The 243,793-nt window shown below is 39.2% G+C and overlaps 2 protein-coding genes across 14 annotated transcripts; one reads left to right on the top strand and one right to left on the bottom strand.

The window, feature by feature from the left end:
- The first annotated feature begins 9,845 nt into the window (after positions 1 to 9,845).
- Positions 9,846 to 123,536, top strand: RASGRP3 (RAS guanyl releasing protein 3). 8 transcript variants are annotated; one of them, XM_037806547.1, is made up of 19 exons: positions 9,846 to 10,075; positions 43,082 to 43,153; positions 69,227 to 69,358; positions 72,118 to 72,312; positions 73,313 to 73,415; positions 75,270 to 75,332; positions 75,878 to 76,009; positions 77,236 to 77,383; positions 78,850 to 79,023; positions 79,477 to 79,593; positions 81,569 to 81,844; positions 92,907 to 92,984; positions 96,474 to 96,590; positions 100,781 to 100,896; positions 105,065 to 105,212; positions 110,397 to 110,433; positions 112,454 to 112,579; positions 112,915 to 113,279; positions 119,056 to 123,536. In XM_037806547.1, the coding sequence occupies exons 4-19, from the start codon at positions 72,243 to 72,245 to the stop codon at positions 119,062 to 119,064; spliced, it is 2,079 nt and encodes a 692-aa protein (XP_037662475.1). In that variant the 5' UTR covers positions 9,846 to 10,075; positions 43,082 to 43,153; positions 69,227 to 69,358; positions 72,118 to 72,242; the 3' UTR covers positions 119,065 to 123,536. The 8 variants fall into 8 exon arrangements, with proteins under 8 accessions (XP_037662475.1, XP_037662472.1, XP_037662477.1 ...); XM_037806546.1 differs by lacking the exon at positions 9,846 to 10,075 and adding an exon at positions 37,492 to 38,220; XM_037806544.1 differs by lacking the exon at positions 43,082 to 43,153.
- Positions 123,537 to 134,571: 11,035 nt separating this feature from the next.
- Positions 134,572 to 154,533, bottom strand: FAM98A (family with sequence similarity 98 member A). 6 transcript variants are annotated; one of them, XR_005212425.1, is made up of 10 exons: positions 154,371 to 154,533; positions 151,291 to 151,439; positions 149,201 to 149,335; positions 145,472 to 145,656; positions 144,425 to 144,505; positions 143,757 to 143,873; positions 140,047 to 140,214; positions 138,135 to 139,957; positions 136,216 to 136,305; positions 134,572 to 134,780 (listed from the first exon to the last, which is right to left on the bottom strand). XR_005212425.1 is itself a non-coding variant. In XM_037807493.1 (8 exons), the coding sequence occupies exons 1-8, from the start codon at positions 154,421 to 154,423 to the stop codon at positions 139,244 to 139,246; spliced, it is 1,602 nt and encodes a 533-aa protein (XP_037663421.1). In that variant the 5' UTR covers positions 154,424 to 154,533; the 3' UTR covers positions 138,104 to 139,243. The 6 variants fall into 6 exon arrangements, 2 of the variants coding, with proteins under 2 accessions (XP_037663421.1, XP_037663422.1); XR_005212426.1 differs by having other exon boundaries at positions 138,153 to 139,957; XR_005212427.1 differs by lacking the exon at positions 136,216 to 136,305.
- Positions 154,534 to 243,793: the final 89,260 nt, after the last annotated feature.

The raw sequence follows: 243,793 nt of genomic DNA, 5'->3' as shown, positions 1-243,793 counted from the left end.
CAAGCTTGTGTTGAGGTTTCATCACATCCTCCACCTCTCCAGTAGAAGAACCAATGCTCTTTACAAAGAAGAAGGATGACAAATCTTCTTGACTGCTGCCTCTAGAGAGCAAATCTCCAAGCCAGCGTCCATTTCCTAATTCCTGACTCCCAGATCTACCATTTGGCACCTGGATCTCTGTGAAATTGCACCTGGAGAAGGTAGGGAACACTGTCTGTATCTTGGAGACAATAAATGAACAGCCACATCTCAGGAATGTCTTCATGACTGGTAATGGTTGTGGCCTTGCATTGCATGAGCCGTTTTCTGAATATCAGAAAGTAGGATCCTGCAAGACTTCACTTGGAGGCCTGCCTGACACCTTGCTTCCAGACCAGTACTTTTTGGAGCTTTCAAACATTTTTTACACATGTGTGCATTAAAGAAAATAATGAAAAATAATAAGTGTTTAGTATATTGGGGTAGATAGAAGATTCTGCTCCAGTGGGAGACAAGTGACCCCAAACCCACCCTGCAGCCCAGAGAGCCGAGGGCATCTCTTTCCTGGAACCCTCTAAGGCATGCTTGGTGTACTTGTTAAGAAGCTCTGGAATAACGTATAACCTAAACATCCTTCCTGTGGTTTCCGAGTGTTGAACAATTCATTTGCAACTATAAAACTAAAACAAATTTTCCAATTGCATGCAACAAAACAGTGAAAAGAATACAAATAAAATTAATAGCTTCAATTTAATATGATAGATGATATTTTCTAAGAGTAAATTGTCCTTCACTCATGTAAGTTGTACTCTCAGCTGTGGTGCACATTCTTTTCAGATAATCCCAAATATTTGTATATATATTTTTTAAAGACTATCATTTTAAATAAAATCACAAAATTAAAGCATTTTTATAGACAATGTTGGCACTTGCCTGGATCCAAGTTTATGAATTACGGTCCTAATGTCCTATGAACTGCTGGTCTAGGTGGTCTCTATCCAATTTCCAGTAGCATCTTCTCCAGACTGACCCTGAGAAATACTACTTTATAAAACCAGGCATGGAGTTCCTGAGGTGTGGTCTTATAGACAGCTCATGATTCATATACCTGGAGTGGAAGCTCCCACCTTAGTGTCATGAGTGAACTCCTGTTTTTTTTCCCAGGTAGCGTTCAGAAATTCACTCTCAAGTTTTCCACTCTTCATGTCTTATTAACTAAAACAACCAACACAACAAGAAGGAGGTGATGAGCTATCTTAGCTAGGATACCAGACACCAGACTGGAATTCTCAGAAGTTGCAATACCTTTTCATCACCCCAAACAGGAACTCTGAACCAAGTAAGCAATAGCTCCCCATCTCCCCGAGTCCTATCACCCAGTAACTGATAATCTACTTTCTATCCCTATGAATTGGCTTATTCTAGGTATTTCATACAAGTGAAATAATACAATTTTTTTTCCTTCTGCGTCTGGCTTATTTCACTCAACATAATATCTTCAATGTTCATCCATGTTGTAGTATGCATCAGAACGCCCTTCCTTCCTTCCTTCCTTCCTTCCACTCGCAGTTGTAGGCTTACAGAAAAATCTTCCAGAAAATACAGAGTTCCCATATGCCACCCTTCACCCACCCAGTTTTCCCTATTATTAAGTGTGGTGCCTTTGTTCCAATTGATGAAGCAATATTATTATAATTTATTATAATATATTATTAACTTTAGTCCATAGTTTACATTAGGGCTCACTGTATTGAATAGTTCTGTTATTTTTTTTTAAATTTGTATTCCAGTAATATATAGACAACCTAAAATTTCCCAGTTTATCCACTTTCAGATATACAATTCAGTGGTGTTAATTACACTCACAATATTGTACCACTATTACCACCATCTTGTACCAAAAGTTTTCCATCACCCCAAACAGAAACTCCATAACCAATTAAGTATTAAATCCTCATTTGCCACCCCCGTCTTGCCCCAGTTAATATGTATTCTAGTTTATGACTCTATGAGTTTGCATATTCTATATCATATAAGTGAGATCATAAAATATCTGTCCTTTCGTGTCTGGCTTATTTCACTCAACATAATGTCTCTTCATCCATGTTTGAGTATGCTTCAGAACTTCATTCCCTTTTATGGCCAAATAATATTCCGTTGTGTGTATATGCCACATTTTGTTTATCCATTCATCTGTTGATGGACACTTGGGTTGCTCCCACCTTTTGGTATTGTGAATAATGCTGTAATGAACAAATGGTGTACAAGTATCTGTTCAAGTGCCTGCAATCAGTTTTTGGGGGTATATATCTAGAACTGGGATTGCTGGGTCATATGATAATTCTGTGTTTAACTTTTTGAGGAACTGCAAAACTGTTTTCAACAGCAACTGCACATTTTACATTCCCACCAACAATGTACAAGGATTACTGTTTCTCTGTACCCTCACCAATACTTGCCAGTTTCCATTTTTCTTTAAATGGCCATTCTAGTGGGTGCAAAGGGATATCTCATTGTAATTTGGATTTGCATTTCCCTAATGTCTAATGATGTTGAGTGTATTTCTGTGTACTTATTGGCCATTTATATATCTTCTTTGGAGAAATGTCTATTGAAGTTCTTTGCCAATTTTTAAATTGGGTGGTTCATCTTTTTGTTATTGAGTTATAGGTGTACTTTATATATTCTGGATACTAAACTCTTATCAGATATATGCTTTCCAAATATTTTCTTCCATTCTGGAGGTTGTCTCTTTACTTTCTTGATAATGTACTTGGATGCACAAGAGTTTTTAATTTTGATCAAGTCCAATTTATCTATTTTTTCTTTTGTTACGCATGCATTTGGTGTCATTTCTAAGAATCCATTGCCTAATCAAGGCCCTGAAGTTTTTCTCCTTATGTTTCCTTTAAGAGTTTTATAGTTTTAGCTCTTGTGTTTAGGTCATTGACCCATTTTGAGCTAATTTTTGTATATGGTGTGAGGTAGGGGTCCACTCTCATTCTTTTGCATGTATATACCCAGTTTTCCCAGCACCATTTGTTGAAGAAACTATTCTTTCCCCCTTGAGTGGACTTGGCACCCTTGTCAAAAATCAACTGGCTATAGATGTGTGGATTCATTTGTGAACTCTCAGTTCTATTCCAGTGGTCTTTTTGTGTGTCCTCATACCTGTAAACCCTCATTTTTGAGGCTTGATCTCAGCTTTCCTTGCTTTCTTTCTCAGACTAGAACCCTTGTCATTGGATTGAGTTTTTAAAGTTGTCCCTAGATTCAGTCCTGTTCTAATGGACTTGAACTGCATTTGTTACCATTTGCCTCAAATTAGAACTAACTTTAAAGGAAGTTTGCACCATAACTTGTTTTCCAATATGGAACCCTGATGTTGGCTAGAGCTATAGTCAGCATTCACATAGTACTTGCAAGACCTGCTCCCTTGGGTTATTCTCTTATAATATATTAATATTTATTTTGACCCCTAGATCATTAATTCTCAAACTTCAGTGTGCAATAGCAATCACAGACTTATTATAAATGCAAATGTCAAGGCCTACAGAATTAGAATTATCCAGAGCCAATACCCAGAATTTTGCATATTCAACCAAGTATGTTATTCTGATATAGCCTCTCATCAGACCATACTTTGTGAAATTCTGATTTATCAAGTATGCTGCTGTTAAGGCAGGGAAAAGATGTTTAATTTTATTTTTCTCTCCTATGGCTCAAGGTCAGACCTTTGTACTAAGTAGGAACTTATACATGGTTGAAAAAAATTCAGGGAAAACCAAAAGTATTTGCTAGGCCTCATTGTCCAAATAAAATACAATATGTAGCATTTTGGTTTCTTTCAGAGTTAATTTTGCATTAATATTTGGCATTTGAGCAAGCCATATAGTAAGGATCTATAACATGACACTGACTCCAAAACACATGGCTTTAGTTGTTTGAAATCCAGACTCTCAGAGGCTCTATTCACATATAGCTCTGAAAAGTAATTTTCTTCTTGAACTATTTATTTCTTTCACCCTCTAAATGGAAACGAAGCATTTCTAGTTTCAATGTGGCTTACAGCTTTTAATCTGTATTCTTAATGAAGGATTAGAGACCGTTTATGATGTTTCATTGTGTATTCTATCCCCACAAGAATAGCTGTGAATATATGTTTAAAATTTCATGTATTTAAGAATTTAATATTTTGCCTGAAGAAAAAGAGCTGTTCATTTTTCTAGTGAGCAAAGCAATTTTGGATTGCCGTATTTAGATTAAATTCATAATTTTATTTGTAATAGAGTCAATTACATTTATGATATTGCAAGGATGTGTAATGACGTCCAACAATTTTTACTTTGACATTAACAGGGTAATTTGCTCTTCATGTTCCAGAAGAGATTTGCCCATCATATGGGTAATTAGATAGATGACCACAAAAACCCTTTCTAACCCTGAGAGTCTGTGAGTTTACACTGCCACAAGTAATTTCTTGATGCACTCAATATTCTTTGATACAATGTGAAATGTAATTTGTTCCCCTCAAAGCACATAGTTTTCAGCCCCAAATATGCCTATCCAACATGAAGTTAATAATGGTTTTATCTCTGTGTATTTTTAGAATGACATCATGCTTTAGAAATATAAACAAACATTAAAGGGGCAATAAAAAATTGGACCCCAACAGACATGCCTTTTAATTTATCTAAAGGACTGATGTATGACACATTTTCTTTCTCCTGCCCTATTGTTCTATTAAGATGTCAACAGGAACACTATGGTCACCAAATGCTTTGTATGCATAACAACCAGAAAATACGATTTGTAAGCATTTCAAAATGTCTTGAGAAGCTTGGAAGGTCAGGTCCAAAGTAACAGAGGCTTAGAACTGAAAGCATCTCAGGGAGATAACATTTAGGCTAGTGAGTTGCTCAGAAGTGCATAATGATAGACTTGATTTGCTCTCAAGGCAGTGCACTTCCCAGTGCTTTAAAAGAGAAAAACTGAGGGTTTTTTCTTTGGGGAGGGGGCCAGAATTTAGGGGGGTCCCCACCATCCCTGTTTCCTGGTATTCATGCCCTCGATCCACTCCCACCTGAGTGTGGGTAAGACCTGTGACTTGCTTCTAACCAACGTGATTCCAGGTATATAATTACCTTACCTAAGTCTGTAAACTGTTTTGCTAAAACACATACTCTTTCTGCCTTGCTGACTTTGAAAAAGTAAGTTCCCATGTTGTGAGCTGCTATGGTGAGTAAGGAACTGAGGGTGGCCTTCCTCCAAAGGCTTTAAGAACCTGAGACCCTCAATCCAACAGCCTGTGAGGAGCTGAATGCTGCCAGCAACCATGAGAGCCTGGGAGCAGCTCCTACCCCGTTCGAGCCTCGGGTGAGACCACAGCCCTCACAATGACTTCATCACAGTCTTGTGGTGCTGAGAAGTGGACCCAAATAAGCCACGTCTGAGCTCCTGATCCCCAGAAACTGTGAGATAACAGATGCATGTTTTTTTAATAAGTTGCTAAGTTTGTGATAATATTGTTCCCCGGCAATAGATTAAAAAAACAGCCATATTGGCAATAGGGAAACCTAATACTCTTGCACAAGTGGACCTCTATAAATAATGACAGGTAATTCAGAATATGAAATCGCAACAAGATTTCCACATTACTCACTTGTACTCTTTACTTCTTTGGTCACTTCTGACACAACTGGAAGACTCAGTTATTTTAATTTGTTACATCTAATTGGGGTGAATTTGTATCAGATAACATATTGGAATTCTAAAGCTTGTGGTTGTGTTCACCTTGGCAACATCAATATAACATCAGTTTAAGCTCTTCTCATTAGCTGCATAATTATATGGTTCAAGGATTATGGAGTATATTGACCGTATTGTAAAATCAAACTAAGCTATTGTTATAGCAAGGAACCTGGGTAGACTATTAAATCAGCAAAGCCCACCACCTGGCCTGTTACTAGACTAGAGTGACCACCAAAATGATAAATTTTGGGCAAATCGATTTCACTGCCATGCTCTCTCCACCACTTCCTTCCCTCTTTCCTTCCAAATATTGCACAAAATAAGGTAACAATGAGGACCCAGTGCTTTTGGAGCCCATGATAGTCTCCCCCTCCTACATATGTGTGCCATGCACTGTTTCTACAATGAGTCTCTTTCCGTGGGTTGAGTTTTCCTTCTGTGTGTTTTCTTCCCAGTGATGGTTTCACTTGGTCCTGCCTCCAACAGTGATTACTTCACAAATCAGCCTTCTGGTTGTGTCCAAAAGCTTTTCCCAAAGGAACACACAACTGACAGAAACAGCAAGATGCAAGTGCCCATTTTTCAGAATTAATGTAGAAAACTCTACCATGACACCAGTTAGAATTTCCTTTAGTTATTATGACATCGGATTTCAGTTTTCACAAAACTGAACAAACTAGGCATTTGTTATCAGAGAGTCTCAAGATCCTTTTTTGTCTTCTTCTTTTTTTGATGTGAAAACTAGTGCTGTTTTATTTTAGGTGCATGGCAAAGTGGCAGATACCAATGGTGGGCAAAGCCAGACCCAGCAAAGTCCTTCTTGTTTAGATTTTCCCACTGGACGTCACCAAGGCTGACCTTCCCTTGGGAGACTGTGAACTCTTTTGTTTGTGCTAGGATTGTCATAATTTTGCAAGGCAACTTTAACATTACTGTTTATTGAGAGTTAGACTAAATGAAAATAAACTACTGATGAACATCATTAAATTTTGATTATCCTACTAAGTCTTCTAGTTCCCTGAAAGAGTTAACTTTTAAATTTTATTTATTTTATGATGTAGAACTCCTCTCTAACTTTCAGCTACATTTACAATATTCCTGCTAAAATTTTGAGACCCACCCTTTACCTGCATCCTTTTGACTAGATATTCTAGCAATTCTGATTTATCTTCATGAGTAGGATATAACAATTCAAGTAAAAGGAACTCAGCACCCCACAACTGGGTTATCACCTAAAGCTTCTGTACTTTGCTAACAGAGATAGGCTATTAAAAAATACCTGTGGGGCATATGGGCTCAGATACATACAGCGCATTCAGTTAATTTGAACAATAATATGCAGACTACTTTTTGCTTTTAATCCTATTACTGGGGTCCTTTATAAGGGAATGAAATTCAGACACAGAGAGAGAAAGCCACAAAGCAAGAAGCTGAAATCAGTGAAACCCAGAAGAAAAGGGAGAGACCAGCAGACGCCACCATGTGCCTTGCCACGTGGCAGAGGAGCCAGGGATCACTGGCAGCCAGTCTTCAGGAAGAAAGCATCGCCTTGATGATGCCTTGATTTGGTGGACATTTTCCTGGCCTCAAACTGTAAGGTAATAAATTCTTATTATTTAAGCCAACTCATTTCATAGTGTCTGCTTTGAGCAGCCTAGGAAACTAAAACAGTTTTTATAATTAAAAAAATGCATTTTCCTCAATTTACAAAACTAAAATAGTTGAAGAACGTCACAATTACCTTTGACATTTTCCCCTATTTCTTTGAGAGAGGCTATCACTGATTTTAGAGAATACAGAGCTTTTCTGTTTTCCATAAATGGTTTAATGCTTCATTTCTGGAGATGGGCTACAATGGGGAGCTTTGTGAAGTTGTTCTTTTTGGGAAGTAAAACATTTCCCCACCAAAAGAGAATGAACATTTCCAGAGAACAATGAAAGTGTGTAAACATGCTCAGAGTCTCCTTGAAGAGTTCATTCTTCTCACATAGAGGCATGGTTTGATCCCAGAAATGCATTACCCTATTGCCAGCCATTTTCTTGCCAATGTCAACTTGGGTACATTTTAGCCACCTCAACACACTGTAGCTGTTGTATCCTGGCCACCATGGACTTCCTTCTTCCTTTCTGCTATTACAAGGAGGTCATTCACTCCCTCTCTCTTTCTCTTTCTCTTTTTAAAAAAATCTTTTCCTCCCCATCTGAGCCTGGGATGTGGATACCCCTGCTTTTCCCTCACCAGCTCTGCCTGAGCTCATTGTTCAACTCATTGTTTTTATCACACAGGGCTTTGCAGTAAGGCTGAGAATGGACAAGAAATGGCTGGGTAGAAAACAATCAACGAAACACAAACAAAAATATGGAAGGAGACATTTTGTTTTCACTTAGAGACTTTTGATCTTATTTCCTCACTGTTTATACTTTGATTTTGTGCTATTTCAGGAAATTTGTAATTTTCACAAATGCATATTAGTTAAGTTTGCTTTGAATACATCCATATTTATCATGACTGCCTCCAATGTGAGAATTCTCTTTTCTCTCCCTTGAATACCACAGGTTGTTCTTTTGATGCCTTTGTCTTGATTCTGGTAGCTTCTTCAAGATAACTGGGAAATTAGGGTGCCTTGTTAACATTGTGTAAAAACTCTTTAATCCTTCTAAATAAGAGTCACCAGCATTAAAGGCATTTAAAATTTTCCCTGATTTTTACATTGATTAAAAAGTCAGCTGTCTCAAATTCTTTTTAGAATGAAAGGTATTAATAAACAAATAGAATAATTCTATGGCCCAGTGATTCATATGTGTGTGTGTGTGTGTATGTGTGTATATATATTACAGCCTGAGAATCACCTGGAATTAAAACAGATTGCTGGGCCCCACCCCAGAAATTTTGATTCAGATGCTACAGAGGCTACCAATTCTTGGACTACTTTTGGGTAGCCTCTCATATAAAGAGTTCTCTAGTCACCCTTGTATTGCTTCTCAAAGTGTTAACCCAACTTAAAAAGTAACTTGTTGACAGACAGTAAGTCAACATGATGGATGGATGGATGGATGGATGAATGGATAGATCAATAGATAAGATGATGGATGATGGATGATTGATAGAGAGATGATAGATATCTAATAGAATCATATGAAGAATCTTGAGTGATAACATTTTTTAAAATTCTAGGCCTAAACTCCCACTTCACAGAATCAACTCTATTGAATATCTTGTTAGGGAATGTGCACTTAACATCTTGAAAGAAGTTGAAAATTGTCCTCCAAGTAGTTTATGCCAGTTTACATTTCCATCAGCTATTATATGAATGCTTATTTCTCCACACTTCAACAGTATCAGATATTATAAAAATGTTTATATTTTCCCATCTGATATATGAAAAAATATCTAATTTTTATTTTAGCTTGTGTTGTCTATAATTATGAGAGTGGTCAAACTACTTTGAGTAGCAAGGCTGAGACCACCTTTAAGCTTAGTGTAGAGGGTTGATCAGTTTAGAAACTTGACTTCATGATTTCTTTTAAGCAAAAGTATCTGCTGATTTTATTCACCTTTTGATATCTTCCTTCTGTTGAACCTTTCCTCAAAAAGTACTTTGTCTTCTTTTGAGTGGAAAGAACCAAACAGAGTGATCACCCCCATCACCCTTATTTCCCTCAGGGAATTCAACTTATATGGCATTCCTGTGAGGAATAAGGTATTTGAGATAGTGGTATTTTATGTAGAAAACGATATCTCTCCAAGCCCAAATTTTGCTTATGGAAATGGCAACTTACAGCAAAACCAAGACTATAAGAAATAAATTTAAATTTGATTATGGTGCATATAGCAAAGCTGAATTATTTGAGGCCAAATTTTCTTTAGCTTGTTTATAGGTATTTATTGAAAAGAAATATATACACACACATAAACCTAAGACCTCCTTTTGAAATCAAGTACATTTCCTGCCTTCTTTTTTCCTCCGTACTGTTGTGACCAACCTATTTATAGCTCAGGAAAGGAAAAAGCTCCACTGGAGGCAGGAAAACTAAGTTCGGAAAGAATAGGAGGAAGTATGCCTGCCATTTAGCCAAACAACCTTTAATTCATTGAGCTCAAAGCTTAGCAGCTTCACTTGTTGTTAGGCGTAAACAGCTTGCAAATTTGAATTTTTTTCTCTCCCCACTTTTGAACTGGATTTGAGCAATGGAGGTGATGACAGCATTTCAGAGGAGAGAACGGGAATCTCTGTGTGTTTAAATACGTTGAAGAGAAACTAGTTGTTGATTAAGTGAAATGGAGAGAAAAAGCCTGATTCAATAGACGGATGGATTTTAAATTATTCCATGTCTGCCAGTTAAGGTAAGTGTAATTTTAAAGGCTGTCCATTGTTGTTTCTTAAAGTACTTTATGAACTACGAATATTAGACAAAGACAATATATGTAATTTGAGGGCAGATCCTCAGGCAACTTTTTACTGAGACTTGCATATATTTCTGAAGAAATGTAGATACCAGCCTCAGTTATAATATCTTCATTTTTAACCACAATCATAAATATTGAAAAAAATAGTTATTTCTTTAAGATAACTTTATGTCCAGTAAACTATCTTTAGTTACATTTTCACCAGGGGATTGCATTGCATAAATAATTTCATTGAAGATCATTTTCCAAAATGAGTTTTTGGTATTTGTCTGTTTTTCTATCCTTCTCAAAGTGTTGACTAATAATCCATCTACCATTTCTTTAATCAACACTTGTCTAGAGTACATTTAATAGATAGGTCCTTGAGCAAAAATGGACAATTATTGGAAAGTTATTTTAATTGCAGTTTAAATTTTGTATAAAATAAAGAAATTTTTATTTCTGGAAATAGAGATTATTTTGAATACAAACATTCATTTTCAAATGAAAGAGAACCTTCTAGAAGCACTTGAAAAACCAGCATTGAACAATTTCCAGTGATAGAGACTGTTAGATAATTATTTACATTTAAATTGTTCGTTCAAAACATTCATTCAGCATATATTTTCTGGGTGCCTGAGTGTCGTTGGATTTGGAAATGTAAAGGTCGAAAGGAAATGGATTAAATCCAAGAACAGTTGATGCTGCCCACAAAATCTTGGAAAGCTCCTAGGGACATTCCAAATTCTTTTAACATTCCTTGCCATTGAACAAGTTTAAATGATGCACCATATTTGCATCCACCGCTGATAATGCCACATTTGTATCTCAAGTAACTTGATTGATGTTGCCGCAATGACTATCAAAGGAATAAAGTTCTGGTGGGTTATTGAAAAGGAAAAGAAGGAAATGTGTTGTTACTGTGGCTTATCCCAGTTTGAGATTGGTATATTTAAAATCTGTTACAAGAAGATAGCAAAGCTGGAAACCAGCAAAGCTGGGCCAGCCAAACTACAACCCGCAGAACTTTGTGTGGTTCTGTCCCAGTTCTGTCCCAGTTCTGTCCCAGCCTGGAGCTCATTGGCTGCTCTCTTTCCTGGGAGAATTGAAGGGTTGTTTTTTCTGATTAGAAAATTGTATTTCATTCCATGGAAATTGTGGCAATGCACGATTTTTTTTTTTTGGTGTGTGTAGAAGGAGCAAGATTTCTCAGTTGAACTTAAGTTGTAAAGAAAGGAAAATGAAATAATCTAGATCGGTATGATGGGTCTGAAAAAGCAAAGCAAACCCTTAGTACTTATTTTCAGGACACACCAGTGTTGCAAAGTCAGTCTGAATCCACTTTATTATTCCCACAATGTGAACTCTAAGGTAACTTAATTAATTGCCACTCCACATGACTATAGTCATAGAAATGTGGCGGCTTGCAGCGATTCTGATTTCTTTTAATGTTGAACTTGTTCCCCTAGCAGTTTCGAAATAACTTTCTCATTCGACACATTCATATGTTTAGATTATGAGAATAAAAATGCTTTAGCACTATTGAAAGTTTAAAAAATGGATAATATTATGCATTATGTAATTTTATTCTAAGAATATATTTTTCACTTGTGAAAGTCTTTTTGTTGGCCATTGGTTTCTGGATGCCCATAGATGCTTATAACTGGACTCACGAAATGCCAATGATTTAAAATAGATTTCTTGATAATTGCCTAATAGTTTTACAGGCTTCTTAATAGTTTCATGGACTTTCATGTATTTTCAAGCCCCTGAGAGTTTTTTAAATTATTAGAGTTAGCTAATTTTGAAAAAATTTTGACAATTATTCTTTTTTTTTTCTGCTTCTCTATTTATTAAATAGAAGTTTATTGTGTGGGTTCCAGTATAGATCCTATAATCACTCTATGTTTACAAGTTACACAATATAGCCACCCCCGGCCTTCACATTTAAATATAAGTGAAATCTTTTTCCTGAAGAGATCATGTGAAGCCATGAGACATTTAGATGTCACCCAATGCACTCTGCAATTCGTGAGGTGTGTGGAAGGTGAGTGGAAGTGCCGGTGTCAGACAGCCACACCCATCCGGCCTGATGCTGTGAGCACTTGCGTGCTGATTTCTGTGTGTCCATGGACACCTTAAGTCTGTATTCGTGGCTTCTGGAGACCCCTTTTCCCTCCCCTCTCATAACGTCACACCCTGCCTTATTGGTCAGAAGCACCACATTGCAAAAGCATATTTATTACATTTTCCTACAAATAAAACAACCCCTATCCTCAGTAAATCAACAGTTAGTAGGAGAAAGGGAATTATATGAAACACAAGGCCTCCGATGTTTGAAACCAAGTCAATGATGTAGAAAATCGGTGCCAGATAAGGAAGGTCTGATCCATGCAGGCTTTACAGAGGAGTGAGGCTGAGCTGGGTCTTGAAGGGCAGAAGGAAAAAGATAGGTGAAGAGGGAGAGGAAGAGTGTGCAAGAGAAGAAGGGAGCTGTGAGCAGGCGCAGAGAGAGGATGTACTGGGAGTGCCCAGGGATTAGGGTTGCTGGTTAGATGCAGACTGCCCAGTTACATGCGAACTTCAGATAAACAACAAAGTATAAGTATGTCCTACTGCACAGGAATGCATGAGGTCTAGTGCATGGGACATACTTATACTAAAGAAGTATGCGTCGTTTATCTGACATTCACATTTAGCTTTTAGTTGGGTGCTATTTGCTAAATGTGTCAGCCCTACCAGGGAGCAATGAGTTAACTATCTTGGCGGGAGCAGAAGGAATGCGTGTTACAGGGCACAAGAAAAGTGGAGCAAGTTGGAGAGAGCCCTCAGAGAATTCTGCTTTTTTATGGTTAACTTATCTGAAGAAATGGGAAAAGCTTATACACAAATTCTTTCTTATTTATTTATTTAACCAAAACTGTTTGCCCCTCAGTGCCTCGTTTTCAATTTTCCCTCAATTGTCTGGTGAAATAAAGATTGATTATGCCGAAGAGAAAACCTGACCGAGAGGCATGTTAAATTCCTCTTCCTGTCCCCAGCTGCCCTCTAGCGGCATTATCAGGTAACAGTGCTTGGCCCAGGCACGGGACGGTAGGGGCAGCCGCTAGCAGCAAGCTCCTAGGAAGCTCTAATCAACCTCACCAACTCCCTGGCAGGTGAGAATTCACAGGATCACTGCAGAATCATCTGTAGGCTCTTAACTGGTCTGAGAGATTCTGGGAAAGGACTCATTTGAATTACACACACCCTCTAAGGCAGCTGGCCCACAGGACATTGTGAATAGTCTAGTGTTAGATTTATCTTCAATTTTCTAATCAGTAAACGTATTCCACTTGTTTGCCCTTTTAGGAGGGCACATGGATCACAGTTGATTATTAAAATTTTACTGTACAGATGTTCTTTATTGTTAAGAAAAATTCTTAGACTTTTAATTCTAAATATTTACTTCAAAATACACAATGTATTTCTTAATAAAAAGTGAAAAATCTACCTTTTGGGAATCTATCCTAAGGAAATAATCATGGCTTCAGAAAAAATATATGTTAAAAATGCTTATCTATTTTTAACAGACAAATTTTGGAACTGATGTAAATAGACAAAAATAAATGAATTGTTGAATGATATTCCATAATATGAAATTTTGTATGACCATTAAATTGCATTAAAGTATTTAACAGTATTGGAAATAGCTGACAGTAAATGTTAGGTGGAAAAGAGAAGGATACAAAGTTTATACATGGTGTGATCTCATTTGCTTAAAAAAGTATTTACATATATATAAAAAAGAATTAAAAATGCATACACCAAAATGTTAACCATAAGAATAATCTCTGAATGGTGGAGGTAATGGTGATTTTTATTTTCTACTTTGTCTCTTTATATAGTTTACATGTTTTTTCAGGGTAAGCATGTGTTATTTTTGTAATTAGGAATAATGATCAATATGGTTTTTAAAAGTGGAGAGCTAAGTCCAGTATTCTAATTTCTTGCTGTCATGGCTGACAATAATATGTTTTGCTAATTCAGCCCCTTAGGCCTCTTTGCCCAGTGAAGAGCTATATCCTGTTTGTGACAGAATAATTCATTGTAATGGAAATGATTATGATGCACTAGCATGGTCTGTGACTTCACTACATTCATCAGCAACAGGAAACAAAGGCACACACTTTTTTTTTCATAATTGTTTTAGTAATAATTGACAATTGGAGGAAATGAATGGCAGAAAACAACTATGGGCAGACAAGTTGGTCAGCAAATCAGACTGGGAAATGTAATGGAGCCGGTCAGTTTTATTCATGCAAAGATTTCACAACACTACAAAGATATTATTGTTTTGTTTTCAATCTACTCCTGAAATCACTATTGTTTTTACCAGCAGTTACACAATTCTTTGCTGGCAGTGGTGACTCCCAATATGTTTTTAATTCAGTAATCCGGTAATCCCACATCAGAGCTTTGGTGCTGAACTTTTAATGTTTATTAATATTCAAGGTCAGTGTGAAGTCCCCGTACGTCTTCCTGCCTACAATTAGACGCCTGCTGCCCACACATAGAATTTAGATGTTGTCTTCTTCAAAAAATCAAATTAATGCTTCAATTGTCTGTGAACCAATTCCTAGTCTTCATTGTAGCAGCAATGAGTGGGGCTGGTGGGGAGGTGGGGTGTGGGAGGAATCCAACAAAAACTCAAAGCAAGTGAATTCATGATTCACTATTCAAGTTCCATGCTGTAAAATGGGCATAATTAATAACCCCTGAGATGAAACGAGGGGCTTGTCAGAAATTGGGAAAGAGCTAAGTAAGGCAGGTATCACACTGCAGTAACTCTTAAGTCTCCTGGTGGCTGTGTCCATAGAGACCTAACTGGCCTGTTGGGTACGACTAGAAATCTTTGGGTGGGAGAACTGAACATGCCGGGGCTGCTGTATACATTACTCCCAGTTATATTTTCCTTCAGTCAGATTTGCAGTAAAGTTCTGCAGTAGTTCTGACTCCCAACCATAAAGAGCACTTACTGGTCATGCTGTTTACTGTGGGAGCCTCTAGACCAGCAGTGTCCAATAGCAATACAACACAAGCTACAAATGCCAGCTACACAGGTCACTTTGCATTTTCTAATGGCCACATTAAAAAAAAGCACACAAAAAGATAGAGATGAAATTAATTTTAATAATATAGTTTATTTAGCCCACTATTCTCAAAACTTTTATCATCACAACCTGCAAGCAACAGAAAAAAATATTAATGAGATATTTTACTTTCCTTTTTCTGTGTGTACCAAATCTTTGAAATCTTGTGAGTATTTTACACTTACTGCACTGCTGAGTTCAGACTAGCCTCGTTTCAAGTGCTCGGTAGCTTCAGGTACCCACTGGCCACAGTATTGGAAACCGTGCAACTCTGAACAGAAGAGCCGTAGTGCTGCCTCCAGTTCTCCAAAGAACTTTTGAAGTTTGGCCTGTGAGATATTTCTGTCCCTTTGGGACGCAGTCTTCTCCCTTCTGACACACTGAGCTGGCCTGTCTTTCCAGTATCAGCTAAAAACAAATCGGTGGAAAATAAGCAAGGCATCGGCAGTTTTTGAGATGTGGCTGTTAGAACAATCCAACTGTTCGTGTAGACCAGGACATCATGGATTCCTCAAGTAAGAATAAGGGTAATACAGTTTTCTAAAAGATCCAAAATTTTGAAATCTGGATTACACGGTTCTAGAGACTTTTTTTATGATGATGTTTTCAAGTGAATTTAGACATAGGAATACATTTTAGTGCATAGTCTAAAGCGAACTTCCAGAAAGTATTATATACATTGTGCTCTTAATAGTTCATAAAACTTAGTGCAAAGAAAGAAATCTTTAGCGATTAAAAAAATAAATAAGTAAAAATCCCCTCCTAACATTGTAACTGCTTGCTGATGTCTTTTCTGCATTCTGCATTGTCTTAATTGACCGGTAGGAAGTATGGTCCAGTCCTCTTGTATAATAACTGCTCTACCCTGGGGACTCTCATGCCAGTCAGCTGGGGCTCTAAAGATAGCACTGTGTGTTAAATGTGGAGATACGAAAATAGAACTAGTGGAAGTGGATAAAACTAGAAGATATTGTAGTCTTACGGCCCTCCATGAGAAGACCCGGAAACAAAGGCCTCTGACGTCCTGGCTGGGAGTTGGAGCCAACTTCAAACGATCATATTTGGGGTCTATTTCCTACTCCATGAGGGTTTGGTCCTGAAGCTAGATTTAAATCAGTCAGAAGCACTAAAATTGAAATAAAAGCCCAAGACATTTCAAATATGAATAATGACCATCCACTGAATCATTTACAAATTGGTAATGTGCCAAAAGTTTGTTTTTATGAATTTTCTTGGCCCTTTGAATTCAGTTTCCATTTTCCCATGGAAACAAAGTTATAAATAGTGCCTGGGTATGTATGCCTAAAATACAATAGCTTACAATGAAACATAATAGAAACAATGCATCTATAACATTCATAATTGACCAAAGCAGAAAAAGAATCTACTGCACTGACTCACAATTACTTTGTGACCAAAGCAACAAACAGAGCATCTACAAAGTGCCATGTGCTGTACTAGGGGCTAGGACAAGCATAAAAGATAAATCGCATTAATTGGATGTGATAGGAAAGCAAATTCACTAAAGAATGAGGAAAAAGATCTTTAAAAACTTTTACTTACTTGTTTATTTTTAGGGCACTGCCTTATCCAAGCCACTCTTGGGTGGAGAAGACCTGTTGGCTTTTATGTCTAATTTAACTGTCAATCCTCAGATTGCCCTTTCCTTAAGGATGAAGTACCTCTGGCCCTGCTTTTGGTGTGTTGCCAGAATTAGGACCTTTCTTGGTTCCCAAATAGGGTGAGATTTTCCAGAGGTAACATTTGGCTGAGAGGTAGAAGAGGAGTAGAGAGAGAACGATTAGAATTTAAGAGACTATGTGGCATATGAGATAGAGAATTGTGCAAAATTGCTCAGTTCTCCTGGGATGGAGGGTGGGGTTGGGGGACAGGACTTTGGATCATTTCTCTAAAATTTCCCCTGCAGCCTCCAGGAGGGGAAAAGGAGGGGAGGGAGTTGTGTGCAACTGGCTTTCACAAGGAGAGCGCTCTGCCCTGCTGTTCCTTGGAAGGACAGACACTCCCATTGTGTTTCCTAATCACTAGTCAAAGAGGAGGGGATGGCCAGGTCAGGACATCTGGGTTGAGTGCCGCCATTGGTTGATTTTACAAATCAACATTTAGAGACGTACAGGTAAACCAATATTATGTATGTACCCAAGGAACAGTAGTCTAGACCAGTGGAACAATACATCCCTGTGATTTATCTCTTCTAAGACAGCTTCCTGGACTCTCTTCTGGCTTGGAACCAAAGTTGTTTCTTTCACAAGGAGGACCACAGACAGGGGCAAGGGGGTGGTGGGGTGGCTGTTACTCAAAGAGGCGCCGGCTTTGGAGTGTTCACGTCTGTTTTCTGTCTCTGTAACCACCCCACTCCCTCCCCATAAACTAACTCATCCTTCTTAAGTACAGGCATACCTCATTTATTGTGTGTCAATTTACTGCAGTTCACAGCTATTGCATTTTTTACAAATTGAGGGTTTGTGGCAGCCCTGCATCAAGCAAGTCTTATTGGCGCCACTTTTTTCAACAGTATGTGCTCACTACATGTCTCTGTATCATATTTTAAATAAGGTATGTACATTGTTTTTTTAGACATAATGCTATTGCACACTTAGTGGACTACAGTATAATATAAATATAACTTTTATATGCACTGGGAAACCAAAAAATTCATGTGACTCTCTTTATTGCAATATTTGCTTTATCTCAGTGGTCTCGAACCAAACCCACAATATCTCTGAGGTATGCCTATATCCTCTCTCAATTTCTTTTGCTTCTAGGACTTTTTTTTAATTCAATTTTATTGAGATTTATTCACATACCATACAATCATCCATGGTGTACAGTCGACTGTTCATAGTACCATCATATAGTTGTACATTCATCATCCACATCTATTTTGAACATTTTCCTTACACCAGAAGGAATAAAAATAAGAATAAAAAATAAAAGTAAAAAAGAACACCCAAATCATCCCCCTCATTGCACTCTATTTTTCATTTGGTTTTTGTCCCCATTTTTCTAGTCGTCTATCCTTACACTGGATAAAAGGAGTGTGATCCACAAGGCTTTCACAATCACACTGTCACCCCTTGTAAACTACCTAGTTATACAATCGCCTTCAAGAGTCCAGGCTATTGGATTGGAGTTTGATAGTTTCAGGTATTTCCTTCTAGCTATTAGGACTTGTTTTTAAAGCACTTACATTTCTTCCTTGCCATGGAAAACTACAACCCAATACACCTAAATCTGCTGTCCCCTCTAGTTATCCATTTGGAGCTCTGATTTTACTGCCCAATCTTTCAGTGTGTTTTCTGTCACATACCACCTTTATTTCCTTCCTTCTCTTTCAGATTTTAACCTCATAAAATCTGATGCTCTGCCCTCAACCCTGCTGAAACTATAACGTCAGAGACTTCCTAAATGATGAGTGAACAATTCCTCTTGATCCCTGTACTATTCAATAACCTAAAAATGTCCTCTGTTGAATTCACAGATGGTGCATCATCACTGTTATCTTCCAACCTTTATGAACATTTTTTTTCTCTACCCTCCAATTAGAGCCATTATTTCCATTTCTTTCTAAATCCTTTTTTTCTAAGAGGACTTGTTCATGGCTTCGATATGTAAATAACTCTGAATCTGCTTATTTAGCTCTGAGAGAATTTTAGCCTAAGTTGGAGGACTAGCTGTTTAACTGTCTGCAGTGTTTCTACTTGATGTTCTGCCATTGCATCAAACTTCGCACATTCGAAATAAAATTTCTGCCCTCCTTCCCTCACCCACTCAGCCCACCTGTGTTGTTTCCTTTGATGGTGAAGTTATCCCCTCCAGGCTGGAAGGGATCTTTCCTCCACCTTGTCCTTCCCTTCCCAGTAACCAAGTTTATCATTTCTCCCTCTTAAGTGGATCTCTCCTCCATTCCTCCCTTTCTATCATCACTGCCTCCATTCTTGCTCCTTTTTGTCTTACTCCTGGACTATCACAGGGGCCCTCAAGCTCAGGGTTCCCCCCTCCCACACACCCAGCTCCACACACTGCCACAGGAGTCACCTTCAAACTGCCTAGGGTCTTAGCTCAGTTGCCTGGAATAAAAATACATTCAAAGTAGTTATATTGGTTGTAAGCAAAGGTATATCTCAACTTCACAGGGAGTGAAGTTGAGATTGGCAAGGGCCTTCCTTCAGAAACCGGATGGCCAGGACGGTGACTTTACTGGAACTTCCTGATCTCTCACCTTCACTCCCCTAGGGGCTCTGCTTCCCACTCTCTAGTGTACCAGGTTTCTCTGCCTCACCATGTTCAGGAGAAGGATGCCTATCAGCTCCCTCATTTGAATGTTCTTTTTGTTTGAGCACTGATAGAAATGGATAAAACTCTTGCTCTGAATTTCGAATTCTCGTGGGAAAGAATCTGAAAACCTTATGGAGACTGGAAGGATCTATTCTGACACTTTACTCATATGGCTGACAAGTTGATGCCAACTGTTGGCTGGGGGCCTCTGTTCCTCTCCTTTACGTCTTCTCCACGGGCTGCTTGAATGTTCTCATGACATGGCAGCTGACTCTTCCCAGAAGGAGAGCTACAAGAGACCAAGGGGAAAGTGGCAATGCTTTTTATGACCTTGTCTTGCAAGTTATAAGCAATTAGAGTTTATCTTATATTTCTTCTTTGAGCTTTTCTATATTTTTCAATTTTTAATGGTGAATATGTATTATTTTTAGAATGACACATGCATACATAAATCAACAATTAAAAAAACCCATAAATATTCCAGAGAGGAGTGAGCCAATCCCTGATACCTTGATATAAAGTCGGGTTATCTGTGCTTTTCTCTGTTTGATATAATCCTGTATCTAAGAAAGGGGAATTGGTGAAGAAGACATGTCCACAGTGGGGAGGTTTTGGGTAGGCATGGCTGTATATGGGTCTCAGGGACCAGACATGGAAACTAGGGTTAATGGTATACTAAAGAGAGAGAATTGTATTGTAAAGACTTTGAGCTCCTAACACACATTTACCTACCTCTGCTTTCTTCTGAAATCCCATTAAAATAAGATAAAATGGATTTTTTTGTAAAGTAACAAATAGACAATGACAGTAGTTTAGAGACTAGAAAGTAGATGCTTGACTACTAATTCAGCAATGGAAAGCAGGAAATTAATCAAATTTGCACTGGAGAGCCCTTCAGAGACTCAGGAATTAGTGGCAACAGATACCACTGAAACTGTGGTTGAAGAGAGGAGGCTAAAACAAGGAGAACTGGTTGAAAATCTTCCTGCAGAGTAGTTAACCCCCCAGAACCCTCTCCTGCTTTATACAAATGGGAGATCGTCCCTCTCCCACCGTAGCAGAAGACTGGAGGTTTATTCTCTTGAAAGGATAGAACATGGAGTCTCCAAACTGGGGGACCCTGGACTCTGGACCAGGCCCAGTTGAACACAGGCACTTTATACTCAAAACCAGGAAATTAATTTATAGGTTGAAAGTTGAGACTACAACCCACTTCTCCCACTCAGCTCCCAGAATGTTGTAGGCAAGGCAGAAAATGTGGCTGTTAATAGGTTCTAGTTTTATTTTTTATGACTTGGCTGAAAAAAAAAAAAAAAGACTGTCTGGTTCCATGTCTGAAAAACATAGGAAAGGACTCATTAGGTTAGCAAATCATTCACCTGAGTCAGGTGCTCACCCTTGGAATGTTCAAATGTTGCCAAAGCAAGACAGGTGCTTTGATTGGCCCAGTTTGGGTCACATGTCCATCTCTGGACCAATGAACTCCAGCCAAAAGACCATGGGGTTCCAAAGGTAGGAGGGAGGTGGAGGCGGGTTGGGGTTGAAGGTGGTGATGGTGGAGAGTAGGAATGCTTGGTAGACAATGCCACAGATGTCAACTAGGACTTCTTAGGGCGGCAAAGGCTTAAAACTGTCTTATGAATGCAAGAAATGAGTACAATTTACATTTCTACAACATGTTACAGTTATTCAATCTACATGATTTCATTTGCTTCTCAGAAAAACCCATGAGAAGATATTGCCATTCCCAACCTATTTATTTATTTAGGGTCTCACAATGGTTATATGGCAGATTCCCCACCATCCCTCAACTAGGTGAAGGCAGAGCTGGGAGGAGAAGTCAGGCCTTCTGATTCTTAGTCCTGCACAATTTCTGTTTTAGCATCCCGATGATCAGAACAGGACCACAGATTCCTGGATAATTGGGCTGGGAAGGATATTTGGAGAGATGCTGTTTAAGGCCCCACATGAGTGTTCATAGTTTCCTAGACTCTTGCCCACAATTCCCTGCACATCAGCCCCAACACGTGCAAAATCAATAGAGGCCTGGGAAACTGCTACCAAACACAGACAGTCTGAGGAGCCACACAGTCTCCTTTTGGACAAAAGAATTAATTTCTGGGAAGAATTTTCCATCTGTTTTCCAGATAAGATTGATTATAACCATTTATCCCATGTTGCAAATTCCATGAACTAATGGGTGAATTGTAGCATCTGGCCTGGTTTAGTTCAAATTTCCCAGAAGAGTTTTAGCTCTGCCATGTGGGGAAGGACCCTTTACTGTCAGACCTCCTAAGGAGAAGAGGAGCCAGTGTGGTCCCAGACAGTTTCCCCTGAGTGTCTCACTTTAAATAGGAAATGGCTGCATCGTTTTTGAGATTAGAGCTGGTTATCAGTTAGACAATTTCACATGTATTTCATTTACCATCTTGCTGGGGTTAAATTGCATGGAAACATTATTTCTCTTTGCCAGTTCTCTTTGGCACTCTTCCACCCTCCTCCTCCCCAAGTGGGTTTTCTTTGTTATTTTTGGTATAAAGAACTTTCCTTCAATTTCAAAGTTTAAGAAAAGCAGTGAAAAGAGGTTGAGTTGGGATGAACAGTATGGTGGACTGTGGTGTATGCATACAATAGAAAATTGAACAGCTGAAAGAAGCAATGAAGTTGTGGATCTTGAGGACAGCATTTTAAGTGAAATACACCAGAAATGAAAAGACAAACATTATCATGCCACACAAATATGAACTAACTATAATGTGTAAACTCTCAGAAATGAATCTTAGAGCACAGCTTATCAGGGAATCGCTTATTGTAACGGTTCCTAGATTGTAAGTTCTTAAAACAGTCACATCTATTCCTGAGTTGTAATGGTGATCTCTAAACTCTGAGATGCTGAGCTCTTTGTGTATAACCTGGTCAGTCTCTGGAACTTTGGTATCTGTGTGACACCTGAGACTCAGAGCTAGAGTTCGGCAGCTATGAATGTCAGTATTACCTCATACAGCAACTGTTTAAAAAAAAAAGCTGAAAAAGAGTTCTGCAAGGAGAATCTAAGCCTACTTATAATTGTGCCTAGGAGTCTCCCTCAGAGAACCCCTTTTGTTGCTCAGATGTGGCTTTCTCTCTCTTTAAGCCAACACAGCAGGTAAACTCACTGCCCTCCCCCTACGTGGGACAAGACTCCCAGGAGTGTAAGTCTCCCTGGCAACATGGGACATGACTCCCAGGGATGAGCCCAGACCAGGCATCATTGGACTGAGAAAATCTTCTTGACCAAAAGAGGGAGTTGAAATGAAACAAAATAAAGTTTCATGGCTGAGATATTTCAAATGGAGTTGAGAGGTCACTCTGGAGGGCATTCTATTGCACTATATAAATATCCCTTTTTAGATTTTAGTGTATTGGAATATGTTCTAGTTTGCTAATGCTGCGGAATGCAAAACACCAGAGATGGATTGGCTTTTATAAAAAGGGGGTTTATTTGGCTACACAGTTACAGTCTTAAGGCCATAAAGTGTCCAAGATAGCACATCAGTAATTGGGTACCTTCACCAGAGGATGGCCAATGGCGTCCAGAAAACCTCTGTTAGCTGGGAAGGCACGTGGCTGGCGTCTGCTCCAAAGTTCTGGTTTCAAAATGGCTTTCTCCCAGGACGCTCCTCTGTAGCAAGCTTGCTCCTCTTCAAAACGTCACTCACAGCTGCACTGAGTTCCTTCTCTTTGAGTAGCTCATTTATATGGCTCCACTGATCAAGGCCCACCCTGAATGGGTGGGGCCACTCCTCCATGGGAGTATCCCACCAGAGTCACCACCCACAGCTGGGTGGGGCACATTCCAAGCAAATCTAATCAGCACCAAAATGTCTGCCCCACGACTACATCAAAGATAATGGCATTTGGGGGACACAGTACATTCAGACTGGCACAGAATAGCTGGAAGGAAATACCTGAAACTGTTGAACTGCAAACCAGTAGCCTTGATCCTTGAAGACGATTGTATAACCATATAGCTTACAAGGTGTGACAGTGTGATTGTGAAAACCTTGTGGATCACACTCCCTTTATCCAGTGTATGGATGGATGAGTAGAAAAATGGGGACAAAAACTAAATGAAAAATAGGGTGGGATGGATAATTTGGGTGTTTTTTTTGTTTTATTTTTTATTCTTATTTTTATTCTTTTTGGTGTAAGGAAAATGTTCCAAAATTGATTCGGGTGATGAATGTACAACTAGATGATGGTACTGTGAATGGTTGATTGTACACCATGATGATTGTATGGTATATGAATATATCTCAATAAAACTGAATTTTTTAAAATGGACCCATCTCTTTACTTTTTATTTAATTTGATTGTCTTTGCATTTTAAGCTGAGTTTAGATAATTTGTGGTTATTGGGGTATGAATAATGTTATTTTACACTTTCTGTTTACCATCCTTTTTCTTCTTTTTCTCTCCTTTCTTCCCTTCTTTTGGATTTTTCAAGTCTTCTTGTTTGGAAAGTTATGTAATCCATGTCTTTTCCTTTAGTGATTACACTTGTATTTTTAAAATACATACTTGACTTAAAGTCTAAGGTAAATATTTTTAATATTCTGAAAAACAGAAGGACCCAAGAAACCTTTAGTTCTGATCTCATTCTCCAACCTACATGTTGTCACTGGTGAGAATGTTGTTTCCAAGTTTTGTCCTTTTTTTTTTTAAAGCAGCTTTGTTGGAGTATAATTGACCTCAACAAATTGCACAAATTTTAAAGTGTACAATTTGATATGTCTTGATAAATGAAACCATCACCAGAATCAAGATAAGAAGCATCCACTTCATTTTTAAAAAATGATTCATCTCACACATGAACAGGCCCTGGTTGTTACCAAGATCTGCTGGTTTTTTGTAAACTTACAACTTGAGGAGTTCTGTACCTTCTGGACAGAATTAGCAATAATCATCATTCATCAACGTCCACTAGGCACTGAGTTCAGTGCTTTACATACATTATTTATTGCTTTCTTTATTGTATTGCAATTTTAATTACAAAAACAATACAGGTTTGTTGTAAGTGAATATACTCAATTCCAAAGTGAATCATATAAAAAAGGAAAGACTTGCACCCCTCATTTTTCTCCCAAGTCGGTGAACGTTTGTTTGTTGTCACTTCAGGTATTTCCTACACATTTGAAAACATACATCGCTGTAACACAAATGAGGTTAAATGCATAGTGATTTTTTGCAGCTCGCTTTTCTCACTTCCTACAGCAAGGCTCTCTCTCTATTTCCCTCTTTTCCTGGCTGCCTGATGAGTAGAGCACTGAATGAATGCGTCATGATTAGTTTGCTCAATCTCCCCTTAATTTTAGGTTGCTTCTGCTTTGATCTCGTTTTTAAGATCCTGAAGTGCAATACATTATTCCCAACCCTTACAGCAGTTCTGTGAATCGAGTATTACCTTTTCTCTTTTACAAATGATGACTTTTATACTTAGTGGGGTAAGTGACATGCCCACAGCTACTCAGCACTTAACATCTGAGTGTGGAATGAAGACCTGGGTTCCCTGGTTCTCCAATGTACCAGCCCTCTCACCACTCACCACACTGCCTCTCCTACTAGTTGGAAAATGGTAAAAAAATAAATAAAAATAAATAAATAAAATAAATATATATACACATGCACGGGCACGCACGCATACATATATACACACACATATATAATCTATCTATATTTTATGGTAGGACTGTCAGGAGGCTTCCTGGAGATTTTCAGCTAGTAGTATCCTATGGAATTAGAATGCAGGAGGCATGTTTCAGGCAATTTATAAATTTCAGGCTCTTCAGCTGAGAAAGTCAATGTACCAGCTGAGAGACTATTTATAGCAGGTTACTTTCAAGCACCCCGGGGAGGTTGTGAAATTGCCTGTCTATCACAGGCAGCTGGGAATTGCTTGCCCCCTTTTTTGTTCCGAAGGAAAGGACACAGATCATCTGGACCAGTAAGTTGGGTCCACAATTGGACTTATGTTTATTTTACTTAATAAATGTGTTCTTGAGAAGTATGAGTTGAATTTGGGTTGGTCAAATGCCGTTTATAATGTGTCAAGGGTGCACACATTTCTTGTAATCCTGCAATGAGTCGCTTTCTCAAACAAAGAATGCTTTTGTAGTATGAATAAATTTCCCTTAATTTATGTTGAATATAGCTTTTTTTTTTTTTTTTCTTTTCCAAAGTGGGGAACTCTGTGCTCAGCTGTTTTTGTTTTAGAGTCCGTTGGCTGGCATAGCCTTATCAGTTAACGGTAACATAGAATATAAATGCTGCTAAAAATACAGACAAACGTATTCCAGCCTCTTAAGCCAAAATCCCAAACCAAGCTGTATGGTAAAGCCATATAATTCAGAAGAGGTGGTTCCAGATAAGCCCCTATGCCAGGAGGAGTGTAGCTGCAGAGACTGGGTGCTCCTTGTTCCTGTAGTTAGAAAATAGGCTCATCCCTGCCTCACTCAGATGGCAGGTGGAGGAGCTGGTTTTGCAGTTACTAATGCCACAGATCTGCAGAAAACAGAATCAAACGAGGGGCAATAGATGCTTGGTCTCCCAGCACCCTTGCATGCTTTGAGAGGAGAGTAAAATACTTATAATCCAATATGAGCATTTTTGTTCTTAGTAACGTTTCAATTCACATTTGTCCATGAACTTTTTTAATCAATCAGCAATTGATTCAATGGCTGGAATGGTCTTTAGAGTTAATGGAATTTTTGTTTTGTGCAGCTAATAAGGACTAGCTGGGGGAAAATAGACTCTGATCATTAACTTTGAAAAATTTTAGTCAAATGCGCTTTAATCAAAAGCCTTGTGTTTTTAACAAAAATATTGTTCTACTTAAAAAGCAATAGAACATCTTCAATGTAGAAGAGTTAGCTAATATGTTTGGTGAAATATAATTCTGAAATGAATTTTTAGTGGCTCTAATATTATAATCTTGATCTTTTAAGTTGATATTTCTGTATATATTTTTTAAAGCTCATGACCCTTGCATTACTTTTAGTTTAGTTTTGGAAAATAACCTGAGAGTGCCTAGTAAAATTCATAACTTTACAAACCTAATAATCCTAGTTTTGGAAATCTATACCATGGAAATAAATGCACCAGTAACTGAAGACATGTGCAAAGATGTTTATTGTAACACTGTTTATGGAGGCAAAAACCTGAGAGCAATTTTAATGTTCATCCATAGAGTGAATAAACTATGGCATAACTACACTGTGAAATAGCATGCAGCTATTAAAAAAGAATAAATTAAATGTATATTATTGACCTTAGAACCAATATACATGACCATGATACAGCATTAAGTGAAAAGAACAAATTATAGAATAATAAGTTTAAAAATTAGAAAAATAAAACCCCATATATATATGAGACACATTTTTAAACCATATCAAAGTAGACATGTATGTCCGTATGAACGTATGTATATTCTGATATGGGACAGAGAAAGATGAGTGTTATCTCAAAGACACGGAATGGAGATGAAAGAGGAGTTTTTACATTTTTCTCTATATAGCTCTGTATTGTTTGACTTGCTACCAAGAAAGCGTGTTGCCTTTTTAATTTAAATATCTTATAAAGTAAAACGTATACGAGTTCTGCTTTCCTTATTTTGTAAAAGGAAATGAGACTGTTCAATATGATAATGATAATGTAGTTGTTCTGACCATTAGAATATAAACCTAAGAAGAATTTATATGAAGTCAAATACAAATGAAACCCTCATCTGTTAAATTGTTGCTTTTCAGCTGTCTCAGCCCATGTCCCCTGCGTTGGTTTCTTCCCCGGCCCAGGAGCTGTGGTCAGCTGTTCATTTCCTAAGATCTATAGTAAGGAAACAACATACAACCCTCAGGTCTGCCCCCCAATTTGAGAATTTTACCACAGCATAAATTGATCTATGGCTTTGCATTAATCAAAGAAGCAATCACATAGATGAACCCCAAGATCACTCCTTATTTAATTAAAGCATAAGGAAAACTGGAAATTTCCCTACCACTTTTTCTAATGTGCTTCTAAAAGTGCTTTCTTAGTTTACCCCCAAATGATCTACAAATTAAAAAAAAAAAAAAATCCTTTTGCAATAATATTAGCTCCTCATTCCTCAGCAGGTTTTTAACTCTGCCAGTGGTTAAGTCATAATGAATATCTCATCCAAAGGCTTTCCTCACACAAAGGATGTAATACCGAGACTGCACCCAAAAGATTGAGCAAATAAAAGGCAAGCTTAATGAAGTGTAGGATAAAGGGAGTGATGACTTAGAAAAAGATTTAGAAATCAGGTTAAAGGCCCAGACCTCAAAGATTAGTAACCTAGAGGCTGTGATGGTTGGATTAGAACTTGAGCAAGTAGTTTGGCATGAAGGTTTGGAAAATATGACTTGGAGTTCGCTGGGTCTGGATAATCAGATAATTAAATTAAAAAGCAAAGCAACTGACTAGAAAGTCGACTTTGTTTACAATTATGCACATTTTTGAGCAGATGGATTTGGTATCAAAATAACCCATTTTATAATTAAAGCCATAGTGTAAAAACTCCATTCATTCATTCATTCATTCATACAGAAAGTATGGACTGAGCATCACCTTCCAGCCAAGGCCAGTGGGCAGTGATGTGAATCCAGGACAGCTGAGTAGACACAGAAGGAGTCCAGTGTCTGTGGGAGTGAGGCAGCAATGGATGCCTGGTGGGGAGTGGGGCAGAGGAAAGAAAATAAGGGGATTTGGAGTTCCTAACTGCACTTTTCTTATGATTCACAAATATCAAACTACACCTCACCTCATAGATTTAGCTATCACACATTAAAAAAAAAATGAATTCAAGTATTTACTTTGCCTCATTTATTCCTGAGTCAGCTTGTATTTTCTGCTTCGAAATAGCAACTATTCTGAAACTTGAATGGAAAGGAAATCATAAATCTGAAAATTGCCCTTAGATTATTCTTTCCACTCTGAAAGCCTCTCAGGAAAAATGTGAAGAGGCAGCCTCAGGGATTTTTTTTTTTTTAACATAAGCAACTCTGTTCAAGAACTAAAAGAATTCCAGAAACAGCAGAGGCATTTTAGAAGGTCTAGATTAAGGTTAATTTTACCACTAGCCTGAGGTTTATAGGGGTGAGGTGAGATCCTCAAAGATGAATGAAAGTTGCTGTCAAATTGAGGTTTTGAAATAAAACTATTAGGGGGAACAGTTGTTGTTATGCAAGTAATTATGCTAAGCAAGATGTTTTGTGCCATGAATGCTAAATTTTTCTTCTCAGCTGTTACGGAATCCAGATTTGGCTAGGAATCTAGCCTAGTTTAAGAAGCTGATGGAGAAGAAGAAGGAGGGGAAAAAATTAGGAGAAAAAACTGCCATAAAAGTAAACTTAATTAAATTAAGTAAGCACAACTATGGTAAGGGTAATATACTTTTGAAAAGTGAATGAAAATTTACTAAAAGAAAGAAAGAAAGAAAAGAGATAAAAGACAGGAAAAAGAAAGAACTGAAAGGGGAAGTCTAATTGCAATCTGGCACTGACTTGTCCGGAAATGTGGGAGTTTCTCCAGTGCTGCTGCAAGCCTGGCTGACCGCAGCTGGAGAGTGGAGGGGCCTTCTCCAGAAGCTCCTGTCGGAGGCTGTCTCCTCATTCGTTCTCTACCTTCTGTCCAGCCCAGCCCATCTCCAGCTTAAACGAACTGTGTTCCAAAGGCTCACTGGCAAATTGGTTGTTTGAAACAGAAGGTTTTTATCTACAGAACACATTTATCCTCAGAAACAACATTAAAAATGTGCCTTACAATGGTTTCTTAGACTTTACACCCAAAGCACAAAGAATGAAAGAAAAATATAGATAAATGGGACCGCCTCAAAATTAAAAACTTTCATGTTTCAAAGGACTTTGTCAAGAAAAGTGAAAAGGCAGCCCATTCAGTGGGATAAATATTTGGAACCACATAGCCCATAAGGGTTTAGTATCCAGAATATATAAAGAAATCCTACAACTCAACAATAAAGAGGCAAACAACCCAATTAAAAAACGGGCAAAAGACATGAATAGACATTTTTCCAAAGAGGAAACACAAATGGCTAAAAAGCACATGAAAAGATGCTCAATATCACTAGCTATTACAGAAATGCAAATCCAAACCACAATGAGATATCATTTCACACCCACTAGAATGGCCACTATCAAAACAACAGAAAACTACAAGTGCTGGAGAGGATGTGGAGAAATAGGAACACTCATTCGCTGCTCATGGGAATGTAAAATGATGCAGCCACTGTGGAAGATAGTTTGTTGGTTCCTCAGGAAGCTACGTATAGACTTGCCATATGATCCGGCAATCCCATACGAGGTGTGTATACCCAGAAGATTTAAAAGCAGGGATGTGAACAGGCATTTGCATGCTGATGTTCATAGTGGCATTATTCACAATTGCTCAAAGATGGAAGCAACCCAAGTGTCTATCAACCGATGAATGGATAAACAAAATGTGGTATATACGTACGGTGGGATATTATTCAGCTATAAGAAGGAATGAAATCCTGATGCATGCAACAAAATGGATGAACCTTGAGGACAATGTGTGAGTGAAACAAGCCAGACACAAAAGGACAGACATTGTATGATCTCACTGATAGGAACTAATTATAATAAGCAAACTCACAGAGTTATAATCTAGAATATAGGTTACCAGGAGATAGAATGGGGGTAGAGAATGGGGAGCTGATGCTTAATTTGTGCAGAATTTCTATTTAGAATGATTGTGAATGTTTGGAAATGGATAGCGGTGGTGATAGCACATTCTTGTGAGTGTAATTAGCAGAAATGAATTATGTTTGTGAATGTGACTGAAGGGGGATGTTTTGGGTCATGTATGTCACTAGAAGGAAAGTCAGAAGATAAAACATGGGCATGTATAACACAGTGAACCTGTTGTGGACTGTGGTTAATAGAATAAATGTAAGAATGCTCTTTTGTGAATTATAACAAACGTATGACATTACAAGGTGTTAATAATAGGGTGGTATATAGGAAAAATACACTTAATGTAAACTATGGACTATAATTAACAATAATACTTTAATATTCTTTCATCAGTTGTAACAAAGGTACAACACTGATGTAAAGTGTCAACAATAGGGGAGTATATGGGAAGGTTGTATTTTTTTTACTTGACTTTTCTGTAAACCTACAACTTCTCTAATTAAAAAAAAAAAACAATAATTTTAAAAAGCACATTATGCTAAGTGAAGGAAACCACACACAAGGTACTACAAATTGTATTATTCCATCTATATAAAATAAATATAAATAAATTTATAGAGACAGATTAGCAGTTATATAGGGCTGGGGCAGGATAGAGGGATTGAGACATGACTGCTAAGGGGTAGGGGGTTTTTCCTTTTGGAGTAAAGAAAATGTTTTAAAATTGATCGTGGTGATGAATGCACAACTCTGTGATTGTACTAAAAGCCGTCAATTATAGATTTTGGATAGGTTGTATGGTATGTGAATATGTCTCAATGAAACTGCTTTAAAAATGTCCCTCAGTCTCCCAGATGCCTTCACTGGTATTACTGGATGGAATATCACACGTTGCAATGGATGTAGGTAACCAATTACTCTTATAATACCAACAATTAGACTAAAAAAAAAATACAATTGATTTGCCTGCTTGTGATTGATGGCAAGCATGCTTAATTAGAAAAGGCTGTGCAAGTCTATGAAAACTTCTGTGATTACTAAATGATTTTTGGCAGGTAAATGCTGCAGGCTTTGGAGTTAGCAAAACCTGTCTCTTTGCAACTTATTGATTGTAGGCAGACTAGTTAACCTCATTAAAGATCTTCTGGGAGGTAACAATAGCCTTGGAGCATGGCGGTGAGAATTAAACGAGCATAATGCACAGAAATATTAGCTTACTATCATTATTAATTTATGGTTTTCCACATATTCCTCTTTTCTAGAGAGATTATAAGCTTTTTGCAAGCAGAAATATTTGTCATGTATTTTGACGAATCCCTAACGGCAATGCCCATTGAACAGGGATGCTAAAATTTTTCATTTAACTTGCTTTGTCTCAGAGCTTTAGAGGTTGAAAACTGTGCTCAATGATTCTTTCACAATTCTTTCTTTTTATTTGTTACAGGTATGTAGCTAGCACAATTGACTGTAAGTGGGTACTTATTTTGGCTCACAAATGGTTCAAAGGGAAGAAAAGAGGGAGGGAGGGAGGGAGGCAGGGAGGCAGAGAGAGAGAGAGAGAAAGAGAGAGAATTGATTTCCCCCAGGATACTTAGAAGAATGTTGGAAACAAAAAGAGGAGAAAAGGGATTAAAGATGTGTATGCATCTGAGAAAGAGATTGCGTGAGGTAGAACTGACTTGTCCTGAGGATTAGGAGGCGCTGCTGCATGCAGGTTTCTTTGCAAGGAAGGGAAGGTGGAGGTGAAGAGATGCGGCCTCAGTGCCTCAAATCGACCAGCAGGTGGTGTCACCACCTTGGAGCAGCTTCCTTGTAATCGGGCACGAGTGGATGGGGGGCTGCTTCTGTAGTGGGCAGCTGGCAGGGGAGGCTCATGCTGACAATGCGTGTAGGGGATGGGTACCATCTGGGAACTTTTACGGAAGGGACTGGTGCAGACACAAGACCCATCAGGTATTCTCTGAGAAGCCAAATCCAAGTTGCTCAGGTGAGGCCCCCTGCCCTCCTCTTCCTGCATCCTTCGAGCCTGGAGTTCCACTTCTGAGTGACTGGCTATCAAATATTCGGTCCAGGGCCAGCAAGTGAGAGAAGCGAGACATGGTTGGGAGAAAATGTTTTGCTTTGCTCATGGACAGTAAGGCATTTTTGCTCTTGGTCCTTTTCTCTTGATCTCTTTTCTTGTCAGAGACTTTCTCCTCTTTGAGCAGCTGGTCAAAGCACTTTTGGAGGCCTAGTATCTCTTTTCTTATTTTAAAAGGATCTTATTTAAATATAAACAGCTAATATTACATATTTATCACAGAAACAGTAGGAAAGTGCTGGTAAACATAAAGAAGGAAATTTTTAAAAATGTGATCCCAACTCCCAAAGATAACCACTATTAAAAATTTGATATATAATGTTTCAGACTTTTTCCATGTATTCATATATTTTTGTAGAAAACTGGGATCATACTGAGTAAATTGTTTTGCAATTTGTGTTTTTCACTTAGCATGTTCTGAATATTTTTCCATGTTGATATATTTCAAGAACATTATTTTACAATGATTGCATAATGTTACAAGTTAATGTATTATAATGTATTCAGCTACTTTTGGCACATAGATTTTTAAAATATTTCACCAGTATAAGAAATGCATTGAGAAACATCCTCATATGTATGCAAATCCAGGTCATTTTCTCAGGACACATTTCTAGAACAGGAACTGCTGAGTGTAAGGGTAAGATACTTTTAAAAGCTTCTGTTGTATATTACAAAATTATCTTCCTGACACATTATACCAATTTGTAATCTTGTGAACAGAGAGGGTACCATTTTCTCAAACCTTCTGACAACATTGGGAATTATCATTTTTTCATCTTTGACAATTTTATGGAGAATGAATGGTATTCTATCATTGTTTAATTCACACTCCTTTATTAGGGAAGCTGAATTTTTTTCATATATATATTGGTCATTTCTTTTTCTTTCCTATTCATATCTGTTGTCCATTTGTTAATTGCTATTTATATGCTAAGACTATTAATGCTGTACCAAAAGTGCTTCAGTTTTTTTTCTCATTTTGTTATTTGGGATATAAGTTTGGTTTTGGTGGAGTTATTTTTGAGATACACAAATTTTACATAAATGTTTTACATAAATATTTACATTTTTATTTACTTAAATATTTCAATTTTCCTTTAGAGCTTCTGCTTGTGTGATCATGATTAAAATAATTTTCATGATAAAATATCTTAGTTATAGTTAAAATAATTTTAAGATTCTAAAACCAATCACATAATTTTCTTCAAGTTTGTGGATGGTTTTATTTTCACACTTAACTCTTGAGTCCATCAGGCTTTTACTTTGTATAGGGTATGTAGCAATGATTTCATCTTTATATTTCCTAATAGTTAACTATTGAACCAGTTATTGAATAACCCATCCTTTTCCTACTGGGCTTAAACACCATATTCAATAAATAATAAACATTTTATATAGTACTTGCATCTATATTTCTGGTTTTCTATTCTGTTCTGTCTCTGCCTCTTTTGGCACCAGTGCCAAACTTATAATTCTTCAAATTTTTGGCATATTTAATACCTGGCCCTCCAATCATTGTTCTTTTGAAATTATCTTTACCATTCTCAGTTTTTTATTCTTTCAAATAAATTTCAGGATTTTTATTTATTTATTTATTTTTGGCCTGTTTAAAAAAACTCTTTGGGATTTTAACCCAAAGTTCATTTGGTTATAAGCCAATTTGGGGAGAATTTGCATCTTTACAGTGTTGAGTCTTCCAGTCAAGGAAAATTGTATAACTCCCCATTTAGTGAAATATTTTTTTATCTTCTCAATAAAGATTTCTGATTTTCTTTATGTAGGTTATGCACTTTTTTTGGCTAGTCCTAGAATTTTTTTCTATTATGTTTTCTAACTTGTTTTGATTATTGTAAGAAATGTAAGTAATCTATTAATTTTGTGTATTTATTTTGTAAATGATCACCTTACTGAAGTGTCTAATTATTTGCAAACTTTTTTTGTGTTGATTCCATTGAGTAAATGATTATAACACTGGCAAGTTGGATAATTAATCTCCTGCTTCTCATAATTATTCGTTTCTTTTTCTTGTCTTGTTGCAATGGCTCAAATGTCCAGAACAAAGTTAAATGATGGTTGTGAAAATGAGCATCCTTTTCTTGTTTCTGACTTTAATGTTAATACCGCTAGTATTTCCCCATTATGCATGATACCCATGTTTGGTTGGTTTGAGATAGATAATCTTTATGATGTTAAGAAGAATTCTTTTAACTCTATTTTATTAATCAAAAACAGAAATGAAAATTTATCCAATGATATTTAATGATTACCTATTGTGCCAATCCAAAAACTTTTCTCCATTGACTTATTTATGTCTTAATTATGCTGATACATTCCTTGGCATTAAGATATTTTCACATCTCTAGGAAAAAACTATTTTTATACATGAGGTTACTGTGTTATTTCCTTTATGATGCTATGTCAGGGTTTTTTTTTTAAGTCAGGGGTTATGTTCGCATTCTATCACTTTGTGTACTGGTACATTTTATATAGCATGGTAATTATGCTAAAACTTAGAGAGAACTTGATTTTGTAAGTAATCTTAACTTAAAATTTCTCTTGGAAACAATAATGTGATAACCTTTTAAACATTTCCATGATTATTGATCTGTGGTTTGTGAACTTGGATCAGCTTGCCTTTAATTACTGTTTTGGCTGTGCCCCACAATATTTGGTATATTTTATTTCATTTTTTGAACTTCTTAAGCATTGCGTGATTTGTTTTTTTGATTTCTTCTTAATCAATTCTTTTTAAAGAAGAGGTATAAAATTTTTCCAAGAGTTCAGACCTCTTCAGACTTATACTTTTGTAATTAATTTTACAGTGTGGTCATAGAATATGTCCAGCATAATTTCCTTGTTGGGAGAGGGAATTATTTAAAATCTTTTCTGTGTCCTAATATAAAATCAATTTTGTAAACTTTCCTTATATCTTTTCCTAAGGGAACTACACAGAAGATCCTTCTCTTTAATCATTCATTTCTTCATTCAGCATTGTTTCAGCAGTATGTCTCCTACTTATCAGGCATAGTATCAGGCACAACAGGATATAAAAATGAATAAGAATACATTTTCTCTGAGGTTGTCAAAGTTTGGATGGAACACAGACATATAAAGATCCAATTATAAAACAGGGTAAGAAATGCAATAGCAGCAGAATATGCAAAAGGTAGGGGCAACTAAGAGTGGGATCCAAGTCCCGTCCGAGGCTCTGGGAAGACAAAGCTGATTAGATATCACCATGCCCTGCAAGTCCAAAAGTGTAGTAATCCAGTAGTAAATTGGGGCAAGTGAGAGATGTGATAGAACAGGAAGAGCAGAGGGGATTTTCACACTCAAGGGGCAGGTGGAAGAAGAGAACTCTACAAAGGAGGCCAAGGGAGGAAGAAGTAAATTTTCCAGACGCCAAGGGAGGGGAACATTTCATGCAGGCCATGGTCAAGGAGCAAATGTAGCCAATAACTCCACTAAGATTAAAGGAAAAATGCATCCACTGGCCTTGGTCTTTGGTGACTAGGGGAAGGCAGTTTCAGTGAAGTAGGGGGAGGAAGCAGCATGAGACTTGAATGGGATGTGAGATGGTGGACAAGAAAACTTCCTGAAGCTTAGTTGTGAATGGAATGAGTTAGGACAGTAAGAAAAGGGACAAAGGATCAAAAAGATTGTTTTTAGGACAAACAACTCTAACATGTGAGCATGTTTAGAAATATGGAGGGTGAGCTGGGAGGGAGAGAAGCCATGACTGTTGGCCGGAGGAGGTGGGCAAGATTGAGCCACAAAGCCCAGAAGGAGGGGCACTTCTCAGATTGAAGGAAATGATGGGTATTTGTAGGTAGCTTGGGCAGAGAGATGGGATCTCCCCATTTCTTTGCAAGGCTGGAAGAAGTTAGCATTGTAGACTCTTCAGTCCCACTCCTGATCCTGACTGGAGGGTGCAGGGCCTTGGACTCTGCATTGGCTGTTTGCTTCCTAGTATGATTCAGGATCCATCCCCTCCATCCATGTAAAGGAATTACAGAAGAATCTCTCCACTTTTTTTACTGTTCCTGAGGCTGTTTTCTCTCGGTCATTGAAGGGTTTCTAGAAGTCTCTCTTCTTTAACTATGTGATATGCATTAGATCATCAGAATAACTATCACAGTCGATGGCAAATAGAATGGCAGATGCCACAAGATCACAAAAGTTGGTTACTGCAAATACAAAGGAAAAGAAAATTGAAATAATATTTCAAATCTTCAGTAGGCCTCCTTTTCTGTTTCTGATTGAAGATGGTCACATCAGCAAAAGTACCAATCAAGGTTATATATATTTTAGCATATTGAATTTTATAGCTGTAGTTTATTTCTATAACTAACTGAACCATTAGAAAGGACTACATTTTGATGCTTGCAAGATTTTTCCATTTACACTTTGGGCTTTCACAAGTTGGGAATAAATACTGTCCTCTGAAAGTATGGCAAGACTTAAGGTCTCTGTTTTTTATGTTATTCTAGAAAAACACTCTATCTTCTCTACAATGGGAAACTTCTAGTTTGATTATCACTGTAAGTAATTACAAGACAAACCCCAGATATGAAAGATTGCCTCCCAGGCTCTCTACTGAGCAAAAACTCCCTTGTTAAAACTCAAGTTTGACAGTGTAACAGGCTCAATATAGTTCCCAAATTCCCCAGGGGGTTTTAACCATCTTTCTTGGATGTTCATTTTGCCAAATGAGCTGACTCCCTGTTGTGTCTCCACTCCGAAGGGGCAAGCCTAGGAACTGATTTTGGGAAGTGTGATCCTTATTATTCTTAGAAGTTGGATACCCAATAAACGTTCCTTAGAGAGGGCGAAAGAAGAAGGGGAGGTGGGTGGGAAACCAGCCCAGATGAGAAGTGTGAATTCAACAAGGCATCGGAGATGGTTTTCCACCTTTGAGATGAGCCCAGGAAACAGCAGGTTGGCCCAACTTAGCAGCACACCAAAGCGGGCAGCAGTGCATCTGTAAAGTGCTGTGAAAGTTCACCGATGATTTCTGTTTCCATTTGAATTCACTAATAAACTCAATTGCTCTGCTGTAAAATGTTGATGTAATCCAACAGACAGCTATATGGAAAATCAGTTTTGAGTTACGTAAAATCGTTTCCATTAGCTTGTTAGATAAAGCTGCATCCTCCCAGATTTGCCTCCTCAGCATCACTTGACACAGCAGCCTTGGCCATTTCAAACCAACCATACCAGCGTGTGAAAATAAACCTAAGCATTCTTAGACCGTTATTTGGGGTCTGTCTTCCTCAGAACAGTCCACTCAGTCTTATGGTTATTCCAACAAACTGGAGCTTTGGATGGTACAGAAGAAACTAAACCAAGATGGAGAGTTTGATGGATGTGCTTTGGTGGCACCTGGATTATAGAGCAGCCTCTAGCCGTATGTGTTTCCTTTATCTTGCTGATCTTTTCTTGCTGTTCAAGACCACCAATGAAAGCCTGAGATGAGAGAGCACAGGGACTTCCCCACCCCACCCTATACCAACCCAGTTAACTTTGCACTTGCCGTGACCTTCCCTCCAGTATGACTTGTCAGCTGTTCCGGGTTTGTTGCTAGAAGAAAAAAAAATGTAGAATGTACTGCTTCTCTGCATACTAATGAAATGGCTGAGCCAACTCAGGGGTTATGAGAAGGTTTGCGAATTAGGAGAATAATGTTCTTCAGTTTCTGACCTCCTGGCATGGCAGCGGTGTTTATCAGGAGACGCATGTGACTGGTGAAGACACAGAGCCGCAGCTTGAAGGAAACAGCTGCTCGCAGCCGGCTCCGGCACTTGGCAGCTGGACAGGCAGGGTGCTGCTGTGAGGGACACCACGACAAAAGTCACCCCGTAAGTAAGTGGAGAACCTGTACTCTGTGTGTGTGTGTGTGTGTGTGTGTGTGTGTGTGTGTGCGCGCGTGCGTGCTTTGCAGGTCACTGCTGTTTTTTTTTTTTTAAATGTTGATTTTGGTTCCTTCTGTGGCACTATAGAGGAGGTGTTTTATAAACTTGTTGTCAATGCCTTTTGTGTTTTTACTGACTTTGTACAAGCTTGTTTCCTAACTTTGACGGATGAAAGGGACATAGTGCTTGATCCCTATACAAGAAAGTGTGAGTTTATTTCCCAGTGTCTAGGATTTTTAGGGTCCTTGGATTTTAGGGTCAAAACCAAGTTTTGGTTATGAACTTCTTAAGCGACTGGATGACTATATTTGATTTTAATCAGTTTTACCATTGAAACCAAAAAGCTTGAAAGTATAATTTAAAAAAATAACTTCTGAATTTACTGTTAGATCTGATTTGACCTTTCCTAGCCAATTTTTAAGAACATTGCATTTAAATATGTGTAACAATCTGCAAAATAGAAAACAGACAAAACATTTAGATGCACATTAGAAATCATATTTAGATTTCATGTATGCTTCCCAATTCATTGAAAGCTATGTTCAATATCTATATATTGCCTTCTTTAGCAAACTAATTCACCTTCATTACTTTAAAGCTAAAGCATTTAGTGTCTCCTGATCTTCCTTAATTTAGATAAGGGAAAGTTTGTGTTCTTATGATGCTCGGGGTCTTTCTTCCTTGTTTATGACCTGGATTATAAAAGTGATGCCTGCAGCTGATTATCAGCTCTGGAGGCCTGGTGTCCAATTAAACAATTAACCAAAGCAAGGACCTGCTGGTTCCCAGGCTCCTTCAGCAGTGAGGGAGGATGCTCTTGGGAGAGGCAGGAAAGCAGACCCACACGGGAACCAAGCTGTTGTTCAGAGACTTTTGTCTTTCCATGGTAGTTGCCAGACAGGATGCTTCAGATGAGAGGAAAAAGGGGACAGGGAGAGGGCAGGGCCCTGAGCAGAGATGATGTAAACCTCTGGAAGGGACGGCCCTCTGCATCAGTGCTGCAGGGAGACAATCCAGCAGGGCCGTTCCTGGTTTGCCTGGACATTGTGGAGGGGAATGAGAGTGGCTGCTTTTATTTGAGTTCTTGCCAAACAGTTGTTTTGCTTACACCAAGCCCAAGAAACCCAGAAGTGTGCTTGCATCCCCAAGTGACCAGTGGTTTGTCCAGGAGGCTCAAGTTGCACAATTTTCTTCCTTTGGACACCTGCCTGGCGAGGGAAGGCTGCTCCCTCTCCAACCTGGCCACCCCTTGTTGTATGCGGAGAATGGGTTAACAATGTCCCAGAACAGGCTGGTTCTGCCATGGACTTGGCCTCTACACACTAGTCTCAGGTCCCACACCAGCCAAAGATCTGTGGTGGAAGAAGTTTCGGGTGCACCATCTGAAAAAATGGCTAGCCTGGCATCGGAACATTCTCTTCCTTCTTTTCCTTATTAAAATATAAGAGCTCAGATGTGGCCCTCTCTCTCTCTCTAACTAAGCCACCTTGGCAGGTGATCTCGCTGCCTTCTCCCCAATGTGGGACCTGACTCCAGGGGTGTAAATCTCCCTGGCAACACAGGATATGACTCCCAGGGATGAATCTGGACCTGGCATCATGGGATTGAGAACATCTTCTTGACCAAAGGGGGATGCGAAATGAAACGAAATAAAGCTTCAGTGGCTGAGAGATTTCAAATGGAGTTGAGAGGTCACTCTGGTGGGCACTCTTACGCACTATATGGGTAACACTTTTTAGGTTTTAATATATTGGAATAGCTAGAAGTAAATACCTGAAACTACCAAACTCCAACCCAGTAGCCTTGACTCTTGAAGACGATTGTGTAACAGTGTAGATTACAAGGGGTGACAGTGCGATTGTGAAAACCTTGTGGACCACACATCCTTTATCCAGTGTATGGATGGATGAGTAGAAAAATGGGGACAAAACCTAAATGAAAAATAGGGTGGGATGGGGGTGTGTGTGTGATTTGGGTGTTCTTTCTTTATTTTTATTTTTTATTTTGATTCTGATTCTTTCTGGTGCAAGGAAAATGTTCAAAAATAGATTGGGGTGATGAATGCGAAACTATAAGATGATACTGTGATCAGTTGATTGTACACCATGGATGATAGTATGATATGTGAATATATCTCAATAAAACTGAATTGAAAAAAAATATATATAAGAGAATCCATTAACCCTAGGGTGTTCAATGAGGAAAGGTATTTCCAACTCCCCCATTCCTGTTTATGCCATTTGTGTGAGGTCGTTGGGTCAGAACATGGCCACGTGGCCCAGTGACTTCCATGTTCCACGGCAGGGAGCAGCTGCCCTGCCCGGCAATTCTTGATGGAGGCTGCGCCTGGAACTGTTTCACTTCTTCCACCGCCTGGTAGTGGAAAAGAACTCCCAGGTGAAACTGGTTCTCTAATAAGCCCAGAATGAAAGAGCCTCCCATAATAAAAGAGGGTGTCCCAGCGAGACTCAGAGCATCCTTTGCATTATGAAAGTACTGGATTTTCAAACATCCACAGGTTATTGTGAAAAATCCACCTTCAAAATACTAATAACAAAATAATAAAAATCATGATCTTACATGCAGAAGGTACACCCACCCATAAAGTCAAAGACTTTTAGATCTGCACAGGATGGACAGAATGTGGGATTTAAAGCCTTCATTCTGAAGATGAGGGAATGGGAGCATGTAGCAAATTTATCTGAGTCACAGCGCTAGTCAGCACAAGCCACAAACGAGAGCTCAGTGCTTCTGTTCCTGTGACTATTATGACGGTAATGCTGACAACAAGTTCAGATGGGGAAACTGAGGCTTAGGGGGCCTTAAAATGACTCGGCTTGTCACAGCACAGATCTGGCAGAGATCTTAGTCACTCCTGGATCTGGCTCCAGAACCCACCATCTTCTCCACCACACCCCTGGGCTGCTTCTCAGAAGACCAGTGTTAAATGGGTTCAAGCGCTGTCTCTTTACCAGGTGACTTCTGATTTTCAAATCTCACCAGCCACCAGTGCAGGGGAACCAGAGAAGGATGTGGGCAAGCCACTCAAACACAGGGGACCTTAGGCCGAGTTGGCGTGGGGGACACTGAACTCAATCTGCGAGCGTTGTAAGGGTGCTTATCATCCATCCAGAGTTTTTACCCCAAATAACCTCCCCAGAACTTGGAAAAGAGAGAAACTGAGCAGCAGCTGTTTTGCAGGTATATGAAAAGAGGGAGTGAGTGGAAACAGGGCAACTAGTCATTAAACAAAGGCTGGAGGATCCAGGGAGGCTCCTCTTCTCTAAAAGATGAGGATGACCACACCTGCCCAGGCCACGTATTTAGGGCTGATGTCTGCATAAGACCTGGCCCCTGGAATTCAGGCTGGAGCTCCTTAGTTACATGGCCCTGTGGACGTTAAAAAATAAAAGTAGTGGCACACATCTCCTAATCCCATACATTTAAACTTACAAGCTTATGAAATGCAAATGAGAATATTTCCAGCAAAATAAGATTAGACACAGTGTGTTAGCGCCCCTTCCAACTCTCCAGGGCAGGAAGGGCTGGGTTTCCTCCCCTGACAGCCTAAACCCAAACTGTGTGGAATCACAATTGGCAGCCTGTTTTTCTCTTTGAAAATACTTAAACGACAGCCCCCACATTGCTAAGAACAGCAACGAGAGCGAGCTTTATTCTTAACCTGGAACACACTGCTCTCAGTTTTTCCCATCACTCTTTTCCTTCTGAGGACAACCCCTCCCCTCCTGGCTTAGTAAAATGCTATCAGACCTGTTGGCTGTGGCTCCAGCTGCAAGGCTGGTTGTGGATGGGGCTTGTTTATGAGTAGAAACAATGCGATCTGTCACTACGGTTCTGTTGGCTCTGAGCTGTGAGGCACTTGTCTCTGTTGCTGAGATCGGCCCACACCCACTGTGGCCCTGACGTCACACTCTTTCCCTATCTGCCTCATTTAGAGACTGGAGGTCTCACTAGGGGCAAGGACCCCCCGGCTTTTCTGGGTCATCTAACAGAGACAGGGCCCTTATAGAAACCTACTCCTTGAACCCTTTAACTTTTTTTATTGGGCTCTTCTCATGGCTCCATGTGATTAAACATGAAAATTAGGGTTGGCAATAATGAGAAAGAACGCTGAATAAGATGTAACTAGTCAGGAAGGACTTTTGGTTCACCAGGAGGAGAATTCAGCAAGAAGACTATACATAGATGTCTTTGTAAATGTTACCTATTTTTTTTTTTCCCAAGGTGGTTATGACAAGATTACACATCTTGACGATCAAACTATTGCTAGCAAGAAAGGGAATTTCATCCTGCCTGATGTCTTAATATTAAGCCCAACTCAATAGCAGCCAACACTGCAGTCTGATAAACCAGAAATTAAACTGGAAATTAACCTCCAATCCTTGCAGGCGATTGCTTATTTCCAAAGAAATTGGCATTGTCCAGTGGGTGTGATATGGAGGCACAAGAGATGGGTTCAGAATCACCACAAACCCTACCAGTCATTCTCCAGGACTGGTTTGAAACAGAATACATTATTTTCTTAGAAACTTTTAGGAGAAGGAAACAAATTTTGTGATGAGCTGTTTATTTTGTTAGTTTGTTTGCTTCTGCCGAATGGTAAATAACCAATACTTTGTGTTTCAAAGGAAACTGTTCCCAAACAGATAACTCTCCTGGCCCTTCCTTTCCCTTTGTAAAGATGGCTTATTTACAGTGCTTGGACTTATTTAGCTGTTTGAGTGCCAGGTACCATTGCTTTATGGGATTTGAAGTCTTTGATTTTTTTTTTTTTTTTCTGTGGAATGCAGGGTCATTGTGCTTTGATTTTCCTTGAGCCGGTGTTTGTTATCGAGAAGACAAACCTCTGCAAGAATTTACAGGTATAAGGCATTTTCGTACATTTTGTCACATTCCCATGAAAGAAAGTGGACGTTATTGCCATTGTGTACAGTGAGGAGACTGAGGGTGAGAGAGCCAGTGATCAGCCGTGGTCGCCAAGCTAATAATTAGCAGAGCTCATCTAACTCCCTATCTGATTCCCACTGCTGCACTTTTCCTTAGTTTGTGCTGTCTTCCAGAGAAAGACCACTTCCAACTCTTCTGTAACCATGTACTTATACACCTGTAGAATTGTCCTTTGTGATGAAAAGTGATATATTATTATCTTCTGATGGGCAAAGGGCAAACAGATGACTGATATGCGACCTCACGCACCTTTATCAGTAAGTTAGCAAGGTCGTAAAAATGACAGTGCGTGGAGCCTGATAATTTTACTGTGCAGCTGCACATTGTAATGACCAAGGTTTGGAAGCAGGAAAACACAGGTCAACAGCTTTGGGACAATATGAGCTATTACAGAGTTTATTTCTAAAGTAGCTGTTTTGAGTGTGAATGTAAATGGTAGCCTTCTTTGAATTAAAAAAATATCCTGAAAACCATTTCATTCCTGAATTGACTTCAAGAGCATTTTTCCTTAGTGTCTGGTGTAATCATCAGAACTTTTTGTACCTTTCAAGGGGATTAAAGAAGAAAGTAGATTTTAAAAAGAGAGAGGAAAAAATGAAATGGTGGACTAAAGGTCTACCTTCCTGGATAGTCTACAGAATCTGAGGTAATATAAAACTTGATGGCCCTGTTATAAGCAGAGAATTCAACTCAATATATAATTGATTCACATAACTGCAGGTATCACAGTATCTTTTGTTTCCATTTGATCAAATTGGTACTCTTACTTTCTGAGGCTTTCTCTATTTGCCAAGTGCTGCCATATATATATATCTAACTTAGTGTCTGTTTGGTAGACCCCTCTCTGGTGACTTGGAGTTACGTACCCCAAGAAAACATGTTGTTAATCTTAATCCATTCCTGTGGGTGTGAACCCATTATAAATAGGACCTTTTGAGGAGGTTAATTCAGTTAAGGTGTGACCCAACTGAATCAGAATGGGTCTTAATCCTATAACTGGAGGCCTTAAAGAGAAGGCCCCAGAGAGAGAAGCCATTGGGAGCAGCCAGATGCTAGAAGTCAACGGATCCCAGAGCAGAAAGGAGAAGACACCACCATGTGCATTGCCAGGTGATGGAAAAGCCAAGGAACCCCAAAGATTGCCGGCCACCAGAAGATACCCACCCCAGGAGGAAGCAAGCCTTCTAGCCAATAGATTCCTGTTGTTAGGCCAACCCATTGTATGGTATTTGTTTTAGCAGCTAGGAAGCTAAAACACTTCACCATCTCACTAAATGTTCCAAAGCCCTTGCATAAATCATGCTATTGATTCGCTGCTATTTTATAAGCAGACTCTGAGTTTAAGCTTTGAACATGTCCCAGATACAATCTTTAACAGAAGAACTAGTAGTGGGAAAAATAACATGGAAAAAATGAAATTCCTATCTAATCCCAGAGCTTCATTTAGTCACCACTTTTCTGCTGCTTAGTTATTTCAAAAATCACAGACACTGCATTTGAATCTGTGATTTTACCACTTCTCCTTTTCCCCTCCGAGGCATTTATACTGGCTTAAAGGAAGGGCAGTGGGCTGGAGAAGAATGCAGGCAAGGAGTCATCAATCAATCTGCTACGTAATCAGATTCCAAATTCTTTTTTTTCTAAAGGCTGTTTTGTCACTCTTCTGTTTTGTTTTGAGAAAGTAATATTTTTTCCCTGCATTCAATAATTCAAAATGGGCTGAAACAAGTTTCCTTGGAGTCTTTAATACAAGTTAACTTTAGGAAGGGAACACTTAGGTATTCCTTCCCAGGAATGTACACACCAGGTCTGTTTTACAGAACTCTTTTAGAACTGGAATCAAGGTCTGGAATGTCCTTCTCCAGCCATACTCTATCAACCCTGTGATCATTGAAGATGAATGTCCACAAACCAATTCAATGTATTTTTCTGGAGTTCATTACTCTAGAATTTAAAACAGTTTTGAAATAGAAGAACTGAGTATACTGTCCATATTTGGGTATGGAACTCACACCATAAGCTCAGTTTGACTGAACTGTGGATTCTGCTCTGCTTTCAGTTCTGTTTTTTAAAAGTAGAAAGTATTTCATCTATGCATGGAATGCTTGCCATTCAGAATCATATGAGTTGACAGGATGTTTCAGAGATCATTATTATTTTTATGGCAAGGACGAATGCCCCACCTGAATGGTGATGCTGGAAATTTCTCGGTAGTCTCTTTTTCCCCCCAGTCACTCTGATTCCGAGATGGATCTGCCTCTTTTTATTTTCCTTCTGTAGCAGGCATGTTAACTGGGTCTGCTACTGGGAGAGGAAAAAAATCAACATTTATTTTCATTCAACATTCTTCCAGAAGAGAAAAACTAAATTTCAGACAGATTGAGTATCTTGCACAAGATTACAAGCCAGTGAGTAGTGAAGTGAAGGACTAGTCCTAGTCTGACAAAAAAGTACCTGCTTTTTCCATTCAGCCAGAGTCTCTCGCTATGTCTATGTTAAAAATTGATGCTCTGTATTGAAAAGGGAGCTAATCTGTGCCATCGGGATGCTGCTGTCCTTGTCATATAACTTATATTATATCCTAAGAAAGTCATGTCCAATACATAGTCATTTCCATTAGAAGGCTGCTATAGGACAGCAGATATGTGCTAGGACTGTGGATTCATAATTGTACCCTGAGGTCTCCCTGTGGCCTGGGATGGTGATGTTCATGTGTCAACTTTACTAGGTTATGGTGTCCAGTTGTTTGGTTAAGCAAGCGCTGGTCTGATTGTTTCTGTGAGGACATTTCGTGGACTTAAATCGTGGGTCAGTCTATAGCTGATTACACCTACAATCAACAAAGGGGATTGCTTTCAGCAATGAGAGAGAAGTTTTATCTAATCAGTTGAAGGCATTAAAGGGAGAACTGATGATTTCAGGAATCAGAAGGAAGGATTTCCATCTCTACTTCTACCAGCCAGCTTCTCCTGGGGAACTCATTGAAACCATAATCAGAGTTCCCATCTTGCATCTTGCCTTACAGAATCAGGCACCATGGTTGCATGAGCTAATTCCTATAATAAAGCTCATAACATTTAGATTACACACTGACAGACACACACACACACGTCCTTTCGGTTCTGTTTTCCTGGAGAATCCTGACTAATACATTGCCCTACCCAGAATAAATACATTCTGTTTCATTGTTGAGGGGTTCTCCCAACTGTGGGGCTTGGTACCTCAGGCAGGGCACTCCTGAAAAGCTAAGCCCCTGGCAGCACTATCTCAGATGATGACAGGTATAAAAAAGAGCATGACTGTTGGACCTGGCTGATTAACTACAGTGACAGTTTGCTTTAAATTATACTTAGTTTCTACAAGAAGTGACATAATTTTGGCACCAGGAGGGGCAACCATACGCACTCTACAAAATGTTTCTTGGGACCATGGTTAGAAGTAGACTAAAGGGCTGAGCAGACTGTAAAGCAGGACAAGTAAAATGTATTTCCTGCTATTTACTTCTCTGTTTTAGAAGAAATATTGCATTTTTCTTCTCACTTGAAGCTGTAGGAACTTGGGTTGTCTTACACCATGATAGTGATGTTATTGTCTAAGAACTGAGGGTTTACCTTTTTAAGCTACAGGGATGGTTGACAAAAGTGTCATGAGTAAAATTCTGCAACCATTTGAAATACTCTCTCACATCAAGCTTGTGTTAAAGAGGGTAGTATGTTTGGAAAACTGTTTTGAGCTTTAATTGTCAGATTGGGAAAATATCTTCAACCCAAAGCTGTTGATAGTTCAGTTTATGAGACCCCTTCTGTGGAAGCCAGAATGGACATTCAGTTCATAAGGAAAATAAACCAAAAATATATTTACATATAAGACGATTCATTTGGTAGATATTTTAAGTACACACTTTGTGCTGCATATTACGCAAATATGAATAATTACATAGACTGGATATTACAGCCTAGTATGGTAGATCAACATTAAAAAAGTTATTACAATACTTATCTCACAATACATAGATATATATTCTACCCAAAAGGTTTGTACAAAGTTCTATGGCTGCCTGGGGAAGGGAGATGACTAACAATATCAGGGTGAGGCAGGGAAGGTTCCCAAAGGTTAGTGACCTTTGAGCTAGGTATAGAAAGATAAGTAGTCACTCTTCAAAAAGAGAAAACAATTTTTTCAAAGAGCCCATTCCAGGAATAACATGTACCTTGGTGGAGCTGAATAATAGGGTACATGTTGAAGGAGTGACTGAAAAAAAGGCGTGAAACACAAGGTGGTTCCAGATGGTTATGAGTGGATTTGCCTTCTGAAGTATTTGGTCATTTTTGAGACCCAGTTAAAGGTTTTCCTAAAAAACGTTTTAGTATAGAAATTTTCAAACATATACAAAAGTAGACAAATAATATAATTAATCCCCATGTACTCATCATCTGACTTTAACACTTTCAATTCATGGTCAATCTTGTTTCATCTATACCACAACCCATGTTCTAACCTTTCCATATTATTTTTAAAGTAAATCCCAGATATTTAATCATTCCACCTGTAAACATTTTAGTATGTATTTCCAAAAGATAGGTTCTATTGTTAAAAATTCACATCATTACTACATTTAAAACAACAATAATTCTTAATTATTGTTGAAATTTGTCAAGTAGAGGAGCATTATGAGTATACTCTGAAGGCAATGAGAAGTACAGATTGGAGAGAAAAAAAAAAAAAACAAAACACCAAAATCCAATATAAGAGCCCAGATGTGAGTTTGAATAAAAAGGAGTGGCATTGCTGATGGTGAGGGTGGAGGAATTTTCAGAATATTTGAAAAGTAAAGTTTGATAGCCCTTTAGATCAATTGTATTTGGGGTGAGGAAGAGGAGGGGTTGAGGAGGATTTGGAGGTTTCAACTTAGATAACCAGCAAATAAAATGCCATTATCTGACACAGTGTTGGATTCCCTTGGAAATAATTAGGTCATTATTATCCAGAGAATAATGGAAACAAATCTGAAATAGGAAATATTTCCTATTACCCTCAAACAAAGCTTAGAGATTTGGAGCATTTGGAGAAATTTTAGTTGCTTCAGCTTAATAAAGCCATTAACAAAACTAGGCAAACCTGCAAAGAATAGCCATCTAAAATGTTCAAGGGGGAAAAGGAGCCACTTGGACAGAATGAAAATTGAGACCTCTTCTGTTTACATATGACCGATAGTTACAGAATCATAAAGGCTAATGAACATGTCTTACTCACCAAATCCCCAAACACTAGAGGTTTGAAAGGGGTGAATTTAAAATAAGGAAAGGAATTTATTTTGTATTCATTTGTTATGATGAAAATTTTCAAACAAAAAGATTGAAAGAAATATACAATGAATACTCATATACCACCAATTAGAGTCTACAACTAACAATTTACTATATTTGCTTTACCAATCTATCCATTTCTCCATTCCTCTATCCATCCATCAGTTTTCAAAGTAAGTTGCAGACATCAGTACACTTCTTTCCTAAACACCTCATCATGCATACCATTAACCAGAATTCAATATTTGTTTATGCAGAATTTATGGATTACACAAGAGAGATTAAACATATACACTTATTTTTCCCAAAAGGGAAGGCTGCGATTGAAGAAGGAGTAACATAATTCTTGGATGATCCTTTATGGGTTATTTATGAAAATGAGCTTTTTAAGAACATCCTGATCCTCAAAAGCAGTTGCCATAGGGAACAGCCACACCCTCCCACAAAACAGTCTTTGCATATGGGGTGAGGAAGAGGATGGGTTGAGGACGATTTGGGACACTGTCCAGTACTTACCTGGAGAAGCTATGTGTCTCTCAATAAACATTAATTGAATTTGAATGTGAGCAAACCAACATCTGGAAAATTAAGCTTTTTGCCAGTCACTGATAGAGCTGGTACTAGAAAAAAATCAGTGCTAAAATTTTCACATTGAGCATCACTTCTTGCCTCTGACAACTCTGTAGAATAATAATGTGGCATAGTAGATGATTTATAGATTGAAACTGTAATATAGACAGTGCATTCTATTCAAAGTCAGCATATGATTGTTCAACATGGACCAGAGTAGTTGGGCAATGGGAAAGGAGGTTAAACTTTCCCATAAAATAGAACTTCTAATTCACATATTGAAAAAAAATCCCTGTGTTCAGAAATATTTATCCTCTGACTTCCTCGAAAAAAAGGATTAAATCAGTTTACAATAAACAGCAAACGTAAAATTAAAAAAAACCTGAACATTATTGACACAGAAATAAAACAAGAGCCAAATATGAGAGTAGGTTGGGGAACAAGTTTAGACTTAGCTAAAAAACTTTCTAAATTATATCATGCTCTGATGTTAAATCTCGCCGTTTGGTTCAATAATTAAAATCAAGTGGATATGATGTTTTGAAGGTTTATTCATTCAAGTATTTGTTGTTTGATTAAGATATCTAGTATTCATTTGAAAACCAAAAAACTCAGTCATGTAGCTAGACATTTGCCTGTACAAAAACAAGACATTCTGATACTAGAAAAGATTTCAGGTATTTGATTAACTTTTTCAGTTTCCATTTTGATGTTATGCCATCAGTCTATATCATAGTTCTCAACTAGGGATGCGCTAGCCCTTTGGGGGGTGTTTGTCAATGTCTGGAGACATTTTTGTCCCTGAAAAACATCCTACAATGCACAGGAGAGCTCCCACAACAAAGAATTATCCTGCCCCAAATGTCAATAGTATCTTGGTTGAGAAACCAGGGTCTATATGAGTCAATTAAAGACCTCATTCTAACATGCCTTCAAAATACTTTAGGTGAGTAACACATGCCATTTCTTCTTGTAACCGCTATTGAGCAGGAAGTAGTGATGACTTAATACACTTAATGAAATACTGTGACATGAGCACCAGGGTGCAAATGAGATGTAAATTGATCAGAGTCCTTCTGAATAAGATCCATTTAAAGCCAAGCTGTGCATTTCTCAATACAGGTTGACAGGACCCTGGTGTCCACAAGTGTCAAATGTTGGCTGGAAAGGATACAGATATTTAGGTAGCAGAAAAGTAGTCGAAGGAATTAGGTTCACATTGCTTCCTGGAGAGCAGAAAAGGATCATTAGATCTTAAGTCATGGGAGGTTCAACCTGGGACTTTTTCTTCTGGAACTTGGGGAGCTCATTTCTCTACTTCCGTCTGTCCTCTTCAAGACCTCAATAAGGAGAACCAAAGACACTGGAAGCAGATGGATTAGATAAACAAATTCCTCCTGTCAACTTGGATGATTATCTGTCCTAATTTATGCCATTCTCCTCATTTTCCTCTATCTGTGTTTGCAATCATATTATTCCCCATCCTTCATTCTTGCCACAGTTAGTACCCATCCCTTCACCTTCAGTTATCACTCCTTTTTCTTCCTCTCCTCTAGAGCATTCTCATCAGCACACAGGAATGCTCCAGTACCTCTCATCTTATTAAAAAAAAATCACTTGATGGGGTGAAGAAGAAAAAAATACATATCCCTTGATCCCCACCATCTCCTGTCAATTTTCCTTCACTCCAATCATAACCCAACTTGTTAAACTTGTTAAACATTCTACAAATGCTGTCAGTGCTTTGCCTCCTCTTTACTCTTCAACTCACGCCAGCCTGGCTTCTGCCCACAGCTCCACCACATTTCCTCTTGTCTAGGTCACCAGTGACCTCCTTGTGGCAAAATTTTTTTAAAGAAGCAGACAGTTTTCCCATCTTTTTCTTATTCGACTTCTCAGTAACATTCAGCACAGTTGATGGTTTCAACTTCCATGAAGCAATTAATCTCTTGGCCTCATGGCACAACATGCTTCAAGTTTTCCTCCTGCCTCTTTGACAGCTCTTTCTCTAGATGCTTTACTGCTTCTCCTTCTCTGACCTGTAGATGTTGGAAAGCCAAGGCTTATGGGTGGCCCACCTGTCCTCTCTCTTTGTACTTTCTTCCTAAGTGATCTGAACCATTCCTGTAGCTCTTAAATGCTGTTCACTGGTGAATAACTCCCAGTTTCAAATTCTATCCCAGACCTTTCCTTGGCGCTCCAGATTTTTATAAATAACTGCAACTTGACACCTCGTACATGGGAGTTTCACAGGCAGCTCAACTTTAACACATCTTAAACGTGACTCTAGATTTCTCCCCTACGCAGCCCTGCCCCCCCACCAGTCTTTCTCAACTTGATAAATGGAGTAATTATCCAGCCAGTGTTTCAAGCCCTCCATTCCCCCACATCCTTCACTGAACCAATCTCCAGATTTTGGCTGTCAGCTTAAATGTCACCTCTTCAATGAGGTCTTTCCTGATCATTCAACTGAAATAATCCCTCTTGTCATTCTTTATCCTAGCACCCTGTGTGGGTTTTCTTTCATAGCTCTTATAGCAAGTTGTAATTATTTATCAATTTGTTTGTTTAGTGGTTTCCACCATTAAACTGAATACTCCATCATACAGGAACTTGGTCTGTTTTGTTCACCACCTCACCACTGGGTTCCCAGGCCCTGGCATGATGTCTTGAGGGTAAAGGCAAGTGCTTAATTGATATTTAACAAGTGAATAAAGGACTATTTGGATACTGAGCATTTGAAAACAGACACCTTTTCTGTTTTCCTGACAAGATAAGAATGAGGCCCTTTAGCTATAGAGTACTACTTTTAATGGATTAAAAGATGGCATTTAATAAACACTTGTTGATTGATTGATAGATTGATTAACCATTGAAAAATTCACCTAAGTTCCTTGTGTTTCAATTTATTTTTTTGTGACATAGAAATAATACTAATGATTCCTTTTTTCCAGAAGTATTTCATGGTGAGAAGTTAGATTGTTGCCCTTTAATCTCCTGGGAAGGAAGAGATCAAGTATATACAAAGCCCCACTCGAGATGGTGCAGAGATTAAAGTATTATCAATTAGTCTGAGTTTCAGTACACTATTGTCTGAACTCTTGTGGATTGCAAACCAACAAATCACCATCAGTCTTCATTGTTACAAGCCTTTATTTCAAAGGATGCCATTTGATGGTCTTTTATGTGAAGTGGCTAGAATTCTATAGCCTCGGAAGCCTCCTCTGGCTGCCATGTCATTTAGGAGGTGGCATCTGAGGCTGTTGGACCCACGGTGGCCCCTGGCTGGGACTGAGAGCAAAGCACAAATGACAATCTGAGTCTGGCCAAGGTACTGAAGGGTAAGGCAGGTAAATGAAGTGAAGGAAGCAACTTCATGGCGAGGAGTAAGGAGTAACATCTCTAGGATTTCAGTGTGAGGTCATTCATGGATTCTTTGGAGGGGGTTAAAATTTCAGTCTCTCTGAAATTATTTCTGGCTCTAGAATGCTGATGGTGAGAATCAGGGAGTGAGGTTGTTTTTCTTCTCCTTTTGCAATGAGCAACTCTATCTATTTTAAGGTATTAAAAAAATGACATCAGGGAATACTGATTTCCCTGTCTTTTTCCAAAATCCTTTGGGGCAATGAGACTTTAATCTGATTAGTGGTTCTTTGCCTTTTACTGACAATAGACCCTGTTGAAATCCTGATAAAGGCTACGGACTCTCTTTTTATGGGCATAAACACATAAAATTCCACAGATGATGTTAGGGGTTTTACAGATCTCTGATTCTCATTTAAGAGTTTCTGTCCTAGAAATTGTTCTGGCCCCCAAAGTAGCTGTGTTTATACTGAGTCATGAAGGATGGGGGTGAGGGGGACTCCCTGTCAGCAAATGTTCTGCAAGTGAAAAGCCGCCCTGGGGGTGGTGGTGGCAGAAGGGAGCCACAGACAAGGGGCAGGGCCAGCAGCCACCCCATACCTGGTTCTGCACTTTCTGCCCCAGGTTTCAAGAGTCCATACAGAGGCCACATCGAAGGGTTCTGTGCTCTTGTCCATCAGGAACCAAAGGCCTCCCTGGATTTCCTTTCAAGCATTTAAGAAGATTGTATCCTCCTGGGCACAATAATCCATTTTGAGAATTAAGTAGTCTCTCCCTACACTTAAGATTGGAGCAATCTGATCCCTAAACAAACCACTTGGAATGTGGAATGCATTTGCTTCTTAAAAATCCTTTCACCCCATCCTTACCCTTTTGGGGAAAAAATAGGTGCCACTGTCTCACGTGGGTGGCATCTGGAGACAAGGGCACTGGGAGATGTACTTTGCAGACTAGTCAGTCTACATCCTAAGAGAGCAGGGGCAGAGTCCCACAGCCTCGTGGGGCAGGAGGAGTGAGTGTGGACAAGAGAGAGAACATGTACAGGTTTTTCCTGGAAGAGTTAAGGAAGGCCAAGATTTGAGTGTCCAAAAGAAACCAACAAAATCTATGCTAGTGCACCGGGAGTAAATGACCAGACACGGTTCAGGACCCAGAAAGCCATCGGCTCGTGCTGAGATGCACTGTTACATTCCAAAGCTCCGCCCTCTCGGGGGCACCTTCACCTATGACAGGGTCCCCAGAACTGCTTCAGATGCCCAGCCTCTACCAACCAGGGGTTTTAGCATTTTACAACACCCTCACAATCATTTTAGACCCCTAAATACAAAAATTATTTTGATAAAGGGAGATGACCATGTTGGAACAACTTTGCCAAGTCCAACAGCAAAATCCCCTTGAAATCAGACCAATGAGCAGAAATTCCATGACTGACAGCATCTAGCTGCTTCATTTTTCCACATCTAAATGTCAAAAGAGTTGCTTCATGTCAGAAAACTCGCAACATTTCAAGTGGGTGCATTAGTTCAGAATCAGCCTTCTGCCACGTGCTTTCTTTATGTTCCCGTGACCACAGCATGAGTCTGGATTCCATGGAAGCTCACTGTGGTGGCACAAAGTCCCTTGCTGCTACTATCTCACTGTTTAAACTTGGGCAATCCCCTTATCTCCTGAATGAAATGATGTGGTTAACTTAGTAGTTTATGCAAGTTCCACTTGACAAGCGGAAGTGCTCCTTATCTTTCCTAGGGCTACAATCTCTTTCTCCATTAGAGCTATAGCCTATCCTCTGAGTAGTAGAAAAGCACTCCCAGAAGATCTGAATGAGCAAGATGGTGCAACCAGGTGTTTGAAGACCAGTGTTTGCAGGTGCACTGACCAGTACATAACCCTTCCTTGGTTTCTGGTCTCTCTTTTTAGTATAATAAACAACAACAAAGAAAGGATACCAGCTCAATTGTAGAGTCACTAATTATACAAGAGACTCATTCCATTGAACTGTTAGAAATTATCCTGGAAATTGTCCACAAGGAAATTATCCTGAAAATTCTTCACAGTGATAATAAGTACCTGTAATTTACTGAAGACTGACATAAAGAAGTCCTTGTTATTACTAGCGGTAGTCAACAAATCCAAAGCAACTTACACTGAGAGGAAGTGGGAGAGAGTGAAACTACATGCTCACTATAGTGCATGCAATCTGAAAGTGTATTTGCTCCTAAGCATGAATTTGAACATATTTTTTATAGGTAGCTCAACCTGCACTGTGTTTCCATTAAAATTTCTAGAATCTCAGAGTAAAGTGTTGAGAAAGTGTTAGTGCTGAGCCCCATGCTCTTTGAGAATCATTAATGAACAACTATTTTGTTGATTATGAGAACTTTTCTCTAAAAGAAAACTACAGAAATCTGATTGCAACACTTGAAGGCAATCTAGATATTTTAAATGGAAGTAAGTAATAACTTATTAGCCTAACCAGCCTCATCAAATGCTTAAGAAATCCCCCAAACTAGTTTCCTGCTCAGGGAAGAGGTGAAATTTATCTTGCAGTTTGAACCTACATTTGGGATGAAAACGTGCCAGAAGCCTGAAGCACAGTAGCTGTCTTGTGATTCTCCCTTTTCCAATCCACAAATGAAACACTCTGAGTATCTGTACACTGAAGGGCCTGCCTTAGCTTTTGCATCTGGAATGTTGGTAGACATCCGATTGAGCCCAGTGAGCCTGAGGTAAGGGCTCTGTTCTGGTTTGCTAATGCTACCATTTGCATAACACCAGAAATGGATTGGGTTTTATAAAGGGGGTTTATTTGGTTACAAAGTTACAGTCTTAAGGCTATAAAGTGCCCAAGGTAACACATCAGCAATCGGGTACCTTCACTGGAGGATGGCCAATGGCACCTGGAAAACTTCTGTTAGCTGGGAAGGCACATGGCTGGTGTCTGCTTGCTCATAGGTTGCCTTTCAAAATGGCGTTCTCCAAAATATTTATCTTGGCTGCAGCTTCTCTTCAAAATGTCACTCTCAGTTGCTCTGAGCTCCTTCTGTCTGTGAACTCTTTTTATAGGACTCCAGTGATTTAATAAAGAACAACCTTAATGGGTGGGGTAACACCTCCATGGAAATTATCCAGTCAGAGGTCTTGCCCACAGCTGATTGAGTCACATCTCCATGGAAACAACCCAATCCAAAGGTTCCAATCTAATCAACACTAATATGTCTGCCCCCACAAGACTGCATCAAAGATAATGGCCTTTTGGGGGACATAATACATCCAGACTGGCACAGGCTCACAAATGAAAATGTCTATAGGGCTAGGAGGATAACACAATAAGTGACATGGATTACAGATATAGGGCTAGGAGGATAACCTAATGCGTGAAATGGATTATGGAGAAGAAAAATTTTCTCTCCATTTGGGACAAGTGGTATTTCACTTTCCTCTTAAATCCACTAAAAGAGAAAAAGCACATAAGTTGGGTAATAATTGATAATGATACTTGGCTTCAGTTTGGGGAGAAAATGGGGGGTATTGTAGACTTGAGGGAACGGGGAGACAGTTGCTACCCAACTCCAGCCAAATGTCGCCTTATAGAATGCAGCCTTGGAATTGGTAGATCCTCAAGAAGTAGAAAACTGGATTTTTAAGTAAAAGTTCTTATTTGAAACTTTGGGGAACTAAATCAAAATTTTTGAAAGTTTGTGAGACACACTCCTGCACAGGCCTAACAAAAAACACACTTCTGTGAGCTACGTCTGTCCTAGAAGTCACCATTTTATAACCTCTCTATGCTAAGTGAGGAAGACTTGATCAGCTTGCACCATCTTCAATTTGAAGAAAAAAACTAAGATTTGTGGTTTATTATTTGTGTGTCTTTAAAAAGCTTTCTCAGATAAAGAGAAACATGTTTTAAAACACAGAAGGGTATTTGAGAAAAATATTTATGATATTTAAGTAGCCACTCTATTCTTATACTTAGTTGCTCTAGCATGACAGCCAGGGTTTTTGGGTCATTGCAGAGAGCAGGACTTTGCTCCAGGACCCACAAGCACATCTGTGGCATCACTGACATCATGCACTTGGCATCTACATAGTCATCTTGCTGTGAATATAGTTTTTGATTAAAAAAAAAAAACTCACTGGAATGATTCAAATTGGGCCCATATGAAAACAGTTTGGGGAGACAGACATGTCTCTTTGTATTCCCTTGAGTACTTATCTTCTCTTATGTACTTGATAAATATTTCTTTAAAAAAATAGACTGACGAATGATCAATAAAAAATTCAATGGGCTGGGTTGCATGTATGGTATAAATAATTTTCTACCTTTAAAAAACAGAAGTTTGGCAATTTGTAGACATCATATTATTGAAGTGAAGACTCCCTTATCCATAAGCAAAATTAGATCTTGAAGAAAGAAACTGTAATACCTGAAAAAAAAAAAAAAACATCTGACCTCCTTTAACATTGCTTTGAATGTATGAAGATGATAAATTCTAAGTCTTGAGAATTCTTTGATTTTTCAATGTAGATACAGCTTCAGATATTCCAGCATTTTTTCCTAGTCATTTATATTTTTATGAAAGTTTGCCTTTCTTCTATCAAATAGAGCATGTAATAAGTTAGTAAGAGGTTTAAACATTTTCATTTGTATTTTTCTGTTTTAAAAAGACAATAAATAATTTGTGTTGCATTTAGTAGAGAGGAAGTATCTTTTACCTAAATGCTTCATGACTGTTTTCAAGTTTTGTGCTATCCATAGTTAAATGGTGGTAAAATAATGAAATATTTCCTAGATTGGATATTAGAAAAAAGTATTTCAAAGAAGCCACTGGAGATGAGATACTTTGATGAGAAAAAGATTGGCCAGGGTCTCAAACTGTGTGAACACACAGATTTGTGAAATCCCCACAGATTACCACAGAAGTTGGTGAGGTTCTCATTCTAATTTTAGTGCCCAGTTCAGTTTCACTTACTATTTCAATTCTTTAACATCCTTATTTTGGCTAGTTTATCCATTAGCAAAACTTTTGGTGGAAATGTTTGTGTGCAATAACCACTCCCAGAAATTGTTTTAGGGATATTTATAACCTGAGCATTTATGACCAGGCCACAGAAGGATGAATTCAAGACTCAACGGTACACATGAGATATTACTTGATGTTTCTAATTATATCTACTCTAAACTCTTCGGGGACATAGATGTCTCTTTGTATCTCTGAGTACTTATCTTTTCTTATGTACTTGATAAATATTTCTTTAAAAAATTAGATTGACAAATGATCAATAAAAAATTCAATGGGCTGGGTTGCATGTATGTCTAGAGACAGCTATTTGTGTCTTCCCCAAATAATGAATTCTATAAGGTAAGAAACTGATCACAAAATTTTCATTTAAGAAATGTAGAACTAAGGCAGAATTAGTGGAAATAGGATATAAACTAGTTCTCATTTCATGACCAAATTGTTAGCCTATGCTACCTTTTTTAGACATTTTTTTTCCTTTTTATTTGTAAAAAGAGTCTATTTTGGTAAAATATATGTGGTTTATGAATTTCAGATAGATAAGCAGAAATAGGAATTGTTTTATTCCTTAGGTGGGGGGCATTTTTTCATCCCTTACCAGGAAAATAATAATAGCTAACACTTATTGAGACCATACTATATACTAATTAATAAGCACTTTACCTGTATTAACTCATTTAATCCTCATAGTAGCTCTCCCACATAGATACTATTGTTATCCTATTATATAGATAAAGACATGGAGATACAGTAAGATTAAATAACTTGATTATGGCCACATAGCTAGAAAGAACCCATTTTGATCCCAATGGTCCAGACTCATAAAATGTTCTCAGAAAAGAACTCATTAAAGAATGAGAAAAATGTGTAAAGCCAACCCAGACCCCACAAGAAAGGGTGGTACTGGGTTATGTCACACGGACTTTCTCAGAGTCTTTGGTTCGGATGCTTAGAACATGGTAGAGAGCTGTCCCCAACCCCCTGCCCGCCATGTTTGTTGAGTGAAAGAATGAACAATTATATACTTTAATCCTGGTTTTAAGACCTCTCCATACTGTGAGCTTTCCTGGTTTTTATGCTGCTCTGTCTTTTTCAATGTCATTTTCTCTGCATGCAATACTTGCCTTTCCTCTGCTCAGTGAAACCCCTCTCATGCTTAAAGGGCAGCTCAGTTCTGTGAGGCATAACTTGCGTTTACTTCTCTCATGACTCTTTCATAATGCCTTGTATAAAAATTTCTGTTCATGTGATCACAATCTGTGCCTGACATATACTTGTACCTCAAGCATGGTGTTAATCCCAGTGTCTGACACAGAAATAAATGTTCATTAAGTAGACAAGAAAATGACTAGGAAATGCAGCCCATGTATTTTCATCCTCTTGAATAATCCATAATATTAAAAATCTGGAAGTGTGTCTTGAAATTCCTTTACGGGCCTGCTGATATAAAAGGAATTCATTCATTCAATAATAAGATTACAGAAGAAAATTCGAGAAGAAACAAATTTAAAGTTTAAATACTACATTGAAAGAAAAAGACATCAGAGAAAGCTAATCATATAAGAGATCAGATACTTCTGGGCTCGGAGCTAGAAAGCAAAGACACAGTCTCTGTTCTTAAGAAACCACTGGAAAGACAGACAGAACAATTTGGTAACATAAATCACATGAAGGAGGCCCAAAGTGGCCTAGAAGAGTCAGGTGGGAGAGGAGAATTCATGTAGGCCCTGGAAAGTGAGTTCTTGATCACCAAGCAGAAATACTGGGGAGAGAGGGCATTCTAAAAAAAGGAAATAATGTGTGCAAAAGCACGAGGACTATGAGAAAAGTTTATTTTACGCAATATGACATGTGGTGTAGTCTTTTACGGAGGTGAGTAAAGAGGAGAGAGGGTATGGGTGGACAGGGAGTAAGGGCCTCATTTCTGAAAGGCCTTGTATGGCATGCAACAGATTTTAGATTTATGTAAGACAATAAGGAACTGTGGAGGAATTTTGACTCCAGGAGTTACGTTACCAATCTGATAATTTAGAAACATTGATTTGGCACCAATAGAGAGGAGAGATTAATGAGGAGTGAGTTCATCTGGAAACCTGGTAAGTCAGCCCTTGACCATACAAGTAAGAGATAATTACAGTTTGAACCCAAGAGGGGCAGTGGAAATGAAAAGGAGTGGAGTATGAGAAATAATTGGGAGGTAGATTATCAGACATGGATACTGGGGATGGTGAGAGGCAATCTAGATGAGTCCCGATATTGAAATATTGGGAGACAGGTTGAGCCATAACTCAAAGAAGGGAGCATAGACGGTAGAGCAGTTTAAGAAAGTGAAGAGGACATATTATTTAATTAAAAAATTTTATTGAGATATAATCAGATACTATAGAATTCATGCTTTATAAATGTGTAATTCAATGGTTTTAGTATATTCACAGAGTCATGCAACCATCATCACAATCAATTTTACAACCTTTTCAGCAACTCAAAAAGAAAACCTTTTTAGCAGCCACTCTGCAGTTTTTTCCCCAATCTGCCCTCTCCCCAAGCTCTCGGCTGTCATTAATCTACTCCCATGATTCTACAGGGTTGCCTATTCTGGATATTTCATATAAATGGAATCATACAATATGTGATTTTGTTCCTAGTTTCTTTCACTTAGCATAATGTTTCAAGGTTTATCCATGTTATATGGCTGAATACATATTCCATTTTATGGATGTGAACATTCTGTTTATCCATTAATCATTGGTGGACATTTGGGTTGGTTCTACTTTTTAGCTATTATGAATAATGCTACTAAAAACATTTGTATACAAATTTTTGTGTGGACATAAGTTCGGTTCTCTTGGGAAAAAAAATGTATATATATATATATATATATATGTTGAATTGCTGGGTCAAGTGGTAACTCTGTGTTTAACTTTTTGAGGAACTACCATTTTACATGAACACCAGTAGTATATGAGAGCTCTGATGTCTCCACATCCTAGCTAAAACTGTTATGGTCTGTCTTTTTGATTGTAGCCATCCTAACAAATATGAAGTGGTGTCTCATTGTGGGTTTGATTTGCATTTTCTTGATGATTAATGATGTGGAGCATCTTTTCATGCACTTATTGGGCATTTGCATACCTTCTTTGGAGAAATGTCTCCCCAAATCCTTTGCTTATTTATTTTTATTTATGAAGTTTAAGATACCTATAGGACATCCTGGTAGAGCTGTCTAGAATGCAGGTGGATATATGAGTCTATATATCTAGAAAAGAAGCCAGGGCCTGAAATACAGACTTAATTTTAATAGCCACCATTTGTTAAGCACCCACCATGTGTTTAGCATCTTCCATACGTCATCTCTAATCCTCAAACAATTCTACATAATAGTTATTACTATTGCTCCCATTTTACAAATATGAAAACTTACCCAAAAGTTGAGTAAAATTTGCCCAAAGTCACACCCTAGTAAGAAGCAAAGCTAGTGAGCAAATCCAAGTCTGCCTCTCTCCACTCGAGCACACAGTGCGGCTGAACTCGGTGTGATCTGGAATCATCAACATAGAGGCAGCAGTTGAAACCCTGGTTGTGGGTGAGTTTCGGGTGGAGCACTTGTGAGGCGAGAGGAAAAGGCCATGCATTGAGACTTGCGAACCTCAGGAATTAAGAGGCCGGCAGTAGGAGAGGAGCCTGCAGACTGAGGAGGTACGGCCAGAGGCGCAAGAGGAGAGCCAGGAAGGGGAGGCTGCCGGGAAACCATCCAAGGGGAGAGTTTCAGGGAGGGCATGCTCAGGAGGCAACACAGAGCTGCTAGCAGAGCCTCAGGGTGAGAAGAGGCCGAAGAGCACTTCTTGGATGCGGTGACTTCTGCCAGAGTAGTTGTGGTGAAGGGTGTGTGATGGTTGGGGGAAAGGAGGATTGGACAGAGTTTGATTTAGGTGGTGTGAAGAGGGGATGGAATAGAGACAGCAAGTTCTACTTGGCTGTGAGGATGGAAGAGAAAGGAGAGGTAGTTAATACAGGGGTGTTTTTTTTGGGGGGGAGGGGTGGAAAAGACACCCCATGTTTACTTACAAAGAGGCAAGACAAGGAGAGTTTAAAGCTAAAGGAAGGAGAGGGGATAAGTGATGGGACCCAGACCCTGAAGGTGGTGAAGGGCAGGCTGAGATGCCCTCTTCCGCTGAGAAAAGAAAAGCAGGGGTGCTGCTGCTGATGGGGGGAAACACCCACTCTGGGCTCCCCTTCATTTGCGTCAAACTGTTTGCAGTTTAGTAAATCCCAATTCATTCATTTCCCCTCTTCTGTATGGGACCAACACAATCTTTACTCCCAGTGCTTTGTCTCCTCTAACTTAAACAGTTACTTTACAAGAATCTATCTTCTCTCTCTCTCTTTCTCCTCCTCTGTCTCTTTAGAACCACTAATGAGTCACAAGTACCCATCTGACTCTCATCTTTAGGAGTCACACACATTTTGAAGGCCAATTTGACATGCTAATGAACCAGTACTATCAACCCCTAAAATCCTTGAGAATTCCAAAAGTTCTTTTAAGCATAGGATAGGTCTCTACCAACATGTTACGAAAGTGAGCCTTAGAGAAGTTCATTGGGCCCTGAGATACTACAGAAACTTTCTTGTCACTTATATTTTCTTTTTTGTAGGTGTGCACTGTGATTTCTTTTCAGGAGTAAGGGAAAATGAGTTAATGAGGACAAGTTACCACTGGACTCCTGAGGTTTAACTTCCTTTTGGAGAAAGGGAGAAATATTTACTGTAGGGGAAACATTTGCTAAAATAAAAGAGAATGAAAAAGTCATTAAGGAGAGCCTTCTAATTAAGTACTTCAAGTCGTGTAAATTTAATTGAGACTTTAGAAAGAATTTTTCAAACACTTTTTTTGATTCCTACTCTTTACTCTTATTTGGTTCCAATAAAAAGACTAGTTCCAAATTCCTGATTCAGAAGTAGTTTCAAACTGAGGCTTTAACATCCCATAAAAGAGTACTACAAACATAATGGTTTTTAAATAGGAGCAAAATGTTTTCACTTAGATGATGACATGGTAGAGTTTAACTTAGAAAAGAGAAATTAAATACTACATCTTCATAGGGTCTGTATCTATTCTACAAAGTTAGCATCAAAATGGTATAGGAAATTTAATTGCTAAAGCTTATCACTGTCAATAGTGAAATTTGAATAATAAAATGAGTGATGATTAAGAAGAAAAAGCAGTCTTGTGCAACCTCTCATGCTTTCATAGGGCTTTCACCTATTTGTGACTTATTTGAAAATCCAAATCAGTGCCTCCCTGCTTGACTCCAGTTACTTTACTGTGTCATCAGCTATAATTTGCTCTTGTTCTAAATATTGTTTTATAGGTGTTCTTATTCCTTTTTCATGTGGTGATATGTTTGATAGCAGGTTGGTCATAAAAATCTATCCGATGCCCAGTCTGGGTTCATGCTAAAATATGTCCACTGGCATGACTGAACGTAGTCTGTATGTTCTGTTTTGGTTTTGAGACTCTGAAAACTTAATATTCTCAGGTGTCTCCTCTTTCGGGAAGCCTTCCTGGATCTCTTTAGGTAGACTTCAGTCCCAATTCTGTGCTCCCATAATGTCCTGGGCATGTGTCTCTGTCGCTGAGTTTAACAGGCTCATTTTTTAATAATAATCAGTTTATAATCTGTATCCCCCCCAGTGGCTTGTTGGCCCCTGAGAACAGGGACTTTACATCTCCAGCCTACAATGTGGTGCTTATATTTAACAGACACTCAATAAACATTGGCTTTTTTTTGCTCAAGCATTCAAATGCCTCTCTCTGAGAACACAGAGATATTTTTAAAGGCAATCTTTCATTATTCCTATGTAGCAGCTGAGAACTCAGGTTTTCAAATCCGTTCTCGGTGTTTTTGGAGACAGGCAGCTTCTATCCCCTGATTGGAGTGATGGCTGGTTTTCTTCAGTGGGTCTGAGAGAGATTTTGAACTCCAGGATCTGCCTTCTGCTCACATCCTCTTGCTTCTTAGAGGGTTTCTGTGTGATGTCTCCATTCCCTTGGAACCTCTTTTGTGTAATTTCTATCCTCTGAAACTGTCATCTGGCCCAATGGGAGGATCCCTAAGAGTTTTACTCACTCATTCCAATTACTGAAGAAGGATTCTTGTTCATAGAGAGCACATGAGACGTGAGCATGGGGAGGGGCACGGCCACCCAGAGGTCGTTGGGTAAAGAGCTTAGCACAGTGACAGGCACAGAGAACATTCGCAAAGACTCTTTCTCATCTTCATCTTATTATTATTCCTGTTATTAAACTCATTCTGAAGCAAATAGAATGATCAAAGGGGCAAGGAAATGTGGCCTTATGTCAGGAGATTTAGGACTAGATCATTCCAGAGCATCAGAGCCATAGACAGGATTCTTATGAAAATAATATTGACATCTTCAGAAAACGAAAACATTGGTCTTTTTTTTTTTTTTAATATTTTCCCAAAGTTTAAAAATTTAGCTTTGGAGTTAAACATTTCCTGGTTCTGGGTCTTATTTTGGTATATTATAGTCTGAACACTAGCATTGCCGTAGTGAGCCATAACCTTTCAATGCAGTTGAATGTGTCCATCTGGAAATCATCTGATTGCAGATGTCTGGAATGTGCACGTATGGCTTCTCTTCCATGCCCTGCTCCAGCCAAATGCTAGGAAAATATCACATTGGTTGGACTTTGGAATTTCATGGTATTTATTACTAGAGCTTCTCTAAGACTCTCATTTCTCATTCAACTCATGTTAGGTAGCTGTATATGGGTTTAGTTGCCAATATTAAATAAGGACCAATATCTGAGAAAAAAAATAAGAAAAATGCAGCTAGACCTTGTTAGTTAATTGCTACCAAAAAAAAAAAAAATGCAATGAGGCATTGTGAGATGAACTCTGAGCTTGTTGTTGACTTCCATTCAGCCCTTGGTACCAGTGATTCCCAGACTTGCCAAGCTTCCTGTAATAATGATGGTTATTCATTTTTAGACAATAGGTCCAGTGATGGAATGTGAATGGATGCTTAGAAACTAAGCACAGGGAATAGTAAACATTTGTTCTAGACAGTGTCTAGAAATTGATCCAATAGGCAAGTCTTAAAAGAGCTTAAATTTGTGAGGGCTGTGGAAAAAATATAAATTTTTGAAGTCAGAGGGACCTGGTTTTGCAACTTAACTAGGAACAAGATGTTAGACATGTAACTGATGCCTCTGGGCATCAGTTTCCTCATCCAAGAAATGGGGGTAATACTTTGCTTTCAGGGTATTATAAGATTTAAACATAATGTAGGTAATTTTCCCAACATTATGTCTGTCACCTTACATGCCACAACAAGTGGTGTTTGTGGATGCCCTCATTATTACCCCATTTCCTAAAATCTGGGACATCTTTCATTATTAATGTCACATTAATTTAGTAAAAGCTTTCCATGGGGAAAAACAAATAACAACAAAAGCATTTTAAAACTCCAGGAAAACCCCATTATCAAATTGAATAAATCCATCCAAAACAATGGGGAAAAATAATTACGTTTAGAGTTGAAAAATACAGTATTATCCATGGCTACTTTCTACCATCATTGTTAAATAATTTGACCTTTAAGGAAATTGCTCCACTCTTCATAAACATGGGGTGTTTTATTCTCATTATTCTCAATGATGACCTGTTTTTAATGTTTTAACTTTGCTGTATGCATTGGGCACATTTCCTAAGTCCATACTATTCCAGTGGGTTTGTGATGAGAGTGACTTTGACAGTGATGGAAATGAGGCTTTGGTGAAGCATGCATGGATGAGCAACTGACTGAAGGAAAATAATGTAGAAAGAGAAATCAGTTCAAAGAACTGAGGGTTGAAGTTGAAAGAAATGAGAAGGAAAATTAAAATTAAGACCAAGACCAATGCATAAAATGCAAAGAATACCAAAACATAAAGAGTGAGCTGAGAAAAATTAGTCATAAGATCTTGTGATTTATGAACTTTTTAATGGCAGCAGAAAATGAGGGCATCGGAGGGTGCAAGTGATATGGTAAAGATATGGATTGCAGGGTTGGGAAGGTGGAGAGCATGGGGAAGGTGGCTGAAGTTATAGTTGCCAGAGTGGAATATCCTGGATCAATAGAAAAGGTGTGAATAAATGATTTCTTAATGAGTTCCTTTCTAATAGTGCCTTACTTCCCCTTCATAATATCAAACAAATTTGGATGAAATGGGAGCAGGGATCCATGCTTTAGTGATGGCACCATCTAGCACATGCCAGCCATGCTTTAGCTCTGGGGCTCACATCGATGGAAAAATTTAAGGAGCAGAAATTCAAAACTGCTCCTTCGATACAGAAGAAACTTGCCATATCAGTTGTTCCAGAAAAGTTACTTGAAATAATTTCAGAATTATAACACAAGTGGGTGGTGTAATAGCCTCAGGAAAAAGGAACACTCAGTTTGAACTTCCCCTCAAAATGAACTCCAGCAGGAAGAGGAAAATCAGCCTTCTACTCTTGAGGAAATAATCCCCACACTCCTGGTTTCTTTCTTCTGTTCTCCACAATGTTTCCTGCAAATTTTTTTCTCTTCATAAATCTCAAACCTGCTCCCATCATGCCTTTTAGCTGATGACCTTGCCTCCTTCTTCTTAGAGTAAATAGAAGTTACAACCCAGGAACTTCCTTGACCTCTTGCTACCAAAACTACAAACCTACCTATTGCTATGCCCTTGTTTTCTCTTTCCTGCTATTACAATGAAAGAGGTGGCCATTTGCTTTATCCAAGGTCAACCCCGTCACCTGTGCATGGGTCCATCACTCCTGTCCACCTAGGGATTTGTTATGAGAATTAACTTCTCTCTCTCCTATCTCTTCAAGTTCCTTTTCCACTGACCCTTTTCTATGAGCACTTAAACATGTTGCAGTCTCAGCTAAGAGCTCAGTAATGGATATCCAGAAGCCAATTCAATATTTCCCCTTGGATGTTTCAGATCTCTCTAACTCAACATGTCCAAAAATGAACTCATCCTTTAACCACCATGAATTGCTATTTCTTCCCCTGCTTTGATTTCTGAATCTCAGGAGAATAGCGCCATTATCCACCCAAATGTCCAGCTAAAATCTGAGAATATTACTTGATTCTTCCTTCCTGCTCATTCCCCAGGGATAACCCATCTGCAAATCTTGTTGGCTCTGTCTTCAAAATATATTAGGTAACCAACCACTTATGTCCCATAACCTCACTCTGGTTTAGATAACCATCATCTCTTGCCTGGATGGTTATAATTGACTTCTAGCTGGTGTGTGCATCCTCGGTTTGGGCCTTTTCTAATCTCTTCTCTTTACTGCAGCTGGAGGAATCTTTAAAAATACAGATACGATAATGCCATTCTTCTGCTTAAAACCTTTAAGACCACGGCTTCCCATTGCTCTTCAAATTAAGGCCGTACTCAATACAGCTTATATTATAGTGTATGCGCTACTCCTACTGACTTTTCAGTCTTATCTCTTGCCACATTCAATACTACAGTCATCAAAATGACTTTCAGTTTTTCTTAATCATCATCCTCTCCCTTATCTCTAAATCTTTGCACGTACTGTTCTCTCTGCCTGGAACACTCCACCCACTGTCTGCCTAGCTAATTCCAACCCATCCTTTAGGTCCAATTTAGGTAAAACTCCTCTGGCCCCTAGACTAAATTGTCCCTCCCCAACCACTATCTACTTCACAGGATACTTTCTTGTAAGTACTTGTTTATTTCTTTGCTCAGGTATAAGAGCAAGAATTGGGTCTGTTTGGCTCACCAATTTATCCTTCCCTCTCCGCTTAACTCCCAACCCTTATATACCAGTCACAAAGTTAGTGTCTCATGGCTAAAATATCTGTAGCAAATATTTGTCAAATAAATGAATTATCATTGAGGGTTTTATTATCATTTCTCTTACCAACCTCCATAATCTCGCTTATCCTCTGGAGTCTCAGGGCATAAAATCACAGCACTTTCTTATCTCCCATCTGTGGTGAGAAAGAGAGAATACACTTACATATTGCCAGAGCAGAGAATGCTATGACACCTTGATCATTAATCCTTAAGGCCTAATGGTTTGCACAGCTACCACTCATTTCACAAAGGTTTCAGACATTGAGATAAACCCCCTTGTTTCCATTTGAAGGCCATCTGATTATAAAGACATCTATCCGGTCATTTATATATAATGACCATATCTAGCATTAGGAGGGAAGAGTTTTTGAGGGGTTTTCTTTGTTTGCTTGCTTTGCTTTTTATTCCAATAGTGACAATGCTATAGGTAAGACCATATTTGGAAGTTCTAATATGCACAGCATCATTTCAAAACTGTTGGATACTTACTAGATATAACACTTCACTTTATAAATCCTATAGTCCTCAAGCCCAGAGCAACCTTCACTGTCATTTTGGCATACTTCCTAGGCACCGTCTGCAAATTTAGTTTATAACATTCCTGACAGCTATTACCTAACTTTGGCTCGAGAACTTTCAGGAATTGGAATTCATTACTGATGAGGCCACTTGGCCCACTCTTAGATGCTCTAGCTGTCACAATATTTTTCTTCTATTTCCTCTTCCTTTCTCTAAACTAATATCTCTCTTCCTGTCACTTCTACAAATTGATCCTCTACTTAAACTTAAATCCTCAACTTAAAAGCCTTTCAGTGCTTGAACCACCTTCCTGGAGTGTCCAGTGTTTCCCAGGCCCCATGATGGGTAGGCACCTCACCAGTTCCTTAAATAATTTGGTGAAGTAAATGGCATTCATGGTATTTTCCTCATGGGAACTAAAACTTTCCCCATTTGGTTACCTAATGTTGAAATCTAATAAAATGAAATCTGAAAGTTCTGCATCAGGAGCCTGGGGTGTTAATTTATATCTATTAATGGATAGTTGCATGGAATTGACTCCTTTTCACCATTTCTAAGATTAAGAGTACAGTTCTATTGTCCTAGGTAACCTCACAAAGACTTTTTTGAAGATAGAGTCTTCAACAGTTAAGTCAGTGACAGTTTTTTTGCTGTATGATCACATCATGCCCTTTGCAAATCACATCTAACAGAATCTTGTGCCCCCAGAAAAGTGAGAACTTCTCTCTTAGGAATAAATCAAGCCCTGGGGAAATTTTGACTTATTGTGTCTTTTTCAAATTTTTTAAAAAATATCTGTGCTGAAGAACAATAATTTTTATCACAGCCAGAGAGTACCTATCAACATGCAAGTTCTAACCCATTTGGAGACTGAACAACCTAGACAACTTAGCATTCATTTCGAGCCGGTCAGGAGTGATGTTGAGTCAGAGTTTGATGATTCTCACCCCAAACTGTTTTAGAGATTTACTAACATTCCAAAGTCAGTGTTGAGAAATTCTGAATGAGTAATTCACTGGTTTTTATATAAGTATATTTGGACTAAAATAGTATTTTACACTGCATGTACAAAATTTGGTTCTGCCGCATTTATGGGTTTTAATAGGCTGCAATTCTACAAATGTTAAAAAAATCTGTCATCAAGTAACTATTTTGAATTTGTTCCCTTTTTGATTGATTTTGTCGGTGAAGTTTAGACAAAAAACTCAAACACCAGCTGTACCTCAAGGTTTTTGGAGATGTCTTAACACAGTGTGGATTCTTTTGGGTTTCTATTATTTAACTCTGTTTGTGTTTGGGGGTTTCTTTATGTTCTTTCACCAGGTTCTCTGAAGTACTTATTATTCAAGTTGGGCAAACCATTTCTACAGACGGCTTCCTCTATGTCTTTCCCAAGGATGATAATTGCCCTTGAATTTCTTTCAGACCTGGAAATCTATCTGTGTGAAAAAATAGGTAAATATTTCTTTACACTATTATATATTATGTAAGAAACTCCCCTAAAAATAAATATATCTAGAAAAACTGAAAGAAACATGCAATATTAACACAAGTTGTCTTTGGATGATGAGATTATGGTTAAATTTTATTTCCTTCCCTTTTTTTCTTACTGTCCAATTTTTAATAATAACTATATGTTGCTTTTACAATAAAGAAACTTTATTTTCGAAAAAACAGTTGTAGACACAATAACGTCTACACATATGAAATGAGATCTGAGGCAAACCTGCAGGTGACACAATGCCAAGTAGGAACACAGACACAGCTACTGATTGTAGAAACATGTTGTAACCTGAGAGCCTGTCCCACCTGGCTCATCATGTACCACCTTCTTTTCAGATCACAAATAGAACTCCAGACTCAGTGACAGGGCTTTGGTACCACGTTATCTCCAAACCCTTGTCTCCCAAAAGCTCAACTCCTTCTCCCAAAAGCTCAACTGAATAATCTTGAGACTTGTTTGGATAATCTTTGGTTCTAAGGAATATATCTACTCTTCAGTGAGTAAACTAAGATTAAAAAGTCTTATGTAAGGAGACTTTTTATATGAAGATAATCAAATTTGTGAATTGTCCAGTCTTGACTTTTAAGGGGACTGACAGATCTTACATTAGAGAAATCAGAGAAATGCTGCCTCAAAATGTCCTGGAGGTGGTACCAAGTTTTCACTGTGAATCTAGGCAAATTGTATTGTCTGGAAACTAGGCAGAAATTTAGTGATGATTACTAAAAGCTGCTGTAAATTAGTACAACAAACTTTAAAATGTAAACTTTTAAAAGTTTATAGTACATATACACCCCAAAAATGAATACATACTCGAAGACGAACTTTTGATGATTTTTATATTATTAATTTCTTCATCCATCTATCCACTCATTCATTCTTTTAACAAATGTATTTTGAGTATCTTCTATGGAAGAGGCACAATCATAGGTAGTGCGATGTACATCAGAGAACAAACACAGAAACATTCCTGTGTTCATGGAGCTTACAATTAAGAGCTAGAGAGAATTAAAAACAAGTAAGTAAAATATATAGTATGTGGAAAAAGTGCTATGGAGAAAAATAAATCCAGGAAGGGAGGTGGAAGAGGTCAAATAGGAGGTGGGCATGGGGGGAGACAGAGTTGTCTTAAATTGGATGGTTAGGAAAGGCCTTACTGATAAGGTAACTTTGTTAAGACATGTAAGAGTTGGTCCCAGACAATAATATTCTGCTTTCCAAATCATTTGAGCAGTAGAGGTGGGAGAGTATTGGTCCAAGTGTTTCTGTTATGTTTGAAATAACCCTGGTCTTTATGTGTACTTTCAGCCCCAAAATATGGTTCCTACAAAGAAATAATAAAGACACTACACATTTCTCCTCCAAAGTTATCTGCCTAGTGAACAGACTCAACCAAATGTCACTCTTTATTTGTCCTGTTGAACTGATGCAAGCTTACGTATGGACATTAGAGTTTTCCTATTCATCCACGTGTTTTCCTTCTGGAATACACTGTGAGCCCACTGAAGACAGAGGCGGGGCAATGGCTTCTTCATCTTGGCAGCCACAATGCCTGGCAGATATCAGGGGCTCAGTGATTGCCACTGAGGGTAAAATGGACATTGACCAAACAGTTCATGAGATGAATCCCAATGGCCCTATTTACCTCCGAAATTGCTCAATGTGGATATGTCTTACATCATGACAACCTTTCCACTTACCCAAGCCCTGTATGGACCTGGCATCAAGGGCTCACTCTGTAAAATAAAATGGTGGTGTCTCTTTAGCAGGGATACTTTCAGTATAAGCAACTGTGAGAGGTTATTTCCAATCACATTTTCCCCAGGGCAGTGCTGTTAATGGAACAGCTGCCAAGCCCGCATTTTCCTTCCACCTCTTCTCTTTCTGAGAGGGTGTGGAAGGGTGAGATGCTTCACACTAGATTAGGGGGCAAAATTGTGACATTTTGTGATATCCATACTTGGTGGAGAAATAAAAAGGAAAAAAAGAAGCTCAGAATCTTTCTTTTACGAGGGAGTCCTAACTCTGGCCTTTAATAATTGTGTGATTTTGGACAAGTTGCTGATTCTCTGTGGATTCCGAATATGAACTCATCTGTATCCTGGGAATAATAATTATAACCTCACAGCATTGTTGTGAAGGTCAAATTAGGTAGTACAACTAAAGTACAGGGTATGATGCTTAGAACACAATGCAGTACATAATGTATAAATCATAGTTACTATTTTTACTGGTATTAATGTTACTATTAGAATACTTAGGGAAAGAGGATTTTTTACAGTTGTTGAACATTTGAATGATCATTGAGGATAATGCTCATATTTGTACTTTAAAATTTGTCTCCCAGGAGGTGTGATTCAAAGATATATATTAATAATAATATTAAACCAGGGAACATTTATAATATTCTTGAATGCTTTATCACTTAAGAAAATGAAAAAGCCTAAACATGTAAGTATCAAAAAAATTTTTTTCACTTTCAAAATGGAATAGTATTTAACAGGGGCCATCTCTCTGGTCTCAAAACACCCTAATGCTGAGGAGCAGGTTCCAGGCATTTTGCCATCATGGTTGTTGATGTAAATTCAGTCTTTTTGATACTTCCCCTGTATAAAGATGCAGTGAATGGAAGTCGTCATCTTTTCAAGTAGGAAAGTGAAATGGGGTCTGAAATCCAGTCTGCTAACTTTCCCTTCCCTTGTTTCTTTAGAGTTGGCTTGAAGTACAGCAAAGAACAGAGACTGCTGCCAGGCACTAAGATTGCCAACTTGATTATGGAGATGGTGTATCTGATGCTGAAAATGTCTCAAGTTTTTTGACAACGGCTAAACCACCATGGGGTCAAGTGGACTTGGGAAAGCAGCAACATTAGATGAATTGCTGAGCACTTGCATTGAGATGTTTGGTAGGAGCCTTTTCTCCTCTCATCCCTTTTGTACCTCTTGATACTCTTGCTTTCCTCTGCTCAGATGCAAGTGTTGCTTGTGGAACAGAATTCAGTCTCTGTACCTTGGTATGCAGGGCCTTTTTGATTGATTCCGCACTCTCTTCAGTATCACTGCCCTCTGTATTTCCTTCCCTTCACTTTCCACAGTGCATGCTCCATTCCCCAGCCAAACTGACCATTAATGTTTCTTAAACATTTCCTGCATGTCCTACCTACTTGCCTTGACCACACTCCTTCCATTGAAATCCAGCTGCAGGACTCATCTCTGATGTTGCTTTCTTCATAACACCATTCCTAATCTCCCTGTCAGGAATGAGGATCACATCCTCCAACTCCTACAGTCTGTAATTTGCTTATGGCACATGGTATAGGCTGTTGCCGTTGTTTCTTGGTCTTTTGACTTAGACAAGTGTGGGTAGCACAATCTTTTCTATTCTATTTTTGCGTACATCTTGTATCTCCTACTAGGTTAAAGACTCTATGATTATATTCTTTTTATACTGTTGTTTCTGTATCTTCATCACCATTTTGGGTTACTCCTTTGGAGAAACAGTCACACAGGAGTAGTTTGTTGAACTGATCGCTACAGGAATCAGTTAAAACAAAATAGGTTGCCAGGTATAATATAGGATAGTCAGTTAAACTTGAATTTCACATAAACAATGAATCAATTTTTTAGTTTAAGTTTGACCCAAATAAAGCATGAAACATACCTATACTAAACATTATTTGTTGCTTACCTGAAATTCAGATTTAACTGAGGACCTTGCATTTTTATTTGCAAATCTGACAACCTTAAGCCCGAGGATTATGAGACCCACCTTAATTTGTGAGAAGTGGCAGGTAAAAGATAATTGAGTCTATGAGAAATCTATGACACAATTGTTTCACTACTGGTATTAGAAAAAGAAAAGAGTAGCGTTATTTTCTCCTCACCCTTTATTTTCTTTTTCAACAGATGACAAGGGAGAGCTGAATAATAGTTACTTGCCAAGAATAGTTCTACTGATGCACCGATGGTATTTATCATCCACTGAATTGGCGGAAAAACTTCTATGCATATATCTTTTCAACTACTGTGTAATTTTTATAATCATAAATCAAGTTCTGTGTTTAGATGGAGTGTCTGCCCAAAGCCAGTAAATTAAGATGTATAAACAATCCAGTTGGATATCCAGCTGCTTTGTGAATATGTATATAGATGTCCATACAAAACATCTGGATGATGGACCAAATACTTGACTATCCCATCTGGGTGTTTTGGCTCTACTTGATATAACCACTAATAAATATATAAAATGAAACAGTAGCTGTAGGATGAATGATTCTAACCTGTCTTAAACATTTCTGCTGTTAGTACAATGAAAGAATATTTACAGCCCATTGAATACCTAATTATTTCTTCTAGGATGGCAAAATAGTGGGGATAGAAGATAAGCATAGACATGTGGAGACGCCAGCCAAAATGATAGGTTACAGCTCAGGCACAAACATCACCCAAGTTTTTCACATCCTCCCTTGCTGGCAAGATACAAAGAACATTCTAGTAGGTTTATTGTCATTTGTTGATAGATAATAATTTTAGATTTCTGCTGACAGAAAAAAATGGAAAAAAAACATACATAGAAACTCTTCTTTAATAAAGACTTCTTTGATTTCACCACTTTTGTATATAATGCTGTCCTGAGAGGTATTTGAAAGTCAAGTGACTAAAAATGGAAAATGCCTCACATTTGTAAGGAAGTTTTGTTTCCTGAGATCTAACCTGTGTTACACATTCTCCAATGTTGGTTCTTGTAGTCTCTACCTTTGTCAGGCCCAGGGGACCCTGTAGATGGGTGGGAAGCTTCTCCAGACAGGGGGATCCTGTCAGGCAGAGGGTCCACGGAATGCTGCCAGAGGCTGCCACTGCTGTCTGGGCCAGTGGGTTCCCACCTGCTAGCGTCTCCATCCCTCCACTTTCCATTTCTCCTTCATCCATGCACCACCCCCAGTGTCAGAGTCCAAGGGGATGTTAGAGAGCATAAGGGGAACTTCACCCTGAACAGAGGTCCCTGGAGTGAGCAAGATAGTTGTCCTCAAAGGCACGGGAGCTCCCTGGGTCCTGCCACTGAAAGCAGGGCAAAGGGAAGGATGGAGGGGCTTGACACAGTTGAACCCCACAACCTCAGGGGCAAACATTGCCCAAGAATATGTCCATAAGCAGCGTTCTTCCCCTTGGTATATCCATGGATGTATAAAACACAAAGAAAAAGGGATATTTAGGCATATTAAAATCTAATATGTGAAAGTACAGATTGCATGCAATTTGAAGACTACCTATGAATCGATATTTCTTTAAATTTTCTGCCCTTTAGATTCCTTTGTTTGCTGGATATCCACAGTGCCTGGCATATAGCAGGAACTCAATAAATATCTGTTAAAAATGTGACTGAATATACTTGAGAATAAATAACAAGAAGACTTGTGTATTAATATACTGCAAAATGATCTTTGGAGATACTAAAGAAATTAGTGTATTTACAAATGCATTAGTCCTAAATTCAAAATTTTTCCATTTTATAATCCTAAGTTTTTGGCTAAAATGGTGCTTCAGTTTTGATTGTCTATAGTTGGCAGTATATTTATAATTACAGGAGGCCCTTGTAAGTTGGTAAGTGCTCAGGAAGGTAAAACTAATTCTAAAAGTGTCCTCTCCTCCAACTAAAAAAGTACACCCCAGAGTAATAACAGATCAAGTTTGATTACCTAGTTTTGAAATCATCAGAACCCAATCATCTCCCCATTTGAGTACCCACATACCCCAAATGTCCCCAATATGTTCCTCTTATTAGGAATTTCTTTCATTGGTGAAGCAGCTGCAGGTGGGTCCAAAGTAACACGGTATGAGGATTTTTTTTCTTTAATAAATGTACGTATCGAAATGCCAGTGGAGAAAGCTGCAATGAATTTCGGTTAAAGATCTGCTATTTCATGAGGTAAGCATCCTTATAAATGTATTTATCTTCTGGTTCCAGGTTCTGGAATAGCTGACAATTCCCACTTCCCCAGCGGCAGACCTAGTTTGACAAGCAAATAGACTCAGCTCCACCTTTTAGTGACTTTGTTGAAATCGGTCCTCCCTGTTCTTGGAGGTAGAATTGATCTCTTGCGGACTGGAGCTAAAGTAGTGGTAAACTTGATTAGGGGATGAAATCAGCTCTTAGAAAGGATGAACGCATTTTCTTCTTCTCCCTCCCCACACACATTCCCCCTTTCTTGCCATGAATTGGGGTGTGGGCTTCCTCTCCCCTTTGGCTCCAGAGAGTCAGAAGGAGGCTCTGAGTGCAAATGGTAGACCCTGGTCCTTGACTGAAGGAGGGAAGAGGGGGTATTCACTGTGACAACCAGGGGACAGGAAGTTGCTAATCTGGGGTATGATCTTGGATTCAACATTAGAAGCAATCTGTAAAACAAAACAGTAGTTTCCATACAGGTCCAGCTTGAAATCTTTCAGCTGCTGAAAATATCTGATGCATTTCAGATACTGGATCCTGAAGTTTCCTGCCGAGTTTAATCTGGATCTTGGTTTGATTCGTATGACTGAGGAATTCCGTGAAGTAGCTTGTCAACTAGGATATGAAAAACACATCAGCCTCATCGACATATCCAGCATGTAAGAATGGTGTAAGCTTCTGACAAACATGAAGAGTTCACTGCTTTGGAGAGGGGGTACTGATGACCCTATTTGACCCCATTTCAGAATTTAGATTTGCTCCTTTGAGGAAAGCCTTGCTGCTAGGAGCAAAGACACACTGGGCACTGCCCATCTCTACAAGCTTCAGTTTTTTTCCTGTAGAATGAGGATAGTATCTTTCTTGCAAAGTTTGCTGTGAGTATCCAATAAATACATGAGCTAGCATGTGGAAGCATTTAGCACATAACAGATGTTCATTACTTAGTACTGAATCTGAATATAGTTAACATATCCTATGTCCTTGCTACTTTGTGTGGCCTTCAGAGCAATATCCTTGGCATCACTTGGGAACTTATTTGGTGTGTAATGTCTTAGGTCCACCCTAGACCTGATGAATTGAAATCTTCATTTTAATAAAATCCCCAGGCGATTCAGTTGCTCACCAAAATTTGAGAATCCCTGTGCCACTGTGTTTCTGAAGTTGACCTGAGGCCATGAAAATGCTGACCATCATTTTACCATCATCTGGTTAGCTCAGTTATTAGGAACCAGGTACTATTTAGGTTAGCATTTCAGATCAATTAGCTAGCTTTTCCCAGAGAAAAACTATTTTTATGATCCCTAAATCTGGTTATCCATTTTGCAAATGGATGTTCCTGTGTCCCAGGCATTCAGAGTCTATTCTGTTTTCCTAGAATTATTCTTTAAGAATGCTCAATGGTGAGTAATCCAGGAATAATTGGAGATGTTTGTTAAAAATACTGTTTACTCGGTTCACTCCGAGTAAATCGGAATCCTCATGGTGGGGTCCAGGATCTTGAATTCACATGACACTGAAGAGTAAGAATCATAGCTTCTGGTGATTTCCATGTGTGGTAAACCATCATCTACATGCTAATAAACTCCCAAATGTATATACCTATCTCTGACCTCTCCTTTAACATCCAGACCTTGCTAGATGCAAGGAAGATTAAGTAGGAGATTCTGGATGGATCAGTGCAGACGCACTCTGTCTGGAAAAACAACTCAAAGTTTATGTTCTATTGGCATTGGGTCAATGGTTTTCTCTTCAAATACGAAGGGCGGGGTGTGCCTTTGCACAGACCCCTGGAAGCTGGCCAAGAGTTACAGAGTCAGTAGGTTAATAACTTCCATGAGTGAAATCAGTTTTCAGCACTTTGACCAGACTCACTCTTCTTTTATAGTCCTTCCTATGACTGGATGAGAAGAGTCACACAGAGGAAAAAAGTATCCAAGAAGGGAAAAGCCTGTCTGCTGTTTGACCATCTGGAGCCCATTGAATTGGCTGAGCACCTCACTTTTCTGGAGCATAAATCTTTTAGAAGGATCTCAGTAAGTAACTTGACATTTATTCTTCCAAGGATAACAACCACCATGCCAACATTCCCAAGAGCCACATTTACATACTCTGAAGTGTTGGCAGCCTCTGTCACTGTGCTCCACTGGAAACGTGCCCTTAATTCACAGGAACAATCCTTTTAACCAAAGATAAATATTATCCTGTCTTTATTTTATGGCTCAGGAGCTATATTTCTGTCACTATTTTCAATGTCTCCTTTCATAGGATTAAGGCTTGATTTTCAAAATATTCCGTGGAGATTTAACCATTCAATGTCTGTTGACTTCAAAGGAGTTTATTGACTCCATTGACTTCTCCCAAGTGAACATGTTTTGCCATGCCCTTCATTTTGGGGAAGAAATATTTATTTAGGTTGGAATTTGGATAAATGCCTAATTATAGGTGTAAGTTGAGAAAAGAAGAATTGTAGGCTTCAAGGAGAATCTCAACACCAGGCTGTTTCTTTCCCAGGGAAAGAGATTCTGAGTCAAATTTTCCTTCCTCCTTTTAACAGGGCCTCCTTCCTCCTCTACATCCCTTTTCTTCCTCCTGACTGTGGTATCTTCTTAGCCACCTGCTCACTTTCCCCTTGTTATGATAGTATTTCCACAATGGTCTACAAGTGGCACACTGCTTTTCTTTGTCTCACAAAGCTCTCGGGCAGTCACTCGTCCTTTCTTTTCCAAAGTACCAGGGAATGAATTACATTACTGCATGCAAATAAGGACATCTGGTGAGAAGCATGGATTTCTGAAAGACTGATTCTTTACTAAGTAATCCCATTTGGAGAGGACCTTAAAGATTCACAGCAGACAGTCACGGAAAGGAATCCCCTGCACCATGTGTATGACAGAGAACTCATATGTACTTGGTGGCATCCATGCTGACTTTCCGAAAATGAACCTCTTGTGCTAAAGAGCTCCCTTACTTCAATTACTATTTATTACTATTTTTTCTTGAGAAAGCTTTCCAAAATGGTTCTAACTTGTAATCATTATATTTGTTAACTTCTTCATCTTTAATGTATGACACTGTTTCTCAAACTTGCCTGATCATTGGAATCACTGAGAGTAGGTTAAAAATGGAGATTCTTAGGTTCTTTCTCCAGAGATACTGATCATGAAATCTGCAGTGGCCCTAGGAATCGGTATTTTAGCAAATTCTCTGGGCAGACTTTATGATCTAGCAAATTTGGGGCTCCCTAGAATATGTTTTTGAGTCTTGTTCTTTCCTCCCTTCACCAGTACTGTCACATGAAATAGTATGTGTTTGGGGCGGGGGGAGGTAATAGGGATGGGCGGATAGTAGTGATGTGAAATGAAGCAAAAGATCGTGTTAAAGATACATGCATTATTTAAACTTGTAGGATGCCATTATAAATGTGAAATGGAAGAAATCATTTTGTTGTGAAAACAAGATCTCACCTTTTCCATGCAATTTCTGACTCTTCCTTTACTAGTTCACCGACTACCAAAGCTATGTCATCCATGGCTGCCTGGAGAATAACCCAACCTTGGAGAGATCTATTACTTTATTTAATGGAATCTCTAAGTGGGTCCAGTTGATGGTTCTTAGCAAACCAACCCCCCATCAAAGGGCAGAGGTCATCACAAAGTTTATCAATGTTGCAAAGGTATGTCTGGTCACCACAGCTGGGGTTCATGAAGGATTATAGGTGTTCATTCACTTTATTGAGAAAAGTGATTAAGGAAATTTGGGGTTCGCAATATCAGGGCATCAGGCAATTAGACACCAATAGATTGTCTCATGAACAAATCAGACTTCTCTCATGCAAGAAGACTGCTTTTTTTTTTTTTTTTTTAATTCAGTTTTATTGAAATACATTCACACACAAGAAGACTGCTTTTAAAACTCAGTACTTAGAAGCATTTACAGTTGCCCTTTTTTTCTGTGAAATAATTGCTGCACTTTTCTAATGGATTCCATTTGTGCTTCATTTTAAATTAATGTTATTTTTTCCTAGATCCTTGTTATTAAAATTATGCATGCAATCATGTGTAATTCAGAAAGGACAGAACAATGCCAAAATCCTTACAAAATACTGATGTTAACATTTCTATTGCAGAAGCTCCTTCAGCTCAAAAATTTTAACACTTTGATGGCAGTGGTGGGAGGCCTAAGTCATAGTTCCATTTCGCGCCTCAAAGAGACTCATTCTCATCTTTCTTCAGAAGTTACAAAGGTACAGTGGATTCCATCCTAATTCCAAGTAAAATTTTCATTTGTAAATTGTTTAGGTTTAGCATTCTCTTGACAAAGTCACTCTGAGTGGGAAAGTTTTCCTCTTAGACCAATGGTAGGTTACATATGGGAGGCAAAGTAGGAAGGGAAGAGTCAAATCAGTTCCTTCCCCTTGCAGAAGCTGGTCAGAGGTGGTGGTACGTGTCCCAACAAGAACGTCTTGACATACCATTAACGTATTGCAGCTGTAAATATTCAACAAATATTTATTTAGGGGTCACTATGTGTTTGGGACTCTGACTCACACAGGGGTTACTGGGCACAGTTCCTGCCCTACCCTCCTCAAATAAGGTCAGAGATGCCGATTCTATTCACAGCAGTTCGTTCAGTACAGAGAGAAATATCAAGGAAGGAGAAGACACAGGCCATGTACAGACATCCTGAGTTTATAGCTGAACTGTCAGGAGCAAAAGTATATTTTTCTTTAAAAAGATCATTTCCAAAACCTGCCTGTTCTATCATATTTATTTCCAAACCACAATTTTTTTTCCTTATTGAGGAAGAAGCATGTCATCCATATGAAAAGATTTCCTTGTAAGAGTGTACTTTGTTATATCCGCAAGGACACTCTCAGCTGCAAGTTAAAGAAAACCCAGCTCAAAATTGATTGAACAATAAGGAAATTTGGCATCTCATCTCGCTGGAAGCACAGAGGCTGGGAAGACTCCAGGCATGGGCTCATCAGAGCTCTAGCTCAGTTGCTTTGCCTTCGCCTTGGGTATCGTTTTTGTTTTGTTTTGTTTTTTTCAAAATTCAGACTGGCATCCCTCTGGGTTGAGTTGCCTGCTGCAACTGGAAAATTATGCTCCCTTGTTTTTGAAAGTTGGGGATGGGGAAAACTTCTCCTCCTACCCTGCTTCCCATGGAATTAAAGACGTTTTCAGACTGATTGGTTCACCTCAAGTCATGTCTACCCCTGGACCAATAACGCTTGCCAGATGAACAGAATGTACTTATTGGCTTAACCCTGTGTTCTTGAACCAATCACAAACCAGAGGGATGGAATTAAGATGATGGTAAATCAGAATGTGCTCTTAGACCTGGGGGTGGAAAGCGCTTCCTCTGAGCACATTGGCCACTTTCAGAAAGGGTAGACTGATCAAAATAGGGGTTTATTAGGAAGATCTGGTTGCTGTTGGACAATCAGCAATAACCTGTCCATCTAAACAAAAGGAAGGAAGCCGTGGAAGTCCAGCCTTCTGACCTGAGCCACCCCACTCGTTGCAAGTCTGATGGGGCTCATTATGTGTTTTGTTTTCTTTTAGCTTTACACTGAATTTCAAGTAGGCAGCAAAAACAAATTTTAAAAAGTTGTGAAGAATAAGGGTCCAATAGAGATACAGAAGCTTGGAACAGTTTGTGTGTCTTTAAAAATTATATGCATTCCCCATTTGTACAGAAAAGGATACTGAGCCCCACAAAACTGAAGTGACTTACTCAGGGTCACTCTCCTAGTTAGTGGCCCAGGCAAAAACCACAGCTATTTCACACCTCAGTGCAGCTTTCTCTACTCACACTGTCCCAGATTAACTGTCAAATAATATCTTAAATGCAACAACTAGGAAATTTTAATATGATATATCCTTGAAATTATGGCCTGTAATATTTCCATAAATCACAAAATATTTAAATATAGATGATGCCATTTGACGTCCAACATCCCAGAGGATAGGCAGAGGCTCCAGTTGTTTCCATTATATAGAGGAATGGAACCAGCTGTCCACTTCACCCAGGCAGGCCTAATACATTTTTCTAACTTTTTTTAAATTTCCTGGTTAATATTTCCCTGCTACAACTTTGGTGCAATTGATATTTCTCTCAGGAGCCGAGGAACTTCCTGGCCAAACACTGCAGGGCCTGGGGATGGGCAGAAGAGAAGGCTGTTTGAAAGCTCTTACTTTTCCATCTGTTTCCAGAACTGGAATGAAATGACAGAGCTGGTCTCCTCCAACGGCAATTACTGCAATTACCGCAAGGCCTTTGCCGACTGTGATGGCTTCAAAATCCCCATCCTTGGAGTACACTTGAAAGACTTGATAGCAGTCCATGTCATTTTCCCAGACTGGACGGAGGAGAACAAAGTCAACATTGTGAAAATGCACCAGCTCTCTGTGACCCTCAGTGAACTGGCCTCTCTGCAGAATGCCTCTCACCACTTAGAACCCAACATGGATTTGATCAACCTGCTCACGGTGAGGTCCCAGGGGTCGAAGTTTGTGGTCCTCACTCTTCTGGACCTCACATTTCAGGGGACATAGGAAGATCGGTACAAGCAATTCACTAAGGGGGAAAATTGAACTTAGGGTCAGTAGAAGGGAAGGAATCTCAAAGAATGGTGGAGGGGAACTCCACACTCAAATCAGCATAACTCAGGGGTGTAATCTCAGGGGTAAGAAATTTCCTTTGCTCTCAGGGGCCCTGACTCAGTCTACCAGCTCCTGCTTCAACCCCTCCCCCTGCTTCTCACTAATTAACGGTCTCCTTCTCTATGCCCAGGATGCCTCTTCTTGTCTTTATCCCCACCATGCAGCTCTAGTTGAAGCCTGGTGTAAGGCGAGGACCTCCTCTGAGATCTCCCTGCCCCCTACCACCAACCTCCCCCAAACCACCAGGATGTAGTTCCCAGCCTGGCATTCGAGGCCTTTCAGGATCTGGCCTCTGACCGGCAGTCTAGCCTTTCCCATCACCCTCTCCCACGTCACACCTGCCTTTGAGGAATATTGGATTTCTTGTACTTCCCAACATGAAATGCTGTCTTCTGCTTCCTGGCCTTTGTACCTTCTGTTTCCTCTTCTTGGAAAATCCCTTCTCCAGCCACCTATTGCCTAGCTCAAGTCCAAAAGCCTCTATCTTTCTGGATCATTCTCTGCTCCCCTCCAGAGCAGTCAGTTGTGCATTGGTCCCATGTGTTGCCCAAATGTTGCTTTTACACTTTCCTTAACTCTAGGAAGTATCGTTTTGCATTAGAGTTGTTCTGTTTACTTGCCCTACACACATGTCCCCAGCCCCTCTCACGGTAACCGGCACATTTAGTTTCTCAACAGATGAACTGAATGCCGCATTCAGAATAATGTGGGTCAGACAGAGGAAATTCACCAGCTTCTCAAGATTTTTTTGGCACATCTACACACAATTTAGCTGGTCTCCACGTCCTTTGAGACACAGTAGATGCGTGTAAGAGCACATTTCCCATTGGCTGCTTCTTTGTCGGGGAAGAAGCATAACCAAATCTCTCAACCTTGCTTAAACAAGTGGAGGCCAAATTCCTTGTTTGGGTTTAAACATTGTAGCATCTGCAATTTGGCTTCTCTATACTGAATTGACTATTTTCATTTTATGACTGTGGGAAATAAAGGTGATTAACCCCTCTTAAACTTAGGACAGAAAGCCCCTTGGCCTTCTGCATTGCAATATGAGTGCGGTTACTAGACTTTCTTATAAACTGTTCCTAGAGCACATAATTGTTTACCAAGGACTAGAACCCTAAAGGAGGCATTCCTGCTAGCTGCATCCTTACCATAAAGCAGAAGTGGACAGCACCCAGAAACACAAATCTCTTGGGGTTGAATTTTTGTGACCAATTGTAAACAGACAAACATTTGTTATTGGAAAACAACTCATAATAATCCATGCACCTGCATTTATTAATCATTTGCACATGAAAATATGTTTCCATGACTAAGTGACCAGAGCTGCAGCCCTAATCAGGCTGCAAACCCACAGACACAGGTGATGTCTGCATACAGTCCCAACAACGTGTAAGCGAGCTTTATTTTTTTTTAACTTACTTTATCGAAAAATTAAACAAACAATAAAAAAACACATTTCAAACAAAACAAAGCAAAAGATTAAGAAAAACAAATAACTTAAAATATCTACTTTGCTTCCAACATGTTCCTACTATACCCCAAGAAAATTAACAAACCACAATCAAACAAAGGCATAAGAAAAAGCAAATAACCTAAAATAACTACATGGAAGCTAATTTTTTTTAATGCAGTGGCTTTTTTTTTTTTTACTTTATCAAAAATTAGAAAACAAGCAAACAAAACAAAACAAAGGAATAAGAAAAACAAATAACCTAAAATAACTGCATTGCTTCTGACATGTTCCTACCATACCCAAGAAAATTTGCAAACCATAATCATTCCTTAGCATTCCCATAACATTTAGATTACCCTCAGTAGCTTTTCTGTTCTTATTAGATTATTGTTCCCCATTCACTAGTTGCTGTCTATCTCTAGGTCCTCTATGTTCTACAGTATAAAATATTTATTTTACATTTTTCACAGAGTTCACATTAGTGGTAACATACAATATCTCTCTTTTTTTGTCTGGCTTATTTCACTCAGCATAATGTCTTCAAGGCTCATCCATATTGTCATATGTTTCACAATCTCGTTCCTTCTTACAGCTGTGTAGTATTCCATCGTGTGTATATACCACATTTTGTTTATCCACTCATCTGTAACTGAGCTTTTAAGTGTCTGGATGCAGGTTGATGTTGAGGATAACTGCAAAGAGCAGGTACCTATGCTTGAGTAATGTCTCATGCAAATAGAAGATAATGATGGAGTAGGGAAATTAATTTTGAGTTTTAAATGCAGCAAGCCAGCAAGATTATGTCAAACCGATATTTGGAGAGATAGTGAAGGGTTTTGAATGAACTTTTGAGCTTGCATATGGAAAATCTGAAATCTAGAAATAATAATTAAGAAATAATCCCTTTTTGCTTGGAAGGAAATACAAAGAAAAAAGGAGACCAGCTCAATCAAAATCAACTTCTCTCTCTCCTCTCTTTCTCTCTCTGTCTCTGTCTCATAGAGGTATCCAGGAAAATTTAGAACCCATCATGCCTCATATTTAGGAACTGAAGTATTGTATTGCATAGTTTAGTGGCAAGGATGCGAGATCCTGCTTTTAGCTCTGTTTCTGTGGCTACTTAGCTGGGTCTCCTTACTAATCAGCCTTGACTTTGGCTTTTTCTTAAGGGTTTTGTCTCATTTCTGAGGCCAATTCCAGCCCTAATCTTCTGTGAGTCTAGACGTAAGGAATGGAGAAGCCCGTAGAATGTGGAGCTGAGTGTCACCCTGAGTGTGTGGTGGCAGCCCAGTTGCTCATCGGGATAGCCCAGGGCCTCCACCTGAGTGCACAGAGCATCAAGCTCATGTCTGTTTAAGGCCAAGATCCATCATCCCTCCCATAACCACAGAGAAAGATCAATGCACAGGAACGTGCGTTCACTCTTCCTGGCCACAGGGGAACCATGTATGAACTGTGCAAAGTTAGACTAAAGGAGTTAATCTCCTAAATATGAGGATGGAGGTGATTAGAGCCCAATGGCCATTTATGAAGCACATGCATGTTTGGATTAGAACCATGTGATGGACTGCAGGTGCCCAAATGCATGTGGGGGTGCCTGTGAGGGCAGCACTTGAAGGGCAATTCATTTTGCCCCAAGGATCCTTCAGGTTTGTCTGAAGTGATTGCTTGCTTCTAAACATGGCCCCGGGGAGGTAACTTGAGACATGATTGAGAGCCCTGGAGGATAGAAAATGAGAACCCTTAAATTAGTCAAAGATTATTAAATGACTCCTCTTGTGCAGGCGGCTGTAGAACAATGCTTGAGCTTTTTACGATAATTTATTACAATAGTCACAGCACTTTTCACATACCGTTCCTCAGTGGTTTCTGCAACCACCTGTGATGTAGTCCGGATGGGGCAGCCAGTGAAACCCCACCCCAGACCCTTCCTATTTTAAAAATGAAAACCTGAGAGTCCTAATGGATAAACGGCTTGCAGAGGGCAAGCTTATGAATCTCAGCGTGGATCTTTTAATCTCTAGGCCATTGTGCTTGGAATGGACATTTACTGTCAAATCTGGGCCTATTACTTACATCTATTTTACTTTATTTCCCCATCTTGTAAAAATTAAATAATTGCCCCCCCCCCCCCCGGATATGTAGGGAAGGAGTTAATTACAGGGCACAACTTGCCAGTAATACTTTAGGAAAATAATTTTGAATCCTACCTCTCAAGTTGGCTCATGGATTTTCCTACAGAATGTTGTGGAGACTCAATGGGGATTCACTTTTCCTCTCTTAGGTCACAGATATATTTTGGCTTTTGAATTTAAGCCTAAGGAGGTAGTTCCCTGAGACCAAGTAAGAAAGACAAGGACTGACATTTAAAGGCAGTACATAAGATTTACTGGAACATCCTTTTACTAGCCTCTTTTCATCCGTGTTCCTTTTAAGTCCATGCTTAAGACACATGCAGGCATCTGAAAACAACCAACCACACAAATACAAGATAGCACTCTTCCATGAATCAATGTAAATAAATGCAAAAAGGCAGTTGATAAAACACACTTGCCTCCCCCGCCTTCCCCCAAATCTCTACAAGGGGTTTAGATTTTGTATCAATAGCATGGTTTTTTTTTTTTTTCTTTTTTTAGTAGTGAAAATAGTTTATTTGCTCATATGCCATGAAAAGACCAGAAAATTAACATGAACTGCTTTTATAAAACATTTCTAATATTGCTAGGAAGCAGGCCCATGAATAGACAAATAGAAAAGATCATGCCAACATTATTGTCCAGGCACGTCAGCAAAAAGCTTTTAGCATGGGGTTTTAATTTCATTTATCATTATATAAATGCCACTTACAGTGACATCACTGGACAACCAGTCAAATGGAGATCACAGAGCCAGCACAGCTCTCAGGACCTCCCCTGCCCCCCCCCACCACCAACAACCAATTGGATTCTGCATCCTCTGGCTTCTAAATCTGAAGTCTCCCTCCCCCCACTTCCGTGAGAGTAAAGCCTTAAACGCTGAGATACCATCACTCCTTCCCCCTCTCTGTGATCCAGTAATTCTACTCCCAAATCTCGACTACACACATAGTGTTTGTGTTTACCAGAGCCCATCTCCCCTGCCATATTGTGAGCTCTGGGGACAAATACGGTGCCCTGTTCACCTTTGGAGCCTCAGCACCCGGCTCAGTGCCTGGATGGGGGGTAGACAGATATTTGTTGGATGGATGAAGGAATGAAAGAATGAATGAACCTATTAACGTTATAATTTTATAATTCCACATTTGAGCCTATGCTATTTTTGTTAGTAGTTATTGAATCTGTATATTGTAGGCAAATTTTGAACACCATACCCTGCTTTTTAACATTTTCTCACATAGTTATCACAAATTTACATTAGACAAAAGGTAGTTTTAGATCTAAGTTGTCCTCATCTTCATCAATTGCTCTGTGATCGGTGAATGTTTCTCAAGTATTAGGTAAATTCTATTAATTTTTAAAGATTTCCTCACAAAATCCTGAAAAAAGCAAATAATTAAAGCATTATCATTTGCTTGTTAAATTTTTATAAATTTCCAGTTTTAAAATCCCCCCACAGGTCAGTTTTATCTTGCTCACAATGGTCCATTTGGCTGGATGCTGCCCACCCCTTAGACATGAGGGGAAGTTCCCATAATCCTCCTGTCTCCAGTGGAGAACTGCTTTTCCCTTTAACCAGTGACTGCCATGACTTTGGTTTGCAGAATCTCCACAGTGACCGTCAGGCAGTAAGGAAGCCGATAGAGTGGGTGGTGACTGAAGTTGGATGGTCTCACAGACCAGGCCGGTAAGGGCAGCCCTAAGGTCTCTGCCACTGGAAAAACTTCTGGAGGACTTGACTCTACACGCTTGTGTTATCCATGGTTCTAGAAACTGGGCATCTTCATCCTGTTTGTGCTTCTGTGGCCCTGATGTCAGTATTTTTGATATGGATATATTTTGTGATATTGTGAGCCCAGTATGAGGGAATTGATTCCTACTGGTTTTCTGTTTGTCTGTGGGTTCACTTATTTGTTCTTTGTATTTTTCTTACATTTTTACATTTTTCTCTATTAAATCCTTAACTTTGGCATTTAATGGTTGTGTAGTCTTAAGCAAATTATTTACATTCCCTGAGTCTCACTGTCCTCATCTGCAAAATGGGTTTTATAGGAATTTAGTAGCATAGTTCCCACAACATAGTTTAATGGCCAACACCTGTTCCTTTCCTTTCCCTTAAGTGTTTTGACATTTCTCTGCCACATCTTATTATACAATGTGTCCTTGGAACTTTTCATGTCAAAATTACATAATTCATTTTCTAAAGATAAGAAAATGCAAACTGGTAGATAAATCAGGAAAGTTAGAATAAAAATGCAATACTTACTTTCTGTCCCTACTTCCTTACTGGGTGAAAAAGAAAACAATGGAAATGTGTAATAGAAGAGTCACCTCTGCACAACCCTGGGGACAGTCTTCACATTTTGCTCATGGAATATGAATGCACATGAATGTAGTTGTGCTATACAGATGATCTAGTGTTCTGCATAATTATCTCATTTAATCTCCACAGTTCTTCCGAGTAGATATTTGTTATTAATCCCTCCTCAACACTTCAGAATAGGGATTATTGTTCCCATTTTACACATAAAGGATGAAAGGCTCAGAGAAATAATAGTTTGTATATCACATGGGTCCAAACCCACCACTTTCAAGTTTTACAGCCCACATCACACAACCCCTTTCTCTTGGGTTTTCCAAAGTCTTAATATTTAACAAGTGATCATTTGAGTCCATTTAATGTACTCAAGTAAAATGTGGCAAAATATAGCTCTCGCAACTATGTCTCAAAAGATCACACTTTGTTCCCTGTAAAGGGAAAAGAGGCATTGGGATTGCACGAAGGGTTAATATATTAATGTGCAGTTCCTTTCTGCCTCAGGGCCTTTGCACATATGGCGTTTCCTAACTGGAAGGCAGTTTCCCCCTCTGCACCTGCTAATCCTTACTGATTCCTCTGAAAAAGTCTCAGCAAGGCCTTTGCTCACAAGAAAGTACCCTCACCCAACTGTTGGAGACTATATTGTATGTTCTTGTGGTGTTGTACACTGTCCCTTTCTTTTGTAGCACTCATAAAACTATAATTAAACAATTACTTGTGTAATAATTCAAGATCTGACTCCTTACCATCCCTCCTCTCTCCGTTTCAAAATCCAAGAAGGCAGGGACCATGCCATCTATTTTATCATTGGATCCTTGGCCCCTTGAACTGCACTTGGCTCATGAAGGAAGGACCACACCACCAAACAGCTGGGATTTGCATTGTTCCCCCTTTTGGAGAAAATCTGAAGATAATTTTCTCTTGTGATCCAACTTCACGTAATCAGGAGCTCTAAAAGCTGATATTTCTGTTTCATGGTATATGAAATCGTCTGTTGATTCTTTTCATATTATTTTTAGATCTATCAGTTACTTCTACCATTTGGTCTACATGCAAATAACTGGAAAGCCCCTGTATTTTTACAGTATCATAAAAAAAAAGAAGAAGAAGACCGGTTACAGAAATGGTGAGTGGAGGTAGTTGGATAGCCAAGTGTGTTTTATTTTACAATTCTCCAGTCAAGGCAACGCAGGTTCTCGTGTGCAGACTAAACCCACAGCCATCTCTGCGGACAGGATCAGCTGGTAAATGCAACGACCTGAAACAGAGACTCAGAACATTTGTCAGGAACAATGAGTTCCAAAGATGACACAAAAGCAAACATTCTTGAAATCCCATCGACAAGTTGCCTATATTTTTAAAAAGATGTGTAGGAAGCACAACAGGGCAGGGCCTCAGGGCTTAGAGGAGATCCGAGAAAGGAAGGAGGATTGTGGCCAGGAAGGCACAGGGGTGGCAGGAGTCACCCTGGGGGCAGCGTCACGCTCAGAGAGAAGCACGGCGGGCCTTGGGCTGCTGCACTGACTGGAAGCCACACCCCACAGTTCCCGTCTGTGGGACCCTCTAAACAGAACCAGCTGGACACACATTAGGCCCAGTTAGTCTTCTCAGCAGTTCTGGGAGGGAGCCATTATTTGTGAGTCCCACTTTACAGATCAGGAGGCTGAGGCTCAAGAAGTTCAATACCTTGCCCAGGTCCACACCATTAATGAGTGGAGAAGAAACATTTGGAGAAGACCAAAACACTGAATCACAGGGCCAGATATTGGTCCCCTTCACATATGAAAATACCCAAAGATGTTCTATTTCTTTTGAAAGAGTAACTCTTACACAGAGTGTGGGCTTATTTTGGGTTTCCGGTCAGATGTTCCAACACCACTGTCAAGATCCCAGTGCCAGTATTCACTGCACTGTCAGTATGTGGGGGCTGAGTCAAGAGGAAAGGAACATGCTCGTTGTGCCAGTTTGGGTATATTATGTACCCCACAAAAGCCAAGATCTTTTAATCCAATCTTGTTGGGTGGAACTTCTTGGTGTTTCCACGGAGATGTGACTCACCCAACTGTAGGTGATACCTTTGATTAAATTATTTCCATGCAGGTGTGGACCCCGGCCACTGAGGATGGGTCTTGATTAGTTCACTGGAGTATTTAAGAGAGCTAAGAGCCAACCCAGATGCTTGCTGATGCTTAGAGATGGTTGGAGATGCAGACAGAAAGATGTTTGGAGATGCTAAGCTAAGAGATGAAGCCCAGAGTTTGCCCTGGAGAAGCTAAGAGAGGACTCCTAGATGCTTAGAGACATCCTGGGAGAAAGAAGCAAGAATGCACAGGAGCTGAGAGAGAGGAACCAAGACAAATGCCCAGAGACATTTTGCAGAAAGTCGTTTTGAAACACAACCCAGCAGCAAAGGACCAGCAGTTGCCAGCCACGTGCCTTCCCAGCTGACAGAGGTTTTCCAGACGCCATCAGCCATTTTTTAGCTAAGGTATCATCTTGTTGATGCCTTAGTCTGGACACTTTCATGGCCTTAGAACTGTGACTTTTTAACCTAATAAATCCCCTTTATAAAAGTCAATCCATTTCTGGTATTTTGCAAAATGGCAGCATTAGCAAACCAGAACACTCGTCAAAGCCCAGGTAGACTCCTGACAGCAGGGAATTCAGAAGGGAGAAGACACTTGGTTTCCTCTCTTTATTTGTGTAATGTTCACAGTGCCAGGCAGCAAGCTGGTACTGGGGCTACAGAGGAGAAAAGGACAGATTTGCCACCTGCTTTCATGGAGCCTAGAACCCAGCAGAATCTGCTGTTGTGCAGTTTGCAACATGGGGGGCACAACCCACCACAGGTGGGTTTCATTTGGCCTACATGGAATCATAAAGAAATTTATTAGTTGCCCATGTTGATAAATGGAGATATTTCATATAAAATCCCGAATTTTTGGCTTCTCCTGACAAATGAGAATATACGACGACTCGAGGTCAGTGCTGGTCTGGTGGCAGCTGTCTCCTGCCGTTGCAACCACACCTCTTTCCATTGCTCTCCCGACACAGAGATCCCAGGTCAGCTGCCATGTGTCACCACACATTTCCTTATTGAAGAGCTAAGAAGAAAGATAAATATTTGAGTACCAATGTCTGTATTGAAAGATGCCCCTCTCTTTTATGTGATGGCCTGGCTCCCAAGGCATTTGAATCTTGACCTGTGGACGGCTCCTCTCCTGGAGAAGGGGTGATGGCTAGTCAGGGGTGGTGAATGCAATGCCTGTTCTCTGAGCAGAGATTTGGGATCTGAAATGATGCTCAGGCAATTTTATGATAAAGTCTATTTTGTTATGTTTAGAAGAAACCGTAGGTGACGGAGTCTCAATATAGAAAATTCTTCATTTAAAGGTTATATTTAAAGGTTGTATTCAGTAGTTAGAGAAGTGCTTAGAATGGTCCCCGGAACACTTTAGATGGTTGATAAATTTTATCAAATGAATGGATGATTTCAACATAAATTTTACGATGACAACTTTTTTTTTTTAAATGAGGAAGAACAATTGAAAGCATCCTTTGTCTCTGAGTTTTCTCTTGCTTCCTCTTTCTTACTCCTTCCCCTCACTCCCACCCATATGTATTAGGCTTTTATTGTAAAACAAAATATGTTAAGATGAAAATTTTTATGACTAAATAGTCAAAGAAAGGGCCTAACACTTGGTTGTCTTCATTGCTGATGAAGTGGTGTAATTCATTGGGTGTCTTAACATGGAAGGGACATAGGTGGTATTTGTCCAGGCTTATTGTAAAGCTTCATGACTTCTGTCTAAGGCTTTATGATCTTATCCAGGCTCTCCAATCTTTGTCCAAGTTGTCGTCCTTGCTACAAGGACCTGCCTCTCTCTCTTTATGTGTCTGAGTCCTCCTAGTCAGGGCCCAGTTCACAAGTTCCTCCGCGAATCTGTTCTGATCATTTCAGCCTTCAGTAGCTTCTACCAATAATAATATTATTAATAGTAACAATAATAATAATAACATCCACAACACCAGTGACGTTTACTGAGACTTTATTGTGTACCAGGTCCTGTGCAAAGGACTTTATGTGCATTATTTCAGCGCATCCTGATAAAACTCCAGTTGGGTAGGGACTTGTATGATTATTTCCATTTTACAGATGCAGAAACAGAGCCTCAGAGAGGAAATAACTTGCTCAAGGTCACCAAAAGAGTGACAGGCTCAGCATTTGTTTATGCTTCTGTCCCCACTTCTAGCCTGGAAACATCAAGTGTCCCTGTTCTCTAGCTCAGTACTTATTTAGCACTGAGATGCTGCTCAAAAAATATTGTGGAGGAATTGAGACGATGACCACCCTAGGGTTAACTTTTTCTTTTTTTATTTCATTTTCCACCCTTCCATGCCATCTTTTTCATTTTTTGCATTTACTAATGTCTCAGTTTTCCAGGGCTGCTATGACAAATGACACACAATGGCTTGGCTTAAACAATAGGAATTTATTGGCTCACAGTTTTGGAGGCGAGAAGTCCAAAATCAAGGTATCCCCAGGCTGTGCTTTCTCCTGGAGTCTCAGCCCTCTGGTGATGGCTTAGGTGCAATCCCTGGGTTCCTTGGCTTGTACATGTGCCTTCGTCTCCGTCACATGGCAATCTCTCTCTCTCTCCTTTGGCTTTTCCTAACCGAGTGCATCTGAATTCCTTCTGCTTACAAGGAGTTTAGTCATATAAGATTAAGTCCCACCCTGATATGAAGATCTCAAGAAGATCTTCGAAGGTCCTATTTATAAATGAATAAATGAGTTCACACCTCCATGACTGTGGGTTAGGACATGAAGATATCTTTGTGGGGTCATGATTCATTCCATGTGGATGAATGGTGTTAGATATTGACATTACCCATTCAATATGAAAAATATTTCAGCAGTGTAAATAAATGGAGATGATCCAACATAGTTATTTATCCCTGCTAATTTTGTTGTAGCTTTCTCTGGACCTCTATCACACCGAGGATGATATCTATAAACTGTCACTTGTGCTGGAGCCCAGGAATTCTAAATCGGTAGGTATGGTTTTCTGAGAATCCGTGCCAAACACTGTTTTTGTCATTTATAGTAATTGGCCATTATAGTGGTGCTTTGTGTTCTAAAGAATGAAGAATTTTCATCTATATTATTCCCATTTCACTAACTAAACAGCATAACCCTGACAATTTGAGGATTATTTCTTCACATCAAAGGCTGGAAAGAGGAAGAATATCATTCACAGTTACTCCTTGTTAGTGTTTATCTTCTATTTGTTGTCTCCCCTCTGAGAAGTCACCAGTGTATAGGATCAAAAGAAAAAAAAATACAAATAATAACTGTCATCTTAGTTTTAAAGATCATTTAGGTGTTTCCAGGATTTATTTTAAAAGGTTTCAAAATAAAATCAGATTTCTTCTTTTAAGTACCCTGAGATAATTCACAAATTTCTCTACTACTAATAGACTGAGCTCAGAATTTCAGTATCACACTGGGTTGGCAGTGTCTCAGTTAATTGATGGATAACTCTTAGTAAAGAAACATTATATAATTATTATTATATAATTATATAATATAATTATTAAACCATTATTATTATAAAAGATTAAGGACACTGGGTCACTGAAGGTACACTGCTCATTAGTTTTACTAAGGAAACTATATTTTAGGTATGTTTTGTGATAATAAAAATAATACCTGGATAAATTTGAATTTTATAACAAAGATGAGGTTTGCATGTTGAAGAAAAAAATTGCTTCTTACAAACATATTTTGAGATCAGTTTTTGTATGATGCTCCCGTGTGCTAACTCCTTACCAGCTGAACTCTGTAGCACATTGTCAGTGATGCTGGGTGCTAAGTCTGGCCATCTGTTAACACCCACCGTGATTCTGAACCATGGAGCAAACGAGACAGAATGGCTGTGAGCTGTTCTGTGGACCTGGTAGGGGCTGTGTTTGAATCTGAGTCGGTTGACCTGGTCGCATCGTTCTTCCAAGAGTGAGAGCGGTGGCGCCGTCAGCACAGTCACCCTCCTGCAGAACAGAGCCTTGTGAGAACAGCTTCAGCCCAGACCAAGGAGGCATGGGAACCAGACTTTTCCAAGTTCCTATGACTAAGAGAGAGCTACAAAGAAAAGTAAAGTTTTGGAAAAAAATTTTTAAGCTCTTTCCTTATTGCATAGCTTTGGTGTGATGAACTTGATGGTGGCATGTTCTGCCACCCTGCAGGTGCACCCCTGGCATTTCCTTTACCTGTGGCCAGGTTCCTTAGTAGCTACCGTGTCTGACACCTGGCAAGGTGTCACGTGCATAGTGTCTCCTTAACTCTGTTCAGGAAACTTTGTGTCCTACGCCAGATCACATGCTAGTGGGAGAACTGGGATTCTGTCTCTGGTCAGCATCCACTTTTCCTACTGCCTGATGCCATCATTTTTCTGTCATCCCTCCTGTCGGGAACAGGGGAGGCATCACCAGTTAGCACCCTCACCTTCTTTGCACTCCTTTTGGTTTACTTTATTTTATTTTCAGGCTAAAATTTTGCCAATTGTGGAAGTATTCCATCCAATGCAGAAAAATCTTTATTTTGTTGTAAGCTTCCAAGGCTCCATTCAAGTGCTTGGATTCCTTTCTGCCTCTTCTCGGTGTTTGACAGGTGATGGGCTTGGTGTTTGACAGGTGATGATAACTAGAGGATGATATCCAGTCACAGCTACACTACTGAGCGCCTGTAGCTGTAATTTGCTTATGGTTGGTACTGACAGACCTCACCCCTCATCCCAGGGATTCTAACTTCTTCTGTTCACTGTGGTGCCCTTAGAGTCTCAGTAGTGTTTTCATGGCACCCTGAGGCCAAAGAAATACCTAACTCTTCCATTTATCAAATAATTAGGTCAAGCAACTTAATAAATATTTATGTTAAAACAACCTGGTACTCACTTGAAAAAAATAATACACATACATTGAAAGGGCAATATTATTATAAATTCATTCTTAAGTAACCAAAATGACATACTAGTAGATGTGTGTGCCTTTTGGGGACTGCACAGTTTCTTAAATCTTGGAATCAGGTTGGATACCACCATCCTCATTTCCTGTTTCACATCGAGTTTTTTTTTTTAAATCTTTTTTTTATTAGAGCAGTTGAAGGTTTATAGAAAAATCATGTAAAAGACACAGAGTTCTCATATGCTCTTGCCCCATCCCCATCTCCCACACAATGTTCTCTGTAATTAGCATTTTGCATTAGTGTCGTACCTTTGTTACAGTGAAACCATACTGTTATTGCCTGTTCATTTTTTGCTTCACAAGGGTTTGTTGTCATTGAAAGAAACTTAACACAGTCTAAAGGGCAAACTGAATTACTTGGAGCTAGTTGTTTTGTGTGGCGTCTGACAGATACTGAGGATTGCAGCATTTCCTTGGAAGGGTGAAGTATCTTGTGGCATCCCTGTGAGCCTGCGGCCACTTCCCAGAGCAAATTCAGTTTGGGAATCATGGGTTTGTCCTTTACCAGACCGCCATGATGAAGAGACTGACGGAAAGAGCCGTGGTGTGCGCGGGCACAGGTGTGAGTGTCTGTGAGTGTGCATGAACACATCCAAATGGCAGGTCACTTTTGTCCTGCTGCTGGTCCACAGGACACTGGACACCCCCTTCACAACACCAGGGACAGTCAGCCCTCACTACCAGGACTCTCACTCTCCCAATATTTGCTACCAACTCTTGCAAAAATATTTATCCCCAATTCATTACGGAATTAAAATCCTACTAAGGCTGGTTTGCTGCGTGGGTGCCAGTGAAAACGTTTACACTGTGCGAGGGTCGTAGGGAGAGGAGGGTACAAATACACAGCAGTCTCAGCTGGTCTCCCAAAAGGACCGTGTCCTTCGCTGGTCTTGTTTAGACACGTGCATTATCGCCATCATCTTCCCCACATTATTAAGTGAAAATGTCTTGCAAAGAATGTGGGGAAACCTGCAGAGAAAGCAAGTCCGTCAAAGAGGACTGGAGAAGCTGAACGATTAGCCGAAAAGTCAGACGTGGTTAAGCGTATCGATTCCGCTTATTGAGAGAGGGGCAGGCATAAAGACACGCGCAAGTATCCATCCATCCATTAGTTTGTCACCCATGTCAAGTGTTAGCTAAATAGTTAACTGGTATTTACATGTTTTGTATTATGCAAAAATACTAGATGGATTAGTATATAGACATTTAAGAATATTGTACTGATACTTGGGGAACCTGGATAGAATTTTTGGATGGGCTGGGAATGCATTATTTTTTTTCCATTTAAAATAATAAATTTAGGTAATTTCTCAGCAAAATCCACTATCCGAACATGAGTTTAGTTATAGGTTATATTCCATTAACAAAAGATGCCTGTGTTTGGTAAACATTTAAGTCCTACATAAATGTAAATTTTTATTGCTAGTGTTGATATACAGAGTTATATGTCTTCCTCAGTGCCCCTGTCCTAACTGCTTGAGGCCCCAGTTAAGGCTGGAAACTCTGTGTGTTTTCTGTCAGCAGCCTACCTCCCCTACGACCCCCACCAAGACTGTGGTGCCCCTGGAGTGGGCCTCAGGGGTGATGCTGAAGCCAGACCCCACGGTCATCAACAAGCACATAAGGAAATTAGTTGAGGTAAGTGGTTGAGGGAGAGTGAAGGGAGGGGGTATGTGGAAAGGCCCTTTGTCTCTTTCCAGAATATTCTGTGATTCCTCGGGAATAAGATGGAGTCCAAGAAAACAGTCTTCTGGCAGTGAGGAGCATGTCTTAGTTTGCCTGAGCTGATACCACAAATACCACAGAATGGTGTGGCTTAAAAGTGGGATTTTACTGGCTCATGGTTTGGAGATTAGAGAAGTCCAAAATGCAGATATCTGCAAGGATTGCTTTCCCCAAGACTTAGTGGTTTGGTACTGGCTGCCGGCACTCTGTGGGGTTCCTTGGCTTTCCTATTACATGGCAATGCCCTCTCCTTTCTCTTCCGGGTTCTCACTGACTTCCTGCTTCTCTTTAAAAGGCCTCCAGTCATTTGGATGAAGACATACCCTGGTTCAGCTGGGCCACACCTTGACTGAAAATAACATCTCTAATGAGTTCACACCCATAGGAATGCAAATTAAGACAAAGAATGTGTCTAAATTGGGGTACATAATTCAGTCCATCACAGAGCAATCTAGTAGGCACTTAGCTCTGCCTCAGAAAGGCCCACATCACCATCCCTTTCAGTCATCTTCCGTTTGCCCAAACATGCCCAGCGACTTCCAGCTCCCTCTCTTCACAGGCATTTGACACTTCTGTCACCAGCACTGCAATTGAGGGACTGTTTGGACATTAGAATCACATGTTAAATATCCACAGGGGTTCCAATAAAATGTCCATAAATGGATTACCTGAGGGCAGTGAAAATCCTGTAAGTTTCACAGTTTCTTCTGCTCTATTTGGGGGATCTGTGACATAACAGCACAATGCCATTTAGATCAGAAAAATCCCTTAAATGTAGGACAATTGTCAGTCAGAGTTTTCCATATAGAGAGAAAAGTAGAAGCACAATGGAAATGTCTCTGGCCCTGGAAATTTTATTCCTTGATAAAAATGTCCACTTTAATGGATTAGTCCACCTGTAGTGCAATAGGATTAAGTCTTAGGGATATACTGTCCTTTTTTGCTGTTTAAAGTAAAAGAAAGAATGTTCCACAAACTCAGATAATCCAGGGAACTAGGATGTGCAAAGAGAAAAATTTTTGGAGCATGTGAGGCAGTAAGGAAAAGATTAGGAAGGGTGGGGAGAGGATTTTTGGTGCAGGAAGGGGCTGAGAAGGCCATCAGGTCCATTGGAGGCTGGGAGTGATGTGATGAAACAGACCCAACTTCAGGTGGAAAGAGGGTCCAGGAAACTTTGGGGAATGCAAGGATAGAGATGCAGCTCAGGAGGATCTGGAACCAGGAAACAGAAAACAGAAGTACTCTGTCCCACTCTTGTCTCTGCTTTTCTCTGAGGCTCACTATATTCCCTCTTTCTGCAGATTGACTTTCTCTGCTCCCCACCCCCAGGGGAATCTCAGTCTCTCCCCTGCCTCCCTTTTTCTCTCTCCCCTGCCCCTCCCCTCCCCTTCTCTCCATTTCCAATTTCATGGGAAGGGACTCAAATCGACCCAGTTTGGATAAATTGCCTACCTGACACTTTAATGAAATAAGAGACTGGGCTGTATTATGAATTTCTATTCTAAGTTTTATTCCACAAAGAATCTTTTACTTGCAGCATAAATATGGATGTTTGATGATAAATAGTAGGCACTTTACAATAGTTCATTTTTAGGCTATTTAGTTATGGATAAGTATTGATAATCAGGACTTACAAAAAACATGCAGTGCTTTGTGGTTTTGCACAATTGAGTTATATATACGGCTAAAGTTGCCGTGGGACCACACAGTCGTATTTTAAATTAATTCATTCATTTAAGCCCTGCCTCTTTCAAAATACTTTTAAAGCAGCTTACAACATAGAACAATACAGTTAAAATAAAATAGGAACTATTGGGGAACAGGAGAAAGATGAACTGTAATTGGAATTTAGGTCAAACATGCATTTAAATACATGTGTTTACAGAGAGAACCTACAAATCTTTTTGAAAAAAGCAATTTAGCCGGGCAACGAAAAATCTTTTATCATGAAAGAAGAATAGAAAGTTTCACTTTTAGGCCTTGGTAATTCCACTTTTCAGGGAGGACCAGTAATAACAATTTGTTGATTTTCTTGCCTGACCTCTGGTGTCTCTCTCTCTCTCTCAGTATCTATCTATATATATGCATACATGATGCATGTCTTTGAGAAACTTAATTGTTTCTTTGGAAAGAAATCTTAGAAGTGGAATTGCTATGTCAGAGGGTAGACACTTCTTAAGGTTTGTTATGTATTGCCTGATTGTCCTCTAGAAAGACTGTTGCTATTTAGTTCTTCACCAACTTGATAAGAGAGTACCTTATTTTCTCTAACCTGAGAAGTTAAAAAAAAAAAAAGAGTTCCATTTGTTTTTCTATAATTATCAGCAGAGTTCAGCACCTTTCCATGTGTTTATCGGCCGTTTGATTTTTTTCTTTGGTGATTGCCTGTTTTACTGTTGTGTCTTTGCTCTCATATATGTCGCAAGTAGTTGTCTCTGTCATTAGTCTTTTAAATTTGTTAATTGAGCTTTTTTCAGCTCAGATATTTTGTATTTCATTGTAATAAAATCTTTCTCTCTATGGCTCTGACTTCTATGTGACGCTTAGATCCTTTCCTTCAAAGATGATAAAAATGTGCAACATATTTTCATCTATTTACCTTTAGTAATTTTAGTTTTATTTTTATAGTAAAATATTTAATGATCTAGAATTTAGTTTGAGGGCATTTTATTTTGTAAGATGATATCCAGTTAACCCAACACCAATTATTGGATGACCCATAATTTCCCTGTGGATTTGGAAAGATCCTTATTGATATACTGAAAAGATCCTTTTTTGATATACTGAATTCCCATAGAGACATGGGTCTCTTTCTGGACTCTGCTTCCTCTGGTAGGTTCCATTACCATATAGTTTTGATTGTAACTGTGCAGAATATTTGATTTCTGATAGGGCACCCCCCTTCCCCCATTACTCCTCACCTTAAATAATTCTTCTGCTGATCTTAACATGTTCACTTCTATTGGAACTTTTGAGTCGATTTGTTCATTTAAAACAGATCTCCAATGGGATTTTGGTTACAATTACACTAAATGTATGCTTTAATTTTTTAGATAATTACCATATAAAGCTTTATTTTCTGTTGTCATGGTATTGGGATTTGTGAATTCACCAAGCTTAACACTCACTTTACTGTTCCAGTTTGCTAATGCTGCCAGAATGCAAAACACCAGAAATGGATTGGCTTTTATAAAAGGAGTTTATTTGATTACAGAGTTACAGTCTTAAGGCCATAAAGTGTCCAAGATAAGGCATCAATAATCAGGTACCTTCACTGGAGGATGGCCACTGGTGTCTGGAAAACCTCTGTTAGCTGGGAAGGCATGTGGTTGGCGTCTGCTCCAAAGTTCTGGTTTCAGAGTGGCTTTCTCCCAGGACATGCCTCTCTAGGCTGCAGTTCCTCGAAAATGTCACTCTTAGTTGCTCTTGGGGTGTTTGTCCTCTCTTAGCTTCTCTGGAGCAAGAGTCTGCTTTCAACAGCCGTCTTCAAACTGTCTCTCTTCTGCAGCTACTCTCTCAGCTTCTGTGCATTCTTCAAAGTGTCCCTCTTGGTTGTAGCAAGCTCACTCCTTCTGTCTGAACTTATATAGTACTCCAGTAAACTAATCAAGGCCCACACTGAATGGGTGGGGCCACACCTCCATGGAAATTATCTGATCAGAATTATCACCTACAGTTGAGTGGGTCACATCTCCATGGAAACACTCAATCAAAGAATTACAATCTAATCAACACTAATACATCTGCCCACACAAGACTGCATCAAAGATAATGGTGTTTTGGGGGACATAATGCATTCAAACCACACACTCACCTTCAGGTCTCCAGGTCTCAGTTTAGCCCTCTCCTTCTCCAGGGTGCCTTCCTCAACCTCCCTTCTTTCCCCTCGACACTCTCCTCCAACCCTCTCTTTGGGGCTTGGAATTTATCTGCAGCAAAATGCTCATCTTGTTATCCTACAAAGGCTACTTGATTCCGTTATTTCCCACTAGCTTCTAAGCTCCTTGATGGACAGGCTAATGTGCTAGTCACCCTTGCTCTCCCAAGAAGAAGTTCAGAGCCTTGCTCACAGTCATTTAATAAATACTGTCTTTCATTTGCAGTCTGTGTTTAGAAACTATGATCATGACCATGATGGATACATCTCCCAAGAGGACTTTGAAAGTATCGCCGCCAATTTTCCCTTCTTGGACTCCTTCTGTGTGCTGGACAAAGATCAGTAAGTCTTAATTTTGCTATATTTTAATGTCGCTGTCCTAATGCAGAAAACTCTTATCAGTGGAGAGGAGGGAAACCTTTAATTTATGTCTCAGCAGTTTTGAAACTATTGCTTCCATGAGATGAGTCAAATATATTTTTTCTGGGTGTACTTGAACATGACCGACTGGATGGGATCATAGGATGGGCATGTCATTGGCGTTGAGCCTGAAAGCTCATTCCCAGGTTAGCCTGGCTCCCCATTTCCAATGTTACTTCTGCTTGGCTATTCCACCAACCCCTAAATGTCCACCAAAAGGGAACAGAGGCGAAATATACTTAAATCTAGTCTGGGAGAGTGCTCAGCATGAGTGGACCTGAAGGCAATCTTAAAACACATTGAGTCAGATTTCTTTAGATTATTTATGATCTTCCTGAAAGCAGGTGTTAGCCAAGAAATGTCAATACTTGGTTTTCTCTTTTGGTTGATCAAAGGTTGTCTAGATAAAGAAAGAAAAAGTGTATTTATATTCAGCTTCAAATCCTTCCTGAAAAATTAAAACTGATTTCAGAGGCTAAAATCCAGCTCATTAAAAGAATAATGATTTTTAAAAAAATCATTGCTGACACAGCATAATGTTAATAATTTGATCGCTTAATTTTTAGTTGTGTGAGATTAATTGCTAATTTGACAATCATCTGAAATTAAATGCTGGATTTTATAATGGTGACATGTCCAAATCCTATCACATTTAAATCCCCTGATATTTTTCTTGGTTGGGCATTTTTTTAAAAATGAAATCTGTAAGTAATTCAACACACCAAGGAAAGTCTTGTACTTTTGGCATAAGTGTTTTAAATCCTTAAATTCACCTTCATTACATAACCAGAACAGAGAATACTTTTTAAATAAATTAATTTATTAGAGACATAACCTCCTTTTCAAAGTAAAACTTAAGAAACCTGCTAATTACCCACTTCTTCCCTTAGTTTTGTTTTTAGTACTGACATGCAAATAGGACTGGACTTGAAATCACTTCCCAGGCTTCATTTCTTTCCTCTGCTGATTTTGTTAGCTCAGCTGCCCTCAGTAGGATGGCTTCAGAAAACCCATGGAAGTAATGCATAATAGTTCTAATTTCCCAGCTACCATTTTTCTCCCTCTCCCCTTTCTTCTCCCCCTCCCTCTCCTTCTTTCTTTAAGAATGAGGGTTTGACCTATTCATCAACCACATCAACTTTTTTGTCAAACAGTGAGATACCTTAAACTAACATCTCAAAGTTTGCCTTGGCTAACCTTGGCAAAGTTTCTAGTGGTTTAGGAAAAGCTAATGGAGAAAGTCTTTTCTCCAGATTATTGTTTTTCAAACCATCTTCCATAGAAATAGCTACTAATTTGTATTTTTGAAAAAGGAATTAATTAATCAAAGTTGTGAAATAGTGGTCAATCTAATTAAATAGGTGTTTTTACTGCACAACTTCCCAGAAATTTTAATAGGCTAATGTACACTATGCCTCTTTAAGAGGGAGATGGGACAATGTACTGTTTCACAAATTTATTTGTATAAATAAATGTCCCCATTTATTTATCCAATACCCTCCCCCACCCTGTCCCTATTAATATCTCGAGGATCTGTTTTCTCACAAAGTGCTCTTTGGGAACTGTTGTTTTAGGGGATACTTAATTTTAAATATGCCTCCCATGGATTTTTAGGCCATATTGGGAAATTTCATTGCTTCAGTGACCACATAAAACTTCTTGGTTCATTCAGATTGAAATCCTTTCAAAACTCTACTTAGAGACCAGAGAAAATCTGTTCCCTTGGTTACCAGAGGGATGCAAATGTGAGTGAAAATAGGCTCTGGGGCAGTGCTGGGGCCAGCCCAGATGGCATGGTACCCACGGGAACTGGTCAGGCCATCTTGGGAACTGATGGGTCAAGGGATGATGTGTGAAAACCTGCACCATGAACCAAGGAGCATGGGATATTTCCAGGTGTATTTGTTAGGTATTGTCAGCTTCCAAAATAGATAAGCCCCAAACTTTCAGGAGCTTGACACAGTAGCATTCTCCTTCCTGGTGATTCAGGGACTAGGTTCCTTCTTTCATTGGCTCTTCAGTTCTCCAGAGTCCTGGGGTCCCTTGCATTCATCTGGCAGATGAGAGAAGAGAGGGTGGAGAAGCTGACAGCTCCTTTCCTTCTTTGGTCAGAAGTATGGCACATCATGTCTCTTCACATTCCCTTGGTGGCTCATCTTCACACGGTTTCCACCTAGATTCAAGAAGGGCTGGGCAGCTACTTTTCAGCGGTAGTTCTATATGATGAAGGATGGAGCATATGCCAGGCAATAAGCATTGTTCCTCCTTGCTCTGTCAATTAAGCTGTGAAAAGGCCTAAGCCAGGGTTACTGCCTGGTGGGTGAGCTCCAGGGGGCCCTGTTCACTTTGAGTTCTGCTGGTTGGTGCCCCTGGGGTTGTGTGACTTGGTGGTGCTGTCCCAAGCCTATATATCCCTGTTCTTCTTGAGTGTAGTCCTGCCACAGAACTGTGTTCCTTATGTGTGCTTCTGATTAAATGCAGGTGTTACAGGAGATAATTTGCTCTTCTTGACATGGGAAGACCCTGTGACACTTCCATTTTATTAAACTGTGAGCATTATTAAAGTTATCTTGCATAAGAGGTGAGAAAGGGATCTTAAACTTTCATGCCATGGAGAAATTACGGTATTGCTAATAGCAATAAGGAGCACCAGGCAAAGACTATCCAGGTAAGAAAGACAAGAAGTTGGGTTTAGATTTTGAAAGGAGAGTGGACCACCTAGGAAGAGAGGTCTTGTAAGTTGTTGAACTTGAGGTTACCGACATTCAGGAGGACAGTGAGAGCTGGAGATGGAGATTGTTATATCTTCTGGAGTGTTGAGTGTGCAGGCAATTCCTGAGGGGAAGGTTTAGAGGGAGGTGAGCACGGGCCTCGGGTACTGCCCTCCCTAAATGTAGACACTGAAAGGAAGAAGCAGACTGTGCAGAAGTGAGAGGAAAGAGGAAAACCAGGGCTGTGTGGAATCACAGGAGTCCACGGAGGAGACAGTGTCAAAAAGGAGGACATGTGTCCTCGTGTCATGTGCTGCCCATGGGGTCAACAATTGAAGGAATGAGAAGAGATCACTGAGGGTGTCCTTGGTAACAGTTGCAGTAGAAAGGCAGGATTAGAAGCCTGATTACAGACGGTAAAGAGTAATTGAAGGAAACGGAAAAAAAGTGTCAATAAATATTCTTTTTGAGAACTTTGGGGATAAGACAAGGAAGAGAAAAAAGACAAGTATTGGAGACAGCAAGAGGATTGAGGAAATAGATTTTTTGGAGACGTAGTCCTGAGCTTATCTGTAAACAGAGGAAGAAATAGTTGAAGAAACTGGGCAAAAACTGGATGGAGCAGTGTCCTGTAGAGGCTGGAGGGTGAGGATGGGATCATCACTTCCTTTGAGATAGGAGGGAACCCAAGAGATGAAAAAGGAGCTATAAGGGCATTGTGAATTGATAATAAGGGAGGTGCGATCTCCATCACAAGCTGATATAGAGAGAAGGCCGTGTGAAGCTCTCCTGTGTCAACTGGGTTGGATCTCTTTGGTAAACAAGAAGGATATGTGGTGATTATGGATTAGAGACATGGGTGGACCTGAAGATTTGTCCTGTGTGGAGAAGACTTGGATGAATTGCTTTGGCAAATGTGTTGTGAGCCAGTAAGACATGAATAAAAAGATCACCAATGGCAGAGACCTGGATGACATCGGGTTGAATGAATTTGAGAATGGTGGGCCAAGTTATCACAGTTTCTTGCCTTTCTCCAATAGTCTGACGCCTACAGACCCTATTGCCAGGCTGATACTAGAGAAGAAATGCCCTTATGGAAGCTATTCTTCACTAATAAAGGAGACTTTCTCTGCTATGGTGCAAAGGCCTCATGTGCATTGGATGTGGTCCTGTCCACACACACAGACCATCTTCTTACCGAGCAAGGCATTTGGCACCTGAAGTTGTCCTTCAGATTCCTCCCCTCCTCTCAGATATAACAGATAAGGGAACGTCTCCCACCTGCTTTTGGCCACAAAGGTTTGGGAGGTGGGTAAAGTGTGGGGCTACTTAGCACTATGGTATTCAAAGATCCCTCCCTTCTTTGATTCTCTTAACAGGGATGGCCTAATTAGTAAAGATGAAATGATGGCTTACTTCCTGAGAGCAAAGTCTCAACTACACTGTAAAATGGGACCAGGATTTGTCCATAATTTTCAGGAGATGACCTATCTCAAGCCAACTTTCTGCGAACACTGTGCAGGATTTGTAAGTCTGTTGTCCATCGTTTTCTCTTGTATGTAGTTGTTTATGCAGCATTCTGGGAAGGTAGGAAAATGATACATTAAATAGAGCCCATTGTCTGCCTTGGGTCAGAAGTCAAACACGATGGCTCCCTGAATTAAATTAAAACAAGAAAAAGTTCTGTGGGCTTTGCTATGCTCTAGGAATGCGGGACTGGCACAGATGGGAAAGGCAGGTGGAGAAGGCAACATGTCGCTGAGTCCCTGCCCGAGAAAGGCGTCAGCTCAGAAGCCCTGGCATTCGTCACTAATATTCATGAGCATTTGCGATTAAGGGGAGCATGTATCTTCCCCAGTTCCTTCTAGTTCTCATTTCACATGGTGTTAGTTACCAGCAATCCATCATGGCATGGCTCAATCATTCGCATCTCAAAAATGGGAAAAAAAATCTTTCTGGAGAGAAGATGGTTATAACAATAACATTTACTCAGCATAGTGGAGTAGTTCCTCAGACATTAGTGTAATTAATCCTCATAACAAGCCTTTGAGGTGCACATTTTACTCTCCCCTTTTTGCCAGTGAAGACAAGGAGGCGCAGAGAGGATGACCCCGAGTCCTCAGGATTGCACAGCTAATAGTCATCAGAGCCTGGACTCTTCTGACTGAATCCCGTGCTCTACCTGACCACTGAAACAAGTGAAGTCATGCATTTCATTCCCCCACATTTGATAGTTCCTTGAGGTCAGTTTTTGGCCTTGGTCTTAAACATGGACTCCTGGGCTCTGAATGTCTTCCAGTTGATACCCAAGTTAAATAAGATAGATAGTGCGGTCTTCCGAATAACCGTGGGTGAGCCAGCACCTGAGGAGAATGACTGCTGCTCCTTTTTCTAGATGCCAGATGTAGTATTTATTTGACGGTAGTGCCACTCCATTCACTTGTATTGAATTTGGTACTGATACCATGTGCTACCGCTAAGTTATGTTTTTCCCATCCAGTGCTTGAAGAACTGGTTTGGGGAGGCTTGTGAACAGCAGATTGTGTTCATCCACACACCCTTCTGAGTATGGACAGTGGTTACCTCAAAGACGGCCCAAGTGGCTGTAATGGCTGAAGTGGTTAAAGGGCAAGGCCAGGCTAACCAACTCTCTTCATCCTCCCAGGGAAGGAGAGGCTCTTCTGTCTGTATTGCCTCTGGGGTTGGATCACTAGACCATTCTGTCACAAAACAAATACATCTCCTTTGTCACGTGTCCCTAGTCTCTCTATTCTGGTGGGTATTTTTGGGAGTATCTAGACCCGAAAAATACTGACGTGGGCTGGGGCCATGTGTAATACTCTTCTGTAGGGTAGAACCAAGTGAGCTCAGCCAAAAGTCAGGTTTACATATCTGTTACCTGGTGGAGTGGGGGAATCTGAAGGTTCTTATCAAGTCACTATGTCTGGCCTGTGCTGTCCTGTTCTCTTGCCTTCTGCCTCCCTTCTGCACAGGCAGGGGTTCTACAGATGCAGCCGGGTGGTCTTTCTTGGGAGTCTCCACAGACTGCCTCTGACTCCTCAGAGAAGAGGTGCTGGTGCCATGTTCTTAATGCAGCTGTGATGAGGTAGAAAGCTCCAGACTCGGCCCTTGGAACCCCAAGTTTGAATCTCAGTTCTGACTAAGCCAGTTCTAACTGACTGGGTGACCCTGACCAAGTTATTGCCCCCCTCTGGGGTGTCTGTTTTCCATCTCTAACAGGGAGTTAATACTTACCTGCTGGATCGTTGTGATGATTACATGACATCAGACTGGTGCGTGTCACATAATCACCTGGAGTAAATATTTCTTTTGTTAGTGTTCCTCAATACTTTTGGAGTTAAATTTAGATTATCCCATTTAAAAATTTTATAACCCTTTTTATTTTTTTAAGTTTTAATTTTTTGTAATTAGAGAAGTTGTAGGATTACAGAAAAAAAAATGCATAAAATACAGCGTTCTCACATGCCACTCTATGATTAACACCTTGCACTAGTGTAGTACATTTGTTACAATTGATGAGAGAACATTTTTAACATTGTGCTATTAACTATAGTCCATGGTTTAACTTAGGGTTCACTGTTTGTGTGGTACTGTCCTATGCTTTTTTAAAGAATTTTCTTTATTCTAGTAACATATATACAACCTAAAATTTCCCCGTTTAACCATATGCAAATATGTAATGCAGCACTGTTAATTCTGTTCATGATGTTGTGCTACCATCACCACCATCTGTTACCAAAGCTTTTCCATCAACCCAAATGGAATCTTTGAACAATTTAAGTATTAATTTCCTATTTCCTATCCCCACCCAGCCCCTGGTAACCTATGTTCTAATTTCTGACTTTATAAGTTTGCTTATTTTAATTATTTCATATCAGTGAGATCATATAACATTTGTCCTTTTGTTTCTGGCTTATTTCATTTGACATGATGTTGTTAAGGCTCATCCATGTTGTCAAATGTATCAGAACTTCATTCCTGTTTATGGCTGAATAATATTCCATTGTGTGTATATGTCACATTTTGTTTATCCATTCATCTGTTGATGAACACTTGGGTTGCTTCCACCATTTGGCAATTGTGAATAATGCTGCTATGAACATTTATGTGAAAATATCTGTTTGAGACCCTGCTTTCAGTTCTTTTGGGTATATACCTGGAAGTGTGATTGCTGAGTCATAAGATAGTTCTATACTTAGCTTTCTGAGGAACCCCCAAACTGACTTCCACAGCAGCTGCATCATATTACATTCCCATAAATGATGAATGAGTGTTCCTATTTCTCCACATCCTCTCCAACACTTGTAATTTTCTGTTATTTTTCAAAATATATTCCATTTCAATGGTACAGTTTTATTTGATCTTGATTCACACACACAGAAAAAGTGCATTGGATTTTCAAAAGGGATTTGTATAAGCATAACTCCATGGCCTTGTCAGTGAAAGGGATTGTTAGAGAATGCAAGGAACTATTTTCCAATGTCTGGACCATCTGCTTTTGAAAAAATTCCATTTTAATTGTACAGAAAATAAATGGACACACCTTGCCCTGCAATACATTTATTTTAGCATTAGAAACCTAGGACTGAAAGAGTTCCGTCAATTCCCTTATAGATGAAGAGACTGAGGTTCAGAGAAATTACATGACTCTCCCATGGTCACATGGATCCTTAGCAGCAGGACTCTGACTCACACTCAGGTCTCCTGACTCCCAGCCCAGTGCTCCTCACACCACAAACAGTTGCCCCAAACCTTTTCACACCCGTGGTCTCTCAGAGGACTGTGGGAAGACCTCCTGCACACCCATCTCCAGGAGGGTCCCCTCCATGTCCTTGGCTGGCACGCTGACCCAGTGCCCCTTCCTGCCTCATGTCCTCTCCCTTACTCATGTCCTTAAGTAAGCATTAGCAAGTGATGTCCTGGCTTCCCCTTCTGATAGGACTTTTGCTTGACTGTATCTTTTTTTACAGTTCCTGCAGCTATGCTAATAATGTTCCACATCAAGATGTTAAGATGCCTCTTCTTAAACTTTGTTCTTTCTTGTTCCAGCCCAGTGGGCCTTCCTTCACACACAAAACACCTAGGAGCAATGGCATCCGGTCTTTTCCTCAAATAACATATTCTTATTTCCCTACTTAGGAATTAAATGAGTTAATATATGTATAGAGCTTAACACTCGCACATAGTGAGAGTTCAATAAATGTTAACTGCCGTTGCTGTTATTGTTACTATTATGGCCAGGCACTTTCCTTGCGGAGAGAATTTCATCTCACTACAAAGTAGTCCATGATGTGGGACTTTGTACATTATTTAATTTCTCTGGGTCTTTGCACTCACCTCCTACTGCAGGGAAGCAAACTAGGTTACCTTAGAGATCCTTACAGCCCTTGACATGACGGGATCGTCCTGACCATTCACTTCCCGCTTCTCTGTCTACCCCTTCTCCATCCCCTGATCACCCAGGCACACAGGCTGTGCTTCTAGTTAGTTGTCAGTAATTTTCCCTGTCCCCAGGGTGAAGTGTCCCCCTTTCCCAGGAGGCACTAGCATTTTAATAATGTATTCTGAAGAACCAAATAATTTTGAGGGATCAAAGGAATCGCTCCCCATTGGTGGTATTTCCTTGTCAGAAAGAGAGAAGGGGCAGCCTTCTTAGCCTGCATCACTTCCCACTGGCAGCTCTTACTCTTCTTAGGAGACCGTGATGCCCATACCGGGGCATTGTTCGCCTGTAATATATTGTGAGTGGCACACCCTCACCCCAGCAGATCATGCAACCCTGTTCTTTGAAAATCATTTTATTACATCGACAACCATCACGTAACCTAACCTCCAGCTGGAGCTAAGCCCATTTCATTCATGAGTAACTGTGTGTTTCTGGCATCCTCTTACCTCCATGCAAGTGTGGTGGGTAGGCCCAAGAAAGGACATGGCAAGTCCTTGTAAGCTCCCTTCCTCATGGGGTTTACAGTCTGTCAGGAGGGCTAAGACATGACTACCACGTGATGCCCATGGACCGCCTGGGCAAATGGTGCCTCTGGAGCTGCAGGCCCTGGGATCTCTTCTGCAGCCCTCACCGGCCGTGTGCATGTCCCTAACTCCTGGTGAAAAGGATCTGAGTATCTCCCACAGCCCTGGTTCAGACCAAACAAAGCAAATGTGCAGAATGACTGCAAGAATAAATATTAGGCCCTTTTCTTTTCTGTATTCCTTTAAAGTGCAAGTACTACTCAGTAAATTACCTAGTAAAGTCCAGATGCTTTGGTGTGAAGTGCATGTCTTCGATTGCTTTTTTTCCCATAGAGGAAGCCGAGAGCAGCTAGTGCCATCACGAGAAGGCAGAGGGGGAGATAGGGGCTTCCGAAGACCAAGTGTCTGTTAACACAGTGAATTTTGCTGAGTGTGCATCGTGCGAAAGTCCAATACATGCACTGACTTTAGCTTCCCATCCTGGCTCCCATTTGGCTCCTAGAAAGAAAAGGGAAGCAAAACTCCTGTTCTCACCCCAGCTGGGGTGGGCTGGGAGGGGCTCTCTCCCACAGGAAGGGTGTTGAGAGCAGCCACATCCTGTTTGTGCTGCTCATCCTGCTTCCCAGCACTTCCTGCTTTCTGGCCTTTTCTTCCCTTCCAGATTTCTCTTCAGATTCCCTGACTTTCCTTTGTCTTTTTGTTCTGTTTTTATTTTTACAGCTCTGGGGCATAATCAAGCAAGGATACAAATGCAAAGGTAAATAAATGTTATTTTCTTAAAATTTTAAAAATGGGATATTTTGGGCAGGAATCAGATAAACCTGATTAAACCACAAAAGCCCTTGGCATCAGTGAGAACTGGAGTCTTTTAGGCCATTGGTAATTGAAGAGTTAATGTGTCCAAGAAAGGACTCCTTGGAGTTTTTTTAGTTAAAATTTGAATTTTATAGCTTGTTACCAGAAGACAGGACACCATCTCTTACTATCCTGCCTAAATCTAACCCCATCTCTAATGTCTCTTGTGAATCATGAGCATCCGGTTAAGTTGGGTATTCTGAGGTGGGATAGGCCTAGCTGAAATACCATATATAAGAATTTTTTCCTTCAAGGCAAAAAAACACATGCTTATTTCTGTAAAATGTACCTAGTTCTCCCCACACTCACAAATCATCAGCTGCATGATTTCTCTACAAGATCATATAGCTGATGATGAGAAAAGAAAAGGCGCAATCTTCAAACTTTTGTCCCTTTCAATTAATTGGTTCATGCATCTCCCGTTTAATTTAAATTTGTAAATAATTGAACGAGTATCTACTTGATAAATGCAATATGCATGCATATTAAGCTGTATTTAGGAGGTATATCACTATTTGTGTATATAAGATTATTATACATTATTGGCATTTAATTTAAGATGCCACTAGGTATTTTATGTAGACTTTACACTGGTTCTTTTAAGAATCTGATAGTGTGCTTGACAAATATAATAAAGCGACAAGAGGAAACATCTTACAGAATGCTTTCAGATTAGAGCTGTTCCCCAGTGATGCCTTTTTTCGCCAGCATCTTCCAGAATGTCATCCTCCTTAGCTTGAGCAGAGAGCTTCCGATCCCTGATGGGAGCCACCCTTTAGTGTTTAGAGAACCTACTTTACTTCTTCTCTGCATCAGTTGTCTCCATCTAGCTTGGATTTTTATTTTCAAGCAGCAAAAATACTGCAATGTCTTACTGCCCAGCAGCGACTCATTAGTTTTATTCTGGTTTCTATCCCTAGCACACACACACACACGCACGCAGACATGCATACGCACACACTTGATTTTATGAAGATGAAGATCGATTAAACCCTTGCATCATCTTTGTACATACTGGATGGTATTTTCTCTTAATGGCCTATGGAGTGAAAAACATTAATTAAAACAACCTGATTATGTTATTGCTATTTTCTTTGTCCTTGATGTCATGACAAGGCCATTTGAAATATGACCATTTTGGGAAAAGTGGCTATTGGAAATAGTTAGAAAGGCCCTCTTTGATGGTAAGATAGAAATATGCTCTTTAAAAATAACACATCTATTCAGTGATTTTAAATGCACTACAGGGCCCTCATCATATGAAATAATTGTGTTGCTGTTTTCCAAAGTGGCTGAATTATTTCTAACCCAAGTAGCAGCAATTAATTTTTGCTTTTTTTAACTAAAGCTTCCTAGTGGAAAATTTCACAATCATGAAGCATCCTATTTCAAAGCCATAGTCATATATGGAACACATTCATTGAATATATATCCATCCACCTTGCTTTCTGCTTTTATACCAGAAAGGAAGCAGAAGATGGATAAGGCTTTTGGGAAATGAAGAAGAATAAAGCAATCCAGACAAGTACTGAATGGAGGAACCCTCTCAGTAAACGATCGGATGCAGCAGTTGGTATAGGGAAAGACTAGCAGCTGAGGCCCCTTGCTCTCATCCTGGCTCAGGGACCTCTTTGCAAGGAATCCATCCGGGTCAGGGGAAGAGGCCCAGCCCCACACAGTTTCCATTGGGCCATGACAATTAACTACTCAAGCGAGGTGCTTGTGTACTGAATTATGTAGAGGAATAAGATGAGCAAATATAAGGGAACTCAGGGAGGCAAGAGACTCCCAAAGGCCTTTTTCTAGCCCCTAGACATACCCTAAGGACCTCAGCTGGACTCTGAGATTCCATACAGAAGCCCAACCAGCATCAGAGACGTAAGACTCACCTAACCACCTGTGACATATTTGGGATTTTTCAGATTGTGGAGCCAATTGTCACAAGCAGTGCAAAGACCTCCTGGTTCTGGCCTGCAGGAGGTTTGCCCGAGTGCCCTCCCTGAGCAGTGGTCACGGGTCACTGCCTGGAAGCCCTTCGCTGCCCCCAGGTAATGTCCTCCACTTTCTTTTGTGCTATGATTTCTCTCTGCTCCCCTTCCCACACCTGGACCTTGCTTAGCTTCTGGAGCTAAGCCCTACTGGAGTCATTATGAACACCAAGGCCACCTTCAGGGTGAGCAGCAGTGGTGAAGCCCCCCCTGGCCTCTGTCTGCTCTCAGGTCTCAGTAACATGCAGCCTCCCTGCAGCTCGTTTACTCCCGTACCTAGTCTGTTCCTCTAGGACCTTGTACATTTGGTCTCCTGCTGTTTGCACTAACTTTCATGGTTCGCTGTCAAGCTGTCTGATGTGAAAATCATCACCATCTCCTCTTTCCCCTTCCAGTGCAGGATGAGGTGTTTGAGTTCCCTGAGGTCGCGGCTGGACACCGGGACCTGGACAGCAGAGCCATCACCCTGGTGACTGGTTCTTCTCGTAAGATCTCTGTGCGGCTGCAGCGGGCCACCACCAGCCAGGCCACCCAGACTGAGCCCGTATGGTCAGAGACTGGCTGGGGGGACTCAGGGTCTCACACCTTCCCCAAAATGAAATCCAAGTTCCATGAGAAAGCAGCCAAAGACAAAGGCTTTGCCAAATGGGAGAATGAGAAGCCCAGGGTGCAGGCTGGTGTGGATGTTGTGGACCGGGGCACTGAGTTTGAACTTGACCAGGATGGAGCAGACCTGGGTGAGGCCAGACAGGATGGTGAGGTAAGTGCTAGGTTAAACCACAAATCAAATCAGAAGAGGGAGGTAGAAGGTGCTGGAATGAGAAATACAGTGGGTCTGGGAGGCAGCTTGGTAGATTCGGAAACAGGATGATTGGGGATTGAGACATATCACTTTTAGTCCTGCTGTTGGCTAGTTAAATGATCCTGGGCTAATGATTTCTTCTCTTGGTCCTCAGTTCTATCATGTATAAAATTGAACTGGATGGTTACTAAAACTTAGTGAAGGTTGTCATATCTGTGTCTTGAAACAAGGCCCCAGGGATCCAGGACTATTCCACGTAGCCAGTATGCTAGTATACCATCTAAATCATCTTAGTTTTTCAAGCTAGAATCAGGGCTCAGACTCAGGGGAGGCAGGGTATTGGGGATTGAATCATATCCCCCACAAAAAAAGCATCTAATACAGCTCAAGTCTTTATAAGCAAAGGAAATTGGACACAGGAGAGAAGTCACAGGAAGAACAAGAACCTGGAAGTCAACAGATCCTGGAGCAGAAAGGAGAAATCATTGCTTTGTGCTTTGTCATGTGTCAGAAAAGCCAAGGACCAAGGAGTACCTGCAGCCAGTCCCAGAATGCCATAGCCTCTGGGGAGAAAGCATTGCCTTACTGACATCTCAATTTTGACTTTTTCTAGCCTCAAAACCATGAGCCAATAAATTTCCATCGTTTAAGCCAATCCATTGTATGGTATTTGTTTTAGCAGCTGGGAAATAGAAAAACAATTTTTGCTACTAGGAAGTGGAAAGTTGCTATTACAAATACCTAAAAATTTGGAAAGGCTTTGGGGTTGGCTAATGGATAAAGGCTGGAAGAAATGCGAGGGCTTCAAAATGAGTGAGAGCTGTAGAGAAAGTCTGTGTCATCTTGGAGAATATGTAATTTGTTGTGAATGAAATGTTGGTAGAAATGTGGAGATTATTGGTACTTCCGGCGAGTCCCTAGAAGGAAATGAGGAATGTGTCATTGGAAAATGGAAGGAAGGTGACTCTTGTTATAAAGTGGCAGAGAACTTGGTGAAATTGAGTTCTGATATTGGGTGAAAGGCAGAACTTGAAAGCAATGAACTTGGATAGCTAGCTGAGGAGATTTCCAAGCTACGTGTAGAAAGTGCAGCCTGGTTTCTCCTTGCAGCTTATAGTGACTGGAGAGAGGAGAGAGTTAAACTGATGATTGTACTGTTAAGCACAAAGAAACCAGTGATTGATAATTTTGAAAATTCTCAGCCTATCCCAATAATGTCCTCTGAGACTAGGTCCAGAAACAGTTCTATCAGGGACCTCCCTGAACTATCAGGAAATGAGTCTCCAGAGGACTGGGCTCCACATGAGGGTTTTAACTGGACAACCCTTTGCTAAAGAAGGTGTCCAGTAAGCCATTTCAGTGAAAGTCAGGATTGTAAATGCAGTTATCCAGGAAGGATCCGTGAAGTGTTCTGTTGCCTGATGGTTTGCACCTGCAGCCAACATGGTTTGCATGTCTGAAATTCATGCAAAGCCAGCATGATGTTTGCAAAATTTGTATGAGCAGAACCACTACCAGCCTGGACTGAAAGGGACAGAGAAGGGATGACCTCAAGGGCAGAATCATGGAAGCAAAGGTCTAGACTGAAAGGATCTCCTCAGGCCAAGAGAGTTAGCCCACCCATGTGTGTGGAAAGGGTGGGTCCACCCCTCTGCTTGCAGGAGTGGGGCCTTCATGTCATGTTCAAGGAGAGCTTGGCCACTGCACAAGCTCTTGGAAGGGTTGGGGCTGCCACTCCATCAGGACTGGAGGAAAAACACTGATCCATAGATGACACTCAGATCTTGAAATATAATGTAATTTGCCCAGCTGGATTTCAGACTTGTTAGGGACCAGTGACCCTGTGTTCCTTCCAATTTCTCCCTTTAGAAAGGGAATGGTTATCCAATATCTGTCCCTCCATTGTATATTGGAAGCAGGTAATTTGTTTTTTAGGTGTCACAGGTCCATCAGACAGGAATTTTGCCCTAAGATGGCCTATATATGTGACTGATCTTGATGAGACTTTTTACTTAGCATTGTTCTAAAATGGCTTAAGGCTTTTGGGCTGTTTTGATGAAATGAATGTATTTGTATATGAGTACTTTTAGGGGTCAAGGGGCAGGCTATTGGGATTTGAAGTGTGTCTCCCACAAAAGGCATGCTCAGGTCCCAATCCCTGGTCTTGTGAGTGTGAACCCATTTTTAAATAGGACCTTTGAAGATGTTTTTAGTTAAGGTGTGCTCAAACAGAGAGAGGCTTGGCCTTAATCCAATATGGCTAAGTCCTTAGAAGCAAAAAAACTGGACATGGGAGAGAAGTCACAGGAAGAGCAAAAAACTGGAAGTCAACAGCTCCCGGAGCAGAAGGGAGAAGGCATCGCCTTGTGCATTGCCACGTGACAGAAAAGCCAAGGACCCAGGAGTGCCTGCAGCCAGCCCCAGAGTGCCGCAGTCTTTGGAGAGAAAGAATCACCTTGCATCCTCAGTTTTGGCCTTCAAGCCTCAAAACTGCCATTGTTCAAGCCAACACATGGTGTAGTGTTTTAGCAGCTGGGCAACTAAAACACAGGGGGAGCAGAAAACTTGCAGATGGAGAAGGAGAAATAGAAAATTTTAAAAGAGACTTATGACAGCACCATGGGGAAAGGGGTGGTGAGAATCACAATAGAGACACAGGGGATCTCAGGGTGCTACAAGCCAGGCTCTGCCTCCACTGCGGAATTGCACTGAAATCATCTAAGGCAAACTGTGAAGCATATGGAACTTGTTGGAACAAGCTGACAACATAAATTGATTCAAGATGCAGTTGGATAAATTTATCAGTCAACAGTCCACAGTGCATTAAGAAAAAGGATTTGGGGAAATTGGTGTCATATTCCTAACCTTTAAATCGAATGTCATGGAGGGCAGCCATTGCCTCCCTCTGGAATCATTATCACAAACAGAATACTGGGTTAGGCAGAGATCCTGCTGGATCCTGCCAGGGCTCCGCAGTCTTATGGGTGGGCCTTCACTTCCACTCACAAAGAGATCTGAACACACAGTCTCCATATTTTTCTATAGTGAGAAAAACTCCTAGGATCTTTAACGAGAACTCCTCTGGTCCTTTCTTGTTTGAAGACGTTTAATAAGGAGACTGCACATTATCTTCAGTCATATGAAGATTATTCTAACATGTTGCTGAGTTATCTTTTTTCCTTTCCTGTAACACCAATTTTTTTAAAAATGAGCTTTACTGAGATATAACTCACATATCACAAAATTCACTGATTTAAACTATAATTAAATGGCTTTGAGTCTATTCACAGACTGTGGTCACCACAATCAATTTAGAATATTTTCCTTACCCGTACAGGAAACCCTATGCCCTTTACCAATCACTGCTGATCTCCACCCTGCCCCAGTCCTAGGCAGCCACTAATCTACTTTCTGTCCCTGTGGGTTTGCAACACCAACTTTGTTTTTTTAATCTCGGCCTATTTCTCATCTTGGAAAACATTTCTGTCTCATCTTTCCATTTCTTCTAATGGCCTAGCACAATTCAAGCTGGGAATGTAAAGGTGAGTGTATTAGTTAGGGTTCTTTAGGGAAACAGAATCAATGAGAGATATCTATGAATATAAGATTTAGTGTCTCACGCAACTGTGGGTATACACGAGTCCAAATTCCATAGGGCAGGCAGCAAACTGGCAGCTCCAGTGAAGATGTTCGATGAACTCCTCAGGAAACGAACTGGCAACTTTGATGAACTCTTCAGGAAACACTTCGCTGGTCAGCCGAAGAAGTAGTGAAGGTCCTCTATCTGTCTCGCTTAAAAGTCTTCAACTGATTGATTGGATTAAATCCAGCTAACTGCATTCTCTCACTGTGGAAGACATGCCCTCCGTTGATGTCATCAATCACAGCTGCAGCCAATTGACTGATGATTTAATAAACCAACCTGTTGGTTTATTAATCAGTCACAAACGTCCTCACAGCAACGGTTAGGCCAGTGCTTACTTGACCAGACAGCTGGGTACCATCACCTGGCCAACTTGACACATGAACCCAACCATCACAGTGAGTAAGCAAGAAATCATGATTGATGGCAGAAGGAAATATTCTAGGGCCAGTGCCCTAAACCTAAGGTCCAAAGAAGGGCTTCAGAATTCATGAAAGTGCTTTAAGTTTTATATGAAGTTATACATGGACATATGCTCATTTTGGAAGAGAGGAAATCATAGCATTGAACAGATGCTCAAGGGAGTCTGTGATTAAAAAAAAAAAAAAAGCCAAAACTCACTGAGTATGAAGATTTTCCAGATAATTCCTGAAATTGCGCTAATCACCCCAGGTAACCCCCAGCCATCAGAGGCTGTTTCCATGAGCAATGCAGCTGTCATTGAAATCTCAGAAAAAGAGCTTGGCAGGTGGAGTCATAGGATGCCCACCTAGAGCTCTCAGGATGGTGCCACTTCATGGACCATTTCTGAATTCAGAGGAGTACCTGCTTTTGTTTACTAAATAGTGCAACCAGCCGTGGGCTTCCAGTGGACCATTCCTTCTATTGGCCTAGCACAGTTCATGTTACTCCTGGGTGAGCAGACATTCACAGCTTGTTTTAGAAATAGGGCAATCACCTCTATAGGTAGGATTTCCTGAGCATTAATTTCCATAAGGAAATAGAAACAAAGATCTGTTTAAGTCTTTGTTTTTTTTTTATTAATTTAATTTTGCTCTTTGGAAACTGAACTTTCATATTCTGGTGCTCTCTTGCTCTTTCAATATTCTCATTTCATGAATCATAGGGACAGTTTCCTGAGAACTAAATTTAATTTCATTTGTGCTAATCAAGAAAGACAGTGTGCTATATGTAAAATGCCAGGCTATAGCGTCTCACTTCCATCCAAATCAGTAACAGATTAGAAGACATTTGCACATTTTAAAGGGAAAAGCCAAGAAGGGGAGCAATATGACAAAATTACACCAACAGTTGAAAATATGGACAACAGTTTACAAATTTAGAAATTTTTCTGCCAGGCAAGACCAATGAACAGTATTAGGAGAAATACTGTACAAGGTCTTCTGTACATTTATTATTTAGTATCATATGATGTTCATGAGTCCTCTAATTTAAAATTGTCCAAAAGACAGAAAACAAGTGTTGTGTTTGCAATCTGTGTATTTCCTGAAGTGGAATTCCAGAATATACATCCATTTTAAAATATAAGGATGTGAATATTTTCTCTGGTGGTGAATATCATTTCACTAATGATCACTGAGCCTCCGGATGCTAGGGACAGGTCAAGAATACTCTCTCACGCATATTTCCTTTATAATGCTTCTTTTGTTTTCCATTACCTTCTACTAAATTAAATCTAATCAACAAGTATTTAGCATAAAATGATTGGGAAGTGCTGGACTAAACAAGTATATATATATTTCTTACAAATTTTCCCTTTATACTGATTTACATGGTAGAGTTCTAAGAGGGAAGTCTTTTAACAAGGAGTATTTCATGGGATTACTGTTTTGTGGAGCACCCTTCAGGAAACACTATAGTAAGCATCCTTGGTGGACTCTGAGTATAGCATCTTTAAGATTTTATTTGCTGGTAGGATTACATGACTTTTAAATTCCCTCTAAATCCTGAGATTATGAAGTGCTGATCATCTGAGATGTTCCCTCAAATGCACCTGTTAAACTTTCCAGGAACACTCTTGTTTTCTTAAACGAGACCCAGCCATATAACAGCTTCTGATTTGTATTGCAGGATGGGTGAACTCAGGCTGAGTACACTGAAGGCAAAAATGTTGGCTTTCAGAAGAAGCAAGATGATAAACTCTGGAGAACACTCCAACTCTCAGGAATTTATCCAGAAAGATATCTGGACCTTTACTTGGGACAACATGGAATCTCCCTGATTGGACTGTGGCACAGAGGATTTACCCTAACTATGAACTATTTATTTCCTCCCCCGACCTCCACGCCCCTAATTAGACACCGTGAGGATTGTGTTATGTAGTTGGTAGTTTTCTCATGTTTCTTCCTCTAGAACCACTTACATACAGGTGAAATGAAAGCTTTTATGCATGTACTTGATAACTCATTCTCTAAACTCAGACTTTGCTTTTTTGTGAGAATATTATTTCAGTATTTTTATAAACTTGGGAGAGGTTTAAAAAAGGAGTTGAATGTCAGATATTTTTGATGTGGAGGTCTTTTTGTGTGTTTTTTGGATGGGATCAGGATTTAACATTTTCTTGAGGGACACAGAAGCTCTTTAGCTCTCAGAATGCAGTTGTTCTTCTCGTATCAGCCATGAGAACCTTGTTTACATTGTTCTTATCATACAGTTCCTATTATGGTGTGTCACAAGTCATGTGGCTAAGCCATGTATATAAATCTTACCGAATCTACAACACTAGGAAGCTATGACACGACCATGAAAATTCTCCTAATGTTTATAAATGCATGGGAGAAAAGTAATTTGTTCCATCTGACTCAGTTTACCCATCTTTCTCTAGACACTTGAAATATGAATAGCAATTAAGAAGTCATCAATTTAAACTTTGAGGAATAAGCCTTAGAAGAAAAACAAACCATCAAACAAATCACTTAGAGAAACCCAAAGCCACCACCAAGTTTTTAAAACTCAAAAAGTTTTCAGAATTGTATTTGTTTAAAAAAAAAAAAGAAGAAGAAGACGGTAGACTTTTGGTTAGGAAAGAGAACTCTTGGGCTCTTCCAAAGAAATTGCCATCCACAATGAGAGTCATCATAGAAAGGAAATCATTATAAATCACATCTGGTTAATATTTTCATTCAAACTTTTAAAATGTCAGTATTTTAAATGTCTTCCCTTCACCCAGAAGAACCAGATGTGGGTGTGTTTCTTACATGATTAGAGGAGTGAGAACTTGGTTCAAGATGTTCAAAACTGGAGATGGCATTGAGCCTGTGGGTGAGGAGAATGACCTCAGAAACTATTTCACAGAGGTGCAGTGGTCCTCATTTGGGAGCTAACATCTATATAGTCAGTGTAAAATTGAATTGGGTCAATCACTTCAGTAAAGCAATGTCTTCCCTCTTCACTCCCTTAGTTAACTGAGGTCAGTTCTGCTCAGCAAACACTTATTAAGCACCTGCTGTTTGCAAGGTCCCATACTGGAGACACAGATTTGAGCAAGAGTTGGTCTCTCGGAGCTGGTGCCTTACGGGCATTAAAACACAAAGTTTCCAGCAATTTAAGATATTGCTCAAAACTTTCTAGAACTGACTTAATTGTATGAAACAGATTTAGAAATGGGAAGTACTGCAAATTTAAAGTTACCAGTTGATTAACTAGTGATTAAGCTAGATAATAAAGGAACATACCATTTGCAAACAGCCATCCAAAGTGTTGGTTCTATGTATACACACCATCTATGCCTATTCAGTTCAGTGAAATACATTCTAACAAATGGCTATTCACGTACAGGAAACTTTTCTAGTGATTTTTTTTTTTTTTAAGAAAGTCCAGAAAGAAACTTGATAATAAATGTTGGGTGATTTTTTTTTTCTTCTGAAAGGAATAATCTACTTGCCACTTTGTTTGGGTTATTTTTGAGTTTCCCATTATAGGAAACATTTTATATTGTTAGCCTACCTGTGCTAAAGATACTAAATGTACAATTTAGCCTTGAGTTTAAACACACACACACGCACACACACACAAGAAAATAAATATAAATGTGTATATATGAGTGTGTATATGTGTGTACACCTATGTATACACACTCAGTATTATTATTTTGCTGAAGAGGAATTTGAGTCCATAAAGAAGCTCCTTTATAATTTTGATTATGTAATCATTTACTATTAACCAATGGTGACTCTGATGTTTCCAATCTAATTTCCCATAATCAGTAAAATAAATAAAATAGGCAAACCCGTGATGTAGCATAAAGAACTATTATAGTTGGTTCATCCAGATCTTCCTTTTGTATGTCTGATGATCATTGTCACCGCTTAGGTGAAAAGCAAAAATAAAACTAAACTCTTAACAGTGAATGTTCTTGGATTCCAGAGAGGACTATATTAGGCACTTCAGCTGCGTCTTCAAAGAAGGATATAAAGATTGGACTGATGTTTTTTTAGATCTGCCGAAACCAGAGGGCAGCCCTAATTGGTGTTTTGAACACTGTATGTTGAGTGACAGCCTTTAGAAGCAATAATGTCTCCAGATTCCCATTGTAACAGATTCTCCCCAATGGTCAGAGGGGCTTGATATTTAAAAATAGGGGCATTCCTAAGCTAAATACATTGCTTTTGCCAAAATAGATAAGACTCCAGAATGATCACGTAAATTCAGTCAAATTATATTACCAAAGCATATCTTTGGTATGCTCTCTGAAATCAGAATTGAATCCCATCTCTGACAGTTAATCGTCATGGGTTCCTGGGTAAGCCAAGACCATCTATATGAGCCTCAATTTCCTCATTTGCAAAATAGAGATTTCACCACTTTACACATCTACCTCAGAGAGTTATTAAGATATGTCAAGATCCTGTAAGTTAATATGATTTTGCAGATAAGCAGGAAGTTTCTCTGAAATTATCTTTAAGATCCCAGAATTTGAATATGTCATATGGCTGTGCATTTTGGCGCCTCTAAACCTAAATATTTAGCTACATCTGTGTCAAAAAAGATTTGTTTAAACGAAGTAGAAATGAAACATACTTGGAGGAGTTTTTCTTATTCCTGCAAATATGTGGATGTGTTAGTTCTGTTCTGTTTTCTAACATTGACTGCTCTTCTTGCCTAGTTTGACGATAGATGGGCAAGATTAAGAAACCAAACTGGTAAAACTTAAATGAGTTTAGAGAAAAATCCATATATTGGATAGATGTAAATAGGCCAGGGCATAAATATTCTTCAGAGATTATCTCTTGAAGGAATTTAGTTTACTGCACATAGATTACAGGAAAATAAAAGTCAACCTTTAAAATAAAAGGTACATGCATTTATTTGACAACCAGAGCCTATGTTATGGCTATTGAAGGTGATGATTATAGGAAACTGCTTGGAATTTAAGGACCATCAGGAAAAAGCTTCCTCCAGATTGCATCCAAAGCTTGAGCACTGAAGTCTGGAGCGCAGACCTCAAACAAAAACACTTTACCTTATCTTTTTAAAATGCTAATAAAAATCACCTTGGAATTCACGTGTCTATTCAGAAGCTGAATGACTTGGCAGTTAGTTTGTATGTAGGAGCATAAAGAAAGCATCAGGCAACTGGCCTGAACACTTCAAAAATGAAATGTTATGAAAACAGAACAAGGGGAGAAAGGGCAGTTCTGAATCAGCAGAGATTTAATGAAACATAACCAAATGTGATGTATGAATGTTGGTTGAATTCTAGATAAAAAATGAATAATGGGAAATTTTGAGTTGTATATACATTACTACAATTAAAAAGTAAAAATAAAGCAGACATTTCAGGAGAAATTGGAGAAATTTAAATATGTACTATATATTAAACGATGTACTGCATGTTAATTTATTTAAGTGTGATAATGATATGGTTATGTAGAATAATGTCTATTTTTAGGAGCTCTTGCTAAAGTATTTAGGAATGTAGTATCTTAATGTCTGCAACTTACTTTCAAATGGTTCAGCCCCCAAAAGTGTTTATATAGAGAGAGAATGCAAATGTGGAAAAATGTTAATTTTTCAGTCTGTGTAAGTGGTATAGTTGTTCATTGTATTATTTTAAAACTTTTCTGAAGTTTGGTAGTTGGAAAAAGTTGAGGGAGGGGTAAGAATTACCACTTCTTATCGGAAATCATCAAAAAAGCAGCTATGAGACTAAAAACAAAAAACAAATTCCATTTTCAGAGAAACCAGGAGAGACCTGATGAGAGAGGTATGCAAGAAGATGTGGAGAGAAGATACTGTAGCAGAGAATGATTCAGTGGTTGAGAGCTCAAAAACACTGGCAGCAAAAAATACCCTTTTCAGAACTAAGGGGCACTCTTTGCAGAGCAAATCCTCAAACTTTGTTTACAACAGAAGGAACAGGGACATACCTGCGAGTAGTAGAGTTTCCTGGACCTCCTTTGGTTCTGAGAAGAGGCAGGGCACAAAGACAAGCAGTATTTGCAAGAAACAATCTGTCTCTAGGGCAGTAGTGAACCATTGTCTTTGGGATGGGAAAAAAAAAAAAATCCCACAGTGCCAATCTCCCTCCAAGATGGAATGGCAAATTGAAATCACATTAAAATCCTAGGATCATAAGAAAATTTTTCACCCAGCCTGGACACCGTCCTGGCTTCTTCCCTATGTGAACTGCCCACAAATTTTGGGGGAAAAAAAGCTCAGGGGACAAAAACGCTCAAAATTTGTGTTAAAGCAAAACAACCCCAAAACTCCAGGGCCTGCTGGGGGGGGGGGGCAGTTAAACAAATGTCAAAAGAATTCACACTAGAAAAATAACTGTTACAGTGCATAAGAAAACATGACCAAGTAATTCTCCAAGAATTAAAGCCATTTAATGAATTCCTGATCCACAGAAACCATTATAATAAATGCTTATTGTTGTTTTAAGCTACAAAGGTCTAGGGTAATTTGTTATGCAACAGGTCATTAATACAATATCCTACAGAACAATTACATCCTAACCGTTGGGGTTATCTTTGCTACTGGACAGAAATCATTTGCATCTTATCAGCTTTCTTCAAGTTAGCATATGAGCCCTAACCCAAAGTAAACAGTAAATCAAAGTTCCAGTCTCCTTGACTAGGGTTTCTCAGCCTCAGGGCACTGTTTACATTCTTTGTTGAGGGGCTGTCCTGTGCATTGTAGAATATTTAGCAGCATCTCTGGCCCCTGCTCACTAGATGCCAGTGGGACCCCAGCTGTGACAATGAAAAATGTTTCCAGACATTGCCAAAAGTCTTCTGAGGTAGCAAAATGTACCCCTCCCCCCGCCCCCCGCATTAAGAACCACTGCCCATCCAAGCATCAGACTCCCCTGAAGGTCTCCTTCAAATACAGAATCCTGGATCCCAGGGGTGATGCCTGAGACTTTGCATTTCTAACAAGTTCCCAGCTGATGCTTGGTGCTGGTGTTGATGCGTTCTAAATATCAGAAAAAATTCTAAACCAAAGCAAAGAGACCCTATAGCTTTAAAAACAAAAACAAAACCAATAATATTACAGAACTAAGTTCAAACATATCAGTCATATAAATGTAAATGAGCTAAACTCACCTATTAAAAGATAAAGGTTCTCAGAATGGATAACAAAGAAAAATCCAATTCTATCCAGTGTACAAGGGACATATCACACAGTAATTCAGAAGGTTGAAAAATTTTAAATGGACAAAAATATACCAGGCAAATGCAAACAAAGAGAAAACATGGGTCATAAATTTAGTATCACACAAAATTAAATTCAAGGCAAAGGCACTAAAAGAGACAGGTAGGTGCATTTTCATGTTAAAGGATATAGTTCACAATAAAAACATGATTATGGGTATTTTGGTACCAAATTACACAGCATCAACATTCTTAGAGCAAAAAGAGATTCATGGAGAAATCCACAGAAATATATTAATGGCATGAGACATTTATTTTCATCTGACTTGGCTCATGATATTCCAAGTATTAAGTACATAAAAACTAAGTGATGCTCTGAATCTGTCTAATACAGTAACCACTGGCCACATGTGGCTATTAAGCTCTCGGCATGTGGCTAGTCCAAATCAAGATGTGCTTTAGGTATAAAATACACCAGATTTCAAAGACTCAGTACAAAACAAAAAATGTAAAATACCACATTAATAATTTTATATTGATCACATGTTGATAATATTTTGATGTATTGGGTTAAGTAAAACATAATATTAAACTTAATTTCACCTTTTTTTACTTTACTAACATGGTTATTATATTTCAAATTATATATTGCTTGCATTATATTTCTATTGAAAAGGGCTGCTATAGAAGACCTAAATAATTAACAAGATATATCTAAATAATTGTAGTAGCTAATACATAGATAGTGTTTATTATATTCCAGACACTGTTCTAAATGCTTCCCCCACAATAACCCATTTGATCCCCACAACAACCCAGTGAGGTAGATGTTATTATTACAGCCATTTTACAGATGAGGAAACTGGGGCACAGAGAAATTAAGTAATTTGAATAAGATCACCTTGGTGGATCTGGGGTTTGGATCCCATCAGTCTGGCTCCAAAGTCTGTACTCTAAACCTGATTGTGGGAGTCCTGGGCCCAGGGCCTCCCCCAAGGGCCTTGAAGACTGTGCACACAGCAGCTTGTGTGACCCAGGTCAGTTAAGGTTTAAACTACCCTCCTTGTAAAACCAGGCCTCCTGTGCTAAATGGAAGCTATAGCTTACCTCCTTCCTGAACTCCCCAAGATACTATTATCTACAAGGTAATCTATAATCCTCCCCTCTTTCCTGTTGAATACAATCGATCCTTCCCTAAGTCACATGGCCCCCTGTTCCCATGCTTATGCTCTCATACCCACTGGAATGTCTTTGTCTCAAGCCCCTATAACTGGCTTGACCTGTCCCCCCCCAAAAGTGCAGAGCACTTCCACACTGAGCTCTGAACTGGCCGCCATTAGAGCAGCTCCTGACCTAATTCAGAGCAGCTTGACTGACTTCCCATTCCATTTCCCTGTAAGCAAGCCCCAAATAAAAGCTCATGCCTCAGACCATGCCTGGCGTCTTCTTTAGCCTCTCGGCCACAAAGGCCCCCTTGGGCCGCAACACTAATACTATAATTGATGCATATGCATATTGAACTCTGTCCTCTGAAAATAGAGCTACATCTCCTGTTCCGTCTTCTTCAAGACAGCATTTATAAAAATTAGTCCTATGTTAGGTTACAAGGAAAATGTCACCAAATTTCAAAAATTGGAAGTAACAGGAATAAATTATGTTATAAAGCTATAAAACTAGAACTTAATAGCAACCCCCCCCCCCAATAGTCCCTAAATTCCAGGAATTAAAACAGAACCAAACAAAACCCACCTCTTCCAAACCTTTCACACAACTCTTGAAACGGGGGAAATTGAAATTGAAGACTATATAGACTATAATCATGAAAACATTGTATCTACTACCTATAGGATACAGAATATGCATTACTCAGAGGGAAGTTGCAGCCTTAAATATATTAAAACACCTAATAGACAAGAAAGAATACAAAGAAGTGGTTACTTGGCTCAAATCTAGACCAAGAAAATTGAAAGCATAGCTAAAATGGGTACTTTCTAGGGAAATACAGTCTACAAAAACTGACTTAAGAATAAAAAAAAGTACCATTGCTGGAAGAGCAATGGTCTAAAAGCAATATCAGAATCAGATGGTTTTACCAGAAATTTTTTATCGAACTTTTGAAGTAGATAATGTCAGTGTAAGAAATTGTTCTAGAACACAAAGAAAAAACTTTAAATATCTTTTTAATGAAGCAGGGATAATATTGATACCAAAACCCTACAAGAATTGCCCAAGATAAGAAAATGGTGGAATAATCTCATTTATGAATATCATGGCAAATCCGAAATAAATATGGTAAAGACAGGTAAAAATAGACCAAGCAGGGCTCATTCTAGGAATTCAAGACTGGTTCAGTATTAGGAAATCTGTTAATATAACCGATTATATTAATAAAATCTAAAAAGTAAAATTATTTTATCATCTTAATAAATGCTAAATAAAATTTGACAACATTCAACATACATTTTGATTTTAAAAATGTTTAAAAATCAAAATAGGTGAAAATTTCTAAATATGATTAGAATTTATGTCTTTACCAACATGATGCTTAATGAGAAAATGTTGTCATCATTTGCGCCCAAGACTTGTCTAAGAAAAGAATGCTTGCTATTATCACCATTGTCTAACATTGCCTTTGATGAATTAGGCAATACAAATAGATAAGAAAAAAGACAATAAGGATATAAATATTTTAATATGTAAAATTATCACTATGATCTGATTCTATACCTAAAAACCTAAGAGAATCAACTGAAAAATGACTACAAACAGTAAGAACATTCAATAACCTAGTTGACCATTAAATGAATAAACAGAAATAGTTTTCATAAATACAGACAGAATTAGTTAGAATGCATAATGGAATAAAAGACTCCACATACCAGGGAAAAAATAGATAAAATGTCAAAGAATAAACTTAACAAGAAATGGGCAAGCTATAAGAAAAAAACTTAAAAATGCTCCAAGATACACTAAAGATTGAAATGAATGGAAAGGCACCAACTTTTTGAATAGGAAGAAAACATCATGAACATTTCAATTCTCCCAAGTTAACCTTTGAATTTAATACCCGATCCCCCCCAAAAAACACAGAAGTTTTTTTTTCTATTTTGCATTAGCAAATTGATTTTGAAGAAGTTCACTGGGGGAAAAACAAGCATGAATAGCTAGGAAATATCTGAAAAAAGAGTAATGAGTTGAAGGCTATCAAATATTAAAACATTAAGCCTTAACAATTAAATCAGCCTATTAAAAAATTGCATGCATAGATAGAAATGAAATAGCAAATCCAGAATTAGAAGAAGCAATATGATAATTTAGTATATTACCAAATGGGTATATAATATCATTTCAGAAAAAATATTCAATAAATGATTTGAGACAACTGGGTAACAATCTTAAAATAAATTTGGACATATCTTAAAACTTACACCAAGAAAACTTCCAAATGAATGAAAGATTTAAATGGAAAAGAATACAATCATATAAGATATTATGGGATAATTATTTTAAATTATTTTGGATAGGGAGACTCTTTCAAAGTATGACAAAATATCCAGGAGTCATGAAAGGGAAGCTAAATACAATCGAACCACTACATACAAAATAAAGTCTGAGTGGCACATTCCACAAAAGTTAAGTCAAAAGATTAAAAAAAAATTCACAAATATTTACAAGTCACATCAACAACACAGAGCAAATTTACTTAATAAAGAGCGAGCTGCAAATTCTCAAGACAAATTCCACATCCTGGTTTTAAATAAAATGGGAAAAGGAATTGAATAGACAATTCATAACCAAAAGAATCCAAATAACTCTTGAAAACGTTACCCCCCGTCACTAAAAAAGAAAGGCAATTTTAAATCACACTAATAACAGTTTTCACTCGACAGATTAAAAAATTTCGACAATGTCTTGGCACGGGTATGGAGAAAAATTCTATTCATATATTGGTATTGGGAATGTAAATTTGTGCAACTCTCTGAAGAACATTTTGGCAATGTCCAGCAAAGTTAGAATTGGACTTTCTTTTTGACCTAGTAATTCCACATCTGGGATATCCTAAAGATATCAATGATGATACTAGTAGTTGGAGCAGCAGTTGGAGCAGCAGCAACTAATACAGGTTTACTGCATGTCATGCAGTGTTCTAAGTAGTTTACGTATGGCAATTCATTGAATCTCACACTAACACTATGAGTTCTTACTGATGAGAAAGCTGAAGCAGAGAGAAGTTAAGTAATGGGCCCAAGGACACATTGGTAATAAGTGGTGAAGCTAGGATTCAAACCCCAGTAGTCTGGTTTCAGAATCCATGCTCTTATTTGTCACCTCTCAAGGTATACTTGGACATGTGAGAAATAAAAAATGAACAAGGTTCACAGTATTGCTCAAGATAAGAAACTATTGAAAAGAATCCAAAATTCATCAACAGAGACCTGGTTAAATAAACAATGTTACATCTATTTAATGTAATACCATTTAGATGTTAAAAAAGAAATTCTTTTTGAAGTGGTATGGAAAGAACTCCAAGATAAATTTTTAAATGAAAATCAAGATGCAAAACCATATGTATTGTATGGTATCATTTGTGTACAAACGGGGGGGGGGGGGGAGAGGAGAGGAAGAATGCGCGTATTTATTCTCTTTATATGTATAAACTGTCTCTGAAGGACACACACACACAAAACTAATAAATTGGATGTCCGTGGGCAGGGGCTTACAGCTGAGTGGCAAAGGTGAAAAAGAGACGTCACTGAATAACTCGGCTTTTGCAATTTTAATTTTGAAACATGTACTGTGTATTCAAGGAGTAAATAATAGTAATGCCATGGAGCCAGCCTCCCTAGGGTCTGTGTCACAGAGGAACAAATGGAGACAAAGTGAACAAGGGTGACAAATGCTACCTTGTAATCAATTCATCTCAAAAGATTGACTCAGAAAGCTCTCTCTCTGGTCCAGGACAGCACATTACTTACTCATCAACTATCACCCCAGACGCATTTACCGAGTTTTTTTTTGCTCATTTGCACATTTTTAAGTTTATACATAATAGGCTTTATCATAAACTTAAATAAGTTTTTGTTTGCTGTGAGATGAAATGAACATTGACTGACTGGAATATTTCATGACAGGGTTTGATAAAATGGGTTTTAACTACTTTATTGCATGATGAGTATTGAATCTGAAAAAGTCTTTTTAATTTTTTATTCATGTGTTTTATCCAATGTACCTTGACAGATTTGGTTGTCTTATAAAATATTCCAGTTATATTTAAAATAACCCATTTAACTAACCTTTACTGTTTTGGTTGCTCCGAATTCACACCTCTAGAGAGACCAATTTTGATCATTAAGGGAAATAAGTATAAAAGGATTTAAAGGGTTAGAATAACGCAAATGGATGTAAAAAGTGGCATCCCTAAACCAATATTTTGAATTGTCTCTGTTTGGCATCCACAGGTTTTCACTCTCTGGGGCAATGATGAAGAGGAACAAGTGAGTTGTGTGCGGGACCTTTTTTTGTTTGTTTTTAATTTTTCATCTTTTTTTAAATTTAATTTTATTAAGATTGTTCACATACCATACAATTATCCAAAGATCCAAAGTGCACAATTAGTTGCCATGGTACCATCATACAGGTGTGCATCCATCACAATTTTTTTTTCAATTTTTAGAACATTTTCATTACACAAGAAAAAAAAACTCAAATCCTTCCATACCCTAACCACCCTCCCTCCATTCTTGATTCATAGTATTGGTGTAGTACATTTGTTACTGTTGATGAAAGAATGTTAAAATACTACTAACTGTAGTACATAGTTTGCAATAAGTATATACATATATTTTTCCCTACATACCCCTCTATTATTAGCTTCTAGTTATAGTGTCATACATTTGTTCTAGTTCATGAAGGCGATTTCTAATCTTTGTACAGTTAAACAAGGACATTGTCCACCACAAGATTCACTGCTTTATATATTCCCATATTTCAACCTCCAACTTTCCTTCTGGTGACATAAGTGACTCTAAGCTTCCTCTTTCCACCACATTCACACACCACTCAGCACTGTTATTCTCACAATAACATGCTACCATCACCTCTGTCCATTTCCAAACACTTAAGTTCAACCTAGTTGAACACTCTGCTAATCAGCAACTGCTCCCCATTCTTTAGCCTCATTCTATATCCTGGTAACTTATATTTCACATCTATGAGTTTACATATTATAATTAGTTCATATCAGTAAGACCATGCAATATTTGTCCTTATGTGTCTGACTTATTTCATTCAGTGTGGTGCCCTCAAGGTTTCTTCATCAATCCTTTTTTTTTTTTTTTTTTAAGATGGTTTTGTTCACCCACCATACTTTCCATCCTAAGTAAACAATTGATGGTTTCCTATATAGTCATATATTTATGTATTCACCACCATCACCACTATCTATATAAGGACATCTCCATTTCTTCCACAAAGCAGGAGAAAGAGTCAAAGAAGGTAGAAAGACAAAAGAAAAAGGACAGCTAGGAAGCGACAAAACGAAAGACAGAGTTAACCTAAAGTAGAATAAAAGAGTCAGACAACATCACCAATGCCAAGAGTCTCATACCCCTCCCTTATGTCCCCCTCTTAAAGGCATTTAGCTTTGGTATATTGCCTTTGTTACATTAAAGGAAGCATAATACAATATTTCTGTTAACTATAGTCTCTAGTTTGCATTGATTGTATATTTTTTCCTCAATACCATCCTATTTTTAACACCTTGCAAAGTTGACATTCATTTGTTCTCCCGCATGTGAAAACATATTGTACATTTTATCACAACTGTTGAGCACTCTAGGTTTCACTGAGTTATACAGTCTCAGTCTTTATCTTTCCTCTATCCTTCTGGTGTCCCACATGCTCCTAACCTTCCTCTTTCAACCATACTCAGTCACCTTTGTTCAGCGTACTTACATTGCTGTGCTACCATCACCCAAAATTGTGTTCCATACCTCTCACTCCTGTCTTTTCCTGTATGTAGTGCTCCCTTTAGTATTTCTTGTAGCACAGGTTATCTTGTTCACAAACTCTGTCATTGTCTGTTTGTCAGAGAATATTTTAAGCTCTCCCTTATATTTGAAGGACAGTTTTGCCAGATATAGGATTCTTGGTTGGTGGTTTTTCTCAGTATCTTAAATATATCACACCACTTCCTTCTTGCCTCCATGGTTTCTACTGAGAAATCCGCACATAGTCTTATCAAGCTTCCTGTGCATGTGATGGATTGTTTTTCTCTTGCTGCTTTCAGGATTCTCTGTCTTTGATGTTTGATTATTAAGTGTCTTGGCATAGGTCTATTCAGATCTATTCTGTTTGGGGTACGCTGTGATTCTTGGACCTGCAATTTTATGTCTTTCATAAGAAATGGGAAGTTTTCATTGATTATTTCCTCTATTATTGCTTCTGCCCCTTTCCCCGTCTCTTCTCCTTCTGGGACACCCATGAAACATACATTCATGCAATTCAAGTTGTCATTCAATTCCCTGAGATGTTACTCATATTTTTCCATTCTTTTCCCTAGCTGTTCTTCTGTGTGTAGGATTTCGGGTGTTGTGTTCTCCAGTTCCTGAGTGTTTTCTTCTGCCTCTTGAGATCTGCTGTTGTAGGTCTCCATTGTGTTTTTCATCTCTTGTGTTGTGCCTTTCATTTCCATAGATTGTGCCAGTTGTTTTTTAAAACTTTAGATTTCTACCTTATGTTCATCCAGTGTTTTCTTTATAGACCTCATCTCTTTTGTTGTATCTTCCCTGAACTCGTTGATTTGGTTTTTGATTTGATTTAGTATATTTCTTTGAAAATCTTTAATAGATTGTTTCATTAAAATGAAACAATATCTCAAATGTATCTTGACTGAGGTGTAAGTTTGTTCCTTTGACTGGGCTATATCTTTGTTTTTCCTAGTGTAGATTGTAGTTTTCTGTTGTCTAGGCATCTGGTTTCCTTGGTTACCCCAGTCAGATTTTTCCAGACCAGAATGGGTTCAGGTCTCAGAATGGGATTATATTCAGGGTGTATCTTAGAAGAACGACAGACTTTTCTGTGAGGTTTCCAGTCACTGTGCTCTTCCTAATCTGCCCAGCAGGTGGCACCTGCCAGCCTTTCGCTCCTGACTGGTGTAAGGAGATGTGGCCCCTTTAGTTTCTGTTTTGGTTGTTTTCTCCTAGGCTCTGGGGTCTGGTTCTGATGGTGAAGCTGGGCCCCACCTCCTTACTGTTAGGAAAGATAAACCCCCTAGGGAATTATCATCTGCATTTGAATAGTCTCTGTGACTCTGTTATCTCCACCTCTGTCTGGGTCAGAGAGCTGTGAACTGAAAACGGCTGTGACTCTCTCCTCTGAGCCCCTCAGGGTGAGAGAAAAGGGGACAGTAAGCCCCCTGTTAGAGCCAGTACACAGCCCCCCAGTTTCACTTATTGGCTAGAAGTAACATCTGGTCTTCTGGGCTCCCTCTCCTGGGACAGATGAGTCTTCTGGTTCTTTAAGGTTAGTCATCACTAAAAGCCTCTGTCTGCTTGTTGGGGGTTTGTAGCTTGTATTCAGCAGTCCACATTTGTTAATTAAAACCCCAGTTGGAGCTGGACTGAGCTATATTTGCTCTCTCCAGGAATGCTGCTTTCTACCACAGCAAGGTTTTGCAGCAAAGCCTGCTGTGGGGGGAAGGGGTTCCCAGCACAGTTCCACAGTTTTTACTTACAGATTTTATGCTGCAATCTCAGGCATTCTTCCCAATCCAGGTTGGTATACGATGTGTGGACAGTCATGGTTGTCCCCCAGCAGTTATTCCAAATTATTTACTAGTTGTTCCTGGTTGTTCATTAGTTGTTCCAGGGGACTAACTAAATTTCACTCCTCTCTATGCCACCATCTTGCCCCCATTCCCTGCTTTGGACCTTTCTAATGTAAAGTAGAAAAAGACATTTTCTCAGCTAGCTTTGAGAAAGAACACCTGTGGAAGATGAAGCTCTAGAAATTGATTTCCATGCTTAAAGCTATCATCCAAGTGGCATATCCTCTGCAATGTCTTTGTGTATTATGGCTTATTCCATTTTGGAAAGCACTATGGTAAATCTTAGGCATCATCTACTTTCTTATTTTACTTTGTTTTTGTTTTGTTTTAAATGACCAAAAAAGGGATGTTGCCTAACTAAAGGGAATGTTTTAAAGAGATGTGAAAAGCATTGAGCCAATGAGCCAATGAGCAATGAATCTGTCCATCTTCTACTCACTGTCTTGTCTGTGATTATGCTGTTGCTAGAGCTAAAGCTGCTCTACTCAACACAGTTATATACTATGGAAAAGATCCTCTTTTAGAAAAAAACTAGAATTTAAAAGCTAATGGATGCATAGCAGATTACCTATTCCGGATTCTACATATGCTTTGAAGTTGTAGGACGAGCTAGCTCAGTTGCATGCTCTTCTTTGCAACATTTGTTCCAAACTTGAACCAAGAAGGGAAGAGATTCTCCCTGAGTCTGCTTAGATAGTTCCTGAGTAATAATGAGTTGTGTATTGATGATAATACTACCTAAACATTGAGTAAATGTTACGTGCCATAGGCATTCTACATGGAATATCACGCTTCATCCTCACAGGTATTCTATGAAGGTGGTGATTATTATCCTTTTTACAGATTGGAACATTATGGTTTAGCTAGGTTAAACAAATTGCCTAAGGTTGCATAGTGGGTACACCACAATTCTGAATCCAGAATTATTGCCTCCTGGTGCTCTGAAAGAATTGTTGGCCAAGTATTTGTTGCATCCTCCCAGTGCTTTCGAACTTTAAAATGTGTATACATTTTGTCGCCCTAGTCTATTACACAGTATGGGACTCCAGGGGAGAGAAACATGCTTTCTATGACTTTTGTTTTCCCGTAGTAAGCACTTGAATAATTGGATAAAAAACTGATAAAAAGCAGCACCATAAGATGTAAAACTATTTACTGTATTTCATCATCATTGCATATACGATTACAAAAAAGCCCTTGTTCATCCCTTTACGTTGGGATTTACTTTCTGCTTCTTGTTGCCTTAGAAATTTCTTTGCCAACTTCTGAAAACTGAGGATTTGTTAGGATGAAACAAGTTTCTCTATAGTTCCACGTTAGTGTAGTTGGCTTGGTGTAACTGAACTTCTTCTATACCACGTAACTGGTCCCTGTTGAGAGAGAGAGATCTGAACCAGATAAACCATTAGACATCAGAGAGTATTGGCTATGGCCCTGATCTGGAAGTGAGATTTAACTGGGGGTAAATTATTTCATCCTGAGAACTTGATAGTACTTTTCATACATTTCCCCAAGAAAACCTCATTTACCTCAACCATTTAGTAAACAGCATTAAGACCCAGCAAGCGCTAGATGTTTGCATTTGACACTTTGGGGTTCTTAAAGATCTTCAATTACTACATTTTCTTGAAAATTTCTTTGCCTTTTTGTAATCTTTCAGGGTACATCCCTTCACTGGATTTACATTCCTATTTTACTGTCTTCTCTTCTGGGTGAAGCTTCTGGAATTAGTCTAAACTTCCTTTCTCCTGTTCTCATTCCTTCCTCAACCTTCAGAAAACTGGCTTCAGTCTTTATTCTGAAACTGCTCTTGAAAAGGTCACAAGATTTAATAGCTATTTTTAAGCTCTGGTGTGTAAAATTTCTCGGTAGCATCTGGAATTGTTAAGCCACTGAGCTCTGGAGCCAGTGGCTAGGTTTGATTCCATCTCGGCTGCTTACTAGCTACACGTGGGTAGTTGACTTTACCGACCCGCGCGTCACCCTCATGTGCAAAAAGGGGGAACAGTGGTACCCACCTTGCTCTAAATAAATACTAATAAACTATCATTCATACTATTATCCCTGAAACACCGCTTTTCTCTTGGTTTTCCTCTTACCTCTGTGGCTCCATCTGCCCCTGAAGTGATTATTCCCCAGGACTCTTATCCTTGGTCCACTACTCTCCTTCCCCCATCTTGAGTGATTTCATACAGAATCACTGTTTTAAATGTCCCAATGCAAAAATCACTGGATACTGATAATCACTGGATACTGATCATTCCCAAATCTCTATCTCCAGGCCTTCTCCTGAGTTTCAGACTGAGATCGTCTGTCCCCAGCAAATTTTCTCTCCTTCGTGTAATTTTAATTACAATGACTTGCATCCTCATCCACACAATCACAAAACAGGAGTCTTGCTAAATTTCTTATTCTCATTCTAACCACCGAAGGCCTGTTAATTAGTTGAAGCTGTCCTCCTGATTCCAATCTTTGCTTGCCCTCCTCTCGCTTAAATCCATTCTCTACCCTTTATTCTAAGATTTATGCAGAACCCAGATCTGACTGACCATGCCATGTACCTTTTTACTGGCGTATTATTGAACATAAAACAGGTCCAAGTTCTTTAGAAGGCACATAGAGCCCTCTACTACTTGGTCCTGGCAACCTTTCTGACTTCTCCTGCCAATTTCCAACCCATGAGTGATGCCTAAACACTGTGCAACACTATAGTACCCTGGCACAGTGTTGTATGTTATATTTTTACAATATATGTTTCTGGCTCTGCCACTAGACGTTTTCCAGTGCAAGAACTTTCTAACTTACCATTGAACCTCAAATGCCTAAAACAGTTCCTGGAATATAGCAGGCACTCATCAATGTTTACCGAATAGCACTGCAGGCCTCTTTCCTTGCCTTGAAGAAATCACAGTAATTCAATGTAGCAAATACTGATCAGTTAAAAAGATTTCTTTTTCAAGATTCCCCCAACTTGCTAGGAAATGTTAATTTTTTCTCTATTTCCACCCCAGCCCTCTTCATCTACATTTAAGAGACAGTGAATGATTTGCTCTTTGAGTTTTTATGGTAACACTTAAGTTTATGCAACTTATTGCCAAGCATAATTTTGAAGTTGACTAGAAATTATCAAGGTGAGTAAGTGGGCACAACCTAAAAAAATCTAAGTACAAGAATATAGGTGATTTGGGAACTGGAAAATCAGTTAAGTACAGATAGAAGTGATTTCAAATGTTATCCTCAGCAAGAACTTATCTACTGTTATTCTATGTCCACAACAATTGGCCACTAGCTCAGTTTGGATCCAGAGCAAGAAATAAAAATGAAAGTGGCATATCTTCAATAATTTTCATAGAGAATACTGATATCTTGTTCTTTATTTCCTGGTAGCAAGAGAAAACAAAGACCCAACAAAAGGTATTTTTGTTCTTTGCGTAAAAGAGGCAATATTTTCAGATTTCATACATCAAAAATTCCCTTCTATAAATTTTGTTTCTCCAACAAACTCCCATATTCCCTACTCTAACAAATTATTATTCACTACAATTTAAGGTAAAGAATGTCCATAAGACCAAGACATACTCTATACAAAATCTAAAAACTTGAGTAACAAAACTAACTGGTGGTTTGAAGTAAATATCCTATTTCCAGAGAACTTAATTTATGTCAAAAAAGAGAAATTTTAAAAACTCAATTCTTTTAGGTTTCACATGTGGTGAAAAAAAAATTCAGACTGAAGCAGTAAATGAAGATGCAAATTTTAGATCCCTCATGGAAAAATGTATCATTCGCCTTCTTATATGATCACGTTTGAAAATGACATCCAATAACCATAAAGATAAATAAAAACTATATTTGTCAAAAGAATGGAACATAGTCATTAGGTTTATTATGAAGCTTGAGGTTATAAAAATAGATGAAAGCAAGTGCTAAAGTAAATGTGAATATACTTCAACATATTTTAAGATAAGAAACCTTGACAATTTTATATTCTAATAGGAAACCCCATACATACTAAACACACTTAACTGCATAGACACAACTTTCAAGTTGAACTTAAAATCTTAACTTTAATGATAAATAAAAACATTTTGAATTGACTGCAAATTTGATGCTTTTAGAATGGTAAATGTTAGATGAAAAAAAAAAAACAGGTAAAATTAACAAAAAGATTAAGGTGGATTTTTCAAAAATGGTTTTAGCTATCAGAATAAAGTGCTTATCTCAGTAACAGAATAGTTTTAATGACAAGACATGAGTTGGTTCTTCACTCTAAAAAGCTCAATTTAGTAGGAAAAGAATTTTTTTTTTACAAACTTAAATTTATATTTTCAATCCACTTCCTCTTATGAAAAAGTACCCCATTCTTAGCAGGAATGGAAAACAGAACCAAAAAACCCTAAAAGATTGAGGTTGTTAATTTATCTTTGCCTAATATATGTAGCAACAGCTACATCCAGTGGTCAGAGACGAGTAGTGAAGTTTTCTAGCTATTATGTTACAGTAAAAGGTAAATGTGGAAGTAGTCATTTTCAATTTATCTAAGGTTTTTTGGTAGGGGTTACCTTTCACTACAAATTACATTTTAAGGAAATATTTAAGAATCTTTAGAGAACAAAGGCCTTACTTCATACAACTGAAGCAAGTGTAAGAATAATTCAGTTAAAACAAGAAACTAAAATAAAACTCAAACCAAAGAGAGAACTTACAGATACTTTATTGCTCACCTTTCACACAAAACATACCTCCAGCCATTTTCTTTCACAGCTTGACAATGTTTATGTGTACAAAAACCCAGCAAGAAGCGTCATGGAGATTTTAGTAAAGGAGAATGTAAAACATCAACTCAGCTAGGCTTTTGTTTTCTGCAGCAATCATAAAGGGCCTCCTGCACTAAGCAAATATCTGTCTTCTTACTTGGTAGTGCATTTCTTCCATTACCAAAAAAGCCTCCTGCCCAAAGCAAACTAACTTGTATTTGCTGAGCCAGCAGTATTAACTCATGCATAAAACAAATTTCAGTTTGCTGTTTCTTCTAGCAATTTCAAGTAAAAATAAGGTCAAAGGAGGAACCTGTTTTGGATGGATGCAGGTCAGTTTGAATTGTATACTTAACTAGATGCCTACATGACCTAAATAGGTTTACAACTCGGTTTGCTTTTATAATCTTTATAGGTTTTGGCTGTGTTCAAGGTTTTCAGAGTTGAGTGTATGGTACAGTATTCCATCAAAAAGATAAGGCTACTGAATGTGCTATCTGCAGAAGAGCTCATTTAATAGGAACTGACCTACAAGGTGTATAATGAAGCAAATGTGGCATAACCACTCTGAATAAAAAAGCCAACCAGGGGCAGAACTGTGCTTGGAAAAAAGGCATTAGAATATTTTAAGCAAAACACATATAAATGGGTTGTTACTAAGAGGAAGACTTCCTAGTTGTATATCTAAAAAAATCTAGGAGAATCCTCATTTTCAAAACTGCATATTGAAAAGATGAAAACTACTTATTTCAGTAGCTTCTTCAAAAAAGTATGCATGTCTGGCCGTGGAATTAGTCGACTGGTCAAAGATTAAAGGCAATTTTATTACCTTTTTAAAAACTTCTTCATACAAAGGAGAGATGTTGTATGTATTTCTCAAATAAACAGCATTATGTAAATCCATTAAAAAAAAAGAAATAAAACAGAATTGAATGATGACCTACAAATGCTTGTACCAAGCAGGAATCTGCCTGCCACCTGTGGTCTCACATGAATTCAAAATCAATTCTGGATTCCGGATTCTGAAACTAAGTTTCTATTACTTGAGCTCTAGCAACATGTAAGGTTCTGTAGCCTCAACTAGTATAATGTCTTCCCTGTCCAAATCCAGAATGATTATACTGATAACCTCCATGCTGGAAGTGCTGTTCAAATTGACCCCCTTGGTGATAATTCTGGCTCCCTCTCCCTCCCCAACCTCCTCCCTGGCCTCCGCGACCACCTCGGCCTCCACGACCACCTCTCCCTCCACGACCACTGCCTCGTTCACCATGGTGCCCACCATCTTGGTATCTATTGTCCTGTTGGTATCCACCACCCTGGTATCCGCTTCCTGTATATGTAGATGTTTGGAAGCCACCATAACCACTGCCTTGATAGCCACCACTGTGACCACCATGATAGCCGCCTGGCTGGAAACCCGAATCTCGGTAACCACCATCTTGGTAGCCCCCTCCTCCTCCACTCCCTCCATCTGTCCAGCCTCCTTGATGCTTATTTCCTCTTCCTCCCCCTCGACCACCTTGGTCATAGCCACCACGACCACCCTGGTCGTAGCCACCACGTCCACCCTGGTCGTAGCCACCACGTCCACCTCGCCCTCCTCCTCCTTGGTCGTGACCTCCTCGTCCTCCATATGAGGAATGTTCATAACCGCCTCTCCCTCCTCCTCGGCCTCCTGCTTGCTGCTGGGGGCCATCTTGCCTTTTCTGCCAAGGCGGCATCTCTGGGGGCGGAGGTTCAATTTCGTTGGGTCTACCACCTCTGTCAGGCACCCTGCCCATCAACACCTATGGGATGAGAAAGGCATTTTAAGCTATTTTGTTTTATAAACAGAAAGAAATTGTCTTTGAGACAAAATTAAAGGTCTTCTAATCACCTTATTGATGGCACAGGCAGTCTTTTCTCTTATAGAGCCACTGCTTGTCCTTAAAATCTTTGACAAATCTTGTCTTGCAGCCAAAAGATGGGCAACAGAAATAACACTTTTAGGAGATAAGACTGAGCGTTTTGGCTGGTAAACCTTTGCTAGTTTTTCTGTCTGACTCTGTAGAAAGAAAAGTGTTCAAAGACATTCAATTTTCAAAACAACATGAGACACATTCATATTAAATAAGTTAAAGATCTCTACAGTATCTGATAATCATATCTACTAAGTTCCAGATGGGAGACAAAGTTATATACTCACGATTATGTCTACTTAGTCAAGAACTATCTTACAATACAGCTGCCAGCCTTGCTCATACAGCAAGGAATGATGATGGGAAGTGGGGAGTAATGGGGTAGAGGGAGCTGATGGGTTTTGCTTTAGGGTTGTGGGGCTAAAAACATAAAAAGGTTTCTCTTCCCCTGGATCTCAGAATTATTTCATCTTTTTAAATATAAGACTATAAAGCATTTCAACAATTTGGTTTTTTAATTTTCTCTCTTGGGTTTCTACAAGATGACGGCTGAAACTAATCTGTATTGAATATGTTACTAACATTCACATTGCTTGCAAAAGTGATCCCCCTGTTTAATATTTCCTAATAAATAGGATCTACTTTAACCATAGAGTAGAAGCATAAGTTAATAATAAAAATTGCTAGCTCTAGAGAGACAGACAAATCACTGGGAAATTAGGAAACTTGGGTAAGTCACTAAGCCTTTGTTCCTCGGTTTCTTGACCTGAATAATAAGAAATACAACAGCATCTAACATACAGGTCTGTTAGGAGATTAATGACATAACTGCTATAAAATCTTGGCATAGTACCTGGGTAATAAGAAGCTCTCAACACATGTTGACAGTTATTACTCAACAACTTAATGAAAGTATGCTTGATGATAGTATTTTCCAAATCTAAAATTGAAACTGACAAATGTTCAGTGGGGCAAGGTATCTGGAATGTGTTATCACTAGATGTATAATTTTATTTAAAATGTATAGCCTGTTGAATTTGGGAACAAGTTAATTTAAAAAATTCTTACTGGAGGAGAAGGCAGGCTAAACTAGGCCACATTCTCAACTTGTGAAAGAAACTCTCAAGTCATTCATTCATATCCACACCAAGATTCCTTACCAGGTACCACATAGGGGTTCCTTGGTTATTTTCACCACCCTCTGAGTAGGCTTATTCTAGTGAACTAGTGAATGTGTGGCAATGGTGGAGGTAAACTTCTTGCCATGTACGGCTAATATATTATGTTTCATTTTACTTTATTGCTCATTATGCAATGTGATATATGTATTTGATTATTTAATAAATTACATTTAATGATTAAATAACCTCAATTTCAAAAGCACATAAAATAATTTCATCAAGATAACAAAAGGTTAACAGTTACATTACATAAAAAATCCATTTAAATGTATTTGAAAAAACTAGACCACAAAAGATAAATGAACCAAGGATATAAAGAGAAAGTTTACACAAGAGAAAATAAAGCATGAAAAAATTAAAAAAAAAAAGTTTTCAGATAAGAACAAACGCAAATTAAAGCAATCTGAATTTGAGAACAACAATCTCCTATTCACTAAATTTGGGAAACAACTATTACAACTACAATAAATAGCAAAAAGGACAAGAACAAAAAACCTTTAGCAAGTTTGTTGGTTACACACAGGTATTCAAATATCAGCTTGGGTGGAAGGCATATGCTGGCACAACCTGTATGTGCAATGTATCTCAAAGTCTCAGAAATGTTAACTCTTGATTTAGTAATCTTACCTTTATATAACAATAAGAAGAATAAAAGTGATAATATAAAAATAAAAGTCACATGCTCCAAGATTTAAGTGAAATAGTAAATTGGATAAGGGTCTAATATTAGGGAAATCTGATGAAACAAACTACATAGCAGTCATTAAATAACTTAGAAAATTATGAATATGTAGAAGCATGGAAAATGTTTAGGCTATATTAAGTGAAAAAACAGAATGCAAAAAGATACGTACACTATTCTTGTGCATAGTGACAAAGTGAAGAAGATAATACTAAAATGAAAACAGCTTTTGTGGCAAGATGATGGGATAATCAGTGATTTTTTTATTTTTTAAATATTTTTTTCTAATTGAAAGGATAAAGGGATTGTCACCCAATAGCTTATCTGTAGAATGTTTCCTGAATATGTCTTATTTCTTTTTCTTGAAGTAACTATAATACCTAGAAGTGCTCAAAAAAATGCTTGTTGAATGGAAACACCTTTGAAAAATGATTAGATATGTATCTCATTTAACACTGATTTAAAATGTAATCTCAGTGAGATAAGTACATAAATTTCATTAAATGAAACAAAAAACTTAATTTGTGCATTTAAAGTAATTTGTATAGTCTTTCCTTATCCTCCCCAATATATTTATATATTTAATAGAATCATTGTGTATTGTAGTTCTAAAGGATCTTAAGTAGCTAACCACATCACTTTAAAATTTTTAAAAATGAGAATACTAAACTGAAGTTCAGACACTTTGCACCAGGGTTCTCAGCTATACAGTCTACCAGAACCTCAGCTTGTTAACCTCTTCCAGTGTACTTTCATCCATCACTGTATGTTTTTTCAGCTGATGGTTAAAAGTTACTGTTTTTGAAGTACATCTACCACGGTGAGGGTGAAATGATTATTTTTTATCAACAGTAATTTAAGAAAGGACTTTATTTCCTAAATAACAGTAACAGAAGAAAATATAATTTATTCCTGGCATTACTATTAATTAGCTGTGAGATCTTAGGTAAAGTCTCCATTTATCTGGGTTTCCACTTTGTTGCTTGCCAAACAAGGGGGGCTAAGACGAATTTTTAAATCCTCTAATTCTAAAATATTGTAATCCTCAAAATATCTACCCCAACACAATTTTAACAGCCAAATATAATTGTGCTAAGTTTTAAAGATTTTAGGTGAAACTACCATTATAGCAAGATAACTGGAAAATTAAAAAGAAACTTCATTTTCTGAGTCAATTCAAATTCAGAGGAAAACCTATTTTCAAAGATGAATGAACTATTAAGGGAACACCCAATGCTAACAAATCTGGACCAACCTTCACAATAGTTCCATTTTAGGGTCCTAAGGTCAAATTAATCAATCATACCAATTAATTCTCACTTACTGATCATACAGTCAGGATTTAATATCTGTTGAAAACCAAGACTTTTACCTGGATTATCTCATTTAAACTGAAATAAAACTAAGTCTTAGCAGATCCTCAAATTCTCTACAAATACATTATAATATTTGGTTATATTAAATTCAAGATTTCTAACTTCAATCACCAAATTAAATTGTTAGCCTAAAGTATCGCATACAAATAATTTGAAATCATAATTTATTTTAGTAAGTTTCAGATTCTAATTTTCTCTCACAAATGGATACCTCTAGTAGGAGCTATAAAATCCAGCTTTACTGGAAAATATAAAAAAACTGAAACATAAATAATGTATTATTGATGAATAGCTGAAAAAACTGCTACTCAGCAATTCACTAAAGAAAAATTCCTATGTTTGTCTCTTATGTATTCCTCCTGTAGTCTCCACTGTATCTAAACTGTGCTAGGAATGCTTAGGGAACATGTCTATAAATACTCTGTTCTTTTAAATTATTTAATGTGTACCTTAGCTCTGTCAGACCAGCCAAAGGACTGTACAGTGACATCCAGGCGTTTTATTAGCAGCTTTCTCCGAACTTCATATTCATTGGCTATGGCTTGGTTAATCGCTTCTATCTTTTCCTGAAACAAAATAAAAAGATCAGTCAGAATGTAAATCTGCTTGCTCTTCTGCCTCAAAAGGACAGAAACTGTTTTATTCACAACTGAATGCCAAACACTTAGTACACATAGTCCCTTCCACATAATAGATTAATTAGGCAAATAATAGGCAAAATAATGTTAAGTCTCAAAACATAATAAAGAATATGTAAACTACATAATTCTCATTTAGCTTTCCCACAATTCACTGTGTGAAGTTCATTCAGCCCAATGTAGTTTCTGACATCAAGCTAACCAATTTGGCAATTAGAAACATACATCATACTGAACATTAATTTATTTTATTTAGCTATGTGAGATATTTACAAATGATGAGATAAAGGCTTCTAATCTTATACAAAATATTCTGCATTAGTTTTGAGATTCACAAAATGATACTCATTTTGAGAATGCCCATTTAGAAAGCTACATATTAGAAAAACCTAAATTAAAATGCACAAATTATAAATGGTGACATCAAAATCATGGAACCTGGTTCCTTACAAATTTTACTCAAGATGATCACTACTCACCCAGTGGGCTGGTCCCATTGGTTTCTTCAATAAAGGCTTTCCCACATGATTAGGTGGAACTTTTGCTAATGTTTCCTTTAACTGACACAAAAACATAAATAAATGAATAAACAAATCTAAAATTAAAACACATCCTCCTTAACTGCCCAATTCCCATCATATTCTGTCATCAAAAGAAGATTCCTGACAGAGGCAAAGGTGGAGGATGTTTTGAAATATAAAAGATCCACATGAAAAAGGCACTCACTCAGCCCACTTCTCACATGCCTACAGAAGTATGATTTCTTCACTGCACCTAGAACAGTGCCTGACAACAGTAGGCACTCAATGAGTATTTGCTGAATGATGAATGGACACACACAGAAAACTGGGACTACAATACACTGCCACTTCCCCGTAGTGTTCAGCCAAATACTGACATGTCCCATAATGTGAAGGTACCAATTCTTAGAGTCCAGCAGATATGCATACTTGGAATAATTTTGTTATAACAAGTATTATTTCTCTTTTACCCATTTATTTATTATTAAGATTGCTTGTTCCTAATCAATTATATTTTTAAACCTTAACTGCTGATAATCTGTGGTATAAAAATAATTCCGATTTATTTTCACATACTAAATTATGTTAACATTCAACAAATCTAGTTTGCCAAGGATCTGGACTGGATTAGAAAACAAAGAACATTAACGTCTTTTTCTGTCCAGTCAATGGGGAGGAAGGTGGTAATATTTAATGCTAAATACCTTTAAAAATTAATTATATCAAAGTTCAATGATAAAAGGATTTTAAAAGGACTAAAGTCTTAAGTTTCCTTTTAGAAAAAGAAACAGGTTAAAATGTAAAAAAAAAAAAAAACAAAAAACTAATTTCTCTTTAAAGTGTCTAGATTTTAAAACCCCAAACTCATTTAGTTCATTTAGTAACAATTATTTAAGAATATACACATTAGGTTCCCACTAAGAAAAAATCAACGTCATTGTTTCATTTCAAACAAATGTAGGACTATGCCTTTAATACACTACAATCTGGTACTAAAGGTCTTACTTTTTTTTCAATCCCGCTGAAGAATTGGAACATAGTTATATTGGCTGGAGGTTTGGACATTCCTAGAGCAATACATATGCCTTTCAACTCTTGAAAGACCTCACTACCGCCTCCTTCTTGAGCTTTTTTTGGAGGAGCATTCACACAGAGCATTCTGGCAGCTTCTAGTTCTGAGATGAGGTATGCTGAAGTAAACAAAATAAGATTTCAAAATGAGATACAGCTATAGTTAATAGTCATAAGTCTTGGGTCACAATGCTATAGACCTAATGATATGTAATTTTTAAAGCTGCGAGAATGGACAAAAACAAAGAAAACCATTTTTACTTTAAATGACAAAACATATAAACCAGTTCTGTAATTCAGATATCCAACCAATCTATAATGTTTAAAGGTTGATTTTAAAATAAGCAATTCTTCTTTGAAACCAAAGGATCACAGCAGATCAAGTGTAAAAATGGATTCTTAAATTCTACCATTAAGGAACCTCCATAACAGGGGCAGGCATCTGTTAACACATTTGCAAAAGGTGGCAGGCAGCCAATTTTCAGAGACAGTTAAAAAGGTTACCTTTTCCACTGTTTCTCACCACTTGTGAGCACCAGTGGATACAGCCACCTTGCCTCTTTCTCTCAATACTCGGGCAGGCCATACAGAACTGGCATGAAACGTTTCCAAGTAGCTGAAGTTCAATTTATGTAAGAGGCACATAAAGAAAAGTGGGAAGGCACAGAACTCCCCAAAGTTTCTTTCCCATAATTTCCAGTATCCTAATGTCACCCTTTGGCTGCTCAAAGAAAATCCTCTCCCATCTACATTCTTCTCAGGGCTCCCCCATACTTCCCTCACCCCTCCAAAAAACCCTTCCAAATCAATTCTTGGTAGAATGTCCCCTTTGTACGGTATCATCCCCTTGTGTGTTGATTTTAGCCAGGTATAATGAGGGCTGCAATCTGCTTCAAGTAATTCAGTTTAAGGCATATATATTCAAAACTGTTCCTTTAACTTTCCCAAGACATTTAAATTTTATAAAAAAAAATGGTTAATACTCACTTGAATCTCAGAATTTCAGGTAGGTGACAAAATGAGAAACTTCAGGCAATATAATATATAAGTTTTGGAAAGAGATGTTTACTAGGCCACTAAATCTTATTATAAAAAGTATAAAAGTATGACCAGTTTTAATATCGCATTTCTTGCAACCAAGGTGCAATGCAAGAAGTGCAGGAGCTGTAATTTTGGCAATAAATACAGCTAAGTTTCTGGAAAGATCATTCTAAATGGGTTTGGTAATATCTTAACGTGTTTGATACAGCAACTGTATTTACAAATTAAAGCAACACGTAGACATCAAAAGGGTAAAACCCCACTGGTTATAAAAATAATCACTATTTTTGTAATAAAGTTTTAATGGAACCCTACCATGCTCTTTGTTTATGTATAATCTATGGCTGTAACTGCAGATTGAGGAGTTGGAGTTGTGAAAAAGACTTGTCTGTGGCCCACAAAGCCTAAAATATTTACTATTTGGCCCTTTAAGAAGTAGTTTGCTGACCCCAGTTCTAGAGCATCATATATATGATTTAACAAATTGGTTCTCCACTTTGGGGCAACATACTCAGGCATTCACAAAATTAGTTCCCCAATATAATTATCATCAACAACATTAACTGAAACCAATATGTTCAAAGCACTAGGAAAGGTCTTGAAGATATGAAAACAAACAAAAGATTATTCTAATTGACAATCTAATTGGGAATAAAGAATCCATGCATAAAAAGATGAACAATTCTTCATCTACTAGGTACTCAGATAATGACTTACTTCACTAAGGGAATGCATCTGAGAACCACAAAGGCCAATGAAGAGCCAAAACAGCCCTTACTCTGACTCACAAGAGTTTTTCTATTCTATTTTATTAACAATTCTAAAGAGGTTGGTTTGGTACCTCCCCTCCCCCAAATACAATGTGCTAAAAGAATCAACCTAGTGAGGTAAGGGTGCTGGAAGAAGTAAGTAAAATTATAGCAGTAAGATATGACAACTGAGCCTTGGAAAGATGACGAATATTTACATAGAGCAGGCAGAGAACAAGATGTTTGTATATATGTAAATACTAGAATAAAAGAGAGGATACAGACTGAGGGGAATATGTTATGAAGGAGAAAAAGCATATGCAAAGATGAAAAGGAGTAAAAATGAACAGTGTGGATGTGTTTATGCATGAAGAATTCAAAAAGCAAGTAACTCAGCTGATTTAGTCATTTCGTTGAGGAGCAAAAGTTGTATACTCCTGAAGAGCCTCTGAGGTTATGGTACATTAAAGGCTTTAATTATGACCCTGAGCCCAAAATAATGTTTGGTGCAGTCTGCTTATGAAATAATTTTACAAAGACTTACATTCAAATTACTTTTATAAGTATCAGTGCCATAAAGGGTAAACACTGAGCTCTTTGGAAAGAATTAGCAATTCAGGGTCATTTCTAAGAGTTCCAAAAAGCTGATATCTTCTATGTAAGATAACATATATAGGAGTAAATGAATATTTATTATTGGTAAAGATAAGCAGCACAACAAAGGAAGAATCAGTGAGTATACTTTGGTTTGAGCCAGTTACGGAAAATATATAATTTCAGGGATAAAGAATGAATTCGTAAGACTTATAATCAGCAGTACTTTCTAACCTTATGTGCATATCCCCTCAGTAACAATCATTTGTCAGGCAAAGAAAAATTAAGAAAGCTGCTCTGGAATAAGTTAGTGCCCAAGAATAATGGCTACAAACACCTTTTAAAAAAAAACGGAACCCTCAAAACAGGAGTTGTATTACTCTAGAAACTATGGCACAGAGTTTGTAAAAATAAACAGAAGCATGTAAAAATTCTCTGAATTGTGCTTGTCATAATAAGAACGATAATATTCCGTTAACCAAAGCTTATTCTAAATGTATTTCAGAATGCTATAAAAATTCTGACTTAAACTACTGGTTGTGTTTATTGGAGTGCTTATACAAAGCAATAAAATTTGTGAGTCTACTTATTGTTGTTCAGGGTGAAAAGAGAAATAGTAGTTAGTAGATAAAAAGCATGGAAGAAAAGGACTTTTCATAAAAATTTACAACCCAGAATGATCAGTAAGTACAGGAACAAGTCAATTATTATTCTAGAAACGCTTTACATTGTAATCTGACAGGTACAAACCAAACCAAAAGCTCCAAGTAATTACCCAGCTACAAAGAAATATCAACAGGACAAAAATGCTTCAAATAATTACATTTACCATTCATTTTAATGTATGCTTTATGTCTTCAAAAAAAACATTAACTAAAAAAAAAAAAAATGCCTTCATTATTCTACACTATCTTCCCAGTCGATTTTAACATGTACACTCAGTCTAGAACGCTAAGGTTTAATGATCACATATTTGAACAACATTCCAGCACTACCGATGGCTACTTCAGGTGAAGTGGACAATCCTGAGCACTACCAAAGTTGAAATGAGAGAAAGACCATGAATTATACAAACAACAATGATGCTACCAGTGCACAGGCCCACAGCTGCTAAACTGGAAATCTAGAAAAGCTTTGTTCTTTAAAAAAAAGAAAAAAAGAAAAAGAAAACATTCTGAATTAAATCCGTAATGAAACAAAACAAAATAACAACCAGTTTATTAGTCACAGAAGACATAAATAGAAAATAAAAGCTACATGCATGCAGCCATGAACTTACTGAGCAAAAGGAGGCAGTTCTTCTGAACGAGAAGGCGCTTGGTCACATCCCCTGATGTCAGTGAAAGATACGGACAGTTCATTTCCCCTAGTAGCCCACTCACCTCAAGCTGGAATTCTTCAGCTTCACTCGGGCCTTTTAAGAATGAAAATAACCTTATTTAAAAATGCTGATTGGTTTTCCATTAGCATAATTATTATTATATATAAATTGACATTTTAAACAGAATTTTCCCAAGTTCCTTTCCTTTTTAACTCATCCTTTCTCACATCACTGCCTACTCTCCTTAAATACTATTTTCATTATGTTTATTCCCTTATTTGAGAATTTTTAATGGCTCCTTAATTTTTACCTCATCTAATCTAATTTTTTCTATCTGTCTTCAAATATTCTTCACAGGCCCTCTGGTTTGCCCTTCTCAAGATATTCAGTTATAATCACCTCCACAAATATTCAGGTCAGGCCAGGAAGAGTCAGATGCATTTCCACTTCTGTGCCCTCATGTAAGGCATGCCTGGTGATTGGTAAGCCCTCCACTCTCTGCTCCTCTATCTAATCCCACCGGTCCATCAAGCCCAGTCAGGTCCTTGATGAAACCTTCCCCAAGTACTGTCATGCTCATTGATTTCCAATCTCTGTGAATCACAAAGTGAAGCAGCTGGTTACTGTACTAATTTCCAGGTGTTTCACTTGTGCCTAATATTCCCAGTTAGACTAAATTTGAGGACAGCAAACATGACTTCTGGTTCTGTATTCTCACATTTTTAAAAGGATAGAATTCACTGGGTAAGCCAACATAAAAAAAAAAATGCTCCTTATTATTTGATGGCTTCCTATTAAATAGCATAGAGGGATAAAAACTAACTGACAAACTTTGAATGAGTTACCTGACTTGAGTCCATTTTCTCATCTGCAAAATGGTAAGACTGGAGGAGAAAGGAGTGCTAAAGGGACCCACTCCAGACTTCAGATAGAACTCAATTTTATCTGGTTTATACATTGGCTTCATTTGAACAAAGCAGCCCCTGGTTAAAAATAGTTATCAACTGGTATAGGTGCTTTCAAAGATTCCTACCATCTCTGAAATGCAACTTGGCACAGTGGTTGAGTGTGCTGATTCCTGAACCTGACTGCTGGGTTCCAGTCCTGCTCCACCACTTACTACTGTGACTTCAGGCAATGTAACTAATCTCTTTGTGCTCCCTTATATAACATATAAAGCAGTAATGAAGCCTACCTCATAAGGTTGTCCTGAGTTTTAAATGAATCGAAATACATAAATTGTTTAGGCATAGTGAGTGCTCAATAAATGTAAGCTGCAATCATTATTATGTTACACCGTATCCTCCGTAATAATTTGAATTGGATGCACCTAACACGTTAACATTAAATATACGAAACATTCAAGAGAGTGGACTGTCAAACCTTAATTTTCTTTAAGGGGAGGTTAACGGGGCATTTTTCTTTGTCTCCCGTTATAGGTTTACCTATGGTAGGAGGGAACCAGATGGAGGGGTGTCAGGTTCCAAGCTTTTGTCTCTTTTGCAGAGTCCACAAACTAGTGCTACAGCAATAACAAAAATGGGAAATACGAAACAACTCTCAATTCCAGAAATCGGGTTGTGCTGGAGGTTCAATCATATTCCCTATGATACAGAAAGCCTCTTGACAAAGTGTTCTCTTTCTCGTCATGCATAAAAGAATTGTAATGCATTTACTTTACATGTTATATATGTATAAGAAATCTGGCAGTCGTAGGAGAAAACCCCCAATTTCTACTTCTAGCTACTAATCTAGGATCGCAGAAGCCATGTTTTAAAGTATATATTCCACACTTTCTGTTTCTCAGTAACAGGGTCTGTTCAGCCTCCAGAAATTTTTAACAGTTATGTGACTATATTCTATTTTTCTACTTCTGAATCTCCTTGCCTCTAAAAGCAATGAAGGGAAAAAAATCTTGGCTTCTTTACAAAATTTTTCTTTACGATTACAAAAACCTTGAGCTTTCAGCTTTAGTACTGATATTGTCCAATCAACAATACCCCCATTTTAATTTTATATCTTGCACCTAAAGGTGAATGTTTACTTACTGTTAGTTGCTTGCACATTTTCCTCTAGTTTACAGAGCACTCTTAATTCAGACACCAGCCAAGCACAGAGTTTGGTAAACTCGGGGGAACTGGCTCCACTAGAGACTGCCTGAGACAGAGCGCCATCTTCTAACAATGGACCCTTGTAACTGGTGAGCAAGAAATTACACTTCAGAAGAATATAAACTCATACCTAATATATAATAGATAAAATAAATCTATGTAGTACTTGCATAATTAAGCAATTTAATAAAGAAACATTAATATAACTAATTTCTGAATTTGCAAATATAAATAAAACTTAGAACTATACTAACCATTAGAAAAACCAGCTAAATGGTAACTGCATTTCAACCCTTTAAATTTATGTGAATGTTTAATACGATCACATATACTATATCAATTTCTGTAAATTTACTGAAAGCCCTTATTGTGCAGAGATTTATTTTCTTACTTTAACTGAACCGAGTATTAAAGTCAGATTAACAAGTGATAGCCAATATTATGTTTACTATCACTTAGATTATTTTTTCTAGAATTTTTTTCAGAAGTCAATTAGGTTAGATTTTTAATGACTTTCTCTAAAAGCAAAAACTTTCCGAATAACCGTTTACTTGCTTTTTCTATATTTAATGACAGTTAAGATCATGAAGACATACTAATATCACAGAAATGTCAAGATTAATTTAATAATTGCCGATAAATTGATGTTTGGGAAAACTAGTGCATCTAAATCCTAACCCTTTGTAAGTGATTCAAGAGCAATTTAAAAAATATTCTAAAATATTTGAACATTCATAAAAGATAATAGTAATAATGAATTCCAATCAATTATACTCTAGGATTAAAGAATTTTGCCACTCTCAAAGTAATTTTAAAGTATATATTTCTCAGAGGATTATTTGATTCTCTTTTAAATGAAATATTGATAAAAGCACTGTTTTTTTGTTTTTTATTTGATAAAGTTACTTAAAAAAGTACTGTTAATAAATATTCTTAAGATAATTTGATGTTTAGAGGTATATTAGAGAAATGACAATACTCAATCCCTTTAAAATATGATTACATATTTATGAAATGGAAAAAGTATCATACAAAAAACAAGATATCTATACCCGGCCATCTAGATTCAGAATCACATATTATTAGACACTGATAAAAAGTGACTAGACCTAGAAATTTCTCCTTGTGTTTCATATAGACTTTATTAGTTTATTTGACAAGTAATTACTGAATTCTCACTGTGTGCCAGGTTAGAGATTTCTCAGTGAATCCTTCAAAAGTACACATGAACTTTTATGTTTAATGAAACATACAATGAAATGTTAAAATTCATTAAAGCTGAATTTTAACATTTGAATTCTATCAAAATAAGCTTAAAATTGATAGTTTTCAGAAAGGCTCATGATTTACATTACAGCCCATCTCAATTATTTATTTGGATTACAATTATTACAGAAACAATGGCTTTTATAGTACCCAAGAGAAGAAAGTTGTAGCTAAAATAGTAAAATAACAAGAATACTGGGAAGAAACAGCATGTCATCAATTTTTAAGACTCTACCCATGCAGAATATGACTATATTTAATAAGATACACCTCCTTCCTCTCATCCCACTCTTCCTTTAAGAGTAACCCCAAGTGCCACTTCTTTCAGGAAGGCTCTTGGATTTCATTTTCTTCCTCAGTAAGGGAAAGGGTCCTCCTCAATGCTCCTCACAGCATATTCTCACACCATACTGTGTTGAATTTCTCTTCTACTCTCACCTTGTATGTTTATTGCCTACCCCAATGCCTGCCGCAGAGCAAGTTTCCTCAAAAATGTTTACTGAATGAATGGTATCATGTGTGAGCAATTTAGTCCGAGATGTCCACCAAAATGAGACCATTATTCTGAATGTGATTTTTACTTATGTCCTAACCAAAGAAATAAGTCCCCTCCCCATACAGTCTGAAATATTCATGAAAATTCAGAGCAAGGTCCAAAAAGAACAACTGTAATTCACTTTGACAAAGAAAGTTGATAAGCACTGACACTTCCTTTCCTAAAAACCTCTACCATGACAAGTTATTTAAGTGGGCAGACTTTGGGGACCCTGACAGTGTCCCTTCCTAAAGGTTTCCCCCAAAGGTTTCCATGTCATGGAAAAGGCTAAAGGAAAGTTTTGATAAAGGACTTGTTACTTTATAAACAGAGGTAGCTAAATATATATTCTTTGTTACTGTACCTGCGGCCAAATATTTAATCATATAATTTGTTTTCTGGAACCATGTTTAGCCAAAGGAGATGTAAGTTTTCAAGTTTTAATAGAGTACTCTGATCTGGGTGACCCAGTGAGATAAGAAGCCCTACTTCCAGCTTCTAGATACTGGTGAATTATGGTTAGGTAACTGTCAGAAGGAAGAGAGACAAAATGCAAAACAAATATGCAGAAATTTGGTGGGTGACGATGACTTGGAGGGTGAGGGCTAAGTGTGGGTCAAGGAAGCTGAGTATCAGAGTCAAAGGAACTGCCAGTGGTTCCCACAGAGGTGGTATAGTCAGGTGCACCAGTGAGCTGGTTAAAGGAACAGATGCAGAGCACAGGGTACATGCAGAGAGATGACTGAGCAAAGGAGATTTTTTGAGAGAAGTGGGGTGGGATAGGAGTAGGGGCTCAACAGCAGACAGACAAGAGTAAGAAGTTTGGAGGACAAGTAGGAAAACAGAGAATCAACTTTAGCAACCTCTGAGTGGGAGGTTAGGGAGAGAGGATGGGGAGCAAGGAGAGACACTGGGCGTGGGGGGTGGGGGCAAGAACCAGAGGCCAGACAATGACACCCATGACTGACAAACGTTGCGGGGAACTCGGCTGCAGGGAGCACGGGGCAAGCCTAGGGGCGTCGGAGTTGGAGGGTCCCGAGCCGGCGGAGCAGGCAGTGGACGTGGCATTGGGGTCCCAGGGCCACAGGGAGGCGACAGTCAGAAGCCACGGGGAGCGGCGTGGAGAGACAGGTGGTGTCTAGACTGGGGCGGAGGACGTGTTCCCGGGAGACCGGGCAGTGTGGGGCTTGCGAGACCTATGCCCTGGCAGCCTTACCCTAGATCTTCCAACGACTCCAAGATGTCAGTCTCCATGAGGTCACACTCCATGCTACTGTGGTATTCAAATTTCCGAGTCGTCAGGCTCCCCTCTTCGCCGGCAACGCGTACACTCGCGCATGCGTTACCTTCCCGGAACTTCCAAATAGACAGCTGGCGCCTCAGCCTCTGAACTGCGCATATTCCGAGCGTGCGCAAGAAACTTGGTCCCGCCTGCCGCCCCGCCCCTGCTAGCCAAAGGATTGCCCGGCGGCCCAGCTCTGCACATGCGTACTACCTGAATGGTGAAGCCAGCCGCCAGAAAAAGGGCAGGAGGACCGGCTGCGTGGCAGCTGGGCGTGGGGACCTGGCGGAGGGGAAGACCGCTGCTTTCTCTTGATAGCCTGTACGCATGTGCGAATCTTGGGGCGAGTCGGGCCGGGGAGGAGCTTGGGTGTCTCTGTACTTGGGTGGGTGTAGACTGTGAAACGTGCAGTGTCTGGAGCCTCGGGAGCAGCTGGAGTGTTTCCCTTCAGCCTGCTGACATGTTCTAGCTTTCGCTGTGGGTCATGGTTAAAAGGAAAATTCATAAGCTCGCATCTAATTGCCCAGCACTGGCCACGTGCTGAGGACGACAGATAACGTGCTTTTTGTTTTCCTTGTGGCTGCAGCACTTCTATTTCAAGGTTAGGAAGGAGTCAACTTTCCTTTGACTCAAATGTATTCATAAAGTTGTGTTTTCCCCTATGCATTCTCTTCTGACTTCTCAACCCCCTCCGAGGCCCTAAGCAATCTTTATTTCAAAGGGGGGTGGGGGAGGGTGAGGAGGGTTCGCCCCATATCAAAGAGAATATATTTAAATCCACCCACTTTGAACTTTTCTTTGCTGCATTCTCATTGCTTTTGACGTTATTCAGCTGAGGACATTCAATTCGTGATGGGCTATGACCTCTTAGGTTTAATTGGGTATTTGCTTAGAAATTATTGAAAAATGAGGAAAATAAATTGCTTTCAAAATGATGACATTTAGAAAACAGTAAGTTGGCATGATGTTACATTTCATAGACATTTAAAGAGTTTTTACATTGGTGTCAGTACATTTAATTTGTAGTTGTGGAAAGTACTGCTATACAGCAAATAGAAGAGCGGGGGAATTGAGCAACACCAAGTAAAGGGTATTCGAAAGTGGGGGTGGGGGGTGGCACTGGGAATTTATAGTACAAAAAAAAAAATTAAAGGGTAATGGCAGTTGTCAGGCAAGTTCTGTTCTAACAGCTTATTGGCAGAAGGAAGCTTGTCCAAAGTTGATTGGTCAGTGCTTAGGCCTTTTTCTGGTCCTATTTTCTGTAAGTCTCATTTTCCAAGTTGCTCATTCCTGAAGTCTGATTACCTCTGCGCAGCGTGTTTACCTTATGGACATCCTTTGCCGGGAGCCGTTTTGTAACCCAGGGCCTGAGGGTCTTTTTAGAGTTCCTTTAACATTTCTCCCTTTTCCTCGAGTTCTTTTGTAGAAAGCATCTCTGATGAAGATTGATCTTGTGCTGTCCCATGGTGCTAGAGAGATGTCCTAGGCGTCCACGTATTATCGTGTCCTGTAGAGGAGGGAATATGTTGTGGAACTATGGCCAGTTGAGCAATGGAGGCAACACTGGATAAATGGATTCCATCTACTGTCAATAAGATTTCTGAAAGACGTGAATATTCTGGGACAACAGTATTTTGGGGGACTGTTAGGTAGATATCAGAGGTTTTGTCCTGTAAGGCATTGTAAGTTGAGGCCTTGAGATTGAAAGTCTGATTTACCAGCATGATTTTGGAAATAAGAGAGTGTTGAACTGTAGCCTTTATTCTGAAAATAAAACAGCCACTTAAAGATACTATGATAATTATAAGGAGGGAAAAGATTGTCAGTGTTTGGACTATGTCCTTAAACTAGTCTCCCCAAGATCCAAGAATCAGCCAGCTAAATAACTCCTAAGCCCTGGGAGTCCCTAGTTCTTGCAGTATCTGAATCTTTTCTTTGATGTCCTTAAGGATTTGTTCATTCTGCTAGATTGATAGGCATAAAAGCAGCATTGCTCCCCTAAGAGGGCACATGTGCCTCCTTGCTGAGCTGTGAGGATAGTGAGTGCCCTATGGTTTTGTAGGATAACCTTTAGTAGGCTATCTACCTTGAGTTTTAAGTTCTCCAGTGCATTGATGGTATTATCAAAGGTGCCCTCGATAGTTTTTGACGTGTTTGGGATGGCTTTTTCAAGTTGAGGAACTCCATGAACCAAAATATACTTATTAGAAAAATTTCCAGCATATACTAGGCCTTTCAAATTAATGGGTTGTATTCTACAGTGTCCCACTTAGGTCTAAATGGTTTTTTAATTGATAAATGAAAGATCCCAGGTTGCTACATTTTGTGTCTCTAATTGGTCTCACTTCTCTATGTCATGGAGTAAGGCTTTTACTGTGCAAGTCCCACTCCACGCTGGTCAGAAGGCTATATAGGCATTCTTTCCACATAGGAAGAAATAGCTTGTGCTACCAGACTGAGAGTTTTCATATTATTTTCACAATATTGCTACCCATAATCCCATAGTCGTTGTGCTTCTCTCGACTTCCAGATATGAAGGATTTTGCATCTTTACAGGCAAAGTCTATACAATTATGGGGTCTAGTTGAGTATGAGCAATGGACATTGTGGTGTAGTTGAAATAATAGGCTGTGGGAATGGTTATATATGAGTGAGGTACTGTTAGGGATTTGTGTCCCACTGAGGCCTGAGAATTGGTCCAGATAGCTAGTATGATTGTCAAATTTATAGACAAGGACGACACTGGCATTCCAATGCCCTGAAAAGTTTCCAGTCGTAGAAAAAGCTGTTTCATTTGGCTCAAAATCTTAAGTATCAAGTACATCCTCATCAGAGTCCTGTTTGATTATTGTGTCATTGTAGAGACAATACCATTTGCCTTCTTCCTGGTCTTACTAAAGTGTCTGATTGCAGAGTTTGGCTGGGGTAGTACCTAGATATGGTCCAGTGCCATTAAATTGTTTATGTAAACATAGAAATTCATTACAATCAGGGCAATTTGTATCACTTAAGTCCAGTGGGGTGACAATTTCCAGTATTTATCTATTGGGTGCTCATCCCTTTTCTCCCATACTTGGTCTATGTGAATTATGCCTTTTATGTCTATCCAGGTCTGAATGTCTATGGCTATGGCCAATAACTGGGGCCCTTCTGTGGACTCTCAATTTGACAGATTGCCCAGGTTGGCAACCCTTTATATGGCTGGGGAAAAAAGGATGGTGAATGGCAAGGGATCAAAAGGAAAGGAAAGGTGAAAGAAAAGGGAAAAAATGTGTGTTTCCTGATCCATTGGTCATGGGGAAGATAAGTTTGAGGTCACCAGTGTAGTTCATTGGTACCTCACAAAATTTAAGTTGGTCTTGTTGGACAATCTTAGGGTCTGTAAATAATATGTGAGGGAATAGAAAAGGTCCTCTAGTAACAATTTTATCGGGTGTGAATTTATGCTTTCTGAAGGGGGTTGAGCAAAGAATGAGCAAGACTACAGGAAGTATTTTTGGCTAGGGTGATTTTAGAGAGTCGCTAAGCTTGGTCAATGGTTGTTTTGATTATCCCATTGGCCCTTCCAACCAGGCTGGGAGATGGGGGTGGGGTGGGGATGGGGAATGAGCTAGGCAACCTTTGATATACAGGGAAGTCTGCATATTTCTTTAATTATTTGTCCTGTAAAATGAGTGCCTTGATTGCTTTGGTGTTCGGTGGGGATGCCCCAAGTTGGAATGATATTTTCAAGCAGTTTTGTGGCTACAAAAGAGGCAGTAGCTTGTCTACAAGGGAAGGCTTCTGCGCAGTGAGGAACATCCAGATCATTAGTTGCACATATTTATATCCATGAGAAGGGGGAAGCTGGATAGAGTCCATTTGCCAGGTTAGCATTGGCCTGGAAGGTAAAAGAAAATGTCCCATGGGAAACGTTAATGGTTTTTCTGGATTGTCTTGTTGACAAGTTTGACAAGAAGTATAGACTGGTGAGCAATATTATAAAAGCTCCCCTACCAGTATTTTTCCATTATTTCTATCATTTTGGCTTTTTCTGAGGTGTGTGAGTGAATAAAGTACCTGAAACATTGATAATTTTAGGGCATCTGGTAATATGGGGTGACTGTTAGGCCCTATCCAGAAGTTTTGGTTAGGGTCACATTTACAGCCTGATTCCTTCCATAGTCTCTTCTGGGTCAGGTAGGAATAAAATTATTTCCCCTTTTCATTCAAGTTGAGATCACATTTCCATTTTACTCAGGAGATCTCATTCTAATAGGTTAACTTCTAAGAGGGAAGAATGTACTCCTGTGAATGGTCCTAGGGTAACTGAAATTGGGCCCAGTTTGGAAGAGGTTTGAACTTGATTAGAGACCCCCACAATATCTACAGTATATTTACTCCGAGGTGTGGGCTGTTTTAATAGGGAGGGATTAATAACGGAGAGAGTAGCACCAGTATAGATTAAGAAAGTACAAATTTCTTAACTAATTTTGAGCTTTGTTTTTCCTTGCTGGGTAAGTGTGAAGGCTGAAAGCAACCCAGAAGAACCCTTGGAGGGCAGTTAAAGGGCATTACATGGTGGAGGACTGGCAGCATTTTCATGATGTTTGCTTTTTAATTCAAAGCAGTCCTTTTTCCAGTGCCCCGTTTATTTGCAGTAATGACGGACCCCAGGAGATCTTGGGGTATAGGATGATTTGGAGGGACTGCAGTTGTTGTAACTGTAAAGCAAGTAGTTTGGACGTTTACTGGCCTTTTTGGTTTTTAGAGTGTGAGCTGATTGTTCAATTAAGTTTATCAGCTCTATTGTGGGGATGGTTTCCCAGTCAAGCCTGTGCCTTTTTATTAATGTAGCAAGGTTGGCTTTGGTCTGTTGACAAAAATACACATTAAAAGCAGTTCCAGCTCTGGGTTCATCTAGGGATAGTCTGGAGTGTTTGGTAAGCGATTTTGCTGGTCTTTCTTGAAAATCAAAGACAGGTTCACTTTTACCCTCCTTACAGCCTTGGACCTTGGCCCAATCAATCTTGAGGGGAAAGGCCTTAGGAATGGCATCCAACAATTGCTGAGATATGATTTTAGCTCATTCTGGAGTAGAGGAGCTAATTTAGAGACAGTGTCTCTTAGGGATAAAATTTTAGGATCTTGAACCCATTTTGAAGCCTCTAAATACCAGTTGAAATAAGCACCCCATTGTACTTGTTTTATCTTAGAATCACAATTTTCCGATTGCCACAGAAGTTTATCTGATGAAAAGGATCCCCAGACTGGCCATTGATTAGATAACTATCCCAGGTGAAATTTTGCCATTGGTCCCAAACCAAAAATGAACGCGCTCCATAGTGTTTGAACATGTAGTGGGCGCGAGTCCCTGAAGGGAATTGAGAAGCCCTTTTTGAACTGCTGGCACCCATGACCAGGACAGTAAAGAAAGGTAATACCTAAACTCCAAACTCAAGTAACAAACTGAAAAAAAAAGCTCAAAGAGCTTCAATGCAGGGAAGGAGAGTTCCAGTATTTGAGAGAACTTAACTTTGGCCTTCAGAGAGGCCGGAGGAGATTGAGCACCTAAAGGGCCTGGCAGGCACCAGCACCCATGTCTGGCAGAGATGTCGGAGGCCAAAGGAGAGTGTCTTCAGATCCCACTTTTGATGCCGAAAAGAACTGCTAGGCAAATAGAAAGGAGAGTATTTTATTAACACTATAACAATTTGTGAATTGAGCAACACCAGGTAAAAGCAGGTGTTCCAAAGCATCTGGGGGACATTGGGAATTTATAGTCAAAAGAAAAAAGGAAAAAGGCAGTTGTCAGGTGAATTCTGTTCTAGTCACTTATTGGAACATCAAGGCAGAAGGAAACTTGCCTGAAACTGATTGGTCAGAGCCGAGGCCTCTTTTTCTTGTCCTCTTTTCCTGTCTCATTCTCCAAGTTAGGTACTATGTCAGTGTAGGGGGTTCACCCGTGGGCCTCCTTTGCTGGGGAGCCGTTTGTAACCCAGGGCCTGAAGGTTAGTTTAGGGTTCCTTTAACACAGTTCTCAAACACATTTGTGTCTAATGGCTAAATCCACCCTATCCTTATTAGAACCTTCTTTTTATTTCCTTATTTTGTATCATCTGTCCCTACTGTTTTCTTGGCATGGTTTTACCTCTTTGATCAAGCTGTTTTGCACCATCTTTCATAAGGCGCTGTGGTAAGGATTTTGCCATCTTACAGAAGAAGGCTCTAAGGCTCAGTGGCTTGATCTTCAAAGACCGTAAGGTCAATAAATATGGAACTGGATTTTGAGACTGAGGCATGTTTGAATCTATAGCTCTTTTTATTTGACTAGTCAAAAAAGGATTTATAAGCAGAAAGGGAAAAGATAGGAAGATCTAGCTAGTTGAATTTGTTTGACCTTGTATATATTGCATGTAATTACCATATAATAAATGAGGAATAAATACTTTTTTTTCTCATAGGGTTGTCAGAGGTGCTAAACAAAAAGTAATGCTTAATACAAAATCAATTTTGAAAAAAAAAAGGATTTCATTCTTGGTTCACTTTCTGATCTAGGTTGTGACACAGAATGTTAATGTGTGAAAAAGTGAAGACTAAATTTGTTATTCTTCTCTTTCTAATGCTAATCATTAGCTTAAATAGAGGATTGCTGATGGAGAGCTTTTTATATTAATATTGTTATTTAAAATAATTCTATAATGGATCTTACTGAAATGAAAACAATGCTTTTGAACAGTAAATAGCTTTCATTTCTATAGGATTTACTAGGAAATTTTGAAATTGTTTATCTAAATTTATATTGTAATCTGGGTATCTGAGGGCATTGGAATTCATGACCCTTCAATTGAATTTAATATTATTAAAGGAACACTGATCTGGAAGTTAGGGAGCCCTGGGTTTTGTATCTAAAATGAATAGTTTTTATTTTTCAAATGAAAGAGTGTGGTATGAAAAAATAGCAGCAGTTTCCATCTTTAAATGGATTTGTCTGGCATTAGAAAGAGTCTAACAAGGAGAAAATAAGAAAGACTATAAATTTGCTCACGGTGTCCATGGAATAGCTTGTGCATGCTAATAAAGTCCCTTTCAGTTTGCACAGTGAAAACATAACTTTTTTTTCTTGAATATTAGCATATAAAATTGAATTTTGTAGAAACTCAAATAATGTTACATTACTAAAGAAAGCTATTTTTCAAATCATGCCTGTAGCAATGTTAGTTAATTTTCTGAGCTCTGTCCATTTTTAGAGAACATTACAGGTTTGAGAACATTATCTTGCCTTAAGCTTAAATTGTGGAAGAGGAATAAATATATATATATATAGCAAAAAGAGGTACATGCAGATCTTTCCGGAATAGAGACTCCAAACATGGTTTTTGTTTCTTCTGCCTGGTTGCCATGTTTCCCCAACCTGTGAATCAGGCATATAGTGAACGAGAGACACTGGTCTCATTTGGATATGGTGAAGTTATTTATTAGATTCTAGCCCTGAGGTGATAAACTAGCATCCATATCAGGTCAAGAGTTGTGTTTGGTTTGGCCTGACTGATAAGTTAAAGAATTTTGACTCAATATTTAAAAGTTTGGAGATTTTATCTAAAAATCTGGATTTATGGCTTTTCTTGGTGGGGGGGGACGGGAATCACTTGACTTGCCTACACGGGGCTCTCATTGCCAAATCAGGCAACAATTGGCTTGAGTTGAGTAGGCCATCCCTTCTAGAGTGAGCACGAATCCTCCAGTTATCGCTGACCGCTGGATCACTCACACAGTATATTAATGTGCATGTACGCTCAGCAGTTTGCTTTATTTGCCCCCTGTGGGTTTGAGATTTCCCCTTTAGTCTTTTATTTTTTAAGCCTCTGGGTCATTTCTCCCACCCTATCGCTCCTCATCTTCCCTTCCTTTCTCCTCTGCCTGCTGCAGTCATGTGGAACTACTATTCCCTTAACACACCTTAGCCTTTCAGGCCTCTGTTGCTTTTTTGCAAGTTGTTTCCTCTGTCTGGGTTCCCCTTTCCCAGTGTTTCTGCCTGACAGGTTCCTCATGTTTGATCTTCAAGACTCAGTTTTGTGGGGAAGCCTTCTCTGACTCCTTTAGGCACCCATTCCCTCCCTCCCCAAGGCTTTCTTAACCTTCTGGTAGCTGAAGCACGCGTGCCCCAGGCCAGTGCACCCGGGATGCCCTCTGCTCTCTCTGCTGTTTTGCTCACATTCTTCGCTGTACTCAGGGCCCAGCTCGGCTTCCACCGCTCTGTTCCCTGACTGCACCAGTTAAAATGAATCTTCCTCTCTTCTGGATTTCTAAAGTGGTCAGGACTATCTGGAGACCTTAAAATGCAGATTCCTGGATCCTGCCTCTGTTGAGTCTAATGCCAGCATCTCTGGGATTGGGTTTCCAAACTTATGTTTCTTAAAACCATCCCCAGATGGTTTCATAATTAATCCATAATTTAACTTTTATTAATGCTATATTATGTGGCTTATTTCATATGTACTGAACTGTTCTCTCCAGCTGCTGTGAAACTGTATACTTCCTACATCTTGCCTAGCACATTCATACACACACAATAGGTATTAAAAAATGTTGATTAGTTGATGGACAAGAACATTTTCCCTTTCTCATAACCAGATTTTGCTCTCTTCTGAGAGAATAAAGTGATTCTTTGCAGGAAATAAATAAGTATACAATAATGAATTATGCTCTGAGCTCTTGGATCAACCCAGAAGTCAGTCAATGCCTATTTAAAACTAGGCAATTCTAGTGAGATAATATGTTCTCTGCGGACTTAGATTGTTATTAGCAACTTTGTCTTTTATCCTAGTGCAGTGATTATGGTGTGGGGCGGGGGAGAGGAGCTTAGAATCTTCAAGGAGACTTCTCATGCTCTACATCCCCCCACCAATATGAGAATCGCAACATTATAATTGTAATTAAAGATATTACTGCTGGGTTAAAGCAAAATGAGGACTGTGAATCACTGTCATAGGGAGAGCTTGTACATATGACCATTAAGATTAGATGAAGGAGAGACTGATTTTGAATGTCCTCAGCAAATCTTAGTGTCCAATTCTTAGTTATGAGGTAAATACATAATTTCTCCCTTATCATAATAAGATCGTTGTTTATAAACACAATAGAGGTAAAAAGAAAATATATTTCAAGCAGAAACAATTATATTGAAATTCTTGTATTGGATTACTTTGTTTTGAGAAGTTGGGCAAAGACACATAACTAAAATTAACTCTTCATCAAGTCCTCAACTAGTTCTTAGAGGGAATTAATGTCTAACGATATAGAGCATCCATTGTATGCAATGAACTGATTTCTCTCTTATGCCCCCTGTGGATCCTATGCATCTACATGTCCTGTTTGGGAGAAATGAGAATAGTCACTCAAATCATTTTCTCTAGGGCTTAATTCTCTCCAGGGATTAAGAAAGGCTATATCACCTAGAACAGTGGTTTTCAAATTTTTATGTGCATCAGAATCACTTGGAAACTTTTAAAAACACATCTTGTGAGCTCCACCCCTAGAGTTTGTGAGGTAGTAGGTCTGAGATGAGACCCTAGAATTTGCATATCTGACGAGTTTCCAGCATCCAGTTGATGCTGCTGTTCCAGGGACCACAATTTAAGAACCACTGATTCAGACCAACTCTTAACTATTGTTCAAAAAGCGATCAGGAAGTCAGTCAATCAGTAAGAAACTGATTTTACGTCATTACCCAGTACACTTAAGCATGTGAGGGTGCACTTGCATGCACACACACAACTGAGTTTCCTGAAACAACACACACTGCTCAATATGTGCTCTGCACTGTGATTTCTTTCTTGTGTATCCCATTTTTAAAAAAAATGCTATTTGGGGCCCACTAATGGGTTGTGAGTTACAGTTTGAAAAACTGGAGCAGGCCATTTCAAAGTCTTCTCCAGCTTTTAACATTTCACCTTATGACTTAACCACCCTCATTTTATACCCACTAAGGATTCAGACACATCTGGGGAGGCTAGTGGAAATGTGTTAGGGGTCCAATGAGCAAATATCTTAAGCTGAAGGCCTGCCTTTGGCATGCTTTAGCAGTGGAAACACAACTGCCAGGGACTCAATCAGACTGGATAAAGAACTCACCCTGGGAAGAGAGCATGTCTCTGTACAAACTTAATCAGGAAACACTGACTAGTGCTTGTCCAGGAGGAGCAGTTCTGGACTGTTCCTTACGTAGACTTCTGGCCTGCCTCAAAGAAAAACTGGGCCTAATTTCTAGAGTAAAAAAGTGAGGGTAAGGAAAAACATTTTACCCCTAGGGGCATGACAGAAACTTAAGATTGCAAGGAAACCTTGTTTAATGGGCCTAAGGATCTGTGTGTGGGAGCAGGAAAGGGAAAGCATTTGTTTTCTCCTTGCCTCACTTTATTGTCATTATCTTGGAAACTTGGGAAAACTATGATTGATAGTGGGGGTGGGTGGGAGGGGAGAGAGCAACATCTACACCAGAAGTGATGTCAGGAGCTGTGCTAAGAGGAAGGAAAAGACTGCCTCCTGGATTTTATTAATGAGGACAGTCTGTAGACTGCAGACTTTTTAAGGTGATTTACTTAATGGTAAGTCATTAAGTAACTGGTCACCTAGGCTGATATATCCTGGGCAATACAGTTACATAGGAAAGAGAGTTCAGGAAAAAGAGGTCAAATGTGAGGCACTTCCCCTGAAGCCTTATGGGCCAAAGGTACCCACAATGATCTTATGTGAGAGAGATTTGAGTGCAAGAAAGGAAATGAATGTATCAATTCTGAGAGCAAAAGACAAGTAAAAAGCTAGGAAAGTGGGTCTAATGGCAATCAGAAGATGAGAGGCCTGTGTAAGAGGGTTAATCTGACTACGGAACTATAGGCCTGGGCAAAAAAGTCTGTGACTGACTGAGACTTAGATTGATCCCTAAATCCCCTACCTTCTATGGGCAGGAAGCAGGGTGAGAAATCTGCTCCGTGCTCAAGGAGGGTCTTAGATTCCTGTTCCGTTTCAGATGTGGCCAAGGAGAATGATGGAAAAGGAAGAACCTCGCGGAGGGTGGAGCTAAGGGACATGGAGGAAGTTTCAGGGGCTTCTTCTGGACCTTTCCCAGCATAATGGTGCCAATTCCATAGGTCAAGGGAACCAATGTGAAGGTTCTTCCGGCTACTGAGTGTATCCATCTCTGTTATAACTCAGGAGCTGGGGGAGCAACCAGAGGGTGGGTCCATCTGCCCAAGTGTGAGATGGACTTGGTTGTAACTTCGCTCTGACGTGGGGTGGGCAAGAGGCATTTTGGTTCCCTTCCTCCTGGTGTCAGCACAGACCCTGGAGCTCATAGATCTGGGAATTCCCCTTAAACCTGGTAAATGGCCATATATATATTTCTACACTGAAATGCTTTACAGGAATGAGAATGAACAAATCACAACTACATATGACAATATTAATGAATCTCCCAAACACAAGTTAAATTTTAAAAGCCAGACAAAAAAGCATACATACTGTATGCTTCCATATATATAAATATCAAAAACAGGTGTTTTACTTAATCTGTGATCTTGGAAGTCCAGACACTTGTAACTTTGGGGGTTAGTGATTGAAAAGAGGAAAGTGTAGGGCTTCCAAAATATTTGTAGTATTCTGTGTCTTCATCATCTGAGTGTTGATTACATTATGTCACTTTCTAAAAATTTATAAATCTGTATACTTTTCTACATTTATCGCATATTGCTGTAAATATTCTTATTTAAGTCTCTCTCTGTGTGTGCATGTGCATGTGTGTATCTTTTGAATATATACCCAGGAGTAGAATTGAAGGGTCATAGGATAGATGTATATTCAATTGTGTTAACTACCAAATTTTCCAAAGAAGCTGTAGTGCTTTACCTACCTACCAGGAATAAGTGAGAGTTCCAGTTGTTCCACATCCTTGCCAATACTTGGTATTGATGGTCTTTTTAATTTTAGCTATTCTGGTAGGTGATAGTGGTTTTATTATTTTGTGGTTTTTATTTTTATTTCCCTTATGGCTAATGATATCGAGTATCTCCTCACCGTTGTGAATATTTATTCAGAATGAGGCCTGGCACCATACAAGTGTTCAGTAAATATTTGTTAATGAATTAATGAATTAGCTATCAGGAGTCCTGACACTGTATCTTTTATTAAATATGTGTCAGCCTGTAAGACAAAACTGATTAATAGCAATATTCATTAATTGTTCACTTTCTATATGTAATACAGTGGTTAAAAGCCTAAGTTCTAGAAACAGACTTCCTGCCCCTATCATTTATTATCTGTGTGCTTTCAGGGCAGTTACAAGCCCTTTTTGTGCCTCAGCCTCCTCATCTGTATGATGGGTATAATGATAGAATCTACCTCATAGTGTTGTTGTAAGGACTGAATGAGGTATTCCATGCAATGCGTTTAGAAGAATGGTGGCCATGTAGTAAGTTTTCAGGAAATGTTAGCTATTATTATTATTTTATAGAAATGCTTTTTTAAAAGCTTGCGATTCTTTTCTATAAACTCTCTAATAATGCATTTCAATAAGAAAAAAAATGTATAGCTCCATTTTACCTATAAGAAACTGAAGCTCAAAGAGATATTCTATATTTACACAGGGTTCCATCACTAAACCTTCCTAAAATAGAAATTTTTAGTAAGAGTTATTCCTCTTGAATAGCATGGGGAATTCACCTCATCAACTTACTGTGTTAGAGAAATTTGCCAATAGAAGTGTTCATTAGAATGGTATCTGATTTGATTACATTTTATTAAAAAGATGCTTTTGGAAGAGAAGCCAGAAAAAATAATAGCAGTCAAGAGAGAAAGGATTATACAGACATGCTTGGTTTTCAAGGTGGCAGCTTCTTTCACGGTTAGAGATGCAGCCTCCTATTCTCAGAGGCATGGAGTTCAAAACTGCAGTAACCACAAAATGAACTCTGAGGTGGTGAAACTGCTGCAGCATTGAGTTGGGACTCTAAGGCTAGAAGGCTTCTTGTGGTTGGATCCAGTTTGAGAGGCTAACACAGAGATGAACACATGATGCCCAAACATCTTTTCTGGTCTGCACAGCCAATGTTAGCCTCTGTTTCACATAGAATAATAATAGCTTAATGTAGTGAGCACTTACTATGTGCCAGGCACTGTCTAAGAGCCTTACAAGTATTACAGCCAGAAGAGATCGATCCAATTATTATCCCATTTTTGGCATAGGGATGTTAAGTAATTTCTCAGATAGTCAGTAAGTGAAAGAGTCAGGGTAGGAACCAAGCAATCTGACGTCAGAGACATTCTTCACTGACTGCCTCACTCCCCACTGGCAGAAAGTTCCTAGGGCAAGAGCTGGAAAAAAGGGAGGATGGAGAAATGAGTAAGGTGCAAGAAGAGAACAAGATGGCATTGCAGAGATGCAGCATTCTGCTCAGATCATGACTCTTGCCCTGTCCTTGAGTGCAGACTGCTCGCCAGAAGGCCTGGTTGTCTCAGCTGGTTATGTATAGATGTCCTGAGGCTGGGCTACCGTTCTGGAAACTATCTTAGTGAGGAACTGAGGCATATGCCTTCTCCTTAGTGGTAATATTCTTTGGTAAGCTCATTTGCACTAAGACATTTTATCATCTTTATGGATGAGCCTGCAATGCATAGAGCTTGAATAAGTTATCCAAACATGCAGAGCTAATAAAGGGAAATTATATTCAAAACTTCCTCTTATAATCTTTCCCTTCATATAAAAGCAAAAAAGTTGGATAGGACCAATGAAACAAAATCCCAGGAGAGAAGTCTCCATCTCTCTTTGTCCATGATCTTTCCCTCCCTCTCAAAATACTTAAAGGTCATTTACACATATTTTAATGGATTATCAAATTTGCATGTCACCCAAAGTAATCTTATAATTCCCATCCTAGTAAAATGGAAGATTAATGCTATATACTCTTTACTTCACTGTTGCTAAGTAAGACCCTATTCATTTCTCACCCCACTTCTATCAGTAAAATTGATCTCTACAGGCTGCTTTCTGTATACAATTTTGTCAGTGAAATTTCAGAGACTGGTCTTTATGCAAGTCGTTATCTTTAATGTAGGAGGCTCAGGAAGAGGAGAAAAAGAGAGCCCCTCCCTGCTGCAGCTTCTGGGGGAAAGAGAGCTTTCTGTGCCATCCAAAGCATTCAAATAATCTAATTTTGATAAAGCACTGGAAACATTCATTAGACTCTCAGTCTGGTTTTTCTGGGCAATAATGAGATTTCTGTGGATTGTGGATTTTCTTAAGTGTTGCTAACTTGTTGTGTTTCCTTCTAATACAAATCTGCCCTTGAAAGCAAAGTTTAAACAAAGGAAGCTTGTAAGATTCCAAAGACCTTGGAAAATGATGCCAGGTCCTGTGAAAATAACATTCAAAGAGAAACATGTAATTTTGATTGTTTTTACCTTTTTTTTTTTTAGGTTCTAGTGATAATGTTGTAATTGACATCTCTATATTCCTAAAAAGGAAAAGTACTTACAAGGTGGTCCTTTCCTCTCCCTTATTTGGGTGGGGATTGGATATGACTGCCAGTTTTCATCATTTAAAAATGATTAACAGTCTTATTTAACAGTTGTTAGATATACATTTATTAACTCAAATACCTCAAATTATCGTCTTTCTGAAATTAACATGACCTGCTGCACCAACCTGGGGGAAAAATATCCACTTCAAACTTTTCATCTTTACCTGCCTTATTTGGCAAGAGCTCAAATATCTCCCATTGGATTTTTCTCCCCTTCCCATGAACTCATGGATCAGAGTTTCAGTCCTGCCACACACCAGGCAGAAAGGAATGCTGAGGTCCAATTAGCCCATTAGATGACTGTCGCATCAGCTGTGGCTCCCTATGCTGCTGATTCCTAGACAGCCTGGTGGCTTCTTGTCCATTCCTTTAGTGAAGTCCTTTGTGTCTCAGGTCCTTGCCAAGAATGCTGTGGTGCCCTTAACTCAGGCTCCAAGGGTACTCTTACACGCTCAGCTGTTTTTCCCATAGGCACTTCCAGACTTGCCCCATTCTGTACCAGGTTCAGCCCTCCCACTCCCACACTTTGCCTTTCAGTTGAGTCTAGACCGCCAGTCCGGATGCCCCATTTCCCACAGTGATTCCTCTTTGGGGCCCTTGGCATCTTTTCTGGCCAGTGTGCTACCATCTAAGCCAGGACTGGGTGGGGGTTCAGTGATTTCCTGCTCAGCGTCTTGGGATCTTTAAGCAAAGTGGTCAACCCCTCCTCCTGAGTGCTGCATACAAAGGGGTCTTAGATGGGGATTGCCTTTATCTAGTCCCCCATGGTTCTGTTACATCTTCCCCCAGGACTATGGCTGCCTGCCTGCCTTGTATTTGTATCACTAGAAGAACCCACCATTCAAGTAACAGCTCACGTAACCAGCAATCTGCTCTTAGGTAACCTGGGACCCAGAATCAGCTGGCAGAATTTTTAATTTCTCCTTATCTGAAGCTCCAGTTTTTGAGCCTGTGTGTGTTCATTTTGTTGACTGGAAATTTGAGTATATGCTCAAACAAATTGATTCTCTGTCTGAAACAAAGGACCAAATCATTTGAACACTATAAAATATAACAGACTTTTAAAATGCACAAAGGATAGTTTCTCTCCTATACCTGATGAACAAAAATATCACACTTTAAGAAAGTTCAATTAAAAAGAACACACCAATTATTCTGGAATCTCCTTAGAAAGGCAACTACATTGAATTCTAACCCTAATTGTGTGTTTATTCCAGTGGGTCATGGACAAAGGAGATTTGTGGTCCTGGGTTATTATGAAATTTTCTTACTCTTTGGTTTTTAGTCTGTAATCACTAATATTTAAACAATTTTCTTTTCTGCTCAGCATGTTTTTAACTACTTGATGGCTTACCAGGTTGGTTTATTCTAATCTCTACTGAGGACTGGATATATTTTATTTTTTAAAAAAACTGGAAAGATGAAATTTTGAAAAAGTATCATTTTCAAGTCAGTTGTGTGCATGTGGATCTGAAGAAGGCAAAAGATGAGTTGACTAACCTGTAATGGAGTGGAAAATATTTGTATTTTGTTTTAGTAAATATGACCCCTGTGGCCCAGAGGGACACTTATTCTTTACTGCAGCAGGTACTCAACAATGGGTGTGGAATAGTGTTTTTTGTTCTGTGGCCAATGAGGTGGTTGTACCAGTGGCAGATGGCAATTTATTTTTAGATTGGCTTAGACAGGCACACTTTTTTTTTTTTTCTTGGCTGTGGTGATGATTTCAGAAGACAAGCCTCCACCGAATGTTAATTCTTGCAGGTTCGATTTTTCATGTAACCCTAATTGGAAGAATCAGGAATAATGACTGTAAGTTGACCAATAAATATGTTCCACAAGGGAAAGATCTGCCCGGAGTTGTTGCTAATGATGTCAAGGTCTCCAGCTTCTTCCACGGCTGATGACCAGTATAAGTTCAGACTTCTCTCTCGTGCCTTATCTTGGTAGATGTGCTTTGAAGACCCATCCTCCCTTAGCTACTGCAAGGCCCCTGAACATTCTTGCATAACTGCTATTTTGTATTTATGTTTTCTTGATGCCTCTCCTGAGCCAATAACAGCATCTGCTTCCTCAGTTTGCAGGGCATTAAAGCCTGAGCTCCTCTCAGCACTGTGTGATCTATGACGGACACCTCTTATCAACTTCATTTTAATCGGGTTCTCTCTTCTCTGCTTCTGTAAGTGCTCTTCAAGCCATGGCTTTGACAGATAGAGGCTCTCACCAGCTCTGTTCATAAATTCATAAGAAAATTAGTTTATAGGTATGAAATAATATACCACATTTTCCTTATCCAGATTTATTTTTATCAAAAGGGGAAGATTTTTTGTTTGCCTAGGAAAGTCTGAGTTGCTTCTGTTCTTTGTTAGAACACTGGATGACTCATTGGCAGTGCCCCTGGGTGTGTCTTTAATCGTTTTAAGATCAGAAGACATTTGTCTGTTATGTGGCATATGCCACATAAAAAAGCTCTAGATAAAAAAATTCTGTAGATCCAAGTAGTGCTTTGAAATGATCATTCATTTTACAGGAATTTTATTTCCGAAATGGCATTCAAAACCTCATATTAAATGCATTCTTATGAAGTGATTTCAAAGCATTGAAGAAAGAAATCATGGAAATAAATGATTTAAGTATTTCTTGAATCCATACTGTTTGATCCAAGTGCCATTGTATGGGTGTTGCTGTGGAGTCTTGTATAATGAAGGAATTTTAGAACATTCACCCTAGAAATTATCTGAGGGCAATGTTTTTGTGAAATGTTTTGCACAGAACAGTAGTTCAGAGAACTGTCAATGGGGTTAATGAAAAAAAGGTGAGAATAAGTGGTCCAGGAGATTTGGGAAGCAGGTTAAATAAATATAAACGGTTTTCTTTACTATAAGATTACTCAGTCTTTAAAATGTCCTCTGTTATTTTATTTTATTTGGCTAAACAACAGGGATTTATTGGCTCATGGTTTGAAGAAGAAGTTGAAAATCAAGAAATCAGCAAAGCTTGCTTTGTCCCCCAAATCTGTAGTGTTCTGGAGCTGGCTGCCAACAATCCTTGGGGTTCTTTGGCTTGTTTATCTGCCTCTCTTCACCTGTCCTGTCCTACTGTTCTTCTGGTTTTGTCTATTTTTTTTTTATGGCTCTTTTTTTCCCCTCATTTCATGGATATACTATCTTCTCTAATCTCTGAGCATATTCATTATACTTTTTGAAATTTTTTTCCCCTTTCTCTTTTCTCTGTGAATCCCTTTGTGTTTTAGTTTCCTAGCTGCTAAAGCAAATACCATGCATGGGTTGGCTTAAACACTGGGAAATTATTGTTTCCTGGTTTTGAAGTTAGAAGAAATGCAAAATCAAGGCCTCATCAAGGCAGTGATTTCTCCCGGAAGACTGTGGTGTTCTGGGGCTGGCAGCCAGTGATCCTTGGTCCTTGACTTTTCTGTCACATGGTAATGCACATGGCGGCCTCTCCTGGCTTCTCCCTTTCCATCTGGGTTCCCTTGACTTTGGGCTTCTGGCTGCTCCCAGTGGCTTTCTCTCTCTCTCCATGCCCTTCTCTTTAAGGCCTCCAATAATAGGATTAAGACCTGTCCTGATTCAGCTGGGCCACACCTTAAGTGAAGGAAATTCATCAAAAGCCCCTATTTATAAGCATTCACACACACACAGGAATGGATTAAGTTTAAGGGATGTTTTTCTGTGGTATATAGCTCCATTCCACCATACTTTGTTCTGTGTTCTGATATGTTTTGTTTTTTTTTTAAGTTTTATTTTAAAAAACTTTCAAATATTCAAGTAGTTACAAAAATAAGACAAATCACATACAGAGAACTCCAGATACCCCATCCCCCACAGATACCCACATCCACCAATTTTAATATTTGACCACATTTGCCATTATCATTCCATCTCTCGATCTATCCATCAATCTATGTGTCTGTTTATCAGTACATTTTCTGAACACTTGAGTGTAGGTTGTATGCATCATGCTCCTTGAACACTTGATACTGCAGTGTACATTTCTTAAGAACAAGGATATTCACTTATGTAACCACCTTAAGTGCAGCTATCAAGTCCAAGAAATTTAACATTGATATAAAACTTACAGTCTATATTCTAATTTTTTCATATGTCCTGGTGATGTCCTTTTGAGCCTTCTCTCCTCCCTTGTTGGATCCTGTCCAGGTTCATGTATTGCCTTTCATTGTGACTGTTTCTTTAGTTGCTTTTTTTTTTTAACTGTGGGAGCATATATACAACATAAAATTTCCCATCTCAGCTACTCCCAAGCACACCATTCAGTGAGATTAATCCCATTCACAATATTGCAATGCCCTTACCACCTTCTATTACTAAAACTTTCCCCTCTCCCCAAACAGAAACCCCACAGCCATTGTGCATTAACTCCCCACTCCCCTGATGCCCTGTCCCTGGAAATTTGTACTATAATTTCTGCCTATAGAGGCTTGCATATTCACCAGTATTTTCTGTGTAGTTACCATGGGGCTTAAATTTAACCTCCTAAATCTATAACAATCTCATTGCTTTGATACCAACTTAACCTTAGTAGTATATACAAGCTATATGCCTGTATCACTCTGTTCCCCTGTCTTTATATGGTTCTTGACACAAACTGCATATTTATACATTATGAATCCAAAATGGCTATTTTATCATTACATTTTATGTATTTACCTTTTAGATCCTGTAAGTTATAAACCAACAATGCATTAGTAGTGACATTTATATTAACCCATGCCATTATCCTTACTGGAGATCTTTATTTCTTCATGTGGCTTTGCTCTATTGTCTATTGTCTTTTCCTTTCAACCCTCAGACCTCTCTTTAGGTCTCTTTGGAACTCTTGAAGGACTGACCTAGTGGTGATTATTCCCTCAACTTTTGTTTTTCTGGGAGTGTCTTAATTTCTCCCTCATTTTTGAAAGAGAGTTTTGCCAGATATAGCAGTTTTTTTTTTTTTTTTTTTTCCTTTCAGTTTAAATATGTCATCCCACTGCCTTCTTGCCTCCATGGCTTCCCATGAGAAATTAGTCTTATTGAGGCTCCCTTGTATATGTGACAGGTTGCTTCACTCTTGTGGCTTTCAGAATTCTCTCTTTATCTTTGGCATTCAACAGGCTGATTATAATATGTAGCAATGTGGTTCTATTTGGGTTTATTCTGTTTGGAGTTTGTTGAGCATCTTGGATGTGTTTTTTCATGTCTTTCATTAAATTTGGGAAGTTCCCAGCTATTATATCTTTGAACATTCTTGCAGTCCTTTTATCTCTTTCTTTTCCTTCTGGGGTTCCCACAATGTATATATTGGTATGCTTGATGATGTCCTGCATATTCCTCAGTTTCTGCTCAATTTTTCTCATTCTTTCTTCTTTCTGCTTCTCAGATTGGATGATTTCAATTGTCTTATCTTCAAGTTCACAGATTCTTTCTTCTGCTAGCTCCAATCTGCTGTTGAACACCTCTAGGGAATTTTTAATTTCTGCTACTATGGCCTTCAGCTTGTTTTGATTCCTTTTTGTAATTTCCATCTCTCTATTGATATTCGTTTTGTGTTCCTGATTTCCTTTAGATCTTTGACCATGTTTTCCTTTAGCTCTTTAAACATATTTAGGACCTGGTATGTCCTGGTGGTTTCTAATGCTTTAGTCATGTACTTTGCCTGGGCCACCACTTCCTGTTTCTTTGTATGTTTTCTAATCTTTTGTTGTAACCTGGACATTTTGTATTTTTTTCACTTGTTATTGCTGGTATTTAGACTCTGAGGCATCTCTTCCTTAAGCTTGTGAACAGCTATTGTTATAACAGAGCTTACCTTGAATGCCAGGAGCTAACAAACAAAAACAAAAACAAAAACACCTTTCCCAGTCTTTGCAGACTGACCTGTGCAAGTGCTCTCCTTCAGAGTTTATCCATAAAATGAGTTTTGAGAACAGCTTGAGGCCAAAGTGTAAAGGTCACCCTGATCCTTTATGCACATGTGTCTTGTCTTGTGCATGTGGCCCTAGGAATTCCCCTGTTTACCCAGAGAGGAATGTCCCCTCTTTCCTAGGAAACAGCTTCCTCACGATCTTGGGAACTGCCCTGTGTATCCTACAGGCCATACACCATTGACCCAGGCAGCCATGACATGACCACTCTCCCATAGCATTTTAAGGGGAGCTCTCTGAGCTGCCTTCTACTTTCAGGGCAAGTTCTGGTACAGTGAGTCTGTGACAAGTGTCCTGGTTCAGTCCCTCAGGCTGCCAGCAGAGGGACTGAGCCAGACATCCATGTTCCCGGCATGTGCGTAAGGGTTACCTGCTCCCTCCGGAACCAGGACCAGGGACCCACCTGGTGATGCACAAGATTGCATTAAAGAGCATGGCTATTGTGGGGGACATAATAGATTCAAACTAATACATAATCTTTTTAAATTTTTCCCATATTCTTACCTTCTGTGGTGCTTGTTTTTTTCTCAATTCTCAGACTTCAGCATTCTGTGCAGGGAATTCTCTTTATTCTTGAGTGCCTCCTGTGGTTGTGGGTTCCTTTGCTTGGTTAAGTCAGTTAATGGGCATTTATCAGTTTTCCTAATGATTTAAAAAAAAATCGCTTCTGGCCTCTACATCTGCTTCTGAGTCAGGATTCATGGTCCAAAAATAGATGACACCCCCCTCCCCTCAGCACATTAATTTGAAATAAATACTTATTAAAGATTTCTTGGGGGAGACAGGAAGGCAGGTTTACATTGAACACCATAAGATAAAAAACTTCATTAAAATAAAAATTTCTTTAAATATCTCCCTTCTAATCCCTTAGTCACTAAGCACATCCTTTTTCCCTTCCCCTTCCCTTCCCATTCCCCAGGCACTTCCTCCCTGTCCTCACTACCCTGCTTTCCTGTTTTATACTAAGTAATTTAACTTCTGTTCTGTCTCTTCTCATCCCCACATGCATCAGCTAATCTCTAAAAACAAAGATCCATTTTTAAGATCCATCCTTAGACATGAGTTTGTGAGAGGATAGTAAAGAAGAATTTTTCCTGTCACACCATAGAAGTTTTTTGTTGATGAATGTATTTTGTTCTTGCTAGATGTCTGCATGGCTGCATTTCTCCTCCTCCTTTCACTTCCTCAACTCTTCAGGCTTTGCTTTTTTCACTGTTACCACGTTTTTCTTTTTTTTTTTAAATTTCTGTGTCCTTCACACTATGATAATTTGCCTCTCCCCTTCTCTTTGCAGTAGAAGGTGGTAAGGGCCCACTGTGGAGTGGGTAAGGGAAGAGGGGGTGATGGTGAAGGAAAGTGGGGGAGCTGGAGGAGGGGCCCAAGGGGTAGTGGGTAAGGACATTGTCTTAGGTTGGGTAGCATGAGCTAGAATCTGGGACTGGGTTTTGGGGATACTTAACTCATGATTCTTTGAAGGAGTGCACTCAGAAAAATCGTGTAGAGGTGGGAATGAAGCAGGATAGGAAAGGGGGAAGAGTAAGCGAAGATGGGGTCTTGTGCCAGTTTGGATGTATTATGTCCCCCAAAATGGCATGTACTTTGATGCAGTCTTGTTGGGGCGGATGTATTAGTGTTGATTAGATTTGAATCCTTTGATTGAGTGTTTCCATGGAGATGTCATACAATCAACTGTGAGTTAAACGTTTGATTGGATAATTTCCATGGAGGTGTTACCCTGCCCATTCAGGGTGGGTGTTAATTGGATCACTGAAGTCATATAATAGAGTTCACAGGCAGAAGGACCTCAGAGCAGCTGTGAGTGACATTTTGGAGAGCAACTGAGAGAGACATTTTGAAGATGGCCATTGAAAGCAGACTTTTGCTCTGGAGAAGCTAAAAGAGGACAAATGCCCCAAGAGCAAAATTTTGAAGAACCCACAAGAACTGAGAGAGGAGCCAGAACACAACCTGGGATCAGCAGGTGCCAGCCACATGCCTTCCCAACTTAGAGAGGTTTTCCTGGATGCCATTGGCCTTCCTTTGATGAAAGTACATGATTGTTGATGCTTTACCTTGGACACTTTATGGCCTTAAGACTGTAACTGTGTACCCAAATAAACCCCCTTTATAAAAGCCAATCCGTTTTTGGTATTTTGCTTAATGGCAGCATTAGCAGACTGGAACAGATCTCAAGAGGGTTCTGCAGGATAAATCACACGCAGTTAGAGTGTGCCTTGGGGCCAGGGGCCAGCCTTTTGTAGGAAGGGTATTGGGGAGTGGGGGAGAGGTGGGGCTCCATCTGCCAGGGCAGTTGTCTGGTGCGGGGACTGAGCTTGTACCTCGGCTTGCCAGGCCTGGGCCAGGGGACCTGATATCACCCCCTGGGGAGGGTAGTAGGTACGGGCGTGAGTGCCCTCTGCAGCCCCCCCGAGCCTGGGGAGCGAGGTCAAGGCAGCTCCCTTTTCCTCACCCAAAATGCCACTGGCAGGGGAGGCTTGCCGGAGGAAACCGCCTTTCTCCCAACTGCCCTTTCCCCACTTCCTTATCTTACCCACTCACTCCCTGGTGCCAAGGCCATTCCTGCCACCGCCAGCGCGCATGCACCGTGGCCAGAACAACCCCCGCCCCGCTGCAACGGCTCCTGCGTCCTCTCAGAACCAATCCTAGCCCCTCTCCCTTCAGTATTGCCATTTAAGGCTGCTTCACCTCCTTTCCAGCCCTGCCCCTCTTACCAACCTATATAACCTGTAATCACCCCTGAATAAAGCCTCTTTGGCGCATACTCCTACTGGATGAAGAGTGTCTTGTCCTTATCGCCGCCCTCCACACCTTGCACGCCTCTCGCCGAGGACCCGGCCAAGTCCTCCGCCTCGCCCTCGCCTCCGGGAAAGAGCCCCCGCCGCCGGTACCCTTTAAGCAGCCCCGAGAGCTGAGGGCTCAGCTACCGGCCGCCCCTCCCCCCAGAAGCAGTAACCCCGACCGCAACTGGTGCCCCGTGTGAGGAGCGTCTCCACACAACAGTTCGGCAGGTCGCCCGCTCGCCCGGACGCCTCTCCAGCTTCCCGTTTCCTCGCCTGCAAGGTAAGGGCCGCCTCTCCTTCGCCGCTTCCGGAGCCGTGGGAGGTTCACTGCTCCGAAGCCGCTCCTCCCTTCCCCCACGCTCTCTTCATCCAGTAGGAGTTTTGTATGCGCACTTCTATGACCCCCGTTCCTCCTAACGCTCTCCCTCTTCCCCTCCATTACTTTGCTGTAGTTCTTTGTATCTTTCTTTCCTCATTTGGCACCATGTGCCTCTTTGCAACCGCTCCCCCCGACTGCTCCCGTTGCCAAAGGGCACTGCTTTCTGCTCTCGCCGTCTCCTTCGGCCTTGCGGCCACAGTTTATCTCATTCTCTCTGCTCGGTAAACAACTCCTCCTCCTCCTCCCCGCCAGCCGGGCCGGCCCGGCTCGGGAACAACTCCCCCTCCTCTCCCCTCAGCTATGGGTAATCGTATATCTACATGCCAGGCACCTCAAGTTCGTGCTCTAGCGGGTCTCCTAGACACGCATCGCTGTAAAGTGTCTGTCCGGCAGCTGCAGATATACTGGGATCTCCTGCTGCCCTTTAACCCATGGCTCACCACTTGCCATCTTTGGGACCCTGTTACTTATGATCGCCTTATTGATCGAGTCACCAACGCCATGGAACATGAGAGCAAGCGCTTCCCTCCCGGCTTGCTCCCCACCTTGATAACCATCCGCTCCTGCCTTCAAGGCTCCCTCCCCCCTGATTGAGGCCCCATTAAATCCAAGGAGGCCCTATCAACCCAGCCAACAGATTCAGATAGCGATACTAATTCAAATCATGACTCGGACACGGAGTCCTTAGTCGAGCAGATTAACAACGCGCTCGAGGTGACTCCCAAAAAGCAAAATAACACTGCGCCACGCCAAGATGGCGAACTTCCTCCTTCTTCTTCCATCGAGGGGAGGAAATGCTCTAGTGATGACATCAGCCCTAAGCCCTGCTGGAAACCGCATATGCTTTACCCCGCCCTTCCACAGGGCGGAGCTAGTCCGCCATCTTATGCCTTGGGCCCCGCCCTTTCACAGGGCGGGGCTGATCCACCATCTTGTGTCTTAGCCACGCCCACCGCGCCGCCATCTTGCGACGCTTGGGGCCTCCCACTCCCGCCTCTCCCTTCGGCGAGCTCCCCCTCGGAACCGCTACCGGCAGCTGCCGCCACTCCTTCCACCCTGCCGACTAACAACCCCTGGCTGCCTTCTGCACCTCAAGGCAATCCTTGGGGCAACGCTCCCCCTACCCCCACTCCCGCGCCAAGTCCTCTGCAAGCGCGTCCTCCTTTCTCTCGTGCCTTTCGCTGTTTTCCTCTTAACCTTGCCCCCACCCCACAGAAACCGCATGACTGGTATCCCATTGACTTAGATACTATCAAGCAGCTTCGCAGGGCCGTCAAGGAGGACGGGTTAGGTAGCCCATATGCTTCCCAAATACTACAGGATCTCGCCATGGACTATTGCATCCCCCAAGACTGGGCCTCGCTTGCCCGTTCCATTCTTAACCCCGGTCAGTTTGTTGATTGGCGTGCTCACTTCCAGGCAGAAGCAGCTCAGCAAAGTGAGCAAGACGCAGCCCTTGGAGTCTATCATCCCCCTGAAGCCTATTTGGGCACTGGAGCGTTTCTAAATGCGTCTGCTTATATTAATGTACCTGCCACCTTTTAGCCTATCCTTTGGGAAATCGCCTTACGCGCGTTTGCCAACTGCTCTGCCTGTCGGCCTAATAAATTCACCAAGCTCTTCCAGGAACCGAGTAAGCCTTTCGCCACCTTTGTCTCCAGAGTCGAAGAAACCTGCGCTCGAAAGGTAAGTAATCCCCAGGCCCAATATTACATGTGCCCATCCTCAAATCCTGGAAAATCGTACTGTAATTCCCCCAACGAGTACTACTGTGCATACTGGGGGTGTGAAACATTAGCCACTAATTGGAAGCCTCCTGTTCCTAATCATTACCTTACCCTAAAGTGGGCCCCTACAGGGTGCAAACTCCCTACTATTAACTGGCTCGGCCAAGAAAGTAAGGGATCCTGCACACATCTTAATCTTACAGTGCAGCTCCCCACTGATCCCTCCTGGTTACTCGGTCAAACTTGAGGCTTCAGAATCTATGAGAAAGGAACCGACCGAGAATCACTTATTCTAATAAAAAAGGAGGCTATAAACCAATCATGCCAAAATACTGCTTTAAAAACACCCTCTGGCATAGGTCCCAATAAAGTCATTAACCCCCTTTTTCCACAGCTCTCCAGCCGCACCTTAGTTCCAACTAAACGCACTTCAACTACATCTCAAACCCCACCACCCCAGCTTCCTCTGCCCCCTTCTCGTTATTCCTCTCCCCTCCTCAGCCTCATCCAAGCCGCCTTTGCCTCAGTGAACTCCTCCAACCCCAATTTTACCTCCTCCTGCTGGCTCTGCCTCTCCACCTCTTCCTCACTGTACGAGCCCGTTGCCTCCAACCTCTCCTTTTCAGAAAGCACAGAAGACAGCCCCTTGGAATGCAATTGGAATACCTCTGCCATCCCCCTGACCTTTCATTCAGTCTCCTATACGGGAAAGTGCGTCCGCCCTCGCTCCAGTAACTCTCCCGACCTCACTGCCTGTGCCAGCTACTCATTTCCCAGCAGCTCGGCAAAATTTCTCATTCCTCATAACTCCTCCCAATGGCTCTGCTCCTCTACAGGACTTACCCCCTGTCTCAGCACGAATATCATCAGTGAATATAAAGAGACTTGCCTCCTAATTGTCCTTATCCCTAGGGTCTTATACCACAGCGAAGAAGACTTCTTCCTCCGTCTGGAAAGAACTGCAGCTCCTGCCCTTCTGCAAAAGCGAGAGCCCATCACCGTCCTTACAATTGCCTCCCTCCTAGGTCTTGCCGGCACTGGCACCGGAATCGTTGCACTAGCCAGTCAAGGCTCCGCCCTAACTCACCTCAGGGCGGCTGTTGACGAGGACATTCGTCACTTACAAAACGCTATTTACCATCTAAAAAATTCTGTCAATTCCCTCTCTGAGGTAGTGCTCCAAAACCGCCGAGGTCTTGACCTTCTCCTCCTCAAAGAAGGAGGCCTCTGCGCCGCCCTAGGAGAAGAGTGCTGTGTATATGCCAATTCCACAGGTCTCGTCGAGGACAGCCTGAAAAGGGTCCGAGAGGGACTGGAAAAGCGTAAAAGAGATCGTGAAGCCACCAATTATTGGTCCAGTTTTTTCACTCCCATCCTCCCATACATCCTTCCTTTTCTTGGCCCCCTATTAATAATTATTCTAGCTCTCATCTTAGGACCCTGCCTCATCCGCAAAATTGTCCAGCTTGTAAGAAAACAAACGGATGCCATTTTTTCCTCGTTCGTGCAAATCCAGTATCAGTGACTCGCCACCTCTGACGCCCCCCACTCCAAGATGACAGCCAACCCTTCGCAACCTCAACGCCACCGGTCAACCCGCCGACCGCGAGGCCCTTCTCAATCACCTGAACATCGCTCTCACCTCGAGTTCCAGCTTCTCTGAACCCCTGAACTTTAAACCCCTCACCTTCGCCCAGCCCGCTGCAGCGAAGCCCTTGTCGAGCGCCCGGGCACCACACCAACACTGAGCTCCAGCCTCGCTGAGCCACCGTCAACCCCTTTTTCCCTTCCCTAACCTCCCCCTCCCTCACCCTTAGCGGACCTCTCCGGTAAAGCCTCTTCCTCTAATTAGAAAAGAAAGGGGAATTGCGGGGACTGAGCTTGTACCTCGGCTTGCCAGGCCTGGGCCAGGGGACCTGATATCACCCCCTGGGGAGGGTAGTAGGTACGGGCGTGAGTGCCCTCTGCAGCCCCCCCGAGCCTGGGGAGCGAGGTCAAGGCAGCTCCCTTTTCCTCACCCAAAATGCCACTGGCAGGGGAGGCTTGCCGGAGGAAACCGCCTTTCTCCCAACTGCCCTTTCCCCACTTCCTTATCTTACCCACTCACTCCCTGGTGCCAAGGCCATTCCTGCCACCGCCAGCGCGCATGCACCGTGGCCAGAACAACCCCCGCCCCGCTGCAACGGCTCCTGCGTCCTCTCAGAACCAATCCTAGCCCCTCTCCCTTCAGTATTGCCATTTAAGGCTGCTTCACCTCCTTTCCAGCCCTGCCCCTCTTACCAACCTATATAACCTGTAATCACCCCTGAATAAAGCCTCTTTGGCGCATACTCCTACTGGATGAAGAGTGTCTTGTCCTTATCGCCGCCCTCCACACCTTGCACGCCTCTCGCCGAGGACCCGGCCAAGTCCTCCGCCTCGCCCTCGCCTCCGGGAAAGAGCCCCCGCCGCCGGTACCCTTTAAGCAGCCCCGAGAGCTGAGGGCTCAGCTACCGGCCGCCCCTCCCCCCAGAAGCAGTAACCCCGACCGCAGTCTGGAGAAAGGGGGCAGCTATGAGCTCTTAGAAGCCAACACTTGCAGCAGGGAAGGGATGGGTGGGTGCAGTCTCAGGGCTCGGGGTGGGTCACCTCAGAGTCTACTATAGGGACTGCCGTATCTTCAGGAATAGCTGGCATTCTTTCAGTGATTATATGCCAAGCACTATGTTCAAAAATGGTCTTGCATTTTTACATTTAATCCTTACAACAACAGTGAGTGGCAGATAACCTTTTACTCCTCTTGAAGATGAAGAAACTAAGGCTGAGAAACATTAATGTCCAAATGTTACAAAGAGCTCGAGAAGCAGGACCTGGGTTAGAATTTAAGCTGATTTATTCCAGTGTCCCAGCTTGAACAACTGTTCGGTCTGATAATTATAATGTTTTGTGTGCTGCCTCGGCATCCATCTCACTTCTGCCAAGCCACTGGCCTCAACCCTGACCTTTGGCCTAGTCAATGAGCAGCTTCTGGGTCCTGGGCATAAACTATCCCAGAGCCCACACCCACCCACACTCCTCACACAAAACCCACAGCTGGCCAGAATGATAACCTTCCCCACCACCCTCAGACCCCCAGTCCCTTTGCCTTCTCACATGTGTTTGCTTTTTTTTTTTTTTTTTTTTTTTTAAGGGGGCACTACATCTTTTTTTTTCCTTGTTTTTCTTTTTTTTTATTTTAACTTTCCCTTCTTTTTTAAATCAACTGTATGAAAAAAAAGTTAAAAAGAAAACAAACATACAATAAAAGAACATTTCCAAGAGACCATAACAACGGAGTAAGGAAAAGACAACTAACCTAAGATAACTGCTTAACTTCCAACATGTTCCTACTTTACCCCAAGAAAGTTACCTAATATAACAACATTTCTGTGAACTTGTTCCTACTATATCCATCAGAAATTAACAGACCATAGTCATTCCTGGGCATCCCCAGAACGTTAAATAGCTTATCTGTTCTTCTTGGATTATTGTTCCCCCTTCCTTAATTGCTCTCTATTGCTAGTTCCCCTACATTCTACATTATAAACCATTTGTTTTACATTTTTCAAAGTTCACATTAGTGGTAGCATATAATATTTCTCTTTTTGTGCCTGGCTTATTTCACTCAGCATTATGTCTTCAAGGTTCATCCATGTTGTCATATGTTTCACGAGATCGTTCCTTCTTACTGCCGCGTAGTATTCCATCATGTGTATGTACCACATTTTATTTATCCACTCATCTGTTGAAGGACATTTGGGTTGTTTCCATCTCTTGGCAATTGTGAATAATGCTGCTACGAACATTGGCGTGCAGATATCTGTTCGTGTCACTGCTTTCCGACCTTCCGGGTATATACCGAGAAGTGCAATTGCTGGATCGAATGGTAACTCTATATCTAGTTTTCTAAGGAACTGCCAGACTGACTTCCAGAGTGGCTGAACCATTATACAGTCCCACCAACAATGAATAAGAGTTCCAATTTCTCCACATCCCCTCCAGCATTTGTAGTTTCCTGTTTGTTTAATGGCAGCCATTCTAACCGGTGTTAGATGGTATCTCATTGTGGTCTTAATTTGCATCTCTCTAATAGCTAGTGAAGCTGAACATTTTCTCATGTGTTTCTTGGCCATTTGTATTTCCTCTTCAGAGAACTGTCTTTTCATATCTTTTGCCCATTTTATAATTGGGCTGTCTGTTCTATTGTCATTGAGTTGTAGGATTTCTTTATATATGCAAGATATCAGTCTTTTGTCAGATACATGGTTTCCAAAAATTTTTTCCCATTGAGTTGGCTGCCTCTTTACCTTTTTGAGAAATTCCTTTGAGGTGCAGAAACTTCTAAGCTTGAGGAGTTCCCATTTATCTATTTTCTCTTTTGTTGCTTGTGCTTTGGGTGTAAAGTCTAGGAAGTGGCCGCCTAATGCAAGGTCTTGAAGATGTTTTCCTACATTATCTTCTAGGAGTTTTACGGTACTTTCTTTTATATTGAGATCTTTGGTCCATTTTGAGTTAATTTTTGTGTAGGGTGTGAGGTAGAGGTCCTCTTTCATTCTTTTGGATATGGATATCCAACTCTCCCAGCCCCATTTGTTGAAAAGACCATTATGACTCAGTTCAGTGACTTTGGGGGCCTTATCAAAGATCAGTCGGCCATGGATCTGAGGGTCTATCTCTGAATTCTCAATTCGATTCCATTGATCTATATGTCTATCTTTGTGCCAGTACCATGCTGTTTTGGCAACTGTGGCTTTATAATAAGCTTCAAAGTCAGGGAGTGTAAGTCCTCCCACTTTGTTTTTCTTTTTTAGAGTGTCTTTAGCAATTCGAGGCATCTTCCCTTTCCAAATAAATTTGATAACTAGCTTTTCCAAGTCTGCAAAGTAGGTTGTTGGAATTTTGATTGGGATTGCATTGAATCTGTAGATGAGTTTGGGTAGAATTGACATCTTAATGACATTTAGTCTTCCTATCCATGAACATGGAATATTTTTCCATCTTTTAAGGTCCCCTTCTATTTCTTTTAGTAGAGTTATGTAGTTTTCTTTGTATAGGTCTTTTACATCTTTGGTTAAGTTTATTCCTAGGTACTTGATTTTTTTAGTTGCTATTGAAAATGGTATCTTTTTCTTGAGTGTCTCTTCAGTTGTTCATTTCTAGCATATAGAAACATTACTGACTTATGTGCATTAATCTTGTATCCCGCTACTTTGCTAAATTTGTTTATTAGCTCTAGTAGCTGTATCGTCGATTTCTCAGGGTTTTCTAGATATAAGATCATATCATCTGCAAACAATGACAGTTTTACTTCTTCTTTTCCAATTTGGATGCCTTTTATTTCTTTGTCTTACCGGATTGCCCTGGCTAGCACTTCCAGCACAATGTTGAATAATAGTGGTGACCGCGGGCATCCTTGTCTTGTTCCTGATCTTAGAGGGAAGGCTTTCAGTCTCTCACCATTGAGTACTATGCTGGCTGTGGGTTTTTCATATATGCTCTTTATCATGTTGAGGAAGTTTCCTTCAATTCCTACCTTTTGAAGTGTTTTTATCAAAAAGGGATGTTGGATTTTGTCAAATGCTTTTTCAGCATCTATTGAGATGATCAATTGATTTTTCCCTTTTGACTTGTTAATGTGTTGTAATACATTGATTGATTTTCTTATGTTGAACCATCCTTGCATGCCTGGAATGAACCCCACTTGGTCATGGTGTATGATTTTTTTAATGTGTCTTTGGAATCGATTTGCAAGTATTTTGTTGAGGATTTTTGCATCTATATTCATTAGGGAGATTGGCCGGTAGTTTTCCTTTTTTGTAGCATCTTTGCCTGGTTTTGGTATTAGATTGATGTTAGCTTCATAAAATGAGTTAGGTAGTGTTCCAGTTTCTTCAATGTTTTGAAAGAGTTTGAGTAAGATTGGTGTCAGTTCTTTCTGGAAAGTTTGGTAGAATTCCCCTGTGAAGCCATCTGGCCCTGGGCATTTATTTGTGGGAAGATTTTTGATGACTGATTGGATCTCTTTGCTTGTGATGGGTTGGTTGAGGTCTTCTGTTTCTTCTCTGGTCAGTCTAGGTTGTTCATATGTTTCCAGGAAATTGTCCATTTCTTCTACATTATCCAGTTTGTTGCCATACAGTTGTTCATAATATCCTCTTATAATTTTTTTAATTTCTTCAGGATCTGCAGTTATGTCACCTTTTTCATTCATTATTTTGTTTATATGGGTCTTCTCTCTTTTTGATTTTGTCAGTCTACCTAGGGGCTTGTCAATCTTGTTGATCTTCTCAAAGAACCAACTTTTGGTGATATTTATCCTCTCTATTGTTTCTTTGTTCTCTATGTCATTTATTTCTGCTTTAATCCTTGTTATTTCTTTTCTTCTACTTGGTTTAGGATTGGTTTGCTGTTCATTTTCTAGCTTCTTCAGTTGATCCATTAGTTCTTTGATTTTGGCTCTTTCTTCCTTTTTAATATATGCGTTTAGTGCTATAAATTTCCCCCTTAGCACGGCTTTTGCTGCATCCCATAGGTTTTGGTATGTTGTGTTCTCATTTTCATTCATCTCTATATATTTAGCAATTTCTCTTGCTATTTCTTCTTTAACCCACTGATTGTTTAGGAGTGTGTTGTTTAACCTCCAGGTATTTGTGAATTTTCTAAGTCTCTGATGGTTATTGACTTCTAATTGTATTCCATTGTGGTCAGAGAATGTGCTTTGAATAATTTCAATCTTTTTAAATTTAGTGAGGCTTGTTTTATGTCCCAGCATATGATCTATTCTGGAGAAAGTTCCGTGAGCACTAGAAAAGTATGTGTATCCTGTTGATTTGGGATGTAATGTCCTGTATATGTCTGTTAAATCTAATTCATTTATCAGATTGTTTAGGTTTTCAGTTTCCTTATTGGTCTTCTGTCTGGTTGATCTATCTATAGGAGAGAGTGATGTGTTGAAGTCTCCCACAATTATTGTGGAAACATCAATTGCTTCCTTTAGTTTTGCCAGTGTTTCTCTCATGTATTTTGTGGCACCTTGATTGGGTGCATAGACATTTACGATTGTTATTTCTTCTTGCTGAATTGCCCCTTTTATTAGTATGTAGTGGCCTTCTTTGTCTCTCAAAACATCCCTGCATTTGAAGTCTATTTTATCTGAGATTAATATTGTTACACCTGCTTTCTTTTGGCTGTGGCTTGCATGAAATATTTTTTTCCATCCTTTCACTTTCAGTTTCTTTGTGTCCCTGTGTCTAAGATGAGTCTCTTGTATGCAACATATTGATGGTTCATTTTTTTTGATCCATTCTGCAAATCTGTATCTTTTAATTGGGGAGTTTAATCCATTTACATTCAATGTTATAACCGTGAAGGCATTTCTTGAATCAGCCATCTTATCCTTTGGTTTATGTTTGTCATATTTTTCCCCTCTGTCTATTAATATCCTTTATTGTACCCATACCGAATCTCTTTAGTACTGAACCTTTCTCCAAGTCTCTCTGTCCTTTCTTTGTTTCTCTGTCTGTAGGGCTCCCTTTAGTATCTCCAGTAGGGCAGGTCTCTTGTTAGCAAATTCTCTCAGCACTTTTTTGTCTGTGAAAAATTTAAGCTCTCCCTCAAATTTGAAGGAGAGCTTTGCTGGATAAAGTATTCTTGGCTGGAAATTTTTCTCACTCAGAATTTTAAATATATCGTGCCACTGCCTTCTCGCCTCCATGGTGGCTGCTGAGTAGTCACTACTTAGTCTTATGCTGTTTCCTTTGTATGTGGTGAGTTGCTTTTCTCTTGCTGCTTTCAGAACTTGCTCCTTCTCTTCTGTGTTTGACAGTGTGATCAGAATATGTCTCGGAGTGGGTTTATTTGGATTTATTCTATTTGGAGTTCGCTGAGCATTTATGATTTGTGTATTTATGTTGTTTAGAAGATTTGGGACATTTTCCCCAACAATTTCTTTGAATACTCTTCCTAGACCTTTACCCTTTTCTTCCCCTTCTGGGACACCAATGAGTCTTATATTCGGACGTTTCATATTATCTATCATATCCCTGAGGTCCATTTCGAGTTTTTCAATTTTTTTCCCCATTCTTTCTTTTATGCTTTCATTTTCCATTCTGTCATCTTCCAGGTCACTGATTCGTTGTTCAACTTCCTCTAGTCTTGTACTATGAGTGTCCAGAATCTTTTTAATTTGGTCAACAGTTTCTTTAATTTCCATAAGATCATCCATTTTTTTATTTAGTCTTGCAATGTCTTCTTTATGCTCTTCTAGGGTCTTCTTGATATCCTTTGTATCCCATACTATGGTCTCATTGTTCATCTTTAGTTCTTTGAGTAGCTGCTCTAGGTGTTGTGTCTCTTCTGGTCTTTTGATTTGTGTGCTTGGGCTTGGGTTATCCATATCGTCTGGTTTTTTCATATGCTTTATAATTTTCTGTTGTTTTTGGCCTCGTGGCATTTGCTGAACTTATAGGGTTCTTTTAGTATTTGTAGAACAATTGAAGTCCTTATCTCTAATTTGTCAGATCTACAGCTTCGTGGAGTACACTTTCTCTAACTAACCAGCAGGTGGCGTCCACGAGCCACCTGTTCTCCACAAGCCAGTTCTCCCCTGCTTAGCCTTTTTGGTGAGTGGGGGAGTGAGTCTTGTGGGGTCCAATTGGTGTACCAAGCTTGCTTGTGTAGTTGGTGTTGCCTGCCCTGTATATGGGACGTGTTTCTGGGCAGTCAGGGAGGGGGGGTTGCCCTAACAATCAAATCTCCCTGGTGATCCTAGAGTTTTAAAGCTGCTGCAATAGTCTAATCCTTCAGTTCAGTCCTGCCACAGTTTATCTCTGCCACTGACCCACAAGTCCTTGGTATTGGCATATGGCTCCTGAGACTTGCAAGTGGGCCCCTCTTCCAGGCTGTGCACCCCGGGTCCTCTGTTGAGGGATGACTGTGCTATGTCAGAGGTGAGTGCCATCCCCCCAGGGCAGTTCTGGGCTGCTGGGCTGTGTAGGGAGGCTCCCAGTCTGCTGAAATGATGGCTGAATGGGGCTTTGTTAATTCACACTGCTCCACCTTCCCAACTCTGGGACAATCAGCTGAGGTTGCAGGGAAGGCTAATGTCCACGCCCAGTTTTGTGGTGTGTGCCTGTTATTTGAAGCACTTCTGTCACACTGGTTTGTCTGGGGCAGCTCTGGGCTATGGGGCTGGCGATGGGCAGGAGTGTTTCCTGTCCACCAGGATGATGGCTGTGAGCAGACACCCCCCTTTTCTTGGGAAGTTGTGGTGTTTAGTGAATTTTCTCAGCCACTGGATTATTGCCTTTTGTTTCAGAGCTCTCTTAGTTCTGCTCTTGAGTTGACCTGCCCAAATTGCAAGTCTTTGAAGCTTTCTGTATTGGGCTTCTTAGAGTAATTGTTTTAGAAAAAGGAAAAAGGGGGAGGCGGGGCAAGATGGCAGACTGGTGAGCTGTAAGTTTTAGTTACTCCTCCAGGAAAGTAGGTAAAAAGCCAGGAACTGCGTGGACTGGACACCACAGAGCAATCTGTCTTTGGGCATACTTCATACAACACTCATGAAAACGTGGAACTGCTGAGATCAGCGAAATCTGTAAGTTTTTGCGGCCAGGGGACCCGCGCCCCTCCCTGCCAGGCTCAGTCCCGGGGGAGGAGGGGCTGTCAGCTCCGGGAAGGAGAAGGGAGAACTGCAGTGGCTGCTCTTATCGGAAACTCATTCTACTGATTCAAACTCCAACCATAGATAGACTGAGACCAGACACCAGAGACTCTGAGAGCAGCCAGCCCAGCAGAGAGGAGACAGGCATAGAAAAAAAACAACACGAAAAACTCCAAAATAAAAGCAGAGGATTTTTGGAGTTCTGGTGAACACAGAAAGGGGAAGGGCGGAGCTCAGGCCTTGAGGCGCATATGCAAATCCCGAAGGAAAGCTGATCTCTCTGCCCTGTGGACCTTTCCTTAATGGCCCTGGTTGCTTTGTCTATTAGCATTTCAATAACCCATTAGATCTCTGAGGAGGGCCGTTTTTTTTTTTTTTTTTAAATCCTTTTTTCTTTTTCTAAAACAATTACTCTAAGAAGCCCAATACAGAAAGCTTCAAAGAATTGCAATTTGGGCACGTCAAGTCAAGAGCAGAACTAAGAGAGCTCTGAGACAAAAGGCAATAATCCAGTGGCTGAGAAAATTCACTAAACAACACAACTTCCCAAGAAAAGGGGGGTGTCCGCTCACAGCCACCATCCTGGTGGACAGGAAACACTCCTGCCCATCGCCAGCCCCATAGCCCAGAGCTGCCTCAGACAACCCAGTGTGACGGAAGTGCTTCAAATAACAGGCACACACCAGAAAACTGGGCATGGACATTAGCCTTCCCTGCAACCTCAGCTGAATGTCCCAGAGCTGGGAAGGTGGAGCAGTGTGAATTAACAAAGCCCCATTCAGCCATCATTTGAGCAGACTGGGAGCCTCCCTACACAGCCCAGCAGCCCAGAACTGCCCTGGGGGGACGACACTCACCTGTGACATAGCACTGTCATCCCTCAACAGAGGACCCGGGGTGCACAGCCTGGAAGAGGAGCCCACTTGCAAGTCTCAGGAGCCATACGCCAGTACCAAAGACTTGTGGGTCAGTGGCAGAGACAAACTGTGGCACGACTGAACTGAAGGATTAGACTATTGCAGCAGCTTTAAAACTCTAGGATCATCAGGGAGATTTGATTGTTAGGGCCACCCCCCCTCCCCGACTGCCCAGAAACACGCCCCACATACAGGGCAGGCAACACCAACTACACACGCAAGCTTGGTACACCAATTGGGCCCCACAAGACTCACTCCCCCACTCACCAAAAAGGCTAAGCAGGGGAGAACTGGCTTGTGGAGAACAGGTGGCTCGTGGACGCCACCTGCTGGTTAGTTAGAGAAAGTGTACTCCACGAAGCTGTAGATCTGATAAATTAGAGATAAGGACTTCAATAGGTCTACAAACCCTAAAAGAACCCTATCAAGTTCAGCAAATGCCACGAGGCCAAAAACAACAGAAAATTATAAAGCATATGAAAAAAACAGACGATATGGATAACCCAAGCCCAAGCACCCAAATCAAAAGACCAGAAGAGACACAGCACCTAGAGCAGCTACTCAAAGAACTAAAGATGAACAATGAGACCATAGTACGGGATATGAAGGAAATCAAGAAGACCCTAGAAGAGCATAAAGAAGACATTGCAAGACTAAATAAAAAAATGGATGATCTTATGGAAATTAAAGAAACTGTTGACCAAATTAAAAAGATTCTGGACACTCATAGTACAAGACTAGAGGAAGTTGAACAACGAATCAGTGACCTGGAAGATGACAGAATGGAAAATGAAAGCATAAAAGAAAGAATGGGGAAAAAAATTGAAAAACTCGAAATGGACCTCAGGGATATGATAGATAATATGAAACGTCCGAATATAAGACTCATTGGTGTCCCAGAAGGGGAAGAAAAGGGTAAAGGTCTAGGAAGAGTATTCAAAGAAATTGTTGGGGAAAACTTCCCAAATCTTCTAAACAACATAAATACACAAATCATAAATACTCAGTGAACTCCAAATAGAATAAATCCAAAAAAACCCACTCCGAGACATATACTGATCACACTGTCAAACACAGAAGAGAAGGAGCAATTTCTGAAAGCAGCAAGAGAAAAGCAATTCACCACATACAAAGGAAACAGCATAAGACTAAGTAGTGACTACTCAGCAGCCACCATGGAGGCGAGAAGGCAGTGGCACGATATATTTAAAATTCTGCGTGAGAGGAATTTCCAGCCAAGAATACTTTATCCAGCAAAGCTCTCCTTCAAATTTGAGGGAGAGCTTAAATTTTTCACAGACAAAGAAATGCTGAGAGAATTTGCTAACAAGAGACCTGCCCTACTGGAGATACTAAAGGGAGCCCTACAGACAGAGAAACAAAGAAAGGACAGAGAGACTTGGAGAAAGGTTCAGTACTAAAGAGATTCGGTATGGGTACAATAAAGGATATTAATAGACAGAGGGGAAAAATATGACAAACATAAACCAAAGGATAAGATGGCCGATTCAAGAAATGCCTTCACGGTTTTAACGTTGAATGTAAATGGATTAAACTACCCAATTAAAGATATAGATTCGCAGAATGGATCAAAAAAAATGAACCATCAATATGTTGCATACAAGAGACTCATCTTAGACACAGGGACACAAAGAAACTGAAAGTGAAAGGATGGAAAAAAATATTTCATGCAAGCTACAGCCAAAAGAAAGCAGGTGTAGCAATATTAATCTCAGATAAAATAGACTTCAAATGCAGGGATGTTTTGAGAGACAAAGAAGGCCACTACATACTAATAAAAGGGGCAATTCAGCAAGAAGAAATAACAATCGTAAATGTCTATGCACCCAATCAAGGTGCCACAAAATACATGAGAGAAACACTGGCAAAACTAAAGGAAGCAATTGATGTTTCCACAATAATTGTGGGAGACTTCAACACATCACTCTCTCCTATAGATAGATCAACCAGACAGAAGACCAATAAGGAAACTGAAAACCTAAACAATCTGATAAATGAATTAGATTTAACAGACATATACAGGACATTACATCCCAAATCAACAGGATACACATACTTTTCTAGTGCTCACGGAACTTTCTCCAGAATAGATCATATGCTGGGACATAAAACAAGCCTCACTAAATTTAAAAAGATTGAAATTATTCAAAGCACATTCTCTGACCACAATGGAATACAATTAGAAGTCAATAACCATCAGAGACTTAGAAAATTCACAAATACCTGGAGGTTAAACAACATACTCCTAAACAATCAGTGGGTTAAAGAAGAAATAGCAAGAGAAATTGCTAAATATATAGAGATAAATGAAAATGAGAACACAACATACCAAAGCCTATGGGATGCAGCAAAAGCAGTGCTAAGGGGGAAATTTATAGCACTAAACGCATATATTAAAAAGGAAGAAAGAGCCAAAATCAAAGAACTAATGGATCAACTGAAGAAGCTAGAAAATGAACAGCAAACCAATCCTAAACCAAGTAGAAGAAAAGAAATAACAAGGATTAAAGCAGAAATAAATGACATAGAGAACAAAGAAACAATAGAGAGGATAAATATCACCAAAAGTTGGTTCTTTGAGAAGATCAACAAGATTGACAAGCCCCTAGGTAGACTGACAAAATCAAAAAGAGAGAAGACCCATATAAACAAAATAATGAATGAAAAAGGTGACATAACTGCAGATCCTGAAGAAATTAAAAAAATTATAAGAGGATATTATGAACAACTGTATGGCAACAAACTGGATAATGTAGAAGAAATGGACAATTTCCTGGAAACATATGAACAACCTAGACTGACCAGAGAAGAAACAGAAGACCTCAACCAACCCATCACAAGCAAAGAGATCCAATCAGTCATCAAAAATCTTCCCACAAATAAATGCCCAGGGCCAGATGGCTTCACAGGGGAATTCTACCAAACTTTCCAGAAAGAACTGACACCAATCTTACTCAAACTCTTTCAAAACATTGAAGAAACTGGAACACTACCTAACTCATTTTATGAAGCTAACATCAATCTAATACCAAAACCAGGCAAAGATGCTACAAAAAAGGAAAACTACCGGCCAATCTCCCTAATGAATATAGATGCAAAAATCCTCAACAAAATACTTGCAAATCGATTCCAAAGACACATTAAAAAAATCATACACCATGACCAAGTGGGGTTCATTCCAGGCATGCAAGGATGGTTCAACATAAGAAAAACAATCAATGTATTACAACACATTAAAAACTCGAAAGGGAAAAATCAATTGATCATCTCAATAGATGCTGAAAAAGCATTTGACAAAATCCAAAATCCCTTTTTGATAAAAACACTTCAAAAGGTAGGAATTGAAGGAAACTTCCTCAACATGATAAAGAGCATATATGAAAAACCCACAGCCAGCATAGTACTCAATGGTGAGAGACTGAAAGCCTTCCCTCTAAGATCAGGAACAAGACAAGGATGCCCGCTGTCACCACTGTTATTCAACATTGTGCTGGAAGTGCTAGCCAGGGCAATCCGGCAAGACAAAGAAATAAAAGGCATCCAAATTGGAAAAGAAGAAGTAAAACTGTCATTGTTTGCAGATGATATGATCTTATATCTAGAAAACCCTGAGAAATCAACGATACACCTACTAGAGCTAATAAACAAATTTAGCAAAGTAGAGGGATACAAGATTATTGCACATAAGTCACTAATGTTTCTATATGCTAGAAATGAACAAACTGAAGAGACACTCAAGAAAAAGATACCATTTTCAATAGCAACTAAAAAAATCAAGTACCTAGGAATAAACTTAACCAAAGATGTAAAAGACCTATACAAAGAAAACTACATAACTCTACTAAAAGAAATAGAAGGGGACCTTAAAAGATGGAAAAATATTCCATGTTCATGGATAGGAAGGCTAAATGTCATTAAGAAGTCAATTCTACCCAAACTCATCTACAGATTCAATGCAATCCCAATCAAAATTCCAACAACCTACTTTGCAGACTTGGAAAAGCTAGTTATCAAATTTATTTGGAAAGGGAAGATGCCTCGAATTGCTAAAGACACTCTAAAAAAGAAAAACGAAGTGGGAGGACTTACACTCCCTTACTTTGAAGCTTATTATAAAGCCACAGTTGCCAAAACAGCATGGTACTGGCACAAAGATAGACATATAGATCAATGGAATCGAATTGAGAATTCAGAGATAGACCCTCAGATCTATGGCCGACTGATCTTTGATAAGGCCCCCAAAGTCACCGAACTGAGCCATAATGGTCTTTTCAACAAATGGGGCTGGGAGAGTTGGATATCCATATTGAAAAGAATGAAAGAGGACCCCTACCTCACCCCCTACACAAAAATTAACTCAAAATGGACCAAAGATCTCAATATAAAAGAAAGTACCATAAAACTCCTAGAAGATAATGTAGGAAAACATCTTCAAGACCTTGTATTAGGAGGCCACTTCCTAGACTTTACACCCAAAGCACAAGCAACAAAAGAGAAAATAGATAAATGGGAACTCCTCAAGCTTAGAAGTTTCTGCACCTCAAAGGAATTTCTCAAAAAGGTAAAGAGGCAGCCAACTCAATGGGAAAAAATTTTTGGAAACCATGTATCTGACAAAAGACTGATATCTTGCATATATAAAGAAATCCTACAACTCAATGACAATAGTACAGACAGCCCAATTATAAAATGGGCAAAAGATATGAAAAGACAGTTCTCTGAAGAGGAAATACAAATGGCCAAGAAACACATGAGAAAATGTTCAGCTTCACTAGCTATTAGAGAGATGCAAATTAAGACCACAATGAGATACCATCTAACACCGGTTAGAATGGCTGCCATTAAACAAACAGGAAACTACAAATGCTGGAGGGGATGTGGAGAAATTGGAACTCTTATTCATTGTTGGTGGGACTGTATAATGGTTCAGCCACTCTGGAAGTCAGTCTGGCGGTTCCTTAGAAAACTAGATATAGAGCTACCATTCGATCCAGCGATTGCACTTCTCGGTATATACCCGGAAGATCAGAAAGCAGTGACACGAACAGATATCTGCACGCCAATGTTCATAGCAACATTATTCACAATTGCCAAGAGATGGAAACAACCCAAATGTCCTTCAACAGATGAGTGGATAAATAAAATGTGGTATATACACACGATGGAATACTACGCGGCAGTAAGAAGGAACGATCTGGTGAAACATATGACAACATGGATGAACCTTGAAGACATAATGCTGAGCGAAATAAGCCAGGCACAAAAAGAGAAATATTATATGCTACCACTTATGTGAACTTTGAAAAATGTAAAACAAATGGTTTATAATGTAGAATGTAGGGGAACTAGCAGTAGAGAGCAATTAAGGAAGGGGGAACAATAATCCAAGAAGAACAGATAAGCTATCTAACGTTCTGGGGATGCCCAGAAATGACTATGGTCTGTTAATTTCTGATGGATGTAGTAGGAACAAGTTCACTGAAATGTTGCTATATTATGTAACTTTTTTGGGGTAAAGTAGAAACATGTTGGAAGTTAAGCAGTTATCTTAGGTTAGTTGTCTTTTTCTTACTCCCTTGTTATGGTCTCTTTGAAATGTTCTTTTATTGTATGTTTGTTTTCTTTTTAACTTTTTTTTTCATACAGTTGATTTAATAAAGAAGGGAATGTTAAAAAAAAAAAAAAAGATGTAGTGCCCCCTTGAGGAGCCTGTGGAGAATGCAGGGGTATTCGCCTACCCCACCTCCATGGTTGCTAACATGACCACAGACATAGGGGACTGGTGGTTTGATGGGTTGAGCCGTCTACCATAAGTTTTACCCTTGGGAAGACGGTTGCTGCAAAGGAGAGGCTAGGCTTCCCTGTATTTGTGCCTAAGAGTCTCCTCTTGAATGCCTCTTTGTTGCTCAGATGTGGCCCTCTCTCTCTGGCTAAGCCAACTTGAAAGGTGAAATCACTGCCCTCCCCCCTACGTGGGATCAGACACCCAGGGAAGTGAATCTCCCTGGCAACGTGGAATATGACTCCCGGGGAGGAATGTAGACCCGGCATCGTGGGATAGAGAACATCTTCTTGACCAAAAGGCGGATGTGAAAGGAAATGAAATAAGCTTCAGTGGCAGAGAGATTCCAAAACGAGCCGAGAGATCACTCTGGTGGGCACTCTTACGCACACTTTAGACAACCTTTTTTAGGTTCTAAAGAATTGGGGTAGCTGGTGGTGGATACCTGAAACTATTAAACTACAACCCAGAACCCATGAATCTCGAAGACAGTTGTATAAAAATGTAGCTTATGAGGGGCGACAATGGGATTGGGAAAGCCTTAAGGACCACACTCCCCTTTGTCTAGTTTATGGATGGATGTGTAGAAAAGTAGGGGAAGGAAACAAACAGACAAAGGTACCCAGTGTTCTTTTTTACTTCAATTGCTCTTTTTCACTCTAATTATTATTCTTGTTATTTTTGTGTGTGTGCTAATGAAGGTGTCAGGGATTGATTTAGGTGATGAATGTACAACTATGTAATGGTACTGTAAACAATCGAAAGTACAATTTGTTTTGTATGACTGCGTGGTATGTGAATATATCTCAATAAAATGATGATAAAAAAAAAAAAAAGAAAAAAGGATTAAAAAAAAAAAAAAAGGGCCCTCCTCAGAGATCTAATGGGTTATTGAAATGCTAAGAGACAAAGCAACCAGGGCCATTAAGGAAAGGTCCACAGGGCAGAGAGATCAGCTTTTCTTCGGGATTTGCATATGCACCTCAGGGCCTGAGCTCTGCCCTTCCCCTTTCTATGTTCACCAGAACTCCAAAAGTCCCCCGCTTTTATTTTGGAGTTTTTCGTGTTGTTTTTTTTCTATGCCTGTCTCCTCTCTGCTGGGCTGGCTGCTCTCAGATTCTCTGGTGTCTGGTCTCAGTCTATCTATGGTTGGAGTTTGGATCAGTAGAATGAGTTTCCGATAAGGGCTGCCACTGCAGTTCTCCCTTCTCCTTCCCGGAGCTGACAGCCCCTCCTCCCACGGGACTGAGCCTGGCAGGGAGGGGCGCGGGTCCCCTGGCCGCAAAAACTTACAGATTTCGCTGATCTCAGCAGTTCCACGTTTTCATGAGTGTTGTATGAAGTATGCCCAAAGTCAGATTGCTCTGTGGTGTCCAGTCCACGCAGTTCCTGGCTTTCTAGCTACTTTCCTGGAGGAGTAACTAAAACATACAGCTCACCAGTCCGCCATCTTGCCCCGCCTCCTCGTGTTTGCTTTTAATTTACCAATCCTTGACTCCCGTAGGAAATCTACTAAACTCCACCTGCTGGACCAAAATAAAGAAGTTGAACCACCAGAGCTGATGGTGCTTCCTGTCGACTGTCAAGCACCCTCTCTCGCTGGGACCTGTGAGTAATAAACCATCTGTTCTCATGCCTTAGGGCCTCGTTTTCCCATTGTGTCACACCTGGCCTCCACTGGGGCCCAAATTTTAAATCCAACTCATCTTATATGAAATTCTATCCTCCAAATTACAAATAAGTTTGATTCAGGTCCTTTGGGATTTGTACTTTATGCCTGGCACATAGTAGACATTGTGGACCAGCAGAGAGGCATATTTAAAACAGCACGATAGAAAAGATGATTGATGTCATTGGCCACCAGGAAGATGCAAATCAATACTATAATGTGATACCACCTCACAAACACTAGGATGCCTAAAATTAAAAACACAGACAATAACAAGTAAGGGCAAGGATGTGAAGAAATTGGAGCTTTCATACACTGCTGGGGGGAATGTAAAATGGTGCAGCCACTTTAGAAAAGAGTCTGGCAGTTCCTCAAACAATTAAACATAGAGTTACCTTATGATCCGGCAATTACTCTCTTAGGTATATACCCAAAGGAACAAAAACATATGTCCACACAGAAGCTTATGTACAAATGTTTATAGCAGCATTATTCATAAAAGTCCAAATGTGGAAACCACCCAAATGTCCATCACCTGGTGAATGGATAAACAAATTGTGATACAACATGGATGAGCTTCAAATACATTACGCTAAGTGAAAGAAGCCAGTCACAAAAGACATATTGTATTGTATGATTCCATTTATATGAAATGTCCAGAACAGACAAATTCATAGAGGCGGAAAGTAGATTAGTGGTTTCCTAGGGCTGGTGGGGTAGGTGTGAGGGGATGGGGAGTGACTTTTACAATTACAGAGTTTCTTTTGGGGGGTGATTAAAATTAAACTGGTGATGGTTGCACAACTCAGTGAATATACTAAAAGCCATTAAATTGTATACTTTAAATGTGTGAACTATATGGTATGTAAATTATGCCTCAATAAATGTACTAAAAAAACACAACAGCATGATAGAAAAATGTACAGGGTTCTAAAAGAAGTATAGATGTGGGATATGGGTGAGTGTAAGTAGAAGAACACCTAATTTTAAGTGGCTTCAACAATAAGGGAGATTTATTAGCTTACATATTAAAGAATCTGGAGGAAGGAGAGTTCTGGGGAGGTTAAGTCAGCAATTGAGTGGCATCTTCAAGGGTTCCAATTCTTCTCATCTTTCTGTTCTTCCTTTCTCAGCCTATTGGCCTTTGTCCTCAGGCTTGTCCCCTCATGACCACAGCGTGACTGCCACAGCTCCATGTGTCACATCCTCACCAGTAACATCCATAGGGTGGAAGAGAGAATATCCCTTTTAGGATTTTTTTCCCAGAAGCTCCCACAGACTTTTCTTCATGTTTTGGTGACCACTTTGTATCGCATTTATTATTTTTAAAACAGTCACTGGCAAAGGTAATAGAATTATTGCTATTGGCTTAACCCAGTCAGAAATCAATCCCTGGCTCCAGGAAGAGGCCCAGCCACCCTAATGCATGAGGCCACTATCAAAATCAGAGTGATGTTAGGTGAGAAGAGGCAAGGACAGAGGAGGCAACCAACAATTTCTGTGCCAGTGTGAAACAAGGAAGGTTTCTTGGGCAAGGCAAGGCCTGGGCTGAGTTTTAAAGTGCTTGGAGAACTTTCCCAGTTTGTGTGCTTGGGGGAGGGGTGGCTTGAAGAGCAGGCAGGGGAGGGAAGGCATTCTAGGAAAAGGAGACAGCTCACAAAAGCATAAAGACCGGGAACATAATGGAAAACTGGAAGCGACTTGCCGCAGTGTAAAATGTTGAAAGATGGAGTCACAGAGTCAGCAAGTAAACCAGGTTTGCTGCTCTGTTAGCAAAACTCTATGAAACTAGAAGTGCTTTGGATTTCTCTGTCAGTGAGATGTTCCATAAATGACCTATGCTTCTGTAAGAAATAAAAATTAAAAGTGAAAAAGAAAAACAAAACTAAGATTAGAATAAAACATAATTAATATTGTATGCCAGGTCACTCTAGGTAACATTACAATTACATCAAAAAAAATAGGAAAGGGAGATACAATTTCTCCGCAAGAGGAGTAAAAATGTATAATTGCTGAAAATTTCTAATTTAAAAAGGAGAGAAAGCAGATGAAAAGACGTTTAGAGTTCATATCTGCCAAAGAAAATTAATTACTGTGTACTTGAAAACTCTTTTTTTCAGTGGGGGATTAGGTGTAATAAAGCCCAGCACATCTTGTCTCAACCATGAAATAAAATGATCATCTGCTTATCTATCATTTACTTCACACAGAGGGCTCACACCTATAAAACTGATTTTATAGAGCTATGAAGGAAGACAAAAACCATAAAACACACTGTGCATTTTTATCGCTTAAGATATGTCTCCCAGAAAGGTGAACCCAATATTTACAAACAAGCCTATCTCATTTTCTTTTATTATTATTATTATTATTATTATTATTTTTGACTGAGTTTACACAATATGGTGGTATCCTGAGTATCTGGAGGTCAGATTTAAATTTGTTCATTTGAATTTATTTATTAGGAGGAAAATGTTCTTAGCACTGTTTTCTCATGCTTACCCCGTACCCCTACCCTGACTGAAGCAGGAAAAAAGGGGGCAGAACCAGAAGTCTTAATCCAGGTTGGAGAATGTTTCTTCCCAAATACACAAACAATCTCTCTTCTAGAATCAGCACTCACTTTGATGGTTTCTTTTGCTGAATCTTTAACCTTTTGGCCTCTGAACTTTGACCAAGTCTATGAACATTTATTTAGCAACGCTATGACCAAAGAGGTGAGTGAGATAATGAGGTTCCTCAAGGAGGTTATTTTCTGGGAGGAAAATAGACAAGGAAATAGATGATTCTAGCCTAGTCTGTTATGAATAAAATGGAAGCAGGCACACATGGATTGAGGATAAGTATCACCCTGTTGGAGAGTGGTGGTGTTTTGGGAACATTGTGGAAGGGTTCTCAGAAGAGTTGATGCTTCAACATAATTGAAATCATGTATATGATTGTATTAAATACTAACACTTCATATCTGTTAATGAGGTTATAAAATATATAAGCTACTTGATTAAAAAAAAAAACTTAATGGCCGTGTTTTCTCATAAAACTATATAGGAAAGTACTACTTGCAAGAAAGCAAAAACCCTATTGTCATCTTGGACAGGTCTCTGATTCTCTTTCTTTTTCTTTCTCTTTTAAAAAATATAACAGCTTTATTGAGATGCACATACCATAAAATTCATTCACTTAACTGTGCAGTTCAGTGGATTTTAGATATTCACAGAGTTGTGCAACAATCACCGCAAATTTCAGGACAATTTGTTATCCCAAAAGAAACCCCGTATCCATGTAGTAGTCATATTCTGCATTTACTCACACATTCCCAGCCCTGGGCAACACTAATCCACTCTCCATCTCTATAGATTTGCTTATTTTGGAGATTTCATATAAATGGAATCATAAAATACTTGGTCTTTTGTTACTGGCTTCTTTCACTTAGCATATTTTCAAGGTTCATCGATGTTGGAATTTTATTGTCAAATAGTATTTCATAAAATACTTGGTCTTTTGTTACTGGCTTCTTTCACTTAGCATATTTTCAAGGTTCATCGATGTTGGAATTTTATTGTCAAATAGTATTTCATAGGCTAGATATACCATCTTTTGTTTGCCCATCAGTCGATGGACATTTAGGTTCTTTCTACTTCTTGGCTATTATGAATAAAGCTGCTGAGAACTTTCTTGTATAAGTTTTGTGTGGACATACGTTTTCATTTGTCTTGAGTATGTTATACCTAGGAGTGGAATTGCTGGGTCATGTGGTAACTCTATGTTTACTTTTGAGGAACTGTCAGACTCTTCTCCAAAGCAGCTGCACATTTTGCTTTCCTACCAGCAGTGTATGAGGGTTCTGATCTTGCCACATCCTCAGGAATGCTTGTCATTATCTATTTTTTGAATTACACCCATCCTAGTGGCTGTGAAGTGGTATCACATTATGGTTTTGATTTGCATTTCCCTAATGGCTAATGATGTTGAGCATCTTTTCATGTGCTTATTGGCCATTTGTATATCTTCTTTGGAGAAATTTCTATTCGGATCCTCTGCACACATTTTAATTGGATTATTTGTCTTTTTATAATTGAGTTATCAGTTCTTTATATAGTCCAGATACAAGTCTTTTATCAGATGTATGATTTGTAAATATTCTCTCCCACTCTGAGGGTTGCCTTTTCAGTTTCGTGAAAACTTTGAAGCACAAAAGTTTTAAATTTGGTGAAGTCCAGTTTATCTATTTTTTTCTTTTGTTGCTCATGCTTTTGGTTTCATATCTAGGGAGGTTTTGCCTACCCCAAGGTCACAAAGATTTACTCCTATATTTTCTTCTAAGATATTTAAATTTTAGCCCTTATATTTCAGTCAATGGCTCACTTTGAGCTAATTTTTGTGGTGGTATGAGGAAAGGGTCCATCTTTTTCTTCTACATGTAGATATCAAGTTGTTACAGAACCATAGCCTACTGGCCCTCTTCTGTTTCCTACTGTATTCAGATTTTCTCTGCTTTTAAGGACCTCAGTCATATTGGATTAGGGCCCACCCTGATTCAGCTTGGCCTCGTCTTAACTAATAGGATCTCTGAAGATCCTATTTACAAGTGAGTTCACATCCACAGGACAGGGTTTGGACTTGGGAGTGCCTATGCGGGAGACATGATCTAATGCATAACAGTGATGGTCTAGAAGGCTTCCCAGAGGCATGCTGAGAGTACCATGAACTTACCTCCCAATATGTAAATGTACCACTATGAAACCTGAGCGGGCTCAATGAAATCATTGCTTCCTTGTACCTGTTCTCCTTGCCTGACCCTCACTGCAGGATAGTTTTTCTGTAGTCCCATTAAATCACTCAGTCACTTCAACCATTAGTGCCATGGATTTTCCACACCGAAACAATAGATTCCTATTTAAATCATGTTGATTTATCCTTATTTTAAATGAGATGTTTTCAACTCTGGCTGCATGTTAAAATCACCTGGGGAGATTTCAAAACTACTGGTGCTGATGTCCTACCCATGACCAATTAAATCAGACTTTCTCATGGTGGTGCCTGGGCACTGGTATTATTTAAATCTCCGTCATAGATTCTAATATGCAGTTAAGACTGAGAATTAATTTCCTATACCCTTGCACATATCTAGTTCCTATTTTTGCCTCCAAATAATGACCCCATCCTTGACTAGGTGAACTGATCATTGATCTTCATCTCATCCTTCAGGAATGGAAATGTAGCATCCCCAACTTTAGATTTCATACCATGGAATTGTCCCTTCTGTGCCTCCAATGCCAGCTAAATGGAGTGAGCTGGCTACACCCAGTCATGCCAGGGAGGTGCTCACATTAGTAGGGAGGGTGAGCTTCCCTGTGCTATCAAGGGCAGAAGCAAGTAGCCAAGTTCCTGGGGCAAGGCACTCTTGCCTGAATAGACCTACATTGACTTCTTTGGCTTCCTGGATTCCTAGCTGTCTTCTGGACATCCTTTTACAATTCCATCTATGTTCTAGGCAACGCTATTCAATCCTTAAAATAATTACTTTTTAGAGAGCAATCTTTTCAAGTGAAATTCTATGCAGAAGCTGAAGGCGGAATTGGATAAAAGTGTAGTTGCTCTACTGCTAGCTATTGGCTTCTCCCGAACTGCTCTGAGGTACCTCTGCTCAATCTTAGGGTTTCCAGGAACACAGAGATTGAAAATCATCACTTTAGGGTGAGTGGCAATATCAAGAGCCAAAGAGCAAAAGATTACACTAGACAGAGTGCCATGAGTTGGTAGGCTCAATAGAATGACAAGGCCACTCCTATTAAATAGTCAAGGCTACAGAAGCCAACAAGCTCAGTGAGAACTCGGAAGCGTGGGAGAAGAATCAAGGAAAGGGAACAAGAGCAAGAATTATAGAGAAGAGTAACTGGGAGAGTGAGACAATTCAAAAATCACATTGCGGGAGAAACATTTGAAAGAACTGTAAATGTTTAACCTGGAGGGAAAAAAATGTGATAACTGTATACAAATATTTTAAGGACTGTCACTTGTAAGTGGGAGGGAAACAGTTCTGTGTGACTCCATAAAGTAGACTATGCACCATCAGATGGGCAGAAGCTTCAGGGAAAAAAGCTTTTGGCTCAATCTAAGAAGTTTCTAGTATTATAATGGGCTGCCTCAGGAGTTAGCAAATTTCAAATCCCTGAAGACGTTGAGCCATTGACTAGATGACAAAGTTGCTTATTTACTCCCTTCCTCAAATAATCCATTTGACTACTCATGTTAATTTAAGTAAAATCATAGCTTTAATCGAATACAATAACAACCTGAGTACCTGCTGTATGATGCAAGAATGGTAGCTGACAGTAGTGTTGACGGAGAGCTATATCACTATTAGCAGTGAGGCTTGTCATAAGAAATTAATTTCTATTAATAAGTTACTAAAGCTTGAAAATTATTTGCTCTGAAAATTAATGATGAATTTGGATGGATTTAATGTTGAACCTATATACCACAGTCATTTCTGTTCTCCTGCATTCTGGGATGCATATTTGAGTGAAAAAAAGACATGTGGGTTTTTAGCCTAAAACTAATCATAATCTGTATTATTTCAAATGTAAGTTACAGCCTGAAGTAAGTGACCATTACTGATCTACCATGAAAAAGCATGATAAAATAGAAATTATTGTAGCCTTTTCTGTTGTCGTTGGCACCATACATTTTACTTTCCTGAAAATACTTTTGTGTTTCTTCAAAATCTTCAGAGCCCATGGAAGTGTATCCTATATAGGAATGCTATCTGTCACGGAGACACACACTTGGAATGGGATTTATAGGGTCACCGCCTCTACCAGGGTGGATAGAGTGGTAAGGTTGACATAGTGAGGCTTTAGGATCAGACAGGCCTCCATGTGATGCCAGCACCACCATTTTCTAGCTCCACCGCCTTGGGCATGCCACATAGCCTCCCTGAACTTCGGCTTCCTCAGATGTGAAAAGGGAACATTAACTTCCTTACAGGATTGTTAGGAGGCTGAGAGATAATGAAGGTATGGTGCTAAGTACATTTGTAAAAAATAAAAAATAAAGTAGATACCGAATAAATAATAGCTGCTGCTGTTAACAGCATCCAAACAGAGCTGGAGGTAACATCACTTTTGATTGAGTTCAGATTTGCTCTAGTAAGATCAGAGTGTACTCATAGGGCTGGGAAAAAAGCAATTGCATACCAAAGTTTTTTTTTGTTTTTTGTTTTTTTTTTTTTAGCTCTTTCATAAGCAAATGCTATTTCCTGAATGATGTAGATTTTAATTTAATTTAATTTATTTCTTGTGATGCTTTACTATTTCAAAGCAAAAAGCTACATTTGAATGCTAGGTGCAACTACTGAGAAATTATCGGCAGACAAAAAAGCTGAAGAAAATATTCTTGTGATTTTTCTCCCTTGCACTGTTTTAGTTTCCTGGTTGCTAAATCAAATACCATGCAATGTGTTGGCTTAAACAGCATGAACTTGTTCTCTCATGGTTTTTAGGTTACGAGAAGTACCCAGCTGAGGTGTCATTAAGGTGGTTCTTTCTCCCAGAAGACTGCAGCACTCTGGGCTGGCTGCTGGTGATCCTTGGTCCTTGGCTTTTCTGTCACATGGCAACACACATGGCGGCCTCTCTTGGCTTCCCTAGGTTCTGGTGACTTCCAACTTTGTCCTGTGGCTCTTTCTCTCTCTCTCTCCATCTGAATTTCATTATGCTTATAAAAGACTCCAGTAAAAGGATTAAGACCCATCCTGATTCGGTTGGGTCATACTCTAACTGAAGTAACCTCGGCAAAAGTCCTATTGACACAGGAATGAGGCTTTAGACCCACTGGAATGGATTAAGTCTAAGAACATGTTTTTCTTAGGTATATCTTTCCAAGCCACCACAGACGTCATTTTTAATCCTTGGCTATCTGCTGAATGGTGGCTGGTAATACTGGACGTAGTTGGTGAGACTAGAAGATAATTAAAGGGCTTTGAAAAGGGTTGACTGTTTTTATATGTGCTGATTTTATGTATTTCTATAAAATGTAACTGCCTCTAGCAGGCCTCACTAGTCTATGATGACAAGATGGGAAATGCATTACTGTCCACTTACAACTCTGAACCACACCCAACCCCTCTGTACCCCAGCAACAGGTCATGAGAAGGGTGAAGTGTTTGAGGTGCTGAAGGTGAAAAATTTAAGAAAGTGTTATAGTGGAGGGCAGCCTTCTCCCCAACTCTAAGCTACAGTTGTCCCCCTGGGTTGCGTAAAGTCTCGCAATCTTTAAATAAGCTCATGAAAACTGTGTGTCAGCTTCTGACACTCATCTCCTCTCTCTCCTCACGTCACCACCTTCCAACCAAGGTTTCTCTTCCCTCCTGCACGTAAAGAACAAAATCTCACATGCATATCAATGACTGACAACAGATGTTGGAGGTGTTTATATGTGTAGGGGGTTTATCTACGACAGTAGCTTTCACAATTTTTTATTATAACTCAGAGTAAGAGCTCCCTTTAAAATCTCAACCCAGAACACACACTCCTGAAACCAAACTTTCTTAGTAATCTTATCCTTCCTTACTCTATGTAAAACACTATTTTTTAATGCTATGCCATGCCAGCCTATCCTGTTTGGTCCTTTTCAATTGTAGCTTATCCCATCCTATCCTGTTCTGTCCTGTTTTATTCTATTCTACGTGGTTGCATTTTTAAAATGCTAGTCTCAATACACTAAATAGATTATTTTAAATACAGTTTGTCTTATTTTGAAATACACTTAGAAAAATACTAGTCTACAGTAAATGTATTTGAGCCCAACTGAGTTAGCCAGGAATGCCATATTACAAATTAAAAATGCCATTATAACCATATATTTAGCTGCTTCTTAGAATAAGCTAATGTGAATAGAAGAAGAACAGCTTTTGGAACTCCAGTGAGAAATACTTGAGAGTCACAAGCTGATCTGATTGCAACTGTTCTATTGCTAAACTATCCATCTATCTATCTATCTACTTTTTCTTTCTAATCTATTATCCATCTATCTATCAAAATTTATCTATGTATGGATCTATCATTTATCTACCTATTATCTGTCTATATATCTCATCTCTATCTACATACCTATTTATCATCTATCTGTCATCTCCCTGCCTGCCAGTGTTTCCTCATTAATTCAGCCTATATGCCAGGGTATTATTTGGACTCTGACATGCTGTTTAAAAAGAGATTCATTCAGAAGCTCAGTCCATCATGCCAATGTAAATTAGGAATAAAATCAAATTTTTTTCCTTGCCTATGGAGTCGTGTCAAAACTCAGTCATTAAGGGGAATTCGGAGGCTATTTTGTTCAAGTGTCATCTCTGAGGAAAATCATCCCCTGGTGACAAAAGAATAAAAAGCTTTTGGAGTAAGTGTTCACACAGAATATCCCTGCACACATTCCTGAAATGGTCAGGGATACTACTTATCCACACCCCATCAGTAAGCTAAATGAAGTGGATATAGAGGAGAGGGCCTCTAAAAAGAACTGTCTGTGGTCCATTGTGTGAATGATTTATAAATAATAGATGATGTTTATAATGCTGCCATCAGGTCAAAGACACTGGTAACCACAGTGGTGAAGAAGATTGTCTGAGTACAGGGTCATTACTCAGGATGGGGTTGCTTTGTTCTATGATTTAATAATTCATTTTGCAGAAAATCAGCCATGTTATACTACCCTAGAGATCCTGCCCAATATATTTCAAGATGGATTTTATGCGATAGATGCAGATGATGAAAAGTCAGTGGAGATCAGAAACTTTTTTACTAAAATAAGGCTTGGGAGCAGGATTATACACTCATAATCCCTCAGACTTGCATCTACTGGTGCAAATATAGCACTTAATAATTAATTCAAAGGTAAGGTTAAAATTTATCTGCTTTATGATATATAGTAAGACTGAACTTTGGTTAAAGAGAGATTCAAATAGCTATTATAATCTACTTAGAGAAACTATGAGAAAACTAAAATCAAAAGTTATGGAATATGTCTAAAGCTGCACAGAGAAGAAAATTCATAGTATTAAAGTCCTTGAAAGAATTAAAGTGAATAAATTAAATAGTAAAGAAGTTAGGAAAAAAACAACAAAACAAATGATGCAGAGTAGCATAATGTATTCATAGAGAGAAAGCAAAATTGTGTTTCTTGAAACAGTTCAGGGCTTGGTTCATCTAATAGATATTGATGATTTGCCTCCCACTTACCATTCACATTAAAAAAAAACAAAGAACAAAAAACAAAACTACAGGAATGCCAAATGCCTGTCTTTAAAAAAAAAAAGAGTATTTGATTTTTGGAAAGAGTCATGGGTTCTTTGATTTGAGACTTTTAAATAAAATAGATGATCCATCTTAATGATACGTATTTTGTTGTTATAAATGAGGTGAGACAATTATTTTGCCTTGACTCAAAATATTTTTGGATAGTCCTTTGAAACTGTAACGATAGATAACACGCCACAGAAGAAAGAGGAAATTCTTGTTATTCATGGTCAAATCTTTTGTTTTCCAGATACCCAGTTTCTTTACTAGGAGCCAATAGTTTTGTTTTGTTTTGTTTTGTTTTAATATCTTCTAAAAGGATATTTTATGAATATTCCCCCTGGTAGCATACTATTACATTATTTTGCCCCTTGCTTTTTCCTTTCTTAAAACATACCTTGGAAAGAATTCCACATGAGTGCATAAAGAGCTTCTTGCATCCTCTTTATGGCTGCATGGTATTCCAGCTTGATAGGACATGTTTATCCCACTACTCTTCTTTTTTTGCAGTTGCTTTTCAAAGTGATTCAGAATCTACTTGTTTAATTAAAAATCCTTTTGGTATTTTAAAATTGGGGGCATGTTAAATTTAATTTTAAAAAATTAGGTATCTTTATGGTGCTGTGTCTTCTGAGCCAAGCACGTGATATATTTCTCCATTTGTTCAAGTCTTTTTTTTTTTGTCTTTTCATTTCTGGTTTATTTCACCCAACATACTGTTCTCAAGGTCCATTCACCTAGTTGAATACCTCACAACTTCACTTCTTGTAGCCATTCAATATTCCATTGTGTGTATACACCACAGTTGGCTTTTCTGTTCATCCATTGATGTATCCTTAGGCCACCTCCATCCATTGCAAATTGTGAATACTGCCACCATGAACCCCACTGTGCAAATGTCCATTCATGTCCCTGTTCTCAGTTCTTCCGAGTATATACCCAGTAACAGGGTTGTAGGACTATATGGCAACCCCATACTTAGCTTCCTGTGGCACCACCACACTGCCCTCCAGATGGGCTGCCCCATTCTACTTCTCTACCAACAGTGATTAGGTACATCCCTCTCTCCATATTTTCTCCAGCACTCGTATCCCTCTGTTTATTTTTTAAACAGTTTTATTCACACACCATAAACACATTCCCTCCTAAGTAAACAATCAAAGGTTCCCGGTCTAATCACATAGTTATGCATTCACCACCACAATCTATATGAGGACATTTCCATTTTGTTCGAGACTTTTTAATCCCAGTGTACATCTTATAGTTTTATTCCTATGGATTTTATACATTCCTTAAATTTTTCCTGTATATATATATATATATATATATATATATATATATATAATCTCTTCTATTACCATTTTGGGTAAGGTCTTTCCTTCTATTCTAGCTCCTAGTTGGCTGTTTTTTGACCATGTAAAGCCTATTGATATCTGTATGTTAGTTTTTTGTACCTAACCACCTTTACAGAAGTAATGGTGATAGTGGAAATCCTTGTCTTATTCATGACTTTAATAGGACTGTCCTATAATCTTGGTTTTGGGATTGAAATATAATAGAAACATATATATTCAGGAAAGAGCCATTTCTATTTTTTTAATCAAACATGATTGTTAAGTTTTATTAAATGCCTTTTTAGTATCTAAGGTAGTTATCATATGACTTTTCTGCTTAGATATTTTAATATGGTGAATTGTAACACACTGTGCATTTCTGGAATACACTCCATTTGGTTTTCACGCATCTCTATATAAAGGTATTGTCAGTTTTCCAGGGCTGCTGTAATAAAGTACCACAGACTAGTTGGCTGAAACAACAGAAATTTATTATTACACTGAATAATAAATTCTAGGGGCTAGAAGTCTGCAAACAAGGTGTCGGCAGGTCCATGCTTCCTCTTAAAGGGGAGAATTTGTTTCACGCCTCTCCCCGACTTCTGGTGGGTGGTTGGGAATTCATGGTGGTCCTTGGCTTGTGGTGGTCAACTCAGTCTCTTCCTCCATCACAGGGCCGTCTCTCTCCCTCTGTGTCCAGATTTCCTCTCCTTATGAGGACCCCAGCCGTATCTTCACTATTGGCTCAGCTTCACTATTAACATGTCCAAAGATCCGATCCATTTACAAATAAGTTCATTTTCACATGACTAGGGGTTGGGACTTGAACATGTCTTTTGAGGGGAGGGGGCCATAATTCAATCCATAACAGATATATAAGCCTATCCTTAAAATATTTTCCAGAGAGTGATTATAGCAGATAGCCTTTCTTTCTTTCCTTTTTTTTTTTTTTTAACCTACCTAGCATCTCTTTCCCATTCTCTTTCTTCTTCTCTTAAATCCCAATCTGGAGGATGTTAAACACACTGCTCTGCAACACCTTTTGCTTGATCAAACTAATTGTTTTAAATCATGTTTCCTGACCAGTAGTTGGGTTAGAAATGGGTATGTGATGCATTAGGCTACTAAAGATGTGCAGTGGCCGAGAGAGCATCCTTCCTATAGGGCATTTCAGGTGTAGTTATGAAGACAGTGGAGAAGGAATGTAATCTCAGTAAAACCAGAGGTGTGGGAAGACAAAGGACAAGAGATGTCCTTCCAGGTTGACTGATCGGTCTGCAAAGAACTCACCTTGTTGTATTGAAAGGATTTCTTGCATTTCTGTCCTTTGGGATATTGTGTCATAGATGCTATCAACTAGTGACAACTGCATTCCGTTCCCATTCCCCCCCTTCCTTGAATTAACAAAAAAATTATGGTTATCCATTTTCTTCTTCACTATTGGATATTGGGCAATATGGGATTGCATTGCCTGTAGAGAATTTAGCAATAATAATAAAACTGACTGAAAGTTGGCCTGCTTTCCATTGTCACCATGTGCCAGCCATTCTAACGTCAGTGATGAAAATCCCCCCACTCCCGCCTGCCCTCCCACCAGGGTGGACAGCTCCCACGGGCATCCTCCTCCATGCTCCACTGTTGAGGAGATCACTGAGCTGCTGAATTAACCTACCCTGGGGACTTCTTGTTACGTGAGGTGTTTTCCTCATTGTAAAGCCATTTTGAGTCAGGTTTTCTGTCGCTCTTCTATGAGGTCTTACTTGACTCTCTCCCAGAGAGCCGATCTGTGCTACGGTCCTCTGTGCTATCACTATACCTTTTTACGTACCTCTTTGGTTGCACATGTTTATAATTTTGTTTATTTGGAATTCCAATTATATTTTGAATTCCTTGAGGTCAGGGAATTTATCTTACTCGTATTTGTTCCTTCCAGTCCCTAGATAATGCGTGCCACTCACACTAGTTGTTCAGTAACTGATTGTCTCCTGAATAAATCTGTAGCCTTATTTGAACATTCATTCTGGTGTCCTGTAATAATCACTGTTAGGAAATTCTTCTTTCTTAACATGCTGTAGTTTGGACAATAGGGACTTAATAAGACTTAGTAAGTGATGCATTAGCTTTATATTCCTCAAATCAGCCATCACAGTTCTTATACAGTAGAACTTCATAGTGCAGTGAGTAATGTGCTCTCTAGTTCTTTCCAGGTAGTTATCTTGGAGACGTCAATTCAGATACTTTTGTTGAGGATGTCTACTAAATATACATATGAAAACTTTTTTTTTCACTCTGACTCAGAGCATAGAATTTGTTACTCTCTTGTGTTATGGACGAGAATCCACTAGATGGTACTATTACATAAGTCATACTTGGAGCAATAACTGAAATTTTCCTCTCCATAAAATAACTGCTCGCTGAAATATTTTATTTCTCAACTTACAATATGCCAGCTTGATTAATAATGTGACTAGGCCTAGAGTGAGGAAGTAAATTATCACTATCAAGATTTATTGTAAGCTCCTTGCAAAATAACTGAGTAAGGTAAATAATTAGCAGTCTTCTAGTAGTTTGTATGCATGGAAAATTGTGGACGACAACAGCTTTAATTGAAAACTGATCTTCTTTCAAGATACCATTTTGGCGCATATGCGAAGGGAATTGCATTTGGTGTGCATTTAAAATTTCCCTCTCTGTAGATGGCAATTTATTGACTATTTGGTGTTTACAAAGTTTTGCCAGGAAATCTGGGAAAGTCTAAACATTACACAGTATGCAATTAGAATCAGGTTTGATTAACGGGGCAGCACCATGGAGGCCTCCTTGTAATGTTTTCCATGGGGTTCAAGTTCTGAATCTATCTTGTTCTGCCCACTTGAAAGCAAGCTGCTTTTGTACCTAAGCATACTTAGAAGTAATCCAAGATGAACCTGCCTTATAAAGATTGCAGTTTATAGCTCTATTATAACAGAATTCCCAAATCACCAAAGTAACAAAGTTCAAATGGGGAATTCAAAAGCTTGAACATAAAAGGTAATTCTAGATCATTATTTAGGTACTAGGAAATATAACCCAAGTGACATGTAGTTGAGTGTGTAAGCTGATACTATATATTTTTTCTTTAAACTCTTAAGTCCCTCCAACTCAGGGGTTCTTAATGTGGTCCCTGGGTGTTTCTAGGCAGAAAAGAAGGCTCTAGGAATTTTGGGTGGAAAAATTACATCCAACTGAAATTCAGCATTTTCTTTCATGACCAATATAGCCCACAAACCACAGTATTATCAATACCTGTGCTTTCATAATCAATAGAAATCACAGATATTTTCATATCACATCACAGTTGTTGCAAGGTACCTTGAAATATCTTTCTTCATGACTACTTTGAATTTATGGTAGTTATTAGACTCCTTGCTAGATCTTCTTATTAATATGATAATAAAGAAGTAGACACATTAGGGTATAATACTTTAGAAACATTTTGATAACTATGTTTCAATATAATTTTTTTTTAATAATCCTATATATTTTATTTTATGCCCTTTGAAAATTATTCTGAGAAGGGATTCATAAGTTTCACTAGATCACTAAAGAAGTTTGTAAGACAGAAATGTTCAGAACCCCTTTTCTATGTGTTGCTTTGAGATAGGACATTCTGGCTAAGCCCAGCGTTGCTTCTCCACCTTAAGTGTAGCATCACTCAGACTGAACCATCCAAGGGCATGAATGATCTTGAGTAGAACTGTTGGTTATCTTTCCATTTAGCTATAAGAGTGAGTTTAGAAGGTGACCATTTCTAGTAAGAGGCTGTTCAGGATTTTCAAATTTATCAGAAAATAAGGGTTTTAAAAGGCAGAATAATAGACTCTCAAGTTTCTGTAGAAAATAGCACAGAGAATTTAACTGAATAGGCAAGAATCTCCTTTCTTAGTGTTTGCCACTCCCAAGACTAATCAAAGGTTGAGGCACTAGACTCACAATAACTTCTCATGTTAACAATTAACACACCCTCCAGATAACTTCCAGGCATGTATTCAAGAAACTAGACCTAGATAATCACCAGGAATAGAGCTTAAGATTTATGGAGTAAGGTATAATACAATTTCCTAAAAGCATAACAGGACACAGAGAAGAAAGCAGACTACAATCAATTTTGCTAGTAATTTCAAATTACTTGAATTTGGTAGACTCATCTGTCAATGTTTAATCTGTAGACACACTTCTTATAGTAAGTATTATCTATCACCAGTACTTTATTTCATCACTGCTCACTTCTCATTCCAATCTATCTGTGCAGCTTGGCAGAGCTTTATGTGACTAATATGTCTGTTGTTTTTCCTTGGTCCTCTCCATTTCTTGCTAAAAATGCCAGTTTAGGCTAAATCATCTATTTAAAGGGAACTTAAAGTGTCTGGGGAGATGGGAGAGGAAAGAAAGGAGTCTTATGATTTGTCTACATGTTAGAAAAGACCACGGCACTTTTTCTTGATCTTGTAAAGACTTTTGTACATTTTATTTGTAAGTGTGAGTGAGTGTGTGTGTGTACTCAAAGGCTCGCGGTGGCACCTGCTCCCCATTTGCACAGCTCGACCGCGGGACAGGCAGGGCTCCTGGGTGTCTGCTCAGTGCCTTCATCTGAGAGGCTTGTCGCTGGAAGGATCCAGGCAAGACTGTGTGTTGGGGCAAGTTAGTGTCGTTGTTTGAATGTAGGGGGCCTCCGTGAACCAGGGTTCAGCTACCTGCCTTGCTCTGTTCCTGAACTCCCCTTCTCAACCAACAGCTCCCACTCTGGATAGTCCAGGATTTGCCCCTTGAAGCTCTTCCTGGAACACGCCCTCTTGTTAATTGTCCTCATTTCTTTTAGCAACTTCTCTCCTCAGTGTCTCACTGGCACCTCTTTCCTCCAAGTGTGCCTCAGAGTTATTGTTGACAGTATATTTGCTGTTCACGCCACTCTGCCTGCTCAGTCCTTAAAGCTGGCACCACCCCGTGCAGATAGGATTTTCCATTTTTCTATATTGCCAAGTTAGTTTTCTAGTCCCTGGTCATTTCTGACCTAGTTTAGTGTATGTAATGTGGCTATGGAGGAACAAAACTGATTTTCCATTGTGGTTTATAGAGTTCAGTTTGATTGCTTAGATTAGACTAGATTAGATTAGAGCCATACCATGCATCATTCTCTTTTTGTAAGTCTCTTCCCTTAACTTGGATCAAAGCGCAGTGCCATTCATCTTGATTGCCATCGAGACCGTGTTATTTTAATCTCCTAAACCCTTCAGTTGCTCCCTTGCCCTCTCCATCTCTCTCCATTATCAGTGCTTTAGGGGTCAGTCAGCATTTTCTAACATTGTTTTCCTCATAAACCAAGATAAACATCCCTGTTCTCTCTGCACCCCATGGCAGTCGTCAGTTGTCCCCTTACTTCATTTGCAAGCCATTGTTCAGTCTTTCTCCAGTATTTGCCTTCCATAACCCTCTAGAAACATAGCCTCATGTTCTCGGCTTTAATCCACTCTTCTTATAAAACTCTCTCAGTTATTTAGAAGAAAATGCTGTCTATTAAGTCCTAACCAATTAGCGTGTCTCCCTTCAGTGCTAACCCTTCTGTTACCTACATATGAGGATACATAATGCAATCGTGTCCAGCAGGAATTAAACCACCTGTCTGAGTCTGAGCCCTGCTTTCTTCGTGTGCAACTGGTTGCAGCCCATGCAGTATTTTATTAAAAACTGGAAAGGTGGTTTCTGAAGCTAGAGTTTATCTGGTGGGGTCCACTGACCAACCATCCTCTGGATTGGCCAGTGGTGAGCCACTCTTGTTTCAAACATTCTTGATCTTCAACAGCCTCTCTACATCCAGGGAAACAAATAATTCACCAAAGAAGACATATGGAGTTTTGGCTAAGACATATGACCAGGGTTGGTTACATAATTTGTGGGGTCCATTGCAAGATGAAAATGTGGGGCCCTTGTTCAAAAAGCAGGCAAGTAGTGCTGCTAAAGGCACTAAAATACAGAACTTGTTCCTTTCTCCCATAGTGTTTCTTGATCTGTCATGGTGGTTTTTAGCTGCTGTTTAATTTCACACTCCCTTTGGGCATGGGGGTACTTGTGGAATGAGTGCAGACCCCCACAGGTGCCCAGGGACCCCACCCTGTGACTATCCTTGTGGCCTGCTGTCTGCCAGTCTCCCAGTCCTACTAGTTGCCAATCTGATATGAGAAATCAAGCTGCCTTTTCCACAGGACCATGGCCAGAACCCACAGTGGGCAGGTGACCCCCGAGGGGTTGCAACCTCCACACTGGGATGCACTGGGTACCTGGATCAGAGGTGGGGGAGAGGCTTGCCCCCGCCAAGTCATCTGCTGAATGTGCCAGCCCACAAAGGTGATGTCATCACCCTGCCCCTTCCTAAGACGGGCTCCTGCAGGCTCGACGCTACGTTCAGGCCCCACTGGGGGTGGAGGATGGCAGTGTAGCTGGGTTGGGGCCTGGGGCACTAGGACATAAGGAGTGGGGCAGTGAGAAACTGCTCTAGGGGAGGCAGCGGGAGGAGGGCTGCACGTATGCCAAGGCCCTAAGCCACCAGCACATGCTCCACTTCCTATTGGACTTCACTTAGAAAACACAAATTCAAACATAACATTATTAAGAATTTCAAGATGAGACGGCGAGCATTAAACCTCAAGTGTGAGGCCCTCCTGAGTGCGGGTCCCCGTGTGACTGAACAGGTCACGTGCTCTTGAAGCCAGCCTTCCATGCAATCCCCGTATCTTTGATGTCACGTAGTATAACATTTTGGACCAATGTTAAGTAAAATAAAATAGCCACCTGCATGTGGTGTTACTGGGAGGGACCCCCTTCCAGGAAAGCATTTTCCAAAAGACGAAAACAACTGGCCTGCAGGGGCTTTTGGAGAAAATGGAACAATTTGGAACACACGCTGCAGAATTGCAGGTAAGCAACACCTTGTGCTAAACCAGTTTCAGCCTAGTAGGGGTGGCTCATCAGAATGGACAAGCAAATCATACTAATCAATGTATATCTGCTCCCCACTTTGTAAGATCCCCCTTCGTTAAAATGGTAACAAAATCAACCAATCAGAACATTTCCTCGCGTTCTTCCACATTTGCCTGATATAAGCTCTCTTTTCTACTTTCTCCATGGAGCTCCTTACTTGGTTTGGTGCTGTTCTATTCGCAAATTGTTGCCCAAATAAACTTGAAAATAATTTTTTAAATGCCTCGGTTTACCTTTGATACCAAGATAGTAAATATGAATAATGGTATAGCCCATGAATGGCTCCGCCAGATAATCGTTGTGTCTCTGAACTTCGCAGTATCCAAAATGGTAGCATCTGTGAGAACGTTATTCATTGAGACAATGAATCAGCAGGATCTAATCCAAAATTAAACATCACATTAATGAACATTCATTTAGCTAGTATAATTTATATATTAAAAAGCTACTTCAATTTAACAGGCATGTTTTCCATATCTGAGGATGTTTACAAAGGTAGCATTTGGATTATTTTTCCTCTAGTAAGTCGGTGTATAGGAAGCAGCCGCAGTTACACACAGAGTCCACAAGGAGGAGCTCTGAACTCATTTTAATGGCAATGGTTTCACGTTTTGTCTCATTGCCTATCCATAGAGTAGGATTGTCTTAAAAATGTAATTAGTTCCGAGGCAGAATTTTATCAGCTGGGTCTTTGGGGAGTGGTAGCACGTAAACACTTATTAAAGTGTTGTCGTGGGAGGGGCACTAGTCTGCGTCAAAATAGATGCAAGTAAAACCAAAGGCTTTCTGCCTTCTGGGATTTGTTCCTTGGTTGAAGATGCTCGTCACTTGTTGGATTTTCATGTGTTAAGAGATAGCAGGGAAAGCGTGAGGACGTTTTTGTAGTTTACAAGTAGCTCTAACAAATAGAGATATAAACGGTGCAGCTCTTGGAATCTAGTGTTTTTCCTGGGGCATCATCGAGGGAAAAAAAGCAAAAGCTATTGTGTTAAGTTTCCACATATCAAATTCTCTTGTATCAGGAAAGCTTGAATGAAAGTGCATCATAGGGATGTCTTGTAAAAATATAAATAAATTGGTAAATCAAGAGTATATTGTAAACAGATTAGACAAAGCAATAGAATTGAAACCTCATAAGAGATTTTAAATTGTAGACTTTGATTTTCTGCCTCTATTTGTGTCTGTACAAAGCCCCGTAGTCTCTTGAACCAGCTGGAGAAAAAAGAATGTCCTATCAGAGTTAGCAGCATGCTGGGACAATGGCTGGTGAAACTTGAAGGATGTAATGTTTCCTTTGATCTTTCTTCTTGGTTTTCCAACCTGGGTTAGGGATAAGGACTGCATAATTTATAAAAATTGGTAAACTCTACCTGTGGTGACTAACTACTAAAGCTTTGGTTTGTTACTACTCTGCTGGAGAGTCTCGGAGATTTTCTACCCTAGTAAGTGTAGTAGAAGAGAATTGAGAAGGAGTTGCGTTGACCGACTTTGGTACTTTTCATAAAAAGGGTTGGGGTTGAATCAACAGCACACAGCCAGAGACCTTTCCTAACAAAATAGCACCACCTGTCCCTGTGCCCCTTTCCTTGTTTTATTTTTCACCTTCTGACATTATACTGTGTATTTATTTGCTTATAATCTGTTTCTCCCCCACATAAGTAAGCATCCTGAGGACAGGAACTTTGCTTGATTCATGAATCTAACCCCAGAGCAGAGAACTGTGCCTGACACAAAGTGCTCAATAATTATTTGTGAAATGAATAAGTGAATGAAGGGGTAATGTCACCTGATTTATCTTTTTTTTTTTTGTATTTGAGCTCAAACTCCTGGTGTTTTAGGGTAAGGCTTTTCCTATTTGATACTGGGCAATAGGGAAATTCTCCATGTTAACTAGGCTGATCCTCTACTGAAAGAGTTTCTTCTAATCTCCCTGTTCAAACCCTGGGCCTGCAGACCTGCAAGGTCAACCTCACCTGCAGGACCCAGCCCAGACTCACTGAATCAGAATCTGCATTTCCACAGTGCCCAGGTGAAAATATTAAATTTGTATATTAAATTTGAGAATGGGCAACTTCAAATAACTGAAACTCTTAACCACATATATGATTAGATTCCAATGTCTGGCTTCCGTTTCCTCCTTCTGAGCAGAGCAAAAGGAGAAAGAAAGGAGTCTGCAAATGGGACGAAACTGAACGTTTGGCAGTGTCCTTTATGCCTTCTGTCTTGCATTCCTCTTTCATACCTCTACCCTCCCTCCTCTCAACTGTAAATTCTTCTGCTAGATGTTTTTAATTTCTTTTTCATCTTATTTTTTTCCCCACTTCTCTTATATTGTTATTGTTTTACCTAAAATGTCAAGAAGCAAATAGAATGTTTTGCAGTTCACATGTGAGTTCACTTTGTTTAAATAATGGCTTATCCTAAAGATCTTAACTCTTTATGTGTCCATGTATTTTCTTCCTCAGCTTTCAGAGGTAAGAAAAAAGTATTCTTTATTATAAATGGAATTCCACTCTCCCAAGCAACATTGTAAAAGGACTCTTGTCTATGGACTGCTGCTTAAAAAACGCCCTCCTTGGGCCTGGGGGTTCTTCTCCTTTACTGGCTTTTCAAGTATTTATTGAGAGTGCTTGGGTGGGAGTTAGGCTCAGAAACTAGGCACTGTGTATTTCAAGAAACATTATCAGAAATATCCTCAAGAATGGTTAGATTCTAATGAATATAGTTGAGAGTCAGACAGAGGGTTACTCTTAGAGGTAAGAGGAAAATGCCAACTATTTTATTTTATTTTATTTATTTTATTTTATTATTTATTATTTTTTTATTTCAAATGCCCTGGATCAGCATCTTAAGATTTTCGCATGTTAAACATTAATACACAGAATATAAATAACCCCCTTCCTCCACTGCCAACATCCTCTCTCTCTACCTTGAAAGTTTAGTTTTCTTGATAACAGAACTCTACCTTATATTTTGTTTCATGGAGTGACTAGCTCAGTTTTAGACACATCATTATGTTCTATATAAATTCATGATTTGAAAGTTTAAAAAAAAAGGAAGAATAAGTTGCAAATGGAAAGAATTGTGAGGAGGAAAAGACCTAGTAAGACAAAAAAGCCATACATTTAGCAGACAAATTTATGAGAGTAGTTTATGATGTTTTCTATAGACATTTTAAAGCTGCTTGAGTGATTATAATAAGCAATCATTAGAAATGTTTAGTTATCCAAAATATCTTTATTTTTAACATGTAGTTAGATTTAACTGTTTCCTCTTGGAAACTACATTCATTTCTTTATCTAAGTAAAAATTCATAATGCCAAGATAGCATCTTTTTGATTCATTCATATTCCCCAGTTATGATCATACAATCTTTCCTCATCTGAATAACAAAAACAGGTTCTTTTTTCTGTCTGGAAAGGTGATACAGAATGAACTCAGGCTGCCTTTGTTTGTCCATATCCTATGCCATGTTAGTCTTGGTGAATAATCTAAAGTCAGAACAGGCTCTCTCTCTTTTCTAGCTCTTGGTGGTACTGACACACACAGAAACACAATATTTTACACTTTACAAGTTTAAGAGGATACTATGTAGAATACAACCACATAAAAATAAGGTTATACAAGTATGCAATAAATTAAACAATGCTGACATAGATGCAATAAGATATAGATAGGTAACATCAAACTGTTAGGCTTACTGCTATAGTTTATATTTTAACTGATGCAAAATATAAAGTACCCAATTTTCGTGTCATTGGAGTCTATCCTACTGTCATTTTCCCCCTCCATTTCATCAGGTCCCTAGATGTGTTTCAGTTTAACCCTGCATATGCCTACTCTTCATGTTATGTATATTATGTATAATCAAACTTTGTATCTATAATTATATAATGTATAATTATAGATACAATCTTGGATGCAATTACACTTTTGAGCTGATGAGAGAAAATCAGTGATGTAAATAAAACTGAAATAAAAATGAAAATTGGGCAAATTTTCATTGCTGAAAAATAAGAAGGCTCAAAATGAATGTGTTTGAATTGCCCTTTCCCTACCAATTATAGTAAAACAAAAACAAAACAAAATGAACAAAAAAACAAAATATCAGGAATCACTAGCGACAGCAGGGTTTGATACCTACTAAGCCAAAGAGAATAGGAGAGGATTTGGTGATGTGACTCAGAGTCAGGAAGAGATGATCTAAGACAGCACTTCCAAGATGGTTTAGTAAAAAATCTTGACATCTAGAAATCCACTCTATAAAAGCAATGAGAACATTGGGAAAAACTGTCAAAAGCAACTTTTTAGAGCTCTGGAAGTTAAACAAAGGCTTGCAATAATTTGAGGAGCATTTATTCAAGGAAAGCAGCTGAATCTTGGTAAGAACAGCACACTTTGTGGCATTTAAACTTGCCCTATTCCCATGCTCTTCTCATTAGCTGCATGGTGACCTTGAAACAACAGCCTTACCGTCATGATAGGCAAGAACACCACAGTGCCTAGCAGCACTGGAAGGAGAAGAACAGGGTTGAAGCTCCTTAAAAAGCCCAGTTCCCACACAATTGTCATTATTTGACCTGTCAGTTCCCTGGAAATCTCTACTTCCAGGGTTTGTCTTGAGTGAGGCTTTCTTTCAAAACTGAGGGAAAGATTAAGGCATTCCAAGATAAACAAAAACTGAGGAAGTTCATTACCTTTTCCTGGGACTTTTGTTGAAAATATTCAGCAGCAGTTGTTTAACATCGCAGCTGACCAAGCTGGCAATAATATTTAGGACATTCAAATATCTGGCCAAAAAAAAAAAAAAAAAAAACAAAAAACAGAAAAAGCTGTGGAATTAGATGTTCATAGGGGCCTCTGAAAATCCCTGACATGTTCCTGTGAATCTGTAAGGTTGCATACTTGTACAGAACTGTGTGCATGCCCAGGAATAACCTGAGAAGACCCTCATCTCTCATCTCTGGCTGACCTGAGGTTCTGCTCAGGCAAGAACTGAAGTCTAAGGCAGTGCTATAAACTACCTGCTAGAGTGTTGATGCATAACCCAACATGAGCTCCTCAGCAATGGCTAGGAGATTTATTGGTTCTGGGCATTCAAGGAAGTCTCTGTTTACTAAGATAACCCAGCAGAGATTACAGTGGCCACTCACAAAAACTAAATAGTTATGGGTTTTGTTCTGGAAATCCCCTACGCAAAGAAATAGCAACAACAACAAACCTTGAGGGATGATATGATTCCAGAATTGCCACATCATATTATGTAAAATAGCAGTTTCAACAAAAGTACCAGACTTTAAAAAAACAAAAACAAAAACAGGAAAGTATGGCCCCCACACAGGAGAAAACAAGTCAATAGAACTGTCATTGGAATGGGGGTGAGATTAAGGCATTTCCAGATGTTGGCATTACTAGACAAAGACTTTAAATTGACTATTATAAATATGTTCAAAAAACTAAAGGAAACTATGTTTAAAGAAGTAAAGGAAAGTAAGAGGACAATGTCTCACCAAATAGGGAATATCAATAGAGAAGTAGAAATTATAAAAAAGAATCAAATGGAAATTCTGGAGTTGAAAAGTGTAATAACTGAAATGAAAAATTCATTTGAGGAGCTCAGTAACAGATAAGAGCTGGGAGAAGGAGGAATCAGAGAACTTGGAGATCAGTCAGTTGAGATTATACAGTATGAGGACCAGAAAGAATAAAAATGGAGAAAAATGAACAGAGCCTTAGTGAAATGTGGAAAGCCATCAATCATACAATATATGCAAAAGAGGAATCCCAGGAGAAGAGAAAGAGAAAGGGGAAGAAATAATATTTGAAGAAATAATGGCTTAAAACTTCCCATATTAGATGAAAACCATTAATCTACACATCCAAGAAGATCAAGTTCCAAGTAGAATAAAGTCATCAAAACCCACATCCAGATGCAACTTAATCACAAACTGTTATAAGCCATAGACAAAAACAGAATATTGAAGGCCTCAAGAGAGAACCTACTCATCATGTACAAGGGATCCTCAATGAGATTAACAGATTAGTTCCCATCAGGAACTATGAAGGCCAGAAGGCAGTGGGATGATGTAGTCAAAGGGCTGAAAGAAAAAGGTGGCCAACTAAAAATTCTATACCCAGCAAAACTATCCTTCAAAAAATGAAGGCAAAACTAAGACACTCCCAGATAAACAAAAATGAGAGAATTCATCACTAGTAGACATGCCCTACAAGAAATACTATAGGAAGTCTTTTATATTAAAATGAAAGGATACTAGGCTAACTTAAATCCACATGAAGAAATAAAGAGCACCAGTAAAGATAATTATATAGGTAATTATAAAAACAGTATTATGTATTCTTTTTGTAATCCATTTCATCTCTTATCTGATTTATAAAACAATTGCATAAGCAATAATTATGAAACTTCACTGATAGGCCTATACTATGTAAAGATCCAATTTGTATGATAATAATAGCACAAAGATGGGGATAGGGAATGGAGCTATGGAGTAAAATTGTTGTAGGCTATTGAAATTAAGTAGATATTAATCCAAACTAGAGTGTTATAAATTATGATGTTAATTAGAATCCCCAGAGTAATCACTAAGAAAATACATGTATATATAAAGTAAGGACAAGGTAATTTAAATGGAACACTAGAAAATACCTGTTTAACACCAAAGAAGGCAGTAATGGAGGAACAGAGAACCAAAAAAAGACACATGACAAAAAACAACTCAGTGGCAAATGTAAATCCTACTTTATCAGTAATTATATTAAATGTAAATGGATTGAACAATTCTATCAAAAGACAGAGACTGGCAGAATGGATGAAAAAAACCATGATCAAACTATATGCTGTCTATAAAAGATACACTTCAGTTTCAAAGGATGGAAAAAGATACACCATGCAAAGAGTAACTAAAAGAGAGCTGAAGTAGGTATACTAATGTTAGACAAAATAGGCTTTAACAATAGAGCCCTAAAATACATGAAATAAAAAGTGATAGAATTGAGGAAGAAATAGACAATTTAAAAAGAATAGTTGGAAGCTTCAATACTCCACTTTTGATAATGGATAGAAAAACTAGACAGAAGAGTAAAATGGAAACAAAAGACTGAACAACACTATAATCCAACCAGACCTAACAGACATCTATAGAACTCTCCACCTAAGAACAGTAGAATACACATTCTTCTTAAGTAAACATGTAACATTCTCCAGGATAGACAATATGATAGGCCATAAAAAAAGGTTTCAATAAATTTAAAAGGATTTAAATCCTACAAAGTATGTTTATTGACCACAATAGAATGAAACTGGAAATCAATAATGGAAAGAAATTTTAGAGATTCACAAATATGTGGAAATTAAATGACACATGCAAATAACCAATGGATAAAAAAAGAAATCACAAAGAAAATTAGAAAATGTTTTGAGGCAAGTGAAAAGGAAAATGATATATCAAATCTTATGGGATACTGCTAAAGCAATGCTTAAAGGGAAATTTATAGTTGTAAAGAGCACATGTATTTTAAAAATATGTGGTCAGCTGAATAATGACCCCCAAAATGTGTAGTTCCTAATCTCTGGAACCTGAGAATGTTATCTTGTGTGGCAAAGACTTTATATCCCATACACAACCTTATATGGCAGATATAATTAACTTAAGGATCTTGAGATAGGGAGATTACCCTGGCTTATCTTGTTGAATACTAAATGCAACCAAAGGTGTCCTCATAAGATATAGGTAGAGAGAGAGTTTTAAACAGAAGAGGAGATGACAGTGTGACTATAGAGGCAGAGATTGGAGGGATACTTGCACAACCCAAGGAATGCTGGTAGCCAGCAGAGGCTGAAAAAGTCAAGGAATTGATTATCCCCCTAATAGCATCTGAAGGGGTTATGGTCCTGCTGTCACTTTCACTTTGACTTGAGCCCAGTGAAGCTGATTTTGGGTTTCTGGCCCCAAAACTGTGAGAGAATAAATTTTTGTTGTTTTAAGCATTTCAGTTCATGGTAATCTATTACAATATCCTTAGGGAACTAATACACTTCCTAACTCATCTATGATCCCAGTGTTATTGTGATACTAAAATTAGAAAAAGGCACCTCAAGAAAAGTAGAGACTGATATCTGATATGAACATAGTTGCAATATCTTTAACAAAATACCAGCAAATTGAATCTAGCAACATATAAAAAGAATCAGAGACCATGACCAAGATTTTTTATCCCAGTAACAGAAGGTTGGTTTAATTCTGAAATAAAGGTATTGTATGGTGTCCCTAGTTTCCTAGGACTGCCATAACAAAGTGTCATAAACTGAGTGACTTGAAACAACAGAAATATATTGTCTCACTGTTCTGGAGCCTGGGAGTCTAATCAAGGTGTCATCAGGGCCATGCTTCCTCTGCAGTCTGTAGAGTTGTGCTGGTGGCTTGCTGGCAATCCACAGTGTTGCTTGGCTTGTGGCATAACTCAGTCTCCACCGCCATCACATGGCTGTTTACTCTCTGTGTCTATGTCCCAATTTCCTCTACTTAGAAGGACACCAGTCATTTTGGATTAGGGCCCACCCTAATCTAGAGTGGCTCCATCCTAACCAGTAACATCTTCAAAGATCCTGTTTTCAAATAGAATCACACACATGAGACTGGGGTTTAGGACCTAAACATTTCTTTTTAGGGGACACAATTCAATCCACAGCACATGATATTAATTGAATAAAGGACAAAAACCAATGGCTATCTCAATACGTGGAGAAAAAGTATTTGACAAATTCCAACACTCTTTTAGGACAAAAACACTTTAAAAACCTGTAATTAGAAGGGAACTTCCTGAATCTCAGAAAAGGGCATCTATGAAAAACCTCGCAGTTAATTTCATATTTAGTGGCAAAAGGCTGAATGCTTTCTCTCTTAGAACAACAACAAGACAAGAATGTCCACTCTTGCCACTTCCATAAAACATTGAAATGAAGGTTCTTGTCAGGGTAACCAGGAAAGAAAGGCTTTACTTCTGACCTCTGGGGAATATCACTTTCTTTCTTGTTGTACCAGTTTGAATGTATTATGTCCCCCAAAACGCCATTATCTTTGATGTAATCTTGTGTCGGCAGATGTATCAGTGTTAATTAGATGTAATTCTTTGAGTGTTTCCATGTAGATGCAACCCACCCAACTGTGGGTGATGACTGATTGGATAGTTTCCATGGAGGTGTGGCCCCACCCATTCAGCATGGGCCTTGATTAGTTTACTAGAGCCCTGTATAAGCTCAGACAGGAGCAAGCTTGCTACAGCCAAGAGCGACACTTTGAAGAATGCACAGGAACTGAGAGAGGAGCTGCAGTTTACAGAGACATTTTGGAGATGGCCTTTGAAAGCAGTCTTTTGTTCCTGAGAAGCTAAGAGAGGACAAGTGCCCCAAGAGCAACTGAGAGTGACATTGTGAAGAGGAGATTCTGCCTAGAGAGGAACATCCTGGGAGAAAGCCATTTTGAAACCAGAACTCTTGAGCAGACACTAGCCACATGCCTTCCCAGCTAACAGAGGTTTTCTGGACACCATTGGCCATCCTCCAGTGAAGGTACCTGATTATTGATGTATTACCTTGGACACTTTATGGCCTTAAGCCTGTAACTGTGTAACCAAATAAACCCCCTTTATAAAAGCCAATCCATTTCTGGTATTTTGCATCCCAGCAGCATTAGCAAACCAGAACATATACAATACCAATAAACAATCTGAAAATGAAATTAAGAAAATTCCATTTACAATATCATCAAAAAGAATATAATACTCAGCAATCAACTTAACAAAAGGAGTACAAGATTTGCACATTGAAAGCCACAAAAAAAACATTGTTGAAAGAAATTATAGAACACCTAAATAAACGGAAAGATATCTCATGGTCATAAATTGGAAGGCTTAATATTGTTAAGATTGCAATACATGCCAAGCTGATCTACAGATTCAGTGCAATCACTATCAAAATACTAACTGGCCTTTTCGTAGAAACTTAAAAACTGATCTTAAAATTCATATAGAAATGCCTGGGACTCAGAATGACCAAAACAACCTTGAGAAAGAACTAAGTTGAAGGACTCACACTTTCCAATTTCATACTTACTACAAAGCAACCTCACACTATATACAAAAATCAACTCAAAATGGATCAAAGACCTAAATATAAGAACCAGAACTATAAAACTCCTAGAAGAAAACATAGGAAAGCATTTTCAGGACCATGTGTTAGGGAATTGTTTCTTAGACTTTACACCCAAAGCACAAGCAACAAAAGAAAAAATAATAGTACTTCATCAAAATGAAAAATTTTTGTGCATCAAAGGACATTATCATGAAAGCAAACAGACAACTTATATAATGGGAGAAAATATTTGGAAGTCCGCATACCAAAAAGGGTTTAATATTCAGAATATTTAAAGAAACCCTCGACTTCAACAACAACAGAAAAGAGACAAACAGCCAAATTTAAAAATAGGCAAAAGAGTTGAATAGGTATTTCTCCAAAGAAGATATACGAATTGCCAAAAGCACAGGAAATGATGCTCTACTTCATTAGCTGTTAGGGAAATGTAAATCAAAACAACAATGAGATACCATTTAATACCCACTAGAATGGCTACTATCAAAACACCAGAAAAGGTGTTGAAGAGGTTGTGGAGAAATAGGAACACTCATTCATTGTTGGTGGGATTATAAAATGGTGCAGCCACTGTGGAAGATAGTTTGGTAGTTCATTAGAAAGTTAAGTATAGAGTTACCATATGACCTGGTAATCACACTTTTAGGTATTTACCCCAAAGAATTGAAAGCAGGTATTCCAACAGATATTTGCACAAAAATGAGGTTGATATCAGCATTATTCACAATTGCCAAAAGATGGAGCAATTCAAGTGCTCATCAACTAATGAATGGATATATAAAATGTGGTATATACATGTAATGGAATATTATTCAGCCCTAAAAGGGAATGAAGTTCTGATACATGCAACAATTTGGATGAACCTTGAAGCCATCATATTAAGGGAAAGAAGGACAAATATTGTGTGATCTCACTGGTAAGAAATTAGAAAAAGCAAACTCATGGAGTCAGAATGTAGAATATAGGTTACCAGAGAATTGGATGAGGTAGGGAATAGAATTACCAGGAGATTGGACGAGGTAGGGAATAGGATGTTTCTATTGGGTTGATAGAAAAGTTTTGGTTGTGGATGGTAGTGACAGTAGCAGAACACTGTGAACATAATTAATAGCACTGAATTATATATTTGAATGTGGTTAAAAGGGGAAATTTTAGGTTGTGTATGTGTTACTAGAATAAAAATTTTACAAAAACAGCCATAGGATTTTTTGGCACAGTGAATCCTAATGCAAGGCATGGACTGTAGTTAATAGTACAATTATAAAAATGTTCTTTCATCAGTTGTAACAAATGTATCACACTAATGCAAGATGTTAGTAATAGGGTGGTATATGGGAGCTCTGTATTTTATGTGTAACTTCTGTAAACCTACAACTTCGCTAATAAAAAAATAAAAAAGCTTTTCTTACCATCAATAAAGTGAAAAGACAACCCACAGAATGGGGCAGATGATTTGCAAATTGCATATCTGATATGGGGACTAGTATAGGGAGTATAGGGAAGGATTTGAATGGACATTTCTCCAAAGAATATGTATGAATGGCCATTAAGCACATGAAAAGATGCTCAAAATCATTATCTATAAAGCAAATCAAAACTACAATGAGATACCACTTCACGGCTGCTAAGATGGCTAAGATAAAAAAAAACACACACAGAAACACAAATAGGCAATGAATATTAATGATGTGGTGCAATTGGAATCCTCAGACATTGCTGAAGGATTGTAAAGTGGTGCAATCACTTTGGAAAAGTTTTTGCAGTTCTTTAAAATGTTAAAGCTAGAGTTATTATATGAACCAGCAATCCCACTCCTAGGTAGATACCTGTGTTAGTTTGCATCTGTTATATACCCCAGAAAAAGCCATGTTCTTTAATGCAATCTTGTGGGGGCAGATCTGTTGTGGGTGAGATCTTCTGATTAGGTTGTTTCCATGGAGATGTGACTCACCCAAATGTGGGTGAGACCTTTTGATTAGATTATTTTCATGGAGGTATGACCCCATTCATTCAAGGTGGATCTTGAATAGTTTACTGGAGTCCTTAGGGGAGCTCAGGGGCCAACACAGACCCAGACACTTGGGGATGTAGACAGAAAGATGTTTGGAGATGCTAAATTAAGAGATGAAGCCCAAAGTGTGCCCTGGAGAAGCTAAGAGAGGATGCTCAGACACTTAGAGAGATACACCCTGGGAGAACAAGCAAGGATGCACAGGAGCTGAGAGAGAGAAATTAAGAGACACAGAAGCCCAGACATTTGGGAGAAAGCCATTTTGAAACCAGAACCCAGGAGCAAAGGACTAGCACATGCTAGCCATGTGCCTTTCCAGCTGACAGAGGTGTTTCAAACACCATTGGCCTTTCTTCAGTGAAGGTATCCTCTTGTTGATTCCTTAGTTTAGACATTTTATGCCTTAGAACTATAAATTTGTAATCTAATAAATCCCCTTTATAGAAGCCAATTCATTTCTGGCATTTTGCATAATGGCAGTTTTAGCAAACCAGAACAATACCCAATAAAATCGAAGATATATGTCTTTATAAAAATCTGTACATAAATATTCATAGCAGCACTATTTTTTAATAACTGAAAAATGGAAACAACCCAAATGTCCATCAAGTGATGAATGCTGAACAAAATATGGTATATCCATGCAATAGAATATTATTTGGCAATAGCAAATAATGAAGTACTGGTACATGCTACATCATGGACAAACCTTGAAAACATGCTAAATGAAAAAGCCAGTTGCATAAGGTCATATGTTGTATGATTCCATTTATATAAAATGTACAGAATAGGCACATCAATAGAAACAAAATAGAGTGGTAGTTGTCAAGGGATTAAGATAGGGTGGGTTTCTGTTTATGATGACTACTGTGAAAGTAGATAGTGGTGATGATTTCACAACTCTGAGAACATACTAAAAAACTTCTGAATTATTTACTTTTAAAGGGTGAGTTTTATGTTATTTGAACTATATCTCAAAACTGTTATTAAAATATATATGATATGACCTACATGTTCTAGTAACAGGATGATAAAAATCTAGGATATAGACTTAGTGAGGGACATCAGCAAGAGATTACTCTTGTATTATTAGATGCCTTAGAAACAAACAAACAAAAAAACTATTCAAGGGTGAGCAAAGAATATTAAAGTGAGGAAGGAAAAGGTAAGCTGCTACTCCAGTGTCAACCATTCCTAGAACTCAGCCTTTCCCTCCATCTACCCAGTAGTGAAAACTTCTGCAAATGGAACTGTGTAATGTGAATCTTCATCCTGTTGCCACCCACACATCCTACCCCCATACTGTACATACCATTCTTTACAATTCTTTACACACACATGACTTACAAAAGAACAGCTCTTTCCTTTTTTAATCCAAATTGCTGCACATTAGAAAATATTTTGGAAATCTAAAAAAAAAAAAATTTAAGGAACATGTTTTAATTGAGAGAGATAATTACAGACATTTTTTAAAAGGGAAATTTACTTCTTTAACTTTTCATTTGCTTGATCAGGATTCAATTATGAAAATATAAATTATCTTAGATATTTCAAGTAAAACTGATTTTTACAGGAATTAGATTCTTGCACAATTGTGTAAAAGGCTTTGATTAAGACAAGGCAGAAGGTGGGGGGTCCTACCAGAAATTAAGAAATTACCCCAAATCAAAGCACTTGTCAAAGTGAACTTTATGATCTGTAACCAAGTAACACAAGAGTACTGTACTATTCTCTTTTTTAAATGCATTTTAATTGTGAACTTCACCATAGATATGTAACAGTAATAACTTTCAAAGTATGATTTAACAAGTAGTTAGTGAGCAAATTTCAAAGAATTTCATGGGTCACAGTTCCACAACTTCAGCTATTTCCATTACTGCAAAATATAAGATACGTAGAGAAAGGTGTTAATTTTCAATGTACAGCTCAACAAGCAGTTATATAGGTGATTTCAAAAATTGTTTTCGTTACAGTTCCACTGTTTCAGTTCTTTCCTTATTATGAAATATAGGGCATATAGAGAAAGGTGAAGACTTTCAAAGCACAATTCATGTAGCTATAGAGCAAATTTCAAAGAATGTTACGGGTTACAGTTCCACCATGTCATTTGCCTCCTTCCAGCTATTCCAACACCCCAGCATCTAAAAACATATATACTTATATAAAGTTTCTGTATTCATAGACCTTTGTTAAATCTTATCTTGTTTGTTGCTACCCCTTCCTCTCACTTAATCTCTTTCTTCATTTTCAGTGTGTCTTGGCAGTGACCACTCTAACTTGTTCACATTGAAAGAGGTGTGTCAAAAGTATGGGGAAGGGAGATGCATCTGATTGTTGTTCTTAAAGAGGCTGTTGCCTCTGGGTTTTAGGAGTTGTCTGGCATAGGAACACTCTGGTGGATTTAAGTTTCTGAGAGATAAAACTTAGTGAATATTTATAAAATCTCAGGCAGGGACCTAGGTGTTTGGGGACTACTTTTGGTAAGAGCATGGAATACTGCGGCCATTTGGGATGTCTAGCTGGACCTTGCATAAGAGAAACATTCAGGATAGCCTCTCGACTCTATTTGGGATCTCTCAGCCACTGTAACCTCAGCTTGTTACCTTTTTTTCCTCCTTTTTGGTCAAGTAGGCATTTTTTAATCCCTTACTGACAGGGCCAGGCTCATTTCTGGGTGTCATGTCCCATATCACCAGAGAGATTAATTCCCCTGGGAGTCATGTCCTTTGTTGGGGGGAGGGGGGAGGTTAATGAATTTATTGGCTGGGTTGGGCATAGAGAGGGAAAGTCCACTGAGCAACAAAAGAGGTTCCCTGGAGGTGCCTCTCAGGTATAATTACAGGAAGGCTCAGCCTCCCATTTACAGCCCTAAGTTTCACAAGAGCAAGCCTCAAGTTGAGGGCCTGATTTATTAAGTAGTGGCACCGTAATTTCACTTCATACATATTCTACCTCAAGATAAATGGTCAGTTTCTTACACTATCTTCACTTAGCTGTAGAATCATCATCACTCTCAACTTTAAACAATTATCATAACATAAAACATCCAGAGCTCTGATCAGCTGCAGGTTTGTGGTGCTACTCTGTGGGTTACATGCCTTTAAACAACCATTTATGAACATGTTTACCTTCAATACATCATGGATACTTATAATCCCATTAATGAACCATAGTCACACCTGACCATTCCCATATCAAGTTCACCCTTGTTATCATATCTGTACATATTAGATTAGCATTCCCCCTTCACTAGCTTCTGTCTATCTCTAGGTCCCCTATATTCTACATTATAAGACACTATTTTACATTGTTCGCAGAGTTCACATTAGTGAATTTTTGTGTCTGGCTTATTTCACTCAGCATTATGTCTTCAAGGTTCATCCTTGTTGTCATGTTTCACAACCTCATTCCTTCTTACTGCTGCATAGTATTCCATCATATGTCTATACCATGTTTTGTTTATCCACTCTTCTGTTGAAGGTATTTGGATTGTTTCTATCTCTTGGCAATCGTGAACAATGCCACTATGATGTCACTGCTTTCAGATCTTCTGGTATATACTGAGAAGTGAAATTGCTGGATCGTAGGGTAACTCAATATTTAGTTTTCTGAGGAACCACCAAACTGTCTTCAAGAGTGGCTATACCATTATACAGTCCCACAAGCAATGAACAAGAGTTCCAATTTCTCCACATCCTCTCCAGCATTTATAGTTTCCTGTTTGTTTAATGGCAGCCATTCTTATATTGGTGTGAGATGACATCTCACTGTGGTCTTGATTTGCATTTCCCTAATAGCTAGTGAAGATGAGCATTTTTTTCATGTGTTTTTTAACCATTTTTATTTCCTCTTCAGAGAAATGTCTTTTCAGATCTTTTGCCCATTGTATAATTGGGCTGTTGTATTATTGTCATTGAGTTGTAGGATTTCTTTATATGTGCAAGATATCAGTCTCTTATCAGATACATGGATTCCAAATATTTTCTGCCATTGTGTTGGCTGCCTCTTCACCTTTCTGACAAATTTATTGTTGTTGAGTTGTAGGATTTCTTTATATATGCAAGATATCAGTCTCTTATCAGATACATGGTTTCCAAATATTTTCTCCCATTGCGTTGGCTGCCTCTTCACCTTTTTTGACAAATTCCTTTGAGGTACAGAAGTTTTTTATTTTGAGGAGTTCCCATTTATCTATTTTTTCATTCATGGCTTGTGCTTTGGGTGTAAGGTCTAAGAAGCTGCCTCCTAATACTAGGTCTTGAAGATGTTTCCCTACATTATCTTCTTGGAGTTTTATGGTACTGTCTCTTCAAATGAGGTCTTTGATCCACTTTGAGTTAATTTCTGTAAAGAGTGTGAGACAGGGGTCCAGTTTCATTCTTTTGGCTATGGCTATCTAGTTCTCCGATTTGTTGAAGAGACTGTTCTGTCCCAGTTCAGTGGATTTGGAGCCTTATCAAAAATCAGTCAACTGTAGATCTTGGGGTCTAGTTCAGAATTCTCAATTTGATTCTATGTCTATTTTTATGCCAATACCATGCTGTTTTGACTACTGTGGCTTTATAGTAAGCTTCAAAGTCAGGAAGTGTAAGTCCTTCCACTTCATTTTTCTTTTTTTAGAATGTTTTTAGCAATTTGAGGCCCCTTTCCCTTCCAAATAAATTTGATAATTAGCTTTCCAAGTGTGCAAATAGGTTGTTGGAATTTTGATTGGAATTGCATTGAATCTGTAGATCAGTTTGGGTAGGATTGACATCTTAACAATGTTTAGCCTTTCTATCCATGAACACAGAATATTTTTCCATCTCTTTAGGTCCCCTTTTATTTCTCTTAGTAAAGTTATGTAATTTTCTATGTAGAGGTCTTTTGCATCCTTCACTAAGTTTATTCCTAGGTACTTGATTTTTTTTTAGTTGCTATTGTGCATGGAATCTTTTGCTTGAATGTCTTTTCAGTTAGGTCATTTCTAGTGTATAGGAACATTACTGACTTATATGCATTAATTTGTTTTTTATTGTCATTATCTCTTTTTTTCCCCCAAGGAGTAAACTGAGGAACAGAGAGATTAAGTGGTTCTAAAAAGGCTTCCCCCCAGATGTGACCTTGGAGATGCAGACCTCCCAGACTTTGATCCCCATGGTGCTGGGTGCTGCTCTGGCCAATTCCTGGCTCTTCCTTTCCTACAGTGGGCCCCAGGTGACTCCAAGTAACCTTCACACTTGGATGCTAATACTGTTCCATCTGGCATCACCCTTTGCGTGGACCCTCACAACGTGCAGCTCTAGGACTCCCCAGCAGGCTCCCTCCTCCCTCAGCCACCTATGCATTAATTTTGTGTCTCTCAACTTTGCTGAATTTGTTTATTAGCTCAAGTAGCTGTGTCATCAATTTCTCAGGATTTTCCAAATATAAGATCATATCATCTGCGAATAATGACAAGTTTTCTTCTGTTCTGTTCTGGTTTGCTAATGCTACTGTTATGCAAAACACCAGAAATGGATTCACTTTTATAAAGAGGGTTTATTTGTTTCCAAATTTACAGTCTGAAGACCATGAAAATGTCCAAATTAAGGCATCAGCACGAGTATACCTTCACCGAAGGAAGGCCAATGGTGTCTGGAAAACCTCTGTTAGCTGGGAAGTCATGTGGCTGGCATCAGCTGATTCCAGGTTGTGTTCCAGCTCCTCTCTCAGCTCCTGTGCATTCTTCAAAATGTTGCTCTTGTGGTGTTTTGTCCTCTCTTAGCTTCTCCAGAGCAAACACTGGGTTAGCATCTCCAAAGTGTCAGCAGAAGTCTGCTTTCAGTGGCTATCTCCAAAATGTCTCTCTCAGATGCTGTCCAAAATGTCACTCTCAGCTGCGCTAAGGTCCTTCTGTTTGTGAGCTCTTTTATAGCACTCCAGTGATTAAATCCAGACCCATTCAGGTCTGAATGGGCAGAGACCATATATCTCCATGGAAATAATCCAATCAAATGTTTCTTTGACAGTTGATTGAGTCACGTCTCCATGGAAACACTCAATCAAAGAATTCCAACCTAATCAACACTAATATGTCTGCACCCACAAGATTGTATTAAAGTATATGGCTTTTGGCAGGATGTAATATATCCAAACTAACACACTTTCCAAGTTGGATGCCTTTTATTTCTTTGTCTTGCCAGATTGCTCTGGCTAGAACTTCTTGCACAATGTTGAATAATAGTGGTGACAACAGACATCCTTGTCTCATTCCTGATCTTAGAGTAAGGTTTTCAGTCTCTCAACATTGAGTACTCTGCTGGCTGTGGGTTTTTCATATATGCCCCTTATCATATTGAGGAAATTTCCTTCAATTCCCACCTTTTGAAGTGTTTTTTATCAAAAAAGGATACTAAAGTTTTTCAGATGACTTTTCAGCATCTATTGAGATGATCATTTGATTTTTTCCTTTTGCTTGTTAACGGGTTGTATTATATTGATTGATTTTCTTATGTTGAACCACCCTTACATGCCTGAGATGAACCCCACTTGGTCATGGTGTATGATTTTTTAATGTCTTTGGTTTGAATTTGCAAGTATATTGTTGAGAATTTTTATTTTTTATTTTTTTATTTTTATTTTTTTATTTTTTTATTATTTTTTTAATCACCATTTTATTGAGATATATTCACATACCACGCAGACATACAAAACAAATCGTACTTTCGATTGTTTACAGTACCATTACATAGTTGTACATTCATCACCTAAATCAATCCCTGATACCTTCATTAGCACACACACAAAAATAACAAGAATAATAATTAGAGTGAAAAAGAGCAATTGAAGTAAAAAAGAACACTGGGTACCTTTGTCTGTTTGTTTCCTTCCCCTACTTTTCTACACATCCATCCATAAACTAGACAAAGTGGAGTTTGGTCCTTATGGCTTTCCCAATCCCATTGTCACCCCTCATAAGCTACATTTTTATACTACTGTCTTCGAGATTCATGGGTTCTGGGTTGTAGTTTGATAGTTCCAGGTATCCACCACCAGCTACCCCAATTCTTTAGAACCTAAAAAGGGTTGTCTAAAGTGTGCGTAAGAGTGCCTACCAGAGTGATCTCTCGGCTCGTTTTGGAATCTCTCTGCCACTGAAGCTTATTTCATTTGCTTTCACATCTCCCTTTTGGTCAAGAAGATGTTCTCCGTCCCACGATGCCAGGTCTACATTCCTCCCCGGGAGTCATATTCCACGTTGCCAGGGAGATTCACTCCCCTGGGTGTCTGATCCCACGTAGGGGGGAAGGCAGTGATTTCACCTTTCAAGTTGGCTTAGCCAGAGAGAGAGGGCCACATCTGAGCAACAAAGAGGCATTCAGGAGTAGACTCTTAGGCACAAATATAGGGAGGCCTAGCCTCTCCTTTGCAGCAACCGTCTTCCCAAGGGTAAAACTTATGGTAGAGGGCTCAACCCATCAAAACACCAGTCCCCTATGTCTGTGGTGATGTTAGCAACCATGGAGGTGGGGTAGGCGAATACCCCTGCATTCTCCACAGGCTCCTCAAGGGGGCACTACATCTTTTTTTTTTCCTTGTTTTTCTTTCTTTCTTTTTTTTTTTTTTAACTTTCCCTTCTTTTTTAAATCAACTGTATGAAAAAAAAAGTTAAAAAGAAAACAAACATACAATAAAAGAACATTTCAAAGAGACCATAACAAGGGAGTAAGAAAAAGACAACTAACCTAAGATAACTGCTTAACTTCCAACATGTTCCTACTTTACCCCAAGAAAGTTACATAATATAGCAACATTTCAGTGAACTTGTTCCTACTACATCCATCAGAAATTAACAGACCATAGTCATTTCTGGGCATCCCCAGAACATTAAATAGCTTATCTGTTCTTCTTGGATTATTGTTCCCCCTTCCTTAATTGCTCTCTACTGCTAGTTCCCCTACATTCTACATTATAAACCATTTGTTTTACATTTTTCAAAGTTCACATTAGTGGTAGCATATAATATTTCTCTTTTTGTGCCTGGCTTATTTCGCTCAGCATTATGTCTTCAAGGTTCATCCATGTTGTCATATGTTTCACCAGATCGTTCCTTCTTACTGCCGCGTAGTATTCCATCGTGTGTATATACCACATTTTATTTATCCACTCATCTGTTGAAGGACATTTGGGTTGTTTCCATCTCTTGGCAATTGTGAATAATGCTGCTATGAACATTGGCGTGCAGATATCTGTTCGTGTCACTGCTTTCCGATCTTCCGGGTATATACCGAGAAGTGCAATCGCTGGATCGAATGGTAGCTCTATATCTAGTTTTCTAAGGAACCGCCAGACTGACTTCCAGAGTGGCTGAACCATTATACAGTCCCACCAACAATGAATAAGAGTTCCAATTTCTCCACATCCCCTCCAGCATTTGTAGTTTCCTGTTTGTTTAATGGCAGCCATTCTAACCGGTGTTAGATGGTATCTCATTGTGGTCTTAATTTGCATCTCTCTAATAGCTAGTGAAGCTGAACATTTTTTCATGTGTTTCTTGGCCATTTGTATTTCCTCTTCAGAGAACTGTCTTTTCATATCTTTTGCCCATTTTATAATTGGGCTGTCTGTACTATTGTCATTGAGTTGTAGGATTTCTTTATATATGCAAGATATCAGTCTTTTGTCAGATACATGGTTTCCAAAAATTTTTTCCCATTGAGTTGGCTGCCTCTTTACCTTTTTGAGAAATTCCTTTGAGGTGCAGAAACTTCTAAGCTTGAGGAGTTCCCATTTATCTATTTTCTCTTTTGTTGCTTGTGCTTTGGGTGTAAAGTCTAGGAAGTGGCCTCCTAATACAAGGTCTTGAAGATGTTTTCCTACATTATCTTCTAGGAGTTTTATGGTACTTTCTTTTATATTGAGATCTTTGGTCCATTTTGAGTTAATTTTTGTGTAGGGGGTGAGGTAGGGGTCCTCTTTCATTCTTTTGGATATGGATATCCAACTCTCCCAGCCCCATTTGTTGAAAAGACCATTATGGCTCAGTTCGGTGACTTTGGGGGCCTTATCAAAGATCAGTCGGCCATAGATCTGAGGGTCTATCTCTGAATTCTCAATTCGATTCCATTGATCTATATGTCTATCTTTGTGCCAGTACCATGCTGTTTTGGCAACTGTGGCTTTATAATAAGCTTCAAAGTCAGGGAGTGTAAGTCCTCTCACTTCGTTTTTCTTTTTTAGAGTGTCTTTAGCAATTCGAGGCATCTTCCCTTTCCAAATAAATTTGATAACTAGCTTTTCCAAGTCTGCAAAGTAGGTTGTTGGAATTTTGATTGGGATTGCATTGAATCTGTAGATGAGTTTGGGTAGAATTGACATCTTAATGACATTTAGCCTTCCTATCCATGAACAGGGAATATTTTTCCATCTTTTAAGGTCCCCTTCTATTTCTTTTAGTAGAGTTATGTAGTTTTCTTTGTATAGGTCTTTTACATCTTTGGTTAAGTTTATTCCTAGGTACTTGATTTTTTTAGTTGCTATTGAAAATGGTATCTTTTTCTTGAGTGTCTCTTCAGTTTGTTCATTTCTAGCATATAGAAACATTACTGACTTATGTGCATTAATCTTGTATCCCGCTACTTTGCTAAATTTGTTTATTAGCTCTAGTAGGTGTATCGTTGATTTCTCAGGGTTTTCTAGATATAAGATCATATCATCTGCAAACAATGACAGTTTTACTTCTTCTTTTCCAATTTGGATGCCTTTTATTTCTTTGTCTTGCCGGATTGCCCTGGCTAGCACTTCCAGCACAATGTTGAATAACAGTGGTGACAGCGGGCATCCTTGTCTTGTTCCTGATCTTAGAGGGAAGGCTTTCAGTCTCTCACCATTGAGTACTATGCTGGCTGTGGGTTTTTCATATATGCTCTTTATCATGTTGAGGAAGTTTCCTTCAATTCCTACCTTTTGAAGTGTTTTTATCAAAAAGGGATGTTGGATTTTGTCAAATGCTTTTCAGCATCTATTGAGATGATCAATTGATTTTTCCCTTTCGAGTTTTTAATGTGTTGTAATACATTGATTGTTTTTCTTATGTTGAACCATCCTTGCATGCCTGGAATGAACCCCACTTGGTCATGGTGTATGATTTTTTTAATGTGTCTTTGGATTCGATTTGCAAGTATTTTGTTGAGGATTTTTGCATCTATATTCATTAGGGAGATTGGCCGGTAGTTTTCCTTTTTTGTAGCATCTTTGCCTGGTTTTGGTATTAGATTGATGTTAGCTTCATAAAATGAGTTAGGTAGTGTTCCATTTTTTTCAATGTTTTGAAAGAGTTTGAGTAAGATTGGTGTCATTGTTGAGAATTTTTGCATCTACGTTCATTAGGGAGATTGGCCTGTAGTTTTCCTTTCTTGTAGCATCTTTATCTGGTTTTGGTTTTAGAGTGATGTTGGCTTCATAAAATGAGTTATGTAGTGTTCCATTTTCTTCAGTTTTTTGAAAGAGTTTGAGTAGGAATGGTATCAGTTCTTTTTTGAATGTTTTGTAAAATTCCCCTGTGAAGCCACCCCCTTGGCTTTTATTTGTAGGAAGCTTTTGGATGACTAATTAAATCTTTTTACTTTTAATTGGTTTGTTGAGGTCTTCCGTTTCTTTTCTGGTCAGTCTTGGTTGATGATGTGTTTCCAGGAAATTATCCATTTCCTCTAATTTGTCTAGTTTGTTGGCATATAGTTGTCCATAGTGTCCGCTTATGATTTTTTTTTTTTTTAATTTCTTGGGGATCTGCTGTAAAATCCCTCCTCTCATTTATTATTTTCTTTATTTGGGTCTTCTCTCTTTTTGCCTTTTTCAGTCTACCTAAGGATTTGTCATTTTGTTGATCTTCCCAAAGAACCAACTTTTGGTTTTATTTTTTCTCACTGTTTTTTGTTCTCCATATCATTTATTTCTGCTTTAATTCTTGTTATTTCTTTTCTTCTACTTGCTTTAGTATTAGTTTGCTGATCATTCTCTAGCTCCTTCAGTTGTTCCATTAGTTCTTTGATTTTAGCTCTTTCTTTGTTTTAAATGTATGCATTTAGAGCTATAAATTTCCCCCTCACTGCATCCCGTAAGTTTTGATATGTTGTGTTCTCACTTTCATTCCTCTCTAGATATTTAGCAATTTCTCTTGCAATTTCTTCTTTGACCCACTGATTGTTTAGGAGTATGTTGTTTAACCTCCAGATATTTGTGAATATTCTTGATCTTTGATGGTAATTGACTTGTAGTTGCATTGCATTGTGGTCAGGAATGTGCTTTGAATAATTTCAATCTTTTTAAATTTGTTGAGGCTTGTTTTATGCCCCAGCATATGATCTATCCTGGAGAAAGTTCCATGAGCACTAGAGAAGAATGTATATCCTGGTAATTTGGGATGTAATGCTCTATATATGTCTGTTAAGTCTAATTCATTTATCACATTGTTTAGGTTCTCAGTTTCCTTACTGGTCCTCTGTCTGTTCTATCTATAGGAGAGAGTGGTGTATTGAAGTCTCCCATGATTATTGTGCAAACATCTATTGCTCCCTTCAGTTTTGCCATTGTTTGTCTCATGTGCTTTGGAGCACCTTGATTCGGTGCCTAAACATTTATGATTGTTATTTCTTCTTGGTGAATTGTCCCTTTTATTAGTATATTGTGTCCTTTATAACATCCTTGCATTTAAAGTCTATTTTATCAGAAATTAGTATTGCTACCCCTGCTTTCTTTTGACTGTAGCTTACATGGAATATTTTTTTCCATCCTTTCATTTTCAATCTTTTTGTGTTGCTGGGTCTAAGATGAGTCTCTTGTAAACAGCATATTGATGATTCATATTTTTTAATCCAATTTTCCAATCTATATCTTTTAATTGGAGGTTTAGTCCATCCACATTCAATGTTATTATTGCGAAGGCAGTTCTGGAATCAGCCATCTTATCCTTTGGTTTTTATTTGTCAGATCTATTTTTTCCCTCTCTATTTTCTTTAAATCACCCTTACTAATACTCTTCAGTTCTGTGCACTTCTCCAGTCTTCTCTCTCCTGCCTTTTTTTCTCAGCTGGTAGAGCTCCCTTTAATATTTCTTGAAGGGCAAGTCTCTTATTAACAAATTCTCTCAGCATTTGTTTGTCAGTGAAAATTTTAAGCTCTCCCTCAGTTTTGATGGAGAGCTTTGCTGGATAAAGAATTATTGGCTGGCAGTTTTTTCTCTTTCAGAATTTTAATATGTCATACCACTGCCTTCACCTCCATGGTGCCCACTGAGTAGTCACTATTTAGTCTTATGTTGTTTCCCTTATATGTGGTGAATCTCTTCTCTTATTGCTTTCAGAACTTTCTCCTTCTCTTCAGCATTTGGCAGTTTGATCAGAATATGTCTCGAAGTGGGTGTGTTTGGATTTATTTTATTTGGAGTTCATTGGGCATCTTTGACTTGCATATTTATGTCATTTAGAAGGTTTGGGAAGTTTTCCCCAAGAATGTCTTTGAATATTCTTCCCAGCCCTTTACTCTTCTCTTCCCCTTCTGGAACACCAGTGATTTTTATATTTGTGTGCTTCACTTTGTCCATCATTTCCCTGAGATCCATTTTAAATTTTTCAATTTTTTTCCCCATTCATTCTTTTGTGCTTTTGCATTCCATCGCTCTGTCCTCAAGTTTGCTAATTCTTTCCTCTGCCTCTTTTAATCTACTGTTATGTGTCTCAAGAATATTTTTAATTTGATCAACAGTAACTTTTATTTTCATAAGATCCACTATTTTTAAATTTACTCTTGTGAATTCTTCTTTATGCTCTTCTAGGGTCTTCTTGATGTCACTTATATCCTCAGCCATGACACTGATGTTTGTGTATACTTCTTTGATTAATTGCTCCAAGTTCTGTGTCTCCTTTGGCTTTTTAATTTGGATATTTGCACTGTCCATATCTTCCAGGTTCTTCATATGCTTTATAGTTTCCTATTGTTTTTGGCCTCTTGACATTTGCTTAGCTTTATCTTGATGGGTTCTTTAAGATATGCAGGATTATTTGAACATTTATCTGTAATTTGGCAGAGCTACAGCTTGGTGGAATGCACTTTTCCTGCCCTACCAGCAGATGGCACACTTGTGCCACCTCTTACGCTCAAGCCAGTTCTTCCCCAAGTTTGTCTATGTACTGAGTGGGTGTCCAAACCATGTGCATGTCCAATCAGTGCAATAATTTTCTGTGTACTCCGGGGACTACCTGCCCAGTGGGTGGGGGGTGCCCTGCACAGTTTGTCAGGGAGTCCTTTCTAGGGCACAATGGTCTCCACCACTCCTGGGGCTGCGGGTGCAGTACTCTGGGGCTACAGAGCTGCACAGCTCACCTTTCAGGTAAAATGCCCCACAGTCCCTATCGGCCATGCCTTTGCGAGTCCCTAGGTTTGGGAGAGGGCTCCTGGCCGTTCCATGCGGCGCCCTTGCCTCGAGGCTGTGCACACCATGGGCTCCTGTGGAGGAAGAGTGGATGGTGTTGCAAGGCTGCTGAATCCCAAATTCCCTCAAGGGGGCTCCTGGCCGCAGGGCTGTGAAGGTACGTCTCCCCAGCCAACTCCAAGATGGGTGCAGAAGCATGGAAAGCTGCCCCTTTCCTTGCTTGTCCACCTGCTCCAAACCAAGTCCCTGGCACAGGGGCTCTTGCCATGGGTCTGCGAAGGATTATCACCCAAGCCAAGTGCTGAGGAGGGTTTCTGGGGCCTGGAAGGCTGCTCCCTCCATGCTCAGCAGCCAGCTCCAACCATCCGTTCCCCAGCTGCATTCCAGGCTGAACACTCACTGGTCTTAATCGCAGTCTCTTGACTTCTCCCATTAACTGTGTTTTAAAACGTTGGCTTCTGCCAGATCTTGCTCAGTTGTGGTCAGACCAGGCAGCTTCTACTCCACTTGGGACAAAGCAGTTGTGCCAGGACCCCAGAACTGTGTGTCTGTAGGAGGCCGAGGTGACCAACTTCATGTTCATGTAGACCCTCCTTCTTGAGCCATAGAGGCGCCTACAACCATCAGTGGAATTCTGGGACCCACCGGCTTCATAGCTCCCCTGCAGGCATCAAATGGCAGGGCTCAGTCAAAATTCTCAGCAGCTAGGTTCAAGAGTCCACCACCGGCTAAATCAGGTCACCGGAAGAAAACACTACATCAGGGACTGTAACTGTCTTCAGCATGTGACAGACAGGAACAAGAAGAGTCACTGGAACCCCAGTAGGCTGGCAGGTTGGCAGTCAAGAGATCCCCCTGTGACACCAGCTCAAATGGCAAAGTGGCAGAAGGGGTGTCCAGGACACCAGCAAGTGGGGGAGCCAGTGGACAGAAGAGCCCCTAGCTGAAAGCATGAAGTCTGCAGGGTAACTGGAAGGGTCCTTGCTTCCTCAGTACAGGAGCAGATACTTGGTCAGAAGGGTGTACTATTCTCTTATATCAAGCCATCTACTTCTGGTAAACTTACCTTTGGGTGAATAATGCTTAGGTTGTTGAAGATGAGCTTTGCTCTTTATAATACTTTATTTATAATACTTTATATATACTTTTATTTATAATGCTTTATATATACTTTATGCAGAATTTATTACTGCATTTTTGTCTGTTTTTGTTATTTTTTCTTTCTTATGTCTCTGACTACCTAATATCAACCTATACTAAGAACATATTTGTATTTCTTTCTGTTGGATATTGAATTGTGTACCACAGGAAAACGTGTCCTTAATCTTAATCCATTCCTGTGGGTGTGAACCTAGGTAAATAGCATCTTTGAATATTTTATTTCTAGTTAAGCTGTGGCTGACTGAATCAGTTTGTGCTTTAATCTGGATTACTGGAATCCTTTATAAGCAGAATCAGGTTCAGACATAGAGAAGACACAGGGCGCAATCAGAAGCTGGAAGTCAGTGGAACCCAGAAGAAAAAGGAGAAGACGAGAAGACAACATCATGTACATTGCCATGAGTTGGAAAAGCCAAGGAGCCCCAAGCATGGCTGGGAACCTGCCCCAGAATGCCACAGTCTTCAGGGAGAAAGTTTTGCTTTGATGATGCCTCAGTTTTGGAGTTCTCCAAAGCTCAA

This window comes from Choloepus didactylus, chromosome 17, assembly GCF_015220235.1.
Source record: "Choloepus didactylus isolate mChoDid1 chromosome 17, mChoDid1.pri, whole genome shotgun sequence".
NCBI lineage: Eukaryota > Metazoa > Chordata > Mammalia > Pilosa > Megalonychidae > Choloepus > Choloepus didactylus.
This window is presented reverse-complemented; position numbering and strand designations above follow the sequence as displayed.

What these genes read in the sequence shown, in the direction of transcription:
- RASGRP3 (XM_037806544.1), top strand. Translation starts at nt 72,243, where the DNA reads ATGGGGTCAAGTGGACTTGGGAAAGCAGCAACATTAGATGAATTGCTG. An exon ending in CTCATCGACATATCCAGCAT is followed by an intron (nt 76,010 to 77,235) that starts GTAAGAATGGTG and finishes CTTCTTTTATAG; the next exon opens with TCCTTCCTATGACTGGATGA. An exon ending in GCAAGGATACAAATGCAAAG is followed by an intron (nt 110,434 to 112,453) that starts GTAAATAAATGT and finishes GGGATTTTTCAG; the next exon opens with ATTGTGGAGCCAATTGTCAC.
- FAM98A (XM_037807493.1), bottom strand. Translation starts at nt 154,423, where the DNA reads ATGGAGTGTGACCTCATGGAGACTGACATCTTGGAGTCGTTGGAAGAT. An exon ending in GAGTCGTTGGAAGATCTAGG is followed by an intron (nt 151,440 to 154,370) that starts GTAAGGCTGCCA and finishes CTTGCTCACCAG; the next exon opens with TTACAAGGGTCCATTGTTAG. An exon ending in GAACTGCCTCCTTTTGCTCA is followed by an intron (nt 145,657 to 149,200) that starts GTAAGTTCATGG and finishes TGTTTACTTCAG; the next exon opens with CATACCTCATCTCAGAACTA.